General features: G+C 37.8%; 1 protein-coding gene across 4 annotated transcripts; it reads left to right on the top strand.

Annotated features, from left to right (window-relative positions):
- The first annotated feature begins 142,347 nt into the window (after positions 1-142,347).
- On the top strand, positions 142,348-287,746 carry Pka-R1 (protein kinase, cAMP-dependent, regulatory subunit type 1). Of its 4 annotated transcripts, none has more exons than XM_090375903.1 (11): positions 142,348-142,468; positions 193,511-193,699; positions 196,772-196,863; positions 225,609-225,717; positions 242,703-242,801; positions 250,504-250,584; positions 259,669-259,729; positions 261,572-261,693; positions 270,403-270,484; positions 285,428-285,613; positions 286,728-287,746. In XM_090375903.1, exons 1-10 carry the CDS (start codon positions 142,466-142,468, stop codon positions 285,598-285,600), a joined length of 1,011 nt encoding a protein of 336 aa, XP_090232029.1. In that variant the 5' UTR covers positions 142,348-142,465; the 3' UTR covers positions 285,601-285,613; positions 286,728-287,746. The 4 variants fall into 4 exon arrangements, with proteins under 4 accessions (XP_090232029.1, XP_090232027.1, XP_090232025.1 ...); XM_090375901.1 differs by lacking the exon at positions 142,348-142,468 and adding an exon at positions 161,518-161,727 and having other exon boundaries at positions 286,728-287,745; XM_090375899.1 differs by lacking the exon at positions 142,348-142,468 and adding an exon at positions 161,746-161,914.
- The last annotated feature ends 612 nt before the right edge of the window (positions 287,747-288,358 follow it).

The following is a 288,358-nucleotide window of genomic DNA, read 5'->3' as shown; positions in this document are numbered from 1 at the left end:
TTGGGGTGAGAGTCTTAGTTTGTGTAGGGCTGCCCAGTTCTGAAGGATTTGAAGTGCCTGGTTTCCTCTGGCTTCCAGAGAAGCTCTGCTGTCAGCCTCAATCGAAATGGTCACATCATCAGCAAAGGCTTGTATACCAACAGGACCTAGGTCCAGTCCAAGGAGCTCATCCAGGACAATGTTCCACAAAAAAGGACCAAGGACTGAACCCTGGGGGCAACCTCTGTAGATTGACCTGGTAATTCTTCGGTACGTTGAGGAGATTGTAATTTTCCTATTTGATAAGTAGTTTTCGATGCATTTGTATAAATTTAATGGTATATTTGCTTGCCTAAGTCTGCGAAGGATACTTGCCCACCAGAGCCTGTCAAATGCTCCTGCGAAATCTATTGCTATTAGTAGGTAGTATTTGGAGGTAGAAGTTGAGACTGCAGAGTCTGGACATATGTCTGGACAATATACAAATTACAGTACTGCACAAGCCAACACTCATAAAAAAGTGTGATCGAGGCCCTATCGAATAGTGTTGGATTCCATTGCAGCACCTCTGATGATAGACTAGAGGATATTAAAAGTGTCACAGTAGATCTCCGAAAATGTACTGTCCCCAGAAGATTTTGGACAAAGAAAGTCGGGACGGGGAACAAAGAATGAGAGACGCGCTACACTCGTTGCTATCGCATATATTTCTTACGGGCTTAACATATCTCGGACTAGTCAGACACACTGCGTGCAGCTACCGATACGGAATCCAATACCTATCGAAGATCCTATATTCCTGTACTGGATACAGGATTTGTACCCTCGATAAGTACAGGATCCCTTGGATCCTGTACTTATCGAGGGTACAAATGCAATTATATAAGAGATCAAATATCCGAATTGTGAAGAGTGTTATTTAGGGGAGTCAGTACTTAGGTTTAACGATCGTATTGGGAGAGCATATAAAAGCAATGGAGTCGCCGATTATTATTATTATTATTATTTAATAATATTGATTTATTTCAGAAGAAATGTCCCTTTACAGCTATGCAGCTAGAGGACACGAGTTACATACAGAGATTAAATATAAATGATAGGCAAATGCATTGTGTACAGAGCCCAGATACAATACACGGCCTTAAACAGCCTCTGGTGAAGATACATAAACATAAAGATACAACATATAAAAGTACATACAGATACAACTGAGCGTGGAAAGCGCAGCATCTCAGAGAGTCCACCTAGAACATGACGAGGGCATACATGTCTGCAAGAATGGAAGATATGTAGGTTCTGTCCTTCAGAGCTTCTCAACGTCTATGGCTAATCTATGCGATATTTGGAAGGAGTTATGTGGAAACATATTGTCCAGGGCGGACATGCTACGCAGCTTTGATCTGTATGGTGATGTGTTGGTCTGGCATTTTCTCCTGTCTGACGGTCTGGCGATGATATCCCATATATCAGGTGAACGACCACATTCGATGGCCGTCATTCAGTGTAGCCACGTGTTCTGGAGCTCCTGAATGTTGAGTTATATTAATGTGTTTAAAGTATTTTCTTCCACTGGAAAAGTGTGCCAGCTAAAAGAACTTCGCAAGTGGATTAAGTGGGTAAAAAAATTTTGTTATTACGAGGGTTATCTGGTCTGTACTCTCTCGTCATAGACCAAATCCCTTTAGGCTTAGCATTCTGCTAACGCTTTGCTGTAGTCAAACACGCATTGTTGGCAGTTAGGCCTAGTGGATATTGCTGGGAATACGATACGTACAGTACATAAAGTTTTGGTATCAGTGGGTAGCTCTCTTCTCCAGCTTCTGAAACAAGTACCAACAGAAGACTGAAACATACAGATGGTGTTGGAAGAAAGAGGAAATTGGACTGGATGTACAGGTGACCTTTTGTGACTTTTCGTTAACTATATTTAGAGAATGAACGTTTTTAAGAAATTTTCCTATGTAAACCAGTACAGCAATATGCTGGCAGTATATGTTTAGAATAATCGTTTTGATTAGAGCGGACCAAATTTTGGAAGCCCTAAAAACCTACAAAATAATCTCTTTGACCTGTATGCGTGTAGCGGGTATTGTTCACCAGCATATTACAGCCACAAACTGATATAAAGATTGTCAACCCCGATAATCCGCACGTCCGAATATCCGGAACCTTTGCTGATATGGATAGCAAAAATCACAAACTGAAAGAAACCCAGCCAAAAGGGCAGGACGACGAGATAACCCCCCTAGAACAACAAGAGGACACAGAAGACGCCTGTCCTGGGACCCCCCCAAACACAAAGCAAGCGTAAAAACAAAAAGCTGTTAACAGCGAAAATAGAGCGGGGAACACGCTCCCAAACTGAGAATAAGGACACTCAGGAAAATGTCAATGCGAACGAAGAAACAAACAATGAAAAGCAGCAGGAATCTCCCCCCATAGATCCCTCCCTACCGGTGGGCACTGTCTATGAAAAGTCACTGGCACTCAAAACAGCACTGGAATCAATATTTAAAGAACCGAATAATAGAATAACCACCCTTGTGAGGTCGCAAATCGTCACAATCTTTAACAAGATGGAGACTATCCTTTTCAAGACATATGTTGAAAATGAAAAGGTCACCGCGAGGCTGCAGGCCTATAAAGAATGTGGGACAAATAAAATGCAACAGCGTGCTCCCACTTTTGCTGAAACGCTGAGGAGTAATCAAAATCAGGGAAAACAAACTCAGCCCGGGCCCCCAAAAAGGAAGCAACCTCTCTTGATGACACCCAACTTGGTTGTGCTTAGACCTGTGACCACAGATGGCCCCCAGGAAAAGAGAACTAGTGAAGAAATAAAGACAACTGTGATGAAGGAACTAAGGGATGACCTCAAAGCTACTAAGATAAAGTCCATTCGGAAAACGAGGAATGTAGGACTCGTTATTGAAACGGAGGGAAACGAAGACATACAGACGATAATGGATAACCCAAAAATTGCCACCTTGGGTTTGACTGCAGAATTGCCAAAAAAGAGAGGACCTGCTATCATTGTCTTTGACATTGACAAAGACCTAACCCCGGAACAGTTAGCCACAGAGATAATAAACAGAAATCTGAGACCGACCCCCCAGCAACTACAGGAACAGCGAACCCTGGTGCAGCCTAGGTACTCCACCAGATCTAGGGCAGGACCAAACAGAAACTGGGTTCTAGAGCTGGCCCCGACTGTCTGGCAGCAATTAAAGAATCAAGAGAGAATCTACATTGAATGGGGATCCCACCGATTCCGGGAGCATGTGGCAGTCCCGAAATGCTTCCGGTGTTGTAAATACGGCCACACAACTCATACATGTACACAAACAGAATCAACCTGCGGTCACTGCTCTGGCAGGGGACATGAATATAAAACATGTCCAAACAAGGAGCAAGATCCAATCTGTACAAACTGCAAGGCAGGGAAAATGGACCATTCGCATTCTATCAGAGACCCGAACTGTCCAGTTTATCTTAAAGTAAAAGGGTTATACCAGTCACGAACCGACTATGGAGAGACGCCCTAAAGAGTACAATAGATCCAAAATTGCAATAATACAGCATAACGCGCAGAGAGCTAGAGCAGTGGCGCAGCAACTTAGGGTCATAGCGGACGAGGAAGCAGCTGACGTCTTACTATTACAGGAACCATATACCCACTCAAAACGAGTGTGCGGATATCCGGCTGCATACAAAATAGTCCATGACGAGAGTGACACCCCTTGGGCTGCAGTTGTGGTGCGCAATCCCAATTATACTGTGACTAAAGTAACACAGCTTTGTGCACCCTGGGCGGCGTGTGCCCACATCTTAACGCCATTGGGCCAAATCTATGCTGTGGCCCTTTACAGCAGGCCGGGCGAGGACATCGCACCCATCACCAGGTACTTGCAGGCCTTGACCGACATGCTCCCTGATCAAAGGATCATAATTGGGGCAGATGTAAACTGCCGCTCACCAGCCTGGCACAGTCTGACCCCAGACAGGAGAGGTACCAGAAATGGACAGATTTTAGAGGACTTTCTCTCGAACTCCCGGTTCACTATCCTGAACAGACCACACCAGATGCCTACATTTTGTAATACCCTGTGGGAGGCGACTATTGATGTCACATTGTCCACGAGAAACCTTGCAGGTTACGTTGATGATTGGATCGTCAGAGACTCGTGGACGACTTCCGACCACAGGGTGATTACCTGCCAAATCAGAAGATCATTAAACAGGCTACTGATACCTAAACAAACACTAAATCGCTTCGCCATCCGCTGGGCGAACTGGGAAAGGTTCAGAGAGGTTTTAATGCCCGCTGCAGCCCTACACCTGGAAACAACAAACCAGAATGGGGATCCAGACGAGAATCAAAAGAGGGTAACGGAAATAATACTTGCGGCGAGTGAAGCATCAATGAAGAGGAGAAATCCCAAACCGGGAGCAGTCCCGTGGTGGACTCACGAGATCCAGCAACTCAGAAGGGAGACCATGAGAAGAAGAAAACTCTTTCAACGGGCAAGACGCACATGGCCTGCTGCTGAGGTCCAGATACTAAAGGAGCACTATAGAGAAGCAAGAAACAGATATACGGATGCGATAAACAAGAGCAAACAAAGAGCCTGGGAAAACTTGGCAGGCATAACAGGAAATAATGAGCCATGGGGGGTAGTCTATAGGATAATCACAAACAAACTCCCCAGGGGGGAAGTTATTTCTACCACATTGACACCACAGGGGAGCCAAACCACCACATGGCAACAGTCAATCACAAATATTCTGGGCACTATTTTCCCGGAGACTGCCATGCCTACTTCACCTGAACAGCATAGAATATGTCAAGAAAATGACATATACACCACTGACTCCCGTGAACCACCGTTCACGCTAGATGACATCAAATCCGCGGCAAATCACGTAAGAAATAATAAGTGCCCTGGCCTCGATTATCTCGAACCGGAAATTGTCAAAAAAGTAACGGATCTGACCCCCGAACTCCTTCTAAATCTGTTTAACAACTGTTTGCATCAAGGCATCTTCCCAAGAAACTGGAAGACTGCGGGACTGAAGCTGATCCCAAAAACACCCACGAAGCCTCCACAACAGCCAACCACTTACAGACCGATAGCTTTGCTACCAGTGATCAGCAAACTATTTGAGAGAATGCTATATGCCCGAATTGACACACATTACAAGAGTGCTGAACTGCACATGTCTACCCAGTTCGGCTTTAAGCCTGAGTCTTCGACAGTAGAGGCACTTAGACATCTGCTGCACGGTGTGGCCAGTTGCAACAGTAAATACTACCTAATCATCTCCATAGATTTTGCCGGGGCTTTCGACACCATTTGGTGGCCAAGTGTCCTGGCAAGGCTAAGGCGGGCCAACCTTCCCTGCAATTTGTATCTCACTATCAAGTCTTACCTTACCGACAGGAGTATTAGTGTCGTGGCACCCTATGGTAGGGTAAACCGCCGTGTCTGCAGGGGTTGCCCCCAGGGTTCTGTCCTGGGGCCGCTGTTGTGGAACATTGTCTTGGATGAGTTCCTGGCCATGGACCTTGGTGACGTCCAAACCCAAGCTTTTGCCGACGACTTAATCTTGAAAATTGCTGCCGACAATAGAACCCAGTTGGAGGTAAAAGCAAACCATGCCATCAGGATACTACAGGACTGGACCATCTTACACTGCCTAAAAATCTCACCAACTAAGACATCCTCAATCTTACTGAAAGGCTCCCTTGACCTGCACAGGCCACCTCAAATAAAGGTGAACAACACCACAGTGAAACTCCAAAGCCAGCTTAAGTACCTGGGGGTGATATTAGATTGTAATCTTTCCTTCAAGCAGCATCTCACACATTTAAGAACAAAGATAAGGAAGTACTCTGCACTGTTAGCACGTGTGGTTCGTCGGGACTGGGGACTTAAACGTCGCGTGCTCTCCTTATATTATAAAACGACATTCCTACCAGCTATAACATACGCCTCTGCGGTTTGGTATCACAAGGCATCAACCGCCGTAAATAGACGCATAATCGACTCAATCCATAGAACTATCCTGTTAACCATTACCAGAGCCTGTAGCACCACTAGCACTGTTGCCCTACAGGTCTTGGCCGGAGCCCTTCCCCTTGACCTGGACATCATACGTACTGGAATAGCCTATTATATAACCAAAGGAATGCCTTGCACCCACCAAGACTACACAGTGGATAACAATGCAACCCACAAGGCTGAAAAGAACAGGCTGCAGAAATACCTAAAAGAAACCTGGCAATACCGCTGGACAAACACAACAAAAGGGAACATCACCAAAAAGTTCATCCCGGACGTAGACAGAGTATACCCCATTCTTCCAACCTGGCTGCAACCCGGACTTTACACGACCTACCTCCTTACGGGTCATGGGGCTTTCAATGCAAAGCTTACAGCATTGGGAATAGTGGAGGATCCGCGTTGTACTTGCGGGGAACAAGAAAGCTGGGTGCACATTATGTTTGAGTGTGTCCAATACGAAGACCTTAGATGCAGACTAATAACTAGAGTTCACTATTTACCGAGGGATCTCGAGTCACATCTACTAGATACACAAGAAGAATATTTAGCCTTAACTGATTTTGCCCAGGGATTATTTAGCAGGCGCCAAACACTAGCCGCCATATACCGAAGACCTTAACGGAATGAGACAAAACAAAACTGCAAATAGCTGCGAGACGACACAGAGGAACCGACTATACAGACCTTGGACTGACTACAAAATGCACTAGGAAAAGACAAGTGACAATAGATTGTCGAACTACAAGAGTCATGATTACCGCCAATAGAAGCGAAAAAACACCTTTAAATAGTCGTGACATCAGAACAAAGGGACACTGCCCCAAGTCCTTGCAGCATAGACCCACTACATAATGACAAAAGGTAGTGTAAGGACTAGCAAACATCACGGAAGGGATAAAACCCCATAATGACAGCCAGTAGACTTGATTATGACCCCAAGATAATGACCAGAAAATAAGCCCCAGACCACATGCAGTCTGGAAGGATGACATCCAGATTTAATCCCCTATTAGTGTCCCACCTAGATGAGACTCAACGGCCAATTTTTTAGGGCCTGCAAACTGATGGAGACGACATACGTGGCACTCTCCAGCCGGAACAGCCTATTGGCGACCCAAATCCGCACTCTCTTGAGCGGATCTTTCTTTCCAAACTCCTGGGGAGGAGAGGCTTGCCTCTCCTTGCCTCCCCAATTTTTTCACTCTGGTGGGGCACGGGCATGCCTCACTACCTGCAGGGGCCATCTACTCTGTCGGCCCCTTATTTCCAATTTCTTCCCCCCAGTCTTCATCCTCCCCCCAAACTTTTGTCTTGCACAGCGTTTAGCCCTACATGTCAAAATCAAAAGAGAACATCAAAATTCTTGCCCGAACCTATTTGGTTTTTAAAACTCACTTTCACCGCACAGCCCCACGTCGCGCAATATTAATACTAACTTGTAAAGTATCACTAATATCAACCTCGATTTTTTTTTTTTTTTTTTTTTTTTTTTTGGTCCTAGCCACTAAAATCCCAGGAAAGTAAGTGGCAAGACCAGCCAGAGTACAAATATTGGTAACACCCGGCCGGCCTCCCTGTGGCAGGTATTGGTAACGTCGGGTCTCACTAGGGGCCCGGCGGCTAACAGGCCGGACGAACAATGGGCACAACAAACTACACAGTACATATCCCACACACTTTTAAATCTCTGGCTTGTCCGATACAGAGAACATACGCGGAGATGGGAGAAATCCCAGGTGCCGTCAGACCCCGAACATACCTAATACCTAATACCTAATACCTAATATCAGGTGAACTCAGCTTTCCGAATAGAAGCTGGGAGAGGGTAAGAAGGTTCCTAGAGATGATGTGATACCTCCAAGGAAGCGTATTAAGATTGGTGACCATAACAGATTTTGAGATTGTAGGTGTTAGCCCGGCAACCCTATTTAGTCATTTCAAAATCCAGTATTCCAGGGAAAGGAATCTGGCTTGGTATGATCAGGGTGCTGAGGACCATATAGTTATAGTCGAAGCATATAAAGGAATTGGGATTATGAATCGAAGAATGTATTTGATGATAAGGTGCGGGTTATGGAAGTTGGAGATCTCCTGTTTTACTGCCCATAAAGCCGAATATGTTTTCATTCGAGTGGAATTAAAATTAGGCAAGAAGGTAAGGTCTTTGTCCCAGGTGACACCCAAATCCTTATGTTGGGTGACTTTTTTAACTGGGTAGTTCGCTATAATGATGTTCACATCGTTGGTATTTTTCTTCTTGGTGATAGAGAGTTGTGCAGTTTTCTCTTTATTAATGGATAGTCCAATCGCATGAAGGTAGTTTTCCAGTTCATGTAGCTGTCGGTTGGAGCTCACAGTAATAGACTGGAGAGACTGTGGGCATTTTGTGATGATGAAGAACTTAATGTCATCTGCGTAAGTGTTAAATTAGTATGGTTTGCTAGGAAGGATTCTAAAGATGCGGCGAAGAGGGCAGTAGAGAGAGAACACCCCCCTTCGGGAGCCCCTCTGGAGCAGAGAATGGGGTGATTATGGTTCTGATTTCTGGAGTATAGGGTCCTAGACTGAAGGAGTTTCCTAAGGAGAACTATAATGTAGCCAGAGATTTTAAAATAGTTGTACAGTATGGCACATAATGCATGGGTGGACAGGTTGTCAAAGAACGCCTTAATATCGAGGAACACAATATCCAGTTGCTCTTTGTTGCTTAAGGAACCTTCAATTCTGAACAGTGTGTCCATGAGGTTGGTGATCGTGGATCGTCCAGGTAGTACACTACGGAAGGATGGAGGTTTGTGGCCGAACTTGTGTCGTTGTTTGTTGTTTGTTTTTAGGAGCATTAGCAACTAAGGCCATATTGCTCCGGGATATGCGGTGGTCATTCCCTGACCTTTTCGCATCCTCCGTATTTGGTGGTAACGAGCTCGAACCCCGGTCTAATCAAGAAGCGTGTGCTACGCACTGCTGCTCCTGCCCACCTGGCTACGGAGGCTCCCCGAACATGTGATGGGTGAGACCAGGGAGTATGGCTTTTTCCAAAATTTTGAGGGAGGTGCATCCTACGGAAATTGATTTGTAGTCATTGGGCGATTTTGGGTTAGACTTTTTTTGGAACGGGAGAAACATAATATGTGTTCCAGATGACAGGGTAAACTCCTGGTTCGAGGATGGAGTTAAATGCGTCAATCAAGAGGTCTATGATATATACACTGCATAGTTTAATCATGAAAACAGGGAATCCATCCGGACCAGTGGTAGACTTGTTGGAAAGACTGTTGATAACTTCAGTAAGGCGTTCCTTTGTGATGTCTATTTTTATCCAGTGGTGTTTGGTTAGCTTGGTTAGAAGTTTGGTGGATTAACCCGAATAAAGGGGTTTGGGGCAGGCAGGAGCTTAGTTTCGGGAGCGTTAGCCCACGTGAGGATGATGTCAGTGGTCATGGGGGACTGTTGATCCTTGTTGGTGTAGATTCTTATCCCAAGTTTCATTGTGTGTGCAATCCAGTCGTTCTGTGCCATCCTCCAAATGCGTAGGAAGCGTGCCCGATGTTTTTAGAGAGCTGGTAGTCGGCTAGATCCCGTGTCCTTTGCCATTTCCTGTATAGTTTCTGTTTCATGATGAATGCGAGTTTTACGTCGCTGGGAAACCAGCTTTTGGTCCTGGAAGACAGGCGGGTGGATTTGGAAGCCCCTTCACGGGCGGTGTCTTTTAACAAGTTAGCTAAATTGGTAAGCATTTGATCAGGATGGCTGGCAACAAGTTTTTTTCAATCTGTAGCTCTTAGTCTTTGTAGGATGATTTGAGATTGCATATATTTTAATGAGAAGATCTTGAGTTGGGATTCTTTATGGTCATATTGTTCAAGTTGTTGGAGAGAGCATAGGCTTTCACAATCAAATGCATTTGGGAGGTGATCTGATGCAAACTTAAAAATCGGCGTTGTGAGAGGGAGATGGTCGAGTTTATGGAATAAGAGGTCGAGGTTTTGATGTCGTCTTGTAGGTTGCGTATGGATTAGTCTCAGGCCAAGAGATGAGAAGGAGCGTATGACATTCTTCATAGCAGCTTCGTGTCTTGGGGAGGGCATGTTGAAATCTCCTAAAACAAAGGTGAGCATGTGAGAATTGAGGTGGATTACAATCAAGGTAGTTAGCTCATCCCTTGTGTCTGGATTATGGTCAGGAGGTAAATATACAGCTACAACTTGAGTCCTCACTTCTTTAACTTTACAAATTGCAGAAATGGCTTCAAATGCAGGGGAGTTGCTGAGTTGTCACAAGGTGGTGGATGTCTTTGTATATGATGGAGACGCCATCTCCACGTATCTCGTCTTTGCCTTTGCAAATATTTCCGTATCGGTGGGGAGTGACCATGTGGGTAAGTTGTCTTCCATGGTTAAGCCAAGTTTCCTGGATACAGATAGAATCATATTTGTCGAGCAGGAGGAGAGATTGCAGAGGGGCCAATTTTTTGACAATACTGCGCACATTTTGCGAGAAGACGCTGAATGTGGGGAGTGGATGGAGGTTTTTTGTGGAAAATCTGCTGTGGCTGAGCGCTTCTGCGATGAAGACTATCAGATTTCTCCAGACTACGCAATTATTGTCGATCGTTCGCATAGGTGTTGGCACCGGAAATGGCTCGAGAGCTTGTGAATTTGATCTTCGGAACATAATGTCATTAATAGAGGTAGGGGAATCCGTATTCATCCCTCTTCGAGACCGTGACCATTGGACGGAATGAATGGTTCCGCTTGGCAAGCTCCCAGGCCATTTCCAGTCTTCATGCATGGGTGAAGGATAATTCTCATGCTCCCACAGTAACACGTCCCGAAAGTCGTGATCCTGCTGATGTTATTAGAGGATGTACCGTGGTGAAGTTCCACTGTTGAAAAAAGTAGTCTGTCGCCTTTGAAAGCTTCGGTGTTGTTTTTATCGCTTCCAACTCCGGTAATATTCATATATTTTTAATTTCATCTATTTATGATTTTTATCCTTTTAACTCCATAGTTATCAGTGTGTTTTATTTTTACATTAAATATACAGTTTTATTCTGTGTTGTGTTTAATTTAATTTAATTTAATTTTAATAATAAAGTCTTTATCATATATTGGTTGGCATATTTATAGAAGTTATTAAGGCTTAATTTTCCCAACCCCCAAGGACTGTTTGAAGAAGACGTGAGTTGGAATCCCATCAATAACGAGAGGAGTTTTCATGGCCATTTTCGCAACGTGGATAAGTTAGTCGGTCTTAGGAGAGGGTACCATGGATTATTCTCCCGAAAACTCGGGTTTTTCGTCCATAAAAAACAGCAAATTGACTACAGAACACAATCAATTTACACATACAATTAATCGCTGATACGCCTGAAATCCAACAACAAAAACTATCCACCTAAAAAGAAAATTCGTCATCGGAAGTTATTTTACGCTCGCACGGTATTCAATGGGAGCATTAACAGTATTCAGAGTGAGTTCCTACTAATTAAAATTTACGAAAACTTCAACTAAATTAAACTTAATGGCTAATAAGAGTGTATTCTTTCAATTAAAGATTAAAAGCTTATTTAAAAAAATTAATTAATTTGACCTACACTGAAACTATTATGAAAACCAGTGTTAAGTTGAGCACCACAACGAATTTTCCCATCCAGAATAGCATTTTCAAGCTCCTTTAGTGTTTCTATGGTATTTTCTCGTTGTGGATTCGTCATGAAAGAAAGCAAGGCTCCACTATATGCACCCAAAATCACCACTATGAATATCCACCACGACAATGCCATAATCCCAAAAGCAGGACCACAAAGTTGTTTTGGATTCATCCCTGCAAGAACGAAAATAGGATATTACCAATTAGTCATAAAAACAACGAATATAGAATTTAAAAGTAAGCTGGACTAATAGAGTAAAATACGAGAGGTTGGTAAAAATTTGTGAGAACAAAGCATAAAAGATAAAAGCACGAAGTTATATGTTTTGTGTTTTTTTTTTTTCCATTTTCAATGTATTCGCTCTAAATTTCAATATCCTTGTATTTAATCTGCAAAGATTTTAATCCTTAAAAAAATTCATCATATTTCCAATAAGTCAACAAAGACTTCATCATATTTCAAATAAGTTCGATAAAGATTACACTAAAAGTGTCTGAACAAATAATAGTCACTTTTGGCCAGATCTCAGCTATTCCGGGAAGAAGATGAGGTTTTAATTTTTCAAGTCTATTTCGTGAATTTTAGCCTGAGAAATCCGGCTCTGTGCACGGGTGCATTGTCATGGAAAAGCACATCTGATGCCCAATCTTCTTTCCTTGTCTTTTTTCCTGAATTACAGCTTTTAACTTTGGCATAAGGCTTTCATAATATTCCCCTGTTATCTTAGTTTGAGTTGTAGGATGATCAATTAACAATCTATTTGTATTCCAGAAAACTGAGGCCAACACAATTGGAACTCATAAAAATGTAGCCATGGTTCATCACCAGGCAGCAAACGGGATATAATTCGATCTGGATTAGCAAGAATTAATTAGTTTTTATGAGAATTTTTTTACAACGTAGCTGAGTTAGTTATGTTAGTATGTCTCAGGCGATAATCGAGTGGCTTTGTTTTTCTGTCGGAAACTCGTGTTTTTCGTTCAGTAAACAGCAAATCGAGAAATAATTTACAGATATATTAAATATGGAGCAATATGGCCTAAGTTGCTGATACGCCTAAATACAACAACAACCCAACTTGATTTGATTTTGATGATACTCTCAAGGTCAAATCATGAGAATTGACCATGATAACCTCTCCATCTAAAATGAAGCTTTGATAAAGGTTCGTCTTACTTAACGGATGATATTTTATCGATCTGGAAACAAGAAGGAGAAGAAATTTATTCAACTGATACAGGCAGTGCAGGAGGAAATTAAAAGAAAATACACCACATCATTTGAGCAAACTGCTGGCACACTCTATGAAATCCTCTGTGGAATTGCGAGCAGTCTGCAGGAATCTCATAGCAAGCATCCTGCCAGCTGTCATAGCCGCAGTCCACCCAAGAAATGAAATGTAGCGACTCTGACCGAAACCCTCGGGCCTGGTCAAGTAACCAATGCTTCGGTCAAGAAGATTTACGATAGTCCCAACGGAGCGTCCCGTGTAAATGAAAGCGCCCTAGAATCACTCCTTAATGAACAGAATATTATAAATCCTTCAAGTCATCAGAGAAGCGACGCCAGCGCTCTTCCCACACGCTGTCTGCCCATATGCATCAGAAGGAGACCCTCACTGGAGCCTGGGCTCAGGTCGCAGCAATTCCTTCGCATCCTAAGTCCTCTCGGCCAGCTGCTCCTCAATCTCGGATAAATCAGCCACCCCGGCTAACCAATTAGAATCGTTTACTACAGACAGCTCTGAATTTTGAGAAGGTGAATTCTCTTCCACTGACCGGATGCATGCGGTCTCTTCCAACACCGCTTCATGAAGTTGTTCCTGACGCTGCTACCTGCTTGATGCTTACCGTTGAAGTTATGCCCACTTCCTGGGCTGATAACAGAGTAGAAAGTACAATCGCGCAAGACGGTTTCATCCACCAGTGTAGCAGCTCTACGGAAGTCAAAGCTGCCCCTGGATTTGCCCGTGTTTTTGTAACAAGGCTTGACCCCACAGGACGTTTGGAATTTGATACTAAGCAAGACTGGAGTGCACACTAGTGTCCGCCAAATGCGTACAAGACACCTTTCTTATGCATCTTTCGATGCCGCATGTTCACCCTCTGATCTAACTACAATACTTAACCCTCACCTGAGGCCCCTAAGCTAAAGGGTCGGGGAATTTCGGAAAAATTTCAGAGTCTCTGTCCCCATACATCGTCGCTAGCTACTAAAGGGATCGGAAGACCTTAGATCTAACAGGCGCTCCTCAGTTTTTACTCAAAATGTCAGGAGCATTTGCAATAAGCTCCACTCCCTACAATCACTCTTGTTACTCGAGGAATTTGGGATTATTTTCCTTACAAAAACCTGGATGTCTTCCAATAAACAGCTCGATACCTTGTTGAGAACCTCATCTTATCATGCAGTTCCTAATGATCGTAAGGGAAGAAAAAGGGTGGTTTATGATTATTTACCATCGTAATTTTTCACTTTCCTGCCTGAAGATCAGCAGTACAGAACGCTTTGAAGCTTTGTGTGCAATGTTACATGTGTAAATCACCAGATCCAAATTTGTCTAATTTATCTTCCACCTGATCATACACAAGACTCCAGGGATGAATTGCACTCATGATTCGTGACACATCTCACCTCTGATAAACCAATCTTCCTTACAGGGGAATTCAATATGCCCACCCCAAGACACTCTGAAATTATCGAGACTTCATTATCTTAATCGAAAATTTAGGGCTGGATTTCCTTGAATAACGCCTAGTTGCCTACAAGGGGCAACCAGACGTTAGACCTGGTATTTCATCGAACTGCAGATTTGACGTCCACGATCCACGCCATAATTCAGACAATAAACCACTAACTTTTACCTTTACGTTCCTGTCCTAAGGGTGATGAAATCTTAACCAAAACCATTTTTTCAGTTAATTTCATCAAGCAAGATGTCATTATGAGTTTTCTCACCTCAACCAACTGGGATGCTCTTTCCACCCTGCCGATCAACGAAACCACTAATGATCTTGCTTTCCATCTGACAGCAATGGCTATTCAAGGAACTTCAAAACCATCAGAATCTCCAAATGGACAAAACCATGGTTCTCTAGAGACCTGAAGCCTGCTTTTCTAGATAAGCAGCGTGCCTTCAGGAAATGGAAGAGTCCTGGCATCTTTTCTGAAGCAAAAACGACAAGCCAACTATAGATATATAGCTAACAGATTAGTATGTTGGAAGCGGTCATTTATAAAGCACTGCAAGGACGTTCAGATGGATGAGAGCCTCGCCACAGAATGGGCAGACAAAAGCTTTTGGCGAGTGTTGCATAAAGGAAGAATCTAATCATCCCTTCTCCATCTCTTAAGCGATTTGACTCCTCTGTCTACACTTAATACCACAAAGGAAAATCTGTTGAAAGTAATAAATGAGTTACCGAACAAAGTTACCGTAGAGTTTGATGGAATTCCCTTGTTCATCATTAAAACATCCTGTCTTCATTGTGCATATTCTTTTACATATCTTTAATTAAATTTTGCGTAGATCTCCGGTGCCTCAAATTTGGACATACTACTGCGTCAAACCTATTCCAAAGAATTCGAGGCCTAAAACTGCGAGGGATTTTTGTCCGATCTCAGTGGACTCTTCGCTCCTCAGTTTTTGAAAGACAATTGTAGAGCAACTTATTGAGCACTGTTTTCATCACAGACCATGCCACCTTCACAACGTTATCCCTGGGAGATTTACTACCACCTATCTCCTTCAAACACTGATTCACATACAGGAAGCTTTGAATTCTCGAACGCAGCTCGATAATTTTTCTTGACGTTAAATCGCATATGATAGGATTTCCATCAGATCTCTACTTAATATTTAAAGAACTGCTTCAGGATCTCCGATAACCTGTACTGTACTCAAAAAAGTTTGCAGGAAAGACGGCTCCTTGTTGAGACAATGGTCTCGCACGAGCCTTTACTCTCTTCAGAGAGGTTCCACACGGTGGCGTTTTGTCAGCAGCGGGGTTCGCAGCGGCTTTGGAACCCCTTCTAGCAAATCTTCAAAACATGATATCGTACGCCGAGGACCTGCTTTGGATCAGTCGGAGAAAGTGTCTCTCTATCCAAAGAGCTGCAACAAAACAAATCTCTCGGATATGCACCTTTCTTCAATACATTGGTCTTGAGCTAAATTTCAAAAAATCTGCCCAGATGACGTTTACCAAGAGGAGACGAATAAATCCAATGCACGTCTATATAAATGGACATCGAATTAAGCTTATCAACTCGCACAAGGACCTAGGTTTGGTCTGGGATTCGAACCTGTCCTTTCTGGAGCACTTCAAGGAAGTAAGAAACAAATCTTTCGCAGCCCTTTGGTCGGCCCAACAGGAACTTGTGGGTTTCGGCAATAAGAAACTAATAACTAGGTTTGTCCGAACTTGTGTGGTACCGATGACACTCTACGCATCTGAAATCTGGTCCTCTGCCCCTCCAACCTACTTGCCACAATTCTTGGGGATTGAGTATTGGCTTCTTCGATTCCTCAATAGGACTTCGGGACATCACCTTATTATCTCTAGGGGTATACTACATTCGTTGCATGGAATGACTCCTTGGAAGAAAATGATCACCACTAGTAACATAATTACCCTCTCCAAGCTCATTTTGGGTAGATTGGCGCCTAACATCGATGACCTTATCATCCTGCCCACGAAGAACAGCGGAATAACTAACCGGCAAACATTTATTATCAGACTTATCCTCAACCAAATCAGCTCGCTCAGCCATACGTTTCCAGCAAACACGATTGGGCTTCTCAACGACCTAAATATCAACCCTGAGACGATTTGCGTGGATAAGGCCTACAGACCAAAAGTTTTCGCTGATACCTACACAATCTTGCGATTTTAGATCTTTCGTTTCATCATCGCTTTACGTGGCTTCTATGTTAGAGGATGATTTTCGCTCCTTCTCCTGTTTCGGACAGCTTTCTGCATCTTGCCGGCATCCCCGGACTCTTCTTGAACAGACGCTGAATATATTTAGAATATTATGTTGAACATAAACTGTCTTAACGTCTGTAATTAATTATTGACTTGATTTCTGTATATTTTATTTTACTCAATATAGATATTGATTTTTATAGTTTGGTTTACCCTCCTAGCATTTGATTACTGTAGCCTTACTTGATTAAATAAATAATTAAATAATTCCCCGTGCCATACGGCTAATGTTGTTCAATAATGGGAAGGATCACAGAGATGAATGTGCGCAGAATGGAATGGCTCGTGCCTAAGGAACACCTATTGGAACGATTGTAATGAGAAAGAGAACGACACATCTTACATCTGTAGTTCAATTTCTCATTGATCTACAAGATGAATGGAAGATACCCGTGGTGGAAAGCCTACGCAAGAGGATGGAGCATTCTATAGCAGACAAATGAGAAGATTGCCACGCTTCAGAAGTCAGTAGCAATAAAATCATTCTGGAACAGACAAAAGCCTGTCACTCCAAAAAAAAACGATCCTGGTGTTGCATTATAACTCTAGGTGGGTGATCAGTTCAAATATCATTATTTTATTCTATGAGAACACCTTACCTTTGCCAGTCAAGCTTCCATATAACAGCCAAAAGATACGCAGTAGATTAAGTTGTGGTGTGAGGAAAATGCGAGAAGAAATAAGGGATATCACATACATGTAAAAACCAACGACACCTGTGGTAACTAAAAATAAAAACCAAAACTGAAAAATAAAAAATAGCATTAAAAAATGAGCTTCTGAAGAAAGCATTTATAAAAATCGATTTTTAAAATCCAATAAAATCTCTTATATATAAACGTATCATTAAAATTCAATATGGGTTGCAGTTTAATTATATTTATATTAAATTATTTTGTACAAAGAAATTGCAAATTATTTCGAGGATACTGTGGTATAAAGTAATACACAATGAATTGTGAAAATCCAACGTGATAAACTTTATGCGGCAACCAATAACAGATCTGATGTTCGATAGTACCATTTCGCACAAATCCATGCATTTGTTTCTGTCGAACCATTAAAAGAGCCTCACTTGTGAAATGACATTGTGTGGTTCGGATACAGCTGAGGAAATAACGTTTCAGTATGTTGTGCCATTCAGTGGCCACAGGTCCGCCCTACCCTTTTCATGAAGTCAAACTACTTCAGTAAATTGGAAGTTTGCTGCGATTTTCACATATGACTGTATCTCGAGTGTATAGAGATTGTTAAATAACCAAATAACATCCAACCAACAATAGTCGTGCAGTCCAGAATGCTCCTTACAATCAGACAAATAACAACCCAATACAATAGTTGCCAACGAGGCATTTCAGAACGCACAAATCTTTGTACCACTGATATCGTATTACAGCTGACGACCGAAGACGATTCCAATCCTGTCAGCAAAAAACAAGAAGATACAGGTAGAGTGGGTTTAGGAACATCAACGTTGCATAACGGAGAATTAGTAAAAACATTTGTTTTGCATTAGTCCATCAACTCATCCTGGCAGGTTCCAACAACTCAGGCTATTGGTGGCGGTGTTATGGTGTGTGTAGTATTTTCGGGGAACACAATTGAACCCCTTGATTCCAGAAATTATCTGGAAATTGTTCTGGTTATCTGTCTATGAATGGGTTTATCCCAGCAGAATCACGCAACTTTACAAGGTTTGAATTGTACAGAACTTTCGGGAATATGAGAATGAATTCATTGACTGCAATGGCCTCCCCAGTCACTAGTTCATTTACGCACCTGTTGGATGAGATATAAGCTCTTTGGAGTATATGGGAAGCCATTGAGTAAACATGCACCAGCATCCCTATGGCACGGTTTTGCCACTTCGATGACTCCATTTATTGAATTACAGTTATCCGAAAACCATATTGGAAAATTTCGATTATCAGAAAAAAAACTTTTCAACCTTTCTCCGGTTTATTTTCAACCCTATTTTCATCAACATGAAATCTTACATTGAATATTTACTCCGTGACTAAAAAGACTATCTTTCAATGAGCAAAACATTTGCAATTATTCTTGATTAAATAATATATGCAAATTAGTATTGAATGACTATTTCGGAAACCAGGATTCTATAACAATTCTTTATACACTGCTCGACAGAATTTACAGAACACGAAGAAAAGTGATGCAACTCGTGTGGCTTGTGATAAAGCGGGACGAAATTTGGTGTGGTGATGTACCATAGAATAACAATGGAATGAGGAGACAGCGAGAAACTTCGGACAGGTATAAGGGGTTATATTAGAATTACCAAAAAGATCATATTACAGAAGTTGATACGAGATGCTCGAAAATATGGTCACATCTCATCAGTATATGGTATATGATTCCCTCCAACGGCTAAACAGGCCTGACAGCGGTGAACCATACTCGATATAATGGTGTTTATAAGATATTGGGGCAACAAATTCCATTTTTGCACCAGCGCAGACCTTAGAGACCAAAGAGTTGGCTGTCTGCGTACAATGCGACCACGAGAACACCGCCTTCACCGTTAGTGTCCCTTTCTCTGACATTGGAGGGGTGATACCGCATTCGTTGTCTCCGGATGAAATAATGTCTACAATGTGTTTGTAGGTTAATATGGAACTCATCAAAGAACAGAACTGTCTCCTGTTTATGAAGGCTCCAAGTCACGTGTTCATGGAACCAGTTTCGAGGAGCTCTGCAGTGGTTTAAGGTTCATGGAATACTAACCCACTGGCTTCCTTGCCTACTGTCTGCTTGAACTGAGCCTTCTTAACACAGTTCGGAAATGGTTTAAATGTTTTAGCCTGTGGCCGCTCATGGGACAGGACATCGTAGGGTTTTGTCTTTCTGTTAGAGTCAGTACCGGTCTGTTCTGGTTGACATATCCGTCTGGTGACCTTGGCCAGCTCTTCTTGTAATGATTCCTGTCTCCTGAAGCTGTTTCCATCTTGGGCGAGACGATACTGCGTGACACATTAGGCCAACCTGCCAGCTCCGTCTACGACTGCCCGGATTGAAGTCGTCCAATGGCCCGCTACCTCACAGAATTGTGTAAATGACGATGACTTGCCATCTGAGTGCTGGAGATGTGGGTATTCTTCTGAACAAGCCAAAAAAAATTGGAATTAAGTGATATAGTCGCAACCGTGTTTTTATAGGCTGGAATAATTTCAATAATGTGCTACTCTGTAAGGCGGTAGATCGATTTCTATTGAATACTCGGAATTTGCATTCCAGGATGCCTATTATATGAAATATTCGCCTTCGGCTACACTGTTTACCACAAAACATTGGTTAAAAACACTTTGCTATGTTAATTTTGTTGAGCACTGTAATTATATTAAGAGTTGCAGTACAATCCTATCTTACTGTTTTATCTATTCATCTTACCTATCTTTGTGATTAACGAGATATTTGATGTTAGGAGAGTGGTTATTATACTTTCATGCTAGGAAATTGGCACTATGTTTTTTTTCCTTACCTGTGCTGAAAAGGGAGCAACCAAAACTTCAGGCTTCAAAGAAGACGGTGGAAAACGGGTCACAAATAAAACTCTCATATACCAGTGGGGATAAATGAAATCCACTCCTAAAGACCTTTTTGTGGTCATTATAATTTCGTTAACGGTTATATCGGCCTCCTTCATAACAAAAAGAGAATAGATTATTTATATTAAGAGTACAATATATGTATTATACACTCAGTGATCACTGAATTGTGACCACCTCATCCGTAATGGACTTTGCTGCATAGCTCGCAGCCAGGTGGCGGTGGTTGCTTAATGTGGGTATGTTTTTCTGGAAAAAACAGGACCCTAATGGTGCGTATGAAGCAACGTTTCGCTGTTCAGGTCTACCGGCAGCTATTGGAACACCATGTGCACAATGGGGGATTTTAATTTCCCAGATATTGACTGGAACTTGTGGGTTGGTCACTCACACACTAGTCAGACTTTTGTGGATTTTTTGGATGATTGGTTTCTGCAGCAGCATGTTCGAGAGGCAACCAGAGAGAGTAATACTCTTGATCTGGTTATCAGCAGCCATCATTCGTGTATTAAGAATTTGCAGATAAAAGAACCACTAGGTGGCAGTGATCACAGTGTACTGATGTGGGATTTACTTAAAGATTTAATTACCATCAGGGGTAAAGGAAAGGGTTTTTGCTTCCGTAAAGGTGAGTACACTGGTCTCAGACAGTTTTTAAATTATGTACAGTGGGATCAACCGATGATGTTACCAACAGTAAATTCTAAGTGGGAAGCATTCAAGGAATTAATCGTGGATGCTACTAAAAGTTTCATACCTATTAAGAAATATTGTTCAAGGTTTAGGCCTAAATGGTTGTCAAATGAACTAATGAGACTCGTAACAGAGAAGAAAAATGCATGGGATGCATATAAATTATCAAGCGACTCAGAAGCCTATGGCAGATATAAGTTAATCTGTAATCAGGTCACAAAGGAGGTTCGGCAGGCGAAGGCAGATTACGAGAAATCCTTGGCAAAAGATGCTAAGAAAAACAGCAAGGATTTCTTTACTTATATAAACTCTAAAAGGAAGGGGATGAATATGATTGGTCCACTGGATATCGATGGTATGGCTGTTGATGATCCTGCACAGACTGCAAACAAACTGAATGAGTATTTTGCATCTACATTCACACATGAGGAGTTATTAAGGTTTAAAAATGGCAGAAGGTTATCAAATTGTAGCAGGGTGCTTAATGATTTTGTAATAACTGAGAGCAAAGTGGAGGAGAAATTGTTGAAGTTAAACATAAGAAAAGCACCTGCGATGGGTGGGATCTATCCAGTTATATTAAAGGAGGCGGCAAAGCAACTAAGCAAACCCTTAGCCATAATTATGAGAGCATTCTTGGACTCAGGGGAGGTTCCCACGGACTGGAGATGTGCAAATGTATCCCCAATTCACAAAGGGGGATCGAAGGGTGACACGAGTAATTACTAACCAGTTAGTTTAACTTCTGTTGCGGGTAAAATAATGGAGTCACTGGTTAAAGATGCATTGCAGGATCATCTAGACAAGACTGCAGCAATAATTCAGACACAGCATGGGTTTGTTAAGGGGAAGTCTTGTCTTACAAATTTGATAGGATATTATAATTATGTGGTTACAAAGGAACTGGATGCAAAAAATAATTTTGATATCATATATTTGAATTTCAGGAAGGCTTTTGACACTGTTGCGCATGGAAGACTATTGTACAAATTGCAGCAGAATGGTATTAAGGGTAAGTTGCTACAGTGGATAAAAGGATGGTTAAGTGGGAGAAGACAGAGGGTGGTAATCGATGGGTGCTGCTCTTCTTGGACTAATATTATTAGTGGAGTCCCACAGGGTTCGGTGTTAGGTCCACTGTTATTTTGTATATTTATCAATGATATTGATGAAGGTATATCAGGCTTAGTGTCAAAGTTTTCAGATGATACAAAGGTTGGCAGGGTTGTTAATGACAGTAATGGCAGTGTGCTACTGCAACAGGATCTAGATAATTTGGGCAGATGGGCTAAGAAGTGGGAACTGAAGTTTAACCTTGACAAATGCAAAGTACTGCATATGAGTAGAAGTAACCCCAGAGAAAAGTACCAACTGTGTGGTACTACACTTAAATGAAAAAGACCTGGGAGTAATTGTGCAGTCAGATATGAAGTTTTCTGAGCAATGCAAACAGGCTGCCAGGGCAGGCCATGGGGTTTTGTCAATGATATATAAGAATTTTGCTAGCAGGGAAAAGGAGGTGATTGTCCCTCTGTATAAGGCAATGGTCAGGCCACGCCTTGAGTACTGTGTACAGGTCTGGAGGCCTCATTTTATGAAGAATGTAGATTTACTTGAGCGGGTACAGAGAAGGGCAACAAGATTGGTGAGGGGAATGAAGGGATCCTCTTATCAAGAGAGGCTTAAGTTCTGCAAATTGCAGTGACTGGAGACTAGGCACCTGCGCGGTGATCTGATTGAGGTGTATAAGGCCTTGAATGGGTTGAGCAGGCTGAATTCTGAATTCTGAATTCTGAATTCCACTTGTTCAGATTACGAACCTAAGGGGGCATAAATTCAAATTAAGAAAAGACAGGTGTAGAATAGATGTTTGGAAATTTGCCTTTAGTCAGCGGGTGTTTAATTGCTGGAACAAACTTCCATCTGTCGTTGTGGAAGTTGATAGGTTGAATAAATTTAAGGAGGAACTGGACAGGCATTTGGAGGGAATGGTGTGATTTTTTTTATTTATTTATTTTATTTATTATTTATTTTTTTTTTTTTTTTGCTGATACTACATAAGCTCATACGCTTGCTTTCTTGCATCACATGCCACTATTACTACTACTATTACTACTACTACCCTGCCATCTTGCATTTTATCCCAGACAAAAAGGAGATCTTCCAAGACCCATCTTGATTGGCCTCCCAATTCACCTGATCACAATCCAATTGAACATCTGTTGGATGTTTTGGAACGAGAAGTGAGGCGTATGAATACACAACCGCCATCTATTTCGACACTGTGAAAAGCCTCGCGGGCAGCATGGCTGCATCCCTACAAACGTCTTCCGACATCATTTAGTGGAGTCAATGCCTATGCGAATAGTGGCTGTTATCCGTGCGAATGGTAGCCCAACACTGTATTAGCTGTCACAATTCAGCGATCACTGAGTATATATATATAGAGTATCATAGTAAGGAAATGTATATATACAGTATATCATTAAGGGTATAATTGACTGTAAAACGATATAATCATCATTATTCATACGCTATAATTAGTGTAGATGGATTATCATTGTCAAAATCATCAGAAGATTACATAATATGTAATATGACCTAGAGATCTCCAGAGTTACTACGTTGTCTTGTACAGAACGCTTGCTTATGTGGCATCCTACTATCATTTCAAGTTAGAAGTCTGTTAATTCTGTTGAACGTATCATCATGCATGCCCACTTTTGCAATTGTCTCATCGAAGCCCAGTGTGCATATTTATAGCGGGTTCTGTGACGTGCTGCATGCATAGGACATGTTTCCCCATCCACGGAGGGGTATCCGGATATTAACGGTAGGGCAGTGTATTTGTCTAAACTAGTTCTATTCTTGTCGTCCACTTCTCTGTTTACACTGGGATATATACTGCCCTACATTTAATATCTGGATACCTCACCCTTAATAGTGGGTCATGTCATACCCAAGCACCACATGTCAGACAGGACTCTAACTATTTTCTAGGGCTTCAATGAGAGAAAAGTACGATTGTGAATGTAATATGCTGCAATGACGGAGTTAACAGAATTCCAATGAGGAATGATAATGGTGTACCCCATATGCAAACGGTCTGTACGTGACATTTCGATGACACTGATGATTCCTAGGAGTACTGAAACCATTGCGAAACGACCCAGAAAACTTCCGAAGCTGAGAGAAAGGGACAAAATTATCCTGAAAACAATCCACTGTTAGAAAAGGTCGGCGTTGTCGCGTCACTGAGACGATTGCGACAGATATCAGAATCAGTACAGTGCGATGAATGAAGTTAGTAACCGAGATAATTGGTTGTTTTGGGGAACCATGAATGCTGAGGTCTGTCTAGAAATCCTGGACAATAATTACATACATTGTGACACCTCGTCGGGGAAAGCCCATAACTGTATCAGAAAGAAAACGCTCCAGTTTACAGTCTCGCTTTGTGACAGTCTAGTTTGAGGACAAGAGTGTCTAAAAGTTTGAGTGGGCAACACCGGAACCGTAACCTCACAATCATACAGAGAACCTCTAGGTTAAATTGTATCTTCAGGTGCATGTGAGGAGAGAATATCTAAAAAAACAGGGTTGAACTGTTCGCCGCATTGGAGTTTTCCCGGTATTATTAATAGGACTGTGTAATATGCGCAATCATATTAGAAATGGTGATAATATTATACCTTTTCGTCTGAACAAAGGAAAGTGCTTCATTTGTTATCTACAACATTACTTGGATTTAATTTTATGCTCCAAATGTAAGCGTTATCATTTAAAGCTACATTTCCATTGAAAATTCAGTACCCACCTGTCGATAAACTGCTCCAATCAGCCCTGTAAAGTTCTTCTCCACTACATTTCCAAATAATCCACCATCGTTTGGAAAAATGAGCTGGTATCTGTTCAACGAAATATTATGGAATTAAAAGCATTATTTTTTTTTATCATTTGTATTAAAGTAAATTATAATGTTAAGAAACCTCTTTCTTTATCTGTATCGTTGTTTGTAATGAAATTATTATTATTATTAGCCATATGGTGCAAGGAAGCCTGAGGCTTATGCTGTACCAGCCGAAAAAAATTCCGAATTACCCAGAGAGAGAGAGAGATAAGTAGAAATGAATCACCAAGAAAGAGAAGAATGATGATATCCAGCTCAGGATCTTGGGTGTGCCAAGCCTATACTCACCAGATGTGAGCCCCTGGGGTTCAATGCATCATAATTAAAATTGAATCATAACAATGGTACACAAATGCACTTATGTTTGGCACATGAGTTGTCGCTCATATTCTTATCCAGTTCTTCATGTGCTTGTCATTCAATTCACCACCTATCCCGGTGCAGCGAACAGAAACATTGGAAGTTACAACAGAGATACAAAGCGATATGGCATTCCAAAATGCCCTGGAAAAATCAATCATGATGGCAAGTGAATACCTGGAATCAGTGACGGTTGATATTGTTATTAATTTCAGTATGGGGTCCTCTGTGCTGAGACCTGGCTTGTATCCATATTGGGTAGAAGATGAGTCTTTCCAACGATTTGGCTAACACAGGCAGTAGGACTATAGGGCTATACTGTGTGCGCGGTAGCACAGTGGTATCGTCACCGTCCTCCCCACACCGGGTGGAAAAGACTTGAGTTCCAGTGCCGTCGACGAAACGAGGAATGAATTTTCATGGGCCGTTTTCACATCGTGGCTGAGTTAGTCGGTCTCATGCCAGAGTAGAATGATTTTTTCTCCCGGAAACTCGAGTTTTTCGTCTAGCACACAAAAAATCGGACCTCATAGCACATGCAAATTCAGTCGCTGATGCACCTAAAACCCTACTACGCAACAACAACAACAACAATCTTGAGCGCTCCATGCAGCAATGTTTATCGATATGGGCTCAATTTATTTTTGCGATTATTGTGTCAAATGTATGCTGAAAAGTGAATAAAATGTCTTCATTCAAGTGTTTGAACAATCTGAACTTATTTTAGTATATTGGTGAAGTTGTTTATCCCTCAAAGACAATATATTACATAATTTGCGAAAATTGTGTGTTGTGCTTGTGCTTATTTTGGAGTGAAACTCTGTGGCCGAGATAAACAATGGGCTATACTTAAAGTTTGCCGAACCTGTGTTGAGCATTAAGATTGTAGAAAAATAGTAAAAAGAAGGCTATGCCATTTGCACTTCCCATGATTTGGTGGGAGCCTATAAACCACTGTGATGACTGTTACTTTTGCTTAGTTAATGTAGAAGGGTACAATGCAAAGAGTAATAAGAGCATTGCGTAATATAATATTTCATCTGCCGTTAGACCAGTCCCACATGGTGATAACCTGCCGATTCCATGACCTCCAGTTATATTGTAGTAGCAGAGAGTGCCGAAAGTGGAGTTTCTGAAGATAAAACTGAAATCTAGACACCTGGAGATGTTGAGTCCAGCCCTCAATTGTTTTCACAGCATGAACTCATTGATCTGGTAAGAGATCTAAATTTACCAAAGGAATCTGCAGAACTCCTTGATTCCAAACTTCAGTCAAAAAATCTTCTAGTTCATCGGTCCTTTTTCTCATGGCACAAACAGAGAACGAGAACCGGTCCCCTACTTTTCCGAGGACAATTCTATGGTTTTTTGCAATAATATAAATGATTAATGAACTATTTAGGAGTTAGTTACAATCCTACAGAGTGGACACTTTTTATTGACTCATTAAAGATGAGTCTCAAAGGTGGATTGCTCCACAATGGAAATAATTCCAGTAGCTATCTGTGCATTTGAAAGAAACATGAAGACTTGAATAAGTTGTTGACAAATATTAAATATGAAGAACATGATTGGGTGGTTGGTCTGTGCTGATTTTAAAGTGATAAGCATGTTACTTGGGCTGCAATCTGGCTACACAAAAATGTCTTTCTTTTTTGTGTGAGTGGGACAGTCGGGCAAGGAGTTAGCACGCACTGGGATGTCAAGGTCTGGCCAAAGAGGGCCGGTTTGTTACCTACATCAAAAACAGTTCATAAACTCGAAAACTGTCCTCCTTCCACCCTTCCACCATCAAACTGCGTTTCATGAAAGAGTGTGAGAAAGCTTTACCTCAGGAAGGTCCGTGCTTCAACTACCTTTGTAATAAATTCCCATCGATCACAAAAAGAACGTATAAACAAGGTATTTTTGTTCGACTTCAAATTCGCAAACTGATAAGAGACCGAGATTTTGAAGGAACTGTGAATAAAAGAGAAAAATATGGCATGGATTAGTTTTAGGTCTGTTGTTGTGAACTTAGAGGAAAACAAGGATCAAGACTACAAGAATATAATTGAAAATATGTTGCGAAACTTCAAGAAGCTGGGCTGCAATATGTGACTTTTTTTACACTCTCACATCGACTACTTCCCAGAAAATCTAGATAATGTTACTGAAGAACGAAGTGCGAGGGTTCATAAGGACATTAAAGACATGGAGTGAGGTACCAGAGGAGGTGGAATGTCAACATGATGACTGACTGTTGCTGGATGCTGAAGAGGTACTGTAAAGTAGAAGGAGCTGCAATAAAACCAAAGAAACGAAAATTTGATCCATCGCAGGTCAGTTTTTAAAATGAGAGATGAGTGTTTAGTGGACTTTTTACCAACTGCCCTTTTAATAGTGCTTTCAGCGTGTATTTAAAAACAAAGTCTGGTAAAAATAGAATTTTGTTATATCTTCAATCCACAAATTCTGCCAAAATTAATAAAATTTGTGAAAAATCAAATTTTCTTTCACAATTTTTGAAGAAATCCAACGTGACGGACACAAATGGAGGACATTTTCTGAATGAATTATTATTTTCTAATGAATTATTTTGCATTTTTCAAATCAGCATTAGAAAATAATTCAGAAACACCCTTTTCTGAGAAAACTTCTGATTTTTTTTTTCAAAATACAAAGTAGTGTAATCAGGTCAAGAGTATTGCTTTTTCTCTGCTTGCTGCTGAAGAAAACAGTCATCCAATAAACGTTGAAGGCTAGAGTAAATCCATAAAATCTCAGAAAGAATTTTTTTCTTTTTTTTTATCTGCCGAAATAAACTTTCAAAATAAAATGACTTAATAATACAAATATATTAATGACCGTGTGCTCACTACTGCAGTGATAAAACAATTTAATTACTTTTTAAGATGTGCGTACATTCTAATGTGATTATATTTTTTATACCTGAAGTTTATAAATTTTGCAAGTGCTAGGAATGTTTCCACGCTCACTCCTTTAGATAAAATTTTCTTCCCATTACTATCCTGATCCATTTCAAGAAACCAGGGAAACTGTAAACAAAGAAACAAGCGTTAAGATTACGAATTAGTTTAATAATATATACCATGTTATTTCCATTTAAAACTCCACTTAAAGAATCAAGCAATTACAGTACCTTAACGTTCAGACACTAGCCCAACCAGTATGCATGGAAGAAATGGCGTAACAGGAAGTTCCACAGATATCCGGGGAAGGGCCCAATCAACAGGGTTCAACAACCAGTTTTTCAGGGGACGCTGATTTTCTGTTACGCCATTGAGTTATGTTATTTATAAACAAAGTTTATTTGGTATTTAGCATTAAATAAAAACCAGTCAAGGTCTGCACTCTTTTGTTTTATCCAGCAAAATGTAAATGTTGGATAAAGTTTTGACCATCAGATATCTAGTCGTGTTAATGTTATAAAAAATCATGTTCTCAACTAGAGTTTCAATAGGCTTCAGGAACGGATCCTACCATGAGTCAAATGAATCACTGGAAAACCCTTCACGATTTCAAAAGCAATTAGGTATACCGACTTAAGTACAATTTCCATGAAAAATCCATGGTAAACTCCAGGGCACACAACATAACCATCGTAGCAAAACTCATTGCAGATGGAATGATGATGCTCAGTTGAATTCTTCATTACAACTACCCCCAGGAAAGCAAAGGAAAAACTAAGCCAAATTCTCCTGCCAACAGCACTCAGAGGCCATTGTTGTCTCGAAAATGTTTATGGTAAACACAGTGAAGTATTTTAATACATATAGTATTAACTCGCACAGGTACTGGAACGAAAACAGTTGGAGGAATGAAATCCGCTGGAAGCGCATCCATTCATAATGTCCTTCATCTTAGTTTCCTGGTTTCTTCCAGCCCACCCAAATCCCACTTGGACTGCACAATTGCCAGAATCGCCGTCTGGTGTGGGGAGCTTTCCTCCCCACACCGGGTGAAAAAGACCTGAGTTCGAATTCCGTTAATGACGCGCGGAAAGCTGCCCAAAGTAAAATTCCTAATGTCGGGAGAAAGGCAACAGGTGGCCCAAGGTCACTCGGTTTTCTTCGCACTCCGTGCAAATTCCTTGGAAAAGAAAATATCGCTGCATTTGAATTACGGTCACACGACTTTGATTTACACAGTGTTGTGACTGGATCTAACGGACTGAAGTCTATTATGGAATGAACGAAGAAGATTGACGAATTTCATGACAAAGTCGCTCCTTTGCCTGACAGGGGATGTTCTATAGCTAAGCCTTCTCCTCACTGTGGTGATTATTGTGATACGGAGGAAGAATTAAGGTGGAAGGGAATGGACAATAGAGTTAAAATGAAACATTTCAGAACTAATAGTATTGAGCTGGATCTTGTTACAGTTTTACGTTCACTGCATTCTATGTACATTGACTATGGACGTATTTTAGAGGAAGTCAGTTGGATGGTTTTTGGTTTTTATGGCGTAAATACAACTATGGTTATAATGCGCCTCGTCACATTTAGAGGAGGAAAATAAGGTGCTTGACCACAGTGCTCTATGGAATGATAATGCACTGGACTCTAAGGATTTAAATGATATTTCCCTGAATAGGGTATTGAGTACATTGCACGATAATATGGTGGCTTTCTTGAAAGGTGCTGAATCGGAGCTGAGCAGTTACACTTATAATGATTTATTCAGCAGATGGAACTTATTGATGGGTTTTGCCTTTCGGTTGTTCAATTTGAGATAATCGTACTGATCTGGACAGTTCGCACAATCAATATGCAAAATGTGTGAATGGTAATATAAATCTGTGTACTGAAAGCGAAAGAGGATGTTCTATACGCAAATTTTATGGTAAAAATTCTAAGAGCTTAGAGCTGGTGCAGGCAGATCTGAAATGCAGTCCGACTACTCAGAGAGAGCTTGCAGCTCAAGATGGATAACAATTCTTGGTTAAAAAAACTTCCTCAATCGTGGCGGCTTCTTCTTCTTCATCCTCTCCAACGGCTGGTGGATAGGTTTCTGCAAAAGTTGTGTCTCAAGATTCCATTAAATCACGTTTAGAGCGTTTGGAACTTGCTAACTCTGTGAAGAGTCTCCAATCATCCAAGGTCCAGTGCTGATGTTCTTTCGCCCAGTTGAGGCGTAGAGTCCTGTGTCGTGGTTTAGCAATGGAATCCTGGTGGGTTGGCGGCTCCCATAACCTATTGCGGCTATTGATCACCTGGTGGTCGTGGTGGATACACCACGACCACCAGGTTTCTAGTACCACCCTCGTTGAAGTCGGCGGTGATTTGTGCCCCTGTCGCTCTCCGGTTGGCTAAAACAATGCGAGACAGACGTCGACGGCCACATTCATTCACCACCTTTTTCCGCCCACAACGCTGTCCACGATGAGATGTTATTTCGGAAATGGCGTATTCCCGATTCGCTCTTGATACTGTCGAATGGGGACAGTGCAATTTCTGTACCATCTCCGCAATAGAGTGATCCATGCGTCGGGCTCCTAGAATAATCCCTCTTTCAAAGTTGGTTAACTCACGACGTTTATCCATACTGACATTGTATTACCGTCTACGTGATTCAGTGTGCCTATATACCTCTCAAGCGGTGGGTTTGTCTACTAGCGAGAGGGGTGACTGCATAGCGTTGCCCAGGAACTAGGTGTTCTATGAATTCTGGCCTTAGTTGCTGATGCTTCCAGAACCCCCACAACAAGAACAACAACCCAAACCGGGTGGAAAAGACCTGAGTTTTAATCTCGTCAATGACGAGAGGAAATTTTATGGTCTTTTTCATAACGTGGCTGAGTTAATCAGGCGAAGGTAACATGGTTTTTCTCCCATGGTTTTTTGTCCAGCAAACAACAAATCGACCACAGAACACATGCAATTTACAGACATATATTTAATAATACACAATAGGGCCTAAGTTACTGATGCTCCAAAAACCGTACCAAAAACAAAAAATGAATGTAACTTATTATAGTGTAAATGTAATTAAATGCTGATAATTGGGTACTAATTAGATATTAAGTTTTTGCGAAATTTAAAACTTATCCAGAGTTTCTCACCTCAACAGCTGCTGCAATTAAATTAGCACCTTTCAGATTTCGACATTCCCTTTCTCGATGCAACAACATCCCACCGGACTTGATTGTTTTATAAACTTTCTGTCTAGCACTATGAGAGTTCACTGGAAACAATGCTTTTTTATAGAAGTGCACCTTGAACGATCCAGAAATCTGAAACAAAGTACAGTATTACAAAATATCGTATCACATACATTCCAAAACGCTGTACATGTATACTAAGTTTGTCAGTGAATTTTCCGGAACTTTTATAGCCGATCTGTATTTTTCAGTGCCTTCAGACAGTGTCGAAATTTATCTTTGAGAGGATCCTGTATTTTTATCTCCCATGACAATAAACAGTTATTGTCTTGAGTAAACAAACAAGTGCAATACTCATGGCAACTCCCTGCTTGGCTGCAGGCCAGTCAGGTGAAGATCCAAATCGAATAATGAGGAGTAATTTAACCAAACTCGAGTTGTACGTGCTCACTAAGTGAGACACACGATTCTAGAATCGTGTGATAATGATGGTTCATCTAGTTTTTGAGATTCTTTGAGATGAAGTCCTCATCTGACCAAGAGGTTTCTGAAATTCATTTCGAGTGTTGGCATTCGAAGTGAGCGGACGCACTTCGTCAGGGCTCCTCAGTAAAGTGGACGTGCTGAGTGCGACGATAGCTTTCTCGGATTCAAACGTTTCACAACCTAGTATAGCCTCTATTATCTGTATGGTGTGAGATAGTTGGAAACAAAAGTATAATGCGAGTAGGAGTAATCTACAGACCAGGTGATTGTGAAGATTATGACGAAAGCCTCTACATGCAAATGGAATGGGCAAGTAAGCGTCAATGTCCTATTATGGGCGATTTCAATTTGCCTCTAATTGATTGGAGTAAATGGGAAGGATACTCGACATGGGGAACAAAATTTTTAAATCAACTAGATGAGTGTTATTTGTATCAACATGTCAGGGAAAGTAGTAGAGAAAAGAATATCCTAGACCTCTCATCACCCATGAATCAGATGACATAACAGGGCTGACAGTAGAGGAACCAGTAGCAGGAAGTGATCACGGAGTTCTACGGTGGATGATGACGAGAGAGGTAGCAGAAGTAAAAGGCAAAGGAATGGGGTTTAATTTCAGAAAAGGAAATTACGATGCCTTAAGACTTAAGGTACTACATGGCTCTATTAACTGGGTAGATATCGCACAGAGAATGAATACATTTGAACTGTGGTACGCTTTTAAAACATTAATCACAGACGCCTTGAATGCGTATTTATCATTAAAAAAAAATACTCCACGAGGAGGGTTCCAAGTTGGATGAATAGTGAAGTTGCCACATTACTTGAGCAGAAAAAGGTGGCATGGAATACAGAGAAATAAAAAGTACTGAAGCCTATAACAGCTACAAGATGATCTATAATAGAGCCACAGAAAAGGTTCGACAGGCAGAGGCAGTTTATGAGAAATCACTATCAAACAGAGCAAAACGGGGGGATAAGGAATTCTTCACATATATAAATGCCAAGAAGAGCAAGACAAACGAGATCGGACCTTTACGTAAGAGGATAGTATTAACTACACCAGCTGCCGTTGCAGATGAACTCAACAGTTATTTTGCATCGATATTTACAAATGAAAAACCTTTCGTGGCAATGGGAAATTATGAGAGCGAAGTTGAAAAATATGTAATTAATGATATTGAAATTTCGCAAGATTATTTAATGAAAAACCTTTCGAGCCTACAGACCAGTAAGGCTCCTGGAGTTGATGGAATATACCCTATAATCTTAAGGAAGGCGACAAGTGAGTTAATTGAACCATTGAGGCTAATCATGCGAGCATCACTAGACTCTGGGAAGATTCCCTTGGACTAGAAAAGTGCCAATGTATCTCCCATACATAAGGGTGGCTCTAAGAGTGAAGTGGAAAATTATCGACCTGTCAGTCTGACTTCAGTGGTAGGGAAAATCATGGAGGCAATGATCAAGGGATCATTGCCTCCATGATTCAGGATCATTTGGATCGAAATGAAATTCTCAAGGATACTCAGCATGGTTTTATAAAGAGAAAATCATGTTTAACAAATCTGGTTCGCTATTTTGAAAGGGTCACTCATGAGCTGGATTTAGGGAATAATTTCGACATTGTTTATTTAGATTTCTGTAAAGCTTTTGACTCAGTCGCACATGAGCGGTTGCTTTATAAGCTGAAACAGGTTGGAATCACTGGGAAAATCCTTAGATGGATAGCAGGATATCTTCAGGGCAGGAGGCAGAGGGTTGCGATAAATGGCTATTTCTCAGATAGGGTTAATGTAAGAAGTGGGGTTCCCCAAGGATCAGTATTAGGACCACTGTTGTTTTTAATTTTCATAAACGACATCGATGAAGGGATAGAGGGCGTGATGTCTAAATTTGCAGATGATGTTAAAATTGGTAAAGTAGTTAATGATCACTCTCCAGCTGAACTTCTTCAGAGAGACCTAGATAGACTTCAGGAATGGTCAGAAAAATGGCAGCTATGCTTTAATCCAACAAAGTGTAAGGTATTACACCTGGGAAACAGTAATCCCAAAACTTATTCACTTGGTGGAGTTCAACTAAACCCAGTACTGGAGGAAAGGGACTTGGGTGTTACGATACGGTCAGACATGAAATTCTCTGAGCATTGTAAACAGGTTGCAAGGAAGGCCCATGGTGTCCTATCGATGATCTATCGAACTTTTGCAAGTAGAGATAGGGACGTGATAATCCCATTATATAAGGGTTATGTTAGACCACACTTGGAATACTGTGTTCAAGTATGGAGACCGCACCTAAAGAGAGACATCGAGCTTCTTGAAAGGGTACAAAGACGGGTAACTAGCCTGGTGAGTTCGGCAAAAGAGCGTCCTTATGAAGAAAAACTTCGAATATGTGGGTTGCAGAGTTTGGAAACTAGACACCTTAGAGGAGATTTGATTGAGGTGTTTAAGGCTCTGAGAGGCATCAGTAAAATGAACGAGGACGAAATTTTCTAGATTATAAATGATGGTAGAACTAGGGGACATAAATTCAAGTTACGGGGGAAATGTTTAGATTGGACTGCAGGAAGTTTTATTTTAGCCAGCGAATTATAAATTACTGGAATAAGTTGCCTTCATGGGTGGTAGAGGCCGACAGTTTGGGGAAATTCAAAGGTCATCTGGATAGTACCTTCGGGTGAGGGAAGCGCATAGGATGATAGGTTTAATTTCCTTTTCTTTTATCAATTATTATTATTTATTTTTTTTTTATCACTGTTTTATTCGGGATTTTTTTTTTTTTTTTTTTTTGGCTGGTGCAGCATATCTGCAATAAGGCCTCTGAGGTTGGGATTATTCATACTACCAATTTTAAACACACACACCAACCGTTTATGACTGGTTGAATAATGAAATAAAATAAAATAAAATGATAGAAAAGACTGTAAAATAATATTTACAAAAAACTTTTAAGCATTTACAAAAAGCTAAACTAAACTATAACAAAAGTAAAATAAGTAAATAAGTTAAAATGCATTAAAATATAAATATAAAAGCGATAAAAAAGACGATAAAAAAAACATTATTTTACAGTCTTTTCTATCATTTTATTTTATTTTATTTCATTATTCAACCAGTCATAAACGGTTGGTGTGTGTGTTTAAAATTGGTGGTGCAGCATAAGCCATAGGCTTTCTTGCACCATTCGGCCATTACTAATACTAATACTAAAAAAAATACTAAAAATAGAATTTCGCAGATTTCGAGAAACACTACAGATTTTCCATCGACGATGGCAAAAGGTATGATAAATTAAGCTAAATTTTGCATCAAATAGATCGATAAATTCTTGCAAGAAGGAAACCACGAGTTACTAAAACATTTCATGAAAGTAGAGACAACAAGAATAAGCAGTTTTTTAAAAATCTTTAGGACTTCTAACAATTACAAAGAACATTCTGAAATCGTTGCTCCCTTTCTTCGTCAGCAAATTCCTTCATCTCAGAGTTATTGAACATTTTTGGAATGAAATGGAAAGGGTTGTCCAGGGTACGTAGCCAACACCATCGTCATCCACTATGCCTGTCATTGGATGTTCTGCAAATAATGAGACATGCCATACTTCAAATAGAATAAAAGTTGCTGTATATTCTAGTGTGTACGTAAGTATGTATATAGCATTTGAATTTATTATCTAATAAATATGGACATACGTTATACTTACGTTCAATGTGGAATCAAAGTCACTGCGAACAGGTCTAATAAAGGTAACTTGATGATTGGTCAAAGAGTTGAAAATTTTTCTAGATTCATTTGTGTCATCTGACAGATCAGAACTGATCACAAACCATCGACTGAAGAACATTGCCGTATGATTTACCTATAAAGAATAATCCATCATCCATTAAATAATTAAAGCAAAGCATAAATACTGCTTACACTGTGATCTCAAAAGTATCGGGACACTATGACAAAAGAAAACAAATATTTAACGATTAGATGAATCTATATTTGTTATGTCTTTATATTTATATATGCTTATCATGTCCTTTCAGAGTAATACTATATTTCATTTAAAAAGTACAAATGTGCACTCTGTGATCACTGAACTATGACCACTTCATCCGTAATGTACTATGCCGCATTGCTCGAGGTATACAAATACAAACAGCTTTGCACGCTATTGCAGTAGTAATTTGCATCTAGTCGTGCAAGTGAAAGTGATAGAGTAGCAGTTATAGGATGTGGATATTACAGTTTGGAAAAACCATGATTGTTGAGAGCCCGTACATCGGGAGCGTCCATTTTTTTTTTTTTTTTTTTTTTATTATGCTAGGCATTCTCTGTCAAAAGCTAGCATCCCCAGCAGTAGGTAATGTCGTCAATGATATTCCAATGAGTCTCAACTCTCAGGAACTACAATCCCATTAGACAGGAAGCTCACTAGAACGCTATTTGTCCATTAACTATAAAAAAGAAGTTCACATTGATTAAGTCCAGACTTAACGTAGATGCCACCAGAAAGAAAAATCCACGTTAGTTGACTTGACTCAATGAAATCCAACCGAAGTGATGGGTTCAACAAGGATGTGCTCTTCACATGAGATACATCTCGGCAGACTGAAAAATCTGTCAGCAGGAAGTCCAGAAAACTAAATTAAGTCCAACCGTCATCAGCAGTCCAGAAAACTAAATTAAGTCCAACAGTCCATCAAGTATGATCACTAAATCAGAATACAGTCCAAACTGCAAGCCTTGGCAGCACACAACTCAACAGAGGAGATGCAACTAAGAGAATATCAGACATTGAAGTTAAGGAAAGGCCCACATCCTACATCTATTCTGCTAGTAAATATTAATCTGTTCTGATGCACAGCCTGTGAGACCCACACAGATTATAAGCCAGTGTGCTTCTCCAATTGGAGCATTTTTGAAGTAAAACTTCTTCTCCAGGCAGTTTTCACATGGGAGTAACTTGCGTCCGATTGACAAAAATCGCCAAGAAAATGCGACACGAAATGACTGATAGCCCCACCATTGTACCACTCTGTACCAGGCACGAGTGACGCATGACGCAATCCGTACCACTACAGCGCGGCCACGGTGGAACTGGCACACGTGTCGCGTTTACGTTTTAAATCGCTATATCTCAGCTTCTAGCAGTCCGATTACAAACATTTAAAAACCAAAATATTTTCTTCGTCATTCTCTACCGTATTTCATAAAAAATTTCGACGGAAATTTTCAAAATTTCGGTCTACCATGAACAACGATTCGAAGATTTCAACGACTACATCTGGAACAACCATCGATGGAGTATTTAAAAGACACTTACAAACTTTGAAATCTGAAATTTAAGTATCATATTTTAGCTATCAAAAGTCAATTGTATTGATGTTACCATATTAAATCTGTAAAAACTCTGTAATAAACTTGTAAATTGTAGAATATTGAACCACTGTAACAGTGAAATACACGTTTCAAATGACTCTAAAGAAGTTTCATTTAACTTCCACTATGCGTGCTCGGTACATTTTATTGTACCAGGCGGTCCCTGCCAAATTCAGCACCCCCCCCACTTCGTATATTACAATACTATACATGGGATACAAATACATTTTATAACATAGTATCGTACAGAGAATGAGATACGTCCATTCCAATTTTGCAGCAATATCCAAAGTCCATCTACACAAGAACCCTCCGAGATGTCTTTCACTCTGATGCGATTTCGGAATAATTGTCCACGCAGGGTAAGTTCTCATCTATAATTATAAACGTACGACACAGCCTGCGCCTACCCTGTTGAAATATTGAAATCCGTTCTAATGATCGGCCAACCTGATTGTTTTCCAGTTAGCCACAAGATCTCATCACAAGATGCAACAATTAATTTCCTTGCTCCTCTATTTGTAACTAAGTTAACCGTCTTCGAAATTCCTGGACGGCAACCTCTTGAAAGGATTTGAAATTCTCCTCTGTTCCGACCAAAAGCTGCTTAGATGCAAGTAGATTCGGCGATTCTGCTATTAATTCCTCCCTAAGATCGGAGTACTCATAACAATCAATAATATACGACGGTGGCTTAATAAAGAATCGCCCTGACCTAGCTGCAGAGGTGCTAGCCTGTTGATTCTTGGTACAGGTTTTAGTCCTTCTCTACGAGGGTTACCCGTAATTTAATACATAAACCCTTATTTGTGTCTGTAAATTGTCTGTGTTCTCTGGTCGATTTTCCTGTTTTGCTGGACAAAAAAAACCAGTTTCTGGGAGGAAAAACCTTGCTATTTACACCTGGTGACCGACTAACTCAGCCATGGAGTGAAAAAAGCCCACTAAAGTTCCTCGCGTCATCCACGGGATTCGAACCTGGACCTTTTCCACCCGGTGTGGGGAGGACGGTGATGATACCACTGTGCTACCCGCGCAGATTATCCGGCCACGATCTGCAGTGCTTCGTTCGAAACAGTTCTGCAGGATCACTTAGCTTCCATATTCCACGCTCTATTGCAACAGCTTTCTGACGTTCGCCTTTTGCAACATAAAGTCTAACCATACATGTACACCAAAACTAATAATTGACAAGAAGATGCAGTCATAGAACAAATCCAGTGTTCTTCCTATTATTCTCTTCCCCAGGCCTTCTTCGTTGTCTATGCAATCATTCCAACAAATTTCCAGATCTTATCCGCAATGTAGAGCAATATGGGAAAAAAAGCATAGCAGCCTATTATTTAGGATCCCTAAGTATTTTATCGATTTCACAGACTGGAGATGAGCTTCATCTAAAGAAACTACTGGGTTCCAAGCACTGACAGGTGCCCTTTCAATAAAACGATTTTACTTTTTTGTTGTGGATCCTGTCAGTCTATGCAGTTTTCACCATTCATCTAGTTCCGACAGATTCAAGTGTGAACTTCCTTCCAATTGCGCCCGTGGATTACCTTCCACTAACAGAACCAGGTCATCGCCTTAATCTACCATCCAGACATGATAGACATGATTATAGTTTCGATTTAGCCATTCATTCAGCACCAAATTTCACAAAAGTGGCCCAAAGACAGATCCCTGAGGGCAACCTCTTACTACATTCCTTGTAACCGTTGCAATAGAAGATTTTACAGTTAAAGTTCTGTTTATGAAATAGTCCTGTTTTGACTGAATATAATTGCGTTGTACATTTTGCTTGTCACGTAACAAATAACACACTGTTCCAGCCGATTGTTCATACGCCCCTGCGAAATCGATGAAAATGCCCAAATTATATTTCACCATGCACTGCTGCATACAATTGATTAGCCACTGTAATGCATCATCCGTTCCTCTGTTGTTGTTGTTGTTGTTGTTGGGTTTTGGGAGTATCGGAAACTAAGGCCATATTCCGTATATACTGTTTGTAAACTGAGTGCTCCGTGGTCGATTCTCTGTTTGCCTGACGAATAACCCAAATTTACGGGAGAAATCCGTTCCTCTGTCTTCAGTGAAACCGTATTAATCATCATATAAGACGTAGTTACCTCGCACATGATTCATTATTGCACCGCCAAAAGTCTTTAATATACTTTTTTCCAGTCCACTCAATAGAGCAATCGGACAATATTATTCCGTATTCCGCACTGTCCTTCGGTTTCACTGGAAATTTTAGGCCTGACGTAGCCGAGTTGCCAGGAGCGTGAGTGCAGTAGCACGCGCTCTTTGAGTGGACCGGGATTCAAGACCGTGACTGCTAAATACGATTAACATTTGTATCGATGATTTATTGTAAACTCAACTGACCTGGTGGCGCGCCGGAATATAAACAAGAACGTTTCAAAAGAAGTTTTAGCAACGATCCCTTCCATTGCCCTCTAAAGACCCCATCTCGTAGATATACGTTGAAGATGCTGAGATGACTTTTAATCAATCTGAAACTTCTCTTGATAACCTCACTCAACGAGGTCCATTTTTGAACATTTCTTATTTTTGACCTTGGAAATAGCCATTTCTAACTGATCAAATTGAAAGTCACTCTCATCTCCCTTACCTTCATAACGATTATTTAACTCATTCATATCCGAGTGTTCATCCCCTTACCAAAAAAAAAAGGAGATCTGAAAATTTGCTCAAATTGAGGACTGAAGATAAACAACCTTCGTTATGCAGATGATACTGCGCTAATTTGTAATTCAAAGGATCATCTTAAAGAAACTCTGAGGAGAGTACGTGAAGCTAAGAAAAAAGGATTGTTTCTGAATGTGTGTAAAACTAAAATTATGGTGATTGGTGATAATCTTTATTCCAGTAAGGTGAAGGTTAATGGGAAAGATATTGAAGAAGTTGAATTTGATTACTTAGGGTCAAGAATAAATAAAAATAGTGACTGCTCAAACGATGTAACGACAGGCAATTGCTAAAACGTTGGTCGCTGATCTGATAAAATTACGGACAGATCATGATCTGCCCCTAAAGACGAAACTTAGAATTATTGATTCATTAATTTTTCCAGTTGCCACTTATGGATGTGAAGGATGGAATCTGAAAAGAGTTGACAAGAAGAAAATTGAGGCATTTGAAATGTGGTGTTACAGGAGAATACTTATTTCTTACTTGGATTGTAGAACAAATGAGTGGGTATTGAATAAAATTAGCAGGCCAAAAATTCTTCTTCATAGCATCAAAACTCAAATTTTTTGGTCATATAGTAAAAGGGGAAAACTTTCTGCTGAAGAATATAATGGAAGGAAAAACCGAGGGGAAGAGGTGCAGAGGAAGACCTACAACTAGGTGGAAGGATGGGATCAGTGAACTTCTGGGCATGACACTTTGCGATGCTGCTCGTATAGCACACGATCGATGCAGTTGGAGGAATTTGTTGGTGGCCACAACAGCTCCTCAGGGAACTATGTGACTGGAAGAAGTGTTCCGAGTGTTCCTGGGGACCAGTCTCAGTATCTACCTTTAAGTTAGAATTGCCAAAAACTATTAAATTAGGATCACCTAGAAAGTTACTTCAACTACCCATGTGTACTGTGTCTGTAAACTGAGTGTTCTCTGGTCGATTTGCCTGCTTTACTGGACGAAAACCCAGTTTTCCGGAGTGAAAACTTTGCTATCTATGCCTAAGACCGACTAACTCTGCCACGGAGTGAAAAAGCTCCTAAACGTTCCTCGAGTCATCGACGGGATTCGAACCTGGGCCTTTACCATCGGTGTGGAGAAGATGTAGACGATACCACTGTGCTACCGCCCACAGACAGAATTGCCTAAACTAAACTCTTATATTAGGTCACCTAGAAAGTCACGTAAAATACCCATGTGTAAGTCACATAAAATACCCATTCTTTGGTCGATTTGCCTGCTTTGTTAGAATGGCTTATCGGAAACGGTTGTTCGATTGCTCGCTGCCCACTGTGGCTAAGGTGCACAAAGAATGGTGTGAACCCAGTCCAACCACCACCCGCCGAGAGGACTGCAAAGGATTATGCAAGGTGAGTGTTCATGATGAGCGAAGGGTGTAGCGCGTTGTACGGGATCAACAGCAGGTCATTGTGTGATAGTTGACATCGCAATATAATATGGAGAATGCAAGAACAATATTCCAAATGACTTTCACCACACTCAGAAGAATGGAGGTACCACAAAAGACGGCCGAAGAGACATCCTCTCCTCATCGCTGATCATTATCGAAAGCGAATGCTGTGCTGTCAACATAATGCTGATTGGACACTATAGGACTGAAAACGACTGTACCGGTTGGATAAGTTCAAATACTTGATGCAACACGCCGACGGATGCCTTCGTGTGCAGCGCAAGCAAGACGAGCCCATGGACCCATCGTGCATGCTGTCCACTGACCAGGCTAAGGTGGGAGTTTCTTAATATAATAATAATAATAAGATTCTTTATATAAATTTTATACAATAGTGATTCCTTACACAGAAAGTCAGAGGAACAATAATAATTAATAGATAAAAGCAAAGATAATAATCAAAATGCAAAAATGAAGTAGTAATTACAGCGAAAAAGGGCCACAAATTACAGCGAAAAAGGACTGCAAGTTGAGCAGAACATGAAATGACATCGGCTAACTAAGATCGGCACTTACATAAATGTCCTTTACAAACAGCAAGATAGGACAAGATGCCATCGCGATATGCCTTGTCTATAGTCCACAGGTCGATGTTGAACGAGTTGAGAGTGTCCTGAGTCATATTTGGGAAGTGTCTCTTGAAATTCTGTAACCGCTGGAGCCTTGAGCACAAGGAGGGGGTACTACGGAGATGTCTGCCTGGCACACGCCAACCAACCGAGTTCCAGATGTTGATGTGATCCTGCTTAGCTGAGCACAGATGAAGGAATGACTTTATTTTTAGCACATGGGCTCAGTGGACTATGGGTGTATATTGCAGGTTGCAGCAGAGAGTAGATTTAGATGTTGTGTAGATCTGGTGCGCCTACAAGTTGGCCCACTTCAGCACCCAGAATTCGAGGTCCCATAATTTCCTGAGGCTGGTGGGTGGTGCCACCGACCAAACTTCCACGGCATAGGAAAGCACACTACAGAAGTAAGTTGCAAGGTATTATTTGCTTGTTTTGTTTGCTTGATTATTTGCTTATTGTGCGTTTTGCACAAATCAATTTTCATTCCCCAGAAGGCTCTCAGGGCTTTGGAATACTGAGCTTGGATTTGTTTTTTATAGGTGAGGTTGGCATCAAGGATTACTTCTAGGAATTTGACACTGTCTGTAGGAGTCAGAACATTTCCGGAAGTAGAGAAGATGCAGTATCAACAGAAGTCGTCCGACTTGGCGTAAAGATGAGATAGTTTGACTTCTCTGGATTGACTGATAGGCCAAAAAATTTGGTATACTTACAGAATATATTTAGGTAGCTGTTTACAGATTCAGAGGAGGTTTGTCTTTCTTTTGAATCACCAACATGGCGTTTGCATGGCAAGTAGCATACAATATCATCAGCATACGATAGGAAAGCTGGAATTTGATCCATTAGTGGAATGAATATTGCTGCAAATAGCAAGACTGGGAGAGAACCACCTTGTGGGATCCCTATATGGGGAACTAAGAACCCTGGTGTGCATGGACCAACGTTTCACTGGTCAGGGCTACCGGCAAATCTTAGGAGACCATTTGCACCTTTCACGTTGCAATTTTTTTCTAGGATGGTTGGTTGGGATTTATTGGCGTATTAGCAACTAAGGCTATAATGCGCATTTTCTAGGACAGAAGTGGGACATTCCAAGACGATAATGCGCCGTATGATCGGGCGGCGCTGCTCACGAGTGGTTCGAGGAATACAGTGAAGATATCACCCATCTTGATTAGCCTCCAAATTCGCCTGACCTCAATCCAACTGAATGCCTTGTGGGATGTCTTGGAACGGGACGTGAGGCATATGATTACACAACCGTCATCTATTCTGGCACTGTAGAAAACCCTTCAAGCAGAATTACTGGAGATCCCTACGGTCGCCTTCGGGCAACTAGTGAAATCAATGTCTAGGAGAATAGTGGCTGTTACCCATGCGAACGGTGGTCCAACACCCATTAGGTAGGTGGTCATAATTCAGTGATCGCTGCGTGCAAATTTATGACACATTTTCATAAAACTCAAATACTCAAACAAAGGTAATACAGTATATCATAAAAAAATTAAGATTTTATTTTAATTGTGTTTGCTTTAAATATTTTACTTAGAGCATTTTCTGTATGACAAATAAGATTTTTATATCCAATTGTAGTGAGGAATTCACACTAAACTTGTGTACGATATTTAGATAAAACAAAAACTGAATTTTTGTTTTTATACAAGGCACTCAAGACTTTTACTAAACTGCTGTCCACAGTTAAGAGTGTATAGTTAGATTTACAATGCCTGCATTCTAGGTAACTAATTTGAGTCAAATAAAACTGCAAATTTACCTTTCCCATTGCTCTAAGAACTTCTTCAGTAGTATGAGCATTGTAAATTACAATAAACTCTTTCTGTCTGTACACATGTCTGAATTTTCTACTGAATGGGTCTGCCAATTCATTCAGGAAATGAATCCCACTCTCTTCATCGTATACTTGAAATGCCACCATCCTGCCGAACAAACTTTCTGGTATGCATTCTCTGAAATCTGGAAAAAAAAATTATCACAAGCTGACAAACTACTCTGATTCGGTAAGTATGCTGTCATGGGGATTATGTTGCAGAATATTCCATATACGCTTAAATAAACAACAATTTTATTTCAAGTAAACAGCAAGTATTCTTATTATGGAGCAGCATTATTTATTTGAAGCGCAAGACTGCGGCAACTCAGTCAGAGTTTCCACAGTCTTACATTCGATGCTTTATGATGTCACCATACATAAATAGCACTTTACCTATAATAATAGAATATTAATTCTTTAAGTTTAAATAGTTAAAGAAGTTTCTTCCATGCAAATGACATCAATGCATATTCTGGATTCTTACTGAAATAATTCGAAGAGAAGTATAAAATATCAAACCGACAAGAGTCTTCATTAGCGTATAAGTCTTTGAACAGTTCACCAACTGCAAGGCATTTCCAGTCTGAAAAGAAAATAGACTGAAATTAATGCAATACAAAATATTCCAAATTTATCCAAATAATACGGCAATAATCTTCGCTCGAAAGATGATATAAATTGGTTTATAGACATTAGATCACGGACATAAGAATTAGGGTGTAACTGTGCAATGTACAAACAACTGTCCTCCCGGTAGCACATTGGTTATAGTCACCGTCTTCCTCAATCGGATGGAAAAGATCTGATTCACAACATGGTTGAGTTAGTCAGTATCAGGCCAGAGTTGTATGAAATTTTCTGCAAGAAAATGAATTAGTTGCATGGATTTTTCCCCAAGAAATTCGGGTTTTTTCATTGAGAAAATAACAAACTGACCGAAGAATACACGCAATCACTAACCCCATACACTCTCGCTTAATAACTTTAGTTGCTTTGGTGTTTATTATACACACCCCGTAGAAGCAAAAAAAAAAAAAAACGCCTATTTTACTGTATCCATTCCTGCCTATTAAATATTCGGAGTGGTGACTAGTGGAGCACACTGACATGAGTTGGTTGCTCATGAGTCATCCAGAAGATGCTCCCCAGTCTTTCTGAGAAGCGCGAGCATTGTAGAAATTAACCTGTCACAGACGGACCGAACTAGTGTGCTGATGGGCCACAGAGATTGGTCATTGACCTACATGAAGTGATATCTGTAGCATACATTCAGCTCTGGTATGGAAAATGATCATTGAATTCGTAGTCTGAGCAGGAGGGTGTGCATGGACAAAACGAACTTGTGCCTTAATTTATCCAGTGTAGCATCTCTGAGCTGCTTTCCCTAGTAGTGGTTCATGATATTAATATTGCGGGATTTAAGGCACGACTGGCCAATATTCCAATGTTCAAGTTGCACTAATTCTATACAGAGCTAGGTGTAAGTCACCACTCAGTGTTGCCAAGATACTTGCAGCAAATCAATAAATTTAGTCATTAAAAATCAAGAGAAAGTTGATTCTTTATTATTCATCATTAATTATTATTACTCAACAAGTATGGGCTTAAAAGTGAAATGTAACATTTCCCATTTAAGACCACACTTGGTGAGTAACGCAGAGATCCTCCATGGAAGACTGGATAGTACTATACACCGGATCTGTCACTGGTTTGGAGAGATCTGAGGAATTTCCATCAACAAATGTAAGAATTCCTAAGGTCCTTTTCCAAGGATGCAGTTGGCCGACCTGAGGCGAAGGGAGTAGGGGTCCCCACCGTGAGTTTTTCCGTCTGTACAATATAAAAATTGTTCGGTAACTTTTAGATGATTACTCGTATTGAAATTTTAAATTTGTGTAGTTTCAGTAAATATTTCTGTGAATTCTATTTACAGGTTGATCGAAGGCATCAAAATGAGTTTCTGTTGCAGAGTCGGTGTGTTTACAGTTCATTAACTCCTGTTAAGCCTGTTCCAGAATCATGATTAGATTACTTCATTTATTTAAAATTAGCTCCAAATCGCTATCAAAAACAAAGGGATGAAACTCTTGATTTTTAAATCGCGTAGCCAGGATATCTGATATTACCTAGGGGCGAGATTTGAGCTAAAATGTATGATGTATTATCAAGAAAGTCCCATCAAAAATCATTAACTGTTTCTTGAAATCACGCGCTGTTTGCGTTCCATTTCACACAAGAAAACCTTAATTATCACGCTATAAAGCAACCAGCTCCACTAAACTTACAATTTAGTGCGAAATTTAATAATAATTTAATAAAATAATAATAGAATATAAATAGCTGTGAAATTTTTTATTAAAAACGCTATACTGGATACATCGCTTTTTTGAAATTATCTTTACAACCAGAGAGAGCTCATTCTTGCAAAATTCTGATTCCAATTCCATAAACCCTGTTCCGTATTCAAGACATTATTTGTTTCTTTCAGAGAAAGGAACTTTTATCTTACTTACCTCTTCTTGAGAAAATTTCTGAACACGCGCTTAATTCCAAATGGAAAAGGAGAAAAAGGCACGTATAGGTTGCAGGCATCTCCTTCTTCATGCCTTTTCACTCTACTGCACTCTGCTACTTTTGAAAGCATAGATCCAATCATCGTAATGGACAACAAAAAAACAGTAATGCTTTTTAAAAAATTAGAGGACTGCCAAACCAACTTTCAAATTGATTCTCCGAGTTTCAATCAATATTCAGCTACTTAATGATAGGAATGTTTGTCAGTTTGCAAGAGGAAAGAACCAGAAAATCGTTAAAGATTACTATATTTTTCTACATTTCATCGACTTAGCATTACTTGCAGTAGTTCTTTCACATATTTTTTCACTTCGTGGCCGAGTTAGTCGATCTCAGGCGTAGATAGCAAGATTTCTCTCGGCAACTTGGATTTTTCTTTCACCAAAACAAGCAAATCGACCATAGAACAGACGCAAATTACAAACATAATACACAATTCATGGCAGATGAATAGAAATAATCTGGTGTTCTAATATGATAATTTAATTTAATGCGGCTATTCTGTGCAAGTGTTGCCAATACTTCTAATAAGTTTATTTTACAGTTTTCTACCGTACTAAACGATGGTGCAAGTTTTTTCTGACTCATTCGGCTATGTTTGTGGGTAGTTATAGGATCGACGCAGAGAACAGTTAGTTTTAATCGAGTTGCACTAATTTTGGCAGTGCATTCGAAACTATGCCTCTGTCAAAATTAGTGCAACTCTGTTGCACTAATTTTGGTGCAACAGAGCCTTTTGCGATCAACAGATTTAATTTAAAATTTGCTGATCGCAAAGCTGCTATGTATACCAACATACCATCTCCTATTGCTCCAGTGAATTACAATGAAAGCTTACTAATTCCCAATTAATCTTCCAGAGAAGAGTCTTCAGAACTATATAATGAATCTGGTGAACAGGATAATTGGGACTACGCCTCAGAAGCCTATTAAAGTAATGAGTCACATTTCCCTAATCAGAAAGAACTGGATGACTTAGTGACGGACTTAGAACTGATCGAATCCACAGAAGAGCTCCTGCCATCTTGTGAAATAGAGTGGAATTTACTGGAAAGTGATCAAACAATTTTTTAAAGCATTGGACTCTCTAGGTGTCACCTTCAAACATATAAGCGCTGTGCTGCAAAATTGTATGATACAAAAGTGAATGGTGGCATAATTATTGGTCCACAAGTTAAGCAGATGTTGCTTCATAAGAATTGGAAGACAAATTGATTTTTGCTGAGCGAAAGGTCTAACAATCGTTTTGCCTTTTAGTGAATGGTTTTCTGATGATATTAAGAATGAAATTTTCAAATAGGAAGTTGACAAGTTCATTGAGAAGTATAAAAATGGATGCAAGATGTCCAATCAAGCTCCGTTACTTGCATTCTGGATTTGCATCTGGATTTTTTCACTTCAAATCTACTTAGTGAAGAGCATACGGAAAGAATCCACCAGGATATATTCCTGGTGGAATCCAGAAGAGGTGCCACGGAAGGTGAGATGATACTATAATATACTATCATAACATCATCCCACCATATCTGCTTATTAGTTCGGGATGATCACACTGAGCATAGAAAACAAAGACTTTCGAATGGTGATGTTCAAGGAAATTTTCTTAATTAATCGAGCAGAGATTCTACTGTTACTTGTTGCTGACTTGTAGCAGTTTAATACCCTATTCTGTGCAGAAGTTAAACATTATTTATAAATCTGATATAGGAGCATTGAATATTTTTGGAAGGGAAGACCACTTATGCTATGCAAAAAAACATCATATTTGGAAAGAAACATCAGTAAATTTCAGAATACGGAAATTCATAATAACCAAACAATCAGAAAGTTTTCAACAAGTCATTACCTTCAAGCAAGTAGTGTTACCTTCCTTCCTTCCTGTAGTTTAACAGATCTATATAAGATAACCTCTAAACTGCAGCAATATTCAGGAGAAAATCTTTGCTCTCTGCGTGAATCTACTGTTAAAATTCTGAGAGGATATGTGTACATCCAAGTTATCAGAAACCTGCCGATAAGTGAATTCCATTCCAGATCTTATCTTCTCGCCTGAGTTTATCACTCGTGCACCTTCCGAAGCAAATGCTGGACTCGTGCAATTTCTAGACTATGTCTAAAGACGCCTAACTGATGATCAAGTCTAGTAAAAAAAGAAGTATGATATTTGGGCCACTCGGAAACACTGTCATCTATTCATGTGTATGTATCCATATGCGTTTTCAGGTAGATTTCCTGTTTTGGGCCCCCGTGGATAGCACAGTTGGTAGGATCGTCTTCCTCCCCAACACTGGGTGGAAAAGACTTGAATTCGAGTCTCGTCGATGACGGGAAGAATTTTTATGGGCTTTTTTCTCAAAGTGACTGAGTTAGTCGGTCTGAGACGAGGGTATCGTGGTTTTTTCTCTAGGAAACTCGGGTTTTTCGTCCTGCAAACAGAAACTCGATCTCAGAACACACAATTTACAGACAATATGCAGGGAGCAATATGGCCTTAGATGTTCCTAAAACCTACTACTACAACAACAATAACAGTCTGTTTTGCTAACCAAAGAACCCAAGATTCCAGGGGAATCGGTGATATCCACGCCTGAGACCGGCTAAATCACGGAGTGAAAATGTCCATAAAAGTTCCTCGCCTCATTGACGGAATTACAACCCGGATCTTTTCCACCTGGTGTTGGGTGGATGGTGATTATAATCACTGTACTACTTGCGAAAGCAAACATGCTGGGTTAGCATTGGATAACGTATTCGTAGACAACGACTTTAGAACTGTATATGGTCCCCAGAATACTTTAGACATGTTCGCAACTGAAATACATCGATAAAATCACGGTATCAATGGGGTTTTGCGAAATCAGTCGCCTCTCTTGCGTAAGTTCCGATTTCAGCTGATTAAAAGTCACTGGACATTTAGGATGAGCAGCGATGCCACTCTACCTAGAGCGCCCTAGATTTGCTCTATAGGATTGATGTCGGGGAAACAGGCAACCCAATCCATACGATGATACCCAACAAACTCTGACCGATGATACCCAACAAACTCCTCTGACCGTTTGGTCGTCCCGGAGTATAAACAGAAAATTTATTTATTTATTTATTTAAATAATTGACCAGCTGTTGCCTATTTATTTGAGCGTAGTTGTCCATCAGAACGAATTCTTGGTCTATAGCACCAGCATGGAGAACTGTTTATCGCAGGATCTAATCTCGATATGTGCATGCAGTCATGGTCCGTTAGTGATGATGTGAATGTTTGTACGATTAATATTTATAACGAATCACTCCCTTAGTTTATTAATTAAGTGCTTTTACCTAATTCCAAACTTTTCACTTTTTATGATTCTTGCCTGATCCTAAAGCGTTACCTTTGTAATACGTTTAGGAATTACATGTTTCGGAATCATCTTTCACACCTCACTACAACCCAGAGAGAATCCTGTTGCAGACTGTATTAGACTCATCTCTGAAGATCACATGGCTTCATCTATCATGGTCAATTTATTTGTTAGTTGAATTAAGATGTTCAAGTACCCATATTCGTCTGGCTGTACGATGTGCACTGAAGGGACCACACTTCACATCTCTTCTCATATAGTGCGTGTGCAGCCAATTTCGGATGGTTTGGGTTGACACCCATGTTCCTACCGCTGCCACAAAGCGTCCCAGTACTTAGTCAAGGTTCAAGCGTCGATTTTGATAGGCAAAGCGTGTAAGAAACCAATATTGGTTCGGTGTTGTTGAGGGCCTATGACCCTAACCTGGATTTCTAGAGAGTGTCTTGGTTTCTTAGAACCAATGCCACTGCCAATCTGCCGATGACATTTTCTGGGCACATGGGCTTAGGCTCTTTTCTCTATATTCTGCTATTCCCATAATCTTTAAACAACTCAGATTCGACAGACCAAGGAATGTGTTTCCAATCATCTTATGTTCAGTGTTGATGTTCCTGAGCTCACTCTAACCGCATTTTTTGTCTGGTTTTTGGTAACAAAAGGTTTGGTAGTTGGCTGTATTTGCTACGCCCTCGTAGCAAATACAGCCAGCTGTTGATTATCTGCCTCTTAATAAGTCGATTCTAGGGGCAAACCTTTTTTTTTTGTTAGTGCCAACATCGCCAACATCGGCCACAGAAGCCGACGTTGGCGCATCGGCTTCTGTGGCCATAATGCACCTCCCAAAATTTTTGCATTTTACTTTGATCCAAATCCGAGGCGAGATTGGAACCCGCGACCTTTGTGTTGCCAGGCAGGCACTTTACCCACCTGGCTAGCCCGGTCGGCCTAGAGGAAAACACAGTCTACTATTGATTATTTTCCTCTAAACACCGGGTGAAAGAGAACTGGGTTCGAATCCCGTCAATGACGTGAAGAATATTTATGGGTTGTTGCTGTTGTTGTTGTTGTAGGGTTTTAGGAGCGGACCATCAGCTACTAAGGCCATATTGCTCCGTGTATATTGTCTATAAATTGCGTGGGTTCTGTGACCGAGTTTCAGTTTGCTGGATGAAAAACTCGTGTTTCCCGAAGGAAAACCATGCTACCCTCGACTGAGACCGACTAACTCCGCCACGTTGTAAAAAAGGTCCATCAAAATCCTTCCTCATCGATGGGACTCGAACTCAGGTCTTTTCCACCCGGTGTAGAGAGAACGGAGATTCTACCAACTGTGCTAACCACGAGGGAAATTCATATGGGCTTTTTCACAACGTGGCTGAGTTAGTTGGTTTAGCAAATAGCGAACAGACCACAGAACTCACGCAATTTACAGACATTATATACGGCGCAATACTGCCTAAGTTGCTGATGCGCCTAAAACCCTACAACTACCAACTAACTCAAGATGGATTCGAATAAAGTAACTTGTGGAAGTTGATAGCCTAAATAAATTTAAGGCTCAGCTGGACAGGTATTTTGAACGAACGGAGGAGTGAAGTGGAAGTTTTTTTTTTTGGCTGATGCTGCATAAGCTTGCTTTCTTGCATCGTATGCCTGTACTAATGCTAATGCTAATGCTAATGCTAACCTCTCAGTGCATCTCGCAGTGAAAGGTTTGCACTTTATGATCAAAAGATTCTCACACGCATTCAGATAATTACAAAACGCTCCAATAAAATATTATTTTATTCATTTATTTCTTTATAGAAAGACGGAGGGATTACATTTATATGAAAATCTTAAACATTCTATTAATAGGAAGTTATCTACTATTGATTATTAAAACTATTTGCATTTTATTCCTAGAATATAGCTTTAACACACCACATTAATTAAAATAAGTAATTTGGACCACTACCTCCTACCTATCTGGTCGCCTTATATTAGCGGCGTAAGTATTATCTTAAGCCTTAAAACTTCTTAATCCGATTAATCTGGCTTTTATCCTTCCATAATGTATCAAGATCAAAGTTTAAATCCAAACGAGAGGAGAAACTTTTATAAACCTTTTCCGGGGAAAAGCTCATAAAAGAAAACTTTGGTTTTCATCCGGCATTTAAACCGACCAACCAATAATTTCAATTTAAGAACACAATACACGAACAGTCATTTTTATAGTAATGTAAAATTTCATTCAAATTGATGCTTCTGTTTTTATTTAATTTATCACTTCAAAGAATCGGTTAAAGGTACCATTTAGAAGTTTCTCTGAAGAGTCTTCGAGACGATTCTTCTGAAAAATTCACAAAATTGACCAAGTTTACAACTGAAATTAATATTTCACTTCAAACTGGAATTAATACTGCTTTCAAAACGTGTGCTAAATTGATTGTAAATTAATATCAACCAATTCTAGATATCATATAATATTATTTATATTATTATGGAGTTATTAATAAAATAACTCCATTATAACTAATCACTTAACTGTTCTGTTGTGATATAAGAAACAACGATCACTATCGAACTGCAGTCGCTTCAAATGAATACCCTAAATTGATATTTGAACAACGCCACTTCGATGGTCATCAAGTGAAAATATTGATTTTAATTTGGTAAACAGAAACAATGTGAAAGTCAGCTGACTGACAGCAAATATGATGAAGCAATTCCCAAAAACCCAAAGCAGTTATATGCAAGTAGAAATGTGTTTTTCGGTCTGCGGATAGGAAATAAAAAAAAAAACCAAATAAAATGTTCTTGAATATCACGCGATAGCAAAATCAGTTCAGTCCAGAAAATCCATGATGATTTTTAATAGTGGCGTTCATTCTTTGAGTCCAACAGCAAACACCATGCTGCTAGATTGTAAACAGAACTTCACCAAAAAGGAAAGTTTGGACATGGAATATACATTAACTCATTTTATTTTGTTTTTAAAGATACTGTGCCTCGTGTTTTATTTTTTGCTTTATTTTTTTAGGCTTATTTCATTTCGTTTCATTTCATTAAAGTTCTAATGATTTATTTTCATTTCATTAAAATTTAGTGATTTCATTTCAATTAATATTTAATGATTTGAATTGATTAATTGTTTAATCATGTTGTATAAAGTACACCTCTAATTAATCATATTTACAGCATACCCAGTAAAACCACTGAAAATGGCAAAGATAACATCGGCTAAATGAATAAGATTAATAGTTTTATGAACCATTCTTGTGTTATGGTTAACTCGACATCGCTAGAATTTCCTTAATTTGCAACTTCACTGGGAGAGAGAGAGAGTAAGCTTAGACAGTATCAGCCAATACGAAGAAAACTTCTAATATCAACCTGTCGATCTCCTATAATAGTTTTTCTTGTTCTTCCTTGAATTTATTCAAATACCCAGTTCAACAACACCATATGGAAGTTTTTTTTACAAAAAGCAGTTACCCGCTGGCTGAAGGCAAACTTCTGCACTTTCTCTCCTGCAACAGTCAGTACTCATTTCGAATTCATTCCGCCTCATTCATGGGTGTAGTGTGACCAAGAGGAATGCCACCAGCTGGGTCAATCCATTCAAAGCCATAAACACCTCAATCAGATCACTAGCAGGTGCCTAGTCTCCAGACACTGAAATTTACAGAATTGAATCCTTTCTTGGCAAGACCAACCTTTCATTCCCTTCCCCAATCTCGTCGCACTTCTCTGCAACCCTTCCAGCAGATTTGCATCCTTCTTGAAATGAGGCTTCAAGACTTGTACACAGTACTCGAGATACACTACCAAACCATTACCTTATACAGCGGGATAATCACCTCCTTATCCTTGCTGGTAAAATCCAGTAAACTCTATTATACTGGCAGTAAACTCTGCCAGTATAATATTGACAAAACTCCATGAGCTGTCCTGCCAGCTTGTTTGCGAGAACTTCATATCTGATTGCACAATTACTCCCAGTTTTATATTGTCCGCTTCTCTGAGCGTGGTACAACACATTTGGTACGTTAATAATATCGAGTACCTTGCATTTTCAAAGTTAAACTTCAATTGCCATTTCTCAGCCCATCTGCGTAATTTTTCTACACCTCATTGCAGTATGATGCCTTCACCATCATTAACCACCTTCCAACCTTCGTATCATCTGCAAACTTAGAGATAAAGCCTTTATGCCTTCATACATATCATTAACAAATATTGAAAAGAACAACGGGCCTAGCTCCTAAATTTGAGGACTCAACTAATAACGTTTGCCTACGCATAGCAGTGCCCATTGATAACAACCTCTCTATCTTCTCTCACTCAATCATCCTTTCATCCATAGCAGTAACTTTTCCCTGATGACATACTGCTCCAATTTGAACAGTAGTCTTTTTATGTTCAACATTATCTTTTAATACCGTTGCACATAACGTCAAAATTATTTTTTTGCATCCAGTTCCACTAATACTGAACCATACCATTGTATCCAATCAGATTGGTAAGACTGCCCCTTAACAAATCCATGCATTGATCGCAGTACAATTACATTTTGGCCAGATGATCCCGCATTACTTCTTTGACCAGTGACTACATTATTTTCCCTAGAGAAGTCGTTGTTACTCACGTCACCCTCTGACCACCCTTTGTGAACTGGGGATAGACCGAATAATTCTAGTCAACAAGAACTTCCCCGAATCCAGAGATGCTCTCAAGTTTATTCCTAAAGGTGTATAAAGGTTCTTGCTGCTGCCCTCAATATAATTTATACTATATATTTAGCTCCAACAATCTCTTCCACTTTCCTCTCAGTTATCACAAAATTATTTAGCTCTCTGTTAGCATTTGATAAACTTCTCTTACATATATCCACCATTGTAAAATTCTCAGTGGGAATATAGATGCAAAATTCATATTCAGTTTGTCAACAACACGATCCAGATCATCCATCTTTAAATTATTTATATCTAGTGGACCAAAATGTCTCATTTCCTTCCTTCTCGTGTTTACATAAGATGTTTTTGCCCCTTTTCTTTGCATTCTTTACCAATGACTGCTTATAATCGCCCTCGTGGGTAGCACAGTTGGGAGGATCGCCGTTCTCCCCACACCGGGTGGAAAAGACCTGAGTTCGAATCCCGTCGATGGCGGGAGAAATTTTTATGGGTATTTTTCACAACGTAGCTGAGTTAGTCTGTCTCAGACGAGGGTAGCATGGTTCCAACCCCCCTCCCGGAAACTTGAGTTTTTCTTCCAGAAAGTAGAAAATCGACCTCAGAACACACGCAATTTACAGACAGTATACACGGAGCAACAGAGCCTAAGTCGCCGATGCTCCCAAAACAACAACAACTGCTTGTAATCTGCCTTAGTTTGCCTAATCTCCTTTGAAACTTGATTGCAGACGAGTTATCTATATTTTTATTCTCTGCCACGAAGCCCATAATTTCATCTGATATCCATTTAAGTCTAAACAATATCTCTAATTTGACATAAAAAGCCGAGTAGCTTGTACGAAAATTTGCATGAATGCTATTTAGAATTTGCATGAATGCGATTAGAATTTGCTGTGGTAACATCAAATGTATGGTCCAGTTCTTCGAAACATGGTGTAATGGCGCTGATAGTCTGAAGATTCTGTGCTAATGGTCGGAGAGTTGCCATTTAGGTTCTTAAGGAAAAAAAAGAAACAAATTCATTCATACATTGCGTTGGCGATCAGTTTGGTGAGGGAGATTTCAATATAGATCTTCTTCTTCTTGGAGAGTGCTACAGTAATTACTGATTGTCCCAGTTCACACAGGAACATAGTGAGTTTAAATACCTGAAAATATTTCTTCAGATATTTATCAACTTGCATTTCCCAAGGTAATCTGAAATTCATAAACTTAACACACACAGTAAATAAATCTGAGCCAGATGAGCCACATCAATAGCTCTTTCCCACATTCACTCGATTCTGGGAACTTAGTCAATACACATTCAGTTAAAAGACTGTGTTGACTTTCTTGTGTATCTATACGCTGGGTAAGTTTTGGAATGAAATTCAGTTTCCGCTAGTCTGCCAAATCATGTCTTGCAGCCCGATATTGAAAATGTGTTGAATTTTACCTGTTTTCAGTCAAATTTAAATTCTTTAGCTTGGTATATATTATCAATGCTATTACATCTATTTATGAATAACAATGGTTAGCTTCAAATCCTAAAGATATAGTATTTGTGTTTTGGTTTTGGCTCGAGCCAATTTTCGTGCATCGATAACTTCCACAGACAATAACTGGAAACATTTTTATACGAGTTTTAAAAACATTAATTTTTTCTAATATTCATGGAATATTTTTGTAAATTTCTCTCTCTTTCTTTTAGAGGTACGTATTGGGCTATAGTTGCTGTAAGAATAAAATCGCAGACCTAAGTGATTGTTCCATTAAATAACGCTTAGTCCTGAACACTTGGATTCACACAAGGGAAAGACTATTGTTAAAACAGGAATGACTTTGGACGAATGTGCATATTATGACAGACGTCTCCCTTCTCAAAGCCCACTGATAATCTGAGGTTATGCGTCCAAGATCAAGAAAGATGTCAGGTAAACATTGCTTTATTAATTCTTATTTGACATGAATTATAATTGGGACTTTCTTCGGGTCTCGCTATCACCTCTGAATATGTGTTTGAACCCGGTAAAAAGACGTCGCAGTTAGACGCAATAAGTCAGCACAACACAATGAAGCAGTTCTGGGTTCGGCACTACTTTCTTGTCCAATGCTGAGTTCTTGCTCTGTTGTCCGATTCACATATGAAACTTTGCATTTCAGTCCAACCTCGGTGCTGGAGCAGCAACATGTGTAGAATCTACTTTGTGGTTCACCAAAGCCTTCACAATGTAATAAATTATAATCTTCGTATTGAACTTCATTAACGCAAATGTAGGCAGAGCCCTTTGTCAGCAACAAATCATATCAAGGAACATCGATTCCGTTCTGAAATTATCTGATGCCACCTAGAGCTGTGGCAACGTGTCAAAGTACCTACCTGTACTCATTGTTGACAAACCTTTTGCCTCCAGCCATCCGGGCATCACGACCCACGCGATCGCCAATTTTCGGTGTTGACCATCCGGCTTTGACAACCAAATTATCCAACCCTTTCCAAGTCCGTCATTTGCATGTAGTGCGGCCTTATACACTCTCAGACGGGAATTCACTCTTCAGTTTGCATTGTGAATGTTAGTCTACTAACATTCACAAGTATTTCATACCACCTTCATATTTCTACATCACGGTAGTAACGGACACATTTAAGGACGTTCTACTGCGCAGATCTTCGTTACATGAAAATCGTTTACGTCCATATATGTCACAGTTATGTATATAAATTTTCAGGTAAATCCGTCCATTGTTTCTAGGTGGGGCAATTTCAACAACACACAGCTTACTTGGATGTTCTATGCTATTTGTACCTATTTATAGTCTAGATTTTAGGCATGCTTATAATATTGTATGTACACTGCGTGACCACTTCATAAAGTACACCATCCTAGTAGAAAGTGCATCCCCACTTTACCCCTCAGAACAATATGGATTCATTGAGACATGGACTCAAGGAGTGTCGAAATCATTCCACAGAGATGTATCCATGGGCTCATAGCGTTTTCCCCATATTCTTGTCTTTCCATCCGTGTAGAAAAAAGCAGAACCGCGATTCGCTAGGCATCGTTTCTCTAAACTTTCACTCTCCTAAGACCAACATAACTAACTTTTCGATTTTTTTCTGAAAATTCGATTCTTGCTGGAACCGATTCAGTCATCTACCTGCAATACCCCATTCATGGCACTGCAAGACGAGTTGACCGTTCTGAAATGCCTCTTTGGTTACCACTGTTTTTACTGGTTGTTATTTGAGAGACTGAAGTCTTTTTGTTACTCTGCACCAGTCCTGCCAGACTTCTTGGCCTCTCGCAACCACGACATGTTGCTGATCGTAGTATCATCGCCGTTGGCTGGATATTATTTGATTATTGGACCAATCTCGATACACACGAACCACAGTCGTACGTGAAAACCCCAACAGGGTTGCAACTTCTAAGATACTCATACCGGCGCGCCTGGCACAGACTACCCTGCCACTTTCAAAGTCACCTCCATTTTGCATATTCTTGTCAACGGACAGTCTTGTCCATTCTTGTGAATGGACAAAGTCTTTCCCAAGCATTACACATTCACAGCATCGCAACGTATCTCCCCAACTATTTTATATCACAAGAAAAGAAGATGGTGTACCTAATAATGAACTGGACACTCACTTGAGGCTAAATGTGTTTTGTGTACTTTTGAAAACGAAATGCAGAAGGCATAATACTTATATGTTTTGTTAATTAACTATATAATATCGGTGTAGATACAGTGTACCTGCCCGCCCACTGATGATGAAGCCCAATAGCTTCGAAACGATCGTCGGGGGGGGGTGGTATCCTCTGAAAATAAATAACAGTAGTCTTCTCTACTAGAGAAGGGTTATTTATTTTCCAGCTATCTCGTTGTGAAGGCACCCACAATATGAGATGCAATTAAAATGATGTCTTTTACATTACTTACGTAGTTCAAATTTATGGGTTAACTATGGTGCATCTACACCGATATTATGTGGTATTTTGTGTACTTATAATGCAACCTTGCAATGACCAACTTTTAATAATCTGTACAGTCTGCTTACTATAAGTGTTATTGTACTAAATTACTGATAATAAGAAACGATCACTGCACTTCTGTCACAAGACTCTAATCACTCTCTTCTTCCTCCATCCCACGTGCCAATGTTGATTAATACACACGTGCTTCTTCTTTATGAGAGTTATTTTCCATTAGCTTAAGTGCAACGAGCCTGGTTATTTTCTCAGCCCTAAAAAATTCGAAATAAGTTCAGCGAAAAAGACTGCGAGTGAAAGTGAATATCCTCCTATCAAAAGGACGAAGGCACCTTGCAAGTGATCAAGTCGTAAGGCCAGAATAGATTTCATAGGCTTTACATTAAACATTCCTTTTAATTCTTCTTGGAAATTTCCATCATCTTCCCATTTCTTTCGAAGACCCGATTCGATCAATCTCATCATCCTGTAAGGGAGAAAATATTCTTGCATATAAAATCAGACTCACAATACATACAATGTATTAAAATAATAAAATATCCAATTGATCTCTTTCAGCAAACACTGTATTTCATTATAATGTTAGAATATTCAAAAGGTAATCATCGATATGTAACCAAAATTAAAAATGTTAACTGCGTCGCAATTTTCAAACAGCTGGTAAATCGACCCTGTGAAGTTCCAGGAGTTTCAGCCATCAAAGAAAAGACAAAATTCTGGTTAGTTAATGATCCCTCTTCGTATACTTAATTCAAGACACGTTCTAATTATAAAAATTGTTATTTAAAATAACAACTCTCTCAAATGTACTTGTAGTTTGGATATCATTCCAACAAACTTACATAATACTAAATCTTTCTCTGCAAGGATGACCACGGTGTATTCCCATCCCGCCATATGAAACATAAAATGTTTCTTTGCCGAGTTTGAAATTGTGTTTTCCGTATTTTAGAGAATATAGGAGAATTTCTTTATCGGAGAGGATGAAGCAATATCTTTTCTTCAAAGTTTCCAATAATCCGTCTTCGGGTAAATCAAACAAGGTACTTTCGTCCAGTTGTTCATAGATAACCTGCATTATTCCGCTTTCAGCACCCTGAAAAGAGAATTTTATTTATTATTATATGACACTGACATTTGATCTCGACTGTGACTTAGAGCACTATAAATTAAGCACTCAAAGCATATGAGTGAGTAACTCCTTTTAAATCTTAATATGAAGATTATTACTTCTCTTTTTATCTGCATGACATAATCAGAATTCATTAATTCGCTTCAAATAAATATTAAAAAATTTATACATTTTTATGATCAGGTAACGTAATTTACGAAGAGCCTTAGCTCTTTAATGGTCCCACACTACATCTTCAGTCTCTTTGAAATCTAAAAGGTAAGTATCCTTCTTTTTCTAGTGATATTATTTTTACTAAGAAGTGCCCCATAAAAAATGTTCGTCGTTACAATCTGTAAACGTAGATTGTGCAAATTTTCTGCAAACACACTCTGTGTAAAAAGCCTAAGTTCGATTCCAGAAGCCTGCTTTCCCATATCAAGGGGAGAAATTTTTATATTCGTTTTTCTCCCGTGGCTCAATTTTCTGGTCTCATCAGGGGGAGTACCAAATAGATTTTTTCTCAATGTTTTCCCGGTAATAACTTAAATCATACTGGATATGTTAAGGTGGGAATTGCAAAAGAGAAGCATCGTCTCAATCCTTCATAATTACCGTGCCTGCAGCAACGGCAGATGCTGTGTAACCCCCTCCCCCTTTGGCCTGTAATACACAAACTAACTATTGATGAACTTTTTTATTTCTCGATTCATCTAACGGAAATGTTTTTAATTAGGCAAAGGATGTTAACCTTCAGCGATGGCCGTTAACATGTCTTTCGAATTAATCCTACAGTAATTCTGTTGGACTAGATTGGGATTCTGATTGGACAAGTTCATCAGAATTACTTTAAAAACAGTTATCTTCTCGCTTAATGAAAAACTTTTGCCATAAAATTGCACCAGTATTGGAATAATGGCGTTATCAAGGATATCAGATCACTCATTCTGCCCGGTACCACTACAAAAGCACCATTGCAGCACGATACCACGAAAAGTAGAGTCAGTTCATCAGATTGTCACTAGGATACTTCCCACTAATCAACATTTATCCCAGGTCAAAAAAGTCTCCGTGTTTTTAGTCTATCAGATGAATGAATACATTCATTCATCTGATACACTCCTCCTCCGAGACGGAAAAAATAGAAGCAAGACTTCGTCAATGAAATTTTTACTATTGAAAACTAACAAAAATCAAATATTGTCTCTTTCAAAGTACTTCTCGTTGACCCTAACTCACATCACTATTCTTGGCTTCTCCGCATCTGAATATTTCCCAAAGTCCTCTTTGGGAATGCATTTTAGGTGCTCTTTAGTATTTCTCTTTATTTACTCCATCATCAAAAGGGATCTCTTTCATGAAATGCTTTATTGTTGCAAATGGGAAAAAGTCACAGTAAGCATTATCCGGTGAACAGAGTTGGGGTTCTCTCGTTGTGATTTGCTTTCGGGATAAAACTTGCTTCATTGATAACTCTAAATGAAAATAAGAATTGCCTGATAATGAACCCAGTAGTGTCGTTACAGTTCCAGTCTTTCAAGGCGAGCTTTTTCTCTTAAACATCTTTCAGAACATGTCTTTATAAAAATTTGACTGTTTTTCCCATGGAAGATATTTGGGCCAACGTCACTGGAAGATATTTGTGGTTTTAACGTCGAAAAAATCATCATCATTGTCTTCACTCTGAAGTATTCTTGCCTTCTTATGTCGGAGAGACGTGTTCTTTGTCTACTAGTCGTTTTGTCGTTTTGTTTCGGGGTCGTACTAGAACACCCATGACTTGTCTCCAGTGATAAAATTGTTCAGAAAGTCCGCGTTTTTTTCAATTACTAATCAGTTACACAAATCTCAAAGAAATAGATGCAACGCCTATTCGAGCATGTGAATAGTTGTTAGAAGCAGGAAAGACCACGCTAAACTAAATTGAATCTAAATTGGTGAGGATATTATGAATGACAATGTATTAAAAATACATCTGACTTACACGAAAAACACTATGATAACCAGAGTTGCTGTGAGTACCACAACGAATTTTCTTCTCCTGAATAGCTCTTTCTAGCTCTACCAGGGTCTCTATGGTCTTTTCATTTTGTGGATGTGTTATGAAAGAAAGCAAAGTTCCACTATATGCGCTTGACACCACGACTACAAATATCCACCATGATAATGCCATGATCCGAAAAGCTGGATAGTGAAAGAGGTTTGTATTCATCCCTGAAATTAAAGAAATAAACGTTACAAATTAATTTATAAAATAATTCAGTTCAAAGGAATAACACAACACTGATGTAGTAGCGCTCCTAAATGTAACAAAAACGATAGCGCTACACCAGGTGTAAACTTTCTTTTTAAGGTTGTTGTTTATTGCTGTTTCAGAATTTGCGTCTTGGTAACTAAGGCGAATACGGCCTGCCTCAGTGTATTGCGTCCATTAATTTTGTGCATTCTATGATCAGTCTGTGGGTTTTTACGAATGGTAAACCGAAGTTTAGAGGAGAAAAACTTTACCGAAAATCTCACCCTCCACCGAAAGACTTGGTATACAGAAAAAAAGCGTTTCTCAACTTGGACTGTCAAAAGCAATTGAGTCATTAACTTTTCTACGATGTTTGTAAGTGCCTGTGAAAAGTCTTGGATTTCATTTCGATGTGATTAAGTCTATAAGTGTTCCTCCTGTTGTTGGAACAGGAGAAACACTTATATACTTAATCGCGTCCTGTTAGTCACTAAGGTTACATGTCATCGAAGGTTGTATCTTTTTGTTTCTCCCCTAGAGGAAAAATCGTATATTTCTTCTGCTAGTTTTTTTATTCATCAACAGTCCAATCAAGCATGGGATATATGAAACTTACAATATGGACAATGAGGACGGATGACCTTCGTTTCCTAAGAAAAGCATTTATGCTAAATTGTCATGCCAACTGACCAAATCGAACATCAGAGAAGAACTGGTAGTAGCGAACACTTGGTCCCAGAAGTACCTAAGAATAACCAATATTATGCGGATCAAATGGATTTCGATTAAGTGGATTTCTTAAAGAATACATCTGAAAAGATGTATTCTTTAAGAAATACAGCACAATAGATGAGTCCTCATGAGTAGAACAGTTGGTGTAATAACTGTCATCCCTACACCGGTAGAAATGACTTGCATTCTAATCCCTTCAATGAGGCGAGGAATTTTTATGGGTCTCCTCACAACGTGGCTCGTAATCCCTCAGCCAAATTTAGATGTAATAACAAAGAATGAGGACAGTGGAGACGCATCAATGTTCTCCTGAAGCTGTGAAAATTTCAAGCCAGTACAAAGTCCATTTAAGACAAAATACGAAAGTTTTTTCATCATTATAATTTCATTATATTCAATTAATAATAAACTGGATTATCTTATAAAAAGATCCTACCTTTTCCGGTCAAGCTTCCATAAACCAACCAAGCAATATGCAAAACACGAGGTTTCCATGAGCAGAAAATGCGAGATGTAATAAGTGATATGAGATGCATGAAAACACAAACAGCGATTGTGGTAACCAAAAGTAATACCCAAAACTGAAAAAATAATAATAATAGTAATAACATTAGAAGTTGTTTCAGAAATTAATAGTATTAAATTAGTCTTAAAAATCCTGATAAAAATCTTAATTAAAAATCACTAAAATTAGAAAATATAAGAGCTATGGATACTAATCACGATTTAAATACAGGATGTTGCAAAAGTGATGGTCAATAATTTAAAGGTGAACTATACAGACTACAATATGCAAAAAACCACCTAGTAAACATGGGTCCTTAAGTGAATCGTTTTGAGATATTGCACATTTCTAGTTGGGATCCGCCACTGACTTGTTTGTTTAGGTTAGGTTATGCTCATTCTCTCCCTTTCTCTTCAATCAATGCTCTGAGACGTAGCAGGCATACTAGTACTTGTCAAAGGATAGTCAACATGGAAAGAGGTTACAGCAACGAAGAGTATATGGACATGCACTTCATCATCATCATCATCATGAACTTGGTCCGACTTAGGTCTTTTAAGACCTGTTCCGTTGTAGCTCTTGGAGGTGGTTTTGATCTCGCCATCGTTGTCTTGGTCGACCAACATCTCTCTTGCCTATAGGTTTGTAGTTACAGGCTAATTTTGGGATCCGGTCTGGGTTCATTCTTTCTATGTGGCTGATCCATTTTTCCTGATACCGTTTTATGTCATTTACTATGTTATCTACTTTTAATTTCTCGCGGATATCTAAATTTCTTTGGTGGTCTAGTCTTGTAAAGCCTAATAATCGTCTTAAAAATCTCATTTGTGCTGCTTCTAGTTTGTGTGCATCTTTCTTATTTATGACCCAAGTCTCACAGCTGTAGAAGAAGGCTGGTTTTGAAGTGATGTTGTGCAGTCGTAGTTGTCATTTGTTTTCAAAAGTCGCGTTTAATCGTTCCATTCATTTTATTATATTTTTGTAGTTTAGTGTGGATGTCTTTCCCTTCATTTGATATTAAATTTCCCAAATAGGCGAAGTCAGATATTTGTTCTATTATTTTATCATCAATGACAATTTTGATTCTTTTTATGTTTTTCCACATAATCCCATTGATTTTGTTTTTGAGGTGGAGATTTTCATCTCGTACTTTTTACCTATTTTATTAAGTTCATTTGCTGCTATCTGTAGTTCATCTTCGGATTTTGCAATTATAACTTGATCATCAACATATAATATAGTTTGGATTTTATTCCTGTTGTTCAACTGTATTCCGTTGTTGATTGTTTGTTTCCATTCTTTAAGAATTTTATTGATGTAGATATTAAATAAATTTGGTGATAGTCCACATCCTTGTTTCACTCCTTTATTGGTGTTAATCGGGTCTGATAATTGGCCATTAGAATATTTTATACAGACTTTTGAGTTTTTATATAGGCTTTGGATCGCTTTCCGGAGTTGGGTTGGGATATTTTCTTCACGTAGAATCTGCCAAAGTTTTTTTCCGGTTTACATTGCCATATGCTTTTTAATAATCAGTAAACAGCAGAAATGTTGGTAGATTGAATTCTCTTCTTTTCTCCAAAATGTGTTGTAGTGAGAAAATGGCATCTATTGTGCTTCTCCCTTTTCTGAACCCAAATTGTTCTTCTTCTAAGAATTGTTCGCTGTATTTATTAAGTTTATTCTTTAGTATATTAGAGTATAGCTTTTCAGCAGTTGACAGCAGTGTTATCCCTCTGTAGTTGTTAGGGTTATTTCTGGAGCTTTTTTGTGTAAATTGATTACTGTTCCTGTTTCCCAATCTTTGGGTATCTGTTGCTTATGCCATATGACGTTAAGTAATTTTAGTAGTGCGTTTTGTTAGTAAGGTGCCCCCATATTTAAATAGTTCTACATTCAAATGGTCTATGCCTGGGCTTTTTCGGTTTTTTGATTTTTGTAATATTAACTCTAGTTCTTCCATTGTTATATTTTCTTCATCTTTTGTTATCACAGATTCATCTTCCAATTCCCTAGTGCCTGGGTTATACCATAGTTTGGAATAGTGTTGCTTCCATTCTGCTTGGGAGATGGAGTTGGTTTTTATTTGATCATTTGTGTCTAGTTGTAATTTCTTAAAAATTTTAAAACCTCTTCTCTGTGAGCCCGTGATATCACGTTCTAAAGATTTAACAAATTTATCCCAGTCATCTCGTCGGATTCTTCTGGTTAGTTTTCTAACTTCTGCTCTAAGCTTTTTATATTTTATGTGTAAATGTAGGTCTTTAGTTTGTAGGAACAGTTTATAGATCTTTTTTTTCTCACTGATTGTTTGTTTCAATTCTTCAATACATGCACTTCATGTATGGTAAAGCCAACGGCAGTGCACTCGAGGTTGCCCTCTTGTACCAAGAAGCATTTCCCCGCCGAAGGCAGCCTAACAGGCGCACATTCATCAGGGTCATCAACGCCTTAAAGAACATGGGCGCTTCGCACGTGGAGTACGAACAGGTGGACCCAGAAGCATAACGCCTGATGTTGAGGATATGTAACATCTGTAAAATCCTGTGGTGTTGAAACTAAAAATTAAAAATGTATTATCTTATGTTTAATAAAACCACCCTTAGCAAAGGATTCACAGCTTTTTGCTAAACTACTGCACCCATAGTATTAGTATTAGTATTAGTATTAGTAATGGCCGCCTGGTGCAAGAAAGCCTATGGCTTGTGCTGCACCGCCAAAAAAAAAAACAAAAAAAAAAAACGAATAAAACAATGAAAAAAAAATAATAATAAAATAAATAAATAATAATAATTAATAAAAGGAAAGGAATTTAAACCTATCATCCTATGCGCTTCCCTGACCCAAAGGTACTATCCAGATGACCTTTGAATTTCCCCAAACTGTCAGCCTCTACCACCCATGTAGGCAACTTATTCCAATAATTTATAACTCGCAGGCTAAAATAAAACTTCCTGCAGTCCAATCTAAACATTTCCCCCCTATAAATTGAATTTGATTTGTGACCCCTAGTTCTAGCATCATTTATAATCTTGAAAATTTCGTCCTCATTCATTTTACTGATGCCTCTCAGAGCCTTAAACACCTCAATCAAATCTCCTCTAAGGTGTCTAGTTTCCAAACTCTGCAACCCACATATTCGAAGTCTTTCTTCATATGGACACCCTTTCGCCGATCTCACCAGTCGAGTTACCCGTCTTTGCACCCTTTCAAGAAGCTCGATGTCTTTCTTTAGGTGCGGTCTCCATACTTTAACACAGTATTCCAAGTGTGGTCTAACAAAAGCCTTATATAATGGTATTATCACGTCCCTATCTCTACTTGCAAAAGTTCGATAGATCATCGATAGGACACCATGGGCCTTCCTTGCAACCTGTTTACAATGCTCAGAGAATTTCATGTCTGACCGTATCGTAACACCCAAGTCCCTTTCCTCCAGTACTGGGTTTAGTTGAACTCCACCAAGTGAATACGTTTTTTTGGGATTACTGTTTCTCAAGTGTAATACCTTACACTTTGTTGGATTAAAGCACAGCTGCCATTTTTCTGACCATTCCTGAAGTCTATCTAGGTCTCTCTGAAGAAGCTCAGCTTGACAGTGATCATTAACTACTCTACCAATTTTAACATCATCTGCAAATTTAGATATCACGCCCTCTATCCCTTCATCGATGTCGGTTATGAAAATTAAAAAACAACAGTGGTCCTAATACTGATCCTTGGGGAACCCCACTTCTTACATCAACCCAATCTGAGGAATAGCCATTTATCACAACCCTCTGCCTCCTGCCCTGAAGCCATCCTGCTATCCATCTAAGGATTTTCCCAGTGATTCCAACCTGTTCCAGCTTATAAAGCAACCGCTCATGTGAGACTGAGTCAAAAGCTTTGCTGAAATCTAAATAAACAATGTCGAAATTATTCCCTAAATCCAGCTCGTGAGTGACCCTTTCAAAATAGCGAACCAGATTTGTTAAACATGATTTTCCCTTTACAAAACCATACTGAGTATCCTTGAGAATTTCAATTAGATCCAAATGATTCTGAATTCCACCCTTGATCATTGCCTCCATGATTTTCCCAACCACTGAAGTCAGACTGGCAGGTCGATAATTTCCCACTTCACTCTTAGAGCCACCCTTATGTATGGGAGATACATTGGCACTTTTCCAATCCAAGGGAATCTCCCCAGAGTCTAGTGATGCTCGCATAATTAGCGTCAATGGTTCAATGCACTCACTTGCCGCCTCCCTTAAGATTATAGGGTATATTCCATCAACTCCAGCAGCCTTACTGGCCTGTGATAGTCAGTGGCGGATCTCAACAGAAAATGTGCATTATCTTGAAAACGGTTCATTTCGGCCCGATGTTCACTGGGACTTTTTTGCTTATTTTAGTTTGTACTTTCCGCATACGCTGACGATCGTACAATATTAATCCAGGGTAATTCAAAGAAAAGCCTTGAAAATCAGCAAATGCTGTGCTGTTGGAACTCTCCAACTGGTCTTCAACACATAAATTGCAGGTTTCTATTGCAAAAACGTCTCAGATGTTGCTTAAGGGAAAGCTTGACCATGGAAGACCTCCAGTTATTAAATATAGGGAACAAGTCATTAAGTACTTATCGAAGACCAAATATTTAAGCATTTATATTGATGGTGCTCTCGGTTTTCTACCACATGTTCAGTATGTTAAAGAAAAGGCTTAAATTGTTCCTGAGCCGAATTAAACAGATAACAAGACAAGATTGGGGTCTTAGAGGTCAAACCTTACGACTTCACTATAATTGTGTGTTTTTGTCGATAATTTCTTATGGAGCTGGTGCATGGGGCTTTAGTAAAGCAACTGTTACAAGCACAGAGGGCTGCCCTCCTGACCATGTCAAGAGCTTGTCGAACTACCTCCACCATGGCTCTTCAGGTTTTGCTTGAGTAACTACCTGTCCATTTTGAAGTTCAGTACCGCTACCTTAAGTATCACCTTATGAAGAAAATACCATTGACCTATGATGACACCCAATTAGATCTAAGTGCTCCCATTGAGACTGAGAAGACAAGATTAAGGAAAAATTTTATTGCAAAATGGCAGCAGGAGTGGTCTTTATCTGATATTGGTGCAGTCACAAGGGACTTTCTGCCTGTAGCAAGGGAAATTAAAAAGGAGGAGTTAAAGTGGTTTTCGCCGGGCTTATATGGTATGTTTATATTAACTGGCCACGGAAGTATAAATACTAAACTTCACAAACTGGGACTTTCACCAACAACATCTTGTTTGTGTGGCCAGGAAGAAACTGTTAACCATATTCTTCATAAATTTCATTATTATAACGATCTTCGACGTGACCTACTTAGTGTAGTTCCTAACTTGGACTCCAGCAACAATAAAATTCTGGTTGAATCTCAAACAGCTTTTAATGCTTTGAATGTGTTTGCTTCTCGTGCATTTAAAAGAAGAACCGAAATTACGTCCTAGTTTTACTATTCCTGTGATTTCTTGGATTCTTTATTGGATTAGGAAAGAAATATCTCTCATTTTTGACTGGATTCTATAGTTGCAACTGATTAGTATCATTAGGTGCTACACTTTCCTGGATTTTATAATAGACTTGTTCTTGATGTGGAACTGTTTTCAGCAGAATAGGTATTTACTGTATAAGGAATTTTGCTCTACTCATCGAGATACTATTTGGCCTTTAGCGTTTTAGAGTTTTTGGAATTAATATTTCTTTGTGAGTGAATACCACTGTGACATTTCATATTAGAGACATTTCCTAGTAACTCTGTTATTAACTGTCTTTGATGATTATCTTAGACTTTTGGGGCTCTATTAGAGCTCGTATTTAGGCAAGAACGTTTTAAAACATCATGCGTTAATTTTGAACCCTGCCTAATGTGATCTCATCTAGGATTTGGACATGTATATTACTTTTGCGTTAACCCTGAAACCTTTTATTTATTAGACCAGGTTATGGCATTACCCTGGCATTACATTGGACATATCTGTACAAAGTGTATATTCTGCTGTGTTCCTGAAGAAGAGGATATTCTACATATTGCACATAGTGTCTTTCTGTGGAGCTTTTCAGAATTCGTGGAATTTGCTTTCACTGTGTTTTTTTTGTTAGAAGATCAATTATTTCTTGAACAACTGAAGACGTTCTGCTTACAAGGGGTTAGGCAAACTGTAAATTAAGATGTTTTGCTGATCCTAGTTCCTAGGATAGGATTTTCCATGGTTAGAGAAGTTAGTCCAATTCTCCACTCCTTCCTACTTTATTCTTCCTTTACTTCTTCTCACTTCTAATTATTGGAGAGTCCCTCTGTTGATTCTCCTCTATTCTATCCATTTACCTCCCCAGATCTCAAACTTCTTCCTCTGTATTCCTCCTTTTCCACTTCTTTCTTTTTTCGGGCACTCTCATGTGTTATGCCCTGGGCTTGCCTAGCAGGAGATAATTGATCCTGGCCGCCTCCACGTGGCGGGGATGGGGATGGGGGGTGAGACGTTGTGACCAGGTGTTACTGCTTCTTACCTGCTAAGAGCCAGGCACCGGCCGATAACATAACATCAGAACACATCATAACACTTACACGTCCAACACACTACATACAAATGGCCGGTTTTAGCATAAGCTTCAACACAAGAAGTACAATAGCAGCTTGTGGGGGGAAACCCTGGGATCCGCCACCTCAAGGTGCTGTTGAGTTAAGAAAAAAAAAAAAAGTTAAGAAATAAACAACTTAATATGAACACCAATCGTTCTATAAGTCGTGTTGTTTACCATGAGTTGTAGGTATCTTCAGCACCTTTGAAATGTCACGTACAGACCGATTGCTTATGGGGCATCCTATTATCATCTCACGCTGGAAGTCTGTTAACTCAGTTGATGGTGGCATCTTGTATTCATAATCGTACTACTCTCTCCTCGATGGTCTATTTGCAGTTGATGGTCTATCTGACAGCAGTGTCTGGTTAGGACGTGACCAACTATTAATGGAGGCGTGTCCGGTAATAGGTGGGCAGTGCGTATTGTATTTATATAAAGTATTTACAACTACACTGACCGCGGTTTCGAAGGTTGCTTGAAATTTCGTCAGTAATACAATGATTTGATTTAAATATTTACTTTAAATGCAGTGATTTTATTCTCGTTACCAAATTATAGAGGCTTTTTCCCTCTATAGTGCGTATGTTACTACTGGGGTATTTTATTTTTAAAGAAGAGAAAAGCCAAATCGAAAGGCTACGGCAACAGCTTCTTCAAATCAGAAATTTGATGGTGGCTCCATCTTTGTATATTAGTTGACCCGTTTGAAAAATACGTGTTATTTTCTGAAATTTTTATGGTGCATGATTAATCCTAAAAGACTACCTCTTTCATTTTAGTGCACACTAAAATGAAAGAGGCACTTTTCATTTTAGAGTGCACTAAAATGAAAATGGCATTAGTACTGCATTCAGCTTTGCATTTAATATTAATTTTAAGATAAATAGCAAGTACTGATCGACGATCATTCTCGTTGTTTGAATGGCCGAAATTAAGAAGTTGATCGCTCCAACCCTTTGAAACATCAAGTGCCATTCTAGTAGAAGCAACGAAGCAATCAATTTCGCAGATGGGTAAACAAGCGCTAATTTTAGGCTAGAATTTTGGAGAGTAGAATTTAGATAAACGAATTCTGAGGTTTCTCACCTGCGCTGAAAATGGAGCAGCCAAAACTTCTGGCTTCAGAGAAGATCTTGGGGAACGAGTCACAAATGCAACTCTCATATGCCAATGAGGATAAACAAAATCCACTCCTAGAGACCTTTCTGAAGTCACTATAAGTGCATTAATGTTTATGTCTGCCTCCTTCATTGAGAAAAAAATATATAATAAATATACAATATATATGTAAGATATACTCAAAAACATACTGCATATAAAATCTCTATAAATATGTATACAAGTATTTCATTTCATTTCCTTATAGAATCGCCGTCCTCCCCACACCTTGTGGTAAAGACCTGATTTGGAGTCCCGTCGATGATGAAATGAATTTTTATGGGCCTTTTTCACAACGTGGCCGAGTTATTCGGTGTCAGAGTTCGGTAGCAAAATTTCTTTATTGGAAATGTAGGTTTTTTATTTAATGAATAGAAACTCGACCACAGAACACATCCAATTTACAGACAATACATACTGAGTAATATGGCCTTACTCGCTAATGCTCCTAAAACTCTACTACAACAACAACAACCCACACCATGTAGAAAAGGCACCTAGTTCAAATCCAGTCAATGACGCCAAGGATTTTATAGACTTTTTTCACAGAGTGGCTAGGTCAATCATTCTTAGCAGATGGTTGCCTGACTTTTTCTCCGAAACGGTTTTTTCTTCCAGCAAACAGGCGAAACTAGAAATGAGGGGGTGAAAGTTTAATTGAATTTTGTCATCTGAACAGCTTTGTCATATGTAACACCTGCTTTCAGCAGCACTCACGAAGGCTCTACACATGTAAATCTCTTGATCATAAAACAAGGAATCAGATTGATTATATCCTTATGCAGCAAATGTGGCGTTCCAGTGTAATCACAGCAAAAACGCTTCCTGGAGAAGATTGTGGCAATGATCATCAGCTACTCCACATAGTTCTCAAGCTGAAGCTGAAAGAGGTCATGAATAAGGTTTTTCCTAGACGATTGGATGTAGACAATATTCCAAACGATTATATGCTTGAAACAGGCAATCATTTTCAAGCTCTATTAGAACTAGATGACGATATGCTGCCTGAGAAAATGTGCGAAAATACAAAAAGCATTATTAAGGATTCAGCAAATAAACATATTAGAGAAAGGTCAAAGATTAGGAAGCCTTGGATTATAGAAGACACTTTTAAACTTATTGAACAGAAAAGAACTGCAAAAGCCCAGGGTGTACAAAGAAACAAAGAGTATCAGGAACTAAGCAAAGTCATCAAGCGCTGTTATATCAATCTAAAGTGTAAAGAAATCGAATACCACAACAACACACAACGAAACAACACTAAAAAGGTACCAGGGTCTGAGACCAACCTAAACATGCTGTGATATGACGTCATGTGATTCCAAAAATTTAATCCTCCATTTTGGATTTTTATTTCGTACAAAAGCTGCTCCATGACTTTTAAGTGTGGGAAGTTGTAGCTATGGAACTTTCTTCAACTTTAGTTAGAACCCAAAGAATCCAAGGCTCCTAATAAAACATTCCCCAGACCACTCCAAAAACCAACCAGTCCCCAATATGGAAACACTGCGCATTAGACCCATCTTTCACCTATTGTCCAATTGCAACGTTATTGGATCAACACAAGTGAAGATCGTCAGTGAATTGGGTTAAACAGTGAATGTATGCCATGCTCTCCTGCAGAAAATGGATTTCTATTATCTCGGTGTTGTATTTCGAGGCGAATGTTTCTGTTGACTCTAACATTTTCCTAACACTATTCGACACAAAAATTGTGAATATTGGTTATCTTTCTCTCAGTAAGCGTGTATGCGTTCCAAAAAGACTTAGGTGTGGTTTTTCTTGGATTTGATCCTTCAGTAACTCTTTCTTCCAGCTTGGTCTTGCTGGTTAATACGAGTAACTTCTGCTGAGCTCTCTGACTGCTGGCAGATGACTGTTCGTTGAACACTTTATCTTTTGGAGATTACCGGGGATGATCAGTTTCTAGGATGTGATGCTTGTGCTCATCTGTGGACAGTATCTCTTCCTCGGTTTCTTCTGTAGCCTACTGAGGGGATGACCATTGCACAGTATAGTTGTTTTTTAATGTGAATTGTATTGTTAATAATTGTATGCTGTACTATACCATTTCTATATGTATGGCGGATTTGCCAGATTTTTTGGATAGGGTCCGCTTTACTCAATAAATAAAAAAAAAATGAATGAATGTATGTGTTCCAAGAACAACTTACTTGGTCCACGCAGCGTCAGCAATCATCTTTTTTTTTTTTTTTTCAAATTGCGACAAATCGTGATATACTTTTGGAATTTGGAAAAAAGGTGATCGTAAAATAACCATCATTTACTGACAAGTTCAAGTGCAAAGTGTGCGTTTATTAAAATATGCAAATTTTGGCTAATGAAACTTAAATAACAAAGTGAAAATTCACCAAGCACCTGTCGATAAATTGCTCCAACCATTCCAGTATAATTCTTTTCAATTAGGACTCCATATGTCCCATCAGGTGAAAAAAGGAGCTCGTACCTGTTGAATTAAACATTCCACAATCAGAATATCAGTCATTTGTAGTAAAATAATAATGAGTACAAATATTTTTTTTCCTGCTGTATAACCGTTAATACTCCCTAAAACGTCGAAAACAAAAGCATCAAAACTAGCAAAAGTGCTACACTGCTCGACAAAATGAACAGGAAAATGTTTTTCATGAATATTTTATTGTGAGCAGTGTCGCCGAAGGCAAAATATTTTATATAATAAGCATCATGGCATGCAAATTCCGAGTGTCCAATAGAAATTGATCTACCACCTTAGAGAGTCGCACGTTATGCAAATTATTCATGCCTATATAAACACAGGCTGCGACTACTTCACTAGAATTTTTTTCTTTCCCAGTGGAATAACCACATATTCAGTACTCAGGATGGCAAGTCATTGTCGTTTAGACGATTTTTTTTTTTGAGATAGCGAGCCGTTGGACGACTTGAAGCCGGGCAGTTGCAGACAGAGGTAGCATGTTGGCTTCATGCAGTGTCGTATCGGCACTATGGAAGCAGTTTTAGGAAACAGAAACCATTACAAGAAGAGCCTGGCCAAGGGCTACGTCAACCAGAACGTCTCGCTGTAACAGCAAGACGGACCCTTCCATTTCCTGTCATCAACTGTCTCTTGAGGTTGCGACGGCCACAAGTGAAAACATTTCAACCGGACTATGTTAAGAAGGCTCAATTCAAGTGGTCTGTACGCAAGGAAGCCAGTGGTTTCTTTCTCATTAACCCCAAACCACCGCAGAGATCGTCGAAATTGGTGCCATGAACATGTGACTTGGCGCCCTGACAAATGGGATACAGTTCTGTTCTCTGACTAGTCCCGTTTAACCAACAAGCAGATTCTAGACGTTATTTCATCTGAAGACAACGAGGAAGGCGATACCATCCCTCCGACTTCATGTTTTTTATACGGGTACTGTAATTGCAGAGCAGTACCTAGAACAGCCAGCAGTACCTAGAGCAGTACCTAGAACAGCCAGCAGTACCTAGAGCAGTACCTAGAACAGAACGGCCTCCGTAGCCGAGTGGGCAGGAGCGGGAGTGCAGTAGCACACGCTCTCTGAGTAGACCGGGGTTCAAGCCCCTGACTGCTGAATACGGTCGATCTGCCAACCCGCACTGGGCCAGCGTGGCAGATTATGGTCCATTTCCCTCAGCATGAATTGTTGAGGAGGCTTCCATCCTGCAGTGGGTTGATAATGGCTGCACTTTACTTTTTTACTTTTTTTACCTAGAACAGATACTCGAACTCTATGTACGAATTTTTAGGGGTGCAGTTGATCCAGATTTTCTTTTCGTGCATGATAACGCCACTGCACATAGAGCTAAAGTGGTAGAGGAATATTTTGAACCTGAAGATATCCAACGAGTGCCGTGGCAGCACGATCGCCAGAATTACATCCGATCGAACATGTGTGGGACGTCCTTTCGCGTCGCGCTACCGCCGACAGCCAACTCCTCGGTCATTTGGTGAGCTAAGTCATTTGGACTGCGCTGGTGGAAGAATGGGATTTGTTGCCACAGAATCTTATATCGAGCATAATTCGGGCCCTTATATCGAGCATAATTCACAGCTGTCAGGCCTATTTAGCCATGGTGGGTGGAATCATACGCCGTACTGGTCATATGACCATATTTTCGAGCATCTTGTATCGACTTCTGTAATGCGACCTTTTTGATAATTCTTATACAACTCTTATCAATGACCTTTTTACCTGTCCGTAGTTTCTTGTTGTCTCCTCATTTCATTATTATATGGGAAACCACTACACGAAATTTTGTTCCATTTCACCACAAGCTGCACGAGTTACACCACGTTTTCTACGTGTTCTGTTAATTTTGTTGAGCAATGTATTTTCTGTACACACAATATCAATCTGAAAATTAGAAATAATCAGACTACATTTCAAGCAAACATTTTCCAAAAAGCGGATGGTCATATTGAAGTCAATTTGCTTCGAAAAGTTTAAAATCTGAAGTTTGTATTAGAAAGAAAAAACTTTTTCACAATAGCATTGCTCTCTAAGAAGAACTGCCCTTCCCTTTATCTCCCCCCTGTGGATACGTATATATCACAGTGTGACATTTTTAATACCTGAAATTCATAAACCTTGAAAGCGCAAGGACCACTTCTGCACTCATGCCTTTAGTTAAAACTTGCTTGCCATACTGGTTCCGAACCACATTCACAAACCGAGGATCCTGAAAATAAAGACACTCTAAGAGTAAGGAATATTATGACATTAACATTAATAAAACGAAGATTTAATTACGATGCAATAAAGATTTAATTAATTACTTAACGAGAAAAGAATATTATCTTCAAAAAAATTTGACAAAAGGTAAATTATATCTTTAGATACACTCACTGGCCTAAAATTAGAAACTTTTGGCAATTGACGTCAAGAGATAATTAAACATAAGGTATATAAGTGTAATTTGTTACACGGTAGGATCAAGTTCCTTAGTGTCTTATAAATAATATACACTTTCTTGGGGCTTCTTAGTCGATCCGGTAATGGGGAAGATAGGTGATCATATCGATTTTCAGAAAGGTGTTTTTTGGAGCACGTTTAGCAGGAGATACAATTGAGAAAGCAAAGAATATCCCTGGTCCATCGACAGCAACCATCTCAAAATTATACAATCAGTGAAAGACGAAAGGGTAATGCAGCGATAAAAAGAAGAAATTCGACAGAAAGTTGGTACTCCAAAAACGAGACTGATGCAATTAAAAGAGAACTGTGCGTTACAACAGATGGTCTAGAGTGCAGCAAATGACTTTAAATTCAATTTGGTCTTTGCCTAAACTGCATTTTTCAGTCATTACTAACTATTTATAAGCGAACTCTGTAGCAAATCTTGGATTTCGTAGTTGGGTTCTTATACGAAAGCCAATCTTTGTAAAAAAAATTGAAAGATTCAAGTGGATCGGTGCCGTCGATCCCAAGACTGAACAGTGGAACAGTTGTTAAAGATCATGTGGTGTGACGACTTGCGATTTACCCTTTCTGCACCAATAGTATGGTGAAAGCGCAGCACAAACATCCAAGCTGTCTCGTGTCTATCACTCAAGTAGCTGGCTGCGGTATCATGGTATAGGATATGCTCTGTTGCCAGGTTCTGTGTGCGCTCATAGCACAAGGTCGTGTTGCCTCCACAGAGCATCTTTCTGTTGTATTGCATGGTTTCACCCTGACGTAAGATTTACATAATACAAGTTCACTAATTCAATTGGCATGCCTATTCAAATATTTTAACAAATATTTGCTATCACCATTAATATTTTTCTACTCCGACTGCAGACGAAAATGCAAATTATTCCCTGAGCATGTAATTGGTTTTGGTTAATCAAGGCTGTTTAAGGCAGTGAGACGTCAGAGTATGGTGTCCATACATTGCTAGTATTTTATGATCTTATTTCCTGTGTTGCTAAAGAGAAAATTCCAATTCTCAAAAAATAAACACTAGGTTACCTTAACCCTATGATCAATGAACACAGAAAGAAAGATACGGAAAGATTGCATATGAAATACCTTTTGTACCCAACAAGGTAAAAATATATAGCGATCAGAAAAATATTAGTAACACTGTATAATCTGTGTTTCTTTTTTATTATAGAAAATAAGACGGAGCAGATGATGCAGAGGACTTTAGAAATTCCTCCAGTTTTTGATGCAATCCAATCCAGACCTTTAGAGACGAATGGCAGGCGTCGAATGTATCGTGCCGATTATGCTGCTACGGATGCAGGCACATAGTGACGTAGTGCATAGTGTTTTGTGGAGGGCGCCACCGGTGGTTTCCACATCTGTGCCACAGCACTTTGTGATGTAGTACAGAACCTTTGTAAAAGCCAGAAAAGTGTAAGGTGTGGTTTGTGTTATGTTCTGTTGTGCCTCTCTGACTTCTTGGTTGTCGGGCCCCTGGTGGGACCCTGCGTTTCCCGCCACCACCACCACCACTGGTAGGTGAGCCAGGCTACCAATCATACTCCGACTGACCTCTGTCAGGGTCGCCTGAGCTTCCTGACAGAGGCCATAAAAAAAAAAAAAAAAAAAAAAAAAAAAAAGATTTTTATTGAAGAGAGCATACGGGGAGTTAAAAGTAGAAGAAGGCAGAATGTGGGGGATAGTAGTTGAAGTGGACCAATATGGAAGGCAGTTCATAGTTTTTTCTCTCGGATACAGGCGCAATACACGAACATCTCGTGGTGTTGGTTTCTTTGGCGTTCAGCACATATCATCCCAATGGCATTATTCAAATAATATGTGCCAAGCGCCTACTGTTACTGTTAATGCTCTATTTTCTTCGAATCATGGGTTCTATCTGCGCGTGTAGCACAGTGGTATCGTCACCGTCCTCCCCACACCGTGTGGAAAAGGCCCGAGTTCGAATCCCGTCGATAGCGAGAGGAACTTTAATAGGCTTTTTTCACTCCGTGGCTCAGTTAGTCCGTCTCGGGCGTAGATAGCAAGGTTTTTACCCCATAAACTGGGGTTTTCCGTCCAGCAAAACAGGCAAATCGACCAGAGAACACACGCAATTTACAGATACAATACACAATGCACGGCAGATGAATTCATTTGTTCGAGTGGCCTAAAAATAATAGTTAGTAGAGTGATGGGTTCTAAAACTTTTTTACGGCCACTTCTCGCCCTCGTGAATAGCACAGTTGATAGAATCGCCGTCCTCCCTACACCGGGTGGAAAACCCCTAAGAAAGAGAACGAGTCTCGTCGATGACGTGAGGAATTTTTTTTGGGCCTTTTTCACAACATGGCTGAGTTAATCAGTCTCAGGTGAAGGAAGCATGGTCTTTTCTTCCGGAAATTCGGGTTTTTCGTCCAGAAAACTGAAAATCAACCTCAGAACACACGCAATTTACAATATATATTCATATATATACGGAGCAACATGACCTTAGTTGTCGAAGCTTCTAAAGTCAAACAACAATCAACAACCAACATAAATAATTAGTTATTTCTAAAATGTATTTATTACTAATAAGCCATTAATACATATGAGAAATTTATCCACTCATGATAAATCTTACCAAAATAGCTATAACATTCAAAGTTACACCATTTAGATTTCTACATTCGCCCTCACGATTCAACATCATTCCACTGGATTTGACCGTTTTGTAAAACTTCTCTGTGACCATATTAGAGTTAGCTGGAAATAATGGTTTTCTGTACAAGTGCATCTTGAAACTCTCTGGAACCTAAAAACAAATTATTGAAAAGAGTATATAAGATTAGAACGCGAAATGGTCCACCACATTACAGATAACAATTGCAAAGTAAACATTTGTAGCACGCAGCAATACTTATGATTTAAATTAAAATGTTGAATAATACTGCATAATATACTTACGTCAGGTACGAGATAGGCATCTTTAGGATAAGGACTAACAAAAGCAATCTGATGACTGTTTGATTTCGTGAATTCTCTGGATACATTTAAGCCAGCTGACCGATCAGAACTAATTACATACCAGCTAATGAGAAACTTTCCCCTGTGATTCACCTATAAGGAATAACGCATATCCATCCATTCTCTATTTAAAATAAAACAAGAATTGTTAATATACGAGTCGATAATCTGCAACTACAATCCTGAACGTAAGGGAATACATGTCACAGGTATGGAATCATATTGTTGATTAGAATAAAAATAGTGAAGGTTTATTCAAAATTAAAACAAATATGAGTGATAATTAATTATTAAAAAACACTATTGAACTTACCCGTATATGATGATTTGGTACAAAGTAACACTGCAATATTGTCCATGCGGTAACGTATTTCTATTTCCAACATTCAATGTTCTTATATCTCCAACATTCAACGTTGGAACAGAAGAACTATTTCCAACGTTGAGGAAATAGAACGACTATGAAAATCAAAAACCCAGAGCAGGTCTGCATTGTGTGAAAGAGTATTAGTGCTACCCCTTCTCTACTACCTGAGAGGAGTAGAGAGGCTCTGAATATGGAAATTCTTAAACTGGAGACACTCCTGAGTACATTTTTCAATGCAGACAATTCAGTACCACTTACGTGTTCCTCGAGAGTAGCTCAGTGGTTATAATCAGCGTCTCTTCGAATGGAGTAGACAAAGCTCGAGTTCGAATCCAGTCAATGACGAGAGAAACTTTTATGGGTTTATTCATTTCGTGGCCGAGTTAATCAGTTTCAGGCAATTACAGTAAAATTTCTTTCTTTCTCCTGAAAATTCCAGAACTGGCACGCAGTTCATAAACATAATACACATGGTTAGATGAGATTCTCAGTAACCCAAATATAACAATTTTGTATATACTTATATATATTTTTTTTTAAAATAAAAGAATTGATTTTTCTAATCGCTGTAACTTTTCACTGGAGATTACTAAATCATTTTCGCTGTTAACCAACTTCTGATTACTTATGGCAGTGAGGGAATAAACGTATAGACTATCATATAATCCACCTATAATCCAAAATAGCCATCTCCCACAAGAAATGAGTATTTTCGATGAAAATAGCTTCTTAAACCCATCAAACAATGTATTTTTCGGCTGAATAATGAGTTTTTGTTTTCCTCCCTGTTCAATATTATATCACGCTGTTTAAGATACTGCTAAAATTATTAAAACAGGCATTACACATCACTAAACAGTTATAACCATAACTGAAGTAGTTTCGTGTTTCAGTTGTGTTTCGTGTTTCAAAAAAAAAAAAAAAGATAATAAGAACAGTTTACCTTTTCTAATCTTTTAAGAGCTTCTTCAATAGTATGAGTATCGTAAATCACAGCAACCACTTTCCGTCTATTCACATGCCTGAATTCAGAACTAAACGGATCTATCAATTCATTCAGAAAGTAGAAACCATTTCCCTCATTGTACACTTGAATCGGCACCATTGTATCGTACACATTTTCTAGTATGCATTCTCTGGATCCTGGAAACAAAACTTACTGTAGAAATCAAAATATATTGATCCAAAATGGCAAAATACAGTGAAAAGTGTATTTTTTTACTGTCAGTGGTGCTCAAAAGAATTGCATCACCTCATTTAGATTGTCTATCCTTATACTGGAAGCTAATCTTTTAGAAATAGCTTAAAGAACATAAGAAATAACAATAGACACATGAAACTATTAATTGAAATTCTGGAAATAGCAAAACTTTATGCCTTATGGATAAATATACAATGAAATAAGTACTTTTCCCCAAAATAACAGCATGTTCATATAGTAACAAAAATTCTATGAAAGCAGTGATTTTTTTTCACTACTTCCCTCATACTAGGATTACAGGAAGCTATGTAACCAAAAAACACAACAAAATGCACACTAATATTTCGTTGGCCCACCCGTTGCTGTGATGACTGCTGCACATCGTCGTGGCATCCACTGGATAAGGTTCTGAATGCATTCCATGGAAATCTCATGGTACCAAACACGGATTAATGTCTCCTAAGTGTGTTTGGTTTCTTTTGCACTAAAACACCCATTTTGTTAATACAATTTTCAATTGGATTGAGGTCTGACTGTTCCCAGGCCATGTGGACAGTAAAGACAGCGAAATAAATTACATTTATTTAAGCAAAAGTGCGAAACTTCATAAATTTAAAACTTTTGCTAATTTTAGGGAGCTCTATGACTCTGCTCCATGTCATAGATAGCCAAAACTTACGGTTTTGGCTATCTATGTCATTAAGCAGAGTCTTCCTGAAAAACGCAATTGACAACGTCCCCATACTGATTTCTAATTGTAGAAACTTGAAGTGGAGGGCATAATGAATGCCCTCCACTTCAAGATGATCAACTCCTTATCACATATCATATGATAAGCAGAATGTTTCACTGTAGAGACGACACAGTCAGGATAAAATTCTTCTTCTCCCCTTCGTCTAACAGTTTGCTGGCCGTCCGAACTATGAAAGTTGAATTTTGACTCATCAGAGAAAATAACACATTTCCACTGATCATCATATCAATTAGCATACTCTTTTGACCACTTTAGAAGCTGAGCTTTCATTTTTTGCGTCAACAATGGCTTTTGTCTTTGGCGACGTGCTACTAATCCCGATGAGAAAAGGCGTCTTATGTACTGTAGCAGTACTCGCCTTTACTCCTGTGTCTTCCTCCCAAGCTGTTTTGAGATCTGTTGATGACTCTCTTCTGTTTCAGACAGACAGAGGGACCAGAAATCTATCCTGCGCTGCAGAAGATGTTCGTCCAATTCCTTTCTTCTCTTTAGATTACCATTGTCTGATAATTTTCATATTTAACGTGTCACTGTTGACTGATTACAGTGAATCCTTTTAGCTGTTTCATGAGTAAATGTCCCTCTGCATTCAACGCAGCAGCAACATTTTTCCTAGGTGGTGTTATTTGTGAAAACTTAGCCATTGCAACAGCACAGAATATTGGGCTCGTGACATATACACTGTATTTACACTGCTGCTAGTATGATATAGTGCAATCGTGTATGGCACGCGGTATCATCTAAGAGAGCTTGTTAGAGATGGATGATACAATAGGGTAACGTTATTACAAAACTTTTATGATATGTTGCCAAATTTCACAGAAATTCGATGAATTTTTTGCAAGTGATGCAATTTTTGAGCACCACTGTATGTGTACGACTTTTGTATAATAAAACATTCTGGATATTGTAGTTTGAAAATTCTGAATTTTTAGGTTATTATAGAAAATGCACCCTATATCAAATTTCCTAAACTTTTAAATAATAATATAATTATCTGCAAGACGTAAATAGAATTTCCTTTTCGTGTAAAATGATATCAATACGGAATCTGAATACTATGTGCTTACTGGAATAATCTGCAGATAAATACAAAATATCAACTCGACTGGAGTCTTCATGGGAGTATATTGCTTTGACCACTTCGCTAACCGCAAAACATTTCCAGTCTGCAAAAAGAAAATATTGAAATTAATTCTGATGCAAAATACATACTTCTCAAATTGATATTAGAGATAAGAGACAATTTCAACATTTCCAATATGCAATGATATGATCGATACGTAATCACATGAACTTGAAATCATGCCATGTGACAAAAGTCGTTTACAACAGATATGAAAATATCATTTGTCACATGGTATGGTCACAAGTTCGGTGGTATCAAACAAATACTGTACGTTTTCCTGAGGCTCCTTAGTCTAAAGAAATGTCCATTTCCAAACGAACTGTGGCAATCTGAAAGCCACTTCTCTGTAAACACTCAAAAGATTCGACTGGACTGGTATCACCAACTTCAAAACTGAACTGTTGGACAATAGAAAACGATCACATGGTTTGACGAGTCTCGGTTTACGCTTTTTTGCGTCAACGATAGGGAAAGCGTGTGGCATAAACTTCATGAAGCTATACATCCAGACTACCTCGACTCCATCATTCAAGCGTTTGGAGATGGTATCATTGTATGGGGTATGTTCTGTTGGCACGAAGTGGGTCCACTCATACCGTTGGAAGGTCGTATTATCTCCATTGTGTCCTTCTATCGTGTCAGAACAAATTCACCCTGCAACGATTAATTTTTATCCAGATTTGCGATGACTTCTTTCAAGACAACAACGCAACTAACAATGTCCAAAGATTGCATCTGAATGATTCCAGGAATATTCCCAATATTTTCAACATCTACTGGCTGCCTATTCTGCGGATCTAAATCCAATTGAGAATATTTGGGTTTTGTTAGAAAGGGTAGACAGAAAGGGCATCAAAAGCATATGTAGTTTTATAAGAATCTTTATAAGGAATTTATAATTTGCATACTCAAAACTACATCACAATACCAATAACCATTTATTCTTGAAAATTATTGATAGGGTGATGAATTGCACAAATTTATATTAAACGTATTACGAGAAAATACAAAAACAGTTTTCCGAATCAGATTTTACACAACGAAAAGATATACATTTCCCATAGAAAAGAAAGACAATTTTAGCCTACTTACTATTCCTTGACAGAATCTCAGAACTGCTGATGAATGTCAAAGAGTAAAATATAAAAAACACAAGCGGACTACCGACATTTCTAATCTTTTCGCTTAAAAATTGTTTCGAAGTTATAAAAAACATATTCCGGGAACGTCTACGGTTGAAAGAGTTTATAATATAGAAAGAATACAAGGACAGCACGGTATTCAGCAGTTATGTGAGTTTGAATCCCGGTCAACTCAAAGGCGGTTGAGCATTCGGCTACGGTGACCAGTTACTGCATGCGTTGTTATCCGAAAGTGAGAGCCAATCGTATTTAATGGACCACTTTATGGACATGGAGACATCCGTAGGTTGCTAAACAAACTTGTCTATTGATACAGTTTCGATCGATATTGAACACGGAAGCAGTGACGTCCAGAATGAATGACTAATGTGTAATTCTGTTTGTTGTTTGTTTTTATATTGTTAAAAACAATAAACAGAACCGGACATGAGAGTCATAGTGTATTTTCACAGAGTGAGTCAAAAGCCAGGATATAAATAAAAATATCTTTTAAATACATTATATTCAGGTGGCTATTTGTTTTTGTTTGCTCGTTGCAGGAAGAAGTACTGTTTTGTATGCATCCTGGCTGAAATAAATGCCTAAGATTCATTCAGTAAAATCTAATTAAAGCATTCAAGTCGACGAACATCTGAAGAGCATGACCTATGCATTCTGACTCTATCACCAAAACGTACTATCAGACACACCACTGATTTTTGTTGTTGGATTTTAGGCGCATCAGCAACGCAGACCATTTTGCGACATACATAATATGTCTGTAAATTCCGTGTCTTCTGTGGTCGATTTACTCTTTGCTGGATGAAAAACTCGTGTTTTCCGGAGAAAGAAAAAAATGTGCAACATTCCTTTAAGACCGACAATCAGCCAACTTTTGTGAAAAAGATCCATAAAATTGCCACGCGTCATTGATGGGATTCGAACTCGGGTCTTTTCCACTCAGTGTGAGAAAGATGGTGGTGAAATAAACCGTGCCACAGCGCAGATCTTTTTGATAAGTGGTATTTAATCCTACACATTTTACTTTTCTTGGGAAGAGAGAAAATTCCTAAATGAAAAATCACCAAGCAAATGATCATCTCTATCCACTAGACGCCCATTTCAAGAGATTTCACTTTAGTGAAATTTATTTTCGCTGAAGTGAAAATTATTAAAATTATAAATTAATCTCACAGTTCTATATATTCAACATTAATATTTTGCGATATATAAATTAAAACCAACTCTTTATTAATTCATTTATTCTATGTAGATTGAGGAAAGATTTTATAAATTTCTACGTCATACTTTTTGTAAAGAACTAGTATAAGTAACTTCCCCTGAGTGACTTCCCCAAACATTCTTTTAGCCCTTCTGGGTCTAACAACAAGGTAGTGAAGTTCAATTTCAATTTCATTTAGTCATTCAGTATCTTTTATATGTTTATTGAATTTATCTTTTTTTCTCTCACTTTTTCAACATTATGGAAGAGATTTTTTTATTTGATTTTTCGAGGTTAGTAAAATATGATAAGCTTAAATGAAAACAATTCCATATTTTCACCTGTGGCCGCATGTGTTAAGAAAGCTCAATTCAAGTGGACTCTACGCAAGAAAGCCAGTGATTAATCCCAATACTACTGCAAAGTTCGTTGAAACTGGTGCCATAAACATGTGACTTGGCGTTTTGACAAATGGGGTACAGTTCTGTTTTCTGATGAGTCCCGTCTCAGCCTACAAACTGATTCTACATGTTACTTCATCCAGAGACAACGAGAAATACTGTGCCATCCCTCCATCATTAGAGAAACGGACACTTACAATGATCAACGGCTGCAACCCTCTTCATGTTTTTGATAGGGGTACCGTAGCTGCCCGAAAGTACTGAGAACAGATCCTCGAACCCTATGTGTGACTTTTTCTGACGAAATGCTGACTCTGTCAAACGCCGCTTCCAAATCCAGGTAGATTATTACTACTTCAGATCTTTCTTCGAATGTAGTGATAATATGGTTGGTTGTCATTTGGAGGTTACTGATCGTTGAACTGTCGGGCAGTGCATAATGTATCTAAGAAGGTTTCTGAGGTAGAATATGACTAGTCAGTGCTCTGAGCATTGTCTTCTCTAGCAGTTTGAGGAGGCATGAGGACTGAGCGATCGGCACTCCAATCCTTCTATAATATTGAAGGCGAACTGCTCAAGTTTCTGATGTCGCTACTAACCAATAGGTCGCACTAATGTGGGTGGCCGGACCTATCAAAGAAACATCAATACAGGGGAACCGCAAGGAATCATTTTATCAGGCTTCCTGTTTACTGCCACCATTGTCCCTCTAGTAAACTATAGGGCCGACATGATATCGTATGCAGACGATTTAAAGATGTTAACCACAATAAAGCCTTCAGATAACGTGTAAGATATAGAATATGCAATTAACAGCAGCCTTACACAATTAGGAAACTATCTCAAATTCTTTGGGCTGAAGATTAATCCAGACAAGTCCGCTTGCATAGTCTTTTCATTGAAGCCCAATCCGACAGCTATTCACCCTACGCCTGACGAGAAACTCATCAAAAGTGTAGCAAAATATCGTGACCTCGGGGTGATCTTCGACGCAAAATTGCGCTTCAACTACCAACTTGGATATCTGCGCCTTCAAATGAGCCGAAATCGCTGGATGGCAAAACAGCACCTTCTGTACGTCATAAACCCAGGCACTACCAAGAGTTACATCCAGACCGTCACCTTCCAACGCATTCTCTACGGACCAAAAATTTGGCATTCTGCGACCAAAACTACGCTAGAGCCACTATATGCAACCGAGTTTTTGGTTACTTAAATGGGCCACATGGAAGTCTCAGTTACCTCCACAGCAGCTAACTACAGCGATGGCCACTGCTCTCGGTCTGGATCGGTTGCCAATAAAGATGGAACAGAGACACCTAACCTTCACTGTGAAAATGCTCACGGGAAAGATCTCCGCTCCCAACATCTGGGATGTGATCTGCTGGAGAGTTCCTCCTTCTGCGCTGAGAGCGAAGTCACAGTTGTGTTCGACCCATGTGAGAACGCACATGACTGAAAGATTTCTTCCCATACAACGATTATACAATCGCTAAACGTTGATCTCAGTCGGTTTGCCTGCAACAAGCAGTGCAGGAGAAGGATATTAACAAAAGCATGTGATGTGCTCCCCACCCAGTAGGGAGACGAATTTGAACTGTAAAATTTTTATCTGAACTGTGAATAAACTCGATCTGTGTCACTCTATTCTATGAATCACGAATTCCTCTAATGTAGATGCATGAAGAAGTGGTTCACATGGTATCTGTTCCTGGATTAGACTTTATTGATTCAATTTTAATATTTTGTTATTATTATTATTATTATTATTATTATTATTATTATTATTATTATTATTATTATTTATTTATTTTGTTATTATTTTCTTACAATGTCTTATTATATTTATCCATGTGAAATCCCCTGGCACCATGCCTTGATGGGTACATTGTATCGTACCTTTACGTACAATAAAGATTAATTTTTTAGGGATGCGGTTGGCTCAGATCTTCTTTTCATGCACGACAACGTCACTGCACATAGAGCTCAAGTGGTGGAGAAATATCTTGAGACTGAAGATATCCAACGACTGCCGCTGCCAGCACATTCATCAAACTTAAATCCGATCGAACATGTGTGGGACACCCTTGGGCATCGTGTTGCACGCCGTCAGCCAACTCCTCGATCACTTGGTGAGCTAAGGTCTGCAATGGTGGAAGAATGGGATTTATTGCCACAGAATCTCATAGACACCCTTATATAGGGCATGGTTTACCTGTGATAGGCCTGTTTAGCTGTTGGAGGGAGATAATACGCCGTAGTGATGTCATGTGACCATATTTTGAGCATTTTGTATCGACTTGTAATGTGACCTTTTTTGATAATGTGACCAAAAAAGGTAATGTGTAATGTGACCTTTTTTGGTAATTCCTATACAACCCATATAAATGTCCCTTATACCTGTCCAAAGTTTCTTGTTATCTCCTCATTTCATCGTTATTCTGTAGTATACCGCCTTGCCAAATTTTATGTTATTTATGTTATTATTATAACGCTAAAATGTCTTTGAAATATAATCGAATTGATCAATAATTTAGTTAGTGGAGAAAACAAAATTTAAAAAGAAACATTGCTCCAGTTTCCTTCTTTCTGTTTATAAAACGTAATTAAGGAGACAATGAATGAACGTTGGCAAATATTTTTCTAAGAGACACGTCAATGATATCCGATCAACTGAATAGAGATTTTAAAAATATCTCTTCTCTCTCTCTAGCAGACACGCAACCTTTCTCTTTTGTGCCTAAAAGAAATAAGTATTGACAGGGCCACCGCGTGCAAGTGTTCAGGGTGTTTGCCACACAAGGACGGCTCATCAAGGAGGCGGCATTTGGGTTCGATTAGTTGAATATTAAAAAAATATATATATAGAACCTATATTTTTTTTTCACAGAAAGGCTCAAATTTTGTAATGGTACCCCTCGTATTACGCTACGTGACAGACATGAACTGAGAAAAACAGTTGTAATTAGAAGGGAAAAGTAAACCACTTGTTATCGACTTTCATTTAAATAATATAATTAAATATATTTTTCCACTGAGTGAATTTTTCTTAATAATTCTTCCTTATTTGCTATTTCTTCATAAAATTCTTCACAAGAATTAGCAAAATTGCACTTAACTTTTAGTTGCTTTCAGCGTTTCTATGTCGGTTGTGTTTTTGTTGAATTTCACAACTTATTTACTACCGAAAAAACTCCTTTTGTTGTACCATTGGTTTTCCCAGCTTTGCCATTATCTGTTGTACCATTGGAACAGCATCTCCAGAAACTCAGATGATTACGAAGCGCTCTAGACACTGCTTAAATTGAGGTCCATTTCCATTGAAGTCGTTGTCATCTATATACCACCCAATCCTACAAAGTAAACAATGCAAGAGGTGACCAGCTGGATCCTTCACCACCTACACACCTCACCAATGAAAACTGTTTGTGGAGACTTCAACCTCCCTCCATGTCCGAATCATATGAAAAGATTACTCCTGTCACATCTAAGGGTTGCTGGCCTAAATATAGCCAATGAAGGCCCCACAAGGAGAACAAACCAACTTTTCCTGATCCTCACATCAATACCATGTACACTTGATACTCCTCAAGATGGTTATTTTAACTCAGACCATGACCCAATCCTAATACAACTGGAACCACCAGTCCCAATTTTTAACGCAAAGCAACAGGTGATGCGGAAAACAATTTACAGTCCCAAATATCTCGATGTTTCCAAATGCATTACAGTAGCATCTCTCATTCCATGGTATGGTCTTGAATCATGTGATACCCTACTCGCTGTCGACCTGTTAACTAAATGGATTATCACGGTAGCTCAATACGCGGCCTCAAAGACAATTACAATCACTCACCACTCTGGAGCATGGTGGACCCCACATTTAAACTCCAGCTTTCAATTAAAACAGCAACTCCATAAGCAATGGAATCAATCTGGCGAAATTAATAATAGGATAACCTTTTCAGGAGCACGGGCCATTTTCAACCGCCAAAAATCCCAGTCCATCAAGAGCTATTTTGAACGGTTGCTAACAGCGGGAAAGACACCATACACAGAAGAAACTACTAGTTTCCCAGAGCAACTTGACCCTCAGAGATGGATTCACTTCATTACCCGATTGGAAGACGTTGCGGCATCCAATAATAATTTCGACCACATATTCAATCGTAGTAGACAGAACTCGCTGACATCCTTCATTATATCTAAACACCAAATCTTAGCAGCCTTGAACTCAACTCCATCCTCTACAGCTATGGGTGCAGATGGAATTCCTCAGTTCGTGCTGAGCTGCCTTGGGTTCATATATCATCCAGCCTCTTGTTAGTATCTTCAATGCAGTACTAACCAAACACGCCTTTCCCCATCAATAGAATGTCTATTTGGTAAGGCCGCACTCGAAAATAAGAACGCCATCATTAGAGAAACACTTCAGACCCATCTCCAATTCCTCGTGTCTCACAAAACTACTAGAAAGGACTCTCCTGCCAACTCTAACAGCTCACATACTTCCAGATGCTCCACCACAAATTCATTCATCACTACCAAACAGGTCCACCATTACCAATCTCCTTGCCACCACCCACAGCATTCTTACAGCTTTTGAGAGGAAAGAAGAACTCCTCATAACCTACCTCGACATCGAAGCAGTATTTGATGGCGTTCAAGTACCTGCCCTCCTACGACTGCTTGAAGACCGCTACTCCATAGGCGGGGATGCATTGCATTTCCTCTCATAACTCCTTCAGAACCGTACAATCATACTCCATAATTCTCAAAAAAGCTATACTAGCCAAATATCTACAGGGGTACCACAAGGGTAGTCCTCTCCAGCCTTCTCTTTGTAACCTACCTCGACATCGAAGCAGTATTTGATGGCGTTCAAGTACCTGCCCTCCTACGACTGCTTGAAGACCGCTACTCCATAGGCGGGGATGCATTGCATTTCCTCTCATAACTCCTTCAGAACCGTACAATCATACTCCATAATTCTCAAAAAAGCTATACTAGCCAAATATCTACAGGGGTACCACAAGGGTAGTCCTCTCCAGCCTTCTCTTTGCTGCCATTATCTCACCTTTTAAAATTCTGAGACCAGATATATTTTCTTATGCTGACGATTTAAAAATACTGACCACCATCCAAACAAATGCAGACCCCAATATGATCACAGAGGAAATTAACAGTGTGCTCCTCGCACTAGTAGCTACCTCAAATAATTTGGACTTAATATCAACCCAGAAAAGTCTGAGTGCATGCTCTACTCCTTGAAGAAAGAGCCCACAACCATCTCGCCAAAGATTAATGCAGTATCCATACTTCCTCTTTCATGTCATTTAGATTTGGGGGTGGTTTTTGACACAAAGCTGACATTTAACCATCACATCGAAAAACTCGTCAGGCGAGCCGCGCGCCTGAAATGGAGAGCAAAGCAGCACCTTCATTATGTCTCCGACAAGGTTAGCTCAACAAAATATGTCAGGAGCATCATATACCCCCGCTATTTATGCACCAGAAATCTGGACGTCGGCAGCACCCATGGACACAAAACCCATCTGAGCAGCAAAGTACTGGCTCCTCAAGTAGGTAACCTACAAACACAGGATACCACCCCAAGCCCATACGACTGAAAGGGCCCTGGCCCTGGCCCTGGAAATTCCCAGGCTGCCCTCTCTCATTGAACAAAGGATACTGGTAATCACGATAAAGATGCTGGCCGGTCTCATCACAACTCCTTCATTCTGGGATCTCTATGGCTGGAGGATTCCACCTGCCCAGCTCAGAGCCACTCCAACTATTTGCTTCTTCATTCACGCCTCCACCTATCAGATCGTTTCCTTCCATACCAGATGCTCGTGTGGGGGATGGATAAAAATGTTAAATCTTTTATTATATTATACTGGGGAATTCTTATTTATTATTATTAATTATTATTTTCTGTTATTAATAAATCTCTTTGCACTTTCAGACCCACCTCTCTTAACTTTGTATTTCCCCGTTTATTTTCCCCCTAATTTACCCACCTCCACATTAACACCTGACTTGTATACTGCACAGAAGATCACAGATTCTGGGGGAATAGAAGTTCGTGTATGTTTCCTCTGGACTGGCTGAGTATTCAGAATGACTCATACTACACTTGATAAACATATACAATATTGTTTATTCACAGTATATACATTAAAAGAATATATCATACATCATCATTAATTTCTAGCATTATATGTGTGCTAAGATGTAATGATAATCATAACTCATATATCATGTTTCTTCATGTCTTTCTGCCTTTTCTCCTTCTGGTTTAGGTTACATCTTATAACATTCTCTTGTCTTCTAACAATTTCAACTTCCCAACTGGGATTACAGCAGTGAGCATAACACCTATATGTGTATTTTCCCAGATTTATAAATCCCCGCTATAATCTTTCTATAATTATCCCTTCCAAAATAATTACATGTGCATAGAACATAATCTCAACTTAAAACACACTAGTCTCGAGTACATACATCTAAATGTTCCTTGCTTAATAAACTTATCTTTGTGATGAAGTACATATATCTTATGAACTTTTTCCTTCCTTTTATGCTAAACAATACCAAATCTGCTATCAACTAAATGGGGATCATTCTTTACATAACCTTTTTCTCAGCTCAGGGGCGGCCATCATCATCAATATAGGGCATCATCAGACTCCTACTGGAATTAGTCATCGGCTAAAGAACTGCTGCTCATCTACAGGAATTCTCCTTCGTTCAGGAACTCACTCTTTTCTCCATAAAGGGGTTGCTCTGGCCCGCTTTGGGCATCTGATCAGCTCGACGATACTGGGGTGCATAATAAAATTATCAGGACTCTCCTTACTGCTCTATCGAGAAGCCAGACTGTATAACTCTTCCTTATCTTTCTATACCGAGACTTTTCGATCCTTATCACTCAGCTCCAGCATATGTGTTTCCATCTTTCATTGGGCATTCTCCTTCCTATTTCTACGTTGCGGCTGACCTCTACCAGAACTTGCCTAACGAATTGTCTTTGCGACAAACTGCTTCCAATTTCCACTACCACATTCCAGCGATTCTCCCGGCACTTCTCGGGACTTCTTTCCAGCCGCACATCACTCAGGCACACCCACAGGAACTCTCAAAAACTTCCAAAACTGCCCAAACTGTCAAAAACTGGAACTGTCTCTTCTCCTCCTGTTTCATCTTCTTTTGTTTCAGCCACCCCTTCTATTCTGATCCAATCGTAGATCGTTCTTCATCATCCCTTTATTCTCATTCGCTCCCTCCCACTTCCGTCGTTTTCTTGGCCCTTCCCTTTCCTGGGGAAACATCCGACTTTCTCGAAATTTCTAGAAGCTTCGATGAACTTCCGTACGTCTAGAAATTTCTAGATATTTCCTTGTGATCATTCCGATGCACTTACCCCTTATTAGTCCACTCTGTTTTTTCTCTACCGCTCCTTGAAATCAGTAAGTGCTCAAAGAGTCGGTCTGTTTTATCCTGGCCAGCCATTTCTACACGGTGTATGCAGCATCCAGGGTCCCTCCACCCTCTTAGTCTTTAAAATTCTTCCTCTCCACAAGGGGGAGTCGGTTCCCTTGTTCTTTTCTTCCAAAGAGCTGCCCACTTTCTGTTTATAGCGACTTGAACTGCCTTTTACGGTGCTCCCATTGTACTTTTGTGCCCTGTCTAGCTACCCCCCGTTGTTACGCTAATCCTCCCCTACAATTTGTATTTAACTGTACGGTACAGAGCGATCGCAATCTAAGCTGAAAATCATCCTATGTAAATAATATTATTTAATATATACATATATTTTCTTGTTATGTTATAATATTTATTTCCCTAGGATAAGTGTAAGAATTGGGTTCTTACACTCGGACGAATCCAGGACATCGACGCCGATTTAGAGAAATATGCGGTTAACCGACACTATAGGAAGAAGATTCTGGATCCCACACATTCCATGCCCTCCAATAACTCAGCATAGACAGAGGGCGGCCTCAAAGCAATCTAGTAACATGCAAATTCACCGCAGGTTCCCTCCAGTAAAGAACAGTCAACGACTGTCTGGATAGTCTGCAAAATAAAAAGCCTTCTCTTCATCGCATCCAAGCCAACATGCCCTGCACTCGCCACTCTAATGCTCCGATTAATTACTGAACACACCAGTATTTATTTAACGTAATTTTAATATCATCTTAATATTTTTATGTAACCTAATGCCATTATGGAAGTCATTGTATCGTCTTATTAATGTCCTATGTCACTTGACGTTATTTCATTTAATTTGTTTTATGTCCTATATCACTTAATGGCAATTTGATATTTGTTTGTTATCATCATTATAAGTGTTAAACCCTGGCCTTTTGGCCGTGAAGGGACATTGAAACTCTCTCTCTCTCTCTCTCTCACGTCAGACACGCAGTGATAAGGCATTATTGTTACGGTGGCGACGATTGGTGCCGGCCACGGGTCATCTGGGATACAAAATGGCGCCAGGTTGTCTTCAGGGATGAATCCCCCCCCCCTTCTGCTTACGCCCGAAGATCGCCGCATACTCGTGGACGACAACTTGGTCTGTCTGAACAGGGATGTCAGGCTGATTATGTATCTTGACGTGTGTGTGTGTGTGTGTGTGTGTGTGTGTGTGTGTGTGTGTGTGTGTGTGTGTGTGTGTGTGTGTGTGTGTGTGTGTGTGTGTGTGTGTGTGGAGCAGTTGGGCTTTTCAGCCCTTGCCCATTTGCTTGGTCTGCGTGTGTAACACAGTGGCAGCATCACCGTCCTCCCCACCCCGAGTAGAAAAGGCCAGAGTTCGAATCCGGTCAATGAGGTGAGAAACTTTTATGGGCTTCTTTCACTCCATGGCTGAGTTAGTCGGTCTCAGGTGCAGGTAGCAAGATTTTTCACCCAGGAAAGACACGGGTTTTTCGTCCAACAAAACAGGCAAACCGACCACACAATTTACAGACACAATACACATGAGTAGATAAAATAACTTAAAGAGAAACTGAAACAGCTCTACGCCAAGTTCTAGCCAATCACTCGCACCAATTGGGGCGTGAAGGGGTCCTCCCATCTCCTTACGACTGGGGCTTGAGGAGGGTGCATTACTAACAGAACATTAACAAAGTCCCTTCTCTCGGCACAAAGATTTTCCTATCACTCAAACACGTCGAACAGTCTCTACGGATTTATATGTTTTAGCAGGGAAGATCCCTGCCAACCCACTTGAGCCGGATTCTTTGCTGTATGCCCTGAAGAAAGGAATCCCTAGAGACCTTTGGGGTGTCGGGCCATGCCCAGTTGAAAGGGAGACTGATGGCCTTATTTTGACATCTGAACTGAGCGGAAGCAAATCAATTATGAATAAGTTGCCACATGGCAAAATGAATGGACTAATTCTGAGAAGGAGAGGCAGTTATTTCTTTTCCTATCCTCCGTTCGAACCGTCGACCGTAAGCTTCGGCTATGGTTGCAGTTTAGGCTGTGGGCCTGTTGAGTCCTGTCCAGACGTGTGTTGAATTCCAGGCTCTTCCAGTTGGGTTCCTTCCGACCTATGCTCTTGTAGAGAGCCCGAGACTGCTATATTTGCCTGACCAACTTGATTGAATACTATGATGCAGTCACAAAAGAACTGGATGCTGGACTTTGATATTATATACTTGGATCTTAGAAAGGCTTTTGATACTGTTGCACATGGAAGACTGCTACACAAATTGGAGCAGTGTGACATTGGAGGCAAATTGCTGCTATGGATAAAGGGGTGGTTGAGGGGGAGAAGACAGAGAGTGGTAATCAATGGACACTGCTCATCGTGGACTGATGTTATTAGTGGAGTCCCTCAGGGCTCAGTGTTGGGTCCATTATTGTTTTCTGTATTTATAAATGATATTGATGATGGTATATCGGGCTTAATGTCCAAGTTTGCAGACGATACAAAGGTTGGCAGGGTTGTCAAGGACACTACTGACACTATGCTGCTGCAACAGGATCTGGAAAGGTTGAGCAGATGGGCTGAGAGGTGGCAAATGAAGTTTAACATTGACAAATGTAAAGTACTACACATGGGAAACAGCAACCCCAGAGCAACGTATCAACTCTGTGGTACTACACTGACAGTGGTAGAGAATGAAAGGGACTTGGGGGTGGTTGTGCAGGCAGATATGAAGTTCTCTGAGCAGTGCAGACGGGCTGCAAGAGTAGCTCATGGAGTATTGTCAATGATATACAGGAATTTTTCCAGCAGGGATAAGGAGGTGATTATTCCATTGTATAAGGCGATGGTCAGGCCACACCTAGAGTACTGTATACAGGTCTGGAGGCCTCATTTCAAGAAGGATGTAGAGCTGCTGGAACGAGTACAGAGAAGGGCAACAAGATTAGTGAATGGAACAAAGGGGTGCTCTTACGAAGAAAGGCTTAAGTTTTGCAAATTACAGTGTCTGGAGACTAGGCACCAGCGAGGTGATCTGATAGAGGTGTATAAAGCCTTGAATGGTTTAAGCATGCTCAATGCTGATGGGATTCTTCCTCTTGCTCAGAAAAATCACCTGAGAGGGCATAAATTCAAATTGAGGAAAGACAGATGTAGGATAGACGTGCGGAAATTTGCCTTTAGCCAGCGGGTGGTTGGTTGGTGGAACAGACTTCCATCCCTTGTGGTGGAGGTTGATAGCCTAAATAAGTTTAAGGCTCAGCTGGACAGGTATTTTGAATGAACAGAGGGGTGAAGTGGAAGTGGGTTTTTTTTTTTGGCTGATGCTGCATAAGCTTGCTTTCTTGCATCAAATGCCTCTACTAATGCTAATGCTAATGCTATATTTCCCGCTATATACGGGCTTGCTTGTTTGGAACGAGGAACTCTCGCTCTTTATGAAGACACATTGCCTGTGCTCTTTGACAGTGGAAAGTGCTTCGGTATGTTTCGCGATTTTGTTAAAAATGTACTTAATAGGAGAGCACGAATAAGATAGCAGAAACCTACCTCTTGGTGGGACAGTAACTCGTGGTGAGGGTGTGATAGCCTATCCCTACCACGAGGCTGGAAAGTCGCTCTCACGTGTAATATCTTTTGTTTTGTTTTGTTTCGAGTTATTTTATTTGAGTTGCCTCAAGTGGGGACTCTGTTTGTTACATTATTAATCTATTAACGAACTAGTATTTGGTGTTATGTGACAACTTAGGATGAGATGATACAGATGAGATACAGGATATTTTCGTGGTGTGGTGTCTTCTTGTTCCTAAACTCCTTGGCTATTATTAGCCAAGGAGTTAAGGAATGCATGATAAAAATTATCCTGTCTGTATTGCTGTTCCTCAGGGTGCTGAAAATTTTCATGTCAAAGAGTTTATTATTTGTAGTTTGATGTCTTGCTATCGTAAACTCTTCTAAAACCAGAAAGTTATAAAGATACCATTTAATTATCTGGTACATCGTGTACATTATAAATGCTATTACATCGAGTTGTGAGTAACATGGATCGCTTCATATCATAAATACATATTATTTGTGATTCACTAAATTCCAGAGAAAATATTTAGAAACATTTTTTTTCGAATGCACATAAAAGAAAAATGGAAAATTTTAATATATCTAAAAAGCAGCAGAATTAGAAGGTCCAATTCAAGAATTGATGAAGATGATCAAAAATTATGTCCCTATGCTTTAGTAACAGTTTATTTTTTTCCCTCAGTGCTAGAAATATTATATTTTATTATTGAAAACATTAATTCTTCTAACATTCATGCGAGATTTTAGTAATCTTAAAATAATTCATGTAACTGCCATATTGGCTTTATGGATTTGAATTTTGGACACTGTACAGGACTATGTTCTTTTCATCCATTGTAGACAATACAAAATAAAAATTATATTTTATAAAATAGTATTCAAAATTTCATTCCAAGCACTCCCTTCATTTTGGTGCATTTCTCCACCTTGGTCATCAATGAACAAAAATATCGCCCTCCGGAGTAGCACGTTGTTATAATCAACATACTACCACCCCGGGCGGAACCGGCCAATAATGATAGGAATTTTTATTTATTATTATTCTTTTTTTTTTCTCACAACGTGGCTGAGTTACTCGGACTTAGGCAAGAGTTGCTGCTGTAGTTTTTGTTGTTGTTTTTGCTGTTATTCGGTTTTTGGAGCATCAGTAACTATGGTCATATTGCTTTGTGTATATTGTCTGTAAATTGCGTGTTTCTGAGATCGATTTTCTGTTTGATGTACATGCTACCCTCGCCTGAAACCAACTAACTCAACCACGTTGTGAAAAATGCTCATGAAAATTCCTCACTTCATCGACGGGACTCGAACTCGGATCTTTTCCACCCGGTTTGGGGTGGAATTGCGATTCTAACAACTGTGCTACCCATGAGGGTGCAAAGGTTGAATGGTTTTAAGATCCACGAAAGAGTTGTTCATTCAGCAAACCGACCAAAAAATACAAGCAGTTATAAGCACAAAGTACTAACTCCATATATCTTGTTTCTTTGGTGCTCAACCCACATATAATCACCACCAACGACCTCTATGTCTATTCATTTTCGTGTTTTCGACTACAGCGCGAAATTAAAATTTCTGCCATGAAGATTGTAAATGATATCCCCCATCCAATACCTAAAACAATGAATATTCCTTGCAGGTGATGTAAATATAAACTTTGGAATTCATTTCTGTACGTGGTATTCAATTCTTTTTTCATTTCCTCGATGAAAACGACGTCGTCTTCGAATTTATTTGCAATGCCAGATTCTACAATCCTCATCGCGCTGAAATGAGAAGAAAACCAGTTAATCCTTATTACAGTTATAATTATGCGGGGGGAGTACAAAGTTCCATTACCCTTCTCATATGGGTTTGTGTTATTTTATTTATTTATGTCCTTTTTTTTTCTGTTATAGATACTGGACTGTTGTTCTTGTGAGAATAAAATTATAACCTTAAGGCCTATTCTGTTAAATGATGTCTAGGCAATGAACATTTCTGTCCATGACTAGGAAAGGCTATTGCTGAAAATAGGAAAAACTGTGAAAGAATATTCCATAGGAATTCTCTTCCCAAAGTGATGCCTCATCAAACCTGGGCTGTGGTTAGCCGACCTCGGGGTAACCACAGCCTGCGAAACAGAAAAGACAAGAACACTAGATTGTCCCAAAAAGGTGTAACCATTTTTAAATGTTTTTAACAAATGTAATTTTAATGATAGAAACACAAAACCTGCGCTAAAAGTGAGAAAAACAGTTGAAGTTTTTACTGACATTCAACATGTGCACCACTTGTCACACGAAAAATATCTAATCGGTAACAAAGTTCATCCCATGTTTTTTCAAGGATTTCACGCTTAATCATGGTAATTGCATTTGTAATCCTGCGCTTCAAGTCTACGATGTCTGCAACAGGGGTCTTGTAGACTGTGTCTTTGATGAATTCCCATAAGAAGAAATCACAAGGGAATAAATCTGATGAACGTGGTGGCCACGCAATGGGACCATCACGCCCAATCCAACGGCCAGGAAACGTCATCAACAGACCTCCTCACACTCAAAGCCCAATGTGGCGGCGCTCCATCCTGTTGGCAAATAACCCCATTTGGCAGTTCATCCAATTGAGGATACACATAAAGCTCAAGCATGTCCTGGTGATTTTGGCAATTTCGGCAGAAATTATAATTGTGCCACTTGATATAAATAATATTGCAAGCACTGGTGTAACTTAATACCATTATAATGACCATATGGATGTCATCCCAGGGCAAATAGCACGTGACTTAACAGCACGTAAATCCTATTGGTGGTAACTGTTCTTGTGTAGCACTTCTTAAGTTGATTCACCTACTAACTTGCAGTGGGTATCATCTGCACTCATTTTCTGAGCTTCTTCTGTGAGACTGTCTCGCCACTCGCTCATCCGGAGTGAACTCGCCAATTCGTATCTGCTCAAAATGGAGGGTAAATCGAGGAAATCGGCTGTAAACACAACCCTGCCAGTGACCGACAACCCTAAAATAGCAGAGCAACACGAAGAACATGAGGGATCTCAAACTGAACCCCCCATTAAGAACAAAAAATCAATCGGTACCAAATTTGATCGAAAAACCAGGTCAAAATCTCAAAACAGAGGGACCATGGAACCCCCCTCTCCCAAACCGAGTACACAGATATGAGACAACCTGACCTCCCCCTTGACCCCAGCATGCCTGAGGGGACAGTTATCCAACAATCGCTACAACTCAAAGTAGCACTGGAGAACGTGCTCAAAGAGCCAACTAACAGAATTACAACACTTCTTAGGGCAGAAATCGTCACCCTATGGAATAAGCTAGAATCGCTGCTTATCCAGACTCACCTGGAAAGCGAAAAGGCAACTGCAAAATTGGAAGCCTACACTGACTGTGGAGTAAAACAAATGCGACAGCGCGACTCCACATATGCCCAGACGCTGAGGAAGTCACCACCGGACTTTATTCCCGAATCTCAGGAACTGAGCTACGAGACAAACAATTCAGGTACCAACCTACGGACTACACTGAAGAAAACGCTATCACCCAGACCTAACTTTGTGGTACTTAAACCCCTTACCAATGAAGGTCGTATGTCCAGTGAGGAGGTCAAGAAGACCATCATGGATTCCTTGACAGATGACTTAAAGAACACTAAAATCAAGTCAATTCGCAAAACGCGAAATACAGGAGTAATTATAGAAACAGCCACAAAAGAGGATGCTGAACTGATTGTTAAGAATCCTAAATTACCATCTCTGGGACTCCTGGCCGAGCCCCCTAGACAAAAGGGCCCTTGCATACTGGTACTAGATGTGGACAAGGATCTCCTTCCAGAGGAATTGCAAAGCGAAATTTTCCACAGAAACTTGAAACAGGAACTCCCAGATGAAGAACCAACTTCTCACATAATCCCTAAATTCCAAACAAAACCCAGAGCTGGGCACACCATTAACTGGGTCTTTGAGCTATCACCCAAGGCCTGGAAGATCCTCTCCCAACAAACAAGAATTTACATCAACTGGGGCAGCCACCGCTTTAGGGAGCATGTAGCCGTCCCCAAATGTTTCAGGTGCTGCCGTTTCGGCCACACCACGCACACGTGCAGGCAAAATCTTCCCACCTGTGGCCACTGTGCCGAAATGGGGCATGAATACGCTACATGTCCCAAAAAGTCTCAACCTCCCACATGTGCCAATTGCAAGGCCCTAAAAGTGCCAGCCAACCATTCGCTCCGTGACAGCAGTTGCCCAGTTTATCTCAAAGCCAGAAGTGCTCAACAATCAAGAATAGAATATGGGGAGTGACAGACCAAACCTAAATACCCACACTGTGAAAATAGCACAACATAACGCTCAGAGGGCCAAGGCTGTTGCTGCACAACTGGTCAAAAAGGCAGATGAAGAGAACTTAGATGTGCTGCTGCTTCAGGAGCCATACACTCATAACAAGGAGGTAAAAGGCTACCCCTTAAGATTTAAAGTGGTCCAGGTTGATGGTGACGCACCCTGGGCCGCGATCGTCGTTCGCAATCCCGAACTGACTGTCACCAAAATCACTGATCTGTGTACTAGCTGGGCTGTGTGCGCCCATGTAATTTCACCACTGGGGCAATTCTACTTAGTTTCGATATACTGTCGACCGGGGGAAGATATTCTTCCTGCCACCCGATATCTACAGACCATCCAGCTACAAATGCCAAATGCTAAACTCATTATAGGGGCTGATGTTAACTGCAGGTCCCCAGCTTGGCACAGCCGAACTCAAAATCACAGAGGAAATAGAAATGGCCAACGTCTTGAGGACTACTTGTCTAACAGCAACCTGGTCATTCTAAACAAACCTAACTGCCTGCCAACTTTCTCCAGTACCCTGTGGGAAGCTACAATAGATATCACCTTAGCCTCAAGCTCCATTGCTCAGCACCTTGCTTCCTGGACAGTCCGTGAGGACTGGACCACCTCTGACCACAGGGTACTAACCTTCCAACTACACCGTTCACTAGTCACACAACCAACCAACCGAACTCAACAAAGAAGATATGCCCTGAATAAGGCTGACTGGAACCTTTTTAAGGAGGAATTGACCAGTGCAGCCAGCCGCTTCAATCCTAGCGGCCTCAGCCCAGACCAGCATCAATGTGCAATTACACAGCTCGTCAGTAATGCTGCAAACAAGGCTATCAAAAAGAAGAGATTCACACCTGGTGCTGTCCCCTGGTGGTCACCTGAACTCCAGGCTCTTAGACGCGAAGTCATTTACCGACGAAAACGCTATCAACGTGCAAGAAGAACATGGCCTCCAGAAGAAACAGAGGCTTTACTGCAGCAATATCGAGTGACCAGGAACCAGTATACCACAACAATAAAACAGCGCAAAAGGCGCTCATGGGAAGCCCTGGTAAGCACTGAAGGGAACGCCGATCCCTGGGGGATTGTGTACAAAGTGACCACTAACAAGCTTCCCAGAGGCGAGGTCGTATCAACCACAAAATTACCGAACGGACTGTATACCAGATCGTGGCAAGATACTATCAATAATATTTTAGACGCTACATTTCAGCAGCCTGCTGACCCACACACACCAGAACAGCTACAGCTCTGCATGGAAAATGAAACATATCACACAACTGCAATTGAAGAACCCTTCACCACAACCGAGCTCAACTTAGCTGCATCTAGAATCAGAAACAAGAAGGCTCCGGGCAGAGACATGCTCGATCCAGAAATCGTCCAGAAGGCCATTGAACTTATTCCCACTACAATACTCAACCTGTTAAACCACTGTCTCCACCAAGGATTCTTCCCCACACAATGGAGGACTGCAATCCTTAGACTTATATTGAAGAATGCAACCAAACCACATGATCTGCCACAATCTTACCGGCCCATTGCACTGCTGCCAGTCTTCAGCAAACTTCTCGAAAGGATGATCTCCCATAGAATAGAAGCCCACTACAATGACGCTGGTCTCTCCTCACCTAAGCAGTACGGTTTCCGGAAAGGACGCTCCACGATTGATGCACTGGAAACAATCATTGAAGCTGCTACCAACTGCAACTCCAAATACTTTCTACTAATCTCCTTTGACTTTGCTGGTGCCTTCGATTCCCTCTGGTGGCCCAGCGTCCTGGGCAGACTCCGAAGAGCGCATGTCCCAGAAAACTTATATAGATGCATCAAGACCTATCTCCAGGACCGGCGAGTTGTCGTGTCTGCTCCCCACTGCAGTGTCTCCAGACTAGTCTTCAGGGGATGCCCTCAGGGATCTGTCCTGGGGCCTCTCCTCTGGAATCTGGTGCTGGATGATTTCCTGAACACCAAACTCAACAATGTACAAACCCAGGCCTATGCAGATGACCTGGTCATGCTCTTTTCTGCCAATAACAGAACCCAACTAGAAGCAACTGCCAACCAGGCCATCTCCACCCTTCAAGCTTGGGCAGAGCATAACAACCTAAAGATCTCCCCAGAGAAAACCAATTCGATCCTACTAAAAGGCACCCTTGATTTGAGAAGACCACCCCAAATCAAGGTCAATGGTGTTACAGTAAAACTAAAAACAGAGCTTAAATATCTAGGTTTGATCTTAGACAAAAACCTTTCCTTCACTCCTCATCTAGACCAACTCAGGATTAAGATCAGGAAGTATGCTGCCCAAGTCTCAAGAGTTGCCCGGAAGGACTGGGGCTTAAAGAAGAGAACGCTGTCACTCTTCTATAAGGCAGTTTTCATCCCGGTTATCACCTATGCTTCTGGAGTCTGGTACAAGAAGGCCAATACCGTAGTAAACAGATCGCGCCTAGGAACTATCCAGCGCTCTCTTCTCCTTCTGTCCTCGCGTGCTTGTCGCACTGTCAGCACCCATGCGCTACAGGTCCTCACTGGATCTCTTCCACTGGACCTGGAGATTGTTCGTCATGGGTTGCTCTACCAAATAGCCAAAGGAAGAGCAGTTACTTGTGCAGGTTTCACCACTGACCCAGCAAATAATAGAAACGCTGAAAAGATGAGACTTAATGAACATCTAACAGACACCTGGCAAGAAAGATGGCAGACATCAACTAAAGGCGCTGTCACCAAAAGATTCCTCCCTGATGTCAGGGCCTTCTACCCCCTCACACCTGTCTGGTTTTCACCAGGACTCTATGCTACCTACCTCCTCACTGGACATGGCTCCTTCCAGAAAAAACTACATGACTTCAGAATTTCAGACTCACCCCGCTGCCACTGTGGAGAGGATCAGACGTGGGAGCACCTTGCCCACAGCTGTGAAATCTACGAGGACTTCAGGAGGATCCTAATAACAAAACTACGCTTCAACTACCAAAATCAAGAACACCTCACCCTACAGAATGAAGAAACTTACCGAGCTCTGACTCAATTTGCAATGGACTTATTTACCAGGCAGAAAGCACTACCACCACCTTAGTATCCGAATCAATAGGTCATAACAACCATGACTGCCAATTGTTGCTATTCATCATTGAGCCATGAATGCTAATGCCTTGGACCAACTTGCACAAGACTTGACCAGCAGTGCAATCAAAGACAGGGTCCACACATACTTTGACAAATTCCTCATCATTGATTCCTGGACAAACTTTTCTCGACCAGACGTGACACATCTCATCAAGAAGAGGCCTAGCATCGATCCCTGGACTGGACCATTAATCTTGGACTCCCGGTTTTGACCACCCCCACTGTTCGTTCTGATGGACTACTGGACCAGCCTTCAGTCTGGATGCGACAAAGACTCACCAAATGGAGTCCCAATGACGGCACCTGAACTAGACCTTACTGAACATGACCCATCCACCATAGCAGCACTCACACTGCTGGATTTCCACCAAGTTGTCGGCTCCAACTGACTGGCCGTGCTAGCTGTACCTACCCTGAACTTGCGGGGTATATCTCTCTCTCATTTTTTTTTTTTTTTTTTTTTTTTTCCGGCTTTCTTCTGTTTCCTGCCATCCGTTCTTTACTCCCCCCCCCCTATTTTTCTCTTACAGAATGATTTTTTTTTTTTTTTTTTTTTATTTATTATTATTATTTTTATTTTTATTTATTTTTTTTTTTTGTGGGGAGGTGGTTTTCGTCCACCCGCCACCCCACTCTTCTCTCTGGTGAGGCGTTGGGCATGCCACACTGTCATCAGGGGCCATCTTCCCTATTGGCCCCTTTCTTCTGTTTCCTACCCTCCAGTCTTTTTGCCTTCCTCCCTTACTTTTCTCTTGCACAACGGTTTTTTTTTTTTTTTAGTTTATATATATATATATATATTTGTGTGTGGGTGTGTGTGTATATATATTTTTATATACACACACACTCATGCCCCCACAGGTCTAAATCTAAAAACATCAAAATTACTGCCCGACCTATTTGGCCCTAGAACAAGTTATCAGCGAACAACCCTACGCTCTGTTAAAATTACAACCGTTGCTCAAGAAACAGCGATCATCTCATTCTCAAATCTGGTCCTAGCCACTGAAATCCCAGGAAAGTAGGTGGCAGGACCCGCCAGAGTACTCTAGCTACAGTGGTACACCCGGTCAGCCTCCCCGTGGCATGGTGTGGTAACGTCGGGTCCCACTAGGGGCTCGGCGGCTAATAGACCGGAGGAACAAAGGGCACAACACAATACACAGCACATGACCCCCACACACTTCAAATCTCTGGCCCCGATACAATGTACACCCGCGGAGATGGGAGAAATCCCAGGAGCCGTTAGACACTAACATACCTTATACCTTATACCTTATATCCGCTCTCACAGCCGCTTCTTGAAAGGATTATTAGTTTCCTATTGTTTGTATTGCTCATTTAAAATTGGTTACACTTTTTTGTTCGTGTGACAAGTGGTGCACATGTTGAATGTCAGTAAAAACTTCAACTGTTTTTCTCACATTTAGCGCAGGTTTTGTGTGTTTCTATCATTAAAATTGCATTTGTTACAAACATTTAAAATTGGTTACACCTTTTTGGGACACCCTGTAGAACCTATCAATAAGAATTTACTAGTGACATTCTATAACACTGCCGACAGAACCGCGGTCCCCTGCACACCGGATGGAAAAGACCTGAGTTCGAGTCCAGTCGATGACTGGAGGAATTTTTATTCGCCTTTTTCACAACGTGGCTGAGTTAGTTGATCTTAGGCGAGAGAGGCATGGTTTTCTCCCGGAAACTCGAGTTTTTCGTCCAGAAAACAGAAAATCGACCACAGACTACATGCAATCTACAAACAGTATATATATAAGGAGCAATATGGTCTCAGTCGCTGATGCTCCTAAAATTCAGAAAGAACAACAACTTTCGTACACACGTAATATACGTGGTCAATATAACCTAAGATGGAGATATGTCCAACGTGAATCCAACCAGCAAAACATCCGAACTTGATGATACTAAATTGTTTCGAGAAGGGAATGTCAAAGGTAGGATAAGAGGAAATACCAATAAAACGAAAATGGTGAAGAGAAACTACTGAACCTATCATCAGGTCACGAAAAAATTCTCCAAAGTTGTATTCGAAGCGCATTGAAGTGTGTACACACGTACAGTCTCTACAAATCTGGCCGTCTTCTTTACATCATATGGTACAAACACGCTCCTTAGTGAAGCAGAGTTCCATTTCATGAAGACGATTGGTGTAGCTAATAAAATATCTACTCGGTGTAAATCTGTTTCCATGGTTCCAATCAGATTTCTGTTTTTCCTTGGTTCATAACAAACTGCAGAAGGAATAACAGGACTTTGTACGCATCCTTGTGAATCAAACAGGAAATGAATACATTGGAAAAGGGATTTGGAACGTATGGTACACTGTAGTCCTGGACCGTTTCCATATATTGTAAAAATTACAAAATATTAAGGAAAATGTATTTTTAGAATGAAACCAAAGGCTTACATACTAACAACTCCACACTGCTCTTTCTCCTTAATAACATCTCTCACCTTCTTGTCTACCTACGTTGTTTTATAACAAAAAAATTCTGTTTAGAAAATCCTCAACTGGAACGTTTGGACATGGTTGGTTGTTTAGGGGTTTTTATGGTACATTTGACTTGGCGCAATATGCGCCAAGTCAAAAGGTATAAAATAGTACAATGGATTAATATATTATAAAAGAATATAAAACAGTTGTAACATATAAAGCAATAAAACACTCTAAAATAATATAAATTAATAAAATGTAAAAACTTGAATATATCTGACACATTGTGATCATCTAATAAAATCTACCTGAGCCTAAAAGGCTCAGGATTTGTGTAAACCTTTTACGTATTCATTACTATACATTCAATTAAACTATTCAAATGGTGTCGCAATATCTATGCATAGGACAATCATCAGCCTTTGCAGATAGGAATGCGCTAGGTGACAATGTCCTATGCAGGGCCGAGCAAAGACTGCTTCCTCAAGCGAACCCAAGCTGACTAGACTGCCAATGTATAATTACAGGCGGATTTCGCTTAGCGTGTTGATGGTGTGCCATGCGAAGATTATTGCCATCATGTGTATAATTTCTTGTTGATTAGATGGTTGTAGTCTGTATAGGGAACTAACAAGCGGATGTGATTTTGTGTAGCGTTGCTGATTTTGTTGCAGAATCAGCCAATCTCAATGATACCAACCTGTGATACCAACGTGGCAGGCACAGCAAAATTGAATATCAAAGTTTAAATCTGAAAGAGGGTGTAACATTTGCTGTAACAGACACAAAACTGGATGAGTACTTCTCATACGTGATAAGGTACTACACTTAGAGAGTAGGTATATAGCATGCACCTTTGGTACTGGTGGGATTTTATGTGATCCAAGGCCAGTTCTATTGCATGTAACTCTGCATCTGCAGTGTACACCATTCATATCGAATCCGATTGAAGATAGTTCTTCTTTGTTAAACACTAGCAGATCCAACAAACACTTCAGACTTCGAGTTATCTTTATATACTGCCAAGAAATCAGAATATTCAGCTCAGTGTGCTACAAGCAGCTAACAATATACACATGGAGATGTGTCAACTTTCAGCCAGCACCTAGGAGGAAAATGGTAAGAAGGAAATCGCTTATTCCAAGGAGGAAGGGTTTGCCTGGCTGACGTGGATATATTATCCAATGTAAAGCTTATATCTTAAGCAAGCTCTTGAATACTGATACAAATGGACGACTTTGCAGTTCTACGCTTCTTATACAGTTTTCCCATCATGGCATATAACGGGATGCCTACGTAGGAGAACTGGCAGAGATTTTATTTTTATGGTATATTGTAGCGACAACTACTGACGTCAAAGCATCAGTAGCGGTTCATTTCCCTAAACTAAGAATCGGAAACTGATCTTCTGGATAAATTTGTTTATTGAGATCTGACAAAAGGTCCAGAGAATGAGATGGAAGATGTTTTATCAATCCATATTGAATATCATCTGGTTCCGCAGCGCTGGCCTATGATGTAGCAAGTGCGTTGGTTAATGCCACTTGAATGAAAGGCAGGTTATAAGGCTCAGTTCTACTTGAAGAAAATTTGAGTTTCTGTTTCTCAAGTTGCTTCTTTGAAACCAGGAACTCTACAGAATATGATATTTCAATAAATATGCTGGAAAATACTTCTCTTAGCGTATTATTTACAATAGCATTTGGGTCTGCTACTGTTCACCCATTGTGCTCTAATGTAGATGAGGGAATTGAGGCATATTTACTCTTCATTTTCCGAATTTTACCCCAGACGACTTTGGCACTAGTCGTCTGGTTAATTGAAAATCTAAACTGAACCCAGTACGCTTGATGGCTCTGACAACATATAAATCGTGCTTTGGCATGGACACATTTAAAGACTATAACATGTTCGCCTAGCTAAGTAAAGAAGAAATTTTCTCCGTGCCCGATTTTGTGCCCTCCTTGCTTCTTTACCATCTTGGTTCCACCATGGCTTTAGAGAGCGTAAAAATATGTTTTTCGAACTTCAATTGCCGCTGCATGGTTAAATACACTCTATAATGTACTTCACTGCATGAGCAAATGAATCCTGCTGAATTTCAACAGGATCAGTTCAGTAAGCTGCACAAGGTACTCCGATCGACTTGGTCAAACTTACAATGCGGGATTCTAGCTAGATGGCAAGGTTGTCCGCCCACTATGGTAGTAATTACAGGAAAGTGATCGCTTCCATAAGGATTCGGTTCCACCTCCCAGAAAAACAGGGAAGTAGGGAAGAGGAGCAAATTGAGAGATCGACGGCGGGAAACGTACGTGCAAATAAGTTTTGAGTCCCACACTGGATAAGGTAAGGTAATTATTGTCCAGCAAACGTTCAAACGTAAAACCTTGTTCATTAATTTCTGCGCTACCCCACTGGTATTATGTCCATTAAAGTCTCCAAAAGGTGAGAGAGCGCAATTGCAAAATATGATCGTCGACATCTGCCTAAGTGACGTTTGTCCCAAGAGACAAATATATAGAACATAGTATTAGGAAGAAACCCACTGCTAGAAGAATTGCTACTGCTTCTTAGTATTTCGTTGAACATATGTGAAAGGGGTGTGACTGCTCTCATGGATTGCGACTCCTGCACGAGCCGGGTCCCTCCGTTCCTGTCTTTACGGATTGTAGTAAAGTCTGCAGGATGGGATCGTCTTTTTCCTTTAGATACGTTTCCTGAAAACAGGAGTATACAGGTTCATGTTTATGCACGAGCAATGTTTCGTGGAGGATGTCAATAATGGCAATTTAGCCATTACTGCTTTGGTTTGAAAAACCGTTAGCTGGCTTCCGAAGTGACGCAGTTTTGATTTATCCACTTTGTTTTTAAATCTACTTTTAGGATATAGAAGGCACCCAGTATCCATATCTTCCTCAGGATACAGATCCAAGATAGGGTCATTCACACTTTCCTTTTCTTCGTTTACCTCCACTGCATCATGTGTCCCACTAATAACAGTCTGGGTCTTATTGGAAGGGAGGTTTTTCTTTAGATACTAATACCTTTGTTGGTACTCAGATGGGCAACTGCTAAATTTTCTTCATGTACTTGAGTCAACAAGGAGCTGGCATGTGGAGTAAAAGATTCCAATGGTTGGAATGAAATATCCGTTTACGTTGACATAAAAACTCTTACGCAAAACCACTTGAAAGTAAGATTTCCCATTATTTACTGGCGTGACCTCTTTCTCTGCCTCCATATATGGGATATTTAGCTCTGTCTTGAGTTTCTGAAATTCTTTATCATCTTTTCGCCGTTGGCATATCCTTAAATAACAAGATTTTCACACAATTTAAGCATGTCGGTTTTGGAGCAGAACATCCTTTGGTATCATGTTCCTTTTCTGAACATCAAATGCAAGCAGAGGGCAACTCTCGGATGACACGACATGCCATCTGAGAATGGCCATATTTTTGTAATCTAAAATGTTGTATCGGATTGAGTCTATAGAGAATTACCAGCCGGTTCAAATATCTTAATAGCTTGTTCCTTTATACTGTTATTGTAAATTAAGGAGGTTAAAGATATTACAAATAACATGAACTTTACTTACACATCATTGAATCTAGCAGTGCAGGGATGACAGTGGTGAAGATAGTATCCAATATACATGAACGAGAAAGAATCCTTCCCTTTCAAGAAATTCCGCTTGCCATAACGAACAATATTTACATTAATATCAACAGAGAAAAACGAGTAAGCATAATTGCCTTCTAGTATCTTCTGGAATCCTTTATCTGTATCTCGAACTCCATCTGCATCATTCATGTGTTGACCAATAATTTGCATGGCACCACTGGTAGCAGTCTGGAAGTTCATTCATAAGTTCGTTAATATATGACATTCTTGAAAATCGTAGACTAATTATTACTATAAACATTTGAAAGAAATGAGCATACGCGTGTAATAAAAAGTATCGAAACCGACTGAATGCATAACTCTGATATTTTCCCTTGAAAGCCAAATCTTCTGAGTTTTCGATGATTCGGTCTCGATACTTTTGGATCAGCCAGCGTAATTAACCAATACACCACTGCGTTTCACTTCTCCTTTTTGTTCATCCAAATTACAATTCCAAAAGTAAAATAAAAAGTGTGGGACTTACTTTTAGGGCTGTGGAAGAGTGGCCTTCGTAGCCGAATGGTTAGGAGAGGGAGAACAATAGCAAACGCTCTTTGAATAGACGGGGTTCAAGTCCCCGACTGCTAAATATGCTCGATCTGCCAACCCACGCTGGACCAGCGTGGCAGATTATGGTCCATTTCCCTCAACATGAATTGTTGAGGAGGCTTCCATCCTGCAATGGATTGATAATGGCTGCAGTTTACCTTTTACTCATTTGGCGCGAGAGACGTTTACCGTTGTTGTACAGGATAGTGTAAATTTAAAATAATCAATGGTCTTCAAATGAAACTTTAGGACTTTGAAAATAACCTTACGTTGTAACCAATTTTCGAGATTAAGTTTTGGCTCTATCCATTACGTCTATTAACAAACTAGTTAATCATTTGTTTCCGCGACTAAGTATCCCTGTATTATTTATTCAAGTCTCCGACTGCTAAGGTTGGAAATAAAATATGAAAATAAATCGATATTCTTGATAATAATAATACAATCTCTATTAGTTTACCAATAATTTTATTACATAAAAAACTCAGTAAAGATTTTAAAATCTTTTTTAATAAGTTGTCCTTATACGAGATGTGATTAAAAAGTTTTAGGACTGAACTAACATTTGGAATATGATTAAGCGCACCGCCAATCCGGGTGGGTCTCCTTCGAAGTAGTCTCCTTGTCACTGTATTCCCTGAAGCCCACTTTCTGGCCGTTTAACCTGAACAGCAAAAACAGTTGCCATAGAAGTGCTTTGTAGTGTTCCTGGTTCGCTATTTGACAACGCCGGATAAATTCATAATGAATAATACCCAGTGAGTCGTAAAATAAGATAAGTATGATCTTTACATTTGATCGAGATTATCCTGCTATTTTGGGCCTTGCAGAAGACGGAATCTTCCATTGAAAAAACTGCTTTTGTTTGTGGGTCATAGCCATAAACTCAAGATTCTTCCACAGTAATGTTGGAAGAATAAAGTGTGGGTCAGCGAGAGCACGTTGACGAAGATCGACCATGTGGAACTCGCTAGGCTGTGATCATCAACGAAGATGTGAAATACAAACTTCGCTCTGAAAGGTCTTCGAACGATGCGTTCGAAGCATCGTTCCCAAACTCTGATTTTAACAATTCGTGAGTTTGTTGCGCTTTTGACGATTTGATGAAAATTCACTAAAATGGAACGAAACAAATAAACAGCTTCTATTCATCACGCTAATTCATGATGACAGCAGATAAACGGATAATATATGCGCTAATTTAATTCCCATACAGCTCATTGAATATATTAAACAACCCATGGCTAAAAGCATTTATGATAAATATGCAGCTGCGACCCAATCGGTACTCTTATAAAACCATGGTTCAATATCTCCAGATCGAACCAAGTTCTAAAACTTTTCCACGAAACAGCTGTCATGCAGTTGACAGTACGGTGTCCACTCGTTGCTGTCTCCAAAAAAAAAGATTAAAAACAAATGATTGTCGTTTAAAGGTGGTTTATTTTATATCATAGAATTTGTAGTTCACTCTGTTTTCTTCCTCGATACATTCAGCACTATGAGATCAGTAAGCAGTCCTGGAATTTTCTTCAGGACACATAGTGGCATAGTATTTAAGATAAGACGCTACCGGTAGTCTCCCACAACTGCGCCATCGGTACTCTTGTGGAGTATACAGAACTCTGTAAATTCCAGAAGTCTGTGTGGCATGCGGACAGGTGTTTTTGTAAAGGTAGGCTCCTAGAACGTCAGTTCATCTCCACCTCTTATCTCTGTGAAGAACATTACTACTGCAAAGGTCCAGATATGTGAGTAGTGTAGATTTGTGTGTAATATGTATGTGTCCTATTGTTTTGTGTGGCCACTTGACTACTCAGAAACATCAATCACCTGGAGAGATGATTCTGGGTATTCATTCACACCACGGGAAGGTGAGCCAGTCCAAATAATGCTCGCACTGTCTCAATTCGAGACTCTGACCCACTTGATGTTGCCAAAAGGTAGGCCAGATTCCTCTGGGAGGGCCACTCCAGAGAGAGAGAGAGAGAGAGAGAGAGAGAGAGAGAGAGAGAGAGAGAGAGAGAGAGAGTGAGAGAGAGAGAGACCATCACCACTAGGAGGTAAGCAGGCTGCCCATTATTCTCTGGCTGGACTCCGCCAGGGTTGCCTTAGCTTCCAAGACGAAGTACTATAAGTTATAAAAAAAAAAAAAAAAAATAGGGAAAAAAGAAAGATAATGAGAAAAAAGAAAGAGGGGAAAAAAAGGTGAGCAAGGGCGATAGTTGAAGAATGGGAGTGAAAGCGGGGGAAGAAGATGGAAGGACGAAGAGAGATTGCATTCTCCAGATGAAGAAGGGCAAGGAAGGAATGAAGGGTTGGACACTCCTGGGTCGGGAAGTCCACCCGAGCCCAGGGACAGTAAAAGTTTGCAAGGCCAGAGTAATTCCATAAGAAGGAGTCAGCAAGTCGTGGTAGGTCATTAGAGGGATTAGTTGTCCTGATTTTCATCTGTCTGTTATGGGTTGTTTGATGGTTGGCTAGTCAAATTTCAGACCGATTTCGCAAAATCAGTAAAGGCAAGATAGCAACGCTCATCCTGCAGTAAGAGGTACTCATTATGCTGTGAGCTTTCCTGTATTTCCGTTATTAACCTGAGTCGGTGGTCTTGATATATATAGGACAAGTGCACATTATGTGGTCCCAACTTTCTTCATTCTCACATGTGCATAGAGGATCATTTTCAATCCCCAGCATTGTCGGTTTAAGCTTGAAGGGCAAGGAAGGCCCATATCCTGTAAGGATGAAGGTAGCATGTAGGCCTGATGAATAACCAGGGAGGAGAATTCGGACTAGATGAATTTCCTGGTAAGTATACATACCCTTGCCAGGGTTTCCCAACTTTCTTGCCAGATTCTGGTAAGTTTTTCGCTGATTTTCTTCTGTTCATGCCTGGTATCATTTGTGAGGTCATGCAAGTACGTGAGACGAGCGCTGTGTAGAAGGAAGTTAAACCTTTTCGCTTACTTAGTTCTGAAATTCTGTCGAATGTTGAACACCGAAACCGAATACGTCGGATACGTCAACACTCTACCGAATCAACGTTGGTGACCGCATTAGCGTCATTTAGAAAGTGACGTGATTTGCGTCATTTCCGTTTCACATTTTCGTGACAAACTGGTTTTACTTCAGTCCGAAATTTAGTAACTGCTGCCAAAGATGTCTTTACATCAAAAAGGTTATTTGTAGATATGCAGGTGTCCGAATGTTAAAGAGAAGATAGTGTATACTTAATATAAAATGTCTAATTATTCATAAAGCAACGATAGAGTAGAGGCAAGGAATTTTACATCTAATTTTTTTTGTAGGCGGGAAAAAAGTTATAACATCAACTTACTTTAAAGGCAAGTTGCACTCCTGACCCTGCAATAGTGCTAAAAAAGATTCTTTTCTTTTGTACAGCACTCGCTAACTCCTCCGCAGTCTCTATCCCTTTTTCAGCTTTTGGAACAGTCATTCCTGAAAGAAGTCCTCCCGAATATCCCGTTACGATGACCACAGCAAAAAGCCACCAGAATATGGCAATAAATCGAAAAGCGGAAGAACGAAATAGCTTTGTTTCCATATCTAAAAAGAAAACGAATTATCTGCTCAAGAAGTTATTGCACCAAAAGGGGTTGGTTTCGTTATAGAATAATCACCGAATATGATCAAGGTAATTATGGCTGAAAGAACGGGTGAGAGTCTTTCAGTCTCTCACCAGTTCTAGACCACAGAGATCTGTAGTTCATTTTTCTGCATAGATCAAAGCACTCCTCTACTGAAATATTTCAGTTTACAGCGACTGTCCAAATGGAAATTGCAACAAATAAAAAATCTTCCAGTTCTTTTCTCCTGATATAGATTGCAACTAGCAGATTAACCGATATATCAGAAATGAAAATAAATTATTCACACACTTTCAATTTCAGTTAATTTTATATATGTATTATTTAAACCTAATTAAGTCTTACCTCGATATGTTAGAGTTCCATACACAAGAAAAAATACTTGTAGAAATTGGATATTTGGAGTGCCAGATATGATAGACGATATTCTCAACACCCCAAACATCAACACAGAGGCAATAGTGATTGTAACCAAAAGGATTATCCACAGCTGAAAATAAAGTTAAAACAAATGAATAATAAAGAAAATGATGCGGTATTATATGAAGTTTTCATTGTTTTGGATTTATTGTACAGTATTTTATGATTTACCTTAACTTTTCAATGGTACAAACGATCAATAAACATTCAACTTCAGCTGTATGGTGCTGCCATCTTCCGATGTGATAATGAATTTGTTTCATGTGTGCGAGTATAAATATCAAAATTAAACACGGTTTTTCTCATTTTATTATTAATTAAATGAATTTTTCTCTTTATACTCCGGAATGAAGGAAATCCGGAGAAGTGCAAGATAAGAAGTAAGAGAACATCATCGTATTCTGCAGTTATATGAGTTCGAACCACGGTCAATTCAAACGCCTGCACTACTGAGCTGCTGCATTTAACAACTTATGCCCGATTAAAATTAAATCACATGACCATAAAAATAAACTCATGATATTAAAAAAAGTTAAAACTATACAAGGAGTTACAAAATTGCGCGGAACAAATGCAGAGTTTATTCCACAGTGAAAAATAAGATAAAAATGTCCTATAAACATGTCTCAGACGTCTTTATTTCACAGATATTAATAATTAATCACAAATTATAAAAATTAAAGGAAGTAAACCTTCAAAGCAGCTGTTCAAAATTATATCCATTTTCAGGGACGGAGCTATCATGAATTCAGCACCACGCATCCACAATTACTGGCATGTCCTTCATTTTAGAGCTTTTTTATGATTTTAAAGGCTTCCAAAATGTGATTTCGCAGTTCGTTCTTTGCGTGATAATACGCATAGAATAAACCATTGATCTCCTGTGATCTCCAGATAAAGCAATTTAAGTTGTTGCTGTTATAGGCGCATCAGCAACATAGGCCACATTGCACCTTATATAATATATCGGTAAATTGGGTGTATTATGTTGGACGAAAAACACGAGTTTTCAGGAGAAAACCTTGCCTGAGACCGACTAACTCAGCCACCTTGTGAAAAAGACCCATAAAAATTCTTCGCGTCATTGACGGGATTCGAACTGAGGTCTTTTCTATCTGGTGTGGAAAGGACGATGATAATACTAAGTGTACTAACTGTGCTACCCACGAGGGATGTAATTTAAGGGTGTGTGGTCGGGCGATCATGGTAGCCAATCCATCGATTATTATTCTCCGTATCTGGAAAGTCAGAAACACCACGAGAAGAGTGTGCTAGTGTACCATCATACATAAACCACATCACCCTCGTGGGTAGCACCATCCTTCCCACACCGGGTGGAAAAAAGACGAGTTCAAATCCTGTCGATGACGGGGGGAATTTTTAAGGGTCTTTTTTCATAAGGTGGCTGAGTTAGTCGGTATCTGGCGAGAGTATCATAGTTTTTAATTCCTGCAACTCAGGTTTTTTGTCCATCAAACAGAAAATCAACCTCAGAACACACGAATTTACAGACAATATACATGGAATATGGCCTTAGTCGCTGATGCTCCTAAAAACCCAACAACATAAACCACATCCTTTGCCAATTTTCAAAGGCCATCTTCAAATAATTCCAACAAACTGTTCCGCAGAAAATGTATGACATTGCTGAAATCCCTGGTGGATTAAAAATAGGAACTAATAAGATGTCCTCAAGAACACTACAGCTGTAATGTATGTTGGTTTTCTTTGATCCAGGTATGAGTGTTTCTACAACCGAGAATTCCATTTCTTGAAAAATATGATTCATTATGACCAGAACACGGATGAGAAATTAAAGATAATACATACACAGAAAATGAGCCACCGACAACAGTTTCTGCGTTTATTCATATCTCAGCAACGATTCTTGTATACTGTCAAATGGACACAGTTCTGTTCGTTGAATATTCTCGACATACTTGAAGAAGAAATACTGACATCATATTTTTATGACAAATTTGACGTAAAATGTTTTGTCATTTTATACGGTCTTGTAATTTTTCATTAAGGCTTAATATCTCGAAAATAAAGATCTTTGAGGATCTTTATTTTCGGGGAACTTTCTTATATTTAGTTTTGAGTTTATAGGAACTTTCTTATATTTAGTTGTAAAATAAGCAAAAAGGTATCTGGCTTTCTTGTTTTCTAAATTTTCGAAATACTACCTTGTATTTAATAAAATAATTGTAATGAGAGCAAAAATTTCGACACAGGTTCAGAAAATGTTTGGCTCTCAATACACTTCCGACTCCTTCATCGAATTTAAGAAATGCTTTTTCTACTTCAATAATATTTTATGCGATCAAAGGGCTTACCACGCTGGAAAATGGAGATATTAAAACTTCTGGCCTTATGAAAGCTAGTGGAGCCGGAGATGCAAAGAGGATCCCAGAATACTGCAGTGGGTAAATTATGTCTGCTGCAAAGAACCTTTCATAGTTCTGTCCTAAAGTGTTTAAGTTGATATCGGCTGCCTGGAATAAGAAAAATCAATTACTAGGAAAGTTGAATGCAAATTCTAGTGGAATACATAGCCAAATGTTCTACTTTAACTAACTAATTATATTTAACTTCGATTAATTTAGTATGTGTAATGTCAATGCAAAATTGCCCCTACCCACACCTCCACATTCTTCATTGATGCCTCAGAGCCTTAGTTGCGTTGGCACTTAGCACACGCCTGACTAATCCTCGTATCTAATCTAACATAGTCAACAATCAGTAATGTTGGTTAGTGGCTGGAAAAGGCAAATATCGCTCACAACTCTCCAGTTTATTAGGAAGAATGAACAACACGCTTCAAACCGAATAAACGTCTGCACAAAAATTGTTAAATAATTCAACAGAAGTAATTTTCAATCCATCAAGTAGAGGCGCATTCTCTTCCCAACTCTCTTGAAGATACAAATAGAATTAGCAAGTTGGGAGACTTGCGAGTCTCCTCAGTTTTGCTGGAACAACCTTCCATGTTGTTTTTCCAGCAAAAACTTGCTTTCTTGCATCATTTGCCACTATTTATGCTGCTGCTAAATAACTACAACAAAAGTTTGTCTTTTTTGCATCTGTTGCAATTTCCTGCAAGTATGTATCGACTTCCTGGTTTCTATTTAAATTACTCTCGTTAATGAAATACTCAGTTTGAAAAATGGACCTACCTGGTTGTAAATCATGCCCACAATTCCAGTGAAGTTTTTATCTTTTGCTTGTCCAGATCGTAAATCGTTCATTATTATCAGTTGATACCTAATCCAAGAATACATCCATTACAAACTTTCTTCGCTACATTTCGTAACATTTTCAAGGCTTTGGAATTAAATTCGAAAAAAACTAATTACAGTATATAATGGATCCACGTCATTATTATACAACTACCTTACCATTAATATCCGGACGCCCCTCCATGGATGGGGAAACAGGTCCTATGCATTCAACACGTCACAGAACCTGCTATAAATATGCCCACTGGGAATTGAACAGACAATTGCAAAAGTGGGCATGCAAGATGACACGTTCAACAGAATTGATCACCTCAACAAATGCTAAGCGCCGATTAACATGGTGTGAGGAACGTGAATCCTGGACTGTAGTGCAGTGGAAAACAGTCCTATGGACAGACGAGTCGAGGTTTGCACTCTATCAGTCTGATGGCCGTTCCTGGGTGTGACGAATGCCAGGGTAGCAGTTCCTTCCTGATTGTATCCTCCCAACAATGAAGGTGGAGGCAGTGTCATGGTATGGGGCTCCTTTCGTGGTTTGGCTTGGGCCCATTAGTCGTTATCGACAAAACCATGAAAGCAATGCAATACCAGGACAATCTGGACAATTATGCACTTCCAACATTATGGCAATACTTCGGGGAAGATCCATACCTGTATCAGCAAGACAACGCGCCATGCCATACTGCTCTGATCGTAAGAGTGTTTTGAAGACATGGGTGTGGAAAAGTTGGAATAGTCAGCCCAGATTACTGATCTGAACCTTATCGAGCATCTTTCGGATGTATTGGATCGTCGGGTACGTGCACGTCGAGATCGCCCAAAGAACAAGACCGAACTGGTGGCTGCGTTAAATGCGGAGTGGAGGAACATGTCACCTGACATTTAGAAAAAAGTTGGTTGAGAGTATGCCGTGAAGATTGAAAAAGGCCGTCATAAAAGCAAAAGGTTTCAGCACAAAATATTAAATGACACCATAAAAGCTCTTTTTTTGCATAAAGGTAGGTGTCCGGATATTAATGGGTACATTTGTAGCAAATAACAGCCATAGCCAGTAATAAATAATAATAAAAAAATTCATACGTTTTAAACAATAAAATTAAAAAATAATAACTATTAGAATTATATATTTAGAACTTTTAGAAGCTTTAAAACAGAGAAAAAAGAATATTCTCAAGGAATATTAATACTACGTTGAAAGATCGTGAAAGGATCTTACTAGGGGAAAAAAATAGTATTGAAGACTATATCTCAATCCATAAAGAATTAAATTTTAAAAAGTTACGCTTTTTGGATAATAAGGATAATTTGTTTATGGAGATTATATTTGGCAGTAATTCGAAAGTTGTTAAAATCCTACTGATCCTGAAAGAACATGAAAGACTCAAAATTGCATTAGGTAAGAAATATAATGTCTTCTTACCTAAAATTCATCTTTTCGCAGAAAATCCTGAATAACTCGAAACAAATGCCACTTTTCAATACCATTTGTCCTTTTTCGTCTTTTACGAAGTTTGCGAAATAGGGAAACTTGAAAATAAAATAAAACAGCAATCAGTGAAAAAAAATTTCAGATTTTAAAATAATAAAAATAATACTTTCCCAAAATGACTTCTGAAATAAAAAAACGAAAGCACACAGGCACTCTAATAAACGTCTATTCCTTCCTCCTCCATAACTTTTAGTACTTCATGGTGCCACAGCCTAGAAAATTTTCCAAAAATTAAAAGCGAAGTGATATACAGTAGAATGTATTTAAGAAAAGTTAGATTTATTTTTCATTTTTTACCTGGAAAACTGTCGCCCTCAGAACTGTATTCTTCAGATTTCGACACCTCTGATTATTACCCAAGATAATTTTCTCAAAATTTTCGGTTTTATGAAATATTCTCAAGACAGCGTTGGAATTCGTAGGGAACAATGGTCTTCTGTAGATTTGAATATTGTACGCAGTGTTGTTCTGCAATAAAAAATAACTTATCTTGTTTTCCACATAGCAAAGTTTTTTTAAGAATACCATTATGACAAGCAGTTTAAATAAATTTTCTCCCGGAAACTGGGTTGTTGTTGAAGGGTTTTAGGGGGATCAGCGACTAAGATCATATTTCCCCGTGTATACTGTCTGTAAATTGCGTGTCTTCTGTGGTAGATTTTCTGTTTCCTGGACGAAAAAGAGTTTGCAGGAGGAAAAACCATGCTAACCTCGTCTGAGACCGACTGATTCAGCCACGTTGTAAAAAAGGCCCATAAAAATTCCTCCCGTCGTCGACGGGACTCGAAGCCAGGTCTTTTCCACCCAGTCTGTGGAGGACAGCAATTCTACCAACTGTGCTACCCACGAGGGCCGAAAACTCAGGTTTTTTTCAGCAAACAGCAAATCTACCACAGAACACACGCAATGTACAGACATATACGGCGCAATATGACCTAAGTTGCTGATACTCATAAAAAAAACCTTATAACAACTATATTTTTCAGTAATTACAGTTAGATTACAGAATCAGTTATTTTTCGCTTTTGAATTTATTCATCTTTTAAATTAGAATTCTTAATGACAACGATATCGTAGATGGAATTGGAAATACTTTGTGATATACTTACATCTGCTGGCATAGTTGTGCCTGAAGGAGTAATTAAAGTAAGTTCAAATACGCCAAACAATGAATTAAAAAGTATTTCCAAGATCTTTTTATCGTATTCAAACTCCGAAAGTATGAACCACCTGTTTCGGAATTTTGCTATGGGCTCTATCTGGAATGAAACATTTTATAGTGTATTTTAGTATCTGTGTCATTAAATGCGATATTTCTATAAATCAAAGAATAACGGTTAAACTAACAGTTATGTAAATAAATCAAAAAGCCTTTATCAGAGTATGGCTACACGTTAGTGAGCCATACTCTAATAATTCGTTTATCTTAATAAACGAATTATTAGAGATCCAATAATTCAATGAATACTTCAGCGATCCAATGAATACTTCAGCGGGAAGATATAGAAGCCTATATGGAATGGCCAGCTACAGATCGGATCACGAGGAACTAGTGAGAAAGTGCATCATAAGAGATTAAAAGACAGAATGGACCAATTGCTCCTACAAAAGGAAATATATAGGATCAAAGAACTCACCTCGAGGGCAGGTATGGCCAAATAACAGTCATCTTGTGCGTAAAAAGGACAGCTTCAGACAGGTCTTCGAAAAACTGTTTTGAATTGGATCCATACATTTATAATGCTGTGGATTACATCAGTTTCCATCTGAAAACTTCAGCTTGACTCTGCTGTACCTCCATAAATCATGCCTCAATGAATCATGCCGATCTTTGTGACATTTTCATCATAATTATGGCTACCTCGAAATCACTATCACTAGCGATAAACTCGAAATATACAAAAATTCCGAAAAATATCCAACTTTTATTGGTTATTCGATTTTGCCTGCTGTAACAAGTAATACCTGACTTTTTAAGGGGTTCAGAGGGACTGTCTTGTTCTATTTTTATTTGTTGTTAAAAATAAGTTTACGATTGTTTATTTTCTTTTGATCATCAGTGTAATTAAAGAGCATTACGTCAATATTCCAAACATATTTCCTGAAATCGTCGGTTAAGTGACATCACAGTCCGTTTGCAGTTAAAAAGTATATAACTCAGCCATATTACTTCGCTCTGAGAAAGAAGCTGTACATTCACTATTGAAACGTTACTGTTAATGATCCATCCCTTACAAAACCTCTCCAATCTCTGTCTCATAAACCTTCTCTTTCTGCTGCATGCCTCTTCTATGGATACTTTTCTTCTTCTTTCTGATTTGTCCCTTCAACTTCCATTTTCTGGAACAACCTCCATTCACACGCATTTCCTGAAAATTACACTCTACAGAAATTCAAGTCGACAAATATCTTCTTTCACTTTTTCAACCTTCAACCCATGCATATTACTAAGTACTATAGATTGTAATACCTTTCGTGTTTGGGGTTTTAATTAAAAAATCCTGTTTCTTTAAAAATATTGTTCAACGTTGCTACTTTAACTATCAAAATAAATAAAAATAATAATTTCTAAACCTAAACGTACACCAGTTTAGTATAACAACAGATGATACAATAAAGGAGCAAAACTGAACGTCCTTGTCAGAATTTCTGTTCCAGTGTTTGCCCTAATATATTATAAGGAAAATTATTACCTGAACCAACCTACCTTTTTGAGCATATTTAGAGCATTTACAATAATGTTGTTGTCATAAATGATAACGAATCGCTTCAGTTTTTCATACACTCTTTCTATTATAAAGGGATCAGCCAAAGCAATGACGTAGTTTATGCCTTCATTATCGTGACTTAAATATATTGACTTCCCAATTTCATGCAGGCTTTCTGTAACACATGTCAAGCTCGAAAGATCTGAAAATTACAATAATTTCAGTAAATACACATCAAGTTTTAGTCAGATATACACTAACAAACACTCACTTTTTTATTTTTTTCAGCTTTGTACGATTTATCTTATAATCATATTCGCGACTACTCTTCAAAATATTGTATTTAATAACCATGTGTAACAACACTGCAATATGTATAGTCTTCGTTTTCTCTATAAACAGCGACCATTTCCACTTTATCCATTGTGACACTTCACTTCATTCAGCACTGCAAAGAAACAAAATGTTTGCGTGGTTGCTATCAACATTAAAGTATCAGACCGAAAATCATCTTTTTATCCCAACTACTTCCGGATGGATACAAATCGTTTTTTAACCCACCTCGTATGTTCCAGTAACGGAAAAACAGTTTTAATGTGAGTACGTGTACAATTTATCTGCGTATCTACTACATATTGTTTGTTTCTTCCATGTTTGTGCTTAGTATTACATTTTTAAAATGTTTAAGCAGAAGCAAAGGAAGGGTCTGAATTACCATAACAATTTCTGCTAAGAGTGTGGACGATTTACAACACAAACTCACAGGAAGAAAATCTGCGGTATCATTAAACATGCATAATCTTTGTACTTTGGTTGCAAGATTGGTGATCAGGAAAAAACTTTGGCTCCCCATATGTGGTGTGTTGCTTGCACCGCAAATGTGAGAATGTGTGGCTAACTGATAAATTTTAAAAATGTGCCTTTTTGTAGCAAGGACCACGCAACCACATTGACGATTGCCATTTCTGCATGACAGAAATATCACAGATGTCCCTGAAAAGGCAAGCACAGCATCAAACATCCTAATATATCATCTGTAATAAAGTCTGTTCCATATAATGAAAACCTCCCGATACTATATTCCCTCCCCCAGAATTATAGGATAAAGGAAGCCATAATGAATATATTTAGCTGATTTTGCTGGGCCATCCACTTTAACAGTTTTAGTCAACCATAAAGTTATGCCTCTATCACACATGTAGGTAACTTATTCCAGTAATTTATAACTCGCTGGCTAAAATAAAACTTTCTGCAATCCAGTCTAAACAACTCCTCCCGTAACTTGAAATTATGGCCCCTAGTTCTAGAATCATTTATAACGTTGAAAATTTCGTTCTTATTCATTTTGCTTATTCCTCTCAGAGCCTTAAACACCTCAATCAAGTCTCCTCTAAGGTACCTAGTTTCCAAGCTCTGCAGCCCAAATATTCGAAGTCTTTCCTCATATGGACGCCCTTTTGCCGATCTCACCAGGCGAATTACCCGTCTTTGGACCCTTTCAAGAAGAACAATGTTTCTTTAGGTGGGGGTCTCCATACTTGAACACAATATTCCAAGTTCCTCTATTTCATGCGTTTTCTTGCAAGAAACATATGAAAATATGTCCAATATCCAGAGCGCAACAAAGTACCATGATTTGCTTGAAATGTCTGTGATGATATTAAGGTAATTGGATTATCTCTAGTCTGCAAGGATGTTTCACCAAATGCTGTGTGTTTTCTGTTTTTGAGACTGTCTTGTAACAGAAGAACATTACATTGTTTACATTACATCCAAGCGTTATATGCAAAAGTAGAAGAACATATTTTAGTTCAACCAGGAAGAAGTAACATAAAATATGTTGCCCTGGTTGAACCAAAAATGATCTTCTACGTTTGCATATAAAGCTTGGATTAATGAAGAATTTTGTATCTTGATTCTGCTATCAAACCGCATGGATCATTTAAGGCAGTTGTGCCTGGATTTCTTGGAAGAAAAAAGGAGTTAATTATGAATCTCTGGCTATAATTATTATCAACTTTACTGAAATGTATATTCTCCTGAATGTTATCAGAAGTGCATCAAACATGTCACATCATGTTCGACATTTCTCTGAAAATGGGAGGGACGATCCCTGGGGGCGGGAAAAGGGCATCCCCTTTTTCAACTGAAAAGGGATGCCCTCTCCTAAATCCAAGCAAGGAGAATCTTTCGCCAACGTTTCGCCAATGAACCAGGGTGGTTCATCTGCATTTTAAACATTTCTTAAACACACTAAAAGGCATTTTCGAAAGTTGTAAATAATAGTATGTTGTTTTAGAACAAATAAATAACAATACATTGAGTAAAGTAGTAATACCCATTCAGAAATTTGAAACCATTCTTAGTAGGTTTAAGCAGGCAAAATAAAAAGGTACAATATTCCCTCACCTGAGTTACTTGAATATAAATACAAAATGTCATACTGGAAGTCTTTTATCTCCTCGACCAGCTTGATAACTGCAGAACATTTCCAATCTGCAAAAGAAGAACATAAAATACCGGTTCTTACGTTAAAAGTTAGGGATAACAAAGGTGAATCTGGTTAATGGGAAGAAAGTAAATCGATAACCATGCTAATTACAGTATATGAAAAATTATCTCTCGTCATTAACTGCAATAGCTTTATACATCAATAAAAATGCTTTATTCAACGTTATTAATACTTAGGGACTTTCAGCCAGTCTGTAATTACACTACATTTAAATGTTAAAAATGGATCCTATGATCTTGATTACGTTTATAAAAATTGACTTAAAATAAGCAATTTTAAACCAATTTTTAAATGAAAATTCCTAAGCCTTTTTTTTTTTGTTTTAGAAACACAGTTTTAGAGATATTAGCACATTAAGTTTTGTAATGTCACTTCCTGTTTGTCGGAGAAAATCGCGTAAATTATAAAAAAGGTATAGGTGTTCCCACACGTTCTGTAAATACATTTAACATGAAGATGAATAAAACTCATATTATTTTTAATTTCGTTGACATTACCATGTAATTAAAATTAAATATATTTTACTCCATATTTTGACATTTGCGAAACACAGAAACTGAAAATAGAAAAAAAATCTCCTGTGCAATGTGGTAACTTAATTGACAAAATCGTTTCCATAATCCCTGTAAGTTTTAGAGACAGTTTATTTATGGGGAATTTTATGGATTTCTACGACAGCATATTGAATGTAACATATCAAATGATCTCGTGCTGCAATTTCTTGAGCATAAGCTAGTTGTTTCCGAGTTTTATAACTCTTATCGACGAGGGAATACAGGGCATGATGTCAGAATATGGAAATGATGTAAAGATTGTGAGAGTGGTTAACAATCAGTGTCAAACAGCGCTACTTCAGGGAGATTTGAACAAGCTTCGAGCATGGTCAAAAAAAGGTAGCAATTATGTTTTAGTGCAAAAATCAAATAACTGGGTTCCACTTCTACCGAGGAGGGGGGATTTCTTCTTCTGTGCTCCTCTTATGATTTATGATCTATTATTTATGAACTTGATTACAACGTTGCAGCTCATTGGATTTCAAGGTTTCTGAGAGAAGAGCGTAAGAACTTGCAAATGGGATTATCATGAGTTTAGAGTGAAAACATTTCGATCCCAGATTACAGCAGGAAAAATTTAAATGAACACTTCCTTCAGTGTTCCTGGTCTTTTGCTGGACTTGAAATGACTCGAAATGGTATGCTTGAAACTGAACAGCCTACGGATGAACATCAAACGCGAACGACCTGGTAAACTGACAGAAAGAATCATCCTGCTTCTAAATATTCGCTTGCAACACGCCCAAATACCCTGCACAGTCCAGATTCGCCACCATATAACTTTTATATTGAAGTCCTTCGAAGAAACCTTTCACAGAAAGCCGTTTCGATTTGAATCGAAAATAAAACAGTGATAGAAGAATTAAGCCAACTCACCCGTAAACATAGAAAATCCAGAACATTCCTCTCTCGTAAATATTAACCATAATAAAATAAAATAGTTGCAGGATAGCATTTTCAGATATCCCCAGAAAGAAATTTCTCTGTGAGAGAAGCTGAAGTTTTTGTCCTTCTGTGAGGCAGCCTCTGAAAAGGCTTCGCTAATCCCAATTCGCTGCCTTCGGTAACACCAATCAATGTGCAGTGAATATAGACGTCAGTACTTATCGGTCCTATCATAACGATTCACCGAAAACCTAATCAGAGTTCTCATCAATCATCACTGCAAACATAATATACATCATGCAGCAAATTTGCGTGCCCCTGGATACCGTGTCCAATTTATTTATAAATTTTGTATGGAATAATAAATATTGCGTGAAGAAATATGACAATTACACTAGAATAGAAACATAGATTTTTGCCAATTCATAATATTAATAATTAATTCATTTGGTAGAATTTTATAATGTATCACAAAAATTGCAACTTTCAAGCTCGAGGGTAGTGAAGTTTCTGCTACGTGGGATTTTAACAGCATTCAAACGTACGGCGTCTGGGTTTAAAGTTCAATTACAGTACTTTTAAGACACTAAAACACACTTACACACTTAATTGAACACACTTCCTTGAATTTAAGACACACTTGCAGTGATATACACTATATCACTGCAAGTATCAGGACAGCAAAAATAATATCTAAACCAGCTAACCCACACAATATTTCACTGCTGAGCGTGCAACTGATCTAATCCGATCCTTTTTAAGATCCATAAAAGTTAAGATAACTTATCTACACCATAATAGTTTGTGAAGACATTCATAAACATAAACAGCATACATATATAATTCTCTACAAAAGTTTATCTGTTGGCTACATTTGTATTTGAAATGATAATTATTAATATTCTTCCGGAAAGTAGATCCATTCCATTGGAATTTTATAGTCAACAGCTGTAGCCTTTTCTCTTAAATATGTTTCCATGCGATGGAAATCCTTATCATGCGATGTGCTGCTCGAACGTAGCACATCAGCTGTCCTTAAAACAAAATTAATTTAAACTTAATAATTTCGATAATAGTATTAATATTAGTAGTGGAAAATTATTTAAGAAAGCAAGCTGATACAGCTCCAATTAAAAGAAAAATCTTTTGGTTGGAGCTGTTTTGGTTGGAAAAATCTACCACATCACCTGTTCATTCCCTCCAGTAGTTTGTCTAGATCTTCCTTGAATTTATTCAAACAATCCACTTTCATAAAAACAGATGGAAGTTTGTTTCAACAATAAACCAACCGCTGGATGAAGACAAACTTCCGCACGTCTATTCTGCAACTGACCTTCCTCAACTTGATTTCATGCCCCTCAATATGATCAAGAGGAAGAATCTCATCAGCACTGACTTTGCACAGTCCCTTCAAAGCCTTAAACCCCCCCTCAATCAGATGACCTCGCAAGTGCCTAGTCTCCAGATCTGCAATTTGTAGAACTAAAACTGAAGCCTTTCTTGGCAAGAGCATCCCTCTTTGTTCCCCTCACCAATTTCGTTGTCCTTCTCTGCACCAGTTCCAACAGTTTATACATCCTTACTAATATGAAACCACTAGACCTGTAGGCAATACTCAAGATGTGGCCTGGCTATTGCCTTATGCAATGGGATAATTACCTCCTCATCCCTCCTACCCGAATTCCTGTATATCGTTGACAAAATTCCATGCGCTGTCCTGGCAGCCTGCCTGCACTGCTCAGAGAACTTCATATCTGATGATTGCACAATCACCCTCAGATCTTTTTTTTTATTTTCCACCAATAAAAGTAGTACCAGAAGGTTGGAACGCTAATCTGAAATTACTACTACCCATACTCAGTACCCTACTATTTAAAGTACCATACCAATTAAAATTTAACCTTTGTCAATGTTAAGCTTCAATTGCCATTTCTCAGCACAGTCAACTAATATTTCTAGATCTTATTGCAGTAGCATACTTTGATTATTGTCGTTAATCACCCTAACCTTTGTATCAGCTGCAAACTTAGACATTAAGCGTGATAGAGCTTCATCAATTCGCGCCTTTATTAACCCAAACCAATGGTCCAGTATGAATTTCATGAATGAGTCCAAATTCAATACTACTACAGCCCATTTCTCAAACACGAAACTAACTCATGAACATCTGAGAAAGAAGTCGGATAGTTTTTGGGCCCAATTAATATTCAATGTATCTACGAAGCTCCTCATGGTAGGAACAATAACTGCTGTGAGGTATAGGGAAGTTCCTGAAACAACCAAATCAGCTCGCTCAGTCATATGTTTCCAGCAAACACGATTGGACTCCTGAACGACTTAAACATCAACCCTGAGGCGATTTGCGTGAACAAGGCCTACAGAACAAAATTTTTTGCTGATAACTAGGCAATCTTGAAATTTTAGACCTTTCATTTCACCATCGCTCAACGTAGCTTCTCTATTAGATCTATAAGGATCTAATAGAGAAGGATCTGCGAGAAGGATTTTCTATAAGGATCTGCGCTCCTTCTCCTGTTCCAGTCAGCCTACAGGATCTTGCCGGCATCTCCGCACGCTTCTTTGACAGACGCTGAATGTATATTGATCAATTATCTTGAACATAATCTGTCTTCGCCTTTGTATCTTTTATATTACCCAATACAGATATTGTATTGCTACATTATAGTTGTGTTTACCCTCCCAGCATTTGATTGCTGTCTAGCGGTGAATGTAACTTTTACTTTACCTGAATTAAATAAATAAAATAATAACCGATTCTGAGGGGCCCACTCTCACGTTACACCAATCTGAAAAATATCCATTAATTACAACCCTCTACCTTTTGCACTGCGCCACCCTACAATCAATCTTAGGATCTTTCCAGTAATCCTATGTTCCAACTTATACAGTAACCAACCTCTCATGAGTGACATAGTCAGATTATTTACTAAAATCCAAATAAACTATCGAAATTGTTCCATACATAAAGCTCATGAGTGATTGTATCAAAATAGCTTACTAAGTTAGTTAAACATGATTTTCCCTTAACAAAAATCGTGCTGTGTGTCCTTCAGAATGCCATATCTATCTAAATGTCCCAGATTGTATAATCACTGCCTCTAATATTTACTCTACCACTGAAGTCAAACTAACCGGTCTATAGTTACCGACTTCACTCTTAGAACCGCCTTTAGGGATTGGCGATGCATTGGCTCTTGTAATCTATGTGGTCCATATAAGTTGATTCTCACATGGATAACGATAAAATAAATAAACGAGCCTAAGGCAGATAAAAAAGAGTATACACAAACCACTGTAACGTTAATCTAACGGTGAAACCATTATTTCACCACGCCTTGAGAAAGAGTAGTTTAGACATAATGACATTTTCTCTTACCGCCCGCGGATGAGTTTTTAATACAGAAATGTCTATGAATGCAATCGCAACGCCAGTTTCCAATCAATTATAATTGTGAAATATATTTACTCATTTATGACGACGATTACACTTTCATTGTGGCTAGTAGGATCGTGCTGTAGCAGATATGAACCTCAAAATCAATAGCCATCATATAGTAATAGTAAATGTAATAGGCGTCCGAAATCCTATTACAAATTTATAAGTTTAAAAGAAATCTCTAAATTTGAATGACACCTGCAGTGATACAGAAATAGGGAGGAGGGGAGGAGATAGCGATATGGAAGACCGTTCCGAGTGTTGGAAGAAGAAATTAAACAAGCCCCACTGCCAAGTAAAAATCCAACGTTTATTATTATGATACAATAGTGTAGGGCGGCGCGGCACCATCTTGTGGGTGGCGCTGTCTTCTTTGGCTACGTGGCACCTTGTTTGGGTTTCCTCGCTTGTTCGCTTCAGGGCGCCATCTTGTTTCCTCTAGTTTCTGTGGGGCGACGCCCTTTTTCGTCTAGTCGCTCTACTCACAATATTTTAGGACAAAATCCCCGCCCTCGGTCTCCAGAAGTTATATAACCCCTGTGACTGCAGCAAAGGATTAGCGTTGTGTTAAAGGATCGGACAATCGCAGTGCGTCGAATCGATCCCCGGCATATAACTCCTCTTAGTTGGTTCTTACCTGCGCTGGTGTGTTTGGATGTGGGCAGAGAGGACGAGACTTAGTGAAACACATAACAATATTTATTGACACAAAACAAAATAGATATACAACACTTGCACTCTACTTAGGTGATTTGTTTAAATTGTGGCATTCAGCGTTGGTTACATTCCATAATGTCAAATATGTGGATCAGGCAATTAACTAGTACATTCTGCTCTTCATAGAAATCCTGTATTTTATCTGGCAACATTAACCCTTCACAATTCTTACCTTTTGTAGTGTACTAGATTGTAGTAGTAGTAGTGGCATGTGATTCAAGAAAGCAAATGTATGAGCTTATGCAGCATCAGCCAACAAAAAAAAAAAAAAAAAAAATCACACCATTCCCTCCAAATGCCTGTCCAGTTCCTCCTTAAATTTATTCAACCTATCAACCTGGAATTTGGGGAGTACAATGTGTACAGAAAGGATAGACAGAATAGAAAGGGAGGTGTTATGCTGTTAATAAAGAAAAACATAAAATCAAAAGAAGTGCATCCAATTGATATAGATGAACAGTGCACTGTTGAGTCAGTTTGGTGTGACATAAACACTGCGAAAGCAAAAATAAGAGTAGGAGTGTGTTACAGGTCTAATGACTCGAATGAGTACAATGAACAATTGTACAGAGAAATAGAGTGGGCCAGTAAATCGGAATGTCTTATAATGGGGGATTTTAACTTCCCAGATATTGACTGGAACTTGTGCGTTGGGCACTCACACACTAGTCAGACTTTTGTGGATTTATTGGATGACTGTTTTCTGCAGCAGCATGTTCGAGAGGCAACCAGAGAAAGTAATACTCTTGATCTGGTTATCAGCAGTGATCATTCGTGTATTAGGAATTTGCAGATAAAAGAACCACTAGGTGGCAGCGATCACAGTGTACTGACGTGGGATTTACTTAAAGATTTAATTACCATCACGGGTAAAGGAAAGGGTTTTTGCTTCCGTAAAGGCGAGTACAGTGGTCTCCGACAGTTTTTAAATTCTGTACAGTGGGATCAACTGACGATGTTACCAACAGTAAATTCTAAGTGGGAAGCATTCAAGGAATTAATCGTGGAAGCTACTAAAAGTTTCATACCTATTAAGAAATATTGTTCAAGGTTTAGGCCTAAATGGTTGTCAAATGAACTAATGAGACTCGTAACAGAGAAGAAAAATGCATGGGATGCATATAAATTATCAAGCGACTCAGAAGCATATGGCAGGTATAAGTTAATCTGTAATCAGGTGACAAAGGAGGTTCGGCAGGCGAAGGCAGATTACGAGAAATCCTTGGCAAAAGATGCTAAGAAAAACAGCAAGGATTTCTTTACTTATATAAACACTAAAAGGAAAGGGATGAATCTGATTGGTCCATTTGACATCGATGGTTCGACAGTTGATGATCCTTCTCAGATAGCAAACAAACTGAATGAGTATTTTGCATCTACATTCACACGTGAGGAATTATTAAGGTTTGAAAATGGCAGAAGGTTATCAAATTGTAGCAAGATACTTAATGATTTTGTAATAACTGAGAGCAAAGTGGAAGAGAAATTGTTGAAGTTAAACGTAAGAAAAGCACCTGGGGTGGATGGGATCTATCCAGTTATATTAAAGGAGGCGGCAAAGCAACTAAGCAAACCCTTAGCCATAATTATGAGAGCATCCTTGGACTCAGGGGAGGTTCCCACGGACTGGAGATGTGCAAATGTATCCCCAATTCACAAAGGGGGATCGAAGGGTGACACGAGTAATTACAGACCAGTTAGTTTAACTTCTGTTCCGGGTAAAATAATGGAGTCACTGGTTAAAGATGCATTGCAGGATCATCTAGACAAGACTGCAGCAATAATTCAGACACAGCATGGGTTTGTTAAGGGAAAGTCTTGTCTGACAAATTTGATAGGATATTATGATGTGGTTACAAAGGAACTCGATGCAAAAAATAATTTTGATATCATATATTTGGATTTCAGGAAAGCTTTTGACACTGTTGCGCATGGAAGACTATTGTACAAATTGGAGCAGAATGGTATTAAGGGTAAGTTGCTACAATGGATAAAAGGATGGTAAAGTGCGAGAAGACAGAGGGTGGTAATCAATGGGTGCTGCTCTTCTTGGACTAATGGTATTAGTGGAGTCCCACAGGGTTCGGTGGTAGGTCCACTGTTGTTTTGTATATTTATCAATGATATTGATGAAGGTATATCAGGCTAAATGTGGAAGTTTGCAGATGATACAAAGGTTGGCAGGGTTGTTAATGACGGTAATGGCAGTGTGCTACTGCAACAGGATCTAGATAATTTGGGCAGATGGGCTAAGAAGTGGCAACTGAAGTTTAACCTTGACAAATGCAAAGTACTGCATATGGGTAGAAGTAACCCCAGAGAAACGTACCAACTGTGTGGTACTACACTTAAGGTGGTAGAAAATGAAAAAGACTTGGGAGTAATTGTGCAGGCAGAGATGAAGTTTTCTGAGCAATGCAGCAGGCTGCCAGGGCAGGTCATGGGGTTTTGCCAATGATATATAGGAATTTTGCTAACAGGGAAAAGGAGGTGATTATCCCTCTGTATAAGGCAATGGTCAGGCCACGCCTTGAGTACTGCGTACAGGTCTGGAGGTCTCATTTTAGGAAGGATGTAGATTTACTTGAGCGTGTACAGAGAAGGGCAACAAGATTGGTGAGGGGAATGAAGGGATCCTCTTACCAAGAGAGGCTTAAGTTCTGCAAATTGCAGTGGCTGGAGACTAGGCACCTGCGCGGTGATCTGATTGAGGTATATAAGGCCTTGTATGGTTTGAGCACGCTGAATTCTGATGGGATCCTTCCACTTGTTCAGATTACGAACGTAAGGGGGCATAAATTCAAATTTGTTCTAGGTTAAACGTCCAGAATGTTCATAGATATCTTTGGTACTACTCATATTGCGAGGCTAAACACCAGTGGGTGTGGCTAAGTTTCCTGGCTTGTTATCTCTCAGTGCATCCTTCATCATCATCCGGAACTCAGCGCTTGATCGTGCAAGAATACACTGCACTTTTCTCGTGGGCAACAGGATGGGAATTTTCGGGCGTTTATGGGAGCGTTCTAGTCGTTTAACCTATATTGTGTTAACATGTAATTCATTTGGGATCAGGAAAGAAGCATTGAAAATGTTATTAGTTTGGTTTCGTTTTTCGATTGTTACATTCGCACGAACAATATAATGGCTTACCAGTTGATCCGCTTGCTCCTGGAATTCAGTTATACGGCCTCCTTCCCTCCAGCGAAATCTGGTTGGGGTCCTCTACTGGTTTTCGGGCGATTTGTGCCTGGTGGCCGCTCTGCTTCTTCTCTGCCTTTGTTCCTTTCTTCTTTTCTTTGTGTCTTGCTGCTCTGCTGATCTTCCGACTCGTTGTACGTCTACGAAGAGCCAACTCCCATCTCTCCTTTTTGGGCCCCTGTCTATCCTTATATGCCTGAGCTTCGGCGCTACTTTCCCCCTTTAAATTTTTCCTTCATTGCCTACGCAAAAAAGGGAATTCTTCGCCTCCTCCCAATGGCAGTAGGGAAAGTAGTAAATATGAAAGAGGACTGTTCTTTTAGTTACTTAAGCCTGCGTCATGGCCCGGTGTGCGCATGGTTTCGCTATGAACGTAAACCTTCTTTTTGCTTATTGTCGTTAGCGCGGGACCGGAGTTCTCGCTGCCTCTTTCTCCCCCGTTAAGAGCGAAAGCAAGCTTGTGGTAGTCATGGGCTCTTGCCTTCTCATTGGCTCTCTCACATCTCCTCCTCAACACCTTTAAGTTGGCTTTCCCTTGCTTAATTATCGCGGGTTCTAATCGAAAACGGTTTTCCGACAATTTAGCCCCAATATCCTGAGTATCGGTTTTATTCATCGAATAAAGAATTAAATTTACCCGATCGTTGTGAGCTGAGAATTTATCAGCCTCACAAAAGGACTTGGCACCTAATTCTTCCGTGAGCTTCCATTATGGAAGCTTTCGTGATCAGTTTTTAACCTTCTCGTTATTCTAAATTACCTCTAACTATTAAATGGCGAACAATGGACTCAGTGCAAGAGGCGTCATGTTCCACAAGAGAGTCTTGTGTCATGTCCAGAAAATATAAGGCGAGTTATTGATGCAATAATTCGCAGTTCCTGCAGATCACTTAGGTGAGTACAGTTGGTATAATCACCGTTCTCCCACTCCGGGTAAAGAAAACCTGAGTTCGAATCCCGTAAATGGTTTGAGGAATTTTCATGGTCCTCTTTCACAACGTAGATAAGTCAGTCGCTCTCAGGTAAGGGTAGTATGTTGAGCCCTGAAAGTCGGGATTTTCGACCACCGAACAGCAAATCGATCACAGAACACACGCAATTTATAAACAAAATATATACGTCGTAATATAGCCTAAACGTCCTAAGGCAATATCAGTTAGGTGGTATGCCACATCACTTAACATTCCAGACAGAAGTGTTAGAACAAAATTAAGCCAGAGAAAATTCCAACTATACAAATCTGTGTTGTGGAAGGATTTTCAGAATATTAGAAACTGAATTGATGTGGTTCGACAGAAAAATTTCAAAGTTGAAAAACCAATACGTAGACATACACTGAATGGACATAAATCATAGGACACCTACCTAGTAAGGGGTTTCGCCCGGATAAGGGCAGTCACACGGTGAGGCACTCAGTCCACTAGTTCACGAAAGCGTTCCACAGGTATTTCCATCCATGCTTGCTGCACCGTTGTCCATAATTCCGTCACATTCCTGGGTGGAGGATCAAAAGTTCGAACCAACCTTTCCACAGCATCCCAAAGATGCTCCATAGAATTCATGTTCGTTGAACGGGGAGGCCATTCCATCGTGGTAAAATCTGCGGAATGCTCTTCGAACCATGTTCTAGTCACCACGGCTCTGTGGGAGGCGCATTGTCCTGTTGGAAGAGTCCATTTTCCTGTGGGTGCACGATGACCATGAAGGGATGTATATGGTCTGCAAGGATGGCCACGTAACCTGGACCGTTCAGAGATGCGTCTAGACGTATCAGAAGTCCCAACGTGTACCAGTTGAACATGCCCCAGACCATTACCGACCGTCCACCTGCCTGAACAGTTCCTTGTTGATATGACGGGTGCACAGCTTCGTACGCTTTCCGCCAGATACGCACCCTCCCGTCCGCTCGAAATAACTGGAAACGGGACTCATCGGACCAGGATACCCGTCATCCAAGGTCCAGTGCTGATGTTCTTTCTGCCTGTTGAGTCCTGTGTCGCAGTGTTAGCAATGGGACTCTGGTGGGTTGGCGGCTTCCATAACCTATTGCAGCTAATGATCGCCTGATGGTCTTGGTGGAGACGTTTTTGGCACCTTCCTCGTTGAAGTCGGCGGTGATTTGTGCCACTGTCGCTCTCCGGTTGGCTGAAACAATGCAAGACAGACGTCGACGGCCACGTTCATTCGCCGCCTTTCTCTGCCGACAGTGCTTTCCATGATGAGATGTTATTCTGGAAATGGTGTATTCCCGATACACTCTTGATACTGTCAAACGGGAATAGTGCAATTTGTGTACCACCTCCGTGATAGAGTGACCTATGCGTCGGGCACCCACTACCATCCCTCTTTCAAAGTTGGTTAACTCACCACGTTTATCCACAGACATCGAATTACCGTCTACGTGAATGCAGTGTACTAAATGAATGATAATGTCCAATGAGGTTCATTTTCAGTTTTTGGAGTTCATAAATAAACATCGTCACTTGTCACAAGAAAATTCACGTAAAATACATCGATCATCTCTTCATTGATCGATGGTATTCGTGAAGTGTGGTGTTTCATTCTCTTGCACGATCGAACCTAACACAGTTGAAACTATTCTGATTACTGAGACAATGTAATTTAGGGATTTGGTTTCAATCATATCGAGTCACTTCTCTTACGGTTATAACTTCTATAGAATTTAAGAAACTGTTTCCAGGAAAGGTATCATATCAAAATGAAACAGTAGTTCGGTTTACAGACAGCATGTACTTTAAGTCTTTAATAAATTCGTAAAGTAATAAAAAAAATTATTACTTGACAAAATTAATATTAAAAAATTAATATTTTATATTACTTTTGTAAAGAAGACTTAAAATGATCTGTAAAACATTTTGGATATTGCAGTTTTGGCAGATGGACTTTGATATATAGCAACCAAAATGATCTATACAAACCGACTTGGCTTCTAAGTCAATTTGTATGCTACATGTTACCTTTTTTCGCAACTTCTTTTAAAAATTAGTTTACATGCAATTACACTGGAAAGAAAGGGGGGTAACCATATACAGTGCTTCCTAATGTTGATGATCACGAAAAAAAAACCTGCAGGCATGGGTGATGTAGCTAGGGTGATGGGTGATGTGATATAGCTCTTATTAATGCTGCTTTTATATGTATATGGGATATTTAATTATGTAAGTGAGTATTCCTTTTTGCCTGCTTAGCACTGCAAATTCATTCTCTGTAAACAATACCCCAACGTAGAAGCTCGTTTGCTACCATAAACATTTGATAATTTGGAAAGTATATTTTTCGAATTTAACTAAAAAATAACTCCCAGAAAAATTCAATAAAGTTCAAGGAGATGAGCAAGTTCTGTAATGTGACATTTTGGGTAAAACTTACACAACCCCTATAAATGTCCCTTATACCTGACCGAAGTTTCTCGCTGTCTCCTCATTCCATCGTTTTCTATGGTACACCACCATGCCAAATTTTGTCCTGCTTCATCGCAAGCTGCACGAGTTACACCACGTCTTCTACGCGTTCTACTATTTTGTGGAGCAGTGTAGTTGAGGTTAATGGCTTGGGAAATTCAAAGGCCAGCTTGGATTACTTGTAGTATCTACATGAAGTTTTTTTTTTTAAGAAGTGGGCTGATGTCTTCCAAAATTGAGGGGGAGAAGACAGAGAGTGGTAATCAATGGACACTGCTCATCGTGGACTGATGTTATTAGTGGAGTCCCTCAGGGCTCAGTTTTGGGTCCATTATTGTTTTCTGTATTTATAAATGATATTGATGATGGTATATCGGGCTTAATGTCCAAGTTTGCAGACGATACAAAGGTTGGCAGGGTTGTCAAGGACACTACTGACACTATGCTGCTGCAACAGGATCTGGAAAGGTTGAGCAGATGGGCTGAGAGGTGGCAAATGAAGTTTAACATTGATAAATGTAAAGTACTACACATGGGAAACAGCAACCCCAGAGCAACGTATCAACTCTGTGGTACTACACTGACAGTGGTAGAGAATGAAAGGGACTTGGGGGTGGTTGTGCAGGCAGATATGAAGTTCTCTGAGCAGTGCAGACGGGCTGCAAGAGTAGCTCATGGAGTATTGTCAATGATATACAGGAATTTTTCCAGCAGGGATAAGGAGGTGATTATTCCATTGTATAAGGCGATGGTCAGGCCACACCTAGAGTACTGTATACAGGTCTGGAGACCTCATTTCAAGAAGGATGTAGAGCTGCTGGAACGAGTACAGAGAAGGGCAACAAGATTAGTGAATGGAACAAAGGGGTGCTCTTACGAAGAAAGGCTGAAGTTTTGCAAATTACAGTGTCTGGAGACTAGGCACCAGCGAGGTGATCTGATAGAGGTGTATAAAGCCTTGAATGGTTTAAGCATGCTCAATGCTGATGGGATTCTTCCTCTAGCTCAGAAAAATCACCTGAGAGGGCATAAATTCAAATTGAGGAAAGACAGATGTAGGATAGACGTGCGGAAATTTGCCTTTAGCCAGCGGGTGGTTGGTTGGTGGAACAGACTTCCATCCCTTGTTGTGGAGGTTGATAGCCTAAATAAGTTTAAGGCTCAGCTGGACAGGTATTTTGAACGAACAGAGGGGTGAAGTGGAAGTGGGTTTTTTTTTTTTTTTTTTGGCTGATGCTGCATAAGCTTGCTTTCTTGCATCAAATGCCTCTACTAATGCTAATGCTAATGCTAATGCTAAATTCTGTCTTCCTTGTACCAACATCAATATTAATGCTAACGGTAACAACTTAATTAACAATTAATGAAAATTGTTTTCAATTATTTAAAGAGTTATTAAATAAGTATTATTGTTCATTTATTTAACTAAATAAATAACTTTAATTATTGTTGCATATTTATTTATTATTATTGTTTATTTTTAAACAATTATTTAAAATTACAATTAATTAAAAGTATTAATTTATAATTATATTCAATGTTATTTTTATGAACTCCTATGTAATAATTAAATTATTACATAGGAGTTATTAATTTAGTTAATAGTTAATAATTCAGTTCAAATAAATGAAAATTAAAGGTAAGAAAATTATATCTTGCTGTTAGTAAAAACCAAGTGAAGGTTCTAATTAAAAGTATGTTAGGAAATCATTCTTGTAATTGCAATTAGTAATACCAGATGGCGTAATCAACGTTGGCCTTTATGTGTTCATTTTGAGCAGGAAGTGTTACCAGATTTTCCCACCTTCACAAGCAATAAATATAATTTTATCTTCCTTTCTGCAGCTTGTAATGGCATGCTTCTTTATCTCCTAAATGATACTACTGTCTGTTTTCAGTCATTAAAAAGAGGCATACAAACAACCATAACTTATATGATTGCTTGGTTATGACCGATTTGCTGATCAGTAAATGGTTCATGCACATTAATGCAGATAATCATTGCCAAACGTTTCGGTGCTGTAAAATAAGCAAATTATTCTCAGATGCATGATCGCCTATGTTTAGCCAGATTACAGTAGTCAAGGAGCAACTTAAAAATGATTAAAGTTACAAATATTTAGTGAGTGAAAAATATATAATACTTGAAGTACATTTACTTGCATATTAGCAACAGTAAATAAACAATATAAGGCCATTAACATATTCAGTGTCCTTGTCATGTCTCCATACAGAAAAATATTATTAACGTTGATACAGTAATTGCCTCTGTGAACTTGTGTTGTGACATTTCTTCACTACATGTGCGTCGGTCATTAAGTGCGCTATCACGTGATTGGAAATTGGAGAATTCGACTCGTTAACATTGTGCTTGATGTGTCATTACCAAGACATGTTTTTCTTTTTGTGCCCTCAATAGATTCGCCTGAGATAGTTGTTTTTGCTTTCAGCTAACGGCTTGCCTATAAGAAAGAACTGAAGTGCTACAGGCGATTTCTTGTATTTTAGCACGTCGCAAGTATAATTAGGAAACATATTAGGGAGACAAAACCCTTTTAGTACAATCGAAAAATCTCTGACACACTTATACATTTATCAATGCCAAACGTTATGCTGTACGTTAATAAATGCATGGTACAATTATAGGCTTGTCACCACTCGACAGTTAACCCGAAGTTTACGGATTTTGATTACTTCTATAACGGTTGAAATGAAAAGGATCGACGTTCTGATTTTTAAAAAATCATTCAAGAGCGTTCCAGTTTTTAAAATGTGCCAACAGACCGTTTACAAATGCAAATTTTAGAAGATTACATCTGTAATGAGCTCCACTTTATTCCTCCATATCCGGAAAATTCAATGTCCGCATTCACTTCTGCACAATCTTTGAGGCTTGAGTTTTCCTGTAAGTTTAGGTGATGGCCCACACGCTCAAATATTTTTTCCCTATTATTGGACTGTTCTTCGCAATTAATAGAGGAAGAAGAAACCGAAACTTCACACATATCATTCAAGGCGGTAAATCCAGCATGTTTGAAGTAGTCGTGATCACTTTTTCATCAACTTCATCCCATACAGAAACACATAAATACATTGCCTGTAGGATGCCGATTTCGCATTGAGCTTTTCTTTCAAGACATAGCACACTTTTGTTTAATATGGCACGACGGTGGAAGTGGCTAAGTCCATTTGGTAACTTTTGATGAATGGAAAACAAAATTGAAGATTGTGCTGGGTATCAGTCTAAAGATATTCATAATTAAGAAGAAATTATGAGTTGCCTGACATTCTAAAACGCAATGATAGTTTTTGACAGGTTTCGATTCCTATTGAATTCCAAACTGCAACAATTTTTTCTTTAAAGTTCGCAAAGATTTTTAGACATTAATTTCGCCAATTTCCCTTTCACAATATCCATAAAATTTGAATTGAGTTCGTATTTGGCGACCGTTCTATTAATTCAAAAATATTGTGATTGCCATAATAAAACTGATAATAATATAATACAATACTTTTTAATAGGATTACTGCCCTAACCACAATGCCAAAACGAAAGAATATAATCACAGAAGACCTAAAAAAGAAATTCCCATATATTACCCGTGGTTGAGATGATTAGGAAGCGGAATATTTAACATGCAAATCATGAGCATTCCTTTCTGTGGCAAATAAAGGTGCTTCTGATTTAAAACATCATATGGAAAGCGAAAAACACAAAAATGTCATTAGAGGTGAAAGTTCTTCAGTAAAACCGACAACTTATTTTGAAATCGTGAAGCAATCAAAACCTTAATGTCGCCGCAGCCGACGGTGTTTTTGCTTTTCACTGGAGTTTTAATTCAATGAACTGCACATCCATCTTGAAGAAATGTAGTTTTTACTTTCTCTGTACTGTATTTGCTAAGAAGTTTTATGTGTCAAAACCATGATTGATGCCATCATCAATCATGGTTCTGTGGTTGCAAAACACTCGGTTAAAGATGCGTTAAAAACGATCTAAATAAACAATACTGTTCTGTGGTATCTCTATTGCTGCTAGTAAGCATGGTTTAGTAAAAATATTTTCCAATAATCATTGAATATTTTGATTAAAAAGTCGGTGGTTTACAGTCAAAATTGATTGAAATAGAAAAGACAGCAGATGAGACAATAGAAAACGGTGTTTGACTATTTAAAAAGAAAACTAAAGAACATAATTTATTAGAAAAATGTATTTCATTTACTGCTGGCAGTTGCAATACACTTTCAGGAATCAGGCGCAATGAAAAAGGGAATAATATATGTTCAAAACTGAAGAGATTGTTGCAAAAAAAAAAAAAAAAAATTGAATGGTGTGGGTTGCCCCGCTCATATTTTAAATACTTAGGTACATAGTGTAACTGAAAAGTTGGAAATTGATATTAAAATGTTGTCTTTAAAATTTATCAACATTCTCAGATCACAAATGCGCAAACTGAGGGTTTTCAAGAATATTTTGAGTTTGTGAACTTACATTCGGTACAGATAGCTCCTCTCTAATAGCTCTTGTCTAACAGGATGGTTGTCACTACTGTATTTTCGAGTGTAGAAAGGATGATTCAAATGTTTTCAGCACTGAGGGCATTTTTTATCACAACAAAAGTCATCAACGTTAATCTTTTTTTTTTTTGGAAATGAGTTCAGTGAATTATATCCTTGGTTAGTCCATTTGCTGATGAATGTATTCCATACTCATATTGAAAAAATTGAAAGCGAACGCAAATCAATTGCTGAAGTATTAATAGTTTAAAATCAGCGAAGAACATTCTTGAAGAACTCTCAACTCAAACACTCATTCCACTGAAAATTAAATCATTACTTTTAGAAAAACGTGCGCAGGACGAAGATAATATGTGCGAAATTTTTTGTGATGAGATGAAATCTGTATACAGTAATTGCCTGGAGTATTTGGATAATTGGATGAGAAACCTCTAGAAGAATTTATGTTTCATATGGACGAACCTAAATGAAAAGCCAACATGGAAGGATGGAGAAAGCAGTGTCCAGTATTTGGTCGCTAAAGAGATTCAAATTGATGATGTTTTGATCAATTAACAAGCTTAAAAAAATTGGTAGAAATGGAAAGCAAAAACAAACAATTCAATCACTTTCCAGCCCATGAAAAATGGACCAAATTTTTCAAAAATGCAAAAAACCCAGAGCATTACTCAGAATACTTAAAAAGCACATTTTTTTCCGCAATAACTCCTAACAACACAAATATAGAAAGGGTCTTTTTATTAATAAATATTTAGTGGACAAAAGACAGAAACAAATTACGCATTGATAATATAAAAAACGTATTTTTACAATATAACTTTAAAGAAATGTCTTGCTCTAATTTCTATACCTACTTACATTCTAACCTATCATTATTAAAACAAATTGTCACTGAAAAAATATAAATGTCACAGAAATAGTGGAAGTTTAAATTTTAATACTTTTGGTGATTATTAATTATTTTTTGACCTTACATTGTCAAATACAATATTTCACAAATTTAGAAGTGTTGAATATACACAAATATTATGCACGTGTTTGTAATGTATTATGTTGTTTATTAATTAGTACATAGATAAATAAAATGAAATCAAGCAAGTAATTTATAAAATTTCAGGCATTGGTATCCAACAGAAAATTTGATTTTTATTTCGATGTACCACGATTGACCATTTGCGGACTGTTGAAAAAGTAAATAGAAAGCTGTCCAACGAAAATACTTATCGCAACAGTTCATTTAATATATTTTTTAATAAACCAAAGTTTTATTTAGAAGATAATCTCAAAAATGTGAAGGACTTTCAGGATTGCATTCGCTGCCATCCCCTACTGAATTATCTGAGAATCAGAGACTTCAAATTGCATTCAAATTTATTAGTAATTAGAACAAATAGTCAACTGTGAACAAAACATAATAGTCTGTATTTTATTTTTCAGATTCATAGTTTTAAATATGGACCTAAGTTTTGCAGTTTTGCTTAGAGGCAGAAGAAAGCAAGCTAAGACGTGGCGTGATGAAACTTATGAAAGGACGTGCCTATTCATTAATTAATTAAAAAAAGAAAATGCAGCTCACACTGACTCTCTGTAATTGAGAATAGCAAGCTGAAATTCAGCGTGCAGTCTCTTCTTAGCTTCCTTCTACAGGGTAGCGAACAAACTTTCGTGAAATGGCCATAGTTGGAAGTACTAATCGGTTATAACTTAAGTGGTAAATAATTAAGTACTACTGTGTGTGTGTTTTTGCAGTTCTATAACTTATAACAGGAACATCGACATGGTAAATACATTATTATTTGTTTTCTTCTTTCCTAGCTATGAGTGTACTCAACTTCAATAACAGTTTGCTTTCTTAAAATAGCCATACTGCGTTTATTTACACCACCGAATGTCTTAGCGAAAGTAACCTTGTCGCAGCCCTCATAAACGAAGAGTAATTACGGTATTTGCATTTTATTTATTTAGTATTTTAATGATGAAATAATTTTAATTTGTTACGCGACAAGTATTTCTTTATTAGTTTTCTTTCAGTGCATATTTATATTACTGATTAATTAAAATACAGTGATTTAAAAATCTATTCTTGTCTAAAAAAAAATTTGGCCCAAAGAGAAGGAACAAAAAGGACAAGGGCGGATTTATCCGCAGGTGCATGAGATGCTAGCCGGGTCTACCCCGTTGTGGGGAGGAAATGGTTAGGAAGAGTTCCCTTTGTGAAAATGCCCCTATAAGGCATCTTCAATACAAGTAGATAATTTCCCCTTGTTATTATTCCATACAAGTGGTTATCGAATAATTACAAAATTAAGGTGTTAGAGTTATTTTGGCAAGTACATTTGGAAAGAACTGCACTAATGCAGTGTTTCGCTAAGTTTTTTTTTTTTTTTTTAATTTAAAGGAGCAAATAATTTACATTACTTTACTTGTTAGAAGCAGCTTTTCATGACCATAACCATAGTTTCAGAAGTGAACGCCGTTGCAGTTATCAACAGAAGTTTCAGCTATGATTTTCCTTATGGGATTTTTCCACACGGTGACGAGTACCGGTACGAAGAGCATGGAATGGTTAGTTGTGTCTGGTTACTATTATTATTATATAAAAAAAAAAAAATAAATTCCATTATGGGGATTTTGTCCGGTTACTACTATTACTGTTAGTCAAGGAACTCTTAAAGGTGTTAGGGATCACCGCTTTCGGGAGTTCCATGTCAGTGTTCTCTGGGCGGCCTATTGCTTCTAGGTTCATATGGAGACTCTTGGGCATCATGTCATTGGTTAACCAATGGCATGACTTATCTTTGACTTCCTGATCTTTGCCTCGTATGTTTTCTAAAAGATTCTGGTATTGGGCACCGCTACGTCGATGAGGGTTATGTTTGGTCTGTTGTGCGGGATCGTCTTGTCCGTTATTATGACAACAAATCCCAATATTCCACCAGCACAGGCCTTAGTTCACCAAGTGACCGATGAGTTGAATGTCGAGTGCAATGCGACGCCCAAGGGCGTCCCACGCATATTCGATCTGATTCGGTCATCCACGTTTGCTCATCCAAGTCTGCTGGTCGTGCTGGCCGCAGCAGTCGTTAGATATTTTCAGTTTAAAGATATTCCTCCACTGCTTGAGGAATATGTACAGTGGCCTTATCGTGCATGAAAAGAAAATCTGGGCCAACCGCACCCCTAAAAAGTCGCACATAGGGTTCCAGGTCCTGTTCTCGATACCTCTGTGCAGTTACGGTACCCCTATCAAAAACATGAAGAGAGGTGTGGCCGTTGCTCGTTACTTCTGCCGCAAGAGAATACCGCCTCCACCGTAAGTGTCCCTTTCTCTGATGTTGGAGGGATGGTACCGCATTCCTCGTTGTCTCCAGGATGAAGTAACATCTAGAATCTGTTTGTAGGCTAAAACGGGACTCAGAGAACAGAACTCTACCCCATTTGTCAGTCAAGTCACATGTTCATGGCAGCAGTTTCGACGAGGTCTGCAGGGTTTGGGGTTAATGGAATACAAACCACTGGCTTCCTTGCTTGGAGTTCACTTAAATTGAACCTTCTTAACACAGTCCGGTTGGAAATGTTGTCACCTGTGGCTGAAGTAACCTCATGAAATAGATGACAGGACATCGTAGGCATCCGTCTTGCTGTTACAGCCAAATAGCGGTCTGTTCTGGTTGACGTAGCCTTCGGGCGACCTTGACCAGCTCTTCCTGTAATGGTTCCTGTCTCCTGAAACTGCTTCCATAGTGCAGAAACGACACTGCGTGACACATTAAGCCAAGTGCAAGTTCTGCTTGAGACTGGAATCGCTCAACGACCCGCCATCTCAAAGAATCATCTAAAGACGATGACTTGCCATCCTGAGTACTGGAGATGTGGCTATCCCACTGAGAAATCCAAAAAACGGGAATGAAGTGATACGGCCGCAACTCGTGTTTTTATAGGCATGAAAATTTGCATAATGTGCTGCTGTATAAAGTGGTAGATTGATTTCTATTGGTTACTCGGAATTTGCATTCCAGGATACCTGTTTTGTCAAATATTCGCCTTCGGCGCCACTGTTCGCAAAAAAAATATTCATGAAAACATTTTATTTATTTTTTTTTTCTGTTAATTTTGTCGTGCAGTGTAGATTAATAGTTGTAATATAAGGAGCGCCATGGTCGTTCAAGGGTTATTAAAATTCTTTTCTGAAAACAAACGTCACCGGTAATGGGATATAAAAAAATTATCGGTTGAAACTATATATTTGTACTAATACGGCATGAAACCTTCTTTTTCACATTCCGATGCACCCACTCTTTTTTTTTTTTTTTTTTTTTTTCCACAGCTAGTATAGCCCAGGCCCCAGTTCACAATGAACCATGTCTAATTATCGCTATGAAATAATTTTAATTAATATTTAAGTAAAAACTTACGATAGTCTCACAGATATAATTTAAATCAATTTACATTTATCAGAACTGTGCTCCACTAAGTTGCTAAATTATATTCAACAGAAATGAGAAAATCGACAAATATTGCATTTCCGCAAGGAGCACGATGAATCAGAATAAGAATGATTATATAATCACATATGGCAGCAAAACTATTAAAACAAAATTCAAGCAAGTAAAGTGCGCGATAGCATTATTCATCCCACACAATTCCTCCTTATACTGAGTCGTCATTCAGACGTCATTTCAAGGACAATTGCTGTAAGCTTCACAGTGCACTATTTCTTATTCTGCAGGATGTCAAGATTTCAAGGGAAGCACAAATACTCTTGGTAAAATATGAGCTGGTGTTATTTTGTTTCTTCATTTTCCTCTTCATTTGTGATCCATTTATTGTTTCAAAGAGGGCTGCCATTGGATTAAAAATATGGCTTTCCACTAATTACATAACACTTTTTTTTTTACTTTTTGAAAACTCCTCACTCTGTAACAATTAATGAAAACCTTTCGATTTTCCCATTATTACATAATAAAATAGTCCAATTCGGTTCAATACAATGTTATAAGTGTTATAAGTGTCTATGCAATCGTATAGACACTTATAACACATTATAACATTTCTTTTTAGCATTATATAATTTGTGAATAACCATACGCCTTGCTACCTTCCCGAAAGAGGAAAAAAGAAGATAGTGGAACTAATTAGAGTTAAGCAAGTATAAATACTAATTTATACCCATCCAGGTAAATTGATCACCTCAGAAAAATAGCATACACTCTTATACCCACAACATCTGGATGAGTCATGAATTATGGATATTTACCGGTGGAAAGTTTATTAAGTACACCCACATCATCCAAGAAATCGATCGCTAGTTACAGATAATGTCCTTCACGTGTCCGCATGAAGCTATATAAAGCAGGCTGCCAGATACCAAGGAATTGTGTGTGTGATTCAGCGAGATAATAGGCCAAACAGCCATGTAAATAATTTTCAGTGCAATATGATGCAAGTATCATGGACACTGTTGCTCTACTGGGGTGTCCATGCAAAGTGTCTAGAATTTATCAAGAGCGGTCCAACAACCAGAAAAGATCTAGTCAATGGCCGTCCTGGGGAAATAAACAGCTTGTCGATATGAGAGGTCGATGGAAGGCGAAAATAATCAAAATCCAACAGACTGGCTACAATCAGTCAAATGACAGCTGATTAAAACAGTGGTGTGCAAAAGAGTACAATGCGTCGGACCTCATCAAGGATAGGCAGCAGATAACCTCACTGAGTTTCCACTCTTGTCAACAAAAAACAAACAGCTAAGAGTACAACAGACACAAGAATACTGATACTGCATATTTCAGGAAGAGAAAAAAGTCTCCTGCTCCGACAAAAAATTTTGGCCCAGATGTTGATAACCAATTCTATGCTGACAGCAAGATCATGCATACCTCTAAAGCTGAAGAATCAATACAAGATGATGATGGAAGTGTGATGTGTATAGAATTTTTGTGGTACACGTTAAATCCCCTGATATCAGAGGATGCCACATTCACTGTCTGAATGCCACAGCCTACTTGAATGTTGTTGCCAACTGAGTACAGTATATTCTTTCATTCCAAAAGAACAATGCACCATGTCACAAGTTACAGACCATTCAGAAATGGTTCCAGGAGCATAGATGACCTTACTATATTTCATTAGACTTATTGACCATCGGATCTTGACCCGATCGAGCATTTGATGCATGAGGTGGAAAGAGCTAATTAGATAACAAGTTGTTTTAACATTTTTTTTTTTACACTCATTTCTAGCAGTAACTCGCCGCCTCCAATTCGAGGCAGCTAAGGATGAAAAAGAGCCTGCATGATCCAGTATGCTTATAGATGCATTCTGCACCTCGTGTAGTCCATTCCCTGATGACTTGAAGCGATTCTGATGGCTAAATGAGAGTGGGAGTATACAAAAATGAGAGGAGGAGTTTGTTATAGGCTTATTCTGTGATGAGGACAACGAACAACTATACAAAGAAACGGAATGGATCAGTAAATCAGAATATCTTATAATGGGGGATTTTAACTCTCCAGATATCGATTGGAACTTGTGGGTTTGTCAATTGCACGACTTTTGTGGATTTATCGGATGATTGTTTTCTACAGTGTCATTTTAGAGAGGCAAAAAGAGGAAGCAATACTCATTATCTGGTTATCAGCAGTGACCCTTCTGACATTAAAAATCTACAGATAAAAGATCCGATAGGCGTCAATGACCATAGTGTGATGTGGAATTTACTTAAAGATGTAACTACTTTCAAAGGCAAGCGAAAGGGCTTTTTGCTTTCGTAAAGGGGTCTACAGTGGTCTCAGACAGTTTTTAAATTCTATGCAGCAGTGAGACGAACTGATGAAGAAACCAACAGCAATTTCTAAATGAGATGCAATCAGGGATTTTATCATAGAAACCAGGATTTTTATACCAAAAAAGAGATAGAGTTCAAGGTATAGACCTAAATGAATATCAGATGAACTGATGAGGCCCGGGGCACTGAAGAAAATGCACGGGTTGCACATAAATTATCGGGTGATACAGATGCCTATATATAAAGGAGTCTGCAATCAAGTCAGAAAAGGTTAAGCAAGCTAAGGCAGATACGAGAAATCTTTGGCAAAGAATGTAAAGAAAAGTACCAAATACTTCTTTACTTACACACAGTGAATGAATTATATCGCCCCACCAAATAATGGACTATGCCTCATAGCTCGCAATACAAAAAGCCGAACAGCTTTTCACGCTAGAGCAGTGGTAAGGACTCACATCTGGTGAGTATGGGCTTGGCACACCCAGGGTCCTGAGTTGGATATCATCATTTTTCTCTTTCTTGGTGATTCCCTTCTATTTTCTCTCTCTTTCTCGGGGTAATTCAGAAATTTTTTTTTGGCTGGTGCAGCATAAGCCTCAGGCTTCCTTGTACCATATAGCTAATAATAATAATAAATAATAATAAATTTGCATCTGATGGTGCAAGTCAAAGTGATAAAGTAGCAGTTATGGAACGTAAAGATATCACGTAGTTTCAAAAGGGCATGATTGTGAAAGCTCGTGCGACTGGTGCTTCCATATCGGAAATAGCACGTCTTGTCAGTTGATCACGGTCCTCTGTGATTAAGGTGTGCAAAGGATGATTTCGAACGGGTCAAACCACTTCCCACCCACAGAACTGCAAAGGATTACGCTGGGTGGGTGTTCGTGGTAAGCAAAAGTTGCAGCGCATTTTTTGGGCTCAATGGTAGATCACTTTGTGGCAGTTGACATCGCAATATAATCTGGGCAATGCAAAAACAATATCCCAAATGAAGACGTGCCGCACACAGTCGTATCGGGTTCCACAGCAGACAATCAAAGAGGCACCCTCTCCCCACCACTGATCATCGTCAACAGCGAATGCTGTGGTTGCGTTAGTTGAACACTGGAAGACTGTAAACGAGTGTGCTGGTTGGATAAGTCCAAATATCTAACGCAACACGCCGAAGGACGCCTAAGTGTGTGATACAATCAACAACAGGCCTTGGGCCTATCGTGCACGGTGCATACTATTCAGGCAGATGGCACTGGTTACTTAATATGGGGCATATTTTGCTAGCAAGAACGTGGACCTCTGGTGAATATGGACCAATTTACTGGTGTGGCCTACTGGCAGCTCTTAGGAGACCATGTGCACTCTACCGTGTTGTATTTTTTTTTCCTGATAAAAACGGATCTGCCAAGATGATAATGCGCCTATCATAAGGCCCTCACTGTGCACAAGTGGTTCGAGCAACACAGTGAAGATATCACCCATCTTGATTGGCCTCCGAATTCGCCTGACCTCAATCCAATTGAACACCTGCAGGATGTTTTCGAACTGTAAGTGAAGATTATGGACACACAACCGTAGAAAGCTTTGCAGGTAGCATGGCCACAGATCCCTACGGCAGTCTTCAGACATTCTTCCTCTTTTTCAAACTACACATATGAGGGAGCATAAATTCAAATTGTGGAAGAATGGTTTCATGATACATGCGAGAAGTTTGCCTTCAACCAGCAATTGGTTGATTGTTGGAACAAACTTCCATCTGTTGTTTTGGAAGGCAGTAGTTTGAATAAATTCATGGAGGAAGTATACAAATTATTAGAGGGGATGAAGAGGTGATGTGGGAAGTGTTTTGTCTGGAGCTTTATGCGGTGCTTTTCTTGCATCATTTTCCACTACTAAACTACTCATATAAAGACTAACGTCGCATTTTAGGGCAAAAGCCTCAAGTTGCATAATGAGTTAACATGCTTACAAGTTAGTGCAAATGCATCAAATCTGCTCGCAGCTAACTACTAAATAGTTATAAGACTGGCATCATTGTGTATATCTCATATTGTGAATACCTTCACAACTAGTTGCCATGATATTGCACTACCTCGAATAAGTTAACTCTTCACCATAGGAGAAGACTATTGTTACTTATTCTCAACGGATGCCACCACCCAGACGGCACCGTTTCGAAAAACCAATTGGCTCCTCTTCAGTGGGTGGGCAGGCATCCTGGTGTTGCAACGATGGCAATGATGCGACGTAATTCAAATTACTACACACCATCAGGCATCTCTCATATTGTGGAGTTATACTTCGCAACTGCCTTGCCATCATTGCAACACCAGGGTGCCTGCCCACCCACCGAAGAAGAGCCAATCAGTTCCGAAACGATGCCGTATGGGGGGCTTGATGGCCACGGAGTTTCCGAGAATAGGTAACAACAATCTTCTCTACTGAGGAAACGTTGCCTATTCGAGGAGTTTTTGAATGGTGTTAGTTGAAGGAGTAACTGTCCCTTTCTTCCTTCGACGTCATTTTTTCCTCTCCTACTATCACCTTCCTACATCTTTTTTGCTTTCCTAAGTTTAATAGAGATGGTATGAGGATAACAGAGATCTTTATTCCGTACCATATTTCAAACAGTGCCGCCTGAGTGGTGGCATCCGCTGAGAATAAATAACAATAGTCTTCTCCTATGGAGAAGAGTTACTTATTCGAGGTAATGCAATATCATGGAAACTCGTTGTGAAGGTATTCACAATATGAGATATACATAATGATGCCAATCTTATAACTATTTAGTAGTTAGCTACGAGCAGATCTGATTGCATTTGCACTAACTTCTAAGACCAAATGAATGAGGCTCTATTCGCTATTATCTCGTGGTACTTAATAAACTGCCGTTCAGTGTGTAAGCAACTGATTTAGGAGTCTTGCGCGGTGAACATTCTGATCGTGTATTAAATAATATGTTCAAAACTAAACTTTCTGAAAGGCCGTTTAATTAATAATGCAGTACTAGTGTAAACGTTGTGAACTACGTTTTCCTTCAGTATTTCTAAAAGAAACCTTAGTGAGTAAGCTAAATTATATTTTTTTTTTTATCCAATGCGACCTCTACAAGTTCGCATTGGATAAAAAATACAGGCAGAACTTACTCCATCCACTTCCTTCTCAGGACCACGTCACAGGACATTAGAACCTGCTCCCAAGGACTTGTCCATCACTCCCATGGATCCCACACTACATTGTTCCAACTTTCTGCTCCTGCTTAGATGACTCCAGCACTGTAAAAGGACTGTAAAGATGACTCCAGCACTGCTCCCTGGAGAATAATTTAACCTGATAACATGCTGTTGTGTATATATATGTTCATAAGTAAATTTTTCATTTGCTTTCCTACACTTGTATAATTAGTAATATTATCTTTTCTCCTATCTCATCCTTGTTTATTTCATTGTATTAGACTTTACTGTAATATTGTATTAGCCTTTGTAACCTTGGTTTAGCCTTTACTGTAAACCCCTGGCTTGTAGCCGTGAAGGGTATTGTGTACGGCATGTGCGTTATGTATGCAATAAAGAGTTCTTCTTCTTCTTCTTCTAAATTTTCACTATTCAAATGAATGAATGATGTTAAAGTTGTCAAGCTGGTCTCCTGTGCTCACCTAACATCAAGTAAGAAAAGGAAAAGATCTGGTGTAAGATGCTCACCTACACTTTGTAATAATTTCGTCTGACTCAAGGAGGTTCATGCATGAACTTATCACTTTTCACATATTTATAATGGTTGAGATTCGAATTAATCTCTTAAATGGGAGAACTTAAGAATTTTTGGATTAGGGACTTTAATGTAGTAATGGTTAGTAATGTAGTTACCTCTCAGGGTTCTTCAAAATTTGTTCAAAAAACAGAAACTTCAAGCATAGATCTAAAAAATATCGAACCCAGATTTCACACACCGGTGCATCCTAAAATTTCATTTGAATAGTTGGGGGTAGAATCATACAATATTTAATGCAAAATTGTAACCATGGCGCTTCTTTCCCCAATGTACCAATGAGGAAATATATATATATAGTAGATACTATTTTTCAAATATCCAAATTCTTGATTTCTAAAAAAAAAATTGATTTTGAAATTTAAGGAAAAAAATTTAATTTAAATTAAATTTAAAGGAAAAACATCGCTAAGTGTTATTAAAAAACTATACTTTTGTCAGAAGAATGCGTTTGAAACTTCATCCGTGTAGAGTGAGTTCAAACTATGAGCATGTCCTTGAGATAATCCTTCCATTACTTTATTCACATACGAAGGGACTAGGGAGCCGATTTTGCATCATGTGAGAAGACCAAATATTTCTCATATTTGGTCTTCATACATTTGTCATATTTGGTACTCAAGTAAAAAAAAAAAAAAAAAAGAGTAAAAGCTGTGTTCCTAGATATTTTTTTTAATTCTAGAATCAAATTATCCAGTAATATAAGTAAAAGTATTTTTTAAAATGTGTACAATATCAGAATTTTCTCTTTATCTAAATTTTATCTAAATCTTCATGTGTCGCAATTTTAAATTACAAAGTCCCATATGATAAGCATTAAAGTTACCTTTGAAACAATAACGCGATATTCTGTTTACTTTAATAAACAACACAGTTCATCTAATTAGAATAACTATCAAGAATCTTGAAATAAAGAACTAGTCCAGAAAATTATGTAAATAAAGACCTAGTCCATAAAATTATGGTTGTTAATATGAGTAGTAGATTATATTTTAGTAAATAATACATAAAATAATAATAATTCATGATTTATAAAAAGCAAGTTAGCTAATGTACGCAGTGCGTTATATTTTAGGTGGGTTAGCAAATAGTAATAATGCATGATTTGTTTAAAAAATAAACAAACAGTGAATTTCATGCACAAACCAAGAACATTTCAGTTCTGCACATCCGCCATAACGCCCATTTATTTCCCCAGCGCACAGCAACAAATATAATATCCAATACAATATAAAGCATACAGATAACCATGTGATATTTATGAAAAAAATAAATAATTGCCAGATTTCTATTGATCAAATTTTAATGAAATTTACGAAGTCTCAAATCGTTCCAAACTAGCCAAATATAAAATTTCCTGAAAATGCATCCACTGGGAGTCGAGTTGTTACTTGCATCAGGATGGACAAAGAAATAATAATTGCCGGAATTTTATTGGTCCGATTTTAAATAAATTTGTAATGGCTAGACAAATTTTTCTAAAAGGGTAAGCGGAAGGACGGAAGCGGTTAACACAATAAGCGCATTACGCTTATGCGCCTAAAAATGGCAAAAGGAGGAACCCGTCACTCCACCTGAAATCGGATACTTAGAACCCTGATTGAAGAAGCCTATAAAAATTCGGGCTTCTTCAAACGAGTATAAATTAACGAAACCACTATATTGCGGATTGTATTCCATGTCCCCACAACTACGTCAGGTGTTGCAGACTCCACTGAATGAAGTAAACAGTATTACAAAGGATTGTTTCTAAGAGTGGTGCTAATTGCCATTCAGGGCTGCTTTACGAAATTGGTAAACTGGGCAGCAGACCATCAGCACCGTTCCAAATCTGTTGGCCCTTCTTCGGTGGGTGGGTAGGTACCCTAGCCCTGAAACGGTGTCGTCTGGGAGGTGGTATCCGTTGAGAATAAGTAACAATAGTCTTCTCCTTTGGTGAAGCGTTACTTATTCGAAGTAGTGCAATATCATGGCAATTCGTTGTGAAGGTATTCGCAGTATGAAATATAACTTAAACGATGCCGCCTTTGCAAATATTTGCTAATTTGGAGTTTGGCTGTGTACTAATATGATGCGTTTGCACTAATTTGTACGTAGTCTAATTCTCTTGCAGCCTCAGACTGCAAGAGAATTAGACTATGTACAAGTTAGTGCAAACTTATAGAATCTCACCCTTAAAGAATCTTAGTCTGAATTCTAATCTTAAAACTAATTTCTACTACCTCTCCCTAGTACTCAACATTAGTTCGCTAGTCTGATTATTTCTTTCAGATATATAATCACCACATCGATTATTAACTTAACCCACTATGTATAGGGCCTTCGTGGGTAGCACAGTTGGTAGAATCACGGTTTTTCTCCAAACCGGGTGGAAAAGACCTACATTCGAGTCCCGTCGATAACGTGAGGAATTTTTATGAGCCCTTTTTCACAATGTGGCTGAGGTAGTCGGTCTCAGGCGAGGGTAGCATGTTTTATTCTCTCAGAAACTCAAGTTTGTTGTCCAGCAAACAGAAAATCGACTACAGAACACACGTAATTTACATACAGTATATACGGAGTAATATGGTCTTAGTCGCTGATGCTCCTGAAAAACTCTACTACAACAACTATGTATAAAAAACGACTTTTCACTCTGCTTCATTAAACCCAATCATGCACAAATTTTAATGCATTACACTCTGTAATTCTGAGTTTGCGCACCCTGTAGGTGAAAAATATATAAATAAATGAATTGTAATTAATTAATTAAATTAATAAATAAATTAATTAAAATAGTAAGTTTTCAATAAGTATGCCAGATATCACTAATCTGCAGACCATCAAGTAGTTCTGGCTTGCATGCTGTACAAGGGGCGATTGTAAATAGCAATCAATTGAATAAATAAAATAAAATATGCCCTTCGGAACACAATTAATAAATGGGAAAGGTACAGTCGTTTTAGATATAAGCGAACTAAGGCCACAAGCCGTTATTATATCGTGTGTGTAAATGGCGTGTATTCTATGGTGGTTTTGCACTCGTCCGAGGTAGACTAAACTCTGCTATTAAGAAAAAAGCTCATAAAAGTCTTTCCCTTCTAGACGGATGTATTTCTCAACTTCGGCTGCAAAGGGAATTGAAATCGTTACGTTTTAATTTTGAATGAAAACAGAGTTTCTGGTTATACAAAACTGGAGCTCGCTAACAGTTTCAGATGTTTTATCTAAGACAAAGTGAAGTTACGGTGCAATTATTATGTTATAGCCAACTTACAACAGAACATGTCACTACTCGAGCACGTTCAACTTGACGTTGATCGTTACATACTCATATGATCAGTATCTCTGCTATGCTTTCACGTGACAAAAGTTTACTGAGTAGTCGAACTCAGGAGAGTGCCAGAGCCAAGAATTTCTTTAGTATTTCTGTGCGCGATGTGGAATACGAAAGTGCTAATTGAACTACGCCCACCAATAGGTGCGCCTTTCATTGCTATCTCCTAACCTCTACCTTGTGATAATTCAAGGAAAGAAGACGATGGTGGGATGATACGTAGCTATTCTAGTACAGTATTATTAGTAATGCCCAGTTATCCACGTTTTCTTTTTCTCAGCTTTGAAACTGAATAGTCAGAGAATGTACTTGGAGACAGCAGCCACAAGCTTCACAGTAAATTTTTAAGGACTTTGCGCTACGAATAAGATCGATGGCCGCACGTAAAGAACTAAAGCGCTCTCTCTTGCACACACACAACAAATATGGTTCTTTCTCTCCAAATGACGCAACGTTTATTTGAAAAACATGATTCTTTCTTAGTGCAGCTAGCAATGTTCCATTTTTAAAATCCCTAACTAGGAGGAAAGAGAGGTTATGTTGTGTGGAAAATGATTTGCTGAGTTCATGATTTTTGGTTTAACTTTTCATTGGGATATATACAATAGTTGTGGCTTTAAATTAGCCATTGATTGGCCAACTCAAAGCGCTTAGCGAGCATATGAAAATGTGGAGAATGAAGCACAGAAAATCTTAATGAAGTAATGCTGTAAATGTAATTCCGCCTCCACTTAAATAGCCATGCCATGATTTGTGCACCCACTTATCCAGCTTCGGCTTCCCCTCCCTTTCAAAAATTTTTAATAAATAGGTTTTTACGGCTTGGTAAGCAAAATATTCCATTGGAACAAACTTAAGCAAAACAGTTTCTCAAGAACTTGTTTTCATTCTCTCTCTCGACTTAAGTTCACAAACACCAAATGTGCTTTGTCCTTTTAAAGTCTGGTTTCACAAAAAAAAAAAAAAAACTTATACAATGGCAGTACCATTGTATAAGATTTTTTATACAATGGCCCTCCATTGTATAAAGGCTTTTATACAATGCAGTGCCACTTCAAAATACAGATTAAAAGTATAGTGGTGAAAATGTCTGTTTTTTGGGAGGGAAAACAGACGCTTCCCAAATGCTCAAACATTGCAAGAATAAAAGAATTAAAGCTTCTTTTGTTCTTACTAATACACTTTTGTTGACATTAGGCGACCAAACCAAAACTCCTGTTCCACTTTAATAAAATGTGTGTGATTTTAAAATTTCTACATACAAAAGAAACTAAGCCCACAAAAATTTATTTTCACTTCATACGCAAATTTTGATATCAAGCCCTGTATTGCTTGGTCAATGTCATTTCCGTTGACGAATAGAAGTTTGTTCCAGCAATCAGCCGCCATTGGCTGATTGCTGAACAAACTTCAATCCGTTGTTGTGGAAGTAGACATTTTGAAAAAATTCAAGGAAGAACTTGACAAACTGTTGGAGGGGATTGGTGAAATGGGTTTTTTTTTTTTTTTTTTTTTTTTTTTGGTAGATGCTGTTTAAGATTGCTTTCTTGCATCATTTGCCAACTATTAATACTAATACTAAATTCCAAACAAACGATGTTAAAGTATATATTTCCAGTATCCAACTCATAAATAAAATTATCATTACAGTTTATCAGGTTAGTTAAACAAGAGTTTCCATTTTACACACTTTTAATATACTCATTCTTAATCACATCTCCTCGATGTTTCTAAAACTGAAAACCGGGACGCCTGCCTTAGGAAGGATAAGCAGGCGTCCCGGTTTTCAGTTTTCCCGAAAGTTAGTAATAGTAATAGTTACAAGTTTCAGTTGTAATAGTTACAACTTTCAGATGTAATAGTTACAAGTTTCAGTTGTAACTATTATAATAGTTATACAGTTACGTAGCCGAATGGTCAGGAAAGGGTGCATAAGTACATGTGCCTACATGAGTGATCGGAGCTCAAGCCCGTGACTGTTAAAAACAGTGCTGTTCCTTATATTCTTTCTATCTTGTGAACTCTTCTGACCGTGTAATCTTCCCGGAATATAAACAGAAAATGTATTTATAATAGTTACAAGTAACTACTTGTAACCATTATATTATAATTGCATAATAACTATTATATAATACTATTACATACCACCTTGTAACTATAATATGCTTCCAAGCTATTCATCATATTTGAACACTCCCCAGATGCACCCCTTTATTAAACTAGTCGGTCAATTTTCAGGGGGGGAGGGAGGATGTGACCTATTAATCTATTAATTAGTCATCAAAACTCTCCTCAAACCCATTACAGCGTTATTTTTATATTAATTATTAAAAAACGTCCTAATAATTACAAATCATGTGCATGCTTTCTGTTGAATCATTTATAATTATTATAAATATTAGAGTCAGCTGCTTTGCAAAGCTTAACCCAGGGAACACAAAACTTTTTCCCAGTGGTGTCAGATCATGTCATGATATCACCTTTTGAGGATCTGCATTAATTTTTACTTTTTCTTCAATTATAATCATAGATTTTTTTCAGAACCAGGACGAACGTGTAGTGAGCGAGGCACTCCTCGGGTGATTGGTTGGAAGGGGCCCAAGAGTGAAGGAATGTGATAATGCCATATGATATAGCCAGGGAAGGGGTGGAAAATTTAGGACTGAGACTTCGTCCCAGTCCTAGATTTTCTGAAGTGTGAAAAGTATGTGTACTGTGGGGGTTAGAAAAAAAAGAAAAATGTCTTTCTTTACTTTTCCTAGTTTCCTGTTATTATTATTAAATATCTTTATTTTATTCCCTATTAGATATATATATATATATACCCCTTTTTTCTTATATCCCCACTTACACATCTGACTATGGATTCACAGGAGAATTCCAGATTCAAGGGAATCAATTACGTATAATTCCCTTCGGAAAGACTGAGTGTTCAAGAATGACAAAAAACACACATTAATTTATAACGTAACATAGTTTATTTACATATATATATATACAACATGATAAAGTGATCAAAACTCAAGCACATACTAATATTATTCAAATTTGCCTATGTAGCATCAGATATATATGCAATTTAATACATTGGGTTTACACTAGAAGGGTTATTTCTTTCTACACAATAAACTTAATATCCTTACAAAAACTGCTATAGTTTCTTCTTTCTTCACAAATGAACAATAAATACTTAAGAGGTTTAGTTAACACCCTTTCTCTTATGTAAATCAAATTTTTACCTTATAAATTGATTTAGGAATTTCACTCTTAACTTCTGATTTATTTAGTGCCCTTTTTTGCCTTGGAGAATATAATTTCACAAACTTTCTCTAATCAAGGTAAATCGTACATTTGACATCAATTTCTGGACTAATGCTTGTCCCAAGGGTTAGCTACATTCAGAAGGCTATTCTTTTCTCTGTATTTCTCTACCCTTCCCTTCCAAAATATATCATACATATATGTTAGACAATAACTAATAACAAATATCAAATTTCTTTCTTTTGCCTTTCTACATATATCTAATTATACATTAATCAAAACCCATAACTATCACCTGAATTATCTCTATATTAATGTATATATATTTATATTTTTGTACATCCTTCCCTTAACATCTTTCTAAATATCTACTAATTTGCTATTAGGGTTCCTACAGTCCTTTAGGGGTAAGTGAGAATACTATATAACTAGTCACTTACTTAATTTTACAAATCGGACTTCTCCGTTTTGGGGCCTTCAGCTCCTTGTTTGGGACTGGCATCATCGTTTGCCAAGGGCATTCATCTCAGGACTTCCAGAGGATTTTCGTGCAGATCACGGTTCTGCTACTTTGCTTAAACTCCCTGTATCATCTGGTCTGGGCTGGCACTTTGTTGTACGATCATACTCCGTCGTTACGGGGACTGCTATCTTTCCTTCTGCGGCCTTTCTCCACTTGATCGGGCTACCTTCCATTCGCGGTTTCGCTCCTTCTGTCGGGCTACTAATTCAGCGGCTTCGTCCTTCTGATCGGGCTACTAATTCAGTGGCTTCGCTCCTTCTGATCGAGCTACTAATTCAGTGGCTTCACTCCTTCTGATCGAGCTACTAATTCCGCGTTTTCGCTCCTTCTGCTCAAGCTACTAAGCGTTTTCGCTCCTTCTGCTCGAGCTACTAATTCCGCGTTTTCGCTCCTTCTGATCGAGCTACTAATTCCGCGGTTTTGCTCCTTCTGATCGAGCTACTAATTCTGCGGTTTCGCACCTTCTACTCGAGCTACTAATTCCGCGTTTACCGATTTTTAAACAAGCGCATAGGGAGAGAATATTAATTATATTCGAAATATAATGAATACTACCCAGAATACCTTGCGTGGATAGATGATATATATCCCCCCCCCCGAGAAATATATAATGGAATATATCTGAAATCCTACAAAGTTGTCTTAGTAACTTATTCACTGTATTCCAAATAAAGTGAATAAGGTATTCAATACTCAAACATATCTATTTATGGTTTGTTTTTAATTAGATGTTTTTAATACAATTTACATGTGAACTGAAGGTCGGTCGGGTTGCCTTTGTAAGTTGTTATTTCTGCAAAGGGGTTTATCATCTGAGTGTTTTGCTATTAGTAGCCTGGAGATTATTGGATTATTATCACTGTTTAGTGGATCCTGGAAAAATAACCATTTGAAGTTTGGATATAACGCGGGAGAGAAGATGTAAAAGTCAATTACTGAAGATGACCCACTAAGTAGGTGTTGGTGCCTTTATTGAGCAAGGTGAGATAATGGACGTCTAATAACTTTCCATTATTCGCTTTTGTCCATGTATTTCTGAAGAACCCAAAAAGTATTGTGTCCAGTAAGGAATGAAATTTTAAATTTTAAGTACGTAGTCAATTGGAAAGATACTCGTAGAGTCCTCGAATTAAGATAATGTGTTATTTCATTTTTGCTTTTATTAAATAAATATATTAGAATATATCATTTATTTTGTATTTTTATCATGACAGGTTTTTTTTTTTTTTTTTTTTTTGTGATCAAATATTTTTAGGCGCGTTCGCATTTGTGCATAAAACGCTTATTTTCTTTACAAACTGGGCCACATCTGTCTGCCCACATTTAATAACTCAAGTTCCAGTGGTCAGATTTTGATGAAATTTTAAATTTGGCTCTTCCAGAAAGATTTGTCGAGCCATCTCAAATTTCATTAAAATTGAGCCCATAGAAATCTGGCAGTTATTGTCTTTTCCACCCACATCACATAGATTATCCTAATATTGTAATTGCAGCATTTTATTACCCTGCGCTGATTAGAGGAATATATAAACAATGTGGCTGATAATGAAAAAAATAAATGCTTTCTGTCGCTTGTGGGGGGTGGGAGAAGAAGCTCGTTTTTTTTTTTTTAAATAAATATATAAATAAATTATAACTATTTACTCAATGTGATAAGTAAATATTTTATTTATTTATTAATACAATAAATAAATAAAAATGTTTACTCATTACATTAATCACAGCAGAAACGTGAAATATATGTTATATTTCAATTCTTATTAAAAGCTAGCAGAAAAGTAAAGTACATTACAAATGTGTTGACTGCATAATATGATCTAAGGCACGTGTTGCGTTTCATTTTTTATTAAAAATCTAGTTAGAAATACATAAAGTATTACAAAACGTTAAGTGAATAATAAGTTAATTAATTAGTAATTACTTAGTAACAAGATAATTAATTATTTACTTATCGCTTCTAATAATCATTGAAGAATCAAATTAATGAATTTAAGAAATAAAAATCTAACTTGCCTGAAATGTAACGCACTACATGCATTACTTTACTTGTTCATGTATCACAAAAACTTCTTGTTTATGTAACGTGTTGATATTATTATTATTATTATTACTAGCCATATAGTGCAAGGAAGCCTGAGGCTTATGCTGCACCAGCCAAAAAAAAATCTGAATTACCCTGAGAGAGAAAGAGAAGTAGAAGGGAATCACCAAGAAAGAGAAGAATGATGATATCCAGCTCATGACCCTGGGTGTGCCAAGCCCATACTCACTAGATGTGAGCCCCTGGGGTTGTCAGATTGCATAGTTCATATATCACTTATATGTGATATATAAAAATAAACTTTATTGTCTTCATAGGCGCTCAAAATACGATGTATGTACAATACAATATTTTGCGATGTTTTGGCACCTACCCCCCACCTCATTATCGGGAACATAATGAACAAGGAACCTTGTGACGGACTTAGCAAACTGTGCAGTATCTGTCGGCTTGAAATAGTTAAAATATTATGAATGGTGCTCAAAGAAATAATATTATCAAAAGGCGAAAAAAAAAAATCTGATGTCATTCTTTAATTTGTTATCTAGTATGGCGTACACTTTCACTTTTTTTTTTTTGTCCTTATCTTCAGACTTCAGAAAGAATGGGGCGGGAGGGTAACTTTAGACTCTACCAAAATTTGAATTACAAAATTAAAAAGTTTTCAAGCTGTCTGGAGAAGATTTTAATTTTATTATATCGCATAAAATAAGTTTGTAACAAATTTAAACAAGACTTGTTGAACTTTCAAACTAATTTCAAAGTTTTTAGTAGTAACACTTCAGGTTTGCTCCTGGCATTCACCTTTACGTAAATTTTCGGTAGCTTATGCAAGGTATGAGTGACGGTGAGAGAACCCTACACCCGCGGTGGTGACGTTGAGGGAATATCTATTTTTACTCTTGCGTGCGCTATTCTCTACCTAAGTTCATAGATAACTGTTTCATATATTAAATGTTTCCATTAAAACATTGATATATATCGAAAATTTCTTTCTCTATAGCATTAAATTAGTTTTCCATATATGCTACTTATTGATATGATCAGCATGCCTAGAATTGTTTTGTTGGATGTTTTCCAAACGTACAAAAAAAGAAAAAAAAAGTCGAGATTATAGTTTAAAAATAGCCCTCCTCCATGATCCCTTCGTATCCTCGGGACTGTTTGCAGAATTTGTTAGTTAGCTTAAACGTTAACATAAGTAACTTTTAATCAATAGAAAGAAGGGAATATATCATCATCCGAGAACAGAGAACTTACACCAGCAGTATCTAACTCCTCGGGTCACGTGACAACTGGCGCGGAGTTCCGGTTGAGTGAGGTGGTCAATCGGAAGCGTCTGTATGGTAAGAAAATACTAGGAATAAAATGGCTTCCCATAGTGTTGAGGAACAGGGTTTGCGGGATTGTGAAGCTTACGTTCAGAGACATAATATTCAGAAAATTCTAAAAGATTGCATAGTGCAATTATGTGTAAAACGTCCAGAAAATCCTGTTTCATTTTTGAGGGAATATTTCCAGAAACTAGAAAGGGTAAGCGCTTCTTTTGTTAGCGCGGTTTAGGCCTACGTATTGGTTGGAATGATGATAGAAGATGGAATGGAAGACGTTGGGACGACGCCTTGAATTAATAGTCAATAAGCAGCAAAAGAAAAAAGAAAAAAAAAAGCATGATTTAAGTAAACTAAAATTTATAACCTTGGGTTAATATAAACAGTAAGTTGATTTTTTTAATATTTAATGGGAACTCGCACTGTGATATGTCACAGGAAATGTAAAGTAGGACGTCGTTTTTTTTTTATTTATATATATGTTATTATAAGAATGATTGTTATATAACCACAAAGGATACCGTCATCACAAGAAAATCTCTACAAAACAGGGATTTTCTTTCACTTGGGCATATGAATTAGGCATGCGTGTGTATATGCGCGATCGAGCAGTTTCAGAGTTATGAATTCTTGTTACTTGTCCTAACTTAATATGGGCCAAATCTTTTTTTGTGTATAGTCAAGGGCTGATCCGGCCTTCATATGAGAGAGGCGGGGGAGTAACAGCACTGGAAAAAATGGGAGAACCGATACTTGGGGCTGTGGGGATGGGTATCAGTACATGAAAGTTGTTCTTTACAAATAGCGCTGAAACGTAAATTACAAGAACGTGCTTTTGAAATAATTTTAGGGGATTTTAATTACACCAGTTACCTCTAGCGTATAGTACTTAGTATGCTGGGCTAACAGATTCTTGTTCTTGAAGTTTCTTAGCAAACAGCGCCTAGCAAAAGTAACCACTAGTTTTCGGGTATTATAATCAGTCTTGGTAATAGGCGATGAGCTAAAGCATCATGATATCTCTGTCAGTCAATAAATAAATATTATGCCAGTTATTTTGTTATAAATTGAATACTACTTTAGTTTTGCGTAAGCATTATAATAATAATAATAATAATAATAATAATAATAATAATAATGTGTTCAACATGGAAGGCAAGATAGAATTATAATAATTACTTAAAATGTACATAATGCTTTTCAAATGAATTTATTTGAATATTTACTTAAATGCCAGTGATTTCTTACAATTGGGGAGAGTATAATTATGAATTATAAATTAAGACTTACTGAGAATGGCATAGACTTATCTAGTTGACAGGATTGAAAGTTAAATGTGAGGAGGATTAGCTCGGAGGATTTTTCATGGAACTTGATAGAATGTAAAGTCAAAAATAAGGAATAATATAAAATAAATAATGAATAATAAATAGTTATGTTTCAATCGTAATTTCTATATAACCTTCATACTAAGTATTATTTGAAAAACACTTATTTTCTTTTACTGATTAGCATTAGCAAAGGCACATGATGCAAGAAAGCAAGCTTATATAGCATCAGCCCAAAATAAAAAATAAATAATAAATAAAAAAACATTATTTCACCCATCCACTTGCTCCAAATGTTTGTCAAGTTCTGCCTTGAATATATTTAAGCTATCAACATCTACAACAGATGGAAGTTTGTTCCGGCAATCAACCACCCACTGGCTAAAGGCAAACTTCCGCACATCTTTCCTCAATTTGAATTTATGCCCTCTCAGGCAATTATTCTGAGCAAGAGGAAGAATCCCATCTGCATTGAGCATGCTCAAACCATTCAAGGCTTTATACACCTCAATCAAAAGCAATGGAAACTAGGCACCTTGTGGGTGCCTAGTTTCCAGACACTGTGATTTGCAAAACTTAGCCTTTCTTTGTAAGAGCAACCCTTTGTTCCATTCACTAATCTTGTTGCTCTTCTCTGTACTCTTTCCAACAGTCCTTCTTAAAATCAGGCCTCCAGACCTGTATACAGTACTCAAGATGTGTCCTGACCATTGCCTTATACAAGGGGATAATCACATCCTTATCCCTGCTAGAAAAATTCCTGTATATCATTGACAAGACACCATGAACTACTCTTGCAGACTGTCTACACTGCTCAGAAAACTTCTTATCTGACTGCACAATTACCCCTGGGTCTTTTTCGTTCTCTACCACTGTCAGTGTGTACCACAGAGTTGATACGTTACTCTGGGATTACTGCTTTCCATATGTAGTACTTTACATTTGTCAATGTTAAACTTCATTTACCATTTCTCAGCCCATCTGCTCAACTATTGTAGATCCTGTTGCAGCAGTGTACTGTCATTAGTGTAATTAACAACCCTGCCAATTGACGCCTCTGTAGCCACGTGGGAAGGAGCAGCGGTGCGTAGCACACGCTTCTTGATTAGACCGGGGTTCGAGCCCGTCACCACCAAATACGGAGGATGCGGAAAGGTCAGGGAATGACTACCGCATATCCCGGAGCAATATGGCCTTAGTTGCTAATGCTCCTAAAAACCAAACAACATACATACACATACAACCTTGCCAACCTTCATATCGTCTGCAAACTTGGACATTAAGTCTGATATACCATTATCAATATCATTTATAAATACAGAAAACAACAATGGACCCAACACTGAACCCTGAGGGACTCCACTAATAACAGTCCACAAAGAGCAGTGTCCATTGATTACCACTCTGTCTTCTCCCACTCAACCATCCCTTTATCCATAGCAGCAATTTGCTTCCAATGCCACACTGCTCCAATTTGTGCAGCAGTCTTCCATGTGCAACATATCAAAGGCTTTTCTAAGATCCAAATATATGATATCAAAGTTCTTCTTTGCATCCAGTTCCTTTGTGACTACATCATAGTATCCAATCAAATTAGTCAGACAAGACTTCCCCTTAACAAACCCATGCTGTGTCCGAGCTATAACTGAAGTCTTGTCTAGATGATCCTGCAGTGCTTCTTTAACCAGTGCCTCCATTAATTTTCCTGGAACAGAAGTTAAACTAACAGGTCTGTAATTACCTGTGTCTCCCTTTGATCCTCCTTTGTGGATTGGGGTCACATTTGCACATCTCCAGTCCATGGGTACCTCTCCTGAGTCCAGGGAAGCTCTCATAATTATGGCTAAGGGTTTGCTTACTTCCTTTGCTGCCTCCTTTAATATAACTGGATAGATCCCATCCACCCCAGGTGCCTTTCTTGTGTTTATCTTCAACAATTTCTCCTCCACTTTACTCTCAGTTATTACAAGATTATCTAGCTTACTGCTAGAGTTGAATGCACCTCTGGCATTCCCCTCTCTGAATTACTCCTCATGTGTGAATGTCGATACAAAATAGTCATTTAGTTTGTTAGCTACCTGAGCAGGATCATCAACGGTTGAACCATCGATATTAAGTGGACCAATCTGATTCATCCCCTTCCTTCTAGAGTTTACATAAGTAAAGAACAGGCGCCTCCGTAGCCAGGTGGGCAGGAGCAGCAGTGCATAGCACAGCTTCTTGATTAGACCGGGGTTCGAGCCCGTGACCACCAAATACGGAGGATGCGGAAAGGTCAGGGAATGACCATCACATATCCCTGGAGCAATATGGCCTTAGTTGCTAATGCTCCTAAAAACCAAATAACAAACAAACAAACAAATAAAGAACTCTTTGCTGTTTTTCTTTGGATCCTTTGCCAAAGATTTCTCCTAATCTGCCTTCGCCTGCCTAACCTCCTTTGTAACTTGGTTACAGACCAGCTTATATCTATCATAGGCTTCTTTGTCACATGTTAATTTATATGTATCCCGTGCATTTTTCTTCTCTGTCACATGTGTAATTAGTTCATCTGACATCCATTTAGGCCTAAATCTTAACAATATTTCTTTGTTGGTATGAAAAGCCTAGTAGCTTCCAAGATTAATTCTTCGAATGCTTCCCATTTTGAATTTGCTGTTGGTAACATTATCAGTTGGCTCCACCGTATAGAATTTAAATACTTTCTCAGACCACCGTAGTCACCTTTACGAAAGCAAAAACCCTTCCCTTTACCCTTGATGGTAGTTACCTCTTTGAGTAAATCCCACTTCAGCACACTGTGGTCACTGCCACCTAGTGGTTCCTTTATCTGCAGATTCTTGATGTATGAAGAATCACTACTGATAATCAGATCAAGAGTATTACTCTCTCTAGTTGCCTCCCGAACATGCTGCTGTAGAAAACAGTCATCCAATAAATCCACAAAAGCCTTGCTAGTGGGTGAGTGACCAACCCACTAATTCCAGTCAATATCCGGAAATTAAAATCCCTCATTATGATGGAATTAACCTGCGTCTTGTAATAGGCCTCTAGTAATTACTCTAGTCTGTAATTGTGGAGCTTCAGATAACAGTGCAGAAGCTGTTATTTGGTAGAAGTGAGAATGTAGATTTTGTATTTTATTCATCAAGGAATTTCTGGTAGTGGATTTTGCAAGTTCTAGAAAATTGAGAATTCTCTACAACTGAGTTGTGTATATCCAGAGGCTTACAAGTTACATATTTGCGATATATGTAACTAGGAAATATTTATCTTTGTGGAAAGTAAAACAGATTGGTTAACACTCATTTTAGATTAATTCAAATCCATATTGGAAAACACCATAGAGGTATTTGTCAATTCTTAGGGTACTTAAAAAGAGATTATATCTGAAGACATTTATAGATTGGGATAACTTCTGGATATCTAGTAGTAGGTTCATACATTGGTGCCTTAACACATTGACTGCCAAGCTAGTTTAAGAAAAAAAATTGTCCTTGGGGGCCAAAAAATATTTAGTAAATAATTCGAATAGTAATTCTAAAATAAATAATTTAATGTCAACAAAGCACACTCCAGAAATGGTTTATGAACCTTCCACCAATAAAGGAAGATGAAAAGAAGCTAAACAAAACCCACTTCCTTTTCTAGCATATAATAAAGGAAAAGCAGGCATTATAGTCTTTCTGACAAAATGGGTTCATATGCTATAATGCTAAGAAAAAAGGGATCAAGTGGTAGAAGAATGTGTTTTATGTTATACAAAATTGAGAGTCTGAAGGAAGATCTTCTGCTAGAAAGAAGGGGAAAAGAGTTTGTACTTATTGCCCAGACTGTAATCATTAACCTTTCATGTGTTTAGAGTATTTTGGTCAACACCACAAATCTACATAAATTTGTTTAATAAATAATCAGCAGTTACTCGCTTAATTTTTATCGTAGTGGGATGCAAATTTAATCAGATGTATCACCAGGGGCCATGCTTTTCAAAAATAATGTAAATTCCCATAATCACCACTCTACAGACTTATATGGCTGATGTGGCAGTCAAGGTGTTAAATTTACCTAGAGTCCAAAGAGCTGCTAAAACTCAGACTATTCTCAAATCAAGATTTGAGAATGGTCAGAGTTTTAGAGGTCAAAGTTATATATATGTAGTCATTCTATTACAGCGTTAATTATATAATCTCAAAAGCCATAAATCCAGTATTGGTTGATTATGTATCAGATTCTGCATGGAATCTGATATGCCGTCAGCCAATGGTGGTTCAGTATACTTTAAAAATCCATTTGAATGAGCCACTTGGTTTTTGAAACATGGAACTTGTTCTGTTTTATGTGCCAAAAGAAATCGATCATAGCTGCACTAGTGTATATAATATACCATTTGTTTTTTTTTTAAATAAAAGGCACGAAATAGTTAAAAAATGGTGCACTGTATATTCTTTATTCTGATTGATGCCATATTGGATAAACAAATAATATCATTATTAAATGCAGTCTTGTTATTCAAAATACACAGTAAGAGAAAGCAAAACTGAAAAAAACATTCTGTGGAAAATCAGCAAAGGAGCAAGCACACAATGCGGTTTTTGTATATATACATGAAACTTTTTTACAGCTATATTTCTCCAAATTCGTAGGTGGTAGATGACTTTCATCAACCGATGAAATACCACTACTTTGCTTATTGGAGGCTTGAAGTGGTGAAACCCATGTTTAGTCTCTAGAGCAAAGTTTCCGGCATCCTCCCTCCCCCCCATACTTCTCCTTCAACCCATGCACAGTACTAAGTACTATAGGTTTTGATACCTTTCGTGTTTGGAGTTTTCATAAAAAAAAAAAAATTAAAAATAATAAAGGATGAAAATCAAAACTGAATATCATATTACTAATGCCCACTAACTACTAGCACATGCCCACACACACACAGTCATAATTTTTGTGTAAATATATGTTCTTGTTTATACTCTGGCAACCACCAGGCCAGTGGAGTTTATAGTAAATCATCAAAACAAATGTTAATCATATTTAGCAGTCACAGGCTTGAACCCCAGTCCACCCAAAGAGTGGATGCTATTGCAGTCTTGATCCTGATCACTCGGCTACGTCATATACCTATATTCCAGATGGTGTTATACCTTATACAAGGTTTGTATAAAAAAAATTATTGGGATACAGCGTGTATTTGTAATGCTGGGGGTCCATTGTCGTTTTCAATAATATTGTATTTATTAATATAATAGTCCTCTGTTTGAATTTATATACTCTCATGCCTATAGCATTAGTAGAGGCATATGATGCAAGAAAGCAAGCTTATACAGCATCAGCCAAACAAACTTTCCCATTTCACTCATCCATTTGTTCCAAATGTTTGTCTAGTTTTCTGCCTTGAATTTATTTAAGCTGTGAACTTCCATAACGACAAATGGAAGTTTGTTCCAGCAATCAACCACCCGCTGGCTAAAGGCAAATTTCCTCACATTTATTCTACAACTGTCTTTCCTCAATTTGAATTTATGTCCCCTCGGGCAATTAATCTGGGCAAGAGGAAGAATCCCATCGGCATTGAGCTTTGCTCAAATCATTCAAGGTCTTATACACCACAATCAGATCCCCTCGCAGGTGCCTAGTCTCCAGTCTTCATCAAAGTCATTTATTAATGACATTGATGGAGGAATATCAGGCTTAATGTCTTAAGTTTTCAGATGATGAAAAAGATACTCAGGGTGGTTATGCAGATTGGTTGAGAAGTGGCAAGTGAAGTTTAACATTTACAAATGCAAGATACTACATATGAGTAGCAGTAATCTGAGAATAACATACCAACTGTGTGGAGAAGAACAAAAGTAGTGAAGAACAAAAAAAGGCCTGTGGGTAATTGAGAAGTCATATGGTTTTTGTCAATGATATACAGGAATTTTGCCAGCAGGGATAAGGAGGTGATTATCCCATTGTATAAAGAACATCTTGAGTACTACTGAAGTAATCCAGCAATGTTGACTTAATATTTAATCTTACTCAATCCATTTAAAGGCTTAAATGAATTGAGTAAGTTAAATGCTGTGGCATCCTTCCTCTTTCTCAGACAACACACACACATGAGTGGACATAAATTTAAATTGAGGAAGTATGGTTGCAGGATAGATGTGTGAAAATTTGCTTTTGGCCAGTGGTAGTTGATTGTTGGAATAAACTTCCATCAGGTGTTGTAGAAGTCAGTAATTTGAATAAATTTAAGGAAAAGCTAAACAAATTACAGTACTTGTTAATTATCCTCCCACCAGTACTAATGATATCACTTCTAGTGTTACACTGGTTAGGTTAGGTTATGTTATGTTAGACTTATAAGTCTAACCTAGTGATACACTGGTTAGATTCAGTTAGAGACTTGCAAGTAAATCTAATTTCTGAATTCCTCAAGTGTAGTATTCACTTGCTATCTATATTAACTTTTTTTTATGACTGTTATTAAAGATATTAATGTTAATATATATACAGTGCAGTGTATTGTATTATTGTAATTAAGAATAAAATTTTAAAGTGCTTCGCTTAAAAGTACTTCATGCCGTTTTCTCAAAAAATTGAATATGAAGAGATAATTAATAGAAAAATCCTTTATTTTTTAAAAAACAAATAATAAACAAAATGCCCGATGTAAAACATGTTAAATGAGGAATTAACATGCACATAGACTTTCACTGAATACCAAAATTCACAAAATGTGAATCAGTGTAAATCACGATTCAATGTTTTCCTCAAGTACAGTATTTACTTTCAGTGTACATTAATTTTTTTTTTTTTTAAACTAAAGATTCGTATTTTATTGATATTATTCATATTACGCAATACAATGTCAGAATTAAGAATAAAATTTGAAGTACCCCATTTTAAAATATTTATTTATGGTATTTTTTCCAAAAAACTGATTGTTGAAGGAAGTACACCAAAGTGCCCTCTTGGATTTCAGTTTGGCACTCTAATAGGTGGTTAATCGAAAAATCTTTGAAAAAAATGCATGGTATGCAAAATGTTAAATGAGGAATTAATATACACAAAGACTTTCAAGTGCATACCTTTGGCAGAACAACTTAATTTTTTTACCACTAGAAAAACAACTTTGTATTATTAATAAAACAAATAGTCTGCTAAATGAACTTTGTTCTTGCCAAACCGTAGAGAGTTATTGGCATTTTTTATTTCAGACAAATTTCTTTTAACATATCAATAATAACTGATCATTATTTTCTTAAACAATGGTCAGTTATTTTTACATGTACAAAACAATGTTCATTTCTGTTCACCCTGGATGCTAGAACTTACCATGATTGACCACTCAACTTTGAAAGTATAGCTGCTTCTACAAATGAAAATATGCCTGCTGCGATCCTTCTTCCCATAGGTACCACTTTAGTAGAGTAAGTACAATTCAGGATTAAGATTATTTTTACCTTTTCTCAGATGAAACTGTCTTTGCCTTTTTCTGATTGCAGTTATGCCACCTTGTGCATGACTTCATAGTTGTGCTTCCTGGCATGAGAATCAATTTTCATTTTATTTTATTTATTTATTTTATTTTATTTTTTTCATATTTGAAACATTTAATTTCTCTCTCTTTAGTCTTTTCTTTGTTCAAGCTGTTCAGTTTACAGCACTCCATGCTAGCAGGTAACCTTAGTACTTTACAAGCATTATCCTGTTACAGTTTGCAACAAAATTTTCCATATAGTTTAAAGGTATTAGATTGAATTGCTAATCTTTAATTGAAAAGGTCTAGTGAGAGTTTGTGTGTGTTCATGCATGCATGCTCTGATGGTATCGATGACAGAGCCACACATAACTTGATAGATTTTCGTATTATATAACATTAATTTTGTGTCACTTTGTATTGCATACAGCAGTTCTTTCCTTATTTCCCATTTTAAGTCTAATTTAGAAATTCTTGCATAAATTTAGATTTTAATAATATCCTTGTAGGAATATTGCAGCAGGGATTAAAACATTCATACCAGCAATTAGTTTTATTCTATATCTGTATCAGAAAAAGCATATTCCAAAACCTCTATCAGTTTCCTATATACACCATGCTAATTCCTCTTTAGGAGCTTTACATACACTGAATCTGCAGTTGTTTTATTTAATTCAGATCTATATTTCTATGCCTAGTTTACAATATAATCACGATAATTTGTCACTTGCCAAGCCCTGACCCTTCCCTTCTTTTATTTTATATAAAGTTCTATTCCTTTTAATTTTGTTTGTTAATAAACCTTTTCTTTGTATTCCTTTATGTTTTTTAAAAAAACAAATAACGATTACCATCGGGGGTAAAGGAAAGGGTTTTTGCTTCCGTAAAGGTGCGTACAGTGGTCTCAGACAGTTTTTAAATTCTGTACAGTGGGATCAACTGACGATGTTACCAACAGCAAATTCTAAGCGGGAAGCACTCAAGGAATTAATCGTGGAAGCTAATAAAAGTTTCATACCTATTAAGAAATATTGTTCAAGGTTTAGGCCTAAATGGTTATCAAATGAACTAATGAGACTCGTGACAGAGAAGAAAAATGCATGGGGTGCATATAAATTATCAAGCGACTCAGAAGCCTCTGGCAGATATAAGCTAGTCCGTAATCAGGTCACAAAGGAGGTTAGGCAGGCGAAGGCAGATTACGAGAAATCTTTGGCAAAAAATGCTAAGAAAAACAGCAAGGATTTCTTTACTTATATAAACTCTAAAAGGAAGGGGATGAATCTGATTGGTCCACTTGATATCAGTGGTTTGACTGTTGATGATCCTGCTCAGATAGCAAACAAACCGAATGAGTATTTTGCATCTACACACATGAGGAGTTATTAAGGTTTGAAAATGGCAGAAGGTTATCAAATTGTAGCAGGGTGCTTAATGATTTTGTAATAACTGAGAGCAAAGTGGAGGAGAAATTGTTAAAGTTAAACATAAGAAAGGCACCTGGGGTGGATGGGATCTATCCAGTTATATTAGAAGCGGTGGCAAAGCAAACCCTTAGCCATAATTATGAGAGCATCCTTGGACTCGTGGGCGGTCACCACGGACTGGAGATGTGCAAATGTATCCCCAATTCACAAAGGGGGATCGAAGGGTGACACGAGTAATTACAGACCAGTTAGTTTAACTTCTCTTCCGGGTAAAATAATGGAGTCACTGGTTAAAGATGCATTGCAGGATCATCTAGACAAGACTGCAGCAATAATTCAGACATAACATGGGTTTGTTAAGGGAAAGTCTTGTTTGACAAATTTGATAGGATATTATGATGTGGTTACAAAGGAACTAGATGCAAAAAATAATTTTGATATATATTTGTATTTCAGGAAAGCTTTTGATACTGTTGCGCATGGAAGACTATTATACAAATTGGAGCAGAATGGTATTAAGGGTAAGTTGCTACAATGGATAAAAGGATGGTTGAGTGGGAGAAGACAGAGGGTGGTAATTAATGGGTGCTGCTCTTCATGGACTACTGTTATTAGTGGAGTCCCACAGGGTTCGGTGTTGGGTCCTCTGTTGTTTTGTATATTTATTAATGATATTGATGAAGGTATATCAGGCTTAGTGTCGAAGTTTGCAGATGATACAAAGGTTGGCAGGGTTAGTAATGGCAGTGTGCTACTGCAACAGGATCTAGATAATTTGGGCAGATGGGCTGAGAAGTGGCAACTGAAGTTTAACCTTGACAAATGCAAAGTACTGCATATGGGTAGAAGTAACCCCAGAGAAACGTACCAACTGTGTGGTACTACACTTAAGGTGGTAGAAAATGAAAAAGACCTGGGAGTAATTGTGCAGTCAGATATGAAGTTTTCTGAGCAATGCAGACAGGCTGCCAGGGCAGGTCATGGGGTTTTGTCAATGATATATAGGAATTTTGCTAGCCGGGAAAAGGAGGTGATTGTCCCTCTGTATAAGGCAGTGGTCAGGCCACGCCTTGAGTACTGCATACAGATCTGGAGGCCTTATTTTAGGAAGGATGTAGATTTGCTTGAGCGTGTGCAGAGAAGGGCAACAAGATTGGTGAGGGGAATGAAGGGATCCTCTTACCAAGAGAGGCTTAAGTTCTGCAAATTGCAGTGGCTGGAGACTAGGCACCTGCGCGAAGATCTGATTGAGGTGTATAAGGCCTTGAATGGGTTGAGCATGCTGAATTCTGATGGGATCCTTCCACTTGTTCAGATTACGAACCTAAGGGAGCATAAATTCAAATTAAGAAAAGACAGATGTAGAATAGATGTGCGGAAATTTGCCTTTAGCCATCGGGTGGTTAATTGCTGGAACAAGCTTCCATCTGTCGTTGTGGAAGTTGATAGGTTGAATGAATTTAAGGAGGAACTGGACAGGCATTTGGAGGGAATGGTGTGATTTTTTTTTTTTTTTTTGGCTGATGCTGCATAAGCTCATACACTTGCTTTCTTGCATCACATGCCACTACTACTATTAGTTATTTTTACATGTGCAAAACAATATGTTCTTCTGTTTAGCATACTGCTGGTACAGATTGGCTATTCAGTTTTGAAAATATAATTGCTGTAAGTGAAAATATGTGTGTAACATATACTTGTTATGGCCACTTATCTTATACAGAAAAAAAAAAAAAAAAAACTACACTGTTTCCTTCTTCCAATACATGCTACTCCAGCAAGTCAATAGGTATGAATTCAGGATGAAGGCTTTAAAAGGATTAAGTAAACTGATTTCTGATGGCATATATACTCATTCGTAGTTGTTACATGTAAGGTGGCATAAAGATATTTAGTTCAAATAATTACAAATATATTCTGCAACCATCCTTCCAATGATTAATAACACTTCCAAAGTGAAAGTTGTACGTTTCTCCATTTATCAATGTGTTCACTGCTCTTCTCAGCTTTTCTGGTTTCTTTTTTGTTTTGTTTTTTTTATTCAGTGTTGTGCATTCACTTTCCATAGCATCAATAAATTTCATTAATGACAGTATTATTATTATGTTAATACAACTTTATCATGTAATACACAAAATATGTTTAGTTTAATGTAATAAAATTTTATTTTTTTCTCATTCTTGTTAATAGCATGCAAAAAGTAATTGCAGTACAATTCATGCAGGTTTTCATATAACAAAAAGTTATTGCTTCATAAATACTGCAAAAAAAAAAAAAAAATCAGTTATCTACTAGAATATTAACAAAATATATATGTTTTATTGCTGCTTATAGTGCTCTTCTGTGTATCAATATATATATATATCATCAATGATTGTTTGTTTTGTTAGGTTTTATTGGCGCATTAGCAACTAAGGCTATAATGCGCCTATCATCAATGAACTTGAAATGTCATTATCATTAGTGAATATCAGAAACAAAGAACCCTGCAGTACTCAACTCATAAGTCATGACATTAGTTCATCTATAGGTCGGAGCAATATGGCCTTAGTTGCTAATGCTCCTAAAAACCAAGTAACAAACAGTTCATGTAGAATCTATTTGTCTACTGTTTAACTACCTTTTTTGTCTTCCACGACATTAATGTGGTTTCCCCACTTTTCAATCATTTGGAGAGATCTCAATTCAAATCTCATCAGAGACTAGTTAACCCTCCACTGGTTTAAATGGTATCTAAAAGTTGCTGCATTTTTCAATTTTTCTCTTACATTTTCAAATTTGAAAATAAAAAAATTCTCCCATGTACCTTTCCTCACCAATATTCTCTGAATAATTAGTGTTTTCTGTTTTCATTTCAATATACTATGAATTATGAGAAATAATGTTTTGTTTGGCATTTAATAGCCAGGCAAGTAACACTACCTATATTTATTTTACCCATTGATACACCAGTGAGAGCTGTTTAATACTACCATAGGACTTTGGTTTGACCAACTTTATAAAAACTAAGTGTGAACAGCTGATAAAAAGATGTGGCATTTGCCAAATGCCACATGAGCATCTGTATTTCAATTTGGGAGATGAGTGCCTTAAATTCTAAGGAATACAATAAAAATATTGTATTTAACACCTTTATTAAACATCGAATATGATTAAAAAAAAATCGTATTAAATGCCTTTTTATTATATATTTTAGCTTGATATTTTGAATTGTTTAGCATTAAACTAAATGTTTCATTTGAGTAAAAAAGTGCTAAAAATTTATTTTTTATAATTAAAACAAAAAAATAATAAAAAGGTGTCTCACAGATACCACATGAACATATCTGTTCCATATTTGCACAAGTGGCAGATGGTTAAAAGCTTCTCCAGTAGGGCTCTTGTTTCTGGATTCGGACAGAGGGAGAGTGAGCTTTTCCCCCTTGGAATTATTCCAGGTTTTCAACTCGCACAACATGCAGTTCAGTTCATGAACACAGTTGTACTGACACAATACACTTCTGTGCAGATTGGAGTACCATAAGAACTGGCACAATATGGCTTAAGTTGTTGATATGCTAAAAATTCCCAAGAACAAGAAACCATCTTTTTATCCATGATAGTAATTTATTCAATTCTTATATCATGTTGTGCTAAATTTTGTAAAAGACATTTGTGTAGAGCTACAGCATTAACAAAATCTAAATAATCAAGTCATTATTTTTATTTTTTTTTTTGCATCCTATTCCTTTCTGAAAACATCAGCCTAACTTATTGATCATATGACACAATCTTCATTGAATTCATCCATTTCTGCCCAGATAGCCCAACCAGCAAGCATGTAAGAATAAAGTTCATCATGAGAACCTTTCCAAAAAAAAAAGAAAAATAGTCTTGGCTAAGATTTTGGCTGCCTTCAAATTAAATTAACAAAATTTGTTTTGATAACAATAGAGCTTCCTTGCATGCTCTCATAATGGATAAAATGCATTCAAAACCATGACAGTGCTTCTGGTTAATCCTAGCAGTTTTGAAAGTTGCTATTATTTTTAATTACTGTGGTTATTTGGAAGCTAATCATATATAAAACTGACAGAAGCTGTTTGCATTTAAAAAGGAGTGAAGTTAATAATTTTCTATCAAGTTAACAGTTAACACAAGTTTGCTGCCGAAAACAAATTTCTGTGTTTATAATACATAAGGTCTATTCATAAAGTATCTGAATTATATTCATTGTTCAAGATTGAGACAACAGTGCACTGCAACAAATCATAATATGTTTAGATATATCTCATCCTTACTGTGTATGTTAAATTTTGCTTTAAAATCAAAAAAAACTGCAAATGAAACGTTGATCTTAAAATAATATATGGAGACTGCAATAGACTGCACAATTTTTGATTAGCACCATCATTTCAAAGAGGGTACGAAGCCTGCTAAAAGTGGTCCACAACCTGTATAGCCTCACTTCCAGCAACTGGTGAAACATGTCTCAAGTGCAAATATTGGTATAAAATGACTGAAAATGAACTGTTCATGAAATCGGTGAAGAAACTTGCATCTCTGTTATACATGTCATTCCATTTTAACAAAAACTTTGAACATGTGGCACATTTACAAAAAATTCATACTGTGAACAAAACTAACAAGATGCTTTTGATTTTTCAGACATGCAAATAATGACAAGACATTTTTGAAATGTGAGTTTGTGAGTATGATCCCAAAATCAAATAGCAGTCATTCCTGTGGAAGATTCCCCCCTTCCTTCCATGCAACACAGGAAAGAATGACAAGTGCACCGCAAAATGAAAGTCCTATTGCTAGCATTTTTTGACTGTAATGATGTTCACCGTAATACACTTCAAAGGGACAGACAATTAATAAGGAGTTCTATATGTTGAAGTTGTGACTGCTTTTGTGAGGTAGTTCAAAGAAAAATTTAACTCCAAATACTGGTTGTTTCATCATAATAAAGTGCCTTCACATTTGTTGCTACTTACATACAGTTTTTGATCAAGCACAAAATTACTCAAGTTCAGCAACCCTTGATTTGCCATATATGGTTCCATGTGACTTGTTTCCTAGACTACAGAAATACACTGAAAGGATTATAAGCATTCGCTATCCTTTACTAGTCTATTAACACGGTACTTGAAGATCTCTAAAACTTCGCACTGAAAGGATGTCAATTTGATAATTTATAAACAGTGAAGAGTAATATGACATCTCAGCTTTTGGAGATTTCAAAATAATTTTTCCAGTTTTTCCAAGAGTGGAAACATTGTTAGGCTAAGGGTCTTACCTCACAAGAACACTATTTTAAGGACCACATTACTGTCACTTTGGCATAGAGCTGCAATTTGGCAATAGTTGTCAAAGTGCAAAAAAATCTTACTCCTACAACAACTATATCATAGAAGTCCAGATACTTTTTGAATAAATCTTGTATGTGGTACTGGTCACCATTGTTTACAGAAACTTGAATTTACTGTTGAGTAAACATGCTGTGGGAGAGTGGACTGTTTTTATTTGTTTAGTATTAGTAATGGCCATATGGTGCAAGGAAGCCTAAGGCTTATGCTGCACCAGCCAAAAAAAAAAAAGTGTAAAATAAAATGAATAAATAATAAAAAAAGAAGGAATTGTGTTTATCTCCTCCCATAGGTAAATATCCAGCTGACCTTTGAATTTTACCAAACTGTCAGCCTCTACCCCACACACAGGTAACTTATTCCAGTAATTTATAACTTGCTGAATAAATTAAAACTACCTGCAATCCAATGTAAACATCTCCCCCTGTAACTTGAATTTATGGCCCCTAGTTCTAGAATCATTTATAACCACGAAAATTTCATTCTCATTCATTTTACTTTTGCCTCTCAGTTTCTTAAGCACCTCAATCAAGTTCCCAAGCTGTGCAACCCACATATTCGAAGTCTTTCCTCATATGGATGCTCTTTGCAATCTCACCAGGCAAGTTACCTGTCTTTGGACCCTTTCAAGAAGCTCAATGTCTTTTTTTTTTTTTTTTTAGGTGCAGTCTCCATACTTGAGCACAGTATTCGAAGTGTGTTTAACAACAACCTTATATAACGGGATTATGACGTCCTTATCTTTACCAGCAAATGTTTGATAAATCATCGATAGGACACCACAGAACTTCCTTGCAACCTGTACAATGCTCAGAGAACTACATGTCTCACCATATCATAAATCCCCAGTCCCTTTCTTCCACTACTGACTTTAGTTCACCTCCACTAAGTGTATAAGTTATTTTGGGGTTACCGTCCCCCAGGTGTAAGATCTTGCACTTTGCTGAATTAAAGCATAGCTGCCACTTTTCTGACCATCCCTGAAGTCTATCCAGGTAGTAGTAGTAGTAGTGGCATGTGATGCAAGAAAGCAAATGTATGAGCTTATGCAGCATCAGCCAAAAGAAAAAAAAAATAAATAAATAAATCATACCATTCCCTCCAAATGCCTGTCCAGTTCCTCTTTAAATTTATTCAACCTATCAACTTCCACAACGACAGATGGAAGTTTGTTCCAGCAACTAACCATCCGCTGGCTAAAGGAAAATTTCCGCACATCTATTCTACATCTGTCTTTTCTTAATTTGAATTTATGCCCCCTTAGATTCGTAATCTGAACAAGTGGAAGGATCCCATCAGAATTCAGCGTGCTCAACCCATTCAAGGCCTTATATACCTCAATCAGATCACTGTGCAGGTGCCTAGTCTCCAGCCACTGCAATTTGCAGAACTTAAGCCTCTCTTGGTAAGAGGATCCCTTCATTCCCCTCACCAATCTTGTTGCCCTTCTCTGTACACGCTCAAGTAAATCTACATCCTTCCTAAAATGAGGCCTCCAGACCTGTACGCAGTACTCAAGCCGTGGCCTGACCATTGCCTTATACAGAGGGATAATCACCTCCTTTTCCCTGCTAGCAAAATTCCTATATATCATTGACAAAACCCCATGACCTGCCCTGGCAGCCTGTCTGCATTGCTCAGAAAACTTCATATCTGCCTGCACAATTACTCCCAAGTCTTTTTCATTTTCTACCACCTTAAGTGTAGTACCACACAGTTGGTACGTTTCTCTGGGGTTACTTCTACCCATATGTAGTACTTTGCATTTGTCAAGGTTAAACTTCAGTTGCCACTTCTTAGCCCATCTGCCCAAATTATCTAGATCCTGTTGCAGTAGCACACTGCCATTACTGTCATTAACAACCCTGCCAACCTTTGTATCATCTGCAAACTTCGACATTAAGCCTGATATACCTTCATCAATATCATTGATAAATATACAAAACAACAGTGGACCTAACACCGAACCCTGTGGGACTCCACTAATAACATTAGTCCAAGAAGAGCAGCACCATTGATTACCACCCTCTGTCTTCTAGCACTTAACCATCCTTTTATCCATTGTAGCAACTTACCCTTAATACCATTCTGCTCCAATTTGTACAATAGTCTTCCATGCGCAACAGTGTCAAAAGCTTTCTTGAAATCCAAATATATATCAAAATTATTTTCGCATCCAGTTCCTTTGTAACCACATCATAATATCCTATCAAATTTGTCAGACAAGACTTTCCCTTAACAAACCCATGCTGTGTCTGAATTATTGCTGCAGTCTTGTCTAGATGATCCTGCAATGCATCCTTAACCAGCGACTCCATTATTTTACCCGGAACAGAAGTTAAACTAACTGGTCTGTAATTACTCGTGTCACCCTTCGATCCCCCTTTATGAATTGGGGATACATTTGCACATCTCCAGTCTGTGGGAACCTCCCCTGAGTCCAAGGATGCTCTCATAATTATGGCTAAGGGTTTGCTTAGTTGCTTTGCCGTCTCCTTTAATATAACTAGATAGATCCCATCCACCCCAGGTGCTTTTCTTACGTTTAACTTCAACAATTTCTCTTCCACTTTGCTCTCGGTTATTACAAAATCATTAAGTATCTTGCTACAATTTGATAACCTCCTGCCATTTTCAAACCTTAATAATTCCTCACGTGTGAATGTAGATGCAAAATACTCATTCAGTTTGTTTGCTATCTGAGCAGGATCATCAACAGTCGAACCATCGATGTCAAGTGGACCGATCAGATTCATCCCCTTCCTTTTAGAGTTTATATAAGTAAAGAAATCCTTGCTGTTTTTCTTAGCATCTTTTGCCAAGGATTTCTCCTAATCTGCCTTCGCCTGCCGAACCTCCTTTGTGACCTGATTACAGATTAACTTATATCTGCCATAGGCTTCTGAGTCGCTTGATAATTTATATGCATCCCATGCATTTTTCTTCTCTGTTACGAATCTCATTAGTTCATTTGACAACCATTTAGGCCTAAACCTTGAACAATATTTCTTAATAGGTATGAACCTTTTAGTAGCTTCCACGATTAATTCCTTGAATGCTTCCCACTTAGAATTTACTGTTGGTAACATCGTCAGTTGATCCCACTGTACAGAATTTAAAAACTGTCGGAGACCACTGTACTCGCCTTTACGGAAGCAAAAACCCTTTCCTTTACCCCCTGATAGTAGTTAAATCTTTAAGTAAATCCCACGTCAGTACACTGTGATCACTGCCACCTAGTGGTTCTTTTATCTGCAAATTCCTAATACATGAATGATCACTGCTGATAACCAGATCAAGAGTATTACTTTCTCTGGTTGTCTCTCGAACATGCTTCTGCAGAAAACAATCATCCAATAAATCCACAAAAGTCTGACTAGTGTGTGAGTGCCCAACCCACAAGTTCCAGTCAATATCTGGGAAGTTAAAAACCCCCATTATAAGACATTCCGATTTACTAGCCCACTCTATTTCTCTGTACAATTGTTCATTGTACTCATTCAAGTCATTAGGCCTATAACACACTCCTACTCTTATTTTTGCTTTCGCAGTGCTTATGTCACACCAAACTGACTCAACAGTTCATCTATATCAACTGGATGCACTTCTTTTGATTTTATGGTTTTCTTTATTAACAGCATAACACCTCCTCCCTTCCTATCCTGTCTATCCTTTCTGTACACATTGTACTCCCCAAATTCCAGTTCGGCATTCTGTTGCGGAAGTCTTTTCTCCGTTCTAGTATAAACTTGCTAGGGTTCCAACAATTCTCAGTTATGGTGTGATGTGTCAGTTAGGAATAAATGTTCTTTGCAAGAGTTACACTAATATTTGCATCCGGAGAAACCTGGCTTTCATGTAATCGTCTAGCAGTTAGTTAGGACAAATCCCGTGTTCTGAAAACTAACCCAGATGGACGTTGAGCTAGTCTGCAACATCAAAGATTGCGTTGTGTGATTTTCACCTTTGACTCCTTTCTATTTGATTAGAATCAAAAGCGCCGCCTTAACAGTTCTTTATCAGTAATCCATTCAAAGAAAACATGTGTCATCAGAGAGTAATCAATAGGCAAAAATTAGCAAACAAAACATGGTTTATTAAACATACTAAATTGTTACAAAATACAGTTAGACAAAACAGTGTATAAGTCTTTAGTAAAATAGCCTTGAGCTTTTATACCTTTACATATTTAGGTAACCAACGGATTAATTAATAATGGTATGGGTTTGCAAATTGTTATGTTCTTCATGAACAATCGACAACCAAAGAGCGTTCATACATCGCGTAGCTGACGAATATTACACCACATTGGTGGAACATGTAAGATTGTAGGCCATGATTAATATTCAGTCTTAGTATTTAATTATAATATTCAGTTATAATATTTAATTATAATATTCAGTTTTAATGTTAATTAGGATTATTCAGTTTTAATATTTAATTATAATTAATTCTAATTAAATAACGTCCAGTATTCATGTACAAGTTACAGTATCTATTAAATATGAAATGCTAAGTAAAATAACAAAACTCTCATCAAAGTATGAGTGTGCGTGAGGATAGATGTCTCTAAGCACATAAAAAAAATATATAAGGGGGGGATGGAAGTATGTTCGACTTAGCGCAATTAAGTTACGTTTATAATTAAATAACAAGGGTTAACTTACCCGAATAATTCAGCAACGCCTCAGGAACTGTAGTTACAGGACAGTAGTTCATCTCGATTCCTTCCTATATCTCATTAACGAGTTTTTAGCCTTCTTCTTCTTCCGACTTTTCGTTTCCCCTTCTTAAGAATATTTTCTTCACATTCTACAAAAGATTATCATTGCGACGGCTCTCTATCTTACTAAAATCCTAACTCGAACTCCGCTAACTCCCTTACAAGTCAACAGCTCATTCACCGACCAACGACACTGTCCGAGCCTCAGCTCCAACTCCCTCTCTCCCTTACCACACCCTAGCTGCTAACCGAACTGCCTCCCCCCTATTTCCCCTCTAGTTAGTTTCGTCAAGCAGAAAAACATCTGTGGAACTGTCGCTTTACAGCGTTCTGACTCAACCGAAAGTCCGATTTATGAAAGTCGTTGAAGGAATTACATGTTTGTATGAGGTTCGCCCAAAGGCCAAAACGGACATAAAATCGTCTACTCCGACACAAGAAGTCTATGAAACATAAACACTCTGCTGATGCCTGAATCAAACACAATACTAGTAGTGTTCTCCGAAAATCTAACTCCCCTGTTTTTATGACTAGCACCGCGACTTTTCTGTTTTAGTCAACAATACACTCGGACGCTTGCCCGCTCCAACGAATAAATAACGTACGGCAGGCGTCGGACGGTGGTTTTGGAATTTCGTGGGTGCGGCTCTGCTCCCATGCGAAAGCGAAAGTAATTCTGCCTTCTCCGGCGAAGTAAATATCGTATGACAGATACAGTGCAGCAAAAAAGTATGAGGCCCTTGTGCTCTCTAAGAATGTACTAATACGGTTAAAAATAAATGCATTTTTAACAATTCCTTATATCTGTGTGACACCACGTCTCTGATATCCCAACAATATCCTCCTTTGATGTCTTGACCAACACTTCAAATTCATCAAATTTATTTACTATACTTCTAGCATTGGTATACATGCAAGTATACATGCACCTATTCTTATTCTTAATTACTCTAACACATCCCATCATATACCCACCTGTTTCACGATGACTGCCATCCGTCCCTGAAACCCCCAACATCCCTCCCTCCAGGTCGCTACTTATTCTAATAGAAGTTGTGCAAGAATCACCTTCACCTCTGCCTACAGCTACTGTTAAACTATTAGTCCTTGTATCCCCCGAAGCTATCAGTTTTCCGACCCACCTAACACTGCCTTGATAGCATCAACAAATATTCTTGCACCCTTTCTATTTAAGTGTATCCCATCCCTGTAGAAGCAGTCTCTCCTGTTAACAAGTACAGTCCAGGCTGAAAAAAATTCTATCTCTTGAGCCTTGCACAATCTTTCCAGGGCCGAATTGATTGACAAGGCTCTCATCATATACTCCCTCCTATCGTGTCTGGGCAGAATTGCAGACACTTTCAAATTCAACCCTATTTCACGGCTTTTTTTCAACAGTGACCTGTACTTGTTAAGTAATTCTGCCGGTCTCCTACTCTTAATATCATAGTGCCAACGTGTACAACTATATCACCTTTTGTGCCCCCAAAAGATGATATCTGCTCTACAACGTCATCAACCTTTGCCCCTGGCAGACATACCCTGGTCCTGTTCCACCTATCCTTTTTACAAAGGATGTTCCCCGTTTCCCTGACAATAGAGTCACCAACAACTACTAGTTCCTTTGGGACCAGCGCAATCTGCCTTGGGGGTTGCCGCTGTGTTGCGTGATGACCAAGTGCAAGCTCTGGCGTTGATGTGGGCAGCTGAGAGCCTGATGGGCCCCTCAATTTAGATCTTTCGAGGGCATCCACCCTGTCCTTCAAACTCTCATATAGGCCCATAACAACGCTGAGTTGTCGCCTGATTTCCTTACACTCCTTACATCGCGCGCACACAAAGACATCCCCCATGGCAATATCATGTTCCGTTCCAGATAGTTCGGCAAACATTTCACAAGTTGCACATTTTTTTTTAGGCTGTGATGCGTTGGAGAATCGCCCCCCTCAGTTCTCCCACGAGTCACAGCACTCCTGCCACTTTGTGCCCGTTGCTTTGCTGCTCTAGTTTGGGGCATGATATTTTAAATTAATAAGATCAATAAATTAAATTAAATTAAATGTCAATACTACACTATCTAATAGAAACAGTGAAGCGTATTACTGTTTCTATAATTATACGTTAGAGCTACCTAGCTACCTCAATTAAAAATTTGAATTCCCTATCACTATAAACAAAAAACAATGCCTGCAAGATTCGAACGGACTAACGGTTTTATAAAGTATTACGTATATCTAAAAAAACTGTTTATATAAATAAAAATAAAAATAACCAGCGTAATTAGAACTATAAGACTATGTATTAAGTACAATATAAAATAACAATTATGTAAATAAAAAGCAAACACTTATCATTTTTTTCAGAGCCTGTAACTCGCAGCTGTATTTTCTAAAGAGAGTCAGCGCCCTCGAGGTAAAGATTGGTAGAGTAGTTAATGATCTCAATGTAAGAACTGGTCCCAATACTGATCCCCAAGGATCAGTATTGGGACCACTTCTTACATTAACCCAGTCTGAGGAATAACTATTTATCACAATCCTCTGCCTTCTTCCCTGAAGCCATCCTGCTATCCATCTGAGGATTTTCCCTGTAATTCCAACCTGTTCCAGCTTATACAGTAACTTCTCATGTGGGACTGAGTCAAAATGAGTCAAATGTTTTGCTGAAATCTAAATAAACAATGTCAAAATTATTCTCCAAATGCAGCTCATGAGTGACCCTGTCAAAATAGCTAATCAAATTTGTTAAACATGATTTTCCCTTTACAAAACCAGGCTGTGTATCCTTCAGAATTTCTAAATGATCCTGAATTCCACCCGTGATCATTGCCTCCATGATTTTCCCTACTACTGAAGTTAAGAGTGACCATTCGGTAATTTCCCACTACACTCCTTAGAACTTCTTTTATATATTGGGGATACATTGGCACTTTTCCGATCCAATAGAATCTCTCCTGAGTCCAGTGATGCTCTCATAATTAGCCTTAATGGTTCAATGCACTCACTTCCCCCCTCCCTTAAAATTATAGGGTATATGCCATCAACCCCAGGAGCCTTACTCACCTGTAGGTTCAAAAGTTTTTCCCTTAAATAATGCAAAATTTCAATATCATTAATTACATATTTTTCAACTTCACTCCCATAATTTCTAATTGGCAAAGAGTTTTTCTTCAGTAAATATCAATGCAAAGTAACTGAGTTCATCTGCAACATCAGCTGAGGTATCTAATACTATTACATACGTCCATTACATAATGGTCCAATCTGATTTGACCTCTTCTTTGCATTTATATATGGGAAGAATTCCTTATTGCCACTCTTTGCCAGCGATTTCTCATAATCTGCCTTTTCCAGCCTAACCTTTTCTGTGGCACTATTACAGATCAATTTGTAGCTATTATAGGCTTCAGTACTTTTTATTGCTCTATAGCTTTTCTATGCTGTCTTTTTCTGCTCAAGTAATGCAACTTCATTATTCATCCAACTTGGAAACCTCCTCATGGAGTATTATTCTAATGGTGTACTAGGGGGCTTCGCCCCCTGCTCGCTGCACTCGCTTCTTTTGATAAAATACTTACAGAAGCTTTCAACACTGTGTGTCTCTTCCTCAGCTATGAATACATAAATATGTTACTATATCTATATAATATCAGTGTAGATACATCATAGACAACTCTTAAAGAAAAACTACAATTGTAGTGTGAAAGGCATCATTTCATCTGTATCTCATATTGTTCTCATCCTTCACAATGAGTTACCAAGTATTGCACTACCTCGGATAAGTAGCGCTTCACTAATACAGAAGACTATTGTTACTTATTCTCAGTGGGCGCCACCACCCAGATGACACTGTTTTAAAGCTAGATGGCTTTTCATTGGTGGGTGCCTTTCACACTACAATCGTTTTTCTTTAAGAGTTGTCTATGGTGTATCTACACCGATATTATATAGATATAGAATCTTAAACTCTTAAAATATTATGCCTTGTTGTATTTAGTTTATTTAAATAAATCCATTACATATGGAAATCAAGAATGGTACCACGTGGTCATGTTAGATAAACATAGCATGTGACCACACTTAAATAGAAGCTTCTTTTACCCCAGTAAAACAAGCTTCTGTTATGTATTTTTGTATTTGTTACGTGTTACCGCATAACCCACATCTCTCTTCTCCCATTAGCTGAATAAATATCACTAGGAGGAAAATTATTTTAATGTATGGAAAGATATGCATTCAAGGCTTCAGTGATTAATGTTTTAAAGGTATACCATTATTCAGTTGTATTCACTTTCTGTGAGATATCTGCCCAGTTAATAGAGGCCATGTGGCACCTTAAGCCGTTGTAATTTTCTTTCCTGAAATTATAACCCATTCCTTTGCCTTACTGCTACCTCTCTCTCTCTCTCTTTCTTCATTGTCCACCATAAACTCTGTCATCACATCCTGCTACTGACAGTACAGGAACCTGTAGCAGGAAGTGATCACTTCCTGTTACTACTATCAACCATATTATATCATCTGCTTCATGGGTTGAAGATCATGTCTAGAATATTCTTTTCCCTAGTATTTTCCTTGACACATTGATACAAATAACAATCATCTAGTTGATTTAAAAATTTTGTCCCTGACATGTTGAGTTTCCTTCCCATTTGCTCCAATCAATTAATTATAGGCAAATTAAAATCACTCATAATAAAACATTCACACTTACTTTATTTATGTTACAGTCAGACCTTCAGATGAAGTTCCATTGAGAGAGTACGAGGTGAATTTTTTTTAAACTTAAAGTGGAATGATTTTACAGAAAAACAATTTAAAAATACAGTAAACACTTTCCAATCCGGTTGCAGTTAATCCAGATGTCGGATAATCTGGATTGAAATATGAAAAATTCTGTTTTCAGTTTAGCACTTTGAAAGACACACGGGATTTAGGAAGGCAGATAAGTAACTCTCATTGCATGCTGATTGACTGCTTGAGAGAGAGACGAAACATACATTACATTGTCTTCCATGTTGTTCAGCATTGTTGTTGACTCTGAGTAGGATGGACATTATTGCTTATATTGCTTCATTTGCATACTTCTTTATACATATGTACATAAGTTAACATAATTTATATAATTAATGGGTTCTGAAGAATTAAAAAGTGAAATAAAAAGAAAACACTTTAACTATCATTAACAAGCCCAAAGTGATAGAACAACTTGAAAATGGTGTTCCTGGGGAAAAAAAAATTGCTGAAGAATTTGGCCAATACCAAATTCTACAGCAATTTTTTTTTTTTTTTTTTTTGCCCAGTCTGTGTCAGATATTAAAAAACAAAAAGGAATCTATAAAGACATTTCCTTTAAAATTCAATGTGGGGAGTGATAAAAGAAGTGTATCAAATACAGACATTAAAAAATCCAAAAGAAGCATTGCTGGAAGAAGCTGTTTTAAGAGGTATTCATAGCAAAGACCAATGCCATTAAGATCAAATGGCATTGGTGTGCGACGCCAGCACCACCTGATAAATGTTTAAAAAGACAATACATTTATCCATCTATCGATGGATAAATGTACTGTCTTTTTATAGTTTTTAAATAAAGACCCTACAGTGATAACTTTTTTATTTATTTTCATCAGCACTATCATTAAATTTTCTATTTATTTAGGTTTAAGTTTTTTTGTCTTTTAGGGCTATTTTTTGCTTCACTAATCAGGATTATTGCTTAATCCAGATGACCACTCCCCCCATTAAACGGATTAGCGAGAGTTTACTGTAATTAATTGTACTCGTGCGCTTTAAATTTTATATTTGCAGCGCCAAAAAATGAATGAATAATAAAAATATTCATATATATCCACATTATAAATCTCTTAAGAATTTAGTTTTTTAAATTTAATAAATGAATAACGACTACCACAATTATGAAATCGATATTTAATTTTCAAAAGCTTGTCTATTACTCTAATTAGCTTTAAATTTTATATTTGCAGCGCCAAAAAATGAATGAATAATAAAAATATTCATATATATCCACATTATAAATCTCTTAAGAATTTAGTTTTTTAAATTTAATAAATGAATAACGACTACCACAATTATGAAATCGATATTTAATTTTCAAAAGCTTGTCTATTACTCTAATTAGGAACCAAAAGGAGTTTTAGTCCTGGATGGATCCCTTTCAATTCCCAAAATAAAATATTTTGTTTTATTGTTCTCAATAATAAAACATTGTGATTAATAAACAGAAATACTTCTAGTCCACACCTTCAAAATTACCCTTCCAAATTTCAAAGTATGCAGATTTAAAAAATAAAATTTAAAATTCTATTTGCATGCCTGTCTTTATGCAGCCTGCTTGATACATTATTGCTTATCTTGACTTCCAGAAATGCTAGTAAAAAGTGCTTCTAACAGTTTATCTTTCAAAATTAATGTGTTGGGTAAGCATATATCTTTTTTTTTTTTTTTTGCTATGTAACTCATTCAGGGTGCATATAATAAGCAAAGTGTCTGTCCACCTTGTCACAGTTCACCCCACCACCCTCTGCAGACCACAGTTTGTGTGCCACTGCCATATACTGTACTATTAGTGATATGTAAGAAAGAAAAAAAATGAATGAGAAATGTTGGGATCAAAGCATTCTCTATGTGCTGGTTTGTGTTTTGAAAATTGTGCATCTGTTGATAATGTAACTATGTATTTTATTATTTCAACTAACATAGATATCAGATTTGTAATTTCTGCTCTAGTGACTGTTTGTCCCTCTTTACCAAAGATTGTTTCTTTACCGAAGATTTGTGAATTGGAGAAATGTTTGCATATTTACAATCAACAGGAATTCTCACCTGAGTATTGAGATGCTTTCATTATTATACCTAAAGAATTGAAATCTCTTGCTACATTCTCCCAAACAGTTATTGCACTTTTAATTGTGATAATTGATTCTCCAAAACCTTTTCAGCAATTGCAAATAATTTAGGTTCTTGGTAAATATTGGCTAGGCTATATGAGCTACTAATACCCTTGAGCTTGTGTTCACACGTGAATATCAATTAAAAAAAAAAAAAATTCAGCTTATTGACCACCTGTTTATGGTTGTCAGCAGTGTTATTGCTACTGTCCTAGTGGCCTAATATAGTTTAGCACTTTCCTTCTCATGTCTGCATTTGTAGATAATTCTTTGTTACTGTTGTTGACTATTTTTTGCTAGACTTCTCATAGCCAGCTCTAGCATATTCAAGCTCCTTTCTGAAATATCTTTTTATGTTGTGAAGTCAAACACACCACACCTTTCATGGCAGATGATGGTATCAGAATTAGCATTGGCAAAACGATACAAGAAAGCAAAACTTATACAGCTAGACACGCCAGATGATTTCCATAAAAATACTACACAGACACACACTCAAAAAAAGTTTATTTAAAAAAAAAAAAGAACCTTTTGAGGGGGGGGGTAATTACATTAAGAAATAGTAATCTAACAAAACCTGGTTAATTGAGAAATAGTGAACATATAAATGTCTGGTATTTTCTCATTTTCCTTTCTTGGACAGAAAGCTTCCATACCAGACTGCCCTGCACACTTGGCAACACTATATACAGCATCATCCAAAAAAAAAAAAAAAAAACACTCAATTTGTATATTTCTTCTAATAATAATTCATCTAGACACTTTAAATTTATTCAGATTACCCAATTCTACAGCACTGAGTGGAAATTTATTTGAACAATCAGTTTTTAAATTTAAGTCACCATGTAGATGCCCAGTTTCCAGAGATTGCAATATTTACAGAACTCCAGTGGAAGTTTATTTGAACAATCAGTTTTTAAATTTAAGTCACCATGTGGATGCCCAGTTTCCAGAGATTGCAATATTTATAGAACCCCAGTCTTTCTTGATAGAAGTATCCTTTTGTGTTCCAACTCTCTTGTTCCTCTTCTCTGTGCCCTTTCCAACAGATTTATGTGTTCTAAAATGAGTTTTTCAAACCTGTATGGTTTCTAACCATTACTTTTTATATAATGGGATAATCACCTCTTTTAGCCTGCTAGCAGAGGTTCTGCATATCATTACATAAGCTTTGTATTTACACAGTATTCAGGATGTAGCTTGACCATTGCTTGTATAATGGAATAATCACCTCCCTGCTAGCAAAATTCCTGTATACCATTAACAAAACCCCATGTGCTGTCCTGGTAGCCTGCCTGCACCACTCAGAACTTCATATCAGACTGCACAATTACCCCAGGTCTTTTTCATTTTCCACTTCCCAACTGTAGTACCACACAGTTGATACGTTAATCTGGGATTACTGCTACCCATATGCAGTACTTTGCATTTATCATTTCTCAGCCCAACTGCCTAATTTTTCTAAATCTTGTTCCAATAGCATACTGTCATTAACCACCTTGCCAACCTTCACATTATCTGCAAACTGAGACATTAAGCCAGATATACCTCCTTCAAGGTACCTCCGTAGCCAACTGGTCAGGAGCGGGAGTGCAGTAGCACATGCTCTTTGAGTAGACCGGGGTTCAAACCCCTGACTGCTGAATACGGTCAATCTGCCAACCCGCATGGCAGATTATGGTCCATTTTTCCCTCAGCATGAATTGTTGAGGAGGCTTCCATCCTGCATTGGGTTGATAATGGCTGCAGTTTACTTTACTAGGGTTTAGCATTGCACCCACTGTTGTTTTCTATATTTATCAATGATATTGATGAAGGCATATCCGGCTTAATGTCCAATTTTGCAGATGATACAAAAGGTTGCAGGGTGGTTAATTAAAGTATGCTACTGCAACAGGAAGTTTCTTATGCTACTGCATAAGAAAGGAGATAAATCAGAAATTGGAAATTATAGACCAATTAGCTTGTTATCCCACATCTACAAGTTGTTCACAAGGGTCATTACTAACAGATTAGAAAGAATACTTGATGAGAATCAACCGAAAGAGCAAGCTGGCTTTAGGACAGGATTCTCAACTATGGATCACCTTCATGTAACAGCTAATGGAGAAAGCTAATTATAATAGCTAATGGAGAAAGCAAATGAATATAAAACACCATTATGCCTGGCATTTGTGGATTATGAAAAGGCATTTGACTCCATACAGCATAAGGCAATGTTTCGGGCACTGGAAAGACAAGGCATAGATACCCCATATATTATGATTTTTAAGAAAATATATGAGAGTGCTACCTCCTTTATTAGACTAGACAAAGACAGTAGGAAATTTAAAATCGAGAAAGGAGTTTGACAAGGAGACACAATATCTCCGAAGCTGTTTGCTGCTGCCCTTGAGGAAGCTTTCAGAAGATTAGACTGGTTGCAGAAAGGAGTCAATGTGAACGGAGAGTACCTAAACCATTTACGATTTGCAGATGACATTGTGGTCATAAGCCATGATCCCAAAGAATTAGAGGAAAATCTTAATCAGTTATGCACAGTTAGTAAGGATTTTGGACTAAAGATGAATACGGCTAAAACAAAAGTAATGATGAACAAGTATGCCACAGAAAGGGAAATAATGATTGAAGGAGCAGTAATTGAAATGGTGGAGTCATACACCTATCTGGGACAAGTTATTAGCTGTAATAATGATAAATGGCTGGAAGTCAAGAGAAGAATAAATTTTGGATGGATAGCATTCAGGAAATATAGTCACATACTGATGAGCAATATCCCAGTTTGTCTGAAACGTAAAATAATGAACCAATGTATACTCCCCACTATGACTTATGGAAGTGAAACTTGGGCACTCACCAAAAGAATGGAAGAGAAGCTGAGAACTACACAGCGAAGAATGGAACGAATTATATTGGGAATCAGACTGTTAGATAAGAAGAGAAACACATGGATTAGGCAGCAAACTTAAGTAAAGGACATTCTTATCAAAACTAAAGAACTAAAATGGTCTTGGGCAGGACACATAGCTCGAAGACATGATGACAGATGGACTAAGAAAATAACAGAATGGTACCCAAGAGGAGCTAGAAGAAAACCTGGAAGACAAAGACGGAGATGGATAGATGAGATTCATGAATTTGTGGGTAGTAAATGGATAGCTAGTGCTCAAAACAGAAGGAACTGGAAAGTTGCTGGAGAGGCCTTCATCCTACAGTGGATTGAAAATGGCTGATGATGATGACTGCAACAGGAGCTGGAAAAGTTTGGCAGATGGGCTGAGAAATGGCAGTTGAAGTTTAACATTGATAAATGCAAGGTATAGCATATGGATGGCAGAAACCATAGAGTAACGTACCAATTGTGTGTGTGTGTACACTGAGGGTAGTGGGAAATGAATCAAAAAAAAAAAAAAAAAAAAAAGACCGGGGAATAATTATACAATCAGATATAAAGTTCTCTGAGCAGTGCAGATAGGCTACCAGGACAGCTCATGGGGTTTTGTCAATTATAACAGGAATTTTGCTAGCAGGGATAAGGAAGTGATTATCAAATTGTATAAGGCAATAATGAGGCCACATCTTGAGTACTGTATACAGGTCTGGAGGTCTCATATTAGTAAGGATGTGGAGCTGCTGGAAAGAGTAGATCTGATTTAGGTGTTTAAGGCTTTGAATGGATTGAACAAGCTCAATGCTGATGGGATTCTTCCTCTTGCTCAGACTACACACATGAAGGAGCACAAATTCAAATTGAGGAAGGATGGTTGCAGAATATATATATATATATATATAAAGAAGTTTGCCTTTAGCTAATGGGTGGTTATTTGTTGGGACAACCTTCCATCTATTGTTGTGGAAGTTGATAGTTTTAAATAAATCCAAGCAAGAATTAAACAAACTATTGGAGTGAATAAATAGTGAATGGGAGGTGTTGTTTTTTTGGCTGATGCTGTATAAGCTTACTTTTTTTTTTTACATCGTTTGCCACTGCTAATATTAATGCAAAATGCATAAAAGGAAAAGCAAATAGAGTTGCATCTGACTCCACAAGAGTCAGTGCAACGAAAACAATTGTCATAACTACTATCAGTGGTTCTGATAATAGTTATATTCTTATAAAGAATTCACTGGATATTCTCTTCTAGTTAGTTTATGCAACTCGTTTAGGAAAAATTTATGTTGGAAAGTAGACTTACTGTCTCACTTTCATTCTTATAATTATCCTTCTTTCTTCAACAATTTCGTTCACTTTACACAAGAATGCATCTTATTTATCTTGAAATTTTATTAAATTTTCACATAGCAAACATTTCCTTCTTCATTTGGTTGCTAACTGCCAGATTATTATATACTGTATATCTTATTCCTGACCTCATAAGGACTTTTTTTATTTGTGTGGAATTTTTCAGTAACCAAAATCCATCATTGTAAAAAATCAGCAGATGCTTTGTCCTTTCAGTTATTCATAGAATTATATTAAATAAAATAGTTGTGGCATGTAAATTCAGTATATGTTTTCGTTTAAAAGGTATCAGTAGTGTATTAAAAAAAAAAAACTGTTAAAAATTGCTCATTCATTTATGTATATTTGTAGGAGGCTGCAACAGCAGCTAAACAACAGCAACAGCAGCAGAAAACCTCTACTGCTACAACTCCTTCAGGGGATGAACGAGATGATGATGTTGGTCCAGTACCAAATATGGTTCCTTCTCAGAGAGTACGAAGAGGTGCAGTTAGTGCAGAAACTTATTCAGAAGAGGATGCTACAACCTATGAAAAAAAGGTAGAAGAAAAGGTTTATTTTATTGAAATATTCTGATCAAGCACTTTTTAATATTCAGTTTATTTTAAATTACTTTTTGTTCAAAATACACTTTATACAAAATTTTAGTTATATAGTATCGGTGTAAATACACCATAGTTAACCCATAAATTTGAACTACGTAAGTAGTGTAGAAGGCATCGTTTTAATTGTATCTCATATTGTTGTTGCCTTCACAACAAGATAGCGATATTGCATTACTTCAAATAAATAATGCTTCTCTAGTAGAGAAGACTACTGTTATTTATTTTCAGAGGATACCACCCCAGACCATCGTTTCGAAGCTATTGGGCTTTATCATCAGTGGGCAGGCAAGTACCTGGTAATACAACATGCCATCACAGTTGCGAAGTTATATCCACGATATGAGAGATGCCAAAGGGCATTGGTAAAAATGTAATTTGAAAATGAAATGCACAAGGCATAATTTCGAAGCTATTGGGCTTCATCATCAGTAGGGGGGGGGTACCCTGGTAATACAACATGCCATCACGGTTGCGAAGTTATATCCACAATATGAGAGATGCCAAAGGGTGTTGGTAAAAATGTAATTTGAAAATGAAATGCACAAGGCATAATTCTTATGGGTTTTGGTAATTAACTATATAGTATCGGTGTAAATACACCATAGTTAACCCATAAATTTGAACTACGTAAGTAGTGTAGAAGGCATCGTTTTAATTGTATCTCATATAACACCCTTTGGCATCTCTCATATTGTGGATATAACTTCGCAACCGTGATGGCATGTTGTATTACCAGGGTACCTGCCTGCCCACTGATGATGAAGCCCAATAGCTTCGAAACAATCGTCTGGGTGGTGTTATCCTCTGAAAATAAATAACAGTAGTCTTCTCTACTAGAGAAGCGTTATTTATTTGAAGTAGTGCAATACCGCTATCTCGTTGTGAAGGCAACCACAATATGAGATACAATTAAAATGATTCCTTCTACATTACTTATGTAGTTCAAATTTATGGGTTAACTATGGTGTATTTACACCGATACTATATAGTTAATTACCAAAACCCATAAGAATTATGCCTTGTGCATTTCATTTTCAAATTACAAAATTTTAGGAAGTTATACATTTTTAAAAATATCTCAATTGTCTCTTACGAAGATTTCAATAAAATTTTGTGCAGACATCTATAAATGTAACACACAAGCCCACCAAAACAAAATGTACGTACATGTCTTGAAAATTTCATACTATGAATAAAGGCTTATTTAAGATTTAATAGGAGTTATGATCACTATTCACAGCCTCTGTACAACTGTTACACTAAGCCCTCATGCATCCCAAAAGGTTATTTGGGAACTTAGTTAGCAAAAAAGTCCTGGCTCATTAGAGTTTTTGGAAAGAGTTGAAACTTATACAGTAATGTTCTGCAAAACATACTAGGCTGTTCTTTGAGTTCATATCTGGGATTTAGTAGGCCACTCAGCACCTCCGTAGCCAGGTGGGCAGGAGCAGCAGTGCATAGCACATGCTTCTTGATTAGACCGGGGTTCGAGCCCGTGACCACCAAATACGGAGGATGCGGCAAAGTCAGAGAACTACCGCATATCCCCGGAGCAATATGGCCTTAGTTGCTAATGCTCCTAAAAAAAAAAAAAAAAAAACCAAATAACAAATAACAGTAGGCCACTCCATTCTTTGAATGTTTTTTCTAAAGCCAGGCAAAGGGGGATGCAGAATGTTTATTCAGTTTATCAGCAATCTGTATAGCATCATCATCAGTTATGCCATACATATCCAATGGACCTGGGACCCTCCAAAGTCACTTGACTGGAGACTTGTTTGTACTTACTGTAGGACTTTGTTCCCCATCAATTTATACTTATCCCATGCATTTTTCTTCTCTACTGTTATGCTCATAAGATTATTGAGCATTTGTTTTGGACTAAACCTTGAACAGTATAGGAAGCTGGGAGTATAATGTGTACAGAAAGGATTTCTTTTCTTTTTTTTTTTTTTTTTTTATTATTAAACTAGGTAGTCCCAGTCAACTTTTCTGACAACAGGACCAAATTGGGTGGGTATGCTCTTAGTTAAGAAGCACATAAAATTTAAGCCGGTGCTTCCAGTAGTAGCCATTGCAATGTTGAGTCAGTATGTTGTGATATAAGCACTGGGAAAACAAAAATGCCCATTGATGGGAATTCAAACATCAATCTTGATTATCTACACTCACTGCCTGATGAATTTGCCATTTGTTTGTTTGTTATTTGGTTTTAAGGAGCATTAGCAACTAAGGCCATATTGCTCCGGGATATGCGGTGGTCATTCCCTGACCTTTCCGCATCCTCCGTATTTGGTGGTGACGGGCTTGAACCCCGGTCTAATCAAGAAGCATGTGCTACGCACTGCTACTCCTTCCCACCTGGCTACAGAGTCTTGCCATTTGTAAGGATCGCACTGATTTTTTTTTTTTTTTTTTTTTCACAATGCAGTGGATTCTGGATTTTGACACTCCAGCTACTAGACATGTGCTATAGAGATTTATATGCTAACTTTCCATGCACAAGTAGTTCATTGTTACTATTATTGCTGTTTCATCAGAAACTCTCCATGAAGATCCACTACATTTCTATTCACCACTGACCCATCTTGCAATTTGTGCACACATGAATAGATAATGTGCACTGAATGCATTTTCAGATCCTTTTTTGATCACATCCTCCGTGCAGCAGAATTACTTCCACGCTTTTGTGTTTATATAGTGCCTTCACTTTACTGTTGTGCCAATGCACTGTGTAAGTTGTTATTCGAGAAGATTGGTGATAAACAAGAGTGGTTTCAGGTAATGGCTAAAGGCGCTAAAGCCCCCCTTCCTTACAATCAAAATAATGTGAAGTTTTTTACTGCTATATGATGATAATTAAAGCTTAATGGTTCCTTGGAACACTTCCTTAACCCTCCTCCTCCTCCTCTAGAAAATCCTGGGACCACCCCTGGTAATAAATAAAAAAAACTGTAATAGACGTGCTAATTAGTTATTAAAATTCTGTGGTTCTTTTTTTGTATAGATTGTCCCCAAAGACTATAAAACAATGACTGCATTGTCCAAAGCCATTGAAAAGAATCTCTTGTTTGCCCATCTAGATGATAATGAAAGAAGGTATGTCACTGTTATACTGTAATTCATGTCTCTACTTAGTTGTGTATAGAAATTAAAATATGTTAAATATCCTTGAAACAAATGATAATTGAATACTTAACACAGTTTTGCCATTTATTACCATTAAAAGCAATTATTTAAACAAGAAGTGGTCACATCCGTTCTAATATTTAGTAGTAGAAACTTAGGAAAATAACAAAAGGTAACCACTCCTTAACATTCACCTTTTCAATATAAAGAAATATTGGAACTTATATTTAAAAAAGATTAAAAGAAAAGTAAAAATTAAAAAAAGATCAAACTTTATTCTTCAGGTTTTCATTTACAGTGTAATGCATTACATTAGCTGAGGGATGATACCGTTGCTCAATTTATAAAGTAATAAAGATTAATAAAAGAACTTATAAAGTTTATTAAAAACTGAAAATATGCAGTTTATTTTCTTTGAAAATAAACTACATGTTTTCAGTTCCTAAGTTCCTTGCTAATCAAGTCTAGAAATCCAAGCCAAAACACCACCTTTGCCTGTCAATAAATTAATAATGACTGTCTTTTGTTGTCAATTACAAAAGACTAGTGAGAAACAGGTACAGAGACAATACATCATTAATGTCAAAACAAAGTGACAGCGATCGCAGTCTACTGATGTGAGATTTATTTAAAGGTGTAATTACCATCAATGGTAAAGGGAAGGGTTTTTGTTTTCTTAAAGGTGACTACAGTGGTCTCAGGCAGTTTTTAAATTCTATACAGCGAGATGAACTGATGATGATAAAAACAGCGAATTCTAAATGGGAAGCCTTCAAGGAATTAATCTTGGAAGCTACTAGGCTATTCGTACCAACTGAGAAATACTGTTCAAGATTTAGACCTAAATGGATGTCAGATGAACTAATAAGGCTCATGGCAGAGAAGAAAAATGCGTGGGATGCATAAATATTATCAATTGACACAGAAGCCTAGGACAGATATAAGCTAGTCTGTAATCAAGTCACTAAGGAGATTAGGCAAGCAAAGGCTGATTATGAGAAATCCTTGGCAAAGGATGCAAAGAAAAACAACAAAGACTTCTTAACTGCAACAATGTAATAGAAGGAAGTGGATGAATCAGATTGGTCCACTTGATGTTGGTGGTTCGACTGTTGATGATCCTGTTCAGATAGCTGATGAACTGATTGAGTATTTTGCATCTACATTCGTACATGAGGAATTCTGTAACGAAGGGGAGGACAGAAGTTTACTAAACTTCTGTCCTCCCCTTCGTTACAGGGGGCTAAATGATTTTGTAATAACTGGAAGCAAGGTGGAGGAGAAATTGTTGAAGTTAAACACATAAAAAAGGCACCTGGGACAGATGGAATCTATCCAGTTATATTGAAGGAGACAGCGAGGGAAGTAAGCAAACCCTTAGCCATAATTATGAGAGCATCCTTAGATTCAGGAGAGGTACCCATGGACTGAAGATATGCAAATGTATCCCCAATTCACAAAGGGGGGGGGGTTAAAGGATGACACAAATAATTATACACCTGTTAGTTTAAATCATATACTTGGATTTCAGGAAAGCTTTTGATACTGTTGCAAATGGAAAACTCCTGTACAAATTGCAGTGGTATGCCGTTAAGGACAAGTTGCTGCAATGGATAAAGGGATGATTGAGAGGGAAACAGCAGAGAGTGGAAATAAATGGACACTGCTCTACATGGGCTAATGTTATTAGTGGAATTCTCCAGGGTTCGGTGCTGGGTCCATTGTTTTGTGTATTTATCAATGATATCGATGAAGGTATATCAGGTGGAATGTCCAAGTTTGCAGATAATACAAAGGTTGGCAGAGTTGTTAATGATAGTAAAGACAGTATGCTACTGCAACAGGATCTAGAAAAGTTAGGCAGACGGACTGAGAAGTGGCAACTGAAGTTTAATATTGACAAATATAAAGTACTGCAATGGGTAGGAGTAACCCAAGAGAAATGTACCAACTGTGTGGTACCACACTGAATAATTCTGAACAATAATAACATAGGTGGAGAATGAAAAAGACCTGGGGTAATTGTGCAGTCGGATATGAAGTTCTCTAAGCAGTGTAGACGGGCAGCCAGAGCAGGTCATGGAGTTTTGTCAATGATATATAGGAATTTTGCTAGCAGAGACAAGGAGGTAGTTATACCTTTGTATAAGGCAATGGTCAGGCCACACCTTGAGTACTGTGTACCAGGTCTGGAGGCCTCATTTTAGGAAGGATATAGAGTTGCTAGAACAAGTACAGAGAAGGGCAACAAGATTGTTGAGAGGAACAAAGGGGTTCTCTTACCAAGAGAGGCTTAAATTCTGCAAGTTGCAGCATCTGGAGATTAGGCACCTGTGAGGTGATCTGATTGAGGTGTACTAGGCTTTGAATGGCTTGAGCAGGCTCAATGCTGATGGGATACTTCCCCTTGCTCAGATTAAGAACCTGAGGGGACATAGATTCAAATTGAGGAAAGACAGTTGGAGAATAGATGTGCAGAAGTTTGCCTTTAGCCAGTGCATAGTTGATTGCCAGAACAGAGTTCCATCTGTTGTTGTGGAAGTTGATAGCTTAAATAAATTTAATGCTGAACTAGACAAACATTTGGAGTGACCAGATGGATGAAATGGGAAGAGGTGTTTTTTTTTTTTTTTTTTTTGCTGGTGCTCTATAAGCTTGCTTTCTTGCATCATATATCTCAACTAATGCAAAATGCTAATAATGCTAAGTCATGCAGTAAATCTAATTATTATATTTAAAAAAAAAAACAGTAGGTTTACACATTTCATTTTTATAATCAAGGTGATTCATATGCTGATATGATCCAATGAAGTGTTACAACTTCAGAAATTTAATACACTCATGGGGACGCTGCATGACTTTATGAGTAAATTTGATAAATTGTGGACTTAGTTTGGCACCAGATGACTTTCTAGCATGAATTCCTAAGACAAAAGCTTGTTTCCTTATAGCAAAAATATTTCAAAAAATATTCTGTCATCCAATAATGCTATTCGGAGAAAAAGGTTTTTTTTTAACCAAATTGAAATGAATCAATTCCACAAAAAGGAAAAAGGAAAAAAAAAAGGAAAAAGAGTTCATGTACAGTGGTCCTGGGTTCGGAAACTGACAGGTGCACAATGAAACAAACAAATTATCCCGTCTTTTCTTGATAGTATTTATCAATATCAGTATTTATCAATATCATTAAAAGTAAAGATATAGGCATTTTTCAGATTAGTTATATCAATCTCAGCCTGAGAATCTACCAGATGCTATTAAGAAAGAGTTCATGTACAGTGGTCCTGGGTTCGGAAACTGACAGGTGCACAATGAAACAAACAAATTATCCCGTCTTTTCTTGACATTTTAATAATTCCTCATGGTAGTGCTGAGTGGCAGAGAATATTCAACCAGATGAAAAAAAAACTGAATTCAAATCTTTTTCTGGTGCAGTTTTGGAAATGCTCTTGACAGCCAGTTCTGAACAATAATACCATTGTTGTTAATAAAAATTTGACTCAGTATTTACGGAGAGGCGTAAAATCTGGTACAGTGTCTTTGTTGAAGCTGTCATAATCAGTTGATGACTTCTATTTCCTGTTTTTTCCATTTTTTGCTTCTTTAAACTTCTTAGCACTTGACTGCATTAACTGTGACACCTCACAGAATGAATTCTGATAACAGCATCCCCTCATTATCAAAAAATGCAATCAGCATGACTCCCACATGTGATTTTGACTTCTGCACCTTTTTTGGCCTTTGTGATAATGTTTTCCATTGGGAGCTTTGAACTTTGGTCTCTAGGTCATATCCATAGGTGCCTCCGTAGCCAGATGGGCAGGAGCAGCAGTGCATAGCACACGCTTCTTGATTAGACCGGGGTTTGAGCCGTGACCATCAAATACTGAGGATGCGGAAAGGTCAAGGAATGACCACCGCATATCCCCGGAGCAATATGGCCTTAGTTGCTAATGCTCCTAAAACTAAAATAACAAACAAACAATAACATATCCATACACCTAAGATGCCCCGTCTGTCATAAATATTGTTAAAATGCAGGACCCAACACAGCTTGCTTTGCCTCATCTTTCATAAATTTTGCTGAAATGCAGAATCCAACAAGCTAGCTTGAACAGCTCAAATGAAACAAGAACTCGGTGATGCTGTCTTTAATCTCAAATGAGATTGCATGGAATAAACTTGGTACTCACTTGCCTCATATCTAAATCCTCAGTCAGAACAGCCAGAAAATCGTATAGTAATAGTATTCACCAAATAGTGCAAGGAAGCCATAGGCTTTTGCTGCACTGGTAAAAAAAAAAAGCAGTAGATAACAAAATGCAAATTATATGCTTCCCTCCTCATAGAGGTAACCAGTTGACCTTTGACTTTATTCAAATTGTCAGCCTCAACTACCTGCAAGGAGGACATACTGTTCCGGCAATCGATGACTCATTGACTAAAAGAAAGCTCTCTACAATCTAATCTAAACCTCAACCCCTGTAATTTGAATTTATGGCACCAAGTTCTGGAATTCTTTATAACAGTGAAAATTCCACCTCCTTCATTTTACTAATCCCTCTCAGAGCATTATAAAACTCAATCAGGTCACCTCTGAGGTGCGTGGCTGCCAAGCCTTATAGCCCACATATTCAGTCTTTCCTCGTGCAGTCGTCCTTTTACCAATCTCACCATTCAAGTTACCCATCTATGGACCCTTTCAAGAAGCTGAATGTCTTTTTTCAGATGAAGTCTCCATACTTGAACACAGTATTCTAAATGTGGTCTTACAATTATACAGTGGGATTATGACATCCCTGTCTCTACAGGATAATATTTGATAAATCATTGACAGGACACCATGGGCTTTCCTGGCTGCCTGTTTACACTATTCAGAAAACTTTGTATCTGCCAGTATCTTAACTCCTAAATATCTTTCCTTCTCCACTGTTTTTAATTTAACCCCACCAAGTGTATAATTTATTTGTGGGTTGCTGTTCCCCAAGTGTAAGGCTTTGCATTAAAACACTTCTCTGACCATCTTTGAAGTCTGTTCGTGTTATCCTGAAGGAGCACTGCTTGGCACTGATCATTAAGGACTCTACCAATCTTTACGTCATGTGCAAATTTTGACATCATGCCTTCTATCCCTTTATTGATATCATTTGTGAAAATGGGAACCGATCCTTGAGGAACCCACTCCTGACAATTACACCAATCTGAAGAATATTCATTAATCACAACCTTCTGCCCTGCAGCCACCCCGCAATCCAACTTCCAGTCTTACCAGTAATCCCAACCTGTTTAAGCTTATGCTGTAACCTCTCATGAGGGACAGAGTCAAATGTTTTGCTAAAATCTAAATAAACTGTCAATTTTTTTCATTCATCCAGCTCATGAAGAATATTCATTAATCACATTCTTGTTGTGGTACTATTACAGATCAGCTTGTACATGTTGTAGACTTCAGTACTTTTCATCGCTCTGTAACTATCCCATTCTATCTTTTTCTGCTCTATTTGACCAGCCAGCTCTGCAGTCACCCATTTCAGCATCCTCCTCCTGCAATATTTTTTTAATGGTATGTATGCATTCATGGCTTCTGTGAATTTTGCTTTAAAAGTATTCCATAATTTAAATGTATTTGCCCTCCCTTGGTAAATCACCCACTTCATTGATGCCATATAGTGCCTTAAACTGTCAAAGTCCCCTCTTCTGTAGTTAAAACCTGTGCCTTTACCTTTAACTACTGCAAATATTTCTTCATCTTCCAATGGGTCCTTGAGGTTGTCACAGACATTCTCTCAGATATGCCAGACCAGCTGTACTTGCTACCTGGGAGTCTAAAACGCTGATGGAACTGATATTCGGGTGACACTCAAGTCAAGTGGACCCAATTTCGGCGAAGTCCGGACGGTCTGTGATAGCCAAATCCTCTGCTTGCACCTTCACGATAGTGGGACTGTTAGTAATCCTGGGTATAACCTCCATGCACAAGTACATGGTGGGTGACCACCCAGGTGTGAACCAACGTAAGCAGGGGTCGAGGTGTGGCGCCCACACCACATGGAGGAACGCCGCCCCTCTATGTTACCAGGCAGTACTAGGTGGTAGATGACTCTCATCAACCGGTGAAATACCACCACTTTGCTTATTGGAGGCTTGAAGTGGTGGAACCCATGTTTAGTCTCTAGAGCTAAGTTCCGGTCAACCCTTCCCTATCTCTTCCATCATGCAGTATGATTGATGACTTTTGAGATTATGATGAATGTCGTGGCGAGATCCAATATTCCTTATATTTCGAGGGTACAGCTCTAAACCGGTGTTCGCAGGCCGCCCGCTAGTTAGTACACCGGACTGAACCTATTGGTAACTCTCTAGGAAGCTTCCAGATCAGCTAGTGTATAATCTTGCTACCTCTGCTCTGCCAGATAGTGACTGGAGGGAGTCCGAGTAGTGTGTATGCAGGGTGCATTGTCGAAGCCACATTATGTCAAGGATCGGGGTAGATTCTTACTATGTGTATACCATATCCAAAAATTTCATTACTTCATACAGCATGCTCCCCCCCCCCGACTTTTTCCTTACTATTGAATCCACCATGAATTGTCAAACTATTAGAGTAAGCTTATCTGAAGATCTAAACCTCCCAAATACTTCCTGGTTCATTTCACAAATATACGTGGTCTCAATTCTAATCTCAACGATGTCCATTTCCATTTGCAGTCTGCCAAACCCCATGTACTTTTTCTGACAGAATCTCAGTTATCAGTTGATTCATCTACTGCTCATCTCAGATGCCCAAATTATTCGCTGTATGATTCCTTTCGCCTCAAAGGTGGTACTTGTGCATATGTCCGTTCTGATATTCCCTGTCAGAGACTTGGCAATTTGGAATCTCCTCTCTTTGATCTTCTCTGGCTTAAAATCTCTCTACCTCATTGTGTCAAATTCATCTGTTGTCTCTACCGTTCTCCCAACTCCACTAATCACTTGGAGCTCTTTGACTTCCTCTCTTTGCAACTTGACTTTCTTCAGTCCAACTTTCCTAACAGTGAAGTAATTTTCCTTGGTGATTTTAATGTTCACAACTCCAGCTGGCTTCCGTTTTCTAGTCACACTGACCCAGCAGGTCGAGATGCTGAGGCTTTTGCAATTACTAATGACCTAGCACAGATTGTTCATTTACCTACAAGAATACCGGACAATCCTAATCATACAGCCAATACACTTGATCTTTTTCTCACAAACAACCCTTCTAAGTACACGGTTGAAGTGAGAGGTCCTTTAGGCACTTCAGATCACAACTTGGTGATTGTTGTTTGGCATTCCAAGAATGCAAAATGGGATGATCTGCGAGACTTCTTTTCCTTGGTCGGATTACTGTTTCAAAACTTCTGATGTCAACGTTTGCTCAGATCGTGTCAGTGAAATTATTCTTGCAGGAATGGAATCCCTTATCTCACACTCCACTTTAAAATCTCGTCCTTTATCTAAACCTTGGTTTTCCAATAAATGTGCTAAGGCTGTCCAAGAGAAGAATGTTGCATATCGTAATTGGCTTATTTCTAATTCTTCAGTTTCATTTTCTGCCTACACCAAAGCTCGCAACAATTGTAAAGCAGTTATTAATCAGTCCAAACTAGAGTTTGAACAGGCTAAGAGTAGAAAACTTGCTTCTTGCCCTAATGGTAGCCGAGCATTCTGGTCTCTTGCCAAAGCTATTGGCCGCAACTTTTGCCCATCTTTGCTCCCACCTCTGTCCAAACCAGATGGTTCTGTTGCCACTTCAGCCAAGGATAAAGCTGACCTGCTAGCATCCCATTTTTCTTCCAGCTCATGTATTAATAATCTTGGTAAAACACCTCCCACCATTCCCAGCACGCTCCATTCAATGCCTCCCGTGGTCTTCCGTCAAAAGGATATCAGAAGGATTTTGATGAATCTTGATGCTAAGAAAGCCCCAGGTCCTGATGGTATTTCTCCACTTGTTCTCAAAACCTGTGCTCCTGAACTTACTCCTATTCTTTGCCGCCTTTTTTCACTTTCTTATTCCAAAGGTGTTTTTCCTTCTGCTTGGAAATTTGCTCATATCCAGCCAGTTCCTAAAAAGGGTGACAAATCCTCCCTCCAATTATCGTCCCATTGCAATTACTTCTACTCTTTCTAAAGTAATGGAGAAATCAATTAACCGCCAACTCTTAAACTACCTAGAAACCTTCTGTCTGATCAACGATCACCAGGATGGATTCCGTCAGTGTCGATACACTGGAGATATTCTGACTTATGTTACCCATTTATGGACCAATTCAATGGAAAGGTTCGGTGAAACACAAGTAGTTGCTCTTGACATCTCAAAGGCTTTTGATCGTGTTTGGCATAAAGGTCTTCTAAACAAGCTTCCATCTTATGGTGTGCCAACTGTTTTTAGTAATTGGTTATCCAGTTTTGTCTCTGATCGCTCACTGAGGGTGATGGTAGATGGCTCTCTGTCTTCTAACTTCTCCACTAATGCCGGTGTCCCCCAAGGTTCAGTTCTTTCCCCCACTCTTTTCCTCTTGTATATCAATGACCTTCTTCCATTGACTGGAAATCCTTTCCATAGTTTTGTCGATGATAGCACATTGCATTCAACTTCCATTTTGAGAAACCTTGTCCGGCTCAATCAGCTTCAACTTCTTGAAAATCTGCTACCAATTCCTTAAATGCCGATCTTCAGGTAATTCTCCAGTGGGGCAAAGACAACTTAGTTGATTTCAACCCTTCTAAAACTCAGTCTTGTCTTATATCTCGCAAAAAGGATTCTTCTGCTCCTATGCTTATCTTTAGTGACACTCCAATTTCTAGGCAAAAGGATATATCTCTTTTGGGGATTACCCTGACTTCTAATCTCTCTTGGCACAAGCACATTACAAATATTGCTTCCTCTGCATCTAAAAAACTTGGTTTTCTCTTTCGCTCTCGGCGTTACTTTTCTTCCAAATAGCTGCTCACTCTGTATAAATCGCAAATCCTACCTGCCATGGAATATTGTTCCCACATCTGGGGTGGTGCCCCCAAAACCTCTCTCAGGCTTCTTGATTCCATTCAGAAGAGGGCAGTTAGGTTAATTAATGATTCATCTCTAACAGAGTCTCTCCACTCGCTTTCTCATAGACGCACTGTTTCTGCTGCATGCGGCGCCTCCGTAGCCAGGTGGGAAGGAGCAGCAGTGCATAGCACACGCTTCTTGATTAGACCGGGGTTCGAGCCCGTCACCACCAAATACGGAGAATGCGGAAAGGTCAGGGAATGACCACCGCATATCCCGGAGCAATATGGCTTTAGTTGCTAATGCTCCTAAAAACCAAAATAACAAACAATAACAAACAATTCTGCTGCATGCCTCTTCTACAGATACTTCCATGGGCACTGTTCTTCTGAATTGGCTTCTATAATTCCTGCTCTCTCTTTCAAAACAGTCCGAACACGTGCCGCCACCAGCCAACATCCATTTACTGTCCAACTTCAAACCCACAGAACCAACTTTTCATCTTCCTCATTTATTCATTCAACTGCTGTTTTCTGGAACAACCTTCCTTCATACGTATTTCCTGAAAATTACAGTCTACAGAAGTTCAAGTCCAATGTCAACAAATATCTTCTTTCGTCTTCTTAACCTCAAACCCAAGCACGGTACTAAGTACTATAGGTTCTAATACCTCTCGTGTTTGGGGTTCACATAAAAAAAAAAAAAAACTGACGATTGCTTGATCACTTCCTAGCAGTGGTTCCTGTACTTATCCTGTAATATCATCTGATTTCTTAGTAATGATGAAGTCAAGAATATTCTCACCCCTAGTACTTACTCTAACATGCTGATACAAATAATAATCATCTAGTTTATTTAAAAAAAATTTTCCCCATGGTGAGTTTCTCCTCCCACTTATTCCAATCAATCCGTATTAGTAACGGCCGCATGGTGCAAGAAAGCCTATGGCTTATGCTGCACCAGCCAAAAAAAAAAAAAAAAAAAAAATCCGAACAAAACAATGATAAAAAAAAAATAATAAAAAAAAAAAACTAAATAATAATAATTAATAAAAAAAAAAAAAAAAAAAAAAAGGAAATTAAACCTATCATCCTATGCGCTTCCCTTACCCGAAAGTACTATCCAGATAACCTTTGAATTTCCCCAAACTGTCGGCCTCTACCACCCATGAAGGCAGCTTATTCCAGTAATTTATAACTCACTGGCTAAAATAAAACTTCCTGCAGTCCAATCTAAACATTTCCCCCCGTAACTTGAATTTATGTCCCCTAGTTCTAGCATCATTTATACTCTTGAAAATTTTGTCCTCATTCATTTTACAGATGCATCTCAGAGCCTTAAATACCTCAATCAAATCTCCTCTAAGGTGTCTAGTTTCCAAAATCTGCCACCCACATATTCGAAGTCTTTCTTCATAAGGACGCCCTTTTCCCGATCTCACTAGGCGAGTTACCCGTCTTTGCACCCTTTCAAGAAGTTCGATGTCTTTCTTTAGGTGCGATCTCCATACTTGAACACAGTATTCCAAGTGTGGTCTAACATATGCCTTATATAATGGGATTATCATGTCCCTATCTCTACTTGCAAAAGTTCGATAGATCATCGATAGGACACCATGGGCCTTCCTTGCAACCCGTTTACAATGCTTAGAGAATTTCATGTCTGACCGTATCGTAACACCCAAGTCCCTTTCCTCCAGTACTGGGTTTAGTTGAACTCCACCAAGTGAATAAGTTTTTTTGGGATTACTGTTTCCCAGGTGTAATACCTTACACTTTGTTGGATTAAAGCACAGCTGCCATTTTTCTGACCATTCCTGAAGTTTATCTAGGTCTCTCTGAAGAAGCTCAGCTTGACAGTGATCATTAACTACTCTATCAATTTTAACATCATCTGCAAATTTAGACATCACGCCCTCTATCCCTTCATCAATGTCGTTTATGAAAATTAAAAACAACAGTGGTCCTAATACTGATGCTTGGGGAACCCCACTTCTTACATCAACCCAATCTGAGGAATAGCCATTTATCACAACCCTCTGCCTCCTGCCCTGAAGCCATCCTTCTATCCATCTAAGGATTTTCCCAGTGATTCGAACCTGTTCCAGCTTATAAAGAAACCACTCATGTGGGACTGAGTCAAAAGCTTTGCTGAAATCTAAATAAACAATGTCGAAATTATTCCCTAAATCCAGCTCGTGAGTGACCCTTTCGAAATAGCAAACCAGATTTGTTAAACATGATTTTCCCTTTACAAAACCATGCTGAGTATTCTTGAGAATTTCAATTCGATCCAAATGATCCTGAATTCCACCCTTGATCATTGCCTCCATGATTTTCCCTACTACTGAAGTCAGACTGACAGGTCAATAATTTCCAATTTCACTTTTAGAGCCACCCTTATGTATGGGAGATATATTTGCACTTTTCCAATCCAAGGGAATCTCCCCAGAGTCTAGTGATGCTTGCATAATTAGCCTCAATGGTTCAATGCACTCGCTTGCCGCCTCTCTTAAGATTATAGGGTATATTCCATCAACTCCAGGAGCCTTACTGGTCTGTAGGCTCGAAGGTTTTTTCATTAAATAATCTTGCGAAATTTCAATATCATTAATTACATATTTTTTAACTTCGCTCCCACAATTTCCCATTGCCACAAAAGGCTTTTCATTTGTAAATATCGATGCAAAATAACTGTTGAGTTCATGTGCAACGGCAGCTGGTGTATTTATTACTATCCCCTTTCCCTTACATAAAGGTCCGATCTGGTTTGTCCTGCTCTTCTTGGCATTTATATATGTGAAGAATTCTTTATCCCCCTTCTTTGTTCTGTTTGCTAGTGATTTCTCATAAACTGCCTTTGCCTGTCGAACCTTTTCAGTGGCTCTATTACACATCACATAAATCCATAATTCCATCACATATTCCATAATAAGACATTCTCACTTACTTTCCCATTCCATCTGGATGTAGAGACTCTCATCATACGCTTCACAATCTTCCAGTCTGTTGATTGCTCCCACTGTCATTATACCGTTGCTTCCAACTAACTCATACCACACATTCTGTGCTGGCAGATCTAACTTCAGACTCAGCAAAAGCTCTTTTCATGCTCCGGTCGCTTTTCATAAGAAGCGTGACTCGTCTCCCCCTTCTATCTTCCGTATATTTCCTAAATGCATAATATATACATTAGCGAACATCGTCGTTTCCAGGTGACACCACATTTCTGTTACCCCTATTATATCAGCATTAGTTGTCCTAACCAGGAGTTCAAATTCAGCTGTTTTATTGACAACACTCCTGACCTTACTGTAGACACAGTTAAGACTAAGTAATCTTCTGTAGTTTACTACCCTGACACACTCCTTGAGGTTATTTGGGCTTTTGTTCCAAACTTTATCTTACGCCTCATTTGAAACATTGCTACCCTCAGAACATTTTATCAATATCAACTATTGTGGCAAAAAATGAGAATTCTTAAGGTGAGTGCAAGCATTGCTTTGACCCATATCATCAGATAAATGCGGATCTAAATGAGAGAAAGAGAGAGACATCTCCTTAGAAGTTTCTCAAATTGTTATTTGTCAGTCCAGTTGAATCCATTTTGAGATACTGATGGATAAATGCTTCATCTTTAAGCAAAAAATTTCTGCTGTCATGAAACCTTTGAACCTAATTAAACTGTTTTTTAATCAGAGTATCTATGTAAACTGTAATGAGCATTTAATGTGATTCTGTGGCTGATTTACAACAAAATTTAATATTTACATATTGTTCAGGTTTTGTCATTTTCAATATGCACAACAAATGAGAAAAACAATTATTCACAAAGTAGCTTTCTGTTAGACTGACCTGTAACAAGTTAAAACTTGGTCTGTACATGCTCAAAAGATGCTTGTTTAAGCTCCAATATCTCTTAGCTACCATTATGCATTCAAGTATCACAAGCCCATTCACTTAACTTTTTGATCAAATGTTTTATATGCAAATTGTTTTGAAATATGTAATTTTTGAGTTATGGAATTCTTTACGTAACTCATCACGTGGTCACCTTGTGTGATTATCACATGATTGACTGCACTTTTCCTGCATCATCCAGTTTTGCATTCCAGTTATGTTTTGCTGCCAGTATCTTAACTCCTAAATACCTTTCCTTCTCCACTGTTTTTAATTTAACCCAACCAAGTGTATAATTTATTTGTGGGTTGCTGTTCCCCAAGTGTAAGACTTTGCATCAAAACACTTCTCTGACCATCTTTGAAGTCTGTTCGTGTTATCCTGAAGGAGCACTGCCTGTCGAATTCAGCTGGTCCCCCTAAATTTCCTAATTCTCACTATATCTGAATACAGATCTTATATTAGTACAAAAATTATTCATTAAACTGCAGCTTCTAGTAGACAGTATACATTTGTTTCGGTTATTTTTAACCATTTCTATGGAGGATTTTAGAGAACTGTAATCAGATCAGATAGAGCAATACACGGCAGACTGCTATAAATAGCACTTGATTATTTCATGAATGAGCACTTTATCTTCTTTTAACTGTAAATTAGAAATAAATATTTTATTAACTTATTCTCATTTTCTTAACTTAACCAGACATAAATTTCATTTTGATAATTTAGGTTAGGAAAAGTAAGTATCAAGGACAATTATTAAAAGCCACCCTTTACCTACAAAAAAAAACTGTCACTGACCAATATTACAGAGTTTTAGCCAATGTTGGCTGTCATCAGTTCAGTACTCTTGTTGAGTTTTTTTTATTTTTTAATGAAAATCCCAACCACAAAAGGTATTAGAACCTATAGTACTTAGTACTGTGGATGGGATTCAAGCTAAGACAGAAGATACTTGTTCACATTAGATCTGAATTTTTGTAGATTGTAATTTTTGGGAAATACATGTGAAGGAAGCTTGAACTAGAAAAAAGAAGTAGAAGAGATAAAGGAGGAAGAGGAAAAGTTGGTTCTGTGAGTTTGGAGTTAGATAGCAAATGATTGAATGCCAAATAGTTGCAGCACATGTTCAGACTAATTTGGGAGAGAGTGGGAGGGGGAAATATTGATGCCAATTCAGAAGACCAATGCCCATGGATATATCTATAGAGAAGGCATGCAGCAGAAACTGAATGTTTGTGAGAGAGAAAGTGGAGAGACTGTCAGGGATGGGTCATTAATTAGCTTCATTCTCCTCTCTTGAATGGAGTCAGAAGCTTGAAAGGGGTGTTGAGGATATCCCCCCCAGATAAGGAGAAGCAAAGAAGAATTAATTATAACAAAAACTGTCATTGCAAGAAGTTTTTAACTATTAGTATCAGTAGTGGCAAATGATGCAAGCTTGTACAGCATCAGCTAAGTAAAACAAAAAAGGTTAATGCTTCCCACATCACCAGTCCATCCCCTCAAAGAGTTTGTCTAGTTTTTCCTTGAATTTATTCAAGCTACCCACCTCTACAATACCATAGAAGAGTTCCCCCCCCCCCAACAATTAGCCACCTACTGGCTGAAGGCAAATTTCCCCACATACATTCTTCTTCAATTTGAATTTATGCTCCCTCACATGTGTAGTCTGAGCATCTTAGTTCTTCAGCATTGAGTAAGCTTGGTGATTAAAGATTTCATCAGCATTGATTTATTCAATCCATTCAAACCTTAAACACCTTGAGCAGATTGGCTGGCTGATGCCTAGTCTCCAGATGTTGCAATTTTAAAGCTAAAGCCTTTCTTAGGAAGATCACCCTTTTGCTCACCTCATTAATTTCATTGCTCTTCTCTGCTTAAAACTGAACTTAGCTTTTGTCTAAACATGATTTTCTTTGTTTCCTGTTCACCTAATGTTATAATGTTAGGATTCAGGAAATAGAATTGATTTGTTAATGTCTCCCCACTTGTATTGTGGGATGGTCTAAAGCTAGAGCCAATGTACATATTGTTGTTATTGTTTATGGTTGACTGATATTTAGTCTTAAGTTTAAATTAAGTATCTGTTCACTAGTCTTTCTTAAATCTGTTGTACTTTCTTACTCTATGTTACTCGTTCTTCTAGGGGATGCCTTTTTCATCTTCCCCTACTTTTTATCTCTATTTCCCCTTCCCCCTGCTTCAATACTTCTCATTCTATTACCCATTTTCCTTTTCATAAAATACCTGAATACTTTGTATTTTTACTTTCTCTTCTATTTCAGGGGATGTCTATTTCTTCTTCCCCTTCTCTTCTATCCAACTTTCCCTTCCCTTCCAATTCCCATACTTCTCATTCTTATATCCACTTCCTTTCCCTAAACACCTTGGGGCTCCCAGGCTTGCCTGATAGCCCCATTAAGAGTTTCAACTTAAAAGCAGTCCCTAGCACGCCTCCTTGTGGCCAAGGTTGGGAGTCAGAGGGCAGGAAACCAGGTGTCCCCTGTTTCCTGGCTGCGAAGTTGCCATCTGCTGGCACTCAACATAACAACACACATACTTACACACCTACATATATACACTTGCTGGCCTTGGCCTTTTGCCTTTTCAGATGCTACTGCGGTATATAGGGGAAACCCTGGAGACCACAATTAAAACAAACACACCTTGACCTTTCTCTTCTCTGCACCCATTCCAATGGCTCACTTCCAAAAATGGGGCTTTCAGACTTGTATACAGTACTCAAAATGTGACCCAACCATTGCCTTATACAACAGGATAATCACCTCCTTATCCCTGCTGACAGAATACCTGTATATCATTGACAAAACGCTATGAGCTATTCTAGCAGCCTGTCTGCACTATTCAGAGAACTTTGTATCTGAATGTGCAATTACTACCATTAATTGCACGTCCTTCATCAGAACGCTGAATTTGCACTTAATCTTGTCATGCCCTTTGCAACAATTACACATAAAGGAATCCTTTAAAAAAAAAACTAAAGCTAGCTTTGCAAAGAGAGCACAAATAACACATAACATAATCCTGATTCTTTCCCGAACCAAAGCATGCCAGTTACTTTCAACCCTTTGTTTTTCTGCTCTTGTCTGAGGCATGATTTTAGTCTAAATTTAATTTAAAAACAGCACAAAACCATAAGATAAAAGATATAAAATCATGTTTGTATTGCTATAAATTTTTAGGTTTATAGGTGTAACTAAAACACTTCAGATACTAATACACACCACCACAAAACTAAATAAAAAATCTTCAAGTAGCTATATCAATACTATATCAATACTGTAACAATGGTGGCAGAAGTCGACTGGTTTAAGCAACTTCTGGGGCCAAGTAACAAACAACTTCACCAACTAATCAGAGAAACATAAATAATAACCATACTACTAAATTTAAATCAAAAATTACAAAAAACAATAATTTGTAAGCAATATAGAAAGTTACACTTAGCAACTATCAAAAAGCATTGCATTTCGGAGTAGTTTTGATATGTTATATAGGCCTGTTTTCTGGGCATAAATGTTATGCAGGGGTAAGCCTCTTGACTATCAGTGTTACCTGAGATGCTATGTGCATTGCCTCGTCTACTGGGTGGGTTTGGTAATTAACACACTTTAATGAATGATGTTCCAGAAAAGGCCTGTCTACCTGGGTGATTGTCTAATGGTACTGTAAGTGAACATTTGACCTCGTATATCCTAAAATTCCTCACAACATCATGTTAAGGGGAACTTGCAACTTGGGTCATGCATTGTGACTAACTCACTCCAAAATCCCCTTATGTATTATAGTCAGATCTTGGAATGCTACAGATAAATATTATGGTTCCTTTACTATGGTTCTTTTACTAAGGGTAACGTTAGCAAGAGAATAGGTCAGAGGCAAAGATACTTAAACAAAACATTATTTGTTCACTACTAAATAAACACAGATGTACAAAAGATACTAAGTACATGATAACTTCTCTCTCTTATTAAACTAGAGATAAACGGTAGAATATGCACTTAAAGCTAAAGGTACATGAAGCTAATGATACAGGTTTGAAGATATATTTGTGTGGTCCTCCTATGTATTTATACCCTTGTAAGATGAGGATCCAATCTATACCCTTCTATCCATCTATACCCTTGTAAGATGAGGATCCAATCCTCATCTCACAAGGGTATAGGTGTATATGTATGTACAAGTACTGCACCACATCAATGTATAACAATCTGGGTTTAAAGAATTGCATTAATACTCATGAATCTACCTTTTGTGTTACACTCTAATTGTTACTGTTATTATTAGCTATAAGTTACCCTGAGAGAGAGAGAGTGAGAGTGTGTGTGTGTGTGTGTGTGTCAAAAGTAGAAGAGAATCGCCAAGAAAGAGAAGAATGATTATATCCAGCGCAGGATCCTGGGTTTGCCAAGCCCATACTCACTCACCAGATGTGAGCCCCTGGTATTGTATCATGTAATATTACATCAGTAAGTGTTCCTAACAAGGAAGGATACTTCTGTACAATGAAATTAGGGTAAGAAAGTGAGGGACTTACCAGTAAGTACACTGTCTTGGTCCAGCTGGAACTGATTCATGTCTGCATATCTCTTTCTATCTCTACCACGTTCTTCTGGTAGTATCTAGGAAATCTATGGGTAAGTGATACTTCGGGGAAAACAGCAGGATTGACTTTAGTCTGTAGGGAAGATTCTTGTCACGAACATGATTCTTCAATCTTGAGACAGGGCGAGGAGCGAGCAATTGATTAAAGAAGAGGCGATCGATCATGGAAAAAGGGTTCCCCCTAAGTCTCTCAGTCTTCAACCAGTCGACAGCAGCTTCAACAACAGCCCCCATCCCTGTCCTTTGTTCTCACCTGAATATATATGTCCCCCTCCGTACTCCTTCACCATGCTCTCATTGGCTAGGACGCTCATTTAATGAGGGAACTAATTCCCAGGGATCGATATTTGGGGACAAAAATACAACCAAAAAGGAACTTCATTGATGAGAAAATGAATCGCATATCTAGGTGGGGTGAAAGTACCAAATATCCCAGCGGGTGACCACTGGGCTCAGAAGTCTGATTTCCTGCAAAAGGAACTGCTTGAGGCAATCAACTTACTGCCATGAGACTCAGATTACACCTTGAAGTCTATTTTGGAATTACATTAGTCATTCCTCTCCGAAGAAGACTATCCAATTTCTCTCCATCTTGCGCCTATTCTATCTACCAAGTTGGTCAACAGCTAATAGAATCATGGCAACTCAGTGTGTTGTGACCCACATAACAAAGATGGGATAGGGTTACAGATCCTGTCCTTCATCTAGTGAACATCGTCAGTCACAGTTCATACTAGATATGTAGTACAGTAGTTGAAAAAAAGTATGGCCACGCGATAGCCTTCTAAGGCAAATGTAAGGTGAAAATTCAGCCATTTTCACAGATGATAATTAATTATAAGGGAAAAAAATGTCATTCAAATTTCATTGAGTACCTTTTTTAAATAAGAAAAAAAACATGATGCACTTTATGAGAATCAAAACCTTGCCATGAGTTTTGAGGGATGAAAAAAAAAAAAAACTTTGCTGAGTGGTTTTTAGAACATTTTTAAAACTCACCAAAAATGATACACTTTAATCCTTTCAGGAGTGAACATCATACAAGGATGCACACCTGTTGTCAAATTTTGGCTCACAAAAACCAAAATTTTCTGCAGCTTATATCAAGAAGTTGATGAAATCAACTTAAGTAAATAGATGTAGAGGATATTATACTTCAAAAAAAAAAAAAAAAAGGTAACAAATTTTACTTCAATAATAGGCAGTCAAAATAAGAATAAATTAATATTTAAAAACATGTATGTACAAAATTTTCATTATAAAATTTGAAAGTATAATGAAGAAACTCGCTCCACAGAACCACCCCATTGAAAGCTTACTACAGGGAGCCCACACGTCAGGGAACTTATTCAGGAATGGATTGATATCAGGAAAAATAAGAGTTTCGGGAAAAAAAAAAAAACATAGTGTATTGAAATAATGATCTAGGATACCAAGTTTACTGATACCAGTAAAAGTGAATACTTTGGCTCAGGGATGAACTGCCAAGGGCAATTCTCTTACAAATTACTGTTTTATAGTGTGTGCTATTTTTGGCATGTTTGTGCAGCCTTCTGTAGCAGGACATGATACAGCCAAAGGAGATGCCTTTGTGTTTCTGATGCAAACAATGTTAAGAGATTAATTCACATATCAGAAATTCAGCATTCTAATATGTGAATATGAGAGCTTGAAGAAAAGTGTTGATACCCTCACAAATAAAATACGACCAACTCAAAAAACACTGAGCTTGCCCAGCTTGATGCTAGAACCTATAATCATGTATCAGAGAGCACAGTGGAATTGCCAATGGAAGGAAGCACTAGTCTCACAAGAAGTAATTATTGTCAGTGACTAAATTGTTAGAGAAATGGGAAATATATTGTGCAAAAAGATAAGTGGAATACTGGGGGTATGCTGATGATGTTATACAACAGTTAGATCCTTGTAAGGGCACACAAATGGTGATATTATACATGTTAATACTAACGGTATTAAGAATAGGCAATCTGATGATTAATTTAAAACGTTTGCTTCCGTTTACATATAAATCGCAAATCCGCCCCGCCATGGAATATTGTTCCCACATCTGGGGTGGTGCCCCCAAAACCTCTCTCAGGCTTCTTGATTCCATTCAGAAGAGGGCAGTTAGGTTAATTAATGATTCATCTCTAACAGAGTCTCTCCACTCGCTTTCTCATAGACGCACTGTTTCTGCTGCATGCCTCTTCTACAGATACTTCCATGGGCACTGTTCTTCTGAATTGGCTTCTATAATTCCATCTCTCTCTTTCAAAACAGTCTCAACACGTGCCACCACCAGCCAACATCCATTTACTGTCCAACTTCAAACCCACAGAACCAACTTTTCATCTTCCTCATTTATTCATTCAACTGCCGTTTTCTGGAACAACCTTCCTTCATACGTATTTCTTGAAAATTACAATCTACAGAAGTTCAAGTCCAATATCAACAAATATCTTCTTTCGTGTTCTCAACCTCCAACCCAAGCACGGTACTAAGTACTATAGGTTATAATACCTCTCGTGTTTGGGGTTCTCATAAAAAAAAAAAATATATATATATATATATGCATCATATAGTGCCCAAGTGTTGGGCACTATATGATGCATGTACATATGTGGTCATTATTAAGCACACATATTGCACATATGTGGCCATTATTAAGCACTCAGTAAATGAGTGCTGTAAAAGTAAAGGCACTTGAAATTGATAATTGCTCAATATTGGCACATTGATTGAACTCTGGGTTATTTTTAGCAATGCTTGGCTGCATCAACCAGTTTGGCCCTGGAGTGATTGTACAAGACTCACAGAGTAGAATTTTTTCTTAGCATGGCCTGCATTTGTTAACAGGAGAGACTAATATTAATAAATTATTGTGCCACAAAGCAAAAATGGAAAGAAAATGACAGGTTGCAGTTAAAAATATGTTTAATGTTACGTAAAAATATGTTGATGTTCACACAAACAAAAACACAAGTAAAAATAATACAGGAAAGTAATACATAGCTTTGGGAGTGGAAGGCATCCTTCATCAGTTGTGACCATTAAACTAAAATATAGAAATATAGAACTCTATACCAACTACTGGTCAGCACACACACGCAGTCATATTCTGGGCAAAGCGTGAGCCCTGCTAACCCGTATCTGGACCCACTCTAGTTCTGTGGATGAGAGACACACTGAGATTACTAGTGTTAAGACAGATCTTGAGAGGTGCAGCTACCCCACCAGTGCCCTAGATAGGTGTGACCTACAGGCCTGTGACCACTTAGTGACCCACAGGATCATGCGCAGTAATGACTCCGCCTTGACCGCCTTTATCCCATTCTACCCAAACCTATTACAAGAGATTTCTAGAGTCTTAAAGGCTCATGGGATAAAGTTCTTACAACTCCCGGGCAGGAAGTTGCGATCCCTCATCTCAAGAGGGATTTATTCAGGTTGTAAAACTGAATAAATATTTTGCATATATATTCGTGTTGAAGTTTTTATGAATGAGGTTACCTGAACTATAACTAATTCTAACTAGGAGATAAAAGATTTTATGATAACTGAGAGCAAGGTGGGAGATAAAATGTCAGAGCAAAAAGCAAATAAGGCACCTCATGCTGATGGAATCTGGTTAAGTCTATTAAAAGAAGCAGCCAGAGAGAAAAGCAAACCTTTAACCATAATTATGAGAGCATCCTTGGATTCATGGAAGGCCCTACAGATTGATGTACAAATGTCTTTTCTATTCACAAAGGGTGAACAAAGGGAAAAGTAAGATATTACAGACCTGTAAGCTTGACCTCTGTTCCAAGGAAAATAATAGTCATTGCTTAAAGAATTAAGGCAAGGTCATCTTGACAATAATGCAGTTATATGGCAATCACATCAATGATTTAAGAGATCTTGTCTGACCACTCTGATTAGCAACTATGATAACCTGACATAGTCACAAAGGAACTGAATGCAAAAAAAAAAATAATTTTGACATCACATACTTTGATTTCAGTAAAGATTTTGATACAGTTCTACATAAAAGACTGCTGTACAAAAGATGAAAGTTTGTTCCAACAATCAATTACTCTCTAAATGAAAGCAAATTTTCCCACATGTTCCCTTCAACCATCCTTGTCACAATAGGTCCATTTTCCTCTCAGTACTCATATATAATCATTTAGCTCTCAGTTAGAATTTAGGAATATTTCTGATATCCTCATTCCTAAAAACTTCTTCATGTGTGAATGTAGATGCAAAGCATTCAATTTGTCAGCAACCTGAACAGAATCATCAATAGTTATACAGTAGAGCATCAATTATCCGGAATAATTAATATCAGATCTCTTCCGGATAGTGAAATTTAACGGATAATCGAATGTAAGGTAAAATTAAATAAATTCTGTTATAATGTATTAAGGTAAAAGAAAAAGACTTTTTTTTAAATAGCATGAGAAAAATGAATTTATTTAATTTAAAAAATAACAACAGCTTATACATAAAAATTTCACATTTACATGTATATTTGGATAGGTATTTTACAGCAAATTTTGTGGAAAAAAATTTAAAGTATTTTTTTTTTTTTTTTTTTTTTTTTTGCTGCTAAATCTCTCAAGTTCCTTAATAATATCAATTTCATTATATCACATTCTTCCTGGTTTTCTGCACATTTCAGTGCTGTTTCATTTTGTTGACATTTTACTGAGAAAAATAATAATTGCACTGTTTCGGGCCAATATTATTTTCACTGAATCTGAAACTAAACATAATATGAAATGAAGAGAACAAAATATGTCATGGAAAACTGGGTTCACAGAAGTGAATGACTAAACTCAATCACTCGTGGTTTCCGAGAAAACCCATTAGTCCTCCTAATTCAACATTTCGCCAGATATATGACATAAAAAGCAGGAATACCCTTGTAGCATAATAAACATTTGTCTCAAATACTACCATAAAGAAAAAGTAAAGATCAGCCTTTCAAATTATTCCGGATAACCAACGTTCTACTGTACTATGATATTCAGTGGACCAGTGTATATACTTACATATCGTTTATGTTGTATTTTTTGGAAAATTAGACCATATGTGAGATACTCATGTTTTAGAAGGCAAATTTTGGAGGGGAAAATTTTTTTGCATATATTTAAAACACAGTTTCACAACTGCTTACTAAACAAAATATCAGTGTAGAAATGAGCTTTTAGTTGTTATAGAATGATGAAATTTTGTCATCAGTGTCACATTTATCTGTTACTAATATTGTGCTCTGAACATTTACATTCTTCAAAGAGTGTAGCATCTTTGAATGGATTGGATGGAAAAGACTAAAGATTTTGAATGGCTTGAGTAAGCTAAATGTCATTGGCATCCATTCTCTTGCTGAGACAACACGAGGGATCATAAATTTAAATTGAGAAAGGATAAATGTGTGGAAATTTGCTTTCAGCCAGTGGGCTGCAAGAAAAGTGTCCACAGTTGATTGTTGGAATACTTCATCTAGTGTTTTGGAGGTGGGTAGTTTAAGGAAGAACTAGAAAAATTTTCATAGTGGTTGGACAGGTAATGTGAGAAGTGTTTTTTTTTTTTAAGTCATTATCTGCTACTATTAATACTAATACTAATCTTCAGTGCCTTGAAGGCACTGAGGATTAGTATTTCAAGGGCATTGCTAATTCCAGACTTCTTAAAAGAAAGCAACTGTCTTGTATTTCACTAACTCCCATGAATTTTTAACCCATTTGCACACTTGTGAAATTCTTGGTTGCTTTGTTCATCCTGCTAATGTCAAATAGTAATTTAGTGCCTCCATTTAGTTGGTCCACTCATCACACATGAATGCTTTAAAGGGTTTGTTAATTGAGATGCCTATGGGCTACTGGCTAAGATATCCTACAATTACAGCTAATTCAGTATTTAATTCAACACCATCCTTTTTGCTCCCTCCATTACATGATCTGAAATGGTTACAACTAAAAAAAGTTAGCTTTTTCAGAAGGCAACCTTACAAGCTCCCACCCCAATAAAATTTCTGGTGACACCATAGCAAAGGGCATAAAAGTGTATAATAATCATCTGTGATGACTGCTAATAATCATTTCTGATAGGTGTACAATAAATCACTACAGATTTATAAATTTTTCAGGAATCATCTGTAAAGTGCGTAAAACATCCACAAATGATATGGAACTCGTTTTTGAATTCTGGCAGGTCTGCCATTAAAATATATCCTAAAAATATAGCAATAAACATTTTTAGATATATCTGAAAGTCATGTTTATGTTATATACAGGTACTGTCCAAAGGTTATGAGAATATATTTAAAAGCAAAAGTTGAATTAATTTACATAATTTTCTTCAAAGTGCACTTGTTGATACTTAACATATCAAGCCATTTTATTTTATTATTATTATTATTTTTTTTTTTTTTTTTATTATTATTGAATCCCAAAAATGTCATTGCTAAATTTCTTTCCTTTGAGCTTCAATTTCATTTTTAAAAAATGATCAAGGTGATAAGTCTGGGGAGTAGGTGAGTTTTTTTTGGGGGGGATAACAGATATTTAGTTCTTGACTAGAAATTGTTGGGCAGGTGGACAGCAGGTGTATTTTCTTGATGACATAACCAACTCTATTTCTCATTCTGTAGCAGGCATTTTCCTACATAACAGCTAATGATACCTACACATTGGCAAGTGATTGAGTGTTCAAGTGATAAGTATTCAAATTGCTAAATGAGTAAGTGTGATTTATCAACATTCAGTTTTAAAAATGTCATTGTCAAAGCCACTAGAATATGCAATATACATACCACATGTAGTGTCTACCCAGTAAAGTAAGCCAGGGTAGTTTGTGGAGAAATCCAATATCTTTACTGGCAGTTAGGCAATCTTCCAGATAGTTTTTTTTTTATACAAGTGAATGTCAGTGGGAACATTTGGCCTTCTAGTGCAATAGGTCAACCATAAATAAGGCTTAATACTCCTGATAAGGCTTGTATTTTACAGTGTTATAAGATATAAGGATGGAAACAGTGATTTGGATTATTGTAATATAGAGCTGCAACTCAGTGAAAATGCACAAGACAACACGGAACCAGTTCCTTATGCTGAAAGATCTAGTGGTAGGGCAAGGGAAATTGGGAACTTATTTTGTGATTACTTTTTTTTTTTTACAACAAAAATGCATAAGATGTCTGAAATACAGGGTCTATTGTGTTGATCTTTACTTTATACCAATCTGAATTGGATATTTTATTGATTACCTTGGTCATATATACATAATTAATAAATAATAATTATACTAGACTTAATAATTATTGTATACTGTTATATGTGTGTAATAATAAGAATATTGTCACATGTTTGTAATGTGTGTTCACTGATCCTTAATTATACGATTTACAGCAATTTTCTTTACTGGAAAAACATATGAATAGGCCTGTACAAAGAAATGCACACATATTGTACATAACGCCTTTTAACTTATTTAAATTAAACAGTAAATTCATCTTACCAATTTTCAGTCCACAAGCAACTGACACTTCAAACCAGAACTTATCTGTAACATCAAAATGAAAAGTAGCAGCTGTACTACTCTGCATTTTGAAAAAAATTTGCTGTTTTCTCAGAAGGGTGTTTCTGAATCATTTTCTAATGCTGATTTCTAAAATGACTTCTGTTTGTTTCCATCAAATCAATTTTCTTCAAAAATCACAAAAGAAAATTTGATTTTTCCAAAATTTTCATTAATTTTGGCAGAATTTGTGCACTGAAATTATAGCAATGATACTTTTACTAGACTTATATTTATATGTATGTTGAAAACACTATTAAAAAGGGCAGTGTGGTAAAAAAATTTACTAAACACTCACCTCTCATTTTAAAAACTGATCTATGGATCAAATTTTTGTTTTGATTTTCTTGTAGATTCTTCTACTTTACAATCTCTCTTATAGTTAGCCATCATGGTCACATTCCACATACCCCTAGTGAACCCTCTCTTGCCCTGTTCTTCACTAACACTTCCTAGATTTTCTGGGAAGTAGTCAATGTGAAAATGTAAAAAATGTACCTTGACATTCTTGTTGCAGCCCAGCTTCTTGAAGTTTGCCCAAGGCCGTGCCGAGCCATTTTAGTACCTGAGGCTAGAATGAAAATTTGCGCCCTACTGTTAATGATAGCAACATTGGCAATTATTTAATCTTTCTTTTGCTATCCCTTTCAGCTTTTAATCTGAGGCAGGAGCCTCGTTTGCCTCACCCTCAGCACGGCTCTGAGTTTGCCAAAATATTTTCAACTGTATTCTTATAGTCTGGATCCTTGTTCCCTAAGAAGTTCTCAACAACAGACCTGAATTTAGTACACAGATAGTTGAAACAGGGACCTCCTGAGGTAAAGCTTTCATAAACTATTTCATCAAACCCAGTTTGATGTGCAGGAATGGAAGGACAGTTTTGGGTTCTACCATTGGTTTATGAACTATGTTCTTTGATTCAAGCAACAAACTACCCCCTCTTGTCCAGATCTTGACATTCCAGTGCTTACTCCTTGCTCTGCCTGACTGTCCCACTCACACAAAAAACAAGACATCTTTATGTAGCCAGATTGCTGTCCAAATAACATAGGAACAACACCAACACTACCACTACACTATGCAGACTACAATATCTCTGGCCTTTATGGAGTTTGTACTGCATAACAGAGCATACTATGCAGAGTTGGGAGGAATAATGCCACTTGACAAGCAATGCTATACACTATAAACGATGTCCAAGTAACATGCCTATCACTTTAAAATCAGCACAGACCAACCAACCAACCATGTTCTTCTCACTTAATAATTGTCAACATATTCAAGTTCTCGTATGTTTCTTTCAAATGCACGGAGTGAACTACTGGAATTGAGCCATATTTATTTCCATTGTGGAGCAACACACCTTTGAGACTCCTCTGTTATGAGTCAAAAAGTCTCCACTGTGTAGGATATAACTAAATCCTAAATAGTTCATTAAGTCATTTATATTACTGCAAAAAACCATAGAATTGTCCTCAGAAACGTTGGGGACTAGTGCTTGTTCTCTGTTTCTGTACCATGAGAAAAACATCCCATGTCCCAGAACATTTTTTGACTTAAGTCTAAGCCCAAGGAGTTCTTCAGATTCCTTTGGTAAATATAAATCTCTTACCAGATCATTGAGTTCATGCTGTGAAAACAGTTGAGGACTGGACTCAATGTCTCCAGGCATGAAGATTTCAGTTTCATCTTCAGAAGCTTCACTTTCAGCACTCCTGCTGCTACATTCTCCAATATAAGTGGGAGAAATGGAATCAGCAGATTATCTCCATGTGAGACAGGTCTAATGGCAGAGGGAGTATTAAGTCATACAGTGCCCTTCTTATTCTTTGCATTGTATCCCTCTACATTAACTAAGAAAAAGTAATAGTCATCACAGTGGTTTGTAGGCTCCTGCCAAATCATAGGAATTGAAAATGTGCACAGTCCTCTTTTTACCATTTTTCCACAATCTCAACGCTTCAACACAGGTTTGGCAAACTTTATGTGGAGCCCATTGTTTATCTTGGTCACTGAGTTTCACTCCAAAATAAGCACAGTACACATTTGCAAATTCTGTTAATATCTTGTCTTTGCTTGAGGACTACATAACTTCCACAAATATAAAAAAAAATAAGTTTGGATTGTTCAAACACTTGCATAAAGACATTTTACTCACTTTTCAACACAACTTTGACAATAATCTCAAAAAATAAACTAAGCTCACACAATGATAAACACTGTTGCATAGAGCTCACAAGGTCAAGAAACAAATGACTGAAGGCAGTGTTGCTAACATGTGATTTAGTTTTCAAATTCCAGCATTTACTCCTAACTTAATACATTCAGTAAATCAACTCATGGCATCAACCTTAAGTGCTTTGCAAAAAAATGACATGTGATAGAAAAATAATGAATAACATTTCTGAAATCAGTGTAAAAAGCTGAGTTAAAAATAGCTATTAGTTTACAAACATCAAAAACCATGCAAAGTGGTGTAATTTATGTCATCTCCTCTCCAAAGTACAGGACAAGATTGCACCTTACGTATTAATTTCTCTTTCTTAAATTTTGGCATATTTGACAAGAGTAACCTGTTTATCACTTGCCTAAGGCTGGGAGGGGAAGTCCAGCATGCGTGTACAAAACATTTTCTAGAGAATCACTCATGTTTTAAAAACCAGAATTAGCTTCAAAGCAAAATTGCTCTACAGTTTTATTACCTGCTGGCATTATGAATGGTTTCATTTAAACCAACATGTAGTAAAACATTGCTCTGCCACTCACTCACTTGCTTGCATATGTGAAAATATCTGAACATATCTTTATAATACTGACAACTCATAATTTGCCTTTGGAGGACAAATTCATGATGCCCAACCCCTAGCAATAAAAAAAGTAATTGTTATTATTATAATAAATAAACATGTTCTTCATATTTGTTCAACCATGTTGCCTGGCCTCCTTTGGACTAGCTACTGTAGAAATTTCCATTGGGCTGACTGCTGTTTGTTTCCAAATCATTCCTATAAACCCAGGTTTCCTACGCGGAAATATCTTTTATCAAATATCAGTTATCTTTGAGATAGTTGGTTGAGAACAAATTTGGCTGAGATTCTTTCCATGTTGAGATTTTTTTAATATAATTCACTTGTAGCTTTCAAAAGTTAGATTCAATTTTTCTTAACAATCAATAAATAGTGACATGCCTGTCTTGATGAATTAATTTTTGAATCCTTTTCAATATTTTCATCCATTCTGCTATTCATTGGCCATCTAGATAAGAATGTCCAAAGTTATTCATAACATATTAACTTTCTGGAGTTGTTTTACCAAGCTTGAAACAAAACTTGATGTTCGTTGATTGAAAAGAACACTGTTATTTTGAATCTGTTATATCAAAATGTCATAAGAATGTATTGTACACATCTTCATGCACAAGACTAAGGCAACATATCATGGCTCATGTTGCATTATAGTGAGAAAAACTAACCATGAAAGTGTATTTTATCATCACTTAGTGGGGAAATTATGTGACAAAATCTCATGACTTTTGGGTAGTACCTCATATAATGTTACATGAAAGTAATGGTGTTTCCTTTTCATTTCATGTTTAATTTTTTATTTGATAGTGACATATTTGATGCTATGTTCCCAGTAGTGCATAAATCAGATGATGTTATAATACAGCAAGGTGACCAAGGAGATAACTTTTATGTTATTGAGCAAGGAGAAGTTGATGTAAGTAAAGGTGACAATATTTTAAATTCATATTATTAATGCAAAGAAAAGATAATAACATATTAATGTTATGTAAAATTTCTTTTTATACTCCAGTGCAGCCCAAGGTAGCCAAAGGAGTATTTAACTTCACTGTGACTGGGGTTTTTTTTTTTTTTTTTTTGTAGATTTATGGGGCTTGATTTCATACTGTGCATATTTGCTTCTGTAAATATTACCCTGGGACCAGTGGAATTTTGTTACTGTCATTGTGTAGGGGTTCACCGAAATTAGTATAGTGATTTTTATATTTTCTATTTCCTAATGTAATTACAATGGGTTTTTTTTTTTCTCAAATTAAAGGGTAAAGAGTGAAATTTCTGTCATGTAGAGATAATCCAACAGCATTCTCAAATTGTGGAAAGTGATTTTAAAAACAGTTGGTCTACAGTAGACTTGTTTCTGGGGGGAAAAACTATTTTAAATAAGCTAGATGATTATTATTTGTACCAGCATATTAGAGAAAGTACTAGGAGAGGGAATATTCTTGACTTCATCATTACTAACAATGTATGACATCACAGGGCGTAAAGTACAGGAACCATTGTCAGGAAGTAATCTTGTTATCATTCTGTTATTCTTTTGTCAGCTGGAAGATGAAGAAAGATGTTGCAGTAGTTGAAAGTAAAGGCACAGGTTTTAACTTCAGAATAGGGGACTTTGAGAGTTTAAAGCGCTGGAATCTGTGAATAAAATTTTTGCCTATAATCTATCCAGTTTGGTGGGTTTGTTCCATATTGGCAGGCCATCCTGTTCATATAGGCTCCCTACTTATAGGGTCCAGCTTGTAAAGTGAAGATGAATAGTTCTGAAGTGGGATTTACTCAAAGAGATAACTACCATCAGGGATAAAGGGAAGGGTTTTTGCTTTCACAAAGGCGACTACGGTGGTCTGAGACAGTATTTAAATTCAATACGGTGGGACCAACCGATGATGTTACCAACAGCAAATTCAAAATGGGAAGCATTCAAAGAATTTATCTTGGAAGCTACTAAGCTTTACATACCAACTAAGAAATATTATTCAAGGTTTAGGCCTAAATGGATGTCAGATGAACTAATGAGACATATGGCAGAAAAGAAAAATACATGGGATACATATAAATTAATGGTGACATGGAAGCCTATGATAGATATAAGCTGGTCTCTAACCAAGTCACAAAGGAGATTAGGCAGGCAAAGGCAAATTATGAGACATCTTTTGCAAAGGATGCAAAGAAAAACAGCAAAGAGTTCTTTACCTATGTAAACTCTAGAAGGAAAGGGATGAATCAAATTGGTCCACTGGATATTGATGGTTTAACTGTTGATGATCCTGCTCAGGTGGCTAACAAACTAAATGAGTATTTTGCATCTACATTCACACATGAGGAGTTATTCAGGGAGGGGAATGCCAGAGGGGAGATAAACTCTCGCAGTGAGCTAGATAGGTGCCTCCATAGCCAGGTGGGAAGGAGCGGCAGTGCGTAGCACACACTTCTTGATTAGACCGGGGTTCGAGCCTGTCACCACCAAATAAGGAGGATGCGGAAAGGTCAGGCAATGACCACCGCATATTCCTGGAGCAGTATGGCCTTAGTTGCTAATGCTCCTAAAAACCAAATAACAACAACAACAAGTGAACTAGATGATTTTGTAATAACTGAGAGGAATGTGGAGGATAAATTGTTGAAGATAAACATACAAAATTCACCCGGGGTAGATGGGATCTATCCAGTTATATTAAAGGAGACAGCAAAGGAAGTAAGCAAACCCTCAGGCAAGGTATCCATGGACTGGAGATGTGCAAATGTGACCCCAATTCACAAAGGAGGATCAAAGGGCGACACAAGTAATTATAGACATGTTAGTTTAACTTCTGTTCCAGGAAAATTAATGGAGGCACTGGTTAAAGAAGCCATGCAGGATCATCTAGACAAGACTTCAGTTATAGCTTGGACACAGCATGGTTTTGTTCAGGGAAAGTCTTGCCTGACCAATTTGATTGGATACTATAAAGTGGTCACAGAGGAACTGGATGCAGGGAATAACTTTGATATCATATATTTGGATCTTAGAAAGAAAGGCTTTTGATACTGTTACACATGGAAGACTGCTGAACAGATTGTATCAGTGTGGCATTGGAGGCAAATTGCTGCTATGGATAAAGAGATGGTTGAGTGGAAGAATGGTAATCAATGGACACTGCTCATTGTGGACTAATGTTGTTAGTGGAGTCCTTCATGGTTCAGTGTTGGGTCCATTGTTGTTTTCTGTATTTATAAATGATATTGATGATGGTATGTCAAGCTTAATGTCCAAGTTTGCAGACGATACGAAGGTTGGCAGGGTTGTTAAGGACAATAATGACAGTACACTGCTGCAACAGGATTTAGAAAAGTCGAGCAGATCGGCTGAGAGGTGGCAAATGAAGTTTAACATTGACAAATGTAAAGTACTACATATGGGAAGCAGTAACCCCAGAGTAATGTATCAACTCTGTGGTACTACACTGACAGTGGCAGAAAACGAAAAGGACCTGGAAGTAATTGTGCAAGTAGATATGAAGTTTTCTGAGTAGTGCAGATGGTCTGCAAGAGTAGCTCATGGTGTCTTATCAATGATATACAGGAATTTTTCTAGCAGGGATAAGGAGGTGATTATCCCCCTTGTATAAGGCAATATGGTCAGGACACACCTTGAGTACTGTATATAGGTCTGGAGGCCTCATTTTAAGAAGGATGTAGAGCTGTTGGAACGAGTACAGAGAAGGGCAACAAGATTAGTAAATGGAACAAAGGCTTAAGCCTTTCTCTTATGAAGAAAGGCTTAAGTTTTGTAAATTACAGTGTCTGGGGACTAGGCACCTGTGAGGTGATCTGATTGAGGTGTATAAAGCCTTGAATGGTTTGAGCATGCTCAGTGCTGATGGGATTCTTCCTCTTTCTCAGAATAATCACCTGAGAGGGCATAAATTTAAATTGAGGAAAGACAGGTGTAGGATAGATGTGCAGAAGTTTGCCTTTAGCCAGCGGGTAGTTGGTGGAACAGACTTCCATCCTTTGTTGTGGAAGTTGATAGCCTAAATAAATTTAAGGCTGAGCTGGACAGGTATTTGGAACGGACGGAGGGGTGAAATGGGAACTTTTTTTTTTTTTTTTAGACTTATGCTGCATAAGCTTGCTTTCTTGCATCATATGCCTGTACTAATGCTAGTGGTTATTGGGTCTGGTCAAGTTGGTTCCTGCAAGCCTCTTAGATGTAGTGGTCTCCTCCTCATTTATCAAATAGCCAGAGCCTTGAGTAACCTTGTTATCCTTCTGTTATTCTGTAATGTTATAAACAATTTTTTTTTTTTTTTTTTGATTAATTATGCAAGAGAAACTATTTTCCACCTTCAGAGCTTTCGCTTTCTGTCTGATTTTATATATACAGTCTGTCCCTGACATACGTAAGAGATACATTTCAGGACTATTAAGAGATATATTCCTGGACTACATTCCAGAGATACGTTACGTAAGTCTAGTTTACCGAACTCGGGAATCACTAATAAAATATTGCTACTATATACCTAATATGCCAAAATTACATAATATCCTCAGAAGAATGAAGAAAAATAGTTATATACCATAACAATTAAAAACTTTATCTGGAGATAGCAGTGAAATAGTACTGCTTTCACTTATTCTCTTAGGTGGCACCATGATAATGGTCAAAATTAAATTTTCTTTAAAGAACTTCACAGGGTTAAGTTGCAAAGAGATGCTGTCATGCATGCAAATGGAGCACATACTACATGATGATAGTTTGATGCACAGTTGTTGAAAATGATTGGACAGCATGAATTTCAACTTCACCACAATAACCCGATGTGTAACAAATATTACATACAAGATGTACAAAAGCTCCCACTTCACTCTCAAACAAAACTGAACTGACTCTACAATCCAGAAAGAAAGAAAGAAAGAAAGGAAGGAAAGGATGTAGAGACAAAGGGATAGAGTATAATTCTCTGAAGAAATAGCCGATGGGACACAGTCCATGTGGCTTGAATGTTGTGGGGGTTTTCTCTGAAGTGTTTCGACATAGTTCACCTGTCTCAAACACGTGTTGAATATTTCTTCAGAATTTTTAAAGCAGAAAATGAAATATTAACTTTAGTTATTTCACCTAGATTCTAGTTACACTGCAGGTTATTATCCAACATAGTTTGTATGGGAACAAAAATAAAAATTTATACTTATTGTTCCTTCATTCGACTTCACTCTTACAAATTATGCAGAAAGTATCCTTACTATTTTTCCAAAAAAATTTACGCAAGTCCAAAGTTACGTAACTCAGGCCTGCATAAGTTGGGAACTGTGTGTGTGCGTGCTTGTGTGTTTTGTAATATGATCCAAGTTGAATACGTTCCTTGCATTTAACATTCAAAAGCTGTATCACAGGAATTCCTCAGTGTAGAATTATTCTTTAATGTTTACAAAGAAAATTCTTTAACATATAAACTACTGCAGTAGAATAGTTAAATTTGAGAGTATAATTATCAAAGTAAGTGTCAAATATTAAACTAACGAGAGACACTTCGCTGCATTCTAATATAGTTTTAATTAGAATTTGGAAAATAGGTAAAGGTAAAAGGTAAACTGCAGCCATTTTCAATCCACTGCAGGATGGAAGCCTCCTCAATGGTTCATGTTGAGGGAAATGAATTATTATCTGCCACACTGGTCCAGTGTGGGTTGGCAGATCGACCATATTTAACACGGTCTACTCAAAGAGCATGTGCTATTGCACTCCCGCTCCTGACCAGCCAGCTACAGAGGATGTTGAACTTGGAAAATACTTTGCATTAAATGTATAATTTAACTAACCTCATGTCTCAGATTATTTTTATAATTACTCTTCAGTGGATTGCATTATTTGCAGCATTTAAATACTATATACAAAAGTTGCATGCACAGGTTACAATTTAAAGGAAATGATCTAATGCCTAGAATCATCTTTATTCATGGCCATATGGTTATCTTCTGATTAGTTAGGATGATGTGGAGGCAGTTGGTTGTTTGCTGCATACCAGTGGGGTAATGTGCCATATAGATTCATCAGAAAGTGTATGGAAGCTGCAGGAGTACTAATTGGATTTTTTCTGCCTTCTTTTATAGACGTTACTGCAAATGGTATCTGATGACTTGTTGGAACTTTTATATCACAAACTTTTAGAACAGATCCCTGGGATGTTTTCAGCTGATAGTTTGTGATCTCAGGTAACTGTGGGCCATGAAGTGCTTAACAGATGTGTTGGAGTAAAAGGACAATTTATCCTGGCCCTGTTTGTTGAAATTCGATGGAGTTCCTGTGTTTTTTCCAAGGTTCACCAAGTTCTGTTCTTCTGTGGTTACAAATAGTAAATAAGACCTTGGATTGCTGTAGAAAAGATTTTCATGAAATTTTATATTTAGTTTCCTTAGAAAGATTTGTCAAGCCATCCAAAATTTCATTAAAATCAGATGAACAGAAATTGTCTTAATAAGTAAATGTGAAAGTAGGAGTGAAGATGTGAGTGAAAGTTACACAAGATGCCAAAAGCTAGAAGGAAAAGGATAGCAGAAACATTTATTAATGTTTCATTTATTAATGATAGCAGAAAAAAATTATTAATATTTCATCTATTAGTGATAGCAGAAAACATTTAACACACACACACACACAAGTTGTATTAATATTAAATTAAATTCAGTATGCATAAATGGATGTGAAAGAAACACAAGGTGCGAGAATTATAAGGGTGAGGAAAGTAGAAAAAGAAGAGTAGAAAAAATAATACAGTATTGTTAATATCCTAGAGGTTATGATGAATTAAGTAAATTATGGGCTGAATTGCCAAACCAATATAAAGTGGGGGAACTGTAAAGTAAAATTAGTACAACAAAATACTAATAAAATGAAAATGGTATAGCTGTCATCAGATATGGGAGGAGAACATTTTTAGTAAATGGTCTAATATAGGTAAAGCAAAAATGCTTGATCTAATGTCAGCTGAAATAAATATTGATACATGATCAGGTATTTCATCACGGACTACACCTGACCATGTATCAGGAACTGTGTTTCTGTATTTAAAATACTCCTTTTTCCCTTCCCCATCCTTAATTTAATACCTCACCCTTATACCATTTGCTTGTTCCAAATCTATTTTTAAAATACATTGATTTCTTATCTATACAAAATTAAATCCTACACTAAATTCCACATTTTTATCCCAACTCTATACTTGTTTTTACCTAAAAATTTACACTGTGTTAGGACTACCTTGTCCATACTGTATTAGAAAGTGCTAATTTAATGTTCATTACATTTTGGCCTTTCACTTTTCTTCTACTACTATGGACAAGTATAGAAATGCAGTTCCTGATACATGGTCAGGTGTAGTCCCTTGATGAAATACCTGATCATGTATCAGTATTTATTTCAGCTGACATCTGATCAAGCATTTTTGCATTACCTATATTAGACCATATACTAAAAATGTTCTCCTCCCATATCTAATGACAACTATACTATTTTCATTTTTATTTGCATTTTATTAGCATTTTGTTGTACTAATTTTACTTTACAGTTCCCCCACTTTATATTGGCTTGGCAATTCAGCCCATAATTCTATTAATTCATCTTAACCTTTAGGATATTAACATTCTTTCACCTTTCACAAAATGGCGCCTCCGTAGCCAGGTGGGAAGGAGCAGCAGTGCGTAGCACACGCTTCTTGATTAGACCGGGGTTCGAGCCCATCACCACCAAATACAGAGGGTGCGGAAAGGTCAGGGAATGACCACCGCATATCCCGGAGCAATATGGCCTTAGTTGCTAATGCTCCAAATAACAAAAACAAACAAACCTTTCACAAATCTACTACACTTCTTTTTCTACTTTCACACCCTTCTGGTTACTGGCACTTTGTGTAACTTTCACATCCAATTATGCATACTTTATTCAATATATTAATACAAACTTATACATACTCTTGCATCCTTTAATGCTGCATTGCACTTTTAGGTATATCTGTCATATGTAATTTATTAATCTTGCATTCACTGAAACCATTTCATAAGCTCTCTTTTCTGTATAACTCTTTAAACATTTCCTTTAAAGGGTTACATTGAATACTCATTTATATATATATATATATATATATATATATATATACATAAAACTGTAAAAATTATGAGTTAGAAGAAAAGAAAGAAAGAAAAAGAATAAGATGACCACAAATATAAGAAATATCCAACATGTCGTGTAACATATAGTAGAAAGAAAGAAATAAATAAATAACAAAGACAAGTGAAAATGGAAGATACGTGGCAAGAATATGTGTCGAAAATATTTTTAAAAATATTAAGTATAGGGCAATGTAGCCAAAATTATAAGCCAATAATTAATAAATTGAGACTGGCACCCACTTGATAACATCAAGGACAAAAAATATGAAATATCACTAAAATGACAAAATGAATCAACCACAAAAGAAAAATAGATATAGATCAAACAAAAGGAACAGGAATAGACGACTATTGCATCCAATTGTGTTGGAAGGCCCCTTGATACAGCAGCTGTGAACAGTACTACATTTTGAACATAATGCAGATTACTGCAACAGGCATTAAGTGCAATTCCAGCCTGCCGAAGCAATAAAATCACATCGCAAAGGCCCTAATGTAGTAACAGTTTTATAATTTTGGCTATATTTGCTCTATACTTAATGTTTTTCAAAAACTTTTTTGGAATATATTCGTATCACGTACCTTCCATTTCCACTTCTCTCTTCATTATTTATTTATTTGTTTTTTTTTACTCATTTTCGCTTTTTTTTTTTTTTTTTTAATTTATTGCTTCTGTGTTGCGCGACATGTTGCATATTGCATGCGCAGCCAATTACATTTGTGGTCATTTTATTTATTTATTTTTTTTTTTTTCCTTTCTTTCTTTTTGTCTTTCCTTCTTTTTCCTAACTCATTATTTTTACAGTTTTGTTTCTAATGGATGTAGTGAGTGCTAGTTACTTTGCACTGCTCATATTGTCCTCTATAATATGTCTATAATCTATTTTTTGTTATCAACTTCATATCTTTCTTTATGACAGTAGTCTGGTCTAGTGGTGATTGTTCAAGCTATTCTGTTCTTACGTTACTGCATTAGGAACTCCGTGACGCGATTTTATTGCTTCACTGGGCTGGCATTTCACTTAACGGCTTTACTCCTTTGAAACATCTGGGTTGTTTACTTTTGCTTATTACCAAAAGCTTCAGTTTTTCATTACCAACCATATTTGCTCTGACTGTAATTCAATTCCTTACTGTTTTTATTACCTAAACATTTATCACCTTTATAAGTAAGTGTCTTGTTTGGCAAACATTTAAAAAATTTTTACCTCAATTACTCTTTTCTCAATGTTGAATGTCTTTGAGCTCATTGTCCTCCACATTTTTTTTTTTTTTTTTTCAAAACTTTCTTTCCAATGGGTACAGTCTTTTTCGATTAAAACTCCACTTTCACCAGAAATAACTTTTTCCCGTAAGCCATGGCACTTTTTAAATTTGTCCAGCCAACGAGAACTGGCTTGGAATGTTTTATGTTCCAGAAAAGATGCATAATCCATAGTCTTATCTTTATTAATAGCTCTGATATCAGCATGTTTTGGTCGCAAATCAACTTCACCCACTTAAAAACAGGTTCATCTACATCTTCATACAGGCATAATTTTGCGTGCTTCCAACTAGGTCCCGTTTCCTCAAACAGTTTTAGAATTGAAACATGGTTTTCCAGAATGTTTGACACTACTGGCAGGGATAGAAAATTTTAAAGTGTTTTTTTTTTTTTTTTTTTTTTTAAATGTCCAATCTACACTATTAAGCACTTCCGCTACACCCAAAGATTTCCTCTTAGATATTGTAAGGTTACTTGCACATACCATGTAAACAGAGACAGATGAAATGTAATGAAATTGTGGATGACTCATTTCTGCAAAACAACAAGAATGTCCAGGATAAAGGAAACCCACTCTCTCTCCTAATTCTCTAATAGGGTGCTTATAGTAGAAAACAAGTTGACCAGAGCAAATGTCTGCTTTGGGAATATACCTTAATCCTTGCCAATGGCTGTGGATATATAGATAGCAGGTCTCTCGAAATCAGTTTGTTATAATGAAATGTTATTTGTTATACGGAAACTATTTTCAGCGTAATGACCAAGGGAAAATAAAAAAAAAAAATCGCGCTAGAAAAAAAATTCACCATACGGAAGTTCATTAAAGAGAGGTCCTACTGTGTGTGTGTGTGTGTGTGTGTGTGTGTGTGTGTGTGTGTGTGTGTGTGTGTGTGTGTGTGTGTGTGTGTGTGTGTGTATATATATAAATGCATATTAAATGTAACCTCTTAAAGGAAATGTTTAAAAAGTTATATATGATGAAGAGGTATTCTGTTGATGAAATGGTTTTAATGAAAAAAAAGGTTAATATAAATCAGGTATGACAGATGCACCTAAGAGTGCAAAGCAGCATTAAAGGATGCAAAAGTATATACAGGGTGTCTCAAAAATATTAGTACAAACGTTTAGGGGAGGTAGGTAACATCTAAAGGAATGTGAATCGCATAGGAACCCATAACTGGAAACGTCACCATAAATCGTTACACAGCGCTGTTCATCAATTTGCGAGAGGGAAAATTTCTGGTTTACTCATTCAAGCAGTATTATTTTTTATTATTATTAAATCTGTTTATTGCTCTGCCGAAGAGCCACCCCCTGGTGTGGCTCTTCGGCAGAGCAATAAAGTTGCCGCACGAAGAGCATGCATCGATATACAAACTGTGAGCTGGCAGACATGCACCTAGTGTATGGATTAGCAGAGGGCAATGGACGAGTCGCTCAACGAATTTATGGAGAACGCTTCCCAGACAGACAGACATGTACCGGACCACCGTTTGTTTGCGCGTGTGCATCAAACTTTGTGCGAATATGGGTCATTTAGACGTAACAGGAGTAGTGCGGGCAGACCACATTCGACGCGAACTCCCCACCATGGAAGAAAGTGTGTTGAAAGCCATCCAGAATAATCCTACTACCAGCACACGTGCTGTTGCCTCTGCCCTATGAGTATAGTGTGCAGTGTGTCTGGCACCACGATTCCTTACACCCCTTTCATCTCCAATGGGTTCAGTTACTGCTCCCCCAAGATCATCCTGCACGTGTAGCTTTTGCACAGTGGTGTCTCCAAGAAAGCGTTCAAGACTTGAATTTTCCAGCCTATGTTTTGTTCACAGATGAGGCTTATTTCACTCAGGAAGGCTTATTCAATCAGCACAATGCTCGTGTGTGGGCTCATGACAACCCACACGGTGTGTGCCCCCATGTGGAACAACATCGCTTCGCAATAAATGTGTGGGCAGGTATGGTCTGTGACTGCTTAGTTGGCTCATACCTGTTACCATCCCGCATGAACTTTCTTGAACAAGTTCTACCAGGGTTACTTGACAATATTCCAGCAAATGTGAAATGCAACATTTGGTTTCAACATGACGGGGTGCCTGCCCATTATGGAAGGTGTGTTCGTGACCATTTGAACAGGCATTTTGGGCGTTGATGGATTGGCCGTTGCCTATCCTCCACGCTCACTTGATTTATTGAGCTTTGATTTCTTTCTGTGGGGGGCCCTCAACTTGTCTGCGCGGCTGCTACTGTCAAAGAAACTCCAGGTGTGTTCAACCGTGTCCGCCAATCCATGCTGCGTCGGCGTCATGCATGCATTGCGTCTCATGGTGGAACCTTCAAGCATCTGTTGTAACATCGTGAAATGCATCCATCTCGTACTCCATTGTTAATATTATGTCAAATGTTTGCCACTAATTACTGTCTTGTGTCATTCTGCTTCTTGTGCCTCTGCTACTACTTTCCTGTGACGTTTCCGGTTATGGGTTCCTGTGTGATTCACATTCCTTTAGATGTTACCTACCTCCCCTAAACGTTTGTACCAATATTTTTGAGACACCCTGTATAAGTTTGTATTAATATATTGAATAAAGTATGCATAAATCGATGTGAAAGTTACACAAAGTGCCAGTAAGCAGAAGGCATTTGTGAAAGGTGAAAGAATGTTAATATTCTAAAGGTTAAGATGAATTAATAAAATTATGGGCTGAATTACCAAGCCAATAGAAAGAGGGAGAACTGTAAAGTAAAATTAGTACATAAAAATTTTTTTTGTTATGAAAACTCCAAACATGAGAGGTATTGGAACCTATAGTACTTAGTACCGTGCTTGAGTTGGAGGTTGAGAAGATAAAAGGAGATACTTGTTGACATTAGACTTGAACTTCTGTAGTCTGTAATTTTCAGGAAATACGTATGAAGGAAGGTTGTTCCAGAAAACGGCAGTTGAATGAATAAATGAGGAAGATGAAGAGTTGGTTCTGTGAGTTTGAAGTTGGACAGTAAATGGATGTTGGCTAGTTTAATAAGAGTTGGCGGTGGGACGATAATTGGATGGGAGGGATTTGTCACCCTTTTTAGGAACTGGCTGGATATGAGCAAATTTCCAAGCAGAAGGGAAAACACCTTAGGAATAAGAAAGTGAAAAAAGCAGCAAAGAACAGGAGTAAGTTCAGGAGCACAGGTTTTGAGAACAAGTGGAGAAATACCATTGGAACCTAGTGCTTTCTTAGCATCAAGATTCGTCAAAATCCTTCTGACATCCTTTTGATGGAAGACCACAGGAGGTATTGAATGGAGCGTGTTGGGAATGGCAGGAAGTGTTTTACCAAGATCATTAATACACGAGTTGGAAGAAAAATGGGATGCTAGCAGGTCAGCTTTTATCCTTGGCTGAAGTGACAACAGAACCATTTTGGACACAAGTGGGGGCAGAGATGGGCAAAAGTTGCGGCCAATAACTTTGGCAAGAGACCAGAATGCTTGGCTACCATTAGGGCAAGAAGCAAGTTTTCTACTCTTAGCCTGTTCAAACTCTAGTTTGGACTGATTAATAACTGCTTTACAATTGTTGCGAGCTTTGGTGTAGACAGAAAATGAAACTGAAGAATTGGAAACAAGCCAATTATGATATACAACGTTCTTCTCTTGAACAGCCTTAGCACATTTATTTGAAAACCAAGGTTTAGATAAAGGATGAGATTTTAAAGTGGAGTGTGGAATAAAGGATTCCATTCCTACAAGAATAATTTCACTGACACGATCTGAGCAAATGTTGACATCAGAAGTTTTGAAACAGTAATCCAACCAAGGAAAATAAGAAAAGAAATCTCGCAGGTCATCCCATTTTGCATTCTTGTAATGCCAAACAACATGAGGTTGGGAATAGCCATGAGATAAAGGTTCCATTGGAGAAGAGACAATCACCAAGTTGTGATCTGAAGTGCCTAAAGGACCACTCACTTCGACCATGTACTTAGAAGGGTTGTTTGTGAGAAAAAGATCAAGCGTGTTGGCTGTATGGTTAGGATTGTCCAGTATTCTTGTAGGTAAATGAACAATCTGTGCAAGGTCATTAGTAATTGCAAAAGCCTCAGAATCTCGACCAGCTGGGTCAGTGTTACTAGAAAATGGAAGCCAACTGGAGTTGTGAACATTAAAATCACCAAGGAAAATTACCTCACTGTTAGGAAAATTGCAAAGAGAGAAAGTCAAAGAGCTCCAAGCAATTAGTGGAATTGGGAGATCAGTAGAGACAACAGATGAATTTGGCACAATAAGGTAGGGAGATTTTAAGCCAGAGAAGATCGAAAAGAGGAGATTTCAAATTACCAAGTCTCTGACAGGGAATATCGGAACGGGCATATGCATAAGGTATCACCTTTTAGGTGAAAGGAATCGTACAGCAAATAATTTGGGCAATTGAGATGAGCAGTAGTTGAATCACCTGATAACTGAGATTCTGTCAGAAATAGTACAAGGGGTTTGGCAGACTGCAAGTGGAAATGGACGTCGTTGAGAATAGAATTGAGATCACATGTATTTGTGAAATGAACTAGTAAGTAAAATACTAATAGTGAAAAAGTGAAATACTAGGAAGGAAAATACTAATAAAATAAAAATAAAAAAATGCAAATAAATTGAAAATGAAATGATAGTGTTATAGCTGTCATCAATTATGAGGGGCAACATATTTAGAAAATGGTCAAATATAGGTAAGGCAAATATGTTTGATCTGATATCAGCTGAAATAAATAAATATTGATACGTGATCAGGTGTTATTTAATAACTTTTTCTTTGCTTTTTATCTTTCCGCTGTCTCGTTTTTCTACTGTACTTCCCGTTTATAAAGCTATCAGGGTATACGAGGAAAATACGAACATTCCTGCTATCCTAATTCTGTTGCTATTTTTTGTCTTTATCTAAAATACTCCTTTTTTCCTTCCCCATCCTCAATTTAATACCTAACCCTATACCATGTACTTTTCCAAATTTAATTAAATCATTTAAATCCTATCTATACATAATTAAATCCTACACTAAATTCTACATATTTATTCTAACTTGATCCTTATTTTTACCTAAATAAATTACTGCATCGGGACTACCTTGTCCATACTGTATTAAAATGTGCTAATTTCATTTTCGTTGCTTTTTGGCCTGTCACTTTTCTTCTACTACTATGGACAAGTATAGAAACACAGTTCCTGATACATGGTCAGGTATAGTCCCCTGGTGAAATATCTGATCATGTATCAGTATTTACTTATTTCAGCTCATAATTCTATTAATTCATCTTAACCTTTAGGATATTAACATTCTTTCACCTAATATATCAATGCACGTATAATGTTTAATTGTTTAATCCTACAATAGAATTAATGCTACATAACTGCAGCATTATCACAACTGAAAATTTAATAAAAATACAACATAGACTTAAAGGTAGTGTTCAAGTATATATACGTGTGTGTGTGTGTGTGTGTGTGTGTGTGTGTGTGTGTGTGTGTCCGCTCAGAGCCCATGACAAAAGTAGCAGGGGGAGATGGCCATGTGGATGAATGTAGTTTTTTCCGTTTTTTACCTTCTTCCCTAATTATTTCCTTTTTCTTTCCTGTCTAACCATTTATTCCTTTCTGTATTTCTTTTTAAAATTGATTTTATAATCCTTTAGCTTTATCTTATTTTAATTTCTCCATTTCCTCTAACCTTTTAAATTGCATTTAATTTAATTTTACAACATAGGTCTTTAGGCAAACCGGCATCTGCTAGCACACCAAATTGCTAGACAGCATTGTTAGGCCTTAATGCCTGAAATGCCTTCCATTCAAAATATAAATTACACAACATACACAAACCCAAAAATAAATAGGATCATGCCCTAATTCAAACAATGTGCATATAATGTTTAATTGATTATGTTTACAATAGTATTAACACCACATATCTGCAACTACAATACAACTGAAAATGTATTCCTTTAAAGCACATAAAACATAATTTTAGCAGTTAAGTATATATAAAAGTTCCGACCATTTATCTGGCAAGCTTGGGACCAGAGGTGACCCAGATTTCTGGATTTTCTGGATTTCTGGACCAAGGCTTAATATATACTTAAAATAAACAATGAAAAGTAAAGAAAGAAATTGTATTTAACGGATACAAATTAATACACTTCTAATGCAGGGTCTGTTTAATCAATATTAATCCACTAATCTTCATCTGAAGACAATTCAACATCTGGGGTGACAAGTACAGGAAGAGAAGCAGCACAGGTATTGGAGGTTGAAGGTTGAGGCTCAGACTGAACTTCACTTGAAAGTTTCTGTTGATCTTTGGAAATATGTCTTGCAGATTCTGTTGTTCCATATACTTTAGTTTTTCTTTGATAAAAACCTCTTGTATTTTATACATCCACATTATATGCTGCTCACTGATGAAGCTCTTTTGCTGCATTCCCCGAATCAGCACCGCAGTCAGGCTGATGCACCTATCTAGACACTTTCTCTTCTTTCAGTGCACTGTCATCACCATTGTCATCGTCACTCTCATCTGATTTGTTCTTATCGGCATTCATTACCATATCTACAATTTCACTATCAGTGAGTTAGAGCACAACTGGACCATCACCATCAAGAGAGTTTATACACTCTTGTATAGCCCCTTCATCAAGTGACTTTGGCTACTTCACATGACAAACCTTTTGTATATTCCAATAAATTCTTCACTATTTTTTCCTCACCAGGCATGTGAAAACCATAAAAATCAGGTTCATCATCACCATCAAGAAATAAGTTAGATAGCCATAGTTTATGCCAGCCATTTATCAAAGTATCCTTGGGTACATTGTCCCAGGACTTTGCTGCACTCCAAAGTGCGTCTTTAGCATTAAATGCTTTCTGAAATTCTTTTATCCCTGTACTTTGTTGCAAGTGTCTAGCATTTTCCACAGAAATACAACCCTGTACCTGCAGTTGAATGCACGAAGAATGCCTTGGTCTAAAGGCTGAATTAGCGAAGTACAATTGGGATGCAAGTAAACAGCACCTATATTGTCCTTGACTAGAACTTCAGCGGGAGGGTGTGCAGAACAATTATCAAGCACTAAAATAATTTTTCAGTCATCAGGTAGTCCCACAGATTTACAATGAGCCCTGGCATCACACACAAAGTTCTTTAGAAACCAATTGGTGAAAATCCGTGTTGTAATCCAAGCTCGCTTATTTGCCTTATAAATCACAGGAAACACCCTGACTCTTAAATTCTCTAGGATTCTGACTTTTCCCAACAGTGAGTAACTTGCACTTGTGGGTGTCGGCTGTGTTGGAACATGCAAGAATTGTAAGTCGTTCCCTGGAATCCTTATACCCTGCTGGTGCTGACTCATCTGGTATTACATACGATTTCCTTGGTATGTAACGCCAGAATAAAGTAGTTTCATCTGCATTGTACACCTGTTCAGCTGACAGTCCCTCATCAGAAATCAACTTGGCAAATTCATCTAAATATGCCTCTGCAGCATTGTGGTCTGCAGAAGCCTTTTCTCCACAAACCTTCAGCTTGCAAATGCTGTGCCTTTGTTTAAATCTGTTGAACCACCCAGATGAAATTCACATGGAGTTGTCAAATTTAATTCCTCATGAAAAAGTTTAGCTTGGGCCATTATAATGGAACGATCAACTGGACACTTTTCACTCCGACGCTGCCTAATCCATTCAAGTAATACACACTGTCCACTCTACACTCTTTGACTGGTGTAAAGGCTTGTCCAAATGCTGCACTGAAGCACCTTTATCGAGTCTCATAAGTAACTCTACTTTCTTCTATATACTAAGCGCAAATTGTTTCCTTTTAGACATGGTATTAAATGAAAATTGTAATGAATTGGGACAAATAATCACATAAATGTAGAGGGGCAAGTGCACACAGCAGCTGTCATACTGAAACTGATGTGCGATTGATTGCTATGATTAACGCTTGCTATATTCCTTATCTGCACGTTGTCAAAAAAAGACGGCCAGTTTCAAAAATAGCCGGTTTTCTGGAAGTCGGATAAATTGTATATCAATGAAAACAATTCATAACTGCCTGTGCTGTTATGTTTTAAACTGCTGTAAGCAGTTTAAAATGTTTGAAGTTTCATACCAAAGCTTCAAACATCTTTTGCATATTTCAGCGATGTAATCAAGGTTTGTTTTATTTTAATATTCCTTTTGATATTCAGATTCACCATTTGGCATTAAGTGTTGTGTTTTTAATCTGTATCCAGGGTAAATTTTAATGAAAAATATGTTATAATTGAAAGGGTTCAAACCCAGATTTATCAGGAAAGAAAAAAAAAATTATTCTTTGGAATATAATTTCTTAAGTATGCTCATTGTTGAATAATAATGTTAGAACTAAATACAGGGTAATAGTTTCCCAATTAAAAGTGAATTTGTTTTATATGTGTATATATTTTTTTCTAAGAGAGAGATATTTTTCATAGGTATATGTAAATGGACAACTTGTAACAACTATTGGAGAAGGAGGAAGCTTTGGTGAATTGGCTCTTATATATGGTACTCCACGAGCAGCAACTGTTAAGGTATTTCCATTTCTTGAATTATATTATAATCTTTATATGCACATACAAGTATAGGTGGCACCTCCATAGCCAGGTGGGCAGGAGCAGCCGTGCATAGCGCACGCTTCTTGATCCGACCGGGGTTCAAGCCCGTGACCACCAAATACGGAGGATGCGGAAAGGTCAGAGAATGACCACCGCATATCCCCGGAGCAATATGGCCTTAGTTGCTAATGCTCCTAAAAAACAAAATAACAAACAATAACAAGTATAGGTGTTGATGGTACAGTTTTATTATAATTATTTTAGATGAATATCATGTAATGGTCACATTGTTTACAGGTTACTCAGCAACAAAATATGAACGAAAAAATAATGGCCAGAGGTGGATTTAACGGCGGGCGCACCAGGCGCGCGCCCTGGGCCCTGACTTCTGAAGGGCCCACGCAAAACCCCAACAAATTAGTTGAACATATAGTTCAAAACTTTGTGATTATTATTATGCTATTATTAATTATATTATACATATATTATATTCAAATTTTATTGGAAATAAAACATTAATAGTACATAATATTTTTTATTTATTTAAAACATTGGTTAACATGTATTTTTTTTTCCCTGTCTCTCTCTTTTTTTTTAAGGGGCCCAATATTTTAAGCTCATCATTTGTAGCATATTATGTATTTCTTTATCTTTTGCAGAATTTCAGAAATTAACTGACTTGCAAAGGAAGTTTTCATAACTATTCATCTTTCATCTGCTTTAATCAAAATCATTATGGCTGTTACCAAAATAAATTAATTGAAAATCGCAAGATAAAGTGAATATAAGAGTGGTATTGTATTTAGTTTAGTAATCATGTGGGCTCAAATCGTGATCACTCAATCATAAAAAGAGTACATAAGTACACAAGTGTGCTTGAGGGACTGTTTCAGCCTCAAGTGACTACTAAATATGGTGCTGTACTTGTATTCTCTGTATTTTGTGAACTCTTCTGTGTTCATGTGGTCATCATGGAGTATAAATAAAAAATTGATTATATTTGCCTTTGGCATACATTTCAGTTAATTTTGGTAACAGTCTTAACTTTAATTAAAGCAGATGGGAGTTGACTAGTTAATTTTTTCTATCAATCCTTTATGGTTAAAATCCTAAACCATAAGGTTGCTATAAAAAAACCTTTTATAGAGTTTTTAATCAACCAGCACTTACAAGGAAAGGCAAGGGATCAAATCTCAATGTTAAACACTATTTTGTTTTTGTTTTTTTTTGTTTTTTTTTTGTTCACAATAAAAATAATAGGTTGAATCTAATTTTTTTCAGTCCAGTTTTTATTTTTATTTCTTTATCACAAAATCTTTAGTATTATTATTAGTTTCCGCACATCTATTCTACAGATGTAGAATAGATGTGCGGAAATTTTCCTTTAGCCAGCGGGTGGTTAATTGCTGGAACAAACTTCCATCTGTTGTTGTGGAAGTTGATAGATTGAATAAATTTAAGGAGGAACTGGACAGGCATTTGGAGGGAATGGTGTGATTTTTTTTTTTTTTTTTTTTTTTCTTTTGGCTGATGCTGCATAAGCTCATACATTTGCTTTCTTACAGAAAACAGCTTATTGCTAAATAATTTTTTGTATGAAAAATCTATCAGTATATGAAAAAAAATTACAATTTCATGTTATGAAAGTGCACCAAACATCATTTATTTGCAAGTTAAAGAAACTGACATTCGTTAATACGTAATCGTAAATGTCAAAAAATAACTCATTAATAGGTAAAATGATATTGTTACTAATTCTTACATTGTACCTTCAGAAGGCAAACAATCATTTGCATGATATTCATCATAAAAACAGCAAAAATAAATAAAATATCATAAAACCAAGAGCATCAAATAAAGGACATCATTTCACAGTCACATATTGTATTTTTTATTTCATCTGGAAATAAAATCCAGTTTACATTTAAAAGTACACTTCTGGTATTCACTAATTTCAATGCAATTCAGGTATATATTGCAGTAATTATTATAAATCAGTGACAGCAATAAATCGCAGACTGGATGTAAGAAAATTTGCCTTTAGTTAAGAGTAATCAGCAACAGGAATAAGTTACCACCAGCCTTCTGAAGTTAGACAGCTTATGTATATTTAAAGAGCAATTAGATAAATATTTGGAAGAATGAGAATAAATATTTGGATATAAAATGACCAGTGACAGGAAAAATCATAGAAGTGATAATTAAAAATTCAGTATTCAGTCATCTGGATAGAAATTATTTTCCCAAAAGAGCAGTTTTCTAAAGGAAAACCATGTTTAGCTAACCAGGTATACTATTACAACAGTGTCATCATGAGTTGGAGAAAGTAAATAATTTTGACAACATTAATTTGTACTTTAGCAAATCATTTGACCCTGTCTAACACTATATTGCTATTTAAGCTGGACTATACTGGAATCATGGGCAGGATTAGTAGATGGATTACAGAATGATGACTTGACAGGTGGCAAAATCTTTGGGTAACAAATGTCCAAGCAGAGGTAAGTGAAGAAAACATGAGATGATATTGGCATATGGAGAGGATGGAAGAAGGGAGATTAGTTAAAAGCAAAAACAAATCATTATAGACCCAGGGTAAGATGAAAAGGAAGATAATTCATAGTGTCAAATATGCATTTGAGGGAGAGCCTAGGGCACCTCCTTAGCCAGGTAGATAGGAGCAGCAGTGCATAGCACACGCTTCTTGATTAGACCAGTGTTCAAGCCCGTGCCCACCAAATACGGAGGATACGGAAAGGTCAGGGAATGACCACCGCATATCTCCAGAGCAATATGGCCTTAGTTGCTAATGCTCCTAAAAACCAAATAACAAATAACAAGGAGAGCCTACTCTGGCTCTGGTTAAAGATCTAACAGGAACTAGAATAGCATAGAGGAGAATAGTGAATGAAGAACTGATAATTCAGTGGGACTGATTTTTACTGTCATGATGACCTGCACAGCTACTGAGTATAACATATATGTATGCTGGTGGCAGTGATTTTTGAAAATATAAGGTGAGCAAAAGTGTAATGAAACTTAGTTCATAACCTCTATGCTAAGTTGCACAACAATTTCTGACCGGGTTCTCATGTAGTTGATAGCTTCTAGTTAGTTTGTGCACATTACCATTTCTGTGATTGTTTACAAGTTGCACTCTTTTAAATGGAAGCATCTCCAAACATACAGTTCAAATGTGTAGTTATTGAGTTTCCGACTGCCAAAATGGTTAGACCTATCAAAATTCGTCAACAATTAATAGCCATATTTAAGAACAAAACTGTTATGTGAGCAACATTCTTCATTGGGTTTTATGAATCAGAGTCAGTGAAATTTTTGTCAATGAATGGTTGCTGGAGACAACTGGTAACCTTGACAGATAAAGCACATAAATAAAAATCAGATGAACTTATTTGTAGTGATTGTTGGATCAAACAGCCAGATATCACTAGAACTTTAGGGATTTCTAAAGAACTTGTTTGGCACATTCTGTCCAAGCTAAGGCACAGAAAAGTATGCACTAGATGAATCTCCAGGAGGCTTGTGAAAGAAGTGAATGACTTTTGTCCCATTTTAAATGTTATTGTGACTGGTGAATCTGAAATTTGCCACTCAAAAGAAAAGTTAGTTGTTTCACGGTCACTTAGACTATCTCTTGCTTTCTGCCACATTTCCATGTAAAAAAATAAAAAGACAAGTCCAAATATCAATTAGCAAAGTGACCTTGATTTATTTTTGGGATTCTCAAGTGTTATATACACAAGCTTTTAAAAAAAATCAAATGAAGGTATAACGATACAACAATGTGCTTCAATATGACAACATGCAACCTCACTGCAGCCATGCAACATTAAAATCTATAATACAAGTGTCTTTTTTTAACTCCAAAACTTAAAGAATATCTCTGAGGCAACATTAAGCATTACTCTGAAGTTACAATGGAAATAATTAGATAGTTGGCTTCCCAGCTGAAAGAATTTTACTTGAATGGCTTACAAAAATTTTAGGTTAACAAATTGTATCAAGTTGGGAGGGGTGTAAAAAAATAATACATCAAATTAAAGAACTTTTATATACAAGTACCTTTTTTTTTTTTTTTTCTGTTCCTTCAAAAGTTAAGTGACAAAAGGCATTGTAAGCCATTCATTACCTTTTATTGCATAACTTTTGCCCTCATAGAAGTTGTGTGTACTCTTGAAAGCTCAGGGCCAGCGCAATTGGGCAGGCGAGGTAAGCATCGCTTACAGGTGGCAATTCAGGAGGGTGCCAAAAATTGTTTTGAAATATGCAAGTCTTACCTCTGTTTAACGAACTTCTTTATAGAGAAATTCGATATTTAGCGATTTTTTTTAAAAAATTCCCCTGGGTAATTACATTTATAATAGTTTCAGTAGAACGAAGAAAATTTCCATATAATGAACGGATTATGAGAAACTTTACTGGGAATGCATTGTTCACATCTATTGAGGTTATGGAGTCATTTAGTGCTTCTGCTAAGCATGAATTAGGAGGACGCCAAAGGGATTACCATTCTGCAATTTAGTGTTACTCTTAAAACCTATTGAACCGCTTCTCCCACATACCCAGGAGTTGTGCTGATCATCTGATTGGTTTTATACAATCAGAATGATCAGCTTGACTTCCATCGTTTACCAGTATTCAGCACAGCAGGCAAATAATTCATTTGAAATAAATACAGTACATGAAATTGCAGACACATTATTTTGCTTATCTGGATCTTTGTTTCATATTTATATTTTGCAGTTATAAAATCTTCTTTTTCTTCAAGTTCTCTGCCCTTGGGCAGGTTCAGGTCTTCATTGATGCCATGCTTCTCTATCTTGTGCTATATACTTCTAACTCCTGCATAATTTCCTCTTACCGTCCAATCCATCATTCCATCTCCCAACAGTTATCTTCCCACACATCTACCCCTCAATACATGTCCTATAGAGTTATTTTGTCTCCTTAATTCTTTACAAACGTTTTCTCATCTACTTTCCGAAACATATCATTCTCACTCTGTCCACCCATTTCACCCTTTCCATTCTCTTCCACACCTACATCTCGAAAGCTTCTTAGGCATCTAATCTCCTCTATCCCAGTGTCCGTGTCTCAGAGCCATATAGTACAACAGTCCATATTAATGTTTTCACCATTTGCTTTCTTAATTCCTCCTTGAAATTTCTTCTCAATAGTTCTTTTCTCTTACTAAATGATTCTTTCCCATTGCAGTTCTTGTTTTTATTTCTTCCACGCCTTTCCCAGTTTCTCTCATTATGCTTCCCAAGTATCTGTATATGTCGACCTGTTCCAATATTATTCCATCTAATGTTATATCGATTCTTTTTCTTGGCCACTTTGAAATTAACATTACCTTGGTTTTATTGCTGTTAATCTTCATATTTTACTCCTGTATTGTGCTGTTCAAGATGTCCAAGGAGCTCTGTAATTCTTCATTTTTAGCAATCTGTAAAATTGCAAATCTTATCATCTGCAAAACTTATTGTTTTCATCTTACTCCTCCTACTTTTACACCTTCTTTCTGCTCTTCTTTGAACTCTTTCATCAGTGCTTCTGCATATAAATCAAATAGTAAAAGGACATGGAACATCCTTGCCTTACACCCCTACCAATGGGAAATCACGGAATATTTTCAAGAAAATAGAACAGAGGAAGCATTACAAAAAATCGTTTAAAAAGACAGCATTTTGTTTATTAACATAGAGAGGAAGTTATTCAGGATCTGCAACAAAATTTCAAAATTAATTTTTTCTTTCAAATTATGGACACAACGATTTTCTCTTTAACTTAAAGGTATAGAAATATGAAAGAACGTGTAGAAATATATAAAATATTTTGTATTTCTGAATTTAAAATAAAAATGGTAATATAATGATTTCTTAAATCTTTGCAAAGATTTACGTAATAAATTCAGTGACATTGATCATAACGAGTCTGATATTGATGGTTGAGCAGTTTGTTTAGCATTTGTTTTTAGCTTTTGTTTAGCATTATTTGAAGAACTTAGAGTACTTCAAATTTATATTAAAGACAATATTACTCCATTTGAAGTGTTACAATATATTTTTAAAAACAATTTTACAGATACTTTTTCAAATGTAGCAATTGCATTAAAAATTTATTCAAATGAGGGAAACACAGGGATGCTCTTTATCAAGAAAGGCTTAAGTTCTGCAAATTGCAGCTGGAGACTAGGCTTCTGCGAGATGATCTGATTGAGGTGTATAAGGCCTTGAACGGGTTGAGCAAGCTCAATGCTGATGGGATACTTCTGCTTACTCAGATTAAGAACCTTAGGGGCATAGATTCAAATTGAGGAAAGACTGTTTTAGAATAGATGTGTGGAAGTTTGCCTTTAGCCAGCGAGTGGTTGATAGTAGGAATAAACTTCCATCTGTTACAGTGGAGGTCAACAACTTAAATAAATTCAAGCAAGAACTGGACAAACTTTTGGAGCGGTTGGGGAGGTGATTGGGAAATGAGGGGGTGTTTTTTTTTTTTTTTGGCTGATGCTGTATAAGCTTGCTTCTTTGCATCATATGCCTCTAGTAATGCTAATGCCAATTTTTCCAGTTTGTTGCCCAAGATGAATGGAGTTTTTCAAAATTAAAATTAATGAAAAATTTATGATCGACAATGCGTCAACAACGACTCTCTAATTTGTTAATAATTTCAATGGAAAATGATCCTTTGGAACAAATAAACATTTGAAAGAATTTGAAATAAAAATGAAATAATTAATAAATTCGCATCTCTTAAAGCAAGGAAACATTATAATTTTCCTTTTATTTTATTATTGTGATAAAAAGAGTACGACTACTGTGATTTAGAATTTAAAGTTTATTTCCAGAATTTCAGAATGATTTTGTTATTTTTGTTTGTTGTTTCATTATATTATACGTGAGATATAGTGTAATTCTTTTCCTTTTCAATAAATTAATAGTAATTATTTAATCTTATTTTATTTTTTAATCAAAATATTTTGGGGCAGCAAATTGGATTTCGTTTACTGGCGCAGGGTTGCAGTAAACGAAAGGGTTGCAGCGGCCCTGTGAAAGATATGAAATAAACATTAAAGAAATTGCAAAAATTGTACGAATTAATAAGAATTGGTGCAAATTCAGTATAATTCACATATATATCCAAAAATCATATCTTAAATGAGGGGGACTAAAGCAAGGCCAGTAACTGCAATCGTGCAGATATTTGAAGTTCTGGTTTAACAGAAGAATAAAGTGAGTGGGTTAGCATTGATACATTGCCATTTCTAATGCTGAAACCATAATTCAAGCCGACCGGGCTAGCCGAGTGGGTAAAGTACCTGCCCGGCAACCCAAAGGTCGCGGGTTCGATTCCCGCCTCGGGCTTGGATCAAAGTACTGCAAAAACCTTGGGAGGTGCAATATGGCTACAGAAGCCGATGCGCCAACAACTACCAAATCAAAAAAAAAAAAAAAAAAAAAAACCATAATTCAAATTCCTGAAATATGATCAATTTTTTTAATTTCTTAGATGAGTTGTTGAATGACTGGCTTTATTTATCTAAATGATATATTGAAATCAGTGACAATTTCTGAATATAAATTTTAACCCTATAATTATTTCAGCTTATTTCTAGTGTTTTTATTAAATTTTGAAGCTATATTTATTGTAGATTCCTGTTTCTTCTTCGCAGACTAAAACAGATGTAAAACTCTTTGCCATAGATAGGGATACTTATAGAAGAATATTAATGGTAAGTACATATTAGTCTTCACTGTACTTGCATACATAGCATAAAAAACATCAGTATTGCAGTCATTATATGATAATTTTTATTTAAAAAAATGTAAATAGGAGTTTGTTTATTCAGACACCTTTTCTATGACAGGTTTCTAAGGTGACTGCAGGTAGTGATTCAAAATATTAGAATATCAAGATCAGTGAAAAAAGGATTAGATCATCTAAACAGTTTTTTTTTTAAATAATTCTTAGTATTGTAAAAAAGCCCAATTAGACTTAAGAAAATTACAGTTTTTCAGACTTTTGACCCATCCACTCTGGAATATGTTAGTCCATTATGATCACTTCATACAAAGAATAATGTTTCTCGAATTTAAAATTCAGAAGAATTAAATTAAATATTTGTTTCAAATTTCATAGAGTAATACTATGACCCACCTTTTTTTTTTTTTTTTCACTCCTCTCTTAAAATTGTATGGAAAATGTCTTGTCTTTTGTTATCATATATCAGCTTTTGTTATCATATGTCACCTCCCAACTATTTGATCTATCAGTATTTTAAACTGATTACAATTTTTACTTGAAAATTACAATATACAATTTTTTTCTGACCTTGAGCCTTTTCAGATGATTGTCTTAAAAAATATATGCTGTTTTCATTAGATGTCTGTGTGCTCATACTTTTTTTGCATACAGTCGGTCCTCGTATAACACGTGTTTGCATTACACGAATTCGATCATACACGATTTATAAATAGGGGAACGTTATCTTATATAACACGAACCGAATTCGCTTATACACGATTCGCCTTTGTGTTTACAAGAAATGGCAGTCGAATGCGGAATCACCCCAACTGAACGCAACACGATAGGAACGAAGAAGATTCTGAAAATGTATTTATGTGTTTTATATCAGTGAAGGGGAAACACATTTCACCATAATAACGTAAAAACCAACACAATTCCAGCTATCGATATAATCGCAAATGCAATTAGATGGAGTTTACTACCAGTTTATAACAGATTCCACTAGCAGAAACGCAACTGGAAATTGTTTTTATTGTTTTATGGTAGTAACCCCCAGAAATGTGCTTTAGTAAAATGTGAGGTGTTAATAGTGTATCTCGGACTTTACGGTGTTGTTTATTCAGTTGCTACACGCGCGCAGCTTTGTTTCTGTGTATCAAGCGTGCCACCTCGTTTGTAATTGTGCTTTATTCCCTAAAAATTAGTAAAATACTTAAAAGGGGTGAAAAGGAAGCGTCCTGGCTAAGACACCGCAGATTCAGAGAGAAAAAAAAAAGAAGCAATATCGATAAACAGAGGCGGACTGGGTCAAAAATTCTTACCCGGGAAAATTTGTAGTGGCCTCATACTACGGTTTATGGCCAAAATCACACCGGCCTCCGGCCCACCGTGGTTTCCCCCGTAAGGCTTATGGCCAGTCCGCTTCTGTCGATAGAGAAAAAATATGAAATTGTGAAACGCTTTGAGCGAAATGAAAGACCATGTGATATTGCACGTGCTACAGACCTAAATGAGGCAACGCGGAGAATTACAAAGAATGCAGAGAAAATAAAAACCACTTTCATAGCAGGAACAACTCAAAGTGTAATTAAAATTCATTAGATTAAGACACAAAGAATTGGAAGAGATGGAACGGCTGTGATCTGTTTGGAAAAAAATCAAACAAAAAGCAAGTTTGCTTATGATAGAAGCAAAAGCATTAGCAATATTTTATTACGACTTACGTATTATAATTTATACTTACGTATTATAAAATACGTAAGTATTTTATTACGACTATTTTATTTAATATAATAAATTTTTTACGAATAAAATACGTATTTTATCCGTAAAAAATACTTTTTTAGTATTAAAAAATACTAAAAATACTTTATTATAATATTATTTTTATTAGGTATTTTAATTGTTATAAAATACGTAAGTATTTTATAACGATTAAAATGTTTTGGTTCCAAATGTGTGTTCAATCTTGGGTGGTCGGCACCTAACCCTACTTTTCCCATAGGGCCTGTTGTTTATATTGCACGATTTTGCATTGCACGAGGGTTTCTAGGAACGCAACTATCGTGCTATACGAGGACAGACTGTATTTTTATAATAATGCATGTACTGTTATAAAAATAATAGTTTCAGCTCTTTATGAGAATTTAAATAAATATTAAGCAGTAGAGAAAATAAAATAAATTTTTTAAATAAACTACTGCAAAAAATTCCAAAACAAAATTATATGGCACATATAATTTTGTTTTTGAAATGTTCTTTTTACAAAGGGAATTTGAAAAGTTCATGGCCTGGGTATGAAGGGTTTGCTTGAGTTCAGTTGCTTTTCAACATAGTCTCCTCTGGGTTTAATACACTTTTACACCAATGCTGCAATGCCTTAATTCCAGCTGCAAAGAAAGTTTTCTCTCGGGCCTCTAGGAATGCATTCACTGCAGCAGTGGTGTCGTTTTCAGTAGGAAAATGGATGCCAGGCAGGTCTTTTTTTCAAATTAGCATATAAGTGAAAGTGCAGTGGTGCTAGATCTTTTGATTATGGGGGATGGTCCAAGATTTCTAAGCTGCACTCATGCTGTGCAGCCTGAGTGCTCGACTTGGGAGAGATTCCTTTGAACTGGAGAAGTTCCAGTGTATTGCCAATACTTAAAGGCATTTCTAAGAGCAAAGTGAGTAGCTTCAGACTGGTCACTCTGACTTCAGTGGTTGGAAAAATCTTAGAGGCAATGATGCGAAAAATAATTTTGATATCATATATTTGGATTTGAGGAAAGCTTTTGACACTGTTGCGCATGGAAGACTATTGTACAAATTGGAGCAGAATGGTATTAAGGGTAAGTTGCTACAATGGATAAAAGGATGGTTAAGTGCTAGAAGACAGAGGGTGGTAATCAATGGGTGCTGCTCTTCTTGGACTAATGTTATTAGTGGAGTCCCACAGGGTTCGGTGTTAGGTCCACTGTTGTTTTGTATATTTATCAATGATATTGATGAAGGTATATCAGGCTTAATGTCGAAGTTTGCAGATGATACAAAGGTTGGCAGGGTTGTTAATGACAGTAATAGCAGTGTGCTACTGCAACAGGATCTAGATAATTTGGGCAGATGGGCTAAGAAGTGGCAACTGAAGTTTAACCTTGACAAATGCAAAGTACTACATATGGGTAGAAGTAACCCCAGAGAAACGTACCAACTGTGTGGTACTACACTTAAGGTGGTAGAAAATGAAAAAGACCTGGGAGTAATTGTGCAGTCAGATATGAAGTTTTCTGAGCAATGCAGACAGGCTGCCAGGGCAGGTCATGGGGTCTTGTCAATGATATATAGGAATTTTGCTAGCAGGGAAAAGGAGGTGATTATCCCTCTGTATAAGGCAATGGTCAGGCCACGGCTTGAGTACTGTGTACAGGTCTGGAGGCCTCATTTGAGGAAGGACGTAGATTTACTTGAGCGTGTACAGAGAAGGGCAACAAGATTGGTGAGGGGAATGAAGGGATCCTCTTACCAAGAGAGGCTTAAGTTCTGCAAATTGCAGTGGCAGGAGACTAGGCACCTGCACGGTGATCTGATTGAGGTATATAAGGCCTTGAATGGGTTGAGCATGCTGAATTCTGATGGGATCCTTCCACTTGTTCAGATTACGAATCTAAGGGGGCATAAATTCAAATTAAGAAAAGACAGATGTAGAATAGATGTGCGGAAATTTGCCTTTAGCCAGCGGGTGGTTAATTGCTGGAACAAACTTTCATCTGTCGTTGTGGAAGTTGATAGGTTGAATGAATTTAAGGAGGAACTGGACAGGCATTTGGAGGGAATGGTGTGATTTTTTTTTTTTTTTTTTGGCTGATGCTGCATAAGCTCATACATTTGCTTTCTTGCATCACATGCCACTACTACTACTACTACTATTAAGAGTACAATTCAGGGACATTTAGATAGAAATAGCATTCTGAAAAACACATGACATGGTTTAGGGAAAATGAAATTTTAGACATGGTTTAGGGGAAATTAAGTTTTAGCTATTATTATTGTGTTTATTTAGCTAACCAAAATAGCTAAATATGATGATTTAAGTAAATGGATTTCTGTAAAGCATTTATTTGATTCAGTCCCACATGAGAAGTTATTGTACAAGCTGGAACATGTTGAAATCACAGCAAAAATCCTTAGATGGATCACTGGATAGTGGCAGGCCAGGATTGTAAATAATGGATATTCTTCAGCTTGATGTAGCATCAAAAGTAGAGTCCCCCAAAGATCGGTTTTTGAACCACTGTCATTTCTGATTTTCATAAATGACAGCAATGAAGGATAGAGGACATAATGTCAAAATTTGCAGATGGTGTAAACATTGGTATAAAAATTAATGATCAGTGCTAAGCAGTGCCCCTTCGGGATGACTTGAACAGTCTTCGAGGAAGGTCAGAAAAGTGACAGCTGTATTTTAATGCAGCAAAATGCAATATCTTATCCTTTGGGAATGGCAACCACAAAATAACTTATACACTATTTGAATTAAAAACAGTAGTGAGTAGAGTGAAGAGAGTAATGAACAGAGAAAGAAAGAGATCTGAGAGTTACGATATAGACAGTGTGAAGTTTAGCCAGGAAAGCACATGGTGTCCTGTTGATGATTTATTGAGCAATAGCCTGTAGAGATAGGGAGATATTCCCCATCTCTGTAGAGATGGGGAATATCTCCCTATTACTATCAATAAGATTACTTAAAAGGGTAAATAGAGTCAAACATCTGAAAATTTCAAAAAAGAACATAAACTAAACTTGAGTTTCACCTGGTATATTCTAGAGGTCAGCAAATTGAGAAACAAAAATGTAATCCATCAAAGGTTTAAATAAAAAATTTTCCAACATCAATAACAGAGAAAATCTGATATTCAACAGAAGTTGGATATGGACAAGGTTTAGCTTTCTTCAGAATAGACATAATCCTATAAGTATGCCAGGAAATCAGAACAAAATGGTTAAATAAAACAGTAGGATTATGTAATGTAAAAGAAGGGTTAAAATAATACAAGCAGTAGCATCAAAGCTAGCAGAAATCATATAAAGAGATCCTTAACAGCTGTCTTTTTTTTTATGAAAGCTGTTAAAGATGTCCCTATGATCTTTGTGATGATTTAAGAACAGAGAAAAGAAGAAAGGAGTAAAATAAAACTATTGGAATGAAATACACCCTCTATACTGGAAAAGTTCTAAAATCTTAAAAAAAAAAAAAAAAAAAAAAAAATGCATTTACCAGGCATCAAAATCAAGACCTGCAAATTCAATAGAGAAATTTGATGAAAAATATTCTCTTTTATAGATGAAGTGGTTTATCAGGAATGGTATCATCAGTTTTCATAATCAATACCTGAACAGAAATCCTCATAGGATCATTCACTCAGCATTAGCAGCAGTTCACCATAAACACTTGGACTATTCTCATTGGTGACTTTTTGATTGGATCTGATGCACTAGCATATAGACTCAGCAGCAACATTTAGAGATTTCTGAAAAACAATCTGCCTACATTGCTTGAATATATACCATTGTTACCAACAGCAAATTCAAAATGGGAAGCATTCAAAGAACTTATCTTGGAAGCTACTAGGCTTTATATACCAACTAAGAAATATTGTTCAAGGTTTAGGCCAAAATGGATGTCAGATGAACTAATGAGGCATATGGCAGAGAAGAAAAATGCATGGGATACTTACAAATTAACACATGACACAGAAGCCTATGATAGATACAAGTTGATATGCAACCAAGTTACAAAGGAGGTTAGGCAGGCAAAGGCAGATTACGAGAAATCCTTGGCAAGGGATGCAAAGAAAAACAGCAAAGAGTTCTTTACTTATGTTAACTCTAGAAGGAAGGGGATGAATCAGATTGGTCCACTTGATATTGATGGGTCAACTGTTGATGATCCTGCTCAGGTAGCTAACAAACTAAATGAATATTTTGCATCGACATTCACACATGAGGAGTTATTCGGCAAGGGGAATGCCAGAGGTGTATTCAACTCTAGCAGTAAGCTACAGAATCTTGAAATAACTGGGAGTAAAGTGGAGGAGAAACTGTTGAAGATAAACACAAGAAAGGCACCCGGGGTGGATGGGATCTATCCAGTTATATTAAAGGAGGCAGCAAAGGAAGTAAGCAAACCCTTAGCCATAATTATGAGAGCTTCCTTGGACTCAGGGGAGGTACCCATAGACTGGAAATGTGGAAATGTGACCCCAATTCACAAAGGAGGATCAAAGGCTGACACAAGTAATTATAGACCTGTGAGCTTAACTTCTGTTCCAGGAAAATTAATGGAGGCACTGGTTAAAGAAGCACTGCAGGATCATTTAGACAAGACTTCAGTTATAGCTCAGACACAGCATGGTTTTGTTAAGGGGAAGTCTTGCCTGACCAACTTGATTGGATATTATGATGCAGTCACAAAAGAACTGGATGCAGGGAATAACTTTGATATTATATACTTGGATCTTAGAAAGGCTTTTGATACTGTTGCACATGGAAGACTGCTACACAAATTGGAGCAGTGTGACATTGGAGGCAAATTGCTGCTATGGATAAAGGGGTGGTTGAGGGGGAGAAGACAGAGAGTGGTAATCAATGGACACTGCTCATCGTGGATTAATGTTATTAGTGGAGTCCTTCAGGGCTCAGTGTTGGGTCCATTATTGTTTTCTGTATTTATAAATGATATTGATGATGGTATATCAAGCTTAATGTCCAAGTTTGCAGATGATACAAAGGTTGGCAGGGTTGTCAAGGACACTACTGACACTATGCTTCTGCAACAGGATCTGGAAAGGTTGAGCAGATGGGCTGAGAGGTGGCAAATGAAGTTTAACATTGACAAATGTAAAGTACTACACATGGGAAACAGCAACCCCAGAGCAACGTATCAACTCTGTGGTACTACACTGACAGTGGTAGAGAATGAAAGGGACTTGGGGGTGGTTGTGCAGGCAGATATGAAGTTCTCTGAGCAGTGCAGACGGGCTGCAAGAGTAGCTCATGGAGTATTGTCAATGATATACAGGAATTTTTCAAGCAGGGATAAGGAGGTGATTATTCCATTGTATAAGGCAATGGTCAGGCCACACCTAGAGTACTGTATACAGGTCTGGAGGCCTCATTTCAAGAAGGATGTAGAGCTGCTGGAACGAGTACAGAGAAGGGCAACAAGATTAGTGAATGGAACAAAGGGGTGCTCTTACGAAGAAAGGCTTAAGTTTTGCAAATTACAGTGTCTGGAGACTAGGCACCAGCGAGGTGATCTGATAGAGGTGTATAAAGCCTTGAATGGTTTAAGCATGCTCAATGCTGATGGGATTCTTCCTCTAGCTCAGAAAAATCACCTGAGAGGGCATAAATTCAAATTGAGGAAAGACAGATGTAGGATAGACGTGAGGAAATTTGCCTTTAGCCAGCGGATGGTTGGTTGGTGGAACAGACTTCCATCCCTTGTGGTGGAGGTTGATAGCCTAAATAAGTTTAAGGCTCAGCTGGACAGGTATTTGGAACGAACAGAGGGGTGAAGTGGAAGTGGGGTTTTTTTTTTTTTTTTTGGCTGATGCTGCATAAGCTTGCTTTCTTGCATCAAATGCCTCTACTAATGCTAATGCTAATTGTAGGTGAAAGTGTGAATGTCATTTCTGCATGATTGGGCTCCCTGCATTTTCAGCATTACTGCCTGGAAATTGCTCAATTCCTGTTAACCTGGCCATCAGTTATGTCATAGCAAGCTAACTGCATAGCCTCCATGCTCACCAAATTTGAATCCCTTGGAATTTTATTCTCTTCCAGTCATCAATGAAAAACATCTTTGCAAGTGCATTGACATCTACATCTCTGCTGAATGAAGCAATTTTGAACACATACTGTGATAGAAGCAACTATGCATGTTTAATACCTTTACAACAGTGTGATTTTCTGGATAACTACCAAGAGTAGCAACATGGTTTTAAATCAACAAGGAAGCATTTGCAGACCTATGTTTATATGAACTGCCTTCATCTTTTTAATGAGTAGAACTTTGGCCAGTCTTATTAAAATCACCATATATACAGGATGTTTCAATTAAAAGGTAATGGGCTGTCTTGCTTATTTAGGTATGAGCAGTTGTCTGTACCCTTTTTGTCGTATTTGGGCTCAAAATTTTGAATTTGTTGTTAAATTGGACTAAGTATTACAGGTTAGATTTTACAATTTCTGAATTAAAATTTTGTCTGATCAGCTAATTTTTTTTTTCTCAGTAAATATATATTGTTCCCCGCCCTTAGTTTGGTCTAAAAACATCTGAAAAGAGCATAAGCCAGTTTATTTGAAGGGGAAAAAAAATACCACAGCGGTCATAGCATGCAGCGACACAGTGCAAACTGCCAAATATGCATGTACTGAAGAGTAAATGTCACATACAATCATTGTTTGTTTTGTTTTTTCTTCAAATAAAATTAGTTAACATTCATTTAAGAAGTATGTTAATGATATTTATACACTGAACTGAAAATGGGGAAGATGGTATTACATTTAAATAATTGTGTTGCAATTATTTAAATGTAATACCACACATTTAAATATTTCAGCGCAAATATGACAATAAAGGTCCAGATAACAAATAGCTTAAACCTAAAAATAACCAAGATGAACCCGAGTGTCTTTGAATTGAAATGCTATGTATATACACATACAAAATTTTGTGCTGGTAATAGGGAATTAAATGACTTAACATAAGTACTGGGGAGGAATGAAAACAAGCATGTCATTTAATTATCCTGACACTAATCATACTGAAAAATTTGCAATATGATCGTAATTAGAATTCAACTATTTAGGATTTTGTTATAGAATTAAGACACCAAAGTTTTGTGCTTTATGGATGCCACAGACAGATTAATTTATTTCATAAAGTTCTTTTAATAAACAGATTTTTTTGGTGTTCTCAGTTTCATTAAAAACTGTTTGTCCCCCCCCCCCCATATTTTATATTTCTTTTGCATGAGTGTATATGTGTGCCCATGTCTGTACATTTACTTGATTTTTATTTTTAAAGGGAAGTACAATACGTAAAAGGAAGTTGTATGAAGAATTCCTCAGCAAGGTCTCCATTTTGGGTTAGTAATTTTTTGTGCTTTTTTTTTTTTAAACTGCTTTTATTATTACATTAATTTTAGTATGGTACCAGTCAAAAATATATTCACACTCCAATTCACTTATATAAAATAAATCATTTTTTTTTTTTTTTATGAAACCCCAAACACGAAAGGTATCGAAACCTATAGTACTTAGTACCGTGCATGGGTTGAAGGATAAGTATGGGGGGAGGGGGATGCCGGAAACTTTGCTCTGGAGACTAAACATGAGTTTCACCACTTCAAGCCTCCAATAAGCAAAGTGGTGGAGTTGGGATTTTCCAAATTTTTATAACCCGTTGGTTTTGATTTTAATAAGTGGTAGCAAAGCAAATATGTTAGCGAAGGTAATATACTACTGATATCTTTGGCAATCCTGCCTTCAATCCAGTGCTTCTGATTTGACATCTCTGTTAGATAAACTTTATACTGCATAAGGATATCATGACTTTATTGTAATTACAGCTTGGCTTATTTGTCTGTAAAATCACATAAAATACAGCTATTGCAGCCACTTTCTCAACTGTCTTACAAACTTTTTTGCTGATTCTGCATATTTCCTTTGCTACTTTCTTGAACTACATAACTTCCTTTCAGTGACAGATCTCTCTTATTCTTCTTCTATATTTTGATCCACATTTTGTCTCTGTTGCTGTTTGGGGATCCCTTGTCATGTTTCCTTGTCTCATTGCACTTTTATTTTGTATCTCATTCATTATCTTACACCTATTTAACTTCAGCCTAAGATTTTTGTGCTGAATGTACATGACATGACTGAACCAATAGATAGTAGTTTCTTCTAGACATGCAACTCTTAAGTACTGTATGTTCACTTTATATGCCTATCATGTACACGTGCTCTGAGAAAAATAAATCCTTTTATCATTTCACAATAATGACAAAATAACGATAATATCAACCTGAACTCTGCTGTTTTAATAATAAAATTAAAGTCAGGCAATATTTTTTGACTTAATGTAACAGCCATTTAGTGTTGATATCTTTAGCACATTAATCCAAGAAGATATAATTATTGACCCTAACGACAACTACTAATTTTTCTCCTCTCCATGTTTATCATCATAATGTTAGGATCTCTGTGGCTGAGTGGATTTGTCAATTGCTGCCCATTTTGAAAGGGCCAGTTCAAATTCTGCCAATAATTGGAAGAACTTTTTGAGACCTTTCACACTGGATTTGATGTAACCAATCTCAGCCTAAATATCATCTAGGGAAAATATTGTTTCTTTTTATCATTATTATCACAGATAGGCAAACTTCCAAATGCCCATAATTTATATGATGTATTGACTTTATGAACTGGGTTCCTTTGTATCCTGTATTAAAATACTAAAACAAAATAAATAATTTCCTTCTGCAATAAATGACTAAATATTTCAACACTTCTATTGAAGTTCTGTGCTAAACTTAAATAATGAGAGTGAGTTAGCCACAAATGAGTTAACGATGCTGCTATATGTGACATGTAACGGCATGGTTAACTCATTGTTAATGTCTAATATCTACTAATCAGATAATATTGAACAAAATATCCTGAGTTCTTAATGTGTTAATAAATTTTTGTTGGGATAATCTCATTGTTTCATCTTATGACAAATTAGATCTTCCATTCCATCTATAACTACTTTTTTTTTCCCTCATTAGTTACTAGATATATACTTTACATAAATCTAAAAAAATAATTAATAAATATATTTCCTAATTCTCCATTCAAATTTTGGCAAGTATGCCGTTTTAATAATAATTGTGTTACAAGAAAGTTTATGTTGTTGATAATTTTTTATTTTTTTCTCATGTCTGCAGAAAGCCTTGATCAGTGGGAGCGACTTACAGTTGCTGATGCCTTAGAGCCAGTGCAGTTCAATGATAGAGATATAATTGTTGAACAGGGTGAGCAAGGTGATGACTTCTTCATTATTGAAGAGGTAAAAATCTTTATTTCAGTAGTCTATATTGGGCCTACCAGTAGGAATACAATCTTGCAATGTGCATATGTTACTTTGTATGAATATCACTTTACATACTTATGAATTTTAATTTCCTTACATTAAAAATTGCTTATTAATATAAGAAAATTATTAACATTAGCATTAGTAGAGGCATATGATGCAAGAAAGCAAGCTTATACAGCATTAAAAAAAAAAAAAATCCCATTTCACCTATCCATTCGCTCCAAAAGTTTGTCCAGTTCTCCTTGAATTTATTTAAGCTATCAACTTCCACAATGACAGATAGAAGTTTGTTCCAGCAATCAATCACCAGCTGTTGGTAAAGACAAAATTCCGTACATCTACTCTACAACTGTCTTTCCTCAATTTGAATTTATGTCCCCCTCAGGTGTGTAATCTGAGCAAGAAGTAGAATAATCCCATCAGCATTAAGCTTGCTCAAACAATTCAAGGCCTTAAACACCTCAATCAGATCACCTCGCAGGTGCCTAGTCTACAGATGCTCCCATTTTCAGAACTTAAGCCGTTCTTGGCTTAGTTTATTTGTCCTGTAACAACACGGAATCTCCTTATGCGGTATAAAGATTATGTAACAGAGATGTCAAATCAGATGCAATGGATTGTTGGCAAGATTGCTAAAGATAACAGTAGTATATACCTTCACTAACGTATATTTGCTTATTAAAATTAATAAAATTAAGATATTATTCAAATACAGTAGACTCTCAATTTTACGGGATAGATGGTAAAATAAAAATCTCAGATAATCGATTTCCCGGTTAATCCAAAAATACGGTAAGTTCCCGACATACGTTCCAGGACTTCTTACATAAGTCGAGTTTTACATAACTAGGGAATGACTAATAAAATATTGCTCCTATATCCGTGATATGCCAAAATTACAAAAACCACATAATATCCTCAGAAGAATGAAGAAAAATAGTTATATATATTTTTCAATTAGTTAGTTATATATTTTTTATATATTAGTTATATATATATATATATATATATATATATATATATAGAAAAATAGTTATATTTTTAATTAATTCAATTAAAAGCTTTATCTGGGGACAGCGGTGAAGTTGCTGGAATGGCATATAAGAAAAGAAAACATTAAAGGAAGAAATTACAGTAAAAACTGATTTGTATTTCGTAGCCTTGGTTATCATAGTTGACTTCATTGGTGCCGATCCCTTCACCGCTTCTCGTATTCTCTGTTTTTCCTTTATTATTGTGTTCACTGTTGACAGTGACAAATCTAAATTCTGCGCAATACTTGTTCATGTTTGATCATTTTAAAACATCCTTATTTCAAGCCCGTGACTACTAAATACGATAAATATTTGTATTGACGATTTATTGTAACTACTGACTTGGTTGTTGTGCTGGAGTATAAACAGAAAATTTATTTATTTATTTATTTATACTTCCGCTTGCTCAGACTAAGAACCTGAGGGGGGGGCATAGATTCAATTTGAGGAAAAACAGTTGTAGAATAGATGTGCATAAGTTTACAGCAATCAACTAGCCAGCTGGTAGTTGACTGCTGGAATAGACTTCCATCTGTTGTTGTGGAAATTGATAGCTTAAATAAATTTAAGGCTGAACTAGACAAACATTTGGATTAACCAGATGGGTGAAATGGGAAGGGGTTTTTTTGGCTGATGCTATATAAGCTTGCTTTCTTGCATCATATGCCTCAACTAATGCTAATATCTGTCAGGCCTGATACATCTAGTCTGCATAGCTTCTGGATTAATAACAAACTTTCTGTCAAGGTTCATAGCCTGATAATTAATGACATTATTAACAACAGTATGAAGCAAATAAAAAATGTCTGTAATATTTAGTCCTTAGACAAGCAGGCACAACACATTTTTGAATATTCCAGTCCTTTCCAAGCTTTTTTGATGCTGATGCAATATGTATATGCCAAAAAATAATTCAGCACCCACCACCTTTTTTTTTCCCCTTATCTTTAAGTTGATAATAAATACAATACTCAACTTCCTTTGTGTTGGACCAGAAACATGTTAAAAGAGTGAGAGGGAGGATGTGCAGTACTAAGCAAAACATAACAAGGCAATCTGAAATAGATCATGTCCAAAAATCGCCAACCAAGAAGTATGAAAAAATCAATTTTTAAAAAACTATTTTTACTTTTTGATTCAAAACTATAATTTAAAAAACAAATTTATGGGTTGTAGAAACTGAATAAAACACAAAATTATATACATATATACACTAGTTATAAAGCATTAATCCCAGTGTATTGTATGTTCTTCACTTTCAAGTTTGATGTTGATGTATGTGTACTTGCTTTCATTATTAAGCCCAGAACCAGAATTTCTTAATGACAGATTTATAAATCAGTATGTTGTTATATAAGTAAATAAGAAGGAAGGTAGTCAATGAAAATTTTGCATTAGCTGCTAGAATTTGCAACTTGAATTAAAATTTATATACCATACATCATGCATGATGAACATACATGAAGTTTAACATACTTTCAGTCATCAGTAATAGATAATTAATTAAGTAGCCAAATTTAAAGTTTCTGACTTTCAGAAGTCAAAGCCTTTAAATTTTTAAAACTCATGTATAAATCTATTAGGTTGAAGTAAAACAACACTTTCTGGAATGAAAGATGATTAAATGTATTTTCTCGAGTAGCGGAGAATGATGCAAAGAAGCAAGCTTATGCAACGTCAGCAAAAAAAAACCCAAACTGATAACTAATTTGTCTAATTCTTCCTTAAATTTATTTAAACCCATTTCCACAACACCAAATGAAAGGTTGTTCCCACAATCAGTCGCACTCTCTGGCTGAAAGCAAATTTTCTAAGCATCTATCCTACATCCATCCTTTTTTCAATTCATGTCCTCTCATCATTATTCTAAGCTTGACTTCTCTGCAAATGGCATTCTTATAAATTATAAGAATTTGCTTGCAAGGCAGTAGTTACATAATTGATATTGGTGCATATCAATTATGTAACTACTACTTATCATTAGGGGCCCCGGGTGCCAAGCGTTTCCGTGGCCAAGCGATTCTCGTGCGATTAAAGAGCGTTTTTTGGTAAGCGACTAGTTCTCTTTTGTTTTCTCCCTTACTTGTTAAACCTTTTCGTTAAGTAGCTTCATTTTCTTAAAAACACTTAAGAAGTGAGCCCAGAAGAAGGAAAGTACCTTTTTCTTTAATTTAGTACTTCTACTAACTAAACTAACCTCTACGCTTGGCCACAAGCGGCACTGCTCCTGCCTCCCCGTGGCGGGGCCGGTAACCTGGGTGGTAAAGGTAAACCCCCAGGGCCAAAAGGAGCTAATATGGATACAAATAGTTATCCACCTTTAGAGCCATTGAGCTCAAGACAAGAGACTTCTCAAATTGACCATGACTGTGTTCACCCAAAAAGGCTTCGAAGGGAAGCAAAATGTCAAAATGATATACCGAATTTCTTGGTGGTACATTCGTTATCTGCCCAATCTGTAGGCAAGTTATCACCATTCTTGATACAAAAGTGTTTAGAGTCTATTGCAGGGTCACCAAAAATGGTGAAGCGACTACAATCCGGAGACCTCCTGATCGAAACAGCCACCTCAAAACATTCTGAGCGGCTGTTAAATACAACATCTTTTGGGGGGCTAACAGTATCAGTTACTCCCCACAGAACCTTAAATTCATCAAGAGGTGTGATCAGTGAGTGGGACCTAACTTCAGTCTCCGAAGAAGAACTACTCCAAGAACTTAGTAGTCAAAAGGTAACAAGTGTAAAAAGAATCATGACTAAAAAAGATGGGAATCTAACTCCAACTAGAACCATCATTTTAACATTCAGTACTCCAGACTTACCATCCTCAATCAAAGCTGGCTATTTGAATTGCCGTATTAGACCATATATTCCAAATCCCGTTCGTTGCTTCAAATGCCAGAAATATGGTCATTCACAGCAGGCATGTAGAGGTGACTCCATCTGTCCCATATGCGGATCTAAAGACCATACTCAAGCCGATTGCTCAGCGGCAACCCCTGCGTGTCCAAACTGCAAGGGAAGTCACCCTGCCTTTTCCAAATCTTGCGAGTTATGGATTACAGGGAAAAAAATTCAAAAATATAAAGTAGAAAATAAAGTTACGTTTCCTGAGGCACGTAGGCAAGTTATGTTGAGCATGCCTAGCAGTCGATCCTACGCTGTTCGCACTAGAAACTATGTATCTACTGGAGCACAAACAGATGTATCAATTCCGCCTAATACCTCAATGGCTAATTGGCTGAAATGTACTCTTTCAAATTCAAAAAATGAAAATCCTCAAAATAAAACTAGTGAAGCTACAAATACCCCAATCAGTATCCCTAGTGATACTCCATCGGTCCCATATGACACAGAGCGAACGAAATCTGACACAGGTTCAAAACAAATGGAAACTCCTACCAACAGTATGGAAGTAGATGAGCGTTTAGATAATGGGGAACCCATTTTGGAACTCCATGCAAATGACACCATGGATTCTGTACGCCCCTATTTTCCGAAAAAAGATAAAATAAAACAAGACAGACCGAAATGCTCCACTTCTAAAAAACAGTCAGACCAATCGACCACAACTAAACTCAAATAATGTCTAAAATTATACAGTGGAACTGCAGAGGACTAAGAAGCAATTCTGACGGCATAAAAGATTTACTGATTAAATATAATCCGATAGGAGTATGTCTACAAGAAACTTTCTTATCATCTCAAGCTGCACCAAAATTTACAAACTATACAATATATAGAAAAGACAGGATTTCGGAGTCTCCTGCTCGAGGAGGAGTAGCTGTGCTTATAAAATCAAACATACCGTCCAGGCAAATTCAATTACAAACTAGTCTAGAAGCTGTGGCAGCACGTATTTCAATTGGTATATCAATTACCCTAACTTCTATATATATATCCCCTTCTCAACCATTGTCAAATACAGAACTTGATAATTTGGTTATGCAACTACCATCTCCAATCTGCCTTTTTGGTGACTTCAATGGCCACCATCCATTATGGGAGTCGCCTGCGATTGACACAAGAGGCAAATTAATAGAAACGTTCATGAATAATAACAACCTAACTATACTAAATTCTGGATCTCCCACTTATATTCATGAACATCTACAGGCATCTCGGCATCTACAGGATCTACTTCAGCAATAGACTTGTCAATCTGCTCACCAGCAATTCTCCCAAGTATGACATGGTCAGTGCTAAACTATCCTCTAAACAGTGATCACTTCCCAATCCTTTGTTCATTACAAACAAGGGTAACTGCAAATCTCGAGCACCGATCCACCTGGAAGTTCAAGAAGGCAAACTGGGAGAGTTACTGTACCCAGGTCCAGTTAGACAGGAGTTATGTTCAGCAACATCCAATTGAAGACGTAACTAACTACGTTACCAATCAGATACTGAATGCAGCAAAAAATTCAATTCCGAAGTCACGACCTCACAAGTGCTCCCACCATAACAACTGGTGGGACACAGATTGTTCGAATGCCAAGCGTGAGAAAAACCGTGCTTGGAACAAATTCCGTAAGTTTCCTACAACCAGTAATCTAATAGAATACAAAAGACTTAAAGCCAAAGCAAGACAGATTAGGAGAAAAGCCAAGCGTGACTCCTGGATCTCATTTGCCTCAACTATCACCAAAGACACTGACCCACGATTCATTTGGAGAAGAATTAAAGCGCTAAATGGAAAATTCACTCGACCACCCTCTCCAATATTCTGTTGGAATGGAAAAGATCTCTCGGCACCTAAGGAAATCGCCAATGCGCTAGCAGAATCATTTTCTTCAATATCTGCTTCTGCTTCCTACTCCATCTCCTTTCAGCGCATCAAGGCAGATGCAGAATGCCGCAAAATTAACTTTTCCACACGGCTCTCACTTCCATACAATCAACCATTTAATATAACAGAACTCAAAGAATCCTTAAATAAATCTTCAAATAGTGCTGCCGGCCCAGACGACGTACATTACATCATGCTAAAACAATTACTTGAAGAGGACTTACGTACCCTATTGATCTTCTATAATCGAATCTTCTCAGAAAATGATTATCCACTTTCGTGGTGTCATTCTCATATACTTGCCATACCAAAACCAGGCAAAGACCCTTCTTTGGTTGACAATTACAGGCCAATATCTCTCACAAGCTGCATGGGGAAAATTTTTGAAAGAATGATACATACGAGGCTTACCTGGATCTTAGAAGCAGAGAACCTTTTAACAGATCATCAGAGCGGCTTTCGTAAGAACAGATCCACTCTTGATGTCCTTATCAAAGCTGAATCGAATATTCGGAATGCCTTTGTCATGAAGCAACATCTAGTCGTGGTCAATTTGGATATTGAAAAGGCATTTGATACTACCTGGCGACATGGTATTATTATGGACCTTTATCACCTAGGACTAAGGGGTCATCTCCCTCAGATAATTCAGAATTTCCTGCGCCACCGCTCTTTTCAGGTCCGTTATCAGAACGTACTATCTACACCCCATATTCAGGAAGAAGGAGTACCACAGGGATCTATACTCAGCGCAACATTATTTGCAATTCGAGTCAACAGCATAACTAGAGACATCCCCAAAAGTGTGGAGGCTTATATGTACGCAGATGACCTCGCCATCTCCTGCCAATCTCAAAGCATGAACACCATTGAGCGTCAACTCCAACTTGCCATTAACAGAATTGAATCCTGGATGTCACGCAACGGATATCGACTAGCTGAACAAAAGTCTACCACCACTCACTTTTGTAAGAAACGTGCTGTCCACCACCATCCTGAATTACGGCTAAACAATTGTCCAATACCAGTAGTAAACAGCATCAGATTTCTCGGTCTAATATTAGATAGTAAACTTAACTTCCAAGCACATATCACATATCTACGAACTACTTGTCTAAAACAGTTGAACATGCTTCGATCAGTCTCATCCATGTCGTGGGGAGCTGATCGGTACTCCTTACTTCACCTCTACAAATCTCTGATCCGTTCACGCTTAGATTATGGTTCTCCCGTATATGACTCAGCTAGGAAAAGCACATTAGATCGGCTAAATATCATCCAGCACAGTGCCCTGAGGACTGCTCTGGGCGCATTCAGGACTTCTCCCATGCAAAGTCTTTATGTTGAAGCCCACGAGCCGCCATTACATCTTCGTAGGAAAACATTATTGCTTTTCTATGCTTCTAAGATCCAAAGTCTTCCATTGCACCCAGTTGGGAGTATCTTTATCACACTCGGTGGGATTCTTTTTATGAGAATAAGCCACATGAAAATCGTCCTGCTTCACTCAGGATCAAAGATCTTATTCAGAGTTGGAATATTGATTTAGCTGATATTTTTCAGAACACAACTGCACCTGTTCCACCCTGGACGTATGTTTATGCCTCACATGATACACATTTTCTCCAGTGGGGGAAGAATGTCATACCTCCCAAAAACATTAGACAGTTGCACTCAGCTCATGCTACCCTTAACTCCGATGCCTGTAAAATATATACCGATGGGTCGAAAACTGATAGTAACGTAGGTGCTGCAGCTGTTTTTCCTACATGTACAATTTCAGCCACACTACCTTTATCATGCAGTGTCTTCACTACTGAACTTTATGCCATCAAGTTAGCACTTAATAAGATTATTGAACTTTGCATCTCACCCGCAATAATTTACACTGATTCCCTCAGTGCTATCAATGCCATAAGGAAGAATTTCTCCTCTTCTCATCCTACATTGAAAGAAATTCATTCCCAACTATTTTCCTGTAGTATGTCCAATCAGTTAATCTGCTTTTGCTGGATCCCTGGCCATTCTGGCATTCCGGGAAATGAAAGTGCAGACTTTGCCACTAAACATCCTCAACCCACTCTCTCACAACATCCTCAGGTCCCATACACTGATTACAAGCCTGTAATTCGTAAAGCATGTTACGACAACTGGTCACAGACATGGAAAAGGAATACTAACAACAAACTTTACCAAATAAAACAAGAACCAAAGCTGTGGCTCTCTTGCTTCAGACCAAACAGACGTGAGGAAGTGGTGTTGGCAAGGCTAAGAATTGGACATACACATCATACCCATCTCCACTTGCTATCGGGAGAAAGCCCGCCTCAGTGCTCATCCTGTAACAGTCGGCTTACGGTCCGCCATTTTCTGCTTGATTGTCCCTTGCATTCAACCATCTGGTCAAACACTTTTCAATTAGTTTCCAGGCTTAACGTATCACCTGATTTATCGCATATCCTAGGAAACAATGCAAATATTGAAGAACTTTTAATATACTTAAAATGTATTGGCCTATACAAAAGTATATAATTTAACAACAATAACAATAGGGTCATGCAATTAAACGATAAATAGACACAATTTGGCCTCAGTTGCCCTTGTGTCTTTAAACCCAATAACAACAACAACAACAACTTATCATTAGGTAAAAAACATTATGGGAATCCTATTGTCTTGAAACTTTATACTACATGTTTGACAGACAACTTGTGTAATCAAAACCCACTACGACCTGTATTAGCGGGTCTTGATTACACAAGTTACCGGTCCAGCGTGTTGGCATATATCATTGGGTTGAATAAATATCAGAATGTAAAATTTATTATTTCATAGTTTAAATATGGAATTTCCTTCTAATAGGGTACGGCTGTGGTTTTACAACGTAGAACTGAAGATGAGCCTCAAGTAGAAGTAGGACATTTGGGGCCTTCTGATTATTTTGGTAAGTTTTTATATTAATTAACATTTTTATTAATACCACCAGAATAAAAAATATGCACATATATTCTTTCAGGTGCAAACAAGCTGCCGTCTCTCAGGATTTATAAGAGAAAATCTGTCTTTTTTATTCAATTTTACTCCCCCAACTCATCATTGCAATATAGTTGGTTACAAAGAATTTCTTTTTTTGAAAAATTAGTAATACCTGAATTAAATTGAAATTTTTTAAAAATTCTGTGAATTTCTGCCTATTTTTATTAACATAGTGGCCATCAGGTGTGCTAGACTACATTGAAAATAGAAATATGGGATAATAGCCTTGTTTTTTATAATGTGTGAATGCTTAATATATGTAGAAACTTTGTATCATTTGAATCTTGCTGCCATTGTTATAGAGTGAGTGGTAGGGGAATTCAAATTTTTTAATTGTGGTAAATAGGGGGCTCTAAAGTTCGAATGACTTAGGTTGACGTTAGTTTAATAATTTTGTTATATATTATGATTAACTTATAATTCCTAATCACGTTTTGGGCATATATCTTTTTTGCGTTTAGCTAAGGATATAACTAATTGAACATTGATCATTGCAGTATAGCATTAATGTATATCCCGAACTTGGTAGCATTAAGTATGACATCACTGCATTTAGGACTCTATTAGCTTAGTGTAGTATTGTTAATCAATTAAATTGTATTTAAATGGAAATCATACCCCTGACTAAAGCAGAAAGTAATGGGCAAAAAGTAGCGGGAAGGGGATGATTCGCCAATGCATCAGAGCCTAAAAAAAATATGCAACTTGTGGAATGTTTGCGGAACTTTCGGAAAGAACACATGATCTAGCTAAGCAGGATGTCTTTGTGTCTGCTAGGTGCAAAGAATGTGAAGAAATTAGGCACCAACTCGGTATTCTGATGAATGTCTGTGAGAGTTTCAAGGTAGGGTAGATGCCCCTCAAAGGAATTAAAATGGGGGCCATCAGGCTCTTGGCTTACCAACTCAATACCAGAGCTCTCTTATGCATCGGGCAACACAGCGGCAATCTTCAAGGCAGAATGTGCTGGTCCCACTGTAGCTGGTTATTGTCGGTGACTATTGTCAGGAAGACAGGAAATATATTGTGCAAAAAGGATAGGTGGAATAGGACCAGCGTATGTCTGCCAGGGGAAAAAGTCGATGACGATGAAGAGCAGATATCTTTTAAGGGCACAAAAGGTGATATTGTTGTACACATTGGCACTAATGATATTAAGAGTAGATCTGCAGATTTACTTAAACAAGTACAGGTTAATGTTGAAAAAAATTCCCGAGTTAGGGTTAAATTTGAAAGTGTCCACAATTCTGCCCAGACATTATAGGAGGAGGTATATGAGGAGAGCCTTGTTAATCAATTTGGCACTGGAGAAAAATTGCACAAGGCTCATAGGGTAGAATTTTTCTCAGTGGGGTTTGTTCTTATTAACGGGAGAGACTGCTTCTACAGGGATGGGATACACTTAAATAGAAAGGGTGCAAGAATATTTGCTGATGCTAACGAGGAAGTGTTAGGTGTGTTGGAAAACTACTAGCTTGGGGGGATTCACAGACTAATAAATTAAAACAGTAGCTGCAGGCAGAGGTGAAAGTGATTCTTGCACTGCTTCTATTAGACAGAGTAAAAAAATGTGGAGTTCCTAAAGTCTCGAAACTTTATTAGACAGTTGGACAGACAACTTGAGTAGTCGAGACCTGCTAAATTTCGTAAAATCGGACAAATGCTAATAATTTATTGTAATTTTTCTTTGTAGAGGATCTGCAATCTCATTATGGATTTAAAATAAACTTTGTGGATTTTTTGAAAAGGGTAGTACAGGCTATTTTTTGGAAATTTTAAAGGAATATTAAATTTTAAGAATATTATATATTTTATTTTAAAGCAGATGAATACTCTTACCTCGGGTTTTCTTCAGGGATGGCTACATCTGGGAGAGGTGTAATTCAGAAGGTGTTGAAATTGCAATCATGTGGAAGGAGGACGAAGGAAAAAGCCAGCTTTTGTCCTAAATCCTTGCGTGGGGAGTAATTGTAGGCATAAAGGGAGATGATGTTCTGAAGCCATGATGGGGGCTTTTCATTAATACTATCTTCAAAGGATGGTGAATATGTGTCGAGGGCATCTTTTATAGCCTGGACACGTTCCATTGCTGTATGTCAAAAGTGTGGGCACGTTCCATTGCCATATTTCAAAACTGCAACAAAGATGTTTGCATTTTGGGCAAAGGATGCAAAGACTTCTTTACTTATGTAAACTCTAGAAGGAAAGGTATGAATCAGATTGGTCCACTTGATATTGATGGTTCAACTATTGATGATCCTGCTCAGATAGCTGACAAACTGAATGAGTATTTTGCATCACATTCACACACGAGGAACCAAACCCTTAGCCATAATTATGAGAGCATCCTTGGACTCAGGGAAGGTCCCCATGGATTGGAGATATGCAAATGTATCTCCAATTCACAAAGGGAATTAAAGGGTGGCACATGTAATTACAGACTTATTAGTTTAACTTCTGTTCCAGAGAAAATAATGCAGTCACTGGTTAAAGAAGTATTGCAGAATCATCTACACAAGACTGCAGATATAATACAGCCACAGCATGGGTTTGTTAAGGGGAAGTTTTGTCTAACCAATTTGATGTGATCATCACTTGGTTAGACAAGACTGTGATGTGATCACAAAGGAACTGAATGCAAAAAATAATTTTGATATTATATGCTTGCATATCATGAAAGCTTTTGATACTGTTGCACATAGAAGACTATTGTACAGAGTAGAGTTGCACATTGTACAGAGTGGAGCAGTATGACATTAAGGGATAAAGGCATGATTGAGTGTGAGAAAACAGAGTGGTAATTAATGATCACTGCTCTTCGTGGACTAATGTTATTAGTGGAGTGCGCCAGGGTTAGGTATTCTTGGGCCCATTATTGTTTTATATATTTATCAATGATATTGGTGAAGGTATAGCAGATGTAATGTCCAAGGGTGCAGGCAATATGAAGGTTGGCAGGGTTGTTAGTAACAGTAAACACAGCATGCTACTGCAACAGGATCTAGAAAATTTGAGCAGATGGGCTGACAGGTGCCAACTGAAGTTTAACATTGACAGACGCAAAGTACTGTAGCAGTAACCCCAGAGTAATAGTAGTAGTGGCATGTGATACAAGAAAGCCAGTGTATCAGCATCAGCCAAAAAAAAAAAAAAAAAAAAAAAAATCACACCATTCCCTCCAAATGCCTGTCCAGTTCCTCCTTAAATTTATTTAACCTATCAACTTCCACAACGACAGATGGAAGTTTCTTCCAGCAATTAACCACCCGCTGGCTAAAGGCAAATTTCCGCACATCTATTCTGCATGTACTGGAACTTAAGAACAAGTATGAGCTTCTGCAGACTGCTGAGGACCAAGATATCGACGAGGAATATTACAACTTTTTGAAAGTGATAAAGCCCAAGAAACCTATAGGGAAAAAGAAATCCAAAGAATTAGTCAAGAAACACTTGTCATAATGAACCGAAGACTACAAATGAAAAGCAAGAAAAACACTGACAGGGAGAAAATTGAGTATACTGAGTTATGCAAAGCCATTAGAAAGAGACCCAGAGAGGACATAAGAAGATTTAACACAAGAAAAGTAGAACAAGCATTAAGGGAAAACAAAGGATTTAAATCAGCAGCCATGAGCAGTAATACAGAAAGACAAATGATACTGAAACTGAAGAATAGCGATGGTGTACTTATAAACAGCAGAGAAGGCATAATTCAAATAGCAGAAGACTACTATAGAGAATTATACAAGGAGCAGGGGAATGATGCCAGCAGTGGGGAAGATGGATTGCAAAGTAACAACACATACGACATACTCAATATTCTTCCTGATGATGTAGAACAGGCATTGAAGAAAATGCCTGTTCTACCTCAATGCCTGTGCTACCCCATCAGGAAGAACAGGCATTGAGGTAGAACAGGCATTTTCCTCAATCCCTGTTCTACCTCATCAGGAAGTATTGTGGGGAAGATGGATTGCAAAGTAACAACACATACGACATACTCAATATTCTTCCTGATGAGGTAGAACAGGCATTGAAGAAAATGAAGAATCAGAAAGCCCCGGGGGAAGATAAAGTTACTGTAGAGTTGTTAAAATTGGGAGGAAGAGACATAACACAAAAACTGGCAAGGCTCTTCACAAAGTGCATTAGAAAAGGTGTGACGCCTAAGCAGTGGAATAATGCAATAATAGTTTTGCTGCATAAGAAAGGAGATAAATTGGAAATTATAGACCAATTAGCTTGTTATCCCACATCTACAAGTTGTTCACAAGGGTCATTACTAACAGATTAGAAAGAATACTTGATGAGAATCAACCGAAAGAGCAAGCTGGCTTTAGGACAGGATTCTCAACTATGGATCACCTTCACGTAATATCACAGCTAATGGAGAAAGCAAATGAATATAAAACACCATTATGCCTGGCATTTGTGGATTATGAAAAGGCATTTGACTCCATACAGCATAGGGCAATGTTTCGGGCACTGGAAAGACAAGCCATTGATACCCCATATATTATGATTTTGAAGAAAATATACGAGAGTGCTACCTCCTTTATTAGACTAGACAAAGACAGTAGGAAATTTAAAATTGAGAAAGGAGTTCGACAAGGAGACACAATATCTCCGAAGCTGTTTACTGCTGCCCTTGAGGAACCTTTCAGAAGATTAGACTGGTCGCAGAAAGGAGTCAATGTGAACGGAGAGTACCTAAACCATTTACGATTTGCAGACGACATTGTGGTCATAAGCCATGATCCCAAAGAATTAGAGGAAAATCTTAATCAGTTATGCACAGCTGGTAAGGATTTTGGACTAAAGATGAATATGGCTAAAACAAAAGTAATGATGAACAAGTATGCCACAGAAAGGGAAATAATGATTGAAGGAGCAGTAATTGAAAGGGTGGAGTCGTATACTTATCTAGGACAAGTTATTAGCTGTAATAATGATAAATGGCTGGAAGTCAAGAGAAGAATAAATTTTGGATGGATAGCATTCAGGAAATATAGTCACATACTGAAGAGCAATATCCCAGTTTGTCTGAAACGTAAAATAATGAACCAATGTATACTCCCCACCATGACTTATGGAAGTGAAACTTGGGCACTCACCAAAAGAATGGAAGAGAAGCTGAGAACTACACAGCGAAGAATGGAACGAATCATATTGGGAATCAGACTGTTAGATAAGAGAAACACGTGGATTAGGCAACAAACTCAAGTAAAGGACATTCTTATCAAAACTAAAGAACTAAAATGGTCTTGGGCAGGACACATAGCTCGAAGACATGATGACAGATGGACTAAGAAAATAACAGAATGGTATCCAAGAGGAGCTAGAAGAAAACCTGGAAGACAAAGGCAGAGATGGATAGATGAAATTCATGAATTTGTGGGTAGTAAATGGATGTCCAGTGCTCAAAACAGAAGGAACTGGAAAGTTGCTGGAGAGACCTTCATCCTGCAGTGGATTGAAAATGGCTGATGATGATGATGATGATTCTGCATGTCTTTTCTTAATTTGAATTTATACCCCCTTAGGTTCGTAATCTGAACAAGGGGAAGGATCCCATCAGAATTCAGCATGCTCAACCCATTCAAGGCCTTATACACCTCAATCAGATCACCGCACAGGTGCCTAGTCTCCAGCCACTGCAATTTTCAGAACTTAAGCCTCTCTTGGTAAGAGGATCCCTTCATTCTACTCACCAATCTTGTTGCCCTTCTCTGCACACGCTCAAGCAAATCTACATCCTTCCTAAAATGAGGCCTCCAGACCTGTACGCAGTACTCAAGGCGTGGCCTGACCATTGCCTTATGCAGAGGGACAATCACCTCCTTTTCCCTGCTAGCAAAATTCCTATATATCATTGACAAAACCCCATGACCTGCCCTGGCAGCCTGTCTGCATTGCTCAGAAAACTTCATATCTGACTGCACAATTACTCCCAAGTCTTTTTCATTTTCTACCACCTTAAGTGTAGTACAACACAGTTGGTACGTTTCTCTGGGGTTACTTCTACCCATATGTAGTACTTTGCATTTGTCAAAGTTAAACTTCAGTTGCCACTTCTTAGCCCATCTGCCCAAATTTTCTAGATCCTGTTGCAGTAGCACACTACCATTACTGTCATTAACAACCCTTCCAACCTTTGTATCATCTGCAAACTTCGACACTAAGCCTGATATATAGCTTCATCAATATCATTAATAAAAATAAAAACAACAGTGGACCCAACACCGAACCCTGTCGGACTCCACTAATAACATTAGTCCACGAAGAGCAGCACCCATTGATTACCACCATCTGTCTTCTCCCGCTCAACCATCCTTTTATCCACTGTAGCAACTTACCCTTAATACCATTCTGCTCCAATTTGTGCAATAGTCTTCCATGCACAACAGTGTCTAAAGCTTTCCTGAAATCCAAATATATGATATCAAAATTATTTTTTGCATCCAGTTCCTTTGTAACCACATCATAATATCCTATCAAATTTGTCAGACAAGACTTTCCCTTAACAAACCCATGCTGCATCTGAATTATTGCTGCAGTCTTGGCTAGATGATCCTGCAATGCATCTTTAACCAGTGACTCTATAATTTTACCCGGAACAGAAGTTAAACTAACTGGTCTGTAATTACTCGTGTCACCCTTCGATCCTCCTTTGTGAATTGAGGATACATTTGCACATCTCCAGTCCGTGGGGACCTCCCCTGAGTCCAAGGATGTTCTCGTAATTATGGCTAAGGGTTTGCTTAGTTGCTTTGCCGCCTCCTTTAATATAACTGGATAGATCCCATCCACCCCAGGTGCCTTTCTTATGTTTAACTTCAACAATTTCTCCTCCACTTTGCTCTCAGTTATTACAAAATCATTAAGCACCCGGCTACAATTTGATAACCTTCTGCAATTTTCAAACCTTAATAACTCCTCATGTCTGAATGTTGATGCAAAATACTCATTCAGTTTGTTTGCTGTCTGAGCAGGATCATCAACAGTCAAACCATCGATGTCAAGTGCACCAATCAGATTCTTCCTCTTCCTTTTAGAGTTTATATAAGTAAAGAAATCCTTGCTGTTTTTCTTAGCATCCTTTGCCAAAGATTTCTCATAATCTGCCTTCGCCCATCTAACCTCCTTTGTGACCTGATTGCAGACTAGCTGCCATAGGCTTCTGAGTCGCTTGATAATTTATATGCATCCCATGCATTTTTCTTCTCTGTCACGAGTCTCATTAGTTCATTTGATAACCATTTAGGCCTAAACTTTGAACAATATTTCTTAATAGGTATGAAACTTTTAGTAGCTTCCATGATTAATTCCTTGAATGCTTCCCACTTAGAATTTACTGTTGGTAACATTGTCAGTTGATCTCACTGTACAGAATTTAAAAACTGTCTGAGACCACTGTACTCACCTTTTTCGGAAGCAAAAACCCTTTCCTTTCCCCCAATGGTAATTATATCGTTAAGTAAATCCCACATCAGTACACTGTGATCACTGCCACCTAGTGGTTCCATTATCTGCAAATTCTTAATACACGAATGATCACTGCTGATAACCAGATGAAGAGTATTACCCTCTCTGGTTGCCTCTCGAACATGGTGCTGCAGAAAACAATCATCCAATAAATCTACAAAAGTCCCAAGTGTGTGAGTGACCAACCCACAAGTTCCAGTCAATATCTGGGAAGTTAAAATCCCCCATTATAAGACAATCTGATATACTAGCCCACACTATTTTTCTGTACAATTGTTCATTGTACTCATTCGAGTCATTAGGCCTATAACTCACTCCTACTCTTATTTTTGCTTTTGCAGTGCTTATGTCACATCAAACCTACCCAACAGTGCACTGTTCATCTATATCAACTGGATGCACTTCTTTTGATTTTATGTTTTTCTTAATTAACAGCATGACACCTCCTCCTTTCCTATCCTTTCTGTCTAGTCCCCAAATTCCAATAGGTGCCTCCATAGCCAGTGGGAAGGAGCAGCAGTGCGTAATACACGCTTCTTGATTAGACCGGGGTTCGATCCCGTCACCACCAAATACGGAGGATGCGGAAAGGTCGGGGAATGACCACCGCATATTCCCGGAGCAATATGGCCTTAGTTGGTAATGCTCCTAAAAACCGAATACCAAACTAACAAACAAACCGAAATTCCAATTCTGCATTCCTAATATCAGTGTGACACCACGTCTCTGATATCCCAACAGTATCCGCCTTTGATGTCTTGACCAACACTTTAAATTCATCAAATTTATTTACTATACTTCTAGCATTGGTATACATGCACCTATTCCTAGTTACCCTGACACATCCCATAGACCCATGTTTCACGATGACTGCCATCAGTCCCTGAAACCCCCAGCACCCCTTGCTCCAGGTCGCTACTTATTCTGATAGAAGTTGTGCAAGAATCACCTTCACCTCTGCCTGCAGCTGCTTTTAGTCTGTGAATCCCCCCCAAGCTAGTAGTTTTCCGACCCACCTAACACATGCCTCGATAGCATCAGCAAATATTCTTGCACCCTTTCTATTTAAGTGTATCCCATCCCTGTAGCAGCAGTCTCTCCTGTTAACAAGCACAGACCACGCTGAAAAAAATTCTACCCCTTGAGCCTTGCACATTCCCTCCAGGGCCGAATTTATAGACAAGGCTCTCATCATGTACTCCCTCCTATCGTGTCTAGGCAGAATTGCAGACACTTTCAAATTTAACCCTGATTCACGACTTTTTTGCAACATTGGCCTCTACTTGTTAAGTAAATCTGCAGATCTCCTACTCTTAATGTCATTTGTGCCAACATGTACAACAATATCACCTTTTGTGCCCTGAAAAGGTGATATATGCTTTACAACGTCATCAACTTTTGCCCCTGGCAGTCATACCCTTGTCCTGTTCCATCTATCCTTTTTACACAATATATTCCCCGTCTCACTGACAATAGCATCACTAACAATAACTAGTTCCTTTGTGATCAGCACATTCTGTCTTGGAGATTGCCACTGAGAGCTTGACGGGCCTCTCATATTAATTCCTTCAAGGGCATCTACCCTACACCTCAAGCTCTCATAGACGCCCAGTAGAACACCGAGTTGATGCCTAATTTCTAGACACTCTCTGCACCTGGCACACACACACAAAGACATCCTCCTTGGCTAGATCATGTTCTGTTCCAGAGAGTTCGGCAAACATTTCACAAGTTTCACATTTTTTTAGTCTGTGATGCTTTGGAGAATCGCCCCCCTCAGTTCTCCCCCGAGTCACAGCACTCCTGCCACTTTGTGCCCGTTGCTTTGCTGCTCTAGTCTGGGCCATGATATTTTAAATTAATAAGATCAATAAATTTTATTAATTAATTGTTAATATTATGCTATCTAATAGAATCCTAAATGCAGTGATGCGTATTACGCTATATAATTATACGTTAGAGCTACCTAGTTACCACAATTAAAAATTTGAATTCCCTACTACTCTATACAAAAACAATGGCTGCAAGATTTGAACGAAATAACAGTTTTACGTATATTAAGTAGTAACTACAAATAATCTTTATCTAAATTAAAAATAAAAATAACAATTAGGTAAATAAAAAGGCAAACACTTATTGCTTTTTCGGAGCCTGTAATTCATGGCTGTAATTTTTAAAGAGAGTCAACGCCCTCTGTGTACCAACTGTGCGGTACTACACTCAGAGTAGTGAAGAATGAAAAAGACCTGGCGGTAATTGTGCAGTCAAATATGAACTTTTCTGAACAGTACAGACAGCCTGCCAAAGCAGCTCATGGGGTCTCGTCAATGATATACAGGAATTTTGCTAGCAAGGATAAGGAGGTGATTATCTCTTTGTATACGGTCAGGCCACACCTTAAGTACTGCATACAGGTCTGGAGGCTAGGAGGAATGTAGAGCTGCTGGAATGTGTACAGAGAAGGGCAATGACATTGGTGAGGGGAATGAAAGGTTGCTGTTACGAAGAAAGGCTTATGTTCTGCAAATTGCAGTATCTGGAGACTAGGCATCTGCGAGGTGATCTGATTGAGGTATATAAGGCTTTGAATGGTTTGAGTAAGCGCAGTGCCAGTGGGATTCTTCCCCTTGCTCAGATTATGCACCTGAGGGGATATAAATTCAAATTGAGGAACGACAGTTGTAGAATAGATGTATGGAAATTTGCCTTTAGCCAATGGGTGGTTGATTGCTGGAAAAACTTCCATCTGTCATTGTGGAAGTTGATATCTTAAATAAATTCAGAGAAAGACTGGACAAACATTTGGAGTGAATGGACGAGTGAAATGGGAAGGTCTTTTTGTTTTTTTGGCTGATATATAAGTTTTCTTTCCTGTATTACATGCGTCTACTAATACTAATTTCATTTTACTTGTGTAGTGTGACTCTGATTAACCATGTCTTTCGGTAAGATTTCAAAGAAATCTTACCTTGCTTCCTCTGCATCTAAAAAACTTGGTTTTCTCTTTCGCTCTTGGCGTTACTTTTCTTCCAAACAGCTGCTTACTCTGTATAAATCGCAAATCCACCCTGCCATGGAATATTGTTCCCACATCTGGGGTGGTGCCCCCAAAACCTCTCTCAGGCTTCTTGATTCCATTCAGAAGAGGGCAGTTAGGTTAATTAATAATTCATCTCTAACAGAGTCTCTCCACTCCCTTTTTCATAGACGTACTGTTTCTGCTGCATGCCTCTTCTACAGATACTTCCATGGGCACTGTTCTTCTGAATTGGCTTCTATAATTCCCGCTCTCTCTTTCAAAACAGTCTCAACACGTGCCACCACCAGCCAACATCCATTTACTGTCCAACTTCAAACCCACAGAACCAACTTTTCATCTTCCTCATTTATTCATTCAACTGCCATTTTCTGGAACAACCTTCCTTCATATGTATTTCCTGAAAATTACAATCTACAGAAGTTCAAGTGCAATGTCAACAAATATCTTCTTTCGTCTTCTCAAGCTCCAACCCAAGCACGGTACTAAGTACTATAGGTTCTAATATCTCTCTTGTTTGGGGTTCACATAAAAAAAAAAAAAAGTGTAAATTTCAGAAGACATACAACAAGATTTGAAAAAAGGTAATGAAAAAATATTTGAAAAAGCTAAATGTGTGATCACACATTTACAATCCGATAAACATAATTACATTTGCACTTCCTTGTAATTACATAATTAAAAGGAAGTGCAAAAATTGATGTAGGATTTCATGGCGACAGTGATGTTACACATTCTAAATGCATATACGAAGTACAGGCCCTCCCCAACTTATGTAAGGGTTGCATTCCACGGAACTCTGTGTAAGTCTTCTTGCTGAATTTGATTGAAGCAAAAAAGAAATGTTCTTCAAACATGTAAATAGAATTAATTTTTTCTTTTTTTTTTTTTTTTATCTCATGCGTAGGAAAAATTACAAGTGTGCAATTACAAAAAAAGGGAGGGGTCAGCAAGTTTTACCTTTTGAACATTGTTGCCAGAATCAACGTCTCCAGCTGATAAGTACACTGCTGCAGAGGTTAAGGGCTGTGGAAATTTAGAAGGGATTATTTCGAACACAACAGTTTCTCTGCTGCAGAATTGGCACTGATGACTTCACTGCATAGTTTAACGTTGTGGAAACCAGTGAGATGCTTGAACCTATTAAACCACTTGTTGCGTGCCACGAACTTGACTTTGGGTTCGCTGTACTTATCCGTAATATCTTCATAAATACTTGTTGCTTTTGCTTGAATGGCCATTAGACTCAGAGGCACTTGCTTCTGAATCTGACTTTCCATCCATATTATTAATAGCTTTTCCATCTTCTATCTACCACCTGAACGCTGCTTTGTGAATACTGTTGATCCTTTAACATGTTCTTTTATACGCAACTGTCCTTTGAAATAGCATTCACTGTTGAAGCAGCGAAACTTAATTCCCATGCAATAGATTAGCATTAGCATTAGCATTAGTAGAGGCATTTGATGCAAGAAAGCAAGCTTATGCAGCATCAGCCAAAAAAAAAAAAAAAAAAAAACCCCACTTCCACTTCACCCCTCTGTTCGTTCAAAATACCTGTCCAGCTGAGCCTTAAACTTATTTAGGCTGTCAACCTCCACCACAAGGGATGGCAGTCTGTTCCACCAACCAACCACCCGCTGGCTAAAGGCAAATTTCCGTACGTCTATCCTACATCTGTCTTTCCTCAATTTGAATTTATGCCCTCTCAGGTGATTTTTCTGAGCTAGAGGAAGAATCCCATCAGCATTGAGCATGCTTAAACCATTCAAGGCTTTATACACCTCTATCAGATCACCTCGCTGGTGCCTAGTCTCCAGACACTGTAATTTGCAAAACTTAAGCCTTTCCTCGTAAGAGCACCCCTTTGTTCCATTCACTAATCTTGTTGCCCTTCTCTGTACTCGTTCCAGCAGCTCTACATCCTTCTTGAAATGAGGCCTCCAGACCTGTATACAGTACTCTAGGTGTGGCCTGACCATTGCCTTATACAATGGAATAATCACCTCCTTATCCCTGCTGGAAAAATTCCTGTATATCATTGACAATACTCCATGAGCTACTCTTGCAGCCCGTCTGCACTGCTCAGAGAACTTCATATCTGCCTGCACAATCACCCCCATGTCCCTTGGGGGTAAAGATGACAAACTTTATCCTGTTTCTTCTTAATCATTTTCATCTTCATTACTAAATCAATTTTGTTTCGTATAAGGAAAATTACAATGATGAAGGGAAAGCTTTCCATTGGTCATTTCCCCTTCATCATTGTAATAAGTAAATGGGAATGAAGATAAGATTCTGAAAATGTATTTATATTTCTTATATGATTGAAGATTTCAGTGAGGGGGAACTCATTTCATCATAATAACGTAAAACCCACACAATTCCAGTTATCAGGATTATCACAAATGCAATAAGATCAAGTTTACTATCCGTTTATAATTAGATCCCCTAACAGAAATGCCCAGTAAACTGGAAAGTGCAAATTATTTTTGTTTTATGGTTGTGACCTCCAGAAATGTTCTTTAGAAAAATATCAACAAGGCCTTTCAAAATTGATTCTTATAATGAAACATATAACAATGAAAGGGTAGTGCACCATTATAAAAATGACCTTTTAGAGAGATAAATAGCTTAATTACATAGCGAAAATTACAACTTCTAAGGTCTTGAAACAAATTACCAAATGCAATGTTTTTGCATTACCTCCATTTATTCCTACGGGATACAAAATACGTTTCTATGATTTTTTTTTTTTTAAGTTTATCCCGGCCAGCAAAAACTTGCGAAAAGTCAAATTTATGGAAGTCACGTATAACATAAGTCAGGGAGCGCCTGTACATTCAAAACTTTTTCCAGAATTTTACTCTAAAAGTTTATTGATGAACAGTTGGGCTTGCTAACCTAATCACCTTCAATGTACCTTCCTTCTGCATGTGCATGCGCGCACGCGCACACACACACACACACACACTTGCTCCATTGGTCTTTCCAAGCTATAAAACATTCTTTAAAATGGCTTTTTTTTTTTTTTTTTTTTAGTGCCCATAGAGCCACTTTGGTGTTTTCTTTTATGTTGTCCACCGTAGCAAAATGACAATCCTGAAGCATCGTTGCATGACTTTGACATTGAATTTTGCTGTGCGAGACTTCTTGGGCAGTGGGGACATTTTGTGTCCCCACTGCCCAAGACTTCCATTGTTTGTTGTGGAAGTTAATAGCCTAAATAAATTTTAAGACTGGGCTGGACAGGTATTTGGAACCAACGGAGGGGCGAAATGGGAGAGTTTTCTTCTTTTTTTTTTGGCTGATGCTGCATAAGCTTGCTTTCTTGCATCATGTTCCTCTACTAATTCTAATTATGCAGCTAAACTCAATTTTTAAATCAATCAAACCAACCAACACTCGCACTGAACATTTCTTCTACTTCATTATTTTTTTCTTTCACTCTTAAACAAATTTAAAGCTTTTGTCTGAATGGCTGCTAAGGGGAATGTGTTTTTGATTGCAATCCTCAATCCATACAGTTAAAAAAGACACTCCATTTCTACCATAGTAATACTTCTATTCCTTGTAGATGTTTGCAAACCACAAAAAGCTGATGCAACTTTACATTTTTATTTAATTTCCCCTGCATGTTTTATGTTCCGTACCGTAGATTCAGGCAATCCGACACGTCTTCCTATTTTAGAGTTGCTATGACCACATTCATGTCGTTCAATCGCATCAATTTTTTGCTCTAATCTAATAATGAGCCTCTTCCTTTTTTGTGCTCATAGTGTTTTTATCTGAAGGAATCTTTCTTTTGTCAATTTTGTTAAGAGCATTTCTTAAAAACGATTAAAACAAATCACTAAAACTAACGTACTATATTATGACAGGCAGTAGCATGTGCACATGCGAAGATAAACAAGTGTAGCAGTATCTAATGTGAGACTAATCGAGGCTGATCATCTAATGTGAGGCTAGCTGTGCTAGCCTTGCATTAATTGAATTTTGGTTCGTATTAAATATGACCTGGTATTGTTATACAATTCGCACTAAATCGAATATCGCGTTATTTGAACTCGCATTAATTGTGACCTAGCTGTATATAGGTAATTAAAATAAACATTTACCATGTCTTGTTTACTCTCCCTGATGTAATGTTATTAATGAAGTAATATTCGGAGTTCAACTTTATTAACTGAATAATATTTTCTTTTAGAGCACGATTTGTACCCTTAAGATTTGTACCACTAACTTAATACCAGATCATCTATAGTGTTGTTATTATTTATTTATTTATTATTTTTATTTATTTTTTTTTTTCTCATTTCTGTTTTGTAGGTGAAATAGCCTTATTGTTAGATCGTCCCAGAGCAGCAACAGTGATAGCCACAGGGCCTCTTAAATGTGTCAAATTGGACAGAGCCCGCTTTGAACGTGTTTTAGGTCCCTGTGCAGATATTTTAAAACGCAACATGACTCATTATAACAGCCTCATATCCCTTTCTGTTTAGTTTGATATCACTGGTAAGTATCCAGTTTCATCCCTGCTGTTTTTTTTTTTTTTTTTATTCCACAAAGTAATTATTGTAATTTTTAAATTGTCAGCAGATTCCTGAGGATGATTTTCATCCCTAGCACTACAAAAAAAAAATCTATGGAAAAATAATTCTTTTGATCCTGCCTTCAGTAATTTTTAGAGATATTTTGATATGTGAATGAAGAATAAAATTTGTTTTGTCAAGTTATAGGATGAAAAGTGATTATGGTTGCTGATTGTTAGTTAAAATGTGCATACATTTTAAGTAACAAAGTGGATAAATATGAATTACAGTTAAATAATGCCAATCTCAAAAAAAGCCATGTGGCAGAAATTGAATGTCTCAGTACCCTATGTATAGGTAGTGATAAGTAAGACCATTGCTTAAATAAAATGGCAGCAGGGTGGGACCATAGAAAATGAAACAAAGGCAACAATTGCTATTCACTAACTTTAATGAACAGTTAGAGTTTAGTGAAAATTAAATTTAAAAATAGTAAAAATTCAAAAACATTTCTTGGAAATAGAATCATGATAAACAGAAGTGAAACACCTTCATTGGACTACAGTGTTACCAGTTTTACCAGTTCCTCTCATGTGGGAGATGTAAGCTTAACACGCAACTATAGATTAAATTGAACCTTTCACTAGTGAATTCTCACAATACTCGTGGGTTATGTGTAGTGAATTTCTTTGTAGAATTTTAAAGTCTTGTAAATATTAGCACTTTGTACATAACTTTTTACATTTTTCCTTACTTTTATTTGATTGTCAAATGTGGAATGAAATTATTGTCTAACTGCTACTTGTTTAGTGTGTGTGTGTGTGTGTGTGTGTGTGTGTGTGTGTGTGTGTGTGTGTGTGTGTGTGTGTGTGTGTGTGTGTGTGTGTGTGTGTGTGTGTGTTCATCTTGTTTGATATGATTTTTAGCTTTAAGTAAAGGTCAGCCTATCAGTTGCTAGACAAATTCTTAGTAACAATACCTATATAGCTTGTGCTTTACTATTAAAACCTATGTTTGCAGTGCAGTCTTTTTTTTTTTTATAGGCAATTTTTGATTATTTAAAATGAGTAACTAATATCACCTTACTTCTTTTCTAGGCAGTACTGCAGTAGCAATTTACATTCAGCTTTCTCCTGTGCTACAGGTAAAGGTGATGGTTAAGTGAAGGTCATGATGTGTCTGTTGTGGTGTTTATAGTGGAGACAGCTCAGGAAATGCTGACTTCACACATCTGTGTAGATGTGATAATTGTCATAGTATTTATCGTACACTCATTATTTATAGGGAGAAAGTATCATCAATCCATAGTTATTTCAAGAAATTCAGCTGAAATTTCATGTGTTTAAAACAACTTTTGAAATGATAAATTCATAACAAAATTACTGTTTCTGAAAACATTAAAATAATACTGAATTGTCATTCATTATTCCTTTAACCAAAGAAAAAGAACCAAATAAAGTTATTCTAAATAAAAAATGAAATTTAGTTGTTGAGGAATAAGCACAGGAGTTTCGTCTTTTCACTGTTAAAGAAACTAAGAGCAGGATTAATTTCTTGCATTTAGCTTAGTATTGAAATATGTTAAGTTAACCTTATATATGTAATATATATTTATCAAGAAGACATGATGTAGAACATCTTGCAACTTAAAACTTCATGCCAAATATATAGAAATATTGACATCAGCATAGTACTAATTGTGTCTTTATGGGGGAAAATAGAAAAATGGTGAACATGATGAAGCATGCAAAATAAAGAAGTTAATGTACATTGAACTTTTTTAACTTGTAAATTTACAAGTGAAATCATAGCACCTTGCTTTTAATTAATGTTATATAATTTCAGTTAGCATGGCAGCCTGTATTTTTATTTGATTTATTAATACTGTTTTCCTCCTTTTTTTTTGTTGTTGTTAATTGTGCTGTCAGAATAATCTATCATTAATCATTTCAATTTTTTTAATTGAAATTAAGTTTGTCAGTTGTGATATACTGTAGTACTAGAAGAATAATAATAAATGTAATATTGTTAAACAGTGTTAAATACTTAACGGCGAAGGTAAAGAAAGCCAGCACGAGAACCATGGGAAATGTCGGCTAACTTACGCGGAAAATTAGTTTCCTGATACCGCATTCTAGCGCTGCTTGCTCAGTAAAGAGACAGTAGGTGTTATTGGTGGGGGGAGCAGAAGTCGAGAACGATATATTGATTGACAGGTAGACGTGACAAATGATGTGCTGATTGGTGCTTGAACACAACAGACAATAACATCGGTTTAGTATCACTTGCCCTAATGAACACTTTCCATAATGGTGAAAAAAGGTCAGGTTACCTCCACTTGAATCCCATGGGAGCTTGAACCCCCTCCCGAAGTGGGATGGGGTAACCTGACCTTTTTTCTTTAGAATAATGGGTGGACTAGTGCATAAATTGTTTATTAACAAAATATTAACTTTTTATTGCTGTATTTTTATTTTTAAAGACACTTGCACGGATACACACTTATCATAACGTCAATCAACACCTTAATAAGGTAACCCTCGTATAACATGGTTATTAGGTTTCTATAAAATGTTGTGTTTTGCAAAACCATGTTATATGGGACTAAGAAAACGTACAAAAAGGGGGGTTACGTTCAAAAGTTAACAAAAATACACCATTCTAAATTTTGTGTATCTTCTCTCATTAAAAAATCAGTAATCTGGGTCTGTTTGCTTTTGCTTGATAA

This window comes from Mastigoproctus giganteus, chromosome 6, assembly GCF_048544385.1.
Source record: "Mastigoproctus giganteus isolate SK-2022 chromosome 6, ASM4854438v1, whole genome shotgun sequence".
Taxonomy (NCBI): domain Eukaryota; kingdom Metazoa; phylum Arthropoda; class Arachnida; order Uropygi; family Thelyphonidae; genus Mastigoproctus; species Mastigoproctus giganteus.
Note: the sequence above shows the minus strand (reverse complement) of the source record. Positions and strands in the feature narration are given on the sequence as shown.

Coding starts and splice junctions, on each gene's coding strand:
- Pka-R1 (XM_090375899.1), top strand. CDS start 161,750: ATGGCTTCCCATAGTGTTGAGGAACAGGGTTTGCGGGATTGTGAAGCT. Junction 161,915..193,510: donor ATTTCCAGAAACTAGAAAGG/GTAAGCGCTTCT, acceptor GTATATTTGTAG/GAGGCTGCAACAGCAGCTAA. Junction 250,585..259,668: donor CTTATAGAAGAATATTAATG/GTAAGTACATAT, acceptor TTATTTTTAAAG/GGAAGTACAATACGTAAAAG.